The 288,358-nt window shown below is 44.8% G+C and overlaps 3 protein-coding genes and 1 long non-coding RNA gene across 8 annotated transcripts; 2 read left to right on the forward strand and 2 right to left on the reverse strand.

The window, feature by feature from the left end:
- Window positions 1–35,809: 35,809 nt before the first annotated feature.
- Window positions 35,810–43,970, reverse strand: LOC142775236 (uncharacterized). Of its 2 annotated transcripts, XM_075876590.1 has the most exons (5): window positions 43,604–43,970; window positions 41,886–42,212; window positions 36,719–36,799; window positions 36,536–36,637; window positions 35,810–36,328 (listed from the first exon to the last, which is right to left on the reverse strand). In XM_075876590.1, the coding sequence occupies exons 2-5, from the start codon at window positions 42,196–42,198 to the stop codon at window positions 36,261–36,263; spliced, it is 564 nt and encodes a 187-aa protein (XP_075732705.1). In that variant the 5' UTR covers window positions 42,199–42,212; window positions 43,604–43,970; the 3' UTR covers window positions 35,810–36,260. The 2 variants fall into 2 exon arrangements, with proteins under 2 accessions (XP_075732705.1, XP_075732704.1); XM_075876589.1 differs by lacking the exon at window positions 43,604–43,970 and having other exon boundaries at window positions 41,886–42,463.
- A 6,174-nt stretch (window positions 43,971–50,144) lies between these two features.
- LOC119176034 (spermatogenesis-associated serine-rich protein 2) lies at window positions 50,145–98,268 on the forward strand. 3 transcript variants are annotated; one of them, XM_075876591.1, is made up of 16 exons: window positions 50,145–50,296; window positions 52,811–52,890; window positions 55,281–55,389; window positions 56,509–56,561; window positions 59,024–59,195; window positions 61,026–61,179; window positions 65,096–65,211; window positions 68,740–68,757; window positions 68,846–68,975; window positions 70,016–70,074; window positions 70,697–70,806; window positions 71,213–71,293; window positions 79,789–79,810; window positions 79,895–80,020; window positions 83,753–83,799; window positions 96,167–98,268. In XM_075876591.1, exons 1-16 carry the CDS (start codon window positions 50,278–50,280, stop codon window positions 96,707–96,709), a joined length of 1,839 nt encoding a protein of 612 aa, XP_075732706.1. In that variant the 5' UTR covers window positions 50,145–50,277; the 3' UTR covers window positions 96,710–98,268. The 3 variants fall into 3 exon arrangements, with proteins under 3 accessions (XP_075732706.1, XP_075732707.1, XP_037283041.2); XM_075876592.1 differs by having other exon boundaries at window positions 79,895–80,011; XM_037427144.2 differs by lacking the exon at window positions 68,740–68,757.
- Window positions 76,520–104,763, reverse strand: LOC142775239 (uncharacterized). 2 transcript variants are annotated; one of them, XR_012886712.1, is made up of 3 exons: window positions 102,919–104,763; window positions 80,880–85,940; window positions 76,520–77,872 (listed from the first exon to the last, which is right to left on the reverse strand). It is a non-coding gene; the product is annotated as an uncharacterized LOC142775239 (long non-coding RNA). The 2 variants fall into 2 exon arrangements; XR_012886711.1 differs by lacking the exon at window positions 76,520–77,872 and having other exon boundaries at window positions 80,798–85,940.
- A 13,522-nt stretch (window positions 104,764–118,285) lies between these two features.
- arm (armadillo) lies at window positions 118,286–182,570 on the forward strand. The gene is made up of 15 exons (XM_037427146.2): window positions 118,286–118,494; window positions 119,248–119,313; window positions 119,692–119,813; window positions 126,376–126,481; window positions 132,252–132,439; window positions 132,508–132,812; window positions 139,326–139,527; window positions 140,604–140,748; window positions 146,357–146,667; window positions 149,595–149,849; window positions 154,295–154,462; window positions 154,526–154,676; window positions 163,583–163,707; window positions 172,500–172,599; window positions 181,458–182,570. Exons 2-15 carry the CDS (start codon window positions 119,268–119,270, stop codon window positions 181,664–181,666), a joined length of 2,433 nt encoding a protein of 810 aa, XP_037283043.1. The 5' UTR covers window positions 118,286–118,494; window positions 119,248–119,267; the 3' UTR covers window positions 181,667–182,570.
- The last annotated feature ends 105,788 nt before the right edge of the window (window positions 182,571–288,358 follow it).

Raw genomic sequence — 288,358 nt, forward strand, 5'->3', positions numbered from 1 at the left:
ATGCAAGAAGACGATAAGGAGAAAACAGCGTTCGCAACCCCCGATGGGCTATACGAATTCAACGTGATACCCTTCGGGCTCTGAAACGCGCCCGCGACTTTTGAGCGCATGATAGACACCGTGCTGCACGGCCTGAAATAGAAAACTTGCCTTTGCTACCTAGACGACATTGTCAATTTTTCGTCAACATTTCCTGAGCACCTAGAACGATTGGATCAAGTTCTGACGAGCCTTGCCGGCGCAGGTCTCCAAATAAACACTAAGAAATGCTCTTTCACTAGTAAATCTATCAAAGTCTTAGGACACGTCATAAGCAACTATACAATTCAGCCCGACCCTGAAAATATTTTCTGCGGTCCTTCACTTTCCGCATCCCGAAAGACCGAAAGAGCTGCGCAGTTTCCTTGGCCTCGCCTCCTATTTTCGCCGGTTTATCCAGAGCTTCGCCTCCGTAGCTGCTCCATTACACCAGCTACTTGCTTCCAACGTCCCCTTTCAGAGGTCTCAAGAATATCAAACAGCATTCTACCTGTTAAAGGGTGCCCTCACGTCTGAACCTGTGCTTTGTCATTTTGACGATGCCGCACCGACTTTGCTCCATACCGACGCCAGCGGCCGTGGTGTAGCAGCCCTTCTCCTAAAACGCGACAAGTCTTCCCTAGAGAAAGTTGTTGCATATGCCAGCCGCCGCGTACTCGCCACTGCCGAGATGAACTACACGATAACTGAGGAAGAGTGTTTGGCTGTGGTTAGGTAGGTGCAGAAGTTCCGTCCCTATCTTCACGGCAGTCACTTCACAATCATTACGGACCACCACGCCTTATGGTGGCTGTCTACACTGAAGAACTCGTCCGGACGCTTGGGTAGGTGGATACTACATACGCTTGCAGGAGTACGATTTTGACATACCTTACAAGTCACTCCTCACATCAGTGTTGGCGAAAGCTCCACCACGACATCTACCGCAGTTCATACACTCGCTTCAATAGGACAATCATTTTCGGACTACGAGCCAACAAGTAGCTCCCACCAGTGGTATGATTCATACTGCAGACGCATTATGGACCACGTTTCTGGAGCTCCTCATCCACCAAACGCGCGAACTCCTGCACTTTAGGCTGGACAATGGGGTTCTCTAACGCAACACTTACCAGCCTCACCGTCAGCGCTGGGTTCCTGCGCTGCCACGCTCTCTTCGCCTTCAGGTACTCGAAGCATTTCACGATTACTTGACTGCTGGCCATCTTGGTTTTCAAAAAACTCTTGACCGCATTCAATGTAGTTATTACTGGCCTGCCCTTTCTTCTAACGTAGCGCGATACGTCGGTTCTTGCTCCCCATGCCAGCGTCGTAAACTCCCGACATATGCACCGACTGGACCTCTACAGCCAATTCTGTGCCCTTCAATGCCATTCGAGGTTGTAGGTATTGACATTTACGGGCCTCCCCCCTTCACCTATGCTGGCAAACGATGGATAGTGACCGCCGTGCACCACGCTACGCTGAGGCGTCCTCTGTCATTGCAGGCTCAGCTGCGGAAGTTGTCGACTTTATTTTTCACGCCATAATTCTGCGCCATGGCGATCCTCATGTCCTGGTTAGTGATCGTCGCAAAGTGTTCCTTTCTTAAATGGTAAATGAAGTACTGCGCGCTTCTGGAACCACTCACAAGACAGCTTCAATCTACCACCCTCAGACCAACGGTCTCACAGAAAACTGTCATCGACCCCTTGCTGACATGGTATGTGTACGTCAAGCCCGACCCCAAAAACTGCGATAGTCTTCTACCGTTCCTGACCTTCACCTAAAACACCACCCTTCAGCGAACAACTGGCTACTCACCATTTTAACTCGTGTACGGACGTCCCCCTACCACCTTTCTCGACGTCTTCTTCTTTAACAGTCATGTTAATTCATGTTAGTCTTCTAGCGAAGAATACATTTCCCGCCTGGCCCAGTCTCACAATCAGGCTAGCATCAATACTGAAGTGAAACAACACGAGCGGAAAACCATCTATGACGCATCCCATCGCGTTGTGTCTTTCTGACCTGGCGATGAGGTGCTGATTTTAACGCCTATGTGCAATCCTGGTCTCTGTGACAAATCTCAACCGCGCTTCATCGGGCCATGCATAGTTTTGGAACAGACTTCATTGGTCAATTATCATGTGATACCACTTGTCGCCCCAATAGGCCACCATTATTGCAGCATGACCACCGTTATCGCACCACGTTTCTCGCATGAAACCTTTCACGCGATGTTTCTCGTCACTTTGACTTACGGTGGCCAGGATGTCCGCTTCCAACTGGGGTGAATTAGTGAGGGCGTTCATTATTTACATCGTCCTCATACCTCCATGATCGTAATCACCATCATCCGCTTGTCTCGTCCTCATCGCATATGTGTGTCACCATCATCGTCATCGTTTGTATACAGGCTCTGCCCGTTCGTTTGCGAGGTCTTCTCTCGAATAAACGCTGTCGCTACCAAGACGTCATAATATATATGTATGTATGTATATCCACAAGTACACGCATTTAAGTCACACGTCACCGCCCTACTAACAATATCCATGCAATGCCCCTTAGCACAGCTACGTAAAACTACGTCAACTAGTTCTAGGACGCCATACTGTCGAAAAAGTGAAATTTATACTGTTCAAATTTGTACATAGGCACGCTATATTCAGCTTCGCCAACTGTAAACCTTCGGCGCAAGGCTAGCACCGAGAATTTTTTTCTTCTTGAGAGGGGAGGGTTGCAGCAGAACGATTAACTTTGGCAATGGGTGGTCGTTGTGAATGCCTGTAAATATTTTAGTATACCCTTAAAAGTTAAATTAAGAAACAATTTCGTGGTGTAGGGGTTCAGGTTCCCTTCCACTCCCCACTCTACTAACGTCCTCCTGGTTCTGCATGCGTTTGAAACAATATTTTTTTAACCTCACTGCTTTCTGAGTGCAGCTAACTTCCAATAAATCGGCTCAGTTATTCTGTATATTGTAGACACCTAACCAGCTAAGAAAGTGTTGAGACAGAAAAATCAGTATAAGACGCGCCCTTTCTAAATTATTTTCGATCTCTCACAAGGGCTTTTATGGAACTTAAATTCAGTAGATTGGCGTGTCATACTTCAAGGGCATCATGTGCTAGACATGAATGATGGGCAGGAACGAAGAAATCTGCGTCAAGAAAGCGCGACGGAGGAGTCGAAGCGCGTAGCAGTTCCTCTTTCAGTACTATTCGACTGCAACGCTGCCGCTACGGGCAACGCGGAAGGGATCAGGCGGCGAGGCGCGGTCACGCCACTCAGCACTTATAGTACACTCTAGTTATGCTAACATCTATGCGCGTCGCTATTTTGCAGAAAAAACAAAAACAAACAAAAAACCCGGACGTTTAGATTACGTCGTTCCCTTCAGCCAATAGTGGCGCCGCATTTTTCTCATTTCATACTTCTCACGGCATCTTCGGAAAAGCGCACCGGTATGGTCTCTTGACCCTAGCGCCGGTGCGCACCAAGCGTGGATGAATGGATGTATCCCGCTGTGCCCTTTAGATCGGGTGGTAGCTCACGCCACCTAGCCATAAAGTTATGTACTATCACTGTGTGTTTAAGGATTGAATTTCACTCGTGCCACAATTGTAGCCACTTATCAGTTAGCCTCCTCCTAGTTATTTCTACCCGTTTAAAGTCTGTTTTGCCTTCACTGTCCCTGAACCACAATGCTTTGAAAAATTGGGCACCATTATCTTTTACTATAGGGTGGAGCCCTTTAGAGAACATTATCAAATGTTCAGCATTTTCCTCCTCTCCAAACGCACTACATACCGTGTCTATGCTTTCGTATTTTGCTCGGTACGTCTTAGTCTGCAATACCCCAGTTCTAGCCTCTAAGAGCAAAGAACTATATACCCCGAGGATCTTCGTAGATCTTTTCCCTTGCAATTTTCTGCTTAAAAGTTCAGTAGGTTTCCAGTGATTATTTCGGAAGCATTCCTATCTTCCACATGTCCCTCTCTGTTTCCTTCACCTTCTTCTTAACCAATGTTTCCTTTTGGCTTGGTATTCTGCTGTTGTCTGAAAACTTGCTTGACAGTTTTCGAGTTCACTTCATCCATTTAGTATCAACATTCTTCATGTACAAGTAGCTGAAAACTTTCCTAGCCCAACGCTCCTCTCCCATTTTTCTCAATCGCTCCTCAAATTCTATCTTGCTGCTGGCTTCCCTGCACTCAAACGATTTCCATCCCATGTCACCCTGTACCCCCTGATTTGGGGTATTCCCGTGTGCTCGCAAAGAAAGTCTACCTATGCCACGCTGTTCAATTTCCAATATTTCTTGAACTTCTGATTTCATGCACAAGACCGCATTGCTGAACGTCAAACCCGGAACCATGACACCTTTCCAAAACCCTCTCACAACGTCATACCTATTGTAGTTCCACAATGCCTTATTTTTCATTACAGCAGCATTTCTGGTTCCCTTATAGTAATTCGTATTTTTCGTGCTCCCTTAGATACTCAGCCCCGTTATTTATCCATTCGCCCAAATATTTGTATTTATCTACTATTTTTAGCGTGACATCCTGCATCTTATGCTCACTGCCTTTGTTATCATTAAAAATTTTCTCTGCTGAACTTCAAATTCAACCTATCTCCCTCATTACCACAGATGGCTATCAATCCCTGCAGGTCTTCTTTGTCGTCAGCTGTTAATACTATATCATCTGCATACATCAATGCTGGTAATGATTGTTCAATGTGTTTTCCTTGCTTGGCAAAAGAGAGGCTGAAGCCGAGTCGACTTCCCTCTAATTTGGCTTCTAGTCCCTGGAGATACAGCTTAAATAACAAAGGTTACAAGCGACATCCCTGTCGAAGCCTGCGTTGTATCTCTATAGGTTCAGATACCCGTTCTTCCCATTTGATAACTACCTTGTTACTTTTATAGATATCCTTTAGAAAATTAGTTATTCCATCTTCCACATCTAATCACCTCCACGTTAATCATCTTCCACAAGTCGTCTTGAATCACACTATCGTAAGTTCCCTTGATATCTAGAAATGCCAGTCACAGAGCCTGTGTTTTTTTTTGTTGCTATTTCAATACACTGCATCAATGAAAACAGATTGTCCTCCAACCTTCTCCGTTTACGGAACCCATTTTGTAGTTCTCCCAGCACCCCCTCATTCTCCACCCATGTCTGTAGTCTTTCCTTTACTATATATCTGCATCGCCAGCCGGTGAACTACTGATGTGACTGTTATAGAATGGTCGTGGTTTTTATCGGATTTGTCCCCTTTTCTTTATATATTATGCTCATTCTGCTTAGTTTCCACCCATTGGGAGCTTCATCACTCATTATTGATTTGCTCGCAGCCTCTCTTAATGTTCGCTTAGAGTTTGGTCCTAGTTTATTTATTAGCATGATTGGGATGCCATCAGGGCCTGTTGATGTGCTAATAGGAACCATTTTCTCTGCCCTTTCTCACTTTCCTTGTTCCAGTGGAGCCACTGAGCTAGCTGGTCCATCCTCATTTGGTAAGGTGCATGTAGCGTTTTCTTGGTGTTTAAATTTTTCTTTCATCATTGTTTTTATATATTCCAATGCCTCATCCCCTTCTTGTCTGACCCCTTGAACTGTAGTTCTACACCCCTGTTTTATCCTTGTCTTATTACTCAGAGAATTGAGATGGTTCCAAAACTTTGCCTTTTTGTAAACTTTTTGCGAGAAAAGATAGTCGCAAAGCGTTTTTATGGTGTGCGCAGGCGGCGGCCCGGGGTCAGCTTGCAGAAGATAGCGCCATCAAGCACCGAAAATCAGTAAAGTGCAACAAAGAAGCTGTTTCCAAACAGGGTGTGATGGTTAAACGGACGTTCGTCACTATGTTTGTTGATAGCGGACGAGAAAGGATTAACATGAACTTTTTATTTCATGGCATGGGTGGAACGGCTGACGACGCACGGATACGCTACCGTGTGCAGCGCCGTTGAGTCGGACGTCGCGGCCAACCCAGCAGTCAGGGTCGCAACTCCGGAGGTCCAGGATCAGGCCACGGCTCACGAGGACCACACCCGGTAGGCCTCGCCCACGAACCTGCTCCCGGCCACTGCACCCAGGCAGGAGCCGTTCGGCAGGTCTCGGCCTTGGACCTTGAACAGACACACCGGAGCTCGACCTGGCCGACACGTACGGGTCTCACGTCCGGCTCAGGAACGCTGCCAGGAACTCGTCCTCTCGAGCGGCGCACCACTTCCTCTGCCTTCGTGGCCTCAACCCTCGAGCTCTCTTTTCCGCACGTTCCTTCTTGGCCAGGGCACCGCCAGGTACCCTCGGGTGCACCCTGCAGCTCATGAGCTCGCGGCCCACGCCCGAGTCTGGCGCGTCGCTCGGTACGGCTCGGCACCGCTCGGCGATCTTCGATTCAGCCAGCAACTTGCCTAGCACCTGGATCCTCGGCCACCCTGAACCTCGCCCGGCTCCGTGCTCCTCTGTGCGCACTCCCGCGTCTCGCCCGGCAGAACATCTCGCTCGTCCCTTGCCGAAGTGCAACGCTCTGGTGACACCGGCGCTTGATGACAAGGGTGCGGCCACGGAGCAGTCAACCCGCATCGGAGACGCCATGCTCCATGCGGGGCATGGTCAGCCCGTCCAGCGAAGAGCATGCGCCGAGACGCGATGCTCGACGCAACCGTGACCATTAGCCAGGCCACGTTCATCGCCGTGTCGAACGGCTGACCGTGGAGATGCCTCGCCGAGATCCGCGATGCCCTCGGCAAGGAAGAGAACAGCAGGCCAGGCCGCGCCCCGAGATGCAGTACTCGTGCCGGCAATGCCGCCCAAGGTGGTGGTTGGACGGCAGCAGCGTGGACGGCCGCGCTCCCTGGCCGGAACCTGGCTCGCCTGCGTCCGACGCTTCGGCCCGCTGTCTCCCGTCTGCCGCTGCTTCGGCTCGTCCCCAGCCACAAAGCCCACTGCCACGTGATGGTCGCCCGTGGCCCAATCGTGGCACGCCACCTCTATGGGCCACCACAGGTCATCAGCTGATTCGCTGACACTCACGCGCACATTACACGCGCCTTACCCCGCACTTCCGTCGTTGTCGTTTTCTTCACTCATCACACAGGGTACACGTATCTAAAAGGCAAAAGACTAAGCGACGTAACTTTTCTTTTTTCATTACCGCGTTTTTTTTTTCTCCTGAAAAAGTTTTCATAAAATTTACCACGCGTAATAAACGCACCTCCCAACTTTGCTCCAATTTTTCGAGAAAAAAATTGTGTTCATTACGCGAATAAATACGCTATATATTCCCATTAGGTCAGGGCACTCGCGAGATGCAAACGACCAGATAAAGTAACAAAGCCGTGCACCCATCGGGCTGCTGACCGCAGCAGATACCTATCAGTGGGACCAATAGGTATATATTTTTTAAAGATACCTTTTTTTCTATCCTTTTTGTTAACTTCTGCAATTCATTGGGCCCCCTTTCTTCTAATCTTGTCACTGATCAAATCGGACTCTTGCCTTCTGCAGCTCAAAAAGTTATCCCATTTTATCTTGACATCATCTTCCGCTTCACCCCTTTGTTTAGCATATCTGTGTTCTCTGAAGGCTTTCTGACGTCTTACTATGGCTCTCTTAACTTCCTCATCCCACCAGCTTTTGGGTTTGTGTCTGCTTTTCCCGGTTGATTTGACTCGCACATTACCAAGCTCTAACTCGAAAAATCAATTTAGATTTCTGTACGTCCACTCTGTTTTAATATCCTCGGTGATTATTTTTCAACCTCTTTAGTTGCCATTGCTATTTGCCTTTCTGAATAAACTATTACCGTGTGGTTGCTTGTAATGCCAGCTTTCCTATTTGATTTCTCTTCTAAAAATCAACTTGATACGTTTGTGAACACTACATAAGCTTCTGGACCCATATTCATCTATGTCCATCACCCTTAGCCGATCATACATCCTATGTGACATTATTGCATAACCTATCGTCGACTGCAGCCTACCCACCTCCCATGTTATCTGCCCTTCGCATTTTTCGGTACTGTTGCAAATGATAAAATCATGCCTTTCACACATATTCATTAGCATTCTGCCTGTTGGGTCAGTATATCCATCCATATCTTCTATGTGTACATTCATATCTCCTAATATAATTACCATTCACTAATCTCTCCCATACTAATATTCTCAACTCTATATCTTGTTTTAGCTTGGGGCATAGATTCCACGCATTCACCAGCTCTTTCCTCAAAAGCAGAAAGGCCATGATTAAGATGGTAGATCTGAAATCAGAACCCCTCGTTCTTGGCTCCAAAGGTACACCACAGTGTTCGGTGGTCTCACCACTTCTGTTGAATATTGCTGTCTGTGAGCTTTCCAAGAGGCTCTCGCAAATACAAGGCATATGCCATACCCTTTACGCCGATGACATCACTGTTTCGTGCATGGATGGCAGTGAGGGCAGAGTAGAAGAGGCACTCCAACAAGATGTGGAATACACCGAAGCTTTTCTTAGAGGCACTGGACTACGACTCTCTCCAACCAAATCGGAACGTTTGCTTTACAAACTTAATAAAAGGGGTTTAAACCTCGAGGCTGGGTCCCCCTTCTGGATATCAATATAGTGATTCGCACCATCCCTGGTCATGTCATCTCTAGGGTAGAGGAAATGAGAGTACTTGGAATGCTTATAGAGGCGAATGGAATAGACGTACAGACCATAAACAAGCTCACAGATAAAACGGCAAGCATGATTCAGCTTATCCTTAGGGTCTCCAACTCTAGAGGTGGCTTGAGAGAGGACAATTTACTAAGGCTATTCCACGCTTTTTTTAATAAGCCACATTACTTACGTTGCTGCCATGCAGTGTTGGCAAAGTCATGAAAAGGTTAAGATTAATCACCTGATCCGCAAGAGCGTCAAAAGAGTGCTAGTGGTCCCTTCGGGTACCAGTACGGAACGCCTCATGCAGTTGGGTATACACAACACGTTGGAAGAGATCATCGAGGCACGGCATACGGCTCAGATGGCCAGGCTCTCCTCATCGGCTGCAGGAAGGAGCATCCTGACAGTCCTGGGGTATAGTGCGGTAGAAGAGGAACATAGTCAGTCTCTCACTAAGAAACAAAGGGCCAACATTATGGTCGCTTCGTTCCCCCGCAACGTGCATCCGCAGCACAACGCGAACAGGCGGAAGACCAGGGGTGAAGCGCTGCTCAAGAGTGTTCGTGCAAACCCGGAGTCTGCATTCTTCGTAGATGCGGCGCAATACGGTCGAACAGCCAACTTCTCGGTCATTGCAGGTGACCACGCAGGTTGTGTTATTCCCTCCTCGTCTATCAGGAACACCACTCCCGCTAAAGCTGAACAGGTAGCCATAGCTCTCGCTCTCCTTGACGACTCCCGGCAACACCTCTATACCGACTCACGAGCGGCGGTGCGAGCCTTTGCATCTAGATCGGTATCGGCTGAAGTAGTTCGCATGTTAGGCGATAGGGATATTTTTGAACACGCCATAATTTTGTTTCCGGCTCACCTCGGATCAATTCCGGCCTCCTTGGCAAACCTAAACGAGATCACCCATGCCCGAGCACGCGAACTTACTCACCGTGCTGGGCAGCCTGTGGGACCTTCAGACTCCAACCTAATGGTCTTTAGGGACGTTCTCCTCACTTTCAACGAGGTGACCAAGCATTATCAGCAGGACAGAAGGATTTTCCCCCTTCCTCATATGCAACTTTGTAGGGCCCAGCCATCTACCCTCCGCATGATTCAAACCAGGGTATACCCCAGTCTTCGTTCCCACAGCCAGTTTATTCAAAGCATTGATCCAACATGTCCAGATTATGGCACCGTATCTACGTTAGACCACATGCTCTGGCAGTGCCCCTCATCACACGATTCTCGGCACATGACCGAAGAAGAATGGAGCTCTGCGCTCAGGAGCTCAGAACTTGCGCATCAACTGTGGGCTGTCCAGAGGGTCCACGGCGTGGCGGTGAGGCTCGGCCTACCCGTTCCAACATGGGAGGGGCCCACTGCTCTACCTCCTTGAGGTAGTGTTCCTCAGGCCTCAATAGAGTTCTTTGTCTTCTCCTAGTTCGTCAATGTCATTTTCTATGCACTGCACCCTTTGTTGGTTTTCCTCTCTGGCTTTTGCCCCTGTCCACAAGTATACAAAACCCAGGAGCGTCATTTGCCCTTCTACTTTCCCTTTTAGCTATAAATGTTTCTCGCATTCGTTCTATACCCTTTGCCAGTCTGTACTTTTATGAATGAATGCCCCAATACCACTCCCATTTCTGCTGCCTTCTGTTCTATTACAATATTTTCATGCGTAGTCCGGATTGTTAGGTTGTTGTTCTATGTCGCTAAGTTGTATTTCTACGAAACCATATACCATCGGCCTCTCCTCCCTTACCTGTTCTTCTATCTCTCGCCACTTCAGCCTATTCTTGCCACCCTTCATGTTAATGTCTCAATTGGCTCGGCCCTCGTGGCTACGTCGATATCTTCCCGGGACTCAGCGTGTCTTAGATATTGGTGTCACTTTGGAATCGTATCTGTCTATACCACCTGTCAAAGAACCCCCCTGGTTGTTTTCCTCGTTACTTGCTATCCTGGTCCCCGAAGCGCCTGCGTGCCCCCCCCCCCAAAAAAAAGTACTGCGCGTCCTGCAAATCGCCAACCCACCTCATGACCTAGCCTGCCTTTGAAGTGATTGATTGATTTGATTTGTGGGGTTTAACGTCTCAAAACCACCATATGATTATGAGAGACGACGTAGTGGAGGGCTCCGGAAATTTTGACCACCTGTGGTTCTTTAACGTGCACCCAAATATGAGTACACGGGCCTACAACATTTCCGCCTCCATCGGAAATGCAGCCGCCATAGCCGGGATTTGATCCCGCGACCTGCGGGTCAGCAGCCTGCCTTTGAAGTGAATTCTGTCTCGTTGAAAACCACCCCACCTAGCCTCCCTTCGAAGTGAATTCTGTCTCTTTGAAAACCATCCCACCTATGCACCTCTCTATTTCCACCACCTCTGTCACAAAACGAGCGCTCGAAACGGGCGCGCCGCCAAATTCTCGCGACGAAGCACCGAGAGGTCAACGATAAAAAAAAGAAAACAAGCATCCAAAGACTCCCCGTGCGCGCGTCCTTCTCCCCTCGGAAGCGTGGGTTCGCCGACGAACCTCCTCTCATCGGCACCCGTTAAAGCCCTGGAACGTTCTAGATGGAAAGGGGTGGGGTGATGCCGGGTTGCGTCATCCGTCGCGGACGGCCTTTGAACCGTCTCATCCTCTCCCCAGCCTTCGCTGCGTATCGCGCCGATGAAATGATGAGAACTTTCTGGAATCTCGCGCGGAAGGTATTTAACCGAGCAGCGGAGATGGGAGATCAGCAGAAGAAGGAAGTTAACGCCAGAGTGCGTAGGGTATCCCGCCGCGTCTGTCGGTGAATGTTTTGTCCTTAGTGACAAAGCAGGAGAAGAAGAAAGTATGCGCCAGAGTGCGTAGGGTGTTCCGCCTTGTGGGCGAAGCCTTTTGTCTTCCGTGACAAAGGAGGAGAAGAGGAGGATTTCCACCTGAGGGGTGACGACTCGAGCTACAGGCAAGAGTGTGTGTCTACCGCTATCGAGCGAAGACGCGTGGCAACAGCTGCGAGTGTGAAGCCGACGTGTTTCCGGCGAAGAAGTTTGAAGCTTGGAGAGCGGCCAAGTGAAGACGCGGGGTTTCCTGGAAGAGAAAGTTCGGGGGCAGCGGAACGACAACAACGCTGGACTTTGAGTGAGTGATTCTCGGAAGAGTGTCATTCAGACTTTTGTTCCGAGAACTTTGGACTGAATAAGTTTTCTAACTCTTTAGTCTTTAAGTGTCTTGGTTGTTAGATGCGTGCGACTGCATTGTAGTGCGTATTGTTGTCTGTGTCCGTTGTTTCGAGTGTGGCTGATTGTACTGTGTAGTACATTGTTTGATTGGTGACATACTGTATTCAACTATTGTCGAGTGTGCATACTTGTGTATTGTTTGGATCTGCCATAATTGAGAATATAATTTTGTTTTGTTTATCAACTCTCGGCTCTGACTTGTTCTTTGGGCCACAGCCGGCGTCCGCTGGCGCGCCAAATAGGACCACTTCTAAATTGTCCACGCTTTCGTGGTGTGGTTCGGGGGGCCGATACTTCGGCCCTCGGAATTAGCCCGGCGATCGCCTCCCTAATTAACGGGACCTGTGACAACCTCAAAGCCTTTTTCTTGACTCATCCGCCATATCTCTTGGTTTGCGTTGACAACCACTCTTTGCAGGTTGCTGTCACGCAGCGGTACCTCCAGTATCATGCACATCACTACCTGTACATGAGGAGAAATTGTGCGCATGTCATCGACCCCTTTCGCCAGTGTGGTCACTAGTCCTGCCGTTTCTTCATTTAAGACATCGTTTAAACCATCTGAAATTATCACGAGGTTTCGTCCGTCAGCTATAGTTTTGAGTTTTGCGCTCGCTTGCCTCATGACTGCTTCCAGCTTGCGTCCTGGGAACATCCCTACTGCAACCCTCTTTGTCACCTCTTACACTACCTTTGATTGCTTCTGCGCATCGATTCAAATTCGAGTTCCCGGCGATTATCCCATGCCGCGACTTTTCAGCTGGCGATACAGATTATAAAGGAAGGACTGCAGGCATGGATGGAGGATGAGGGGGTGCTGGAGGAACTGCAGAATGGGTTCCGGAAACGCAGGAGGTTGGAAGACAATCTGTTCTCACTAACGCAGTGCATCGAAATAGCAGAAAAGGAACTCAGGCCCCTGTGGTTAGCATTTTTGGATATCAAGGGAGCGTACGATAGCGTGATTCAAGAGGACTTGTGGGGAATACTGGACACACTGGGTGTGGTAGATGGAGTCACTAATTTTTTAAAGGAAATCTATAAAAGTAACAAGGTAGTTATAAAGGGGAAAAACAGGTATTCAAGCACACAGAGGAAAAACGGGGGCTTAGGCAGGGGTGTCCTCTGTCACCCTTGTTATTCATGATGTACCTACAAGGATTAGAGGCCAAATTAGAAGGAAGTGGACTTGGCTTCAACCTCTCTTTCGTCAAACAAGGAAAACTCATTGAACAGGCACAACCAGCATTGATGCACGCAGATGATATAGTGCTAATGGCCGACAACAAAGATTTGCAGAGATTGATAGACATTTGCGGTAATGAGGGAGATAGGTTACATTTCATATTCAGTAAGGAAAAATCAGCAGTCATGATTTTTAATGATAATGAAGGTAGTGAGCTTAGAATACAGGAGGTCACGCTAGAGATAGCGGATAAATACAAATATCTGGGCGTATGGATAAGCAATGGGACCGAGTACCTAAGGGAACACGAAATATACGCGACGACTAAAGGTAACAGGAATGCAGCAGTGATGAAAAATAGGGCACAGTAAGTTACAATAGGTATGATGTTGTAAGAGGAATATGGAAAGGGGTCATGGTTCCTGGGCTGACGTTCGGCGATGCGGTCTTGTGCATAAGATCAGAAGTTCAAGCAAGATCAGAAATTAAGCAACGTGGAATAGGTAGGCTTGCCTTAGGAGCTCACGGGAATACACCAAATCAGGGAGTACAAGGTGATATGGGATGGACATCATTTGAGGGCAGGGAAGTTAGCAGCAAGATAAAATTTGAGAAGCGATTGAGAGAAATGGGAAGAAGCATTGGGCTAGGAAGGTTTTCAGCTACTTGTACATGAAGAATGTTCATACAAAAAGGAGGAAGCGAAGCAGAAATTGACGAATAAATAATTATAAAACAGCAAGGGCCCAAACCAAAACAAATTATCAGTTAAGAAGAATGTGAAGGAAGCTGAGACCAATATGGGGAGAATCGGCATGATTAAGAAGTCCGCACTAGAGATCTATCAAACTTTTATGCAGGAAATTGCCAAGGAAAGGGTCTATACTGTTTGATGCGAGGACGGGAGTATTGCGAACCAAGACATATCGGGCCAAATACGAAGGGGTAGACGCGGTATGAAGTGCGTGTGGAGAGGAGGAGGAAACAGCCGAACACTTGATAATGTTATGTAAAGGGCTTCACCCTATAGTTCAGGATGATGGCTCAGAGTTTTTCGAAGCACTGGGGTTTAGGAACAGCGAGGGCAAAATATACTTTAAGCGGGTATAGGTTATTTGACTGGTGCCTAAAGTCAAGGCACGAGTGAAAATTAAACCCTTCCCTGCAAAGTACCATTTCGCTACCTCAATATTTAAAGAAAAAGAAACAGATAAGTCTAGTTTTTGGTTCACTAGGTATTACGGCTTGGTGGCGTTAGCCACCGCCCGGTCTAAAGGGTATAGCCATATCAATCTATCCATCCGTCCAACGTCACCCAAGGCGGCGATGCGCTGCGCAGAAACGGTAAGGTGTTCTAAAAGGGGGTAGTGAGATAGCAGCCGGAGCGCCCTACGCATTGAAGCGAGGCGGCGAATGCGGACGAGACCCGGATGCTGGTGGCGGCGCTGTAGTCACGTGGGCTAGCTATAACGTGGCTACCGTTGGTGCTTCGCGCGCTTGTTGTGACGGCCACACGCACGGACAGATGAACGCACCCGTATATCAATCTAGAGCCACACAGTTCCTAATTGTCATTTGTTGCCTGTAATTTTATAACCTTGCTAAGACCGTACGCTCGGGCAAAGTTCACCTTAGCAAAGCTAGTGTGAAAATAGTTCTCTCCTGAGTGCGCAAGATCCTCCTGCTCAGGAAGCCAGGGTTCTTGCAGTGGACTATCTGATTGTGAAATGGACCCTAGTATCAGCTGAACGCATGTTTCGGAGTATTCCTGCAGAGCACCGAGAGTTGGTAGGGCAAAGAGCGATGACCGTCTAATACATTATATGCCAGGTTATGTTGCTTGAAATTAAGTTTCTAAAGCGTTGTGACTGCATTCCCTGCAAGACCCAACAAAGAAGGCTTATTGTATCCTTCACAGGAGCTTTTTAGGGTAGTTAAGACATCTTCACTGTGTTTTTCAGTGGAGAGAAACTCTGCAGGGACCGCACAGTGGATGTGATGTTGATGGTGAATGAGAACTTTTGTAATGCCCTAGGTAATTGCAGCCAGCGTCCAGATGCACTTACGACAGAGTGGACCAAGTTTTATGTGCTGACCATGCTGCATTTTTATGTAAAATATTCATGCGAAGATTAGCCGTTGCTCTTAGTGCCTCTCTCGTAGCAGCCGTGTACTTTGAGAACACTGTGGTATTTTGTGCTAGTAAAGTTTTGTTGCTAGTCTTGTTTTTATTTTTTACTGCGTCATAAAACTTCGCTATCTCGGGTCACTACTACAGCCGTGCCATCGTGACATCGTCTTGGTAATAATTAAATTCCAAGCTCTCAGTGGATATGTACAAACGTAAACGAAACCACTTGTAATGAAATTGGTATAGGGCATATGTTCCGAATGTGTTAGTACATTCGGCGCCACAGTTGCTTGGCTTAATCGTACTTGTGAATGCGATTGAGACGTAACGTATGACAACTGTCAATGGCAAATGAATTGGATAATTTAATCGTTCAATTTTTCACGTCTACAGTGCTCGCGAGCCTTTGGTTTACCAATCGGCCGCATCATCCTGCGCCAGTTTTCTGCACTTGTTGGGTCAGCGTTATTTTCACCCTAGCTTAAAAGTGCCGCCTGTCCAGGTTTCTCTGCGCTTGTATTAACTCAGAGGAAGTTTTCAAAAACGTGCTAAATAACTCCGCGCTTCCATTTTTTGGTGAAACACCCAGCGCACACGGCTTTCTCCGCATTGCTGGGGCTCTGCGTTTCGCGTTCCGTACAGCCCACGCGCTGGTTGCGCCATCTCGCGGCGTCTGCGTCAGATATCACACCTGCGCGCTCTTTCTGATCCCACTACCCCCTTTCGATAACACTGTAGTGACGGGAATCAACTACGAGCGCAGGCAATGTGAAACATTTAAAATATACTTTATTGCTCGTGTATGGCCTCAAATGGACATGAAGAAAATATGTTAATTAGCTTCTGCAATTACAGCACACCTACGCGGGTCCGCGACTGAACTGAAATATTGACAGGGTGCCAAAAGTGAGCTTGTGACGGCACGGAAACATTTTCTCGGCGTGAAGTGGTAGAAGAGTGGAGCAATGAACTCAGTTGTGAGACGCTGCTTGCAGCACCCTTCACAGCGATTTATCATTTCCTCAAGCCCTAATCTGTAAATAAAGCCCCATCATTCGTAACATGCATGGTCTGCTAACGCACAATCAAACTTAGAGACGAGAATCACGAGCGGTATCTGAATGAAAACATTTTATTTTTCGCACACTAGCCATACGTGCAACGCGTTACCGAGTAGTGACTCACTATGTTTTAAAACAATGCAGTCTTGATATTTGGTCGCACGTCTTTTTTATCCAGAATATAAAACGTTTTATAGTTCACAAGCGCACCGCAAAACATCGTTTCTTTTGGCTAGGTGACGCCCCTAAGCAACAGGTATTTCCTCTCTTCACGGGAAGAGGCTTGACCTTGTATAGTGCCTTTGTGTAGAAACGCAATTGAATGAGCAGAAAAAACATCATATTTGCAAGATGTTTCAGCGCGCGAACAAAGGAAAAAGGACAGGGTAGACAGAAAGAGCGCTGACTTCCAACTAACCTTATTTCACAGAGTGGCAAGAATATATACTGCTAAAAAGGATGATAACAGAGCATGAAGGAAAAATACAAGCCTAATCTGCACATCAGTAACAAAACACGTGTGACGGGTCCTCTATTGCCTCAAAGCTCAGCTAGATAATCAAGTTCAGCCTGCGATAAAGCAATCGATGATGTGCTTACACATTTATCTCCTAGCAAGTGTATTTTTTCGGCTTCGATAATTTCTCGGGTAAGCTGGTCCCTGTGCCTTGCCAATATTGAGCACTGATCGAAGAGAGGGGTGCACCCACAATCTGGGCAATGAATGCCAAGATGCCCTTGTACCACATTGTGCACATTGTTTCGGTGTTCTCGGAGGCGGTCATTTGTGCACCTGCCGGTTTGCCTGACATAGATGCACCCACACGTCAGTGGAATCAAGTAAACGACTCCCACTGCGCATGGGACGTAGCGTGTCCTGTGCGCGACAGAGCCCGAGGCAAAATTTGCACGAGGTGCACTGACCCGTTTGCAAAGCCTCTGCAAGTTTTCCGGGGCAGAAATTCCGGGGCAACCCTCGCTTGAGGGTCATAACAGGGAGGGAGTACAATATGAGTACAAACAGAACACCTAAAAAAACCACTAAGCAATAAACACAGGAAAACAGAATGGGCAGTACTTCAACCATTACCAAAATAAGCATCAATTTCTCTGTCAAAAGTTTGCACATCGGTAGATAGATAGATAGATAGATAGATAGATAGATAGATAGATAGATAGATAGATAGATAGATAGATAGATAGATAGATAGATAGATAGATAGATAGATAGATAGATAGATAGATAGATAGATAGATAGATAGATAGATAGATAGATAGATAGATAGATAGATAGATAGATAGATAGATAGATAGATAGATAGATAGATAGATAGATAGATAGATAGATAGATAGATAGATAGATAGATAGATAGATAGATAGATAGATAGATAGATAGATAGATAGATAGATAGATAGATAGATAGATAGATAGATAGATAGATAGATAGATAGATAGATAGATGCTCAACGTGGTTGCAGTATGCAAAGAAATTAATTTTAAAAAGCATTGACAGTATAACTACCAGAGTTATTTTTTAAAATGTGCTTTGTTCTTGAGAGCAAGAATTATCACAGAAGACCCTAAAACCTTTACCTCTTAGCCTGCGTTCCATTAGGATTCGAGTGAAAACAAAGAATGATAACACGCCAATGAATAATCCGACACTCGCTGCATATGATACTCAAAACGTTGTTGGAAAGGAAGTCTGACGCTGACATGGGAGAAAAACTGTGTGAATGAAATTTTAAAGGGCATTTTCAATTTTTTAGATAAATATTAATATTTGAAATTTTGCATAAACAGCGATTTCATTCCCGACACCGTTCACCCTAATCCGAAAAGATAGTTCGGTGGAGTCACTCTCAGAATGTTTTTTCTCACACGACAGCCTTCGGATTCAGCCTTCTGTCTGCCCTTTTGATCCTACTTTTTCATTCAGGAAACCGTGCTGGATTCGTTAGTGCGGAGAACAAGACACCTTTTTCTTGTTCGACCGATAACTTCGACACAGCGGCACAATACACGTCCTTTCTTTGCATTGCCGCTTAGCTTTTGACATCTCAGGCTATTGCAGTGTACATATGGCGCCGTCGAACTTCACAGTAAATCAGATGACAGCTGTCACACATTAATTTTAAACGTGGCGAGGCTCCGGCAGCAACAGGACGAGAGGAATTTCGCGCGTTCGTGCACCCTCTCGACACGCAGCGCCGCTTGTGGCATCTGAGTGCAGTCATCACATGCGCGGTCACCCACTTTCGTACGGAAATCGCGCGCTCAGCACACTAGGCAGTATATTTCTAGAAACTGTAGTTACAGTGTACTAGAAGGGAAAAGTGGAGTGAACGAGGCGGCCGCGCCGCATCTCGGCTGATTCTCCGACGGGTGACAGTAGCGGCGGCGCTGTAGTCCCATGGTACTGAAGATCTCAGAAGCGTCTGCATTGGGAGCGCGCGCGCCCGAGCCTGCGAAAGCGTGTATAATTGCTCGTTTTTAGAGCGTTTAATGCGTTTCTGGGCCTTAAGTGGACTCACCAGCTACGCGCCATGTCGCACGAGTGCATATGCAGGCACGCTGAAATTGCGTCGATACATATTCAGCGTTTCAAAAACCTGTCCACCCCCCACCCCACCCCCCAAAAAAAAAACAAACAATGTCCATCGCAATTGGCACGGATCCGCCTAGCTTCTCACTCAAGCAGTGATTTGAGCTACGTTAGAACATAAGTGGCTACTGGCGAACTACAACGAGAGGACAAGTATCAAAACCACGATTAAATCAAACGCCCGTTTCGTCGACAGTCTCTACGATATACAGAGCACAGTGTTCCTCATATGAGCCTACATGCGCTCGATCGTTTCACGAGAAACCCGAGTGTAAGCAACGTTGTTACGACATTTATATCGGTGACGACTCAGTTTTATCATGCCAGTTTTGCAGAAGATAATTATTGCTTTGTGAAAGGCTTATTACATATTGAACATATTAAAAACAGTTCTGTTATTAAGTAGTTCTGTTATTAAGTGTCAAAAGAATATATATATATATATATATATATATATATATATATATATATATATATATACTCTTGCAAAGCCCCTTAGCACAGCTACTATTTTATTTCTCGTCCGACTATGTTAGGCTTAAACTACTTATGAGACCTCATACTTCGAAAAGGTAAAATCCGCAGTGCGCATTTGCAGAAACACGCTTCACCAACTGTAAACTATCGGCACAGGGCTACCCATGGCAGATTTTTTTTTTTTTTTTTTTTGAGGGGGTAGCGTGTGCAGCAGAACGCCTAACTTTGGCACTTGGTGGTGTGAATGCGTGTATATATTTTAGTATACCCAGAAAAGTTACATTACGAAAACATTTCGTGGTGCAGGGGGCTCGATTCTCTTCCTCTGTCCTCTTTTCTAAAGGCTTTCTGGTTCTGTGTGCGTGTGACACAGTATTTGTTTTTTTTTAATCTCACAGCTTTCTGAGCAGAGCTAACTCCCAATAAATTGACTCATTTATTCTGAATACTGTAGACGCCTAACCAACGAAGAAAGAGTTGAGAGAGAAGAAATCAGTATAAGACACACCCTTTCTGAATTATTTTCGATCTCTCACAAGGGCTTTTATGGAGCTCAAATTCAGTAGATTGGTGTGTCATATTTCAAGGGCTATGGCATCGTGTGCTAGACATGAATGATGGGCAGGTACGAAGAAGTCTGCATCAAGAAAGCGTGACAGAGGAGCCGAAGCGCATAGCACTTCCTGCACGTGGCTCTTTCAGTACTATCCGACTGCAGCGCTGCCGCTACGGCCAACGTGGAAGAGATCAAGCGGCGAGGCGCGGTCACGCCACTCAACACTTCTAGTACACTCTACCGGCGTGCTACATGAAAAGTGAGGAGGAAATGACAACAATGACGGCGTTGTTATGGTTGCGTGTTGCGCAGTGTAGCTGGTCTAGCAGTGAGCGGCCGTGGCTAGCGGCGGCATGTGTGCCTCCGCAGGTCTCGTGCTGAGACACGAGCGCTCGTGTCTTTCGTATCCTTGTCTCTGTGTCGTTGTTTTGTTCTCGCGCTATCACTATCGTCATTGTCGAGGCCGCGCTGATGGCACGCGAACAGGTGCCTTGTATTAGCAAGCCTTGCGTGGCTCTGTCCGAGAAGAAACTCAGGTTCGTCGGAGGTTTCGGTGCGCGCAAGTAATTATCTTTACTTTTTTGTTTCGTTTTTTTATAAATTTGTCTTTGCCGTCTTTCTGTGCTTTTGTTTTTGTCTTTGTTTTTCTCTTACTCATGTTCTGCTCTTTGTGCCATATGGCTTTTATCACATGGTTACTGTCTCCTCTATATATTTTCGTGCTCTGCGCAATAAACTCAGTTGGAAGTTAGCGCTCGTGTCTTTCGTGTCCTTGTCTCTGTGCCGTCGTTTTGTTCTCGCGCTATAACTATCGTCATCGTTCTGCTTTACATTCGGTTGTAAACACGGAGGAAGGAAAAGTAAGGAGAGGGCATGCCCAGCCGGCGCAGGGCGTAAAAAATGTGGCGGAAATGACATCATGGCGGCCATATTCAATAGGCACAATGGCGGCGTTGTTATGGTTACGTGTTGCGCAGTGAAGCTGGTCTAGCAGTGAGCGGCCGCGGCTGGCGGCGGAATGTGTGCCTCCCCAGGTCTCGTGCTGAGCCATGGCGGACAATATCTGTGCTCTGCGCCGCGTTATTGGTTACGCAGTGTTCGTCTGGCTGTTACATTACTCTTAGCAACGTTTACAAATCTCTTTGACCATCACGGGGTTTCAACAGTGCGTAGAACAAATGCATATCCATGTGTCGTGCGGCGGACGACGCGGATGAAAAAGTTAGTGTTCAGCGAAATGGCGTTGGGCACCATGACGAAGCTAAATGACGACGAACGCCTTGCAGGTCAGTGACGGTTGAGCAGTGCTCCTGCTTGTGACAACGGACGACGCTGTTGAGCCCAGCAAGACGCCGTGAAGACCATGTGCACATACGTAGTTTCGTGTTGTGTGTGTACAGTAACAACTTGCATGTGCGTATTAAAACACCTTTTCTGTTCCGCTTGGTACACTCTCCACCAGCATTGCATGTAATCTCAACGTAACAGCTACCACGTTCAACTGTCACTAGCACCGTGCTCAAAGTCACCACGGTCGCAGAATGCTGACGCAGGTGAGTTTCACGCGGAACACGGACACAGTGGCAGGACGCTGCGTCAGTCGCGTGGCGGAATGCAACCGTAGAAGGCGCACGACCGATCGTGTTATCTGTAGAGTTGCTGAATTAATGACGTGAAAGCACTCGTCGTTGTCAGTGCATCTAGCGCGCGCTCTTTCGTAGTTGCTTCGTTGTCAGCGAGCTGTTACTCTTTGTTATTACTCGGACGAAGCGATTTCGCTGAAGGTGTCCCGCTGGCTCTGAGTGATGAGCCCCGTTCCATTAGTTTCGGATCGTCACGACACACGCGCTGCGCAGCCCACGTGCTTTCCGAGCCGGAGAGGGAGTAGCGCCTTCTGCTTCGCATTCATATGTAAACAAGAGAGGAGAATTTGCCTACTCAATATGGCCGACTTCCGGCTTCATCGCGGCTTCACAACGAGTGACGTCAGGGCCTCTCCTTACCTTTTCCTTCCTCCGTGCGTCAGGGCCTCTCCTTACCTTTCCTACCTTTCCTTCCTCCGTGGGTAATAAACAATAGAGGAGAATTTGCCCAGGCATTATGGCCGATTTCCGGCTTCACCACGGCTTCACAACGAGTGACGTCAGTAGAGTCATAGCCTCCTAGATTTCCCTTGCCTGCCGGATTATTGGCGGTCACTTGAAAAGCGGCCGTCATCGGAACTATGCTGATGGCGCTATCTAAGTAGGAATGTCTTCAAATAGGTTTTCACGTTTTTTGGACATTGGAGCTTATATGCAACAAAAATAACGTAGAAAGTTTTAGAAAGGCGTAAACGTAATTTTTATTAACCCCACGTAAGTGACGCCGTCAATTATTAGGCAAGTTCTTCAATACAAGGCAAAACCTCTAAAATTAGTAGCAAACACCAAAACTGCCGATCTCAAAAGCTAAGTACAAAAATTCTTATCCCTACGTAGGCAGCGCCGCCAAAGATGAGGGACGTTTCGCGCTCATCCGGCAGGCAAAGAAAATCTAGGAGGCTGTGGTAGAGTGTTCTTTTATAGTACACTGTGCTTTTGGCATTTGTGAGAAACTCTATGCACTGTAGCATAACGCTAGTTTTGCATAGAAGTGTGGCAGTCTGGGCTAGTTGGTATGACATGACGATAGTTATAGCGCGATGTGTCTTTGTCGTCGTTCGGCTCTCGCGCTATATATATAACTATCGGCTAGTTTTGCAATACGCCGGTGAAGCTTGTTGAAGCCGTACGCCGTAGAAGTTACGCTGAAACGTGTGGGCTTTTCGCTTACAGTGTCGCTGAAACGAGTATGTTCCTACGCAGCGGGTGTGCTCCGATTTTTTTATTTATTACGCGTTCGTTTGGGCCGTCGGCCGGCGAAGAAGACGCGCCACTTGAACTACTCTGGATGTCAGCTGTATTAAGGTAAGTGGGTTTATCACATGTGGAATTTGCGCTGTGGTCTTCTGTTCCGCGCATAAACTAAGACAGACGAACTTGTTTCAGTGTTAGTCGTTTTGTGACGGGGTGCTGTTTCTCGCTACACCGCACGTTCACCCAAGGGTCCTTTGCCATCTTATTTCTCTTTATATCACGCGACGCACTGCCAGCTTGCGCGCTGTTAACGCGCACAGTGCTCATGAAACTTCTGTAGTAGAGTAGAGCGGTTGGAGCCTAGGCGTTCCCCAAATGCAACTCTGCATTTAAGGACACTGAAAGCATAGCGTGGGCCTTACCACATTAAAATGATGATAGCGCAGTTGTCTCTCCCAGACTGATGGGTAATCTAACGTTTAAAAATGTTTTGGGCTGTTTTGAAAAAAATTGAAATATGACGCGGGAAACGGTACATTTCAATGAATGCATATCTATGTCATGTTGAATAAAATATGCAGTGCAAGTAGTAGTGTTCACTGCTGTCCATGCAACCTGAATATTTTAAAAAAATGTATCGTGGAACAAAGAAACATAACTACTAAATTCAAAAAGATAGTTGTACAGTGCAAACACACGTGTTAAACCCCACATATTAATCAATGAATGCACAGTCCACCCTACGTCGCTTTCTTTACAGTTCATCCACAGCTTAGTTTTAATATTTCTCCTGGTAATTTTTAGAATGACATCATGTTATTCAGAAAACATGAACTCCCCTTAGAAATTGTTCATGAACATTAGTGTTGCCTAAGAGGTAGCACTTAAGGTCCCTAGATAAAAAGTTTTTCAAGGTAGCGACACCCTCCCTTTTCCTCCTCGCTTATTTGCCTGAAGCGCCCCCAAGAAGGGTCAAAGCGTGCATGAAAAAGCGAACGTTTGTGTTCAGTTACTACGGTGGATAGAAACAATTATACCAAATGAGAAGTAAATGAGACCTAGGATAAAAGGTTACTTAGTTGAAAATAAGCGGTACAACATAAGAAGAAGCGTGATGTGTGTTACCCAACTGGCAACGTTGTGCAAGTTCTATATTTCACACCATGACCTACTACACTCCTGACCTGCCCAGAGAGCACCTCTTCCAGCGCCCACGTTCTAGTTCATACCTTCTGCCGCTAGGGCCGTCACCTACGAGCGGCGTGGCGCTAGGCAGCACCTGTTCGCTGACGTCACCTTCACTCTTTGTAGTCAAATTTTAACCAACAAAGCACTCGTAGTGCGAATTTATGATCCACAATTTAGAAATATCCAGAAATAATAATACTAAAAGACATTCAGAATTTTTTTTGCAATAAAATGCACGCGACAACGCATAGGCTGTCCAAAATCATGTAAATCCACGGGTTTCCACGTTTGTCAACCAGTGTGCTATAAATTCTTAAGCGCACTGAACAGCTTACTTGACCAGCAATGTATGGGAAGAAATAGTCACATATATGCCGACAGTTCACCACAGAAAGCAGGCATTCTTATACCAGCGCCTACAAAACAACCGTAAAGAAGCAGACGAACAGGTTATAGGTAGCGCCACCTACGGCGAGCGATTGAACGAGAGCGGGGACACGCGCTCCCATAGGAACCCCGCTATCTGAACAGGTCAGGAGTGTAGTAGGTCATGTTTCACACCATTAGCCATGGCGTCTCGCATCGTACGCAAGGAGGATACGATCGTACGTCGTAGTTCGTCCAGTTCTCTGAATGTGTTTTGCTCGTGCATGTGATGTGGCACAGTTGACGTTCTTCTTGCTGGATCCTGTGACCCTGACTTACCACAGGGCAGCACTTTGTTGTGACGAGTGATCAGAGCCGCTTGCGAGCACACAGAGAAAAACCGCGGCCAGTCTGGAACGAACGCTTGACTAGCAGCACTGCGATTACAGCTTTTTCCGAAAAAATACGTCCACTTTCGCAATCAAGATGCCAGGTAATCGTGGTGCATGTTATATTAGCTGGGTGACTATGAAAGAGACTGCGGCACCGCAATGCGGGTGCACGCAACTTAACAAGTTAGGGTTCTACGAGTGGGGGTGTCCCGGCACTACAGCGTGCGCGTACAGAGACGTTTGTTAGTGACGCCAACAAACACGCACGTTGTACCCTTTGTGACTCACCGCCGCATTCACTGTCCCGAAGTGATGAACTTTGCGACGATCTCGTCGCCCCACCATCAGCGGCAAGTAGCAGAAATGTGCTGGAATACTGAACGATGGGCATTAGAAAAGCGTGATAGTGAGCGCGGCCTTTCCAGCAAACTCGCTGTAGCACTGGTCTTCCCGCATGTTAACCAAATGCTGGCGCACCACTAGCGCTTCTCTGTTGTGCACGGGATTGTGCCGTTTGTAACCGTCATTGTGAACTCGTTCGACAGAGTGGCTGGAGTGGCTACATTCCCGCACACCCGAATACTTTACAGAGTGCACCCGAGCCAGTACGGGCTGTAATTTCAGTCAGAAGCACCGACCAGCACTTCGCCCTCACCTCACCTACAGCATGCACCCCCACCCTATGCCACCCCTTAGAAAGCGATGGAAGGATCTCGCCAAGGTTCCTTGTTTTAACTAGGGACCTTATATCTCGCTGCCCTGCCCGCAGTGGAACAATAATATTTAGCATTCCAGTGTAATCTCTTGAGCACTTATTACCATTTAGTCAATATAATCTTAGAGACAGCCCCATAGCTAAACCTTTTTTCCACAAAGGTATATGTCCACTTTTTTGGTTAATACTTTAAGCGGCTGTGCAGTGTTCAGCTGTTTCCCGTGATATTCAAAGTACAATGTAGCTTTGGTAACATGTGGGGCTAATTTCAAAGCAAACTAAAAGCTTGACAAGTAGTTGAGCAGCCCCCGAAGAAGTAAAAAATGTTACTGTAACCTTAACAGACAGCTAGAGATGACAGACGAAGTGTCGAATGCTGCTATTCTGGTGGAAATTGTGAAAAAAAACTGCAGATGGGTACGGCTAAGGCGCCCAGATAAAACAAAATTGCTTAAATAGGAACCTTAGGCGACACATGTAACTGGTAGGGATGATAACTGATACACATACACAAATATAAAATGAGCGGTTATGAAATTATTAAATGTGGAAGTGCATGCTCAATTGAGGGGACGCAAGAAGCGTCAACACAAGAACGCTGGAAGGGGCATTAGGACAAAAATAGGGCGCTGATGCATCAATAGATGCACTGAGCTACGTACAACGGCACAATTTCAACATCCTATGTAAATCAGGACACTGGAATGTTAAAAGGAACAAGGAGGCACAATGTTGACTACAAATATTTATTCTTGTTACTTCGTTACAATCTCTGGCAACATTTTCATAGCAGGCACCTATGAATAAACAAGCATGTCCTGGGCTGTTGCAAAGACACGCAAACCACACCAAGATACTTCATTTGTCAGTAAACAATAAAACTATGAAGAAAATTGCAGCATGTGACATTCAATGCAGAACATTGCTTGATCATTGCCTGAACAACAGGTACCAGAGGAAGACTCACCGTTACATTTTTTTCAACATGAACATGCGTGCTTTGAAACATACAATGAATGGCCTAGCAACACACTGTACTGACAATTTACACAGACACGAATGCCTTAAAGGCATGAACAAAGGTGAACATGCAAACCGATTTCCACTGCAGCTTGTTGTCATATACATGAGGTGTATTACAGCAAGATTCACTGAGTAACTTTTGGATCAATAATATGTGTTTTCAGATATACAGGTGATGACACAGTAGAGCATTGCACTAACCATTTCCGCAGCCTTCCATTCAAATGTCTGCATGGCATCATGAAAGTTAAACAATGCACACTGCATCTACAGAGGTGTTACAATACAGTTTGTGATGTCACATGACTTACTAGTGAAAGGCGCATTCAATAATGCTTGCATCCTTGCAATGGATATGCTGCTCTTTATTTTTTTGGAAGTGAGACTCTGCTACCTTTAGAACTTCTACAACTGCTTCAGAAGCTACACACAACGCTAACTTTTCTTTGTAAGATTTCAGCTGTGTGAGTCGCGGAACGTCTTTGTTCCCTGTGTGATTTGAGATGTCTAATAAAACACTGGAGTAACAATTTCCACAAACTTATACTCGAATGTCTGCATGGCAGGAACACTTCAACGGTGTATGTTAACTGCAGATAAGTTGTTGCCACGTTGTGCGTATGCCTAGAGGACAGTATGGTCAAGTGACGTTTGGAAAAAAACTGATATTTACGAAATGACGGTAAGTTGCATTGTAACAGTTATCTACCGTTTCCACTAGCTATACAAGTGCCCTGTGGCATAAACGTACCAGTACAGTTTATATATCCACACATTACCGCAAAACCTTGGTCGTACGTTACATAACAGATAAGAGACACGCATGTTCATCATTGCTTGGAGGAGTAACTAGACTGTTTGAACAAGTATTCAATGGACACTTTGTACTTACAATTTGCACAAGTGATGGTAATGCCTTCATGGTGTAAATGAAATGAAACATTACCTTGTGTAAAGAGATGTTCCTAAGGTGCCTCTCGTTAATTTGTCGTGCGAGCTTATAGGAAGGTAAATTGTCATTGTGTGTATATGCGTGTTTTGAAGAGGATGCAATGAGTACATGAAAACATTGCACGAAAAATTTTCACATTGTACATGACTGCATACATGGCAGAAGATGGAAAGGTACAGGTTATTTCTATCGCGCTCATCTCTGTGACTTGCTGTCATGTTACATTGTAAACTACAGAAGGATACCTTAAGAGTTGTACCGTGCCGGAAGCGTATTCTAAAACGATGAAAAATACAGCAATCACATACCAAATCAGGTTGTGCTTTGGTCCTTATACTTGCGCTTACTTGAATGGCATGGTACACGTGGGGTAGTGCTGTGAACCTAGGCAGCACAAAATTTTTTAAGGAATGTAAATCTAGTCAGGATGTTGTCAACAAGTTAATAATGGCAGCATTAAGGAACTCTGACAGTATGGCTCTTGGTACTTCAGTTTCTCAAGCACGCACGACGTGCAAGATGGAAAGAGTTTGACAAGGCTATTGAAGGTGCGCAGGCAGCCACATAGAATAAAAATGCGTTCTCCAAGGAGCTCTCCTGGCACGCACGCCACATTGGCTGCAAGGGTGCTTTCTACTCTGCTATTTTTTAAGGAAGGTTGGCCACAGCAGCTCTCATTCCTACACTTTTACTTCCACATTTATTGTCGATTTGCACACTTCGAGCCAATGTCTCTTTCCTTACTTGTATGTGCATCCTTGCGGAGAAGAACACGGAAAGAATAGCCTCCAATACATTATGACAGTGTGGAAACAAGGTATTATACGATATCGCACTTTTAACAGCAATATTGGTGTCTGATACAGGAACATGATTATGGATATGCTGCTCTTTATTTTTTTGAAAGTGAGACTCCGCTACCCTTAGAACTTCTACAACTGCTTCAGAAGCTACGCACAACGCTAACTTTTCTTTGTACGATTTCAGCTGTGTGAGTCGCGGAACGTCTTTGTTCCCTGTCATGGCACTTACACAAGCATCACAGTTTTTTACTAACTTCTTAGCACTGTGAACAACATACCCTGCAAAGTACAAAAATGACTCGTGCTTTAACATATTCATGTCATGAATGTCAGCAGGAATTAAAACTGTTTCTCTGGTGTTGTCTTCATTGTGTGAGCTCAAACCAGCAAGTAAAAAGCCACCGTCCTTAGTGTAGCTGCCATGAGCACTAGCGTGTAGAAACTGTGCTAACGTTGCGGAACGCAACGCACACTTAAATTCATATAACCTGGGAATCGGATGCTTAGCTCTAAGAGCAGAGAAGAAATTTTCCAGTGCATCTTGACAAAATCTGCTAAGGAATAGAAAGCGAAATTTGCAATATGATAGGAAATACTCCTGCAGCTCAAGTACAGAGAGCGTACTGAGAATAGCCCCTGTCTGCACAGGCTTCCATGGGGCATTTTTGAAGGTGCCGATAGAGAGCCCTTCAAACAGTACAACAAAATTCTTGAGAAAGCCAATACTTGCCTGCCTCTCTGTCTCAATAACTTTACTCAAGGCAAGTTTGGTTGTTCGTGATGTCATGATGCGGAACCACTTGGCCACAGTTTCAATAAACCAAGCAGTGGCAAGCGCGAACTTCTCTAGCAAGCCCTTCTCAACAAGGATGCGCAGTGCAGCCCCAGTATCCACATTGAAAAGACTGTAAGCAGGGCCCACCTTCATTTTTTCGTAATGACCAGGGTCAACACAAGTTTGTTTTAGGTGCGGAGCCACTTTGAAGTCTCCTTTACTGTCAATTTCAATGAGTTTTTTTATTGGTTCAATGAGAACCGCATTTATGGAGAGACCAGCTTTTACAACAATGTCATCAGGAAGATACAAAGTTTGGCCCCTGGTGAGGTGATTGCGCAGATTTTTCAACAGGTGGGGGGCATCTGCTATAAACCATAGCTTCCGATTCGAATCGCAGGGGTGTGTAGCACAGCAATTTGGCTGACTGTGCTTGCCGACTCTGACAAGCAATAACCTCCATAGAGCCTGATTGCCACCACCCATATCTGAAACAACAGCATCTATTTTAAGGCCAATGTGTTCACATGCTCTTATCATTTTCAAGAGTTCTAGCTTGACAGTGAGTGCATGAGAACAATTTCCAGTCAAATGGTACCCAATGACCTGCTTCCATCTGGTAGTAACACCACCCAGCATAAATACGAGGCCATGGGTAGCCAAGGTGTCTGCAGGGAGGCTGTCATCTGCCAAGGGAATCGTAGGTCTGCCCAGTACTGCGTCAGCCGAAGGATCATATATGAGGCCTGGGGTGATCTGCATCTCATCCATCATGAGGCCCGCATGGCGCTCGTACTCTGTCATGCAGTTGACCTACGCATGATTGGAAGATACGAATAACTAACATGAAAGGTTAGGCAGGAAATAAAAGAAGTGTTAGTGTTTAAGTACATTACGTCGCACAAGTAGGCTGCAATAAGGTGCCATAACGTAAACAGCCCCACAGTCAAAGGTAATCATTCCGTTAACGTTAAGATCACCTCCATAGAAGCACTTCCCAACCAAGCATCCATTTGAATGATGTCGACCAATGTAATGAAATAAGTGTTTATCATGACACAAACACACGAGCCGTCGAAAGATACCACTGAGAGCTTGCAATGCGCAAAAGCGTCGTCAGGAATATGCATGTTCAGTCAATCAGTGATGATTTGTGGTTTTGGCGCAGCGCACAGATTCGGTACGCTTGCCACAACCAGAACGTGCAATGAACGTTTTCGTTATTTTATATAACAACACACTTTATCTGGCCAATATCTCGCGCTACCTTACACTATAAACTATAAGCTTCCTATCACAAAACTCTCTTGCATTCTGTCATGATCAGGCAACTATCAAATGGATGTTTGATGGCTTAGATTGTATTGTAGTGTCCTGCAAGGCCTAGGTTGTTATTAGATGGGTTGCAGCTAAAATGACAACTCTATGCTATTTAACTTTCATTCAGGCAACCATGACGTGCTAACCATTTTTCGGGAACACCGTGATTGTATTATGAGGCATGCCAGCATAAGTACAGAAAATAAAAACAAAAATTTAAAATATCGGAACTTCCTTAGTGTTGCAAAATGGACAAATTCGTTACGATTACCTTAACAGCGAGAGAGTCCATAATGTCCACCAGAAGCCCTGGACGAAACTTGCAGTGCTCGATGTGACGTTGAAGTGTACGCTGTGAAGGCAATGGCTGGCCGAGCTCCTTGATCATATCATAGCCCCTCGAGCCGTAGGATAGGCGAATCTTCAGTGCTTTGGTCAATGTTTCCTTGGACCACACTGTGCCTCTTGGTGAATGATGCAAGCTGGTGAACTGGTCTTCATTTATGTACGAAGACAGGTGCAGCATAAGTTTCTTGTGCTCCCACTCTTTCACCCTCGCCTTAGCCTTCGCAATAGTCAGCTGTCGCTCCAGAGCGTTTATTCTGGCCAACAGAGCTGCATGTGAGGCTGTACCTGCAAGTAAAAGATGTATACTTAAATAAAAAACAATGACATCTGGGTTATTCTACGTGAAACGTCCAAGTCATTTTAGCTACCATCTCAAATGTATTTAAAAAATAGTACAGATCTGTTGAACTGAAAACGGTCTGCTGCTAGATTCTCTTGGAGAAAATCTCTTTTTTTTTTTATCAAGTGGGAGTCCTTCCGAATTTTGGAGAGTATCGTCGGAGTGTTGTTTACGAAAATAATTTATGGGGAGAGTATTGCATCTCATTGCAATACCAAATTTAGTCTACATATTAAGGAAAGGCGTTTGTGTAAAGCAGAGGTCTCAAACTCACCTCAGCCAGCGAGCTGAAGACACTACATTGAGTACTGCAAGGGCAGGCGCAGTGTGAACTAGTGGGCGAGGGTATCGGTGGGTGCGTTTGAACAATATGACAGCTATAGTTGCCTTTTGAAAGAGCGGTTTCCCCATATCACATATGTGTCTAATTTACAAAGGGAATTTAGAGTCAGGGTTCGAGAAATAACGATATCTATCTTCAGAATGACTGAAATCGACGCCAATTCTTGAATGGAGAGTTTTCGTTCCACGACCATGTTTTAACGTGTGATGGCCTGATGGACTGCGTCACGAAAAGAATGCTTGAGGCCGGCCATGTCTGTGTAGCTTGTGAACACACTTATTAAGAAAATGAAAAAAAAAAAGAAATACGGGACGAAGACAGTCCTCTGCAGGCTGCAGTCAGCTTGTTTCAGACCCCTGGAGCAAGTTCGCAGCTTAACAATACATATTATTGCTTTTTTAACACGAAATACCGGGGTCCACCAAGCTAAGTTCAAGCAAAAGTTCAACATCTATGCAGCGAAACTCAAGCACCCTTAGAGCAAATGCTGTGTCTTTATACAGCAATAAATAAGCATGGCGCCGATCAGCTTAGCTGTGTATCGAACATTGCGTAGATTAGTGCAAGCTTCGAGCCATTTTTTTAAAAAAGCTCTTCCATTCAGTTCCACGCCGTCATGGAATTCGTGAAGCGTGTATACATCTGTAGCTTCATATGGACAGTGATAGCTAAAAACAATCACGGGAATGAACAAATTTTATTTTCGCAACAAAACGTAAACAAATTCCCTGCACATAAACTGCAGCGTTACGAGTTTCAAGTAATTGGAAGCTTCAAAATACCTGACGCTTCACCTAAGCACATGCAGTGTGAATGCGCTTCCTTAAATAGCACTGCAAGTGCATCACATGGTATCATAAATGCGAGTAAGTTGCATAACTTAGGTCTGCTTCAAAAGACCACGGTGCGTCAGCTTAGCTGTACAGTGAAATTACAATAAAGTACTAGCAGCCGATACAGTTTAAGCAGGTCTACCTTTTTCAGTATTCTTTGTTTACAACCATTATGTGTGTAGCAACAAACTCCAAGTGGCCCAGCTGTGCATGCGCACAATCACTGCAGTGTTTTTTTCTTTTTTGTTGTGCAACTACGCAAGCCAATTTCATGGTCATGAGGAGATACTTCCACTAAGATGATGCATTTACGAACATACAAAATAAAGTTCTAATGAAAAAACTTAAAACCATGTAGTGCGAGTACACAACTTTTTTTTTTATGCAGCAAATTCAGTTGGTTTCTATTGCCTCATAGTAAAATTGTGCAATAGTGGGACTAAACTTCAAAAATTGTTTTCTCCACTAAAAGAACAATTACTTCGATTAAACTTATTGTAATTCTCATTCGTATGTGCTTTTCCGGTGATTGTTTCTTGGACCACCTTATAGGGTGCTACAGGTGTCTCAGCTTGGGCTGAAGTGGCGTTTTTGCCAACTTTAGGATTTTATTTTAGAGCGTAGGTGCCACGCACAGGGACAACAAAAATATGAGGAAACATTAAGTCTTATGAAGAGTTTGAATAAGTAATTTATGCATATTACTGGCAATCGTTTTTTGCAGAAAAGTTGCCAAAAATGCTATAATTTACTCAACTTTGCCTACGCGCCAGAAAATGATTAATTTAAAGCTACCATAAAGAACTGTCGTATATTGAAAGCACTATGCTCGAAAAATGCATAAAAGCAAGTGTTGAAAGAATGCACGACATGGTCGCCTTATAGGAAATTTTTTTTCGTGCCAGCTTTCCCACCATTTCGCGAATTTCGAATGGTGGGCACGTGCGCAAAAAAAATTTGCCGCTCAAAATATTTTGGAAAAATGCTGTAGAAGTAATGTCTATACTTGTTTAATTTTCTCAGATTTTTCAATAGAAACTGATTTTTGGCGAGCGCCACGATTCGGACAGTCGGCGTGGGATGACCCTTGTAATAGTTCATTGTTTAAAAAAAAGCAAAGTTCACGCAATCAACATGCGCCTTTTTACCTGATATGTTGCACGCAGAACAATGTCCAGTGTACTTCGGCGAACCACTTCGGCTTCACTCGAAATGTGAGGCACGTTCTCTGGAGACATTTCTACAAAATAGAAGAAAGACAGCTCTGTTAATATACTGCATTACTTCCACGTCTGTAACATGAGCGGATACTTCCACTGACATGAAGCATCTGCGAACTCAAAATCCAACCCTGATAATACAGGGCATCTATTTCACTAACAAGAACAGTTCATTGTTCAAAAAAAGCAAAGTGTATGCAATCAACATCATAGCTAGGCATACTCACTCACGAGTGCACTCACTCACACTCATTTGAAACGCGTGAGTTTTAAGTATAAGTGAATACTCATGAATGTGAGCAGGCGTGAATCTCAACGCGAGTGAGTAGAGGTGTGTGCGAGTAGGTGTATGAACGTGAGAGAGTACCAATGAGCTAGAAGTAATGTGTGAGCGTGAGTGAGTACGAATAACTGCGAGTACACGTGAATATGACCGTGAGTAAGGCCCTATGAGGGCGAGTAAACGTGAGAACCAATTTGAGTGAGTTCCTGCGAGCCTGAGAGAGTGAGCTGATGTATGAACGCGAGTTTGAGTTTGAGCGTCTTGAATCGGGCTTTTTGGTACATACTGATCTTGAATGAAGAAACAGCGCTATAACAGGACGAGACGAGAGGACACAAACACACCGCTGTGTTTGTGTCCTCTCGTCTCGTCCTCTTCTAGCGCTGTTTCTTCATTCAAAATTAGTTTAAGCTGATGTGTGTGTGTGTGAGTTGATGCAAGTATGAACGTGAGCGAGTACTTGTGAGTGTGAGTTGCATCAACTATGAACGTGAGTGAGTACCTGAGAGAAAGATGACGTGAGTATGAACGTGAGCACCTGTGAGTTTGAATACATGTGAGTATGAACGTGAGTGAGCACCTGTGAGCGGAGTTGATTTCTGTATGAACATAAGTACTACATATGGGTGTGAGTTGATGTATGAACCTAAGTGACTACCCGTTAGTGTTACTTGATGTGAGTATGAATGTGAGTGAGCACATATGGGCCCGAGTACACGTGTGAGTATGAAAGTGAGTGAGTAGCTAGAAATGTGAGTGTACGTGGATGTAAACGTGAGTACATGTGGGTGAGTACACGTGAGTATGAACGTCAGTGGGTAGCTTGGAATAGGATTATGTGAGTATGAACGTGAGCGAATAGCTTTGAGTGAGAGTATACATGTGAGTATGAACGTGAGTGAGTATTATGGATGCAAGTACACGTGAGTGTGAGCATAAGGGAGTGCGATGCCTGAAAAAAATTGGGTGAGTGAGGATTCTCTTGTAATGCCCACCTATGATCAACGTAATGAACAAGTAGACCGGGCTAGTTGGTACAGATTTATCTTCGTAGGAAGTGCAAAGCTACACACAAGAACAGCTAGGAAGAAAGACTACACAAGCGCTTAACTCCAACTAAGCTTTTATTTGGATAAGCGAACATATATAAAGGTAAAAGAATGACGACAAAACAAACGAAGAGGCCTACGTGTCATGCCAGTCATCACTCATCCATTCATGCCTAAGACACCATCCAAAAAACAAAGTTCTTTTTGTGTAAGCGAGATAGACGGTGCGCTCACACAATATGATTCATCCCGCTTCATTTCTGCAGCTTCAACGACCAATCTCGTTAACTATCAGTCTTGTTAACATATCCCTGTCACGTTACAAAATGAAAGTGTTATCAAAGTACGGTACGCAACCACAATCATTGCTGTGGATAGCCAGGTGGCCATCCGCGCATTTCTGCACCTTATTACCATGTTCTTTTGCCTGCTCATTAACACACCTTTCAGTTTCTTCAACGTATACACGGCCACACGACAAGGGTATTCTATACACAACATGATGTGCACACGGAACTGTCTAAACTGTTTAGTGAAATTTGCCCTGTTCCGAGAGAAAAGAAGCGTTGCAAAGTCAACCATTGCAACGACTATGTTACGTGTGCACCGTCTGTTGTGTATAGGATACCCTTGTCATGTGGCCGCGTATGCGCTGGACTAACTGAAAGGTGTATCAACGAGCGGGTAAAAGAACACCATAATAAGGTGTGGAAATGCGCGGATGGCCACCTGGCTACCCACAGCAATAATTGTGGTTGTTGCATGCCGTACTTTGATAACACTTCCATTTTGTATCGTAACAGGGATATGTTAACGAGACTGATAGTTGAAGCTGCAGAAATGAAGCAGCATGAATTTCATTGTGTGAGCGCACCGTCTATCTCGCTTACACAGAAAGAACTTCATTTTTTGGATGGCGTGTTAGGCAAGAATGGATGAGTGATGACTGGCATGACACGTGGGCCTCTTTGTTTGTTTTGTATTCGTTCTTTTACCTTTAGATAGGTTCGCCTATCCAAATAAAAGCTTAGCTGCAGTTAAGCGCTTGTGTAGTATCTTTCTTCCTTGCTGTTCCTGTGTGTAGTTTTGCGCTTCCTACGAAGGTATATGATCGACGTACACGTTCTTGCCTGCAGAACTCCATTGCACAATGTCCAGAGTGCCTTGGCCAACTACTACTGCTTCACTTGGAAGGTGAGGCGGATTCTCTGAGGACATTTCTACAAGACAGAAGCAAGACATTTCAGTTCATAAACTGCATTACCTCCATGTCTCTATCACGAGGGGATACTTCCACTCGCATGAAGCATTTACGGTTATAATACGCAGTCAGTCAACTGCATTACTTTCATGTTTCTAACATGAGAAGATACTTGCACTCAGATAACGCATTCACGATCATTAAATACAACCCTGACGATACAGGGCATCCATTTCACTTATCTATAACAGTTCATTGTTGAAAAAAAGTGGAGCACATGCAATTAATATACACGTTTTTATCTGGTATGTTGCATGCAGGACTCCATTGCGCAATGTCCAGAGTTCCTAGGCCTTATCTAGGCCAACCCTTTCCGCTTCACTTGAAAGATGAGGCGGATTCTCTGGGGACATTTCTGCAAGACAGAATCAAGACATTTCAGTTAATAAACTGCATTACTTCCACGCCTTTAACATGAGGAGATACTTCCACTCATTTGACACATTTACGAACATAATATCGAATCCTCAAAATACAGGGCATCTGTTTCTCTTCTCTATACCAGTTCATTGTTGAAAAAAAAAAGTTACGTGCATGATGCAAAAAACATACACCTGCTTACCTGGTATACTGCACGCAGAACTCTGTTGCACAATGTCCAGAGTACCTTGGCCAACCACTTCTGCATCAATTGAAAGGTGGGGCGTATCCTCTGGGGACATTTCTATAAGGTAGAAGCCAGCCATCTCGGTTAATTACAAGCATTACTTCCACGTCTACACTATGAATGTCACCGCAATCGTACCTTGAGTATCACTCTCATGAGATCCGTGAAAGTAGCAATGGTCATGTCCTATTGAGCTGCTGTCAATGCTCATGCCATTTTCTGAAAATGTCGTTCATAAATGAGCAGACACCATAAAATCAAACGAGACAAGGGTAGTATAATTGATTGAAATGCCGTTTTATTCAACCATTCTAGCAGCTGCTTTCACTTAAACCGCTCCAAAGAAGTCGACACTTTGTTAACAAACTTTGAAGTCTCCTTATACGCCAACCTAGCAAATTCACTGCACTCATTGTATTAATGTTTCAATGTTTATTGTCACACAGTTCCTCAACTCCGGCATCTGAACACAAAACTAGCGTGTATGCCACACTGATGGGATGCCTGATGAATACGTGAGACATAACATTGCTTCGAGTCTTACGCGTATGCTTTCATGTACACATAATCACAATCAATGGACACATTCCTTTTTACTGTGTGCACGTAACATTTGTCGCTACAAATATGGAAAAGGGCGCATCGATTGCACAAACCAGAGACCATGTTCAGCTGTGCAAATTAAGGCAGGGCAGTTGAAGTTCATGCAACAGTGCACGTAATATTGCTGCAAGATTTAAACATGCACAAAAGGAAAACAAAATGCATTGGATTTTGTTGCATGCCCTCCAACTGCTACCACGTGGATTGCATGCAAATATGCGTACATGTATTTTATTTGTGCACCAAAATGCATTTCTAACTTGGTGAAATGAAGCGCTATAAACAGACCAACAAAAAGAGAGACACAGAGGAGAAATGACTGCATTTTCAACTGTTTGCAGTAGCAAGGAGCGCACAACCCTTAAATGCTGTTTGCTGCCAAGCGGCTGTCATTTCGAAACTCCGAATCTGTAATGCGTCATTTCAGCAATGGTGGCTTCAGCTTAAGACAATCAGTTTTCGATTAGGGGACGTCCGAAGCACTCAATTACTCGATGGCCCCAACGGGCAATGCACAAAACAACCAACATGGAGGGCCAGGTGCCCCAAGCACCGCAGTGGTCTCAGCGGCTCACAAAGCTTCGATGTGGTCGCTAACCCCTGTCGTCACTTACACATGACAACATTAACGCAACTGATCATGCGGTGTGCTTCATACGTGTGTACATCTTTAATGAGTCCCTTTGCTGTAGCCCCAGAAAGTTATATTGTAAAATTATGCATAACACACAAAGCATGCAACTTTTCCCTCATTAATGCATGCCAGTCCGTATGAAATACACCGGGTTATTTCGAACAAAGTGATTAGCTCTTGCAAGTGATTCCTTGCAACGTATTGATGACATAAATAACGTTAAAACTGAATTTTCTCTCTCTCCATACATGTTTATTTCTTTCACAGTCTATCGATTTCTTGCGAATGCAGAATGTTCTTTAATTCAAACGTGAAGACAAAACGTTCCTGTGCCGGCGCTACCACTCACAAATAAAGTGGGGGGGGGGGGGGGGTTGGGATGGCATGCTGACAATGCAAACTAGCAATCTTGCAGCATCGCGTGAAAGCGAGATCAGCTGTGATGCATTTTTACTTCACTGCGCCTTTCAGTGTAGTCATCCCGTGCTCACCGCAGGAACCAAATATCGGTCGCGTACAGCCCGACAATCCCTTTCAGTAGCTATGTTCAAGTTGCTATGTTTGTTTGTCTACCTAAAAACTAAACGTGTAATGCTCCTACAAGATATCGAGCAGTGCGATTATTCAGAAATGTTGTAGGCCCGTGTGCTCAGATTTCTACTTTTTTCTAACATTTCTACCTCCATCGGAAATGCAGCCGCCGCAGCCGGCATTCGATCCCGCGACCTGCGTGTCAGTAGCCGAGTACCTTAGCCACTAGACCGCCGCGGCGGGGCATGCGATTGGTGTAGTGGGTACCTAGCTAGTGTACCTGTAGTAGACACCTCATGAGAGTTTACTGAAGGCTCTATGTCGTCCACACAGGCCTGACATCTTTAGCCCACTTGTTCTTGTGCGAGTGATTGTTTTTCATGGTGATTTTTTTCAACCACATATTGACATTTTGTAAGTTCAACAAAAAGTATCGACTAAACTCATTACACAGTTGGTTCGAACCTGCTGCTTTCTGTTGAACCAACCTGAAGGGTCCTATGCCGTGTGTCTATAGTGTAGTAGTTAACTATGAAAATATTTCACAGTCAAAGTGAACACATATTCATAAAACTAAGGTATAATTTTACTGCCTGTATTTACAGTTTGATCAAATGATGAATAGTCTGGTATGGATTATTAACACTAGTATAACGCCTGCTGTAGGCCTTGCCTCACAAAATTTTTGAAACTGCAAGTTATGATGTGTGCCACTTTGCGTGGAAGGGTTTACTTGTTAATAAAAATAGCTTAGAATGAAACATGCTCCCTTCGGATCAGTAGGTGTAGAAGTTACTGCCAGCAATGACATGAAAAAAGAAATTTGCTTTTGTGTAAAGATGCTCGAAGAGGAATATCTTATAGTTTTTGATGCTGCAAAAGCTTAGAAAGACCCTGCAGTCTACTGTTCTCTTTTGATTGCCTTTGTCTTGCTCTTATTTTCATTTTCAGAAGAGAGCCAGGAGACTCCGCTGGAAATTGCAATTAACATTAGATTGCAGAACGTACTGTGATGTAACACCAAGTGTCTCCCCCCCCCCCCAACTGTCTCCCCCCCCCCCCCAAGTGTCTTTTGACGCTGTTTCCCCTATTGCAATAAATAATAATGTCACAGTTAAGAATTTTCATTGTAATGGATTAACATCTACTTACAACAAATAAACTTGTTCAAAATTTAGTTTGTTTCGGTACTCATTTATATTGCTTTGCCCAACACCCACCATTATTCACAGCAAGGATACTACCAGATGAATTGGTCCCACCCATAAAAATGTCTCAATTATTTAGCAACCACAGCAGGTATACTTTTGCAATAAGAGCATAGGGTTTACAAAAAGACAAAGTACTACACAACTCTGCACATGAATATACGCTAGCTGACCTTAGAGTCGCTGAAAAGTAAGTTTTGTCTTTTGAGACATAGCACCTAGAAACATAGTTTCTTCAGTAAATTCATGGATGTATGTGAATCTAGCAGTATAATTGACTTATGAAAGCTTTGTTTCTTTATTAAAATGGACTTAGCTTAATGCTTAAGATTTTACCTGGTAAAAGCTCCCACGAAAGGTAGGAAGCCATGGATTACTTGCAGTTTATCTATAAAGGTTTAATAAGAAATGCTTTCATATTCCATAGTTCTTAGGAAAAAAGACTTGAGCAGCGTTTTAGCACTGAAGCAATAGAGATATGACTAAGTGCTTGAACTGAACTGAAAATGTGTGGGTTAGAATCTTTACTACTGATCTATAGCTATCACAAGTGCAAAGTTAAAATATGTGACATGCAAACACGGACACATGAGATATGCGCAGGCAAGTTTGCATGTCTGCTTTATTTTCTGCTGCTGTGCATCTTTGGAGTTGTTAATCGGCATTTGTGGCACCTTTATTTTTCTCTGGTGTCCATGCTTGCAGGCCCCGTCTCTTAACAGGAATACAAATCAACTAGCTCAGCTCTGTTATTGTAGTGCTAATGCCGACTTGTCTCTCCTGAAATAATATTGTGTAATTCATTACAGGTGACATAAATACATGAAATATGGAAGCATTCTTAGTGCATACCGATTGTTCATCATGCCATGACAATTATAGAGCACCTTGTTATCTGTGTAAGATACAAATGTTTTTTTAAAAAGCATGATATGAGTAATGCATATTTTGACCCGTCCCCTTCATATATATATGTCTCTTAAGTACACTAGTTATTGCCAAGTACTGCCATATGTGTCATAATTTATTCAATGGAGAGCTTACTTGACCTGTTTATCATCCTGGTTCATTTTGTTCAAAATTTGTCAACATTCTTCCGAGAAAAATTACTATAGCATCCATGTAACTTATTACTTTGGAAACAGATGGTTATTTTGTAATAACAAATGGTAATAGTTTACTGAAGCAACTTCAATGACCTTTTGGCCTGCATCTTTATAAACAATATTGTACTAGCAATCTACTTAGTGGTGTAATAAGCTAGCCTGATAAAAACCTAGAAATAGTAATTGAATAGTAAATCTAATATGGAGAAAAATAGCAGGAAGCTTACATGTCAAAGAGGCTCCAGGTGGTGGTGGTTTCGCGTTAAGGATGTATGTGCTGTGATTGGTTTCGAGTTAAGAAATATGTCTACGTTTCTGTCTACGTGTACGTAGACAGAAACTATGGCTTAAACTGTTGCACCTAATGTATTACCTTGACACAGGAATCGATCACCATAGCTACCTTGTTCAACCCCCCTACACATCCATTCGCTGTGACAATAGCAAAAAAATGTCTACCTTCAAATGCAGATCCAATACTTTTTTCTACTCATTTTTTCCAAAAACAATAAGAGAGTGGAACAGCGCAAGGGACGAATCTGTTAGTATAACAAATAATGATTGATTTTTTTCTATGCTGTGAAATTCTTCTTGCATTATGCATGTTCTGTGCGTATGAAAATATATTGTGATCCATTATTATGTTCTGATAAATTTGACAGTGTTTTTATGTGCATTTATGTATTTTGCTATAATTCATTTGTACGAATTTTTTGTACCCCCCCCCCCCCCCCCCTGCGTAATGCCTATATGGCGATGTAGGTACTCTGTAAATAAACAAATAAATAACAAGCTACGATTAGCCGACCTACATTTACTCCCCACGTCCTTCACAGTGAAAGTGCTTAAGTTATCATCGTCCCCCCCTTTTTTTTTCGTCATCTGTCTTTTGAATATGTTTTGGTAGCACAATGGCAATATCAGTATCGCGTTCATTCACAGTGCATCGAAATCAAAAGGTCGCGCCACATGCGGCCGAACGGCGTCTTTCAGTAAGCCAATTATTCGTCGAGGCAGACTATACTGAAGAATAAGAAGTGTGCATTGTCACTGATATGCAACGCCCAGTGTTTCATGCCAGACACACAAAACTCTGAACGCGCTCGGCGTTCTTCTCCAACAAGCAAAACGTCTCGATGTTCGTTTGTTAATTCCCCAACATATCCACCGAACACCGTAGAACTCACGGTGCGAATGGGCGACCGTAAGTGACCAAAGCGCACCTGTAACCAGCCCGTGGCCGTCGCAGGGCCGGTGGCGTGTAGACCTCCTCCCTGTCTCCTGCTTCTGCAGCGCCACGGTGGGTAGTTGCAAAGACAAACTGGGGAAGCCTCGCGGGCCAGTGCGAAGCGTTGCACGCTGTGAGAGCGCGGCTTCTGCGCCAGACGTGACGGCACATTGCGAGGAGAGAGCAAGACTGTTTCCGATGCTGAGCGCAGAGTTTGGTCGGCTCAGCGACCGTTCCTCTCCAGCGGCTGGTAATACTTCGTAACACGCCCATGCTGCGGCGTTTGCATGGTTATACCTTGCGTACATGCGTCGCTGGCATTCTGCATAGAGGAGAGAACATTTCGGAGTGGAAGTCAAATTGAATGTTTGATTCAATTGTAGCGATTTATTAAGTTGCCGACTGGTTACGGTTTGTACAATTGATGCCATGTCAATGCTGTAGTTTTTTCCTGTTAAAGAAGAGACGTCAGGTCTTGTTTCTTCCATTTAATTTCAGGAATATGTCATATTGATGCGTGCCTTTCTGCACATTAGATAAGACAAAAAAAAAAAAAAAAACTTGGGCGTGAGACGCCAGCATGCGCAGTGGTGGCGTCAACGGCGCCGCCGACGCCTAATTTGCGAGTCGTCGGTGCGATCCTGAAACGCTCCACATTTAATAAAAACAGACAGCCCAATACACAAGCGAAATCAGAATGCCACATTCTGCGCTCGCGGGTTACACGCGCATAAATGAGTCACTTTCTTGTTCCTTTCGTGGAACTGCCCCCGATTTAAATTGGACGCTGTTTAGAAAATTATTACAGGCGCCCTGACGTAATCACAGCTACGACGCGTAGCGCGACGTGGTTTTATTGCTTTTAGGAACGAAGCATTTTACAGCATCACTAGGTCGGTCGTCCTATCCAGGGTAGCCAGCATATCCACGGAGTGAACGATATGGTGAGTGGGGCGAAGCGTGCGTCCGTCCGATGCGTGCTGTAGTGTGATATAGGAGTCGACGGACGCATAGACGAATGAATGTGCGGTCGGACGGATGGATGGCAGGCCGCTTCACCCCACTAATTCACTCCGTGCATATGTTGTAATATGCGGAGTGAATGATTAGTGTAAGCGAGGCAGTTTTCGCTTTAACCGTTTACCAAGTGAAGGCAACTCGTACGCCTTACGCAGAAAGCCACCTTCCCGCGGCGGGCTTTATCGCGGCTAATTGCACGTGCCTGCATTTCGTTGCATGTGCCGAGCACATCGAATGCTTGAACGTGCGCAGTCATGCACAAGTCATCCCACCGAACAGCAGCTTGTAACACTCCAGATGAGAGAATGGAACAGCACGAAACAAGGACGCTTTAGCACCGTTGCTCCCTTCTCAGAATGACTCGATGATGTGCACTTGCTTCTACTTCAGTAAACAAAACACATTCAACGAAATGTAGGCACACGCAATTAGCTTCGATAAAGTTCGTTGCGTGAAGGGGACTTCAGCGTGAAACGTACTAGTCGCATTCACTTGATAAACGGTTGCGAGCGAAAACGTTGCAAAAACTGCCTTGATTCGGCCAGCAATTTATGGGAACACGAATAGAAATGCTATTGCACGTCTTGCTTGCTTAAAAAGTAGGACTCAAACACGCATAGTATCCGAAGCTCATGCTGGAAACGCTATTAGCTTGGGTAATAAACAAAACAAAGGACGACGTTTACGGCTTACATTTTTTCCTTGAGCATTCTGAATTCATCCCTGTGTGCTGCAAGAGACGCAGCAATACGTAGGCATTGCGATTATCAGCCAATACACGCGTTATGTCGATACGCCTTACGTATTCCTCTGCGTAAAAACACGCGGACCTGCAGTGTGCGTACTGCGCCGTGCGAAGCCTATAACATGGCGGCTGTGCGCACAACAGCCGACAGATGGCAGCAATTTTTCATAAGTGTCGGTTCGGACTGTCTCGGTGGATGGACGTGTTTTTTGAACGCTCCCGATCGACTGCGTAGATAAATTGTTTTGCATGTTTTGAGCTTGTCTTTATAATTATAGGGCAGCAGTTAAAATCCCTGTAGCACTTATTTTACTGTAAGGCTTTTTCGGGGGTCAGACATTAGGTATTTATTAGTTTGTGTGTGTGTGTGTTTGATTTTTTCTTGTTTTTTTTTCTTTTGCCATCCCGTGGGGGAGGCGCACGTACATTAAACACGCAAATTTTTGTAGTACAGCTTAGACTCTCTTTTTTGTAGGGCAGGGCTCGAGTTTTATAATTTACGAGTGATACAAGTCATAGGGATAATTGGTGTCGAAAAGAGATGGTTAAAAAAACTGTAAAGTGTTCAGGATGTGGGGTTAGATTGAAAGTGGACCCAAGTGTAGAAATGGAAGGAGAAGAGGCTGACGCGAAGTGTAGGCAATGTGAGGTCGAGGAAAAAATTGAGAAAATGATGGTTACCCAGAGTGACGTGCTGATGAGAATCACTGAGCTCGAGACTGCGTTGGCGACAGAGCAAGAGAAAATGAAGTCCGCCGAGGAAGCACTAGCCAAGGTGAACAGAGGAGCGGCCTACGGAGAGAACAGTAGGAAATCCGCAACCAGAACGGTGGAGAAGGAAGAGCAAGCAAGTTTGGAAAAAACAGGTTCAGCCGGTTCAATTCTCGCAAGGCCCAGCTTCAGTGAAGTAGTGGTGGCGCTGGGAGGGGAAAAAGCAGCCGGCGTCACATGTGCACGTAGCCCCCAGGTGCAGGGCGCTCCAGCTGAAAAGTGACAGCATGTGATGATTGCCGGGGACTCGAATTTAAATCGATGCACAGAAGCCATCAAAGAGAGGGTAAGAGGTGACAAGAGGGTTGCAGCAGGTGCGTTCCCAGGACGCAAGCTGGAAGCAGTCATGAGGCAAGCGAGCGCAAAACTCAAAACAACAGCTGATAGACGAAACCTCGTGATAATTTCAGGCGGTTTCAACGATGTATTTAATGAAGATACAGCAGGACTAGTAACTACACTGGCGAAAGGCATCGATGACATGCGCCCCACTTCTCCTCAGGTATAGGTAGAGATATGCACGGCACGATACCGGAGGTACCGGTGCGTGACGGCAACCTGCAAAGAGCGTTTGTCAGCGCAAACCAAGAGATATGGCGGATGAGTCGAGAGAAAAGCATTGAAGGGGTGGAAATAAACAGAGATGTGCATAGGTGGGAGCAAAGGCCAGAGGGGAAAACCAGGCAATGGTAGAGCGTATATCAAAGGACATTCAGGAGTTAGGAGGAGAGTGCGAGATAATTATACTAGAAGATATGAATGCGCACATAGAAGATATAGATGGGTATACCTACCCAACAGGCAAAATGATCATGGATATGTGTGAAAGGCTTGATTTGATCATTTGCAACAGTACCGAGAAGTGTAAAGGGCAAATAACATGGGAGGTAGGAAGGCTGCAGTCGACGATAGATTACGCACTGATGTCACATAGGATGTAGGATAAGCTCAGTGGAATGCACATAAATGAAGGTGGCTCCAGAAGTCTGGGTAGGGATCACAAATGTATCAAGCTAAGTTTTGGAAGAGCAGTGAAAGTGGGAAGGAGACAAGATGAGCAAGCAACTACAGGAAAATTTTTATTCAGAAAGGCAAATTGAAATAGCCACTAAACAAATTGAGAAAATAATCACTGAGGATAATACAACAGTGTGGACATACCCGAATATAATTAGACTGTTAGAGCTAGAGCTTGCTAAGGCACGTGACAAGTCACCCCGGAAAAAAAGACACAAATCCCAAAGTTGGTGGGATGAGGAAGTCAAGGGAGCCATAGCAAAACGTCAGGAAGCCTCTAGAGAACACAGACATGCTAAGCAGCGGGGTGAACCGACAGATGATGTTGAAAGAAAACGGGAAATCTTTCTAAACTGTAGAAGGGATGCATCCCTTCTGATCAATGAAATGTTTAGAAGAAAGGGAGCTCAGTGGATGGCAGAAGTACATAAAAGAGATAGAAAGGCACCTGCGAAATTTTGGAACCATCTAAACTCCCTAAGAAATGAGACGAGCCTAGAGCAGAGGTTTATAACTACAGCTCAAGGTGCTAGGCTAGAAGGGGAGGAAGCTATTGAATATATAAGAACAAGAGTGACAGAACAATTCCAACAAAGAAGTGCTTTATGCACCACAGTAGACAAGGATGAATCAAGTGGCGCTATGGCTCCATTTTCACAACGAGAGTGGGAAACGGCTCAGAAGAGGGTTCCTATAGTAGTACATCAACAGGCCCAGATGGCATTACAATTATGCTGATAAAGACATTGGGTCCGAAGTCTAAGCAGACCTTGAGAGAGGCAGTGAGCAAAACAATAATCGATGGTGAAGTCTCCGATGGATGGGAACTTGGCAGGATGAGCATGATCTATAAAGGAAAGGGGGACAAAGCTGACATAAACAACTACCGTCCTATAACAGTGACATCAGTGGTCTACAGGCTGGCGATGCAGATTATAAAGGAAAGACTGCAGGCATGTATAGAGGATGAGGGGGTGCTGGGGGAACTTTTTTTTTTCCTCTTTGTCAACCTTGCGCCACGTATTTCAGCCAAAGGAGGAGATAGGCCGATTATAAGGTGAATTTGCCCTATACTTTCGGCATTGCGTCATTCCTACAAAACGTTTGTAGTTTAATATTGATTTGAAATGCCGATATCAATTTTGCAGAAAAAATAAAGAAAAAGTGAGACCGCAATTTAGCAAGAAAATCGTTTAGTCGCAGTGATGTATTCCTGAACGGCGAATAAAACATCCCTGTGGCTGAAACCTAGTGTAGAGGCTCCAAATGAAAGATGATCAAATTGTGATAATCGCAAGCCCAGTCTTTGAAGAGGTGGTGCTAGTATGCTTTGCCTGAATAAATCGAAACGGAGACAATGTAATAAAAGATGACTGATCGTTTCCTCTTGATTACAATAAATACACACAGGGGAATTCAATATACCTGATCTATGCAAGTAAAAATTGAGGGAGGTCTATTGCTTTTCGCCGCAAGCAACGACGTCTGTCCACGATTTCTAGAAGTTGCGTTTCATTGGGACCTTGCGGTGCAGTTCAGGTAATCGGCCGCGTGATTTCCTGCACAGAGACAGCACTTTTCGGTTTTGGCGTTGCACTCCTTTGATGGATGGGTATCGCCACAGATGCGGCAACGTGAATTTGATTTTCAGCCCCCTGCACTGTGACCAAAACGCCAACAGTTTTGACATTGGAGAGGACGAGAAGCGAGACGTTCGATTCTAAAAATGAGTGGCCATATTTTCAACTCGGATGGACAGGAAGGCCGGCAAAGGTAGTAATTACCGACTCAGTGGGGACTTTCTCACCGTTAACTAATCGGTTGCATCTGTACACAACTATGACCCCAGCATCAGACAGCTTTTCCAGAGTCTCAGCGGGCGTTAATCTAGAGTCGACTCCTTGTACAATTCCCTTAGTGCACGCTAAATGAGGCGGGATAAACGCACTCACCGGGACCGAAGCAAATGTCTTGCATTTTAGGATGTCAGAAACGCATGAAGGATCTGACGATCTGCACACCAAACCACCTCTTCCGAACATCACTTATCAGCTGGAAGTGCGGCGTCATGGCCTGCAACTCCACCTGGATCGCCTTCGGGTTGTTGAGCCTAATAAATCCACCACTCGAGGGCACCAGCGCAACAGGGATGCTGCCAACACCACTGCGGAAAAAATATTCCAATGGCAATTCATATTCCAATGGCAAGGAGGCTGACCAAGGGCTGTGCCCTTGGCCAGGAGACAAATTAGACATTAGCACTAATTCAATTGCTTAAAGAAGTAATATGCAATGTCAGCTAGTTTCAACAGGTCAAATTACCCCAAGGCCCAGCCAAACCACCGTCCGAAAGAGTTCGAAGAGACCAGCTACTGCAGGAATGGACTCTGACAGGAACGCCAAGAACAACCACCACGTCCAAACCGGCTGCCACGCCCAGGAAATGCTGGTGGCTGGGCGACGCGTCGAGAAATCAGGCGAACCTAGCCAGGTAGCTATAGACGCACAGCTCGGGCCCGTAGCCCGACTGCTGTTGCTTGCCTGTCGGCTCCGAAGTCCGCAGGCTCTGTGCTGGAGTTCGCGTGTAGTTGATCACGTCTTGACCCATAGGAACGTGACGACAGGATGTCCCGGCCGGTTGAAGTCTTTGATGTTCGGGTCTATAACGCGACGACCCATCTTCAGCGCCCGGTCCGGTGACAACCTTCCCGTCGCCACGTCCTCTTCGAACTCTCCAGCCCTTCCTTGGGTGTGTTCCAATACTCATGGTAGACGGCTAAAAAGACAGCTATAGGCATAAAGTTTCCTAAAGGTAACCGAAAAAATAAGCTAGAAATAACAGCTAGGTTTGTTTGTTTATCTTACCTTTCTTCTCTCGACGCGAGGTGACGTCTCGTCGTATAGAAGCCGTCCAGACATATTCCATTTTCCAGACAACATTGGCTCGGTGTTGTCTTCTAAGCTGTCTGCGTAGATCTGCCTACGAGGTTGTCTTAGAATTGGAACACAACCCTTGAACTCTGGCCACTCTGGTCCATCGCGTTCTCATTGGAGATTCGGCAGTTTCGTGGTGCCCAGTCATTGGCCCCTGGTATCTCCGTGGTCATTGCCCATTGGTTCGCTTTTCTTTTATTTTGTTCCCGTCACGCCACACGTCCTCGTGCTCTCGCGCGAGACGCCCCATTCTCATTGGAGATTCTACAGCTTCGTGGTGCACAGCCATTGGCCTCTGGAATCTCCGTGGTCGTTGCCCATTGGTTCTCTTTTCTTTTGTTCCCGTCGCGCCACGTCCTCGTTCTCTTGCGCGAGGCGTCTTCATCATCGTCGTCTTTTGCCTCGGCCACCGTTCACGCGCGCTCTTGATTCTTTTCCTGTTGCGCACTTTTCCAAGGGCGCGCAAATCAAACGCACACTGCACTGCGCTCGATCTCCCCGGAGATCGAGCGGCGGGCGTGCCTGCACTGTATCGTAAGGAAGGCCAAAGTGCAACACCCTCGGAATCCTGTCTTTACTGCACCTATTACAAATTTTTGTTCACTGCCAACGCTGATCCCTCACGACTAAATTCGACGATATGACGACACATACACGTTAAAAGCACACCTTAAAAAGCACAGCACTTTCCAATCGGAACACTGTCAGCTTGGAATCCACGTACATAGCTTCAGTAGTATTTCTAGTATTTGAATGTTAGCGCACATTGTATCCTGTCTATACTTTTCATTAAAGTTTAATTACTGTGTTGATGCACATCTCGCCTTCCTAATTTGTTTAGCGACGCTAGAGTTTACGCACGTAAGCAAGCGGGCGGTTCGACAGTGGTTGCTCAAAAGCGGAAATATGGCGGATGGCCCCGAGGCCGAGGCGTGGTGGTGATATAACCAGCGTCGTCACTGCGCCACCACGCCACTACCCCAACCATTTGCCAGACTATAGCCACCCTAGTCAGGTTCTCGCAGTTCACAAGAATATCGCCTTCAGGTGGCTTCGGGAAAGGCATCATCGGTGTTGCCAGCGTCTGTTCGTGCGTCAGCACGAGTACGTGCGTTGTACCGCTTCTAACGTGCGGCATCTGTACGCAGTCAACTATCGATCCCTCGTCTTCGTGACAATGCGCAAATTAGGGAAAGAAAACAAACGAACTATTTCACAAAAATACAGATATATTATTTTTCATGTGCATGAAGATATAAAATTGTGCACCCGCGCAAACCATGCACTCCGTTGAAGTTGTAGTTTCCGATATATTAGGATCAGCAATTTCCAACATGGTAGGAAAGTCGCGATACGGGATGTTTTTGGGATAAATATCGATGCACATGTCCAAACGGCGTTCCAAAAACTTTCCTGCTGTGGAAAGTTTGGACATTTTTGTGAAGTGCCTGTCATGTCGTGCGCTGTCTGAGGAGAATAGAAAATAACTTTTTGAAAATAATGTATTACCCCCCCCCCCCCCTTAACAATCGATATGTGTGTCCCCTCGCCATCAAAATGCCTCATGCTTTGAAAAAAAAAAAAACGGATATGATTGGAATGTTAGGCGACTATGAGCACGCACATGACAGCATGAAAAAAAATTGCTTGCGCAATTTTTGCAAACTCTACCTCCCCCCCCCCCCCCCCCTCGAGCATAGAGAAAGATAAAAACGTTTTTCTTCTCTATGTCTCGAGAGCACGCGGCAGTGGCATCAGTGCGCAGATTACCCACACTGCCCCAAAAAAACGTCGTTTTCGTTTTCACAACTGCCGTGAGGCGGCTGGCGACAAGTCGACTGTTCCGGTTCCGCCCATCTGTCAGGGACGCCGTTCTCGGGCGAAGAACGGTCTGCATGTAATGGCGAGAAAACTAGGAGGTAAGTCGATAAAGCCGTCGTCCCACATTGTTGTTGCAGCCATTTACCGACGTGTCATTGATTGCCTATCCCGTTTCGGCCGCTGAGATTTTATTTCGCTCCAACGTTCCAATCCGACCCCTACTTTTGGAGGACTAGGCCTACGGATTCTAGCCACTTCGATCCACGTTTATTCGAAGGAATCTTCGTGCACTTCTATATTTCTTTGCCACATAAATGATTGGTGCGCGGTTAGACCGCGGTCCTTTGCACTGTGCTTTGGCGGTTTTGCAACGTGGAAATCCGGCGTTGTTCGACTTGAAGGTTTCGGTTTCGCAGATAGTTTATGTTGCAGTGTGGGCGTTGACCTTATGCGCGAAGTAATCACAGAAAGCAAGTGTCGTTGGCGGCTTGGCGATGCTCTGCAACTTTCACTCGTCTGCTTTGACCAACGTAACCATGTTTTTTGAGGGAAACAAGAGTTACAGAATAGCGCAGCCTCTCCAACGCGAATCTGCACGTTTTGTGCAAAAGATGGACGATCGTATCTGTTCTAGCGGCGTCTAAACCATAGGTCGACGAACTCTCTCATCAGTCCTCACTCGGACTCACTCACTTAAATCGAGCCACGAGCCTGAGTGAGTCCGGGTGAGTAGTATTTTTGTGAATCTGAGTCCGCTTGAAGAAGTTACCTGCGTGGAGTCCGACTGAGTTCGGCTCACAAAAATTTTTGCGAGTGGGATTTCGAGTGAGTGTAAACCGCAACAGATATATCTTGAATGAGTCTGAGTGAGTTCCACTTTCCTTTGCCGACCTAAGGTCCTATCTAGCCATCTACAGCATTAATATAAGCCTTACCGGCATTTCTGTTTACACTCACGTCGACTCGGAGGCATTCCAAAGCAGTGTCGTTCATACACCATTTCAATATTTTTTTTTTTTATCAGAGGCGCAAATTACGTAGGGGGGTGCCTTGACCTATCGCCCATCAACTTTTCAAGGGAATTTCTGGATAAATATATCTTAGGCTGTCATCTATTCTAAGAAAAATTACCTTACTGATATGCAAGCACTCTTTTGGGTGCACGTTAAAGAACCCCAGGTGGTCGAAATTTCCGGAGCCCTCCACTACGGCGTCTCTCATAATCATATGGTGGTTTTGGGACGTTAAACCCCACATATCAATCAATCGATATGCAAGCACTCTAAACTCGCTTTTGAAAAAAAACCATGCTAAACAGTGCCAAGAAGAGCACAGATTCCATGAGGTATTTATGTTAAAGAGCGCAGACACCATGGCCGAAGAAGCTAATTCTAGGCTGATGGACTCAAGTGTACTCACTCGGGCTCGGATCGAGCTGCGAGTCCGGGTGAGTAATGTTTTCGCGAGTCCGGTTGAAAAAAATTGTTGCAAGTGCGAGTCTGGTTCGGAAAATTTTCTTGAGCTCAATATTTCATGAGAGTCGGAGTGAGCGCCAACAGTTTTGCCGGCCTATGGTCTGAACAACCAGTTTATGCACATAATCGCCGGCCCTCCGAACTTGCAGCCATGGCGGTCTTTTCGGTGATAATCGGGTGCTGCTCTTTGTGATGAAAGCCGAGGAAAACTGCACGGCTTTCTTTGAATTTGACTTAATACGCTAAAAATGAGAGATATGGAAGCAGGTTAGGTTGTTTCTTTTCTTGCACTAAAACCCAGAAGCTGCTGCTTCATCATATCTTTCTCATTGCTTTGAATTTTCCCCCGCTTTAATTAATGGAGCTGTGCATGATGCGTAAATGCCCTGTGCGCATTACCGAGCGAGCTATTGTGCCTACGCTATTATTTAGCCTTTGAAAGTGAGGAATTCGGTATGCTCTCGTCAAATTCATTCAATTCGTCCTAGAATGTCTTTTTAACTTCTGTAAGTGCATATTGCATAGGATGCATGCTGATGAATGTAGTCTAGCGCTGAAAAATATACGCAATTGTGGGATGCATTTAGCAAAAGAAATAGACCCTCAAAAAGTAAAAATAATGCCATATGGTTGAAATTCGGGGAGCTCTTCACAATGGCACTCCTCATAAGCATATCGCCCCGCTGCAGTGGTCTAAGGTACTTGGCTGCTGACCCGCAGGTAGCGGGATCAAATTCCCGCTGCGGTGGCTGCATTTTTGATGGAGGCGAAAATGCTGTAGGCCTGTGTGCTCAGATTTGGGTGAAACCCCGGGTGGTCGAAATTTCCGGAGCCCTTCGCTATGGCGTCTCTCATAATCATGGTGGTTTTAGGACATGAAACCCCACATATCAATCATAATCATATTATTGTTTTGGGATGTAAATGACTAAATATTATTACGACAGGTTGCTGTGTGTGTGTGTGTGTGTGTGTGTGTGTGTGTGTGTGTGTGTGTGTGTGTGTGTGTGTGTGTGTGTGTGTGTGTGTGTGTGTGTGTGTGTGTGTGTGTGTGTGTGTGTGTGTGTGTGTAATTTAAGGACTCCAGCTTTTGAGGTTGCACCTCATTGTCTTTTTGTATTTCTCTTGCTGTTTCAGTGCGCTCTATTTATGACACTCACAACAATGTTGCTCTGGCTGACGATGAGCACCATGGTCCAGAAGACCTCAAAGAGAAAGTAGGTTTTGTAAATAATGCTTACTGTGTGCTTTCTAGTGGTTATGTATACTGTTTTCAGTTTATAATTGGTCAGCGTAACCAGGCCATTGTTCTGAATTATGTTTCATTATCTGAGCATTCATTAGAAATAGCTGATTACACCACATTTGGGCAAATGCTGGTTAGAGAAATATTAATGCTTTTTTTATCCTTTTAATTGACCTTAAAGTGTAGGAAATGCATGTGAACAGCTATGTGCCAAATGTGACCATGGTGTAGGACAGAGTGATTTGCATACTTTGTTGCCTGGACAGGTGTGTTGTGCAAATTCTACTGTTACTATTGCCAGTTGTGTGTGCTTTTTACTAATTATTTGCTAGTAATGGGGCATGAATCAATGATCAGACCTCTCATTGATTCATGGTGCACAACTTAGCTGCACATTTCCTAAAATGTTTCTCCTATTGGAAAAATATTTTTGCACTTAATGCCCTTAATGATGGTGATATGTTAAGAAAGAACCTGTAACAGACGCACAATTAAATCTCTTATGTTTGTTTACAATTTAAAAGTTAAAAAAAAAGTCACTGGGATCTTTTTTCACAAGATCAGGTGCTTGGGATGTTGCCCACATTGTACTATTAGATTCTTTTTCTTGTGATATTCTGCGGAGAAGCGGCCAGAGAAGATTACGTATAGTTGTTTTATCAAGGGTGGAAGGGATTTTATATTTATGAAGCTTGCTCCACTTCTTACACTAGTTCTTAAAGCTTCAACTGCTCCCAGAGAGTTGGAAAAATGACATTATTTGAATACTAAAAAAGATATAAAAAATTATCAAATATACAGGCTCATCAACTTAGTTTCTATATTATACAAAACATTTATTAACATGATTTCTAACCGTGACGAGAGGAACATAGTGTCTTTAAGCAACCCAGAAAGCAAGCACGTTTCTGGAAGGGGTGCTGTTTTGCTATAGATCGCAATTATGTAGTAAGTTGGATAAATGCTAAGTGCAAGAAGCCCCAGGTGGCAGGTTGTTTAAGGGTGATGAAGTTTTTTAAAAAACTGGAAGTGTACGGTGGAATCTGCTCACGCAAGGTTAGGTGAATCGGAGGTGGTTGGGAGAGGCCTTTGGAGGTTATGGGGACTTGCATATTAAATGTGTTTTGCATCTCTGTGCTTCCACTTTTTCTTTGTTTTTTCATCCGTAAACATTGCCTTCATTCTTATGACCTTCCTGTGTGTGTTTGTTTACATGAACAAATATGTGTTTGCACTGAGTACAGCTTGTGAACAGTGTTTTTCATAAATATTATATGGAATTGTAGTTGTGGCCTGCGTAGTGAATGAACATTAATATTGTACGACATTGCATATTACATTGAGGTTGGGAAATAAGACAGCAGTTCACACTGAATTACTTGTGTCAATAATTCAATTAATTTCAGTTTATTATTTACATGGACACTGACTGGGGGTGGGGGTGCAAATGGGGCACTTACCCCCCTCGAGCCACACCAGGACTTGCCCCCGCTCAAGCCAAACCAATGCTTTGCCCCTTCCCCAGTTGTTGCAAGGCTGGTTTGCACCCCCCGAAAATGAATCCTATCATGCCCTGATATCTCCAATTTCAAAAAAATTTTCCCTCATGTTGGAGGAGATTTTTTGCATGCTTTGTGAGGTGTAAATGAGTCATTTATTAAATTTTACGGAGGTAGGTCTAATGTTGGATGTTCATGTGTTGGCTTCTGCGCAGCCATTTTCATCCACTGCTGTAGGGAAGCTTTGCATTGTGGCACAATCTTTACTTGGTGTCTCTCACAGCATATGTAGCTTCTCTTTACTGAAATGATGCTAGTGGGGCTCTGAGGGAGCTGCCCGGTGTGTGTGCAATGAAAGGTACGTGCTTGTAGTCATGAGATTAGGCTTCTCATGCTGAGCATGCCATAATGTCTGCCTCGTTCCAGAAAAGTTGTGGTTGTGAGAGTTCACATGTGTCTTTCATCAGCATGTTAGCGCAAGCAGCCAAGAATATGTCTTACAGATAATGCAGTGTGTAGTGAAAAGCTGTGAACCTTTCTATCAAACATCTTGGAGGCACCAGGACTTGGAATCTGAAAAATCAAGTTTATATTCTAATGCCCTAGAGCTTTGCAGAAATTTGTAACTTGTTTCGTTGAATGGACTAAGTAGAAGTGAACTGCTGACTCACTTGGCAGAAGGTAGCATACATCTAGGGAGCAACGAATCATGGGCTGTGAAAGAACGTAACATGCAACTAATCACATAATAGCACCATTAAGTTGTATGGTGGCTAATCTCCAAGGTGAACCACTGATTGAATTTTTTTGTGTCGTGATTTCTTGTGTCGATGGCAAACTAAAAGGGTCTTCTTACTTACAGCTCAGCAAAGTAAGAGAGGTTGTTCCAAGTATGAGCAAGGACCAGATAGTCATGGCTCTGAGGTGTTATGACTATGATGTCAATGCTACTATTACTGCAATCTCAGAAAGTAGGTATATGTTAACTATATTTTTGTTTAACCACTGTTATAAATTGGTCTTTCAGAGAAGGAAGCTAGTGTGCACTTGTGAAGGAAACTTGGGTCATACCGTGGCCATGATTTTCGGTAGTAATGTTTGCAAATAGAGAAGTGGCCTGAAATTTTAGGTTGACTTGATGCTTAGACAGTAGTATTCTGATACTGTTATGGTCAGTAAATAAATAAATAAATAAATATTTCACAAGCAAGCAGAGGATCTCATTGGCTTGCCTGGGCTATAATTGAGACTTTGATTATGGCAGCTTAATAAGAATTCAGTGCCACAGTAACTGATGACAAGTTTGACATGCAAGTTGAGAACTACCGTAGATCACCAACACAGACGACCACAAACACCTCTTTTGGCAGGCTGTGATCAGCCAGTGTATGGTGTCACTGCGATTACTAAACATAGAGCTGTAAAGCTTCATAAATCTCACAAATAGTAGTGCTCATATTTGTTAACTCTACAGCCACCTCATGCTGAATAAATCCATTTTTTATCATTATTTCAAAAGGGAAGTATCGATGGTGGCGTTTGAAGAATCAACAAAACAGTGGTAAAAGCTCAGAACTGGTAATAGTCAAATTTGGGCACATTGGGAAGGTGTTGTCTGCATGTGCATTAAATAGCACTTTTTCACAAGTGGCAATCTCCTGCTTGCACTTACAACTCCATTTTTTGGGTAAATGGCATCACTCTCACCAACTTCTAAAATGCCACTACTGATTTTATCTGTGTTAGCACTGAGTCTCCTGCTTGCACTTTTGTGTTAGTGGGAAACGACACCAACTACTGAAAAGCCATCTTGCCTATGTCAGTAGTGAGTGAGCTAAGCCCAGATGACTTGGCAGATGTAGGAGGGTGTAGGTCAAACTGAAGTTATCTTTGTTGCTTTTTCACTGCACTAAGAGAGCCAAGTTATCATGTTTATTTTGGGGAGTTCTTGCTGAAGGCATGAGTTAAAGTAGCAATTTTGTACTTCCTATGTCCTAGTGTAATTGTAACACTTAGCAAAATGCAATGAGAGGACATTTTTATTGTTTTGCGTTAAAACACTGCTCTTTACTTTTTAATTCATTCATCAGATGGACTCGAAGAAACCTTGCGCGAATGGAGTTGTGCTGGAAACAAAGTCAAGGTAATGCACTTTTACAAGTCGATATTGGATGGTCTGTCAGCATACCACGCTTGCCTAGCTTGCCATAAATTTAATTGTTTAGGGCAGAGTTGCCAGTTCTGCTTATAATAAGTGGATTGGGCCTTCTAATTTTGCCAGGTCGTAGGACTATTCATTTGTGTGTCACGTTTTTTTTTTTAATTTTGGGGGGGGAGGAGGGGGGCTGATTTGCATTTTTTTTTTCAGTGTATATTGTTATTTTAGTGATTATCACGTTCACCAATACGCATTTGTCAATGACTTTGAGTAGCTGAGTGTATATGTGTGTGCAGGGTTCCCATCAAGGGGGCGGGGGGGGGGGGGGGTGCCACCTCCCCCTGATACCCCCCACATGCACACTTGTATGGTTGAGTGTTGAAGTCAAACATAGGTTGGGGGAATCAACAAGTAAAGTTAATCATGCGCTGTTGAAAGTGACCAACCCGGTGGAGACTGCCCTGGAGAATATTAAAAAGAAGCATGTCCTTTCGTTCATAGCTGCAGATTTTTTCACTGTACAGAATAATTAAACTGATTTTTCAGCTCCCCTTAGTATTAGGACAATCATAGTTAGATTCAAAAATAGGAAAATGTATTATTTTTTCACTTGTTTGGGGTTTATGAGTATTGGCTTATTTGCTCGCTGGCACCTGGCAACACTGGATTAGGGTATAGTGTTGTCAGCGTTGTGTATTTTTTGTCGTGTATCAGGCTCATGCTATAATAAATTCAATGAAATTCACTGAAGTTGTGTCATGAGGGGAAACATTTAGTATAGTTTGCACTTTATTAATTGCGTGCCTTCCAAATGCATGTCATTTGCAGCAGAAATTAATGCATTTAAAACCTGGGGAGACTGAAAATGTTCTTGTTAATGGGATAATGAACAAAGCTATGAAGTGATGAAAGCACTGAAATTCACGAGATAATTTCACATATCTTTAATGGGAATGTTTGAAGGATTGTGAGCTTGAGGCAAAGTTGTACATCGCTGGTTGACATCAAGCGTGCTGGCAGCCTAAGCAGGTTGTGCGCTTTCCTATCCTATTATTTCTCTTTCTGCCCCTCTGTTTTATTTCCCACCTTCTCTGTTCCTTTAAGACACTGACATGTGACCCACCCAGGATTCAATGCTGTTCGTGCTTGTTTTAGGGAATGTAGTGGGAGAGGAGTGGATGGAGAGATGTGGGTGATTGCTGGCATGATTGGCATGCTTGATTCTATGAAGTTAAACATCACTTATCTTAATTGACAATGGCAGCTAGATCTGCGAGTTGCAAAAAGCATGAAATTCATTAATTTTCTCCAGTATCTGCGGGAAAATATGATTGTGCCAACTATTTTTACGAGAGAAACATTTAGTTGGACTGAAGATCCTGGCAGCAAAGGTCTGTTAAATATATCTTTTTCACTCTTTCGTTACCACAGTTATTCAAATTGTTCATCGGTGATAAGAGCATACTATCATGTTTGAAACCAATTTTCAAGCATGAACGTAACTCAACTTGCCCAACTTGCCATGTTTCTGCAGAGAATAATATTCATTGCTGGAAATAACCGTAATCAAGTGTAGCAGATACTAAATTCAGTAACACTGCAGATCAATTATGGCCACCGTCATATGGGTCACCTGGATACAGTATAGAAGCTTAAACGTTCCAACACAGTATGCTGTCCATTTACCCAAAAGAATGCTTCCTGCATTGCTGCAAGTCCTTTCCAAGTAGTAAATTCCACTTCCACATTGAAACTCGTATTCCCAGCTCTAGCTGCAAAAACTGTCCGAGTTGAACTTTATTTTCAGTAGGCTTTTGAAATTTTCCAACTTAACTATTCTGTAAAGCATGGGAATAAATATCTACGACTTAAATATCTTTTTTTTTCCTTCTAATTGAATGGCGCAGCAACAACACAGGCGTGATTTTGTTTTTAGTATAGCAGAGTGAATCTGAGGTAGTGTTTCATGTTCTCTTGCATGTTTGGGCGAACAGAAATGCTGGTTTGTATTGTGTCAGGGAGTTCACACTTCTGTTCAAGTTTTTAATAAGATTTCTCATTACTTGGCACAGCCAACTTTGATTAAAAATATTTGCAACTGTTTGAACTTTGAATTTGCAATCCCTTTCGTCCCACTTAACATGGTACTTGCATGTAGTAGTACTCTGCATCTCTTTCAGTTATACTAAATTCGCAATTGGTATGCCTGAGTGTTTTAAACTGCATCGCACATCATGTCAACATTGTTTCGTATAATACTGGAAAGCTTTTAAATTGGGTGCATCTGCAAATAGGTGATATCATCTTTGAGCTAATATTGCGCTTATACTATGTTGTTAGCTACTGGAACAAAACATGCAAAGAAGGGTGACAATCTTCAATGTTTAACATGTACTGCCTGCTAAAACATTCAGTATACAGATAGTATATATCTTTGTCTCTGAAAGATGGCAAACAAGATCAGGAAGAGGAAAAAGAAGACCAAGAAAGAACCAGCTCCTGACTTTGGAGAGAATGTCGAGGCCAATGCTGGAGGTGACTGCAAAAACATAGCCTTGGGAAAACTAGACGAGGACAAAGAGCACTTGGAGGAGCATGCTGCTTCTACCTCCCCTGAAGGTTAGAGTTAAGCAGAACACATAATCTTTTGTCTGTTGAAGCACTAATGAGCTGAAACCACTTGAGCGTGGCTAGGTTTGACAGTAAGCATGTGGTCAGAATGTGCGCAGTGCTTTAATAACTTTCCTTTCATTCACCGTTCCCATGCGTGCAGCTTTTTTTACACTGTATATATTGAACTGTAATGTTTTCCATTTAATCTATTATTTTGCAATTGTTTTTTGTATTTTTTTTCTAACTCTATATGTAAATATATTTTGTGTATTGCCCCCCTTACTCAATGCCCCCCTTGGGGCCTGTTAGGTACCTTAGAACAAATAAATAAAAACAAAACTTTGGTCAGAGAGTTGGCATTCTTGTGGGGCCACCACTGAGACTGTGATTTCATAGGTGTCTCAGTTGCATTATTTTTTAGCTTTTCACTGTTCTTTGGTAGTCTGAGCGATGCTCCATCTTTGTTGCGAGAGGCATCGGCCAACCTGAATGGTGCACATTGAGGGTGGCCTAGAATATAGCCTAAAGCATCAATACAGCCTCATAGCCCACTTTCCCAGTTATGAATTTTTCTTGACGACGTTTTTGAATTTTAGTAAAACTCATTCAATTGAGCAATCATCCTAAGCAAGTATAACGTAAATATAAGAGGTGGGCTCACCCCGGTCAAGGTATGCCAACTAGCCGAGATTTTGAGATTATATTATCAAGTGAATAGTTAATGCTAATGTACTACTTGTTGTAATTACTGGGTTTTGTAAGACTGCAGTCATTTATCTAATAATTGATTGCATTAGTTGATGATCACTACGTGTATGTACTTGTGCAAACAGTTTATTATTGTGCAAGCAGCTATTGTGCTACAATAATTTATAGTGCCATTTGTTATCCATAACATCCAGAAGAATGTGCAAGGTACTTTGCTTTTGATACCATACAACGGGCAGATTTATCGGCGATTCCATCCACTGCAGTGGCTTTTGGGATTTTTCTGTGGAAGCAAAGAATATATTCCGCTGGTTTAAGTCTGCTTCTTGACCACAAAACTCGGTTCACAGAACTTCTCAAAAATTAATACAGAAGCTTCCATTACCTCAAGTTTTGCAGATCGCATAGCAGGTTGTAAATCCGAAGAATCAATGCGTCTATAAATTATGTACTGTAATATTAACTGCACATTTACCAGAAGCTTAGCAATCCTGTTGATAAATCGTGACAGCAAGTGCTTCACTACACATTTGGATCACATAGCTAAATAAATATGTGTGCATAAACAATTTTATTATATATTATGCACTAAATTCAGCTTAGTCATTAAATATTATGCACGAGCTTCAGCTTGAACACATAGTGTTTCTATTCCAAGATTTTACTGGTAACTGCTCCGTAAAATTGGTTTTCTGCTTCATAAAGAGTTTTAACTGCTCCACAAGCTGCCTGCATATAGCGTCTGTACATAACTCCACCTATTCTCATTCTTTTTTCATAATTTTTTAATAATATTGTCAAGTTGAAGTGCATAAGTTCCAACTGCTTTAGATGGCCATTAAAACTGCTACCTTCATTCAATAATGAATTTGTCTAAATAAAAGTGCACCTCTGGTAGTTGTTTCATATCCAACATTTTAAAAATTCACTCATCTCTTCAATTTTTCAGCATTATCTCGAAGAAACTTTTTTATATGTAGAAGGTAACGTGATCTGTGTAGCACAGAACAGACGAGGAAGGCGTTTGTGTTGTATGGAATGTTGTCACATTAGTGTGGAAATGAATGTGTGTTATATAATTTTGTTAGTACATGAAATTGTTAATATAAGATCTTACATTTATTCCAGATACATTTATGAGCTCTTACAAGCATAATGGTAGTGATCCAGAGAAGTATCCTGCGGTGTCTTATGGCTGGGGTGAGGATCCACTACCAGAAGAGCCCTCGCAGGAGGATGACGATAAACCAGAAGATTTTGGCGAGTTTGAAACTAAAAGCAGGTGTGTTAGCTGCTGGTACCCCTCATCTTGTCTGCAGCCAATTTATAGTTCCTATGTGTTTAAGAGGAGATACTGTTGTAGGCCCGTGTGCTCGGATTTGGGTGCACGTTAAAGAACACCAGGTGGTCGAAATTTCCGGAGCCCACCACTACGGCGTCTCTCATAATCATATGGTGGTTTTGGGACGTTAAACCCCACAAATCAATCAATGGGAGATGCTACTAAAAGAACACAAGTATTTTACAAAAGTACATAATTTTTGTTTTTACGTGCTTTCGCAAGTTTAGTTTCTCTGCTTTCTAGACAAAAAACAATCAAGGTTGTAACTAAGCTCGGCACAAGTTAAAATCACTTTTAAAAATTACAAGGTGGCTATTAAAAAATATTAAGAGCTGATTGTCTAGAGTCCCCTGCCATGTGTCACTTGGCTGCTTGCCATTTCATTTTTCATAGGGAGTTCACCAAAACCATCAAAATTGCCATGATTTCCAAGCTCTTATGATGAAAGAAGTCATTTTAAAAAGCATAGATGAGCATCCATTTTTACGTTTGAAATTCTTTTTTCTCAAGATGCATTCATGGGCAACTTCTTGAGATTGGACATATTTTTGTCACTTCTGAAGGCTAGATAGAGATAAAAATTTTCCCATATACTTCTTAACATGTGGAAAGTGTCATTATCTCCTTTTAAATCTAAGATCACTTACACAATTATTATGAACCTGAAGTAAGCAGTTAGTATCGGCTGAGCATTGGAATAATTCTCACATAAAATGTTTTTTTGTTAATTAATATGTCTTATGTACATTTTCTTATTTGCATTCTGCAGTTAATACGGAGCAATATGAGCCATTAATGGTTTGTAACCATAAAACGTTAGTAGCAAAAGTGTGTTCAAAAAGAGGCATGTTTTACCCAATGGTACAAAATTTCAAGTATGCAGCTCACTATAATACTGTGTACATATTTGAAATCAGCATAAAATCATGCATAAACAGTAAAAATTCGAATGTTCTAGGCTACAGATTAAACAAACTTTTTTTTCTCTTAGTAGCACCTCCTCTTAAAGGGGAGGCTACCATGGAAGGGCAACTTTTTGTTTGTTGAGATATCCTAATGAAACTTTCAGGGTAGGCTAATAATAAAGACATTTAAATAACCGGGAAATGTTATGCATTTAGGTTCACTGTTACCAAAGTTACAGCCATTTATCAGGATAGTCTATATAGGTTTCTTATGCTCTAATGAATTTAATAAATGTGCTAGCACTGTGAAATTCATTGTGATGATTCCTGGATGGGTGTTTCACACTAGGACAGAGCTTTTTTTTTTTAAATTTCCTTGCTGGAAATTTTTAGCTGAGCACTGGATTCGGTGTTTGCCATTAAGCATTTATCAATGAAGTTTCAAATAATTATTGCAAATTACCGATGCAAAAAATTTAAAAAATGTCTTTGTTAATGTGTGGGCTATTTATTAGGGTACATGATAGAACAAATCTGATAGAAATCAGATAAGCGGTTGCAGAGATATCACCAGACTAAACAGCCTCACTGGCCAAAAGTCATTCTGAGAAAATGCACTTTGAAAGTTTCGAACACATATTTTGGTCTAAAATGACCCTGAAAAGTAGCTAGAAATGTTATTTAGGACTTTTTTCCTTTTCCGCTTTTCCTACTTGTGTTGCAGCTGCTGTTCTTCAGCTTTTTTCACATGGAGAGGGTCTTTCCCTGCTGCCCGTTTGTTGCCAGCATAGCGCCGTCAGTTGCAGACATAGCGCCAAGCTTTGGTTGCATAGCAGCACTTTCGCTATCTTTCACGGCGAACTCTTTGCACGTTCAAAAACGTGTTGGTAAATGCACAGTGGACGACGCTGTCGCACTGTTTGGGGCCGTAATCACTGCAGTTAGCGAGCGCAACAACGCACCAGGCGCACTTGAACACGAAACACAAACACCAGCCTCACTTGTGACGACTGAGCGTTGCGCCGATTCTCGATGTCGTGATAAGCATCAATGCAGTCATCTTGAAGAGACGGAGAAGCTGCTCAGCATCGATGAGACTGTCGCCCACGCGTTGGCGCCTGAACGAGCCTCACCATGCGTACGAGCTTCATTGGACACTTTCTTGAACAGAACGCGTGCCAAGTCCCAAACTTTGCCGTGCCCATCGTTAGTGACTGACTAACAATCAGCATCTCGTAAACACTGCAAAAGATCATCTCGTAAAGACTGTGAAAGATTGAAGAGCATGCATGAGAACCAAGCGGAATGATGGCAAACGGGAAAACAACGCACGCCAAGAGAACACGACCGGCGCATGCAAGGTCGTGTTCATGCATGCAAGGTCGATGACGCAGCATCCAATAGAAGCTGTGTCATCGCCCACTCCCTCGAGACGCACGCGCTTCCTCCAATTGCGGCTGCGCATTCGAGCCGTGGGAGACTTCAAAACGTCAAGAGCCCCACAATCATGAGCGATTCCCATGCGGCCACATTGCTGCTGCTGCCGCAGGTGGCAAAAAAAAAAAGGAGCAGGAATTCACGAGCAAAACAAGACCAAGATGGCGACGCTGGGCCGCGAAGTTGGGGTATTTTCAGGGCTCGCTGGCCACTTAACGGCTGCAGTGGCATGTTATATGATTTATTTGACCTACTTTCACGATGAATTAAACATTGATATTTACAGAACAGATAGTTTATAAAACATGCTACCCGAATATGTGGCTTTCAAAAAATTGACTTTTGCACGATTTTTCAGTTTTCGAAGGGTGCGTCTCCCCTAAAGGGTCACTAAAGGGAACTATTAAGTCGACCTAGATTGTTGAAATGGTGGTCCAGAAATGTCGTAGTGTTACTTTTGTTACAAGGAAGGGCCTATTTTGAAATAAAATAACATTTTAGTGGTTCGCATCGGGTAAGCGCACTTCGAATTACCCGCCTCGACAAGCGGACCGACCGGACCGACTCGTCACTGTTGCCGTGCACAACGTTGCCCGGATTTGCTGCGCTAGTAGCAGCAGACCGAAAGCAGCGGGAGCCACAGCAGCAACAGTGGCCATTGAATAATGTCTCGCCATTGGCTTCGAAATTGCAGATGTTTTTTGTTTACACTGCGCGGGGCTAGATGGCACCACTTGTCCCGTGTAACCACGCGAAAATTGAATTTTTGAACCACTCACGCCATTCCCCATAGTGAAGTCCAGTGGTTATTTTTTTTATGAATCAAACAGAAACGAACAAGCATCATTTTATTGCATCTCTTAATGTGCAGAAGGTTCTTTATTAAGTGCAGTTAGATCGATTGCTAGTGATTATATGTAGGAGGTCCTTCTGATGTCATAGGGATCATTTTGAAAATGTTCTACTGCGGCGCTTGTGTTCTTGTGCATTTACCTTAATTTCTCAGTAAGTAGGGCGCTATTGTTGATAGTAATATCGTTTCAGATATTGTCATACATTGAGCTTTTACTATGTGTAAATTGTTATTTGACTTTAGTGTCCCTTTAAGGCGCAGATTTGTTTTTGCCTCTGAGAACCTGTATAATTTGGATTTTTACTAGATGGCAAACAAGGCATTAAGCTTTTCAGACGGTAGTTGTGGAGGTCAAGCTGCGTAGTGATGTGTGGATGTGGCCCTCTTGCTCCAAAAGTGGCAGCAGCAGTGCACAGATTTTTGCTCTAGAAGCGGCAGCTGCTTTAGCATAAGAAAAAGTCGCTTTAATGATATTTGTGCCACGCTAGAAGTTTTGTGTGCAATAGGTTTGACAAATCACGTGCCTGTTATGTGCAAAGTATAAGTGGGTGTTTTAAAATTTTTGGTTGAGCTTATTGGCAATATGTGCATTGTATTTTGATTTGTTCATTTCATCATTGCAAAGCAGCAACTTGAACATTGCACTTTTTTTTTTATTCAGCAATAGACCAATGCATAACAGTGGCCGTTCCAAAAGTAGCCCGGATATCAAACGTACCGACGGTCATGAAGCAAACTCTCTTCCTTCCAGTACTACCACCATCCCAAAGAAGACGTGTAAGTAAAATACACCAATATTATTGGTAAGAACGGACTGCTCGGTGATTTGGTAATTCATCTTAAGTGAGGGCACAAAAAATTTGAAGTACAAAAGAAAGACACCTGGACACAGTGCACCACATGGAAAAGAGCCCAAATAACTAGTAATATACTTCAGTAGCACGGACTGCTGGGCGAGTTGGTAATTTATCTTGACTGAGTGCGCGAAAAATTTGAAGTACAAAAGAAAGACACTTGGACACAGCGAGTGTTCTGTTTCCAGGTGTCTTTCTTTTTTACTTCAGATTTCTGACACACTCAGTTAAGAACTATATTATTGGTATTAATAGGCAGTATGCAACAATAGTCCAACATGGTTTGTTGAAATTTCGAAACCTGAGAACTTGGAAAACTGACAGTGAGAACCCCCAGCTGGGGTCGATCTCTGATTTCCCTCTTCAGACACTTGTAAAATGCAAAAACTAATTTCGCGACAGCACTGCTGAACAAATTTGAGTTGAATTTATTTCATTTTGGAGAGAAAGTTAAATTCTGTTGGTTCTAAATGAAAACAGAATTTTGGATTAAGGGCCTGGAATTTTTATCAAAAATTTCTTGTAATTGAAAAACAAAAATTGTGGCACTAAGTTTGTTAATCCACAACTGTGCATCAATATAAATCGTAACTCTCTCAACTGCACCTGTTAGAGCATAAAAAGCTAGGCAGTTGTTACCATAAATTTAGAGCTTACACAGAAGTGTTGCAACATTTGCAAAAGCTCGCAGGTTATTCTTTTATGTGCAGGTTATTCTTGTATGTAGCATTTCAAGCCAGTTTACCGTATATCAGTTGGGCGTGCCTTGGATGTACAGTCAAATCTGGTTATAATGAAGTTGAAGGGGAGTCGTAATTACTTCATTATAATCATTAGTTTGTTATAGGCAATATTCATTTCTACCAGCAATTCACGAGCAAGAGAGAATGTACACACCTACAAATATCGCAGCAGCCCGTTGGCATAGAAAAACGGCTGTTGAGGGCGAAGGAATTGCTGGCGTGCACGAATCCGTCGATGTACACGACCGTCGTGTCGACGTTGAAGTGTGTGTATTTGTGGCTGGGGTTTGTCAGCACCACCTTTGCTTGCTGTCATGCAGCTCGGCTATGCCTCTTGCAACACAAATCTGACTGTTGAAAAGTAGGTGCTGATCACCCTTGACAGCGCCTTCAAGGTTTTCGGCTTTTTTGGTGCCAATAAAAATGATGCTGGCGAACAGCGGCACGGTGACCTGCTCTTCTATTACATTCCATGCATGGTTCTCCGGCGCCATGTAGGGCAATGCTTTTTCATAGGTTAGTGTTATGGATTCAGTCCTCAGGTGGATAATGGCACCTGGTGACTTAGGAAGTCCATCCCAAGTATCACTTCTCTGGAGCACTGCTCTAGGATAACAAAGCTCGCAGGATAAATCCGGTTGTTGATTGTGACTCTGGCTGTGCAAACTAACCAGCGTTATCAAGAGGCCTCCAGCAGTCCGGATTTTGAGTTCATTTCAAGCGGTCCTTACTTTCTTCAGCTTGGCTGCAAACGGCCCACAGAGTAGTCAGTACCAGTGTCAATGAGAGCGGTGACGTTGTGATTGTCAACGAGAACGTCGAGGTCGCTTGTTCGTCATCTTGCGTTGCGGTTGGGTCGTGGCGTCGCATCACGGCTACGTCGGTTTGCTCTGCTGCTTCCATGTTGCATCATCAGGTTTTCCTCTGGTCACGAAGTTTCGACGTCAGAGCTGCGTACAGGTTGCGGCAGGTTCTCAAGGTTTCGTCACAGCAGCGACAGCGAAGAATCTTCAGTAGTTCATTGTACAGCAACTGCACCTCCATCGTTCGCTGCCCTTAGTTTTCCAAGTAAAGGCTGAGAGATCGGCCCCAAGCAGGGCCGGCGTACTTACTGCGACATGGTGAGGTGTAATGAACTGGCTAAGGAGATCGGAAAGATAGTCGGGGCGTCCCTTGCACTCCTGTGAGATAGCCGGCAATGGCATGTGGCCTCTCACCATGCTGGGGAGGCTGTGCATTGACGGCGAATCCACACAGGCCCATCTAGCGTTACTGGCAGCGATGGTAGGTGAGGCCAGTTTCTCCGCAGTTGTAGCAGAGTAGGCGGCCGTCAGGGGCACGCCAAACATCGGTTTCCTTGAGGCGCTGCACTGTTCAACAGGCAAACGGTATGGTTGTGGTGGTGGTGGTGGCGGCGGTAGTGTGATGGTGTGGTGTCTTGGCGTTGTCATAGAGGGGAAACGTGATGGCATACTGCAGCAGCGTAGCTCATAGCTTCAGCCTGAGGCTGTGGTGCTTCGGAAACTCCAAGCGATTTCCAAATTTCTTCACAAACAGTGTCGACAATTGAGTCTACTTGGGGCTGTGACAAAGGCAACAGCTTCCGTAGCTCCTCCCACACTATCTGTCGAATCGTTTCATGTATGTCGTCTGAGTCGAGGGTGTGAATAGCTGCACTGTCTTGTATAGATCAGCGATCGTACTGGCGGGTTTGCATTTCGAGCGTCTTCTTGAGCAATGCAGCCTCCAAGACAAACTTTTAGACTGAGACTGTTTTGGGTGGGTTCCTCACCAGCCCAACAAAGAGGTCTTGCTTCACTCCTGGCATGAGCAAGCAAATCTTCTCCTCGGTCATGTCAGGGCTGCTGTGGCGGAACAGACAAATCATCTCTTCCGTAAAGACTGTCACGCTTTCGTTTGGAAGCTGCGCCCTTGTTTCCAGCAAAGCAGTGGCTATATACTTTTGTACGACACGTGCAAATATGGCAAGAAAGCTGGTTCGGAAGGTGTCTCATGTTGTCATGGTGGACTGTACTCAACCATGTCTTTGCTGCGTCCTCCAGGTAGGAGTAGACGCGACACAGCTTTTCGTCAGAGTCCCACTGATTTGTTCGATTGTGTAGTAATGTGAGACTAGGCTGGTGACGCTTACCGGCACCTGATGGGGCTCTAGGATTTGTGTATGTTATTGTTAACCTTTATTGTTTTGTAGCTATTCTATTTTCACGAAATGCACAGTGACTCTTGCCTGATGTTTACGGAATGAGGCGAGTGCCTGTGTGATCATGGCAACATGATCAGCATGGTGATCTTTACATCACTTTATTAAGAGTACTGTACATCGATTTTTATTAAAGTATTAAAAGCATGAGTGGTTCCCCTTGCAGTCTCTTAGAGCTCTGCTCATAAAAATAAAGGACATTTTCTCTGCGAACAATTGCATGCTACATGACATTTCGTTTAACTCTCTTTTGCATTGGTCACGAGGTGACTTACATAACCACTGTGGTTTCCAGCCTGGGAGGAATATTCTTTTAAGTTCACATGCTCGTATGAAATGAGATTTGCACAAAGTTGAAACTGTTTTTGTGGCACAGCAGGACAACTATTGTGTTTGTTTATGAGCATGTTAAAAGAAATAAGTGTTTAATTGTGCGATTTTTTGTTGTATAATGTTAATTGCTGCCTTCTTTGCTTTTGCACACAAGCCATCCCGGATGGACTCGGTAGGACGTTTTTGAAATTGTGCTTTATTTTTTGAGGGTTCAAGGAGGGGCAGCAACTTAACTGAAGGGCCTATGCCGTTTATTGCAGGCCTTGAGAAATCCTTGAAGGATCTTTCTCGCCAGACTGTAGCACTCCAAAGGGTGCAAGTTCTTCTGGAAGAACAACTCACAAAAGCTGAAAAAGCAGTTAAAGCTGCTTTCTCGGAAGTCCATAAAGTGTAAGCTTTCTATTTGATATCTATAGTTGTACAAATCTGTTGACCTGCTTGTGTAAATGCGTTTTTTTTTTTCATACATTCAAGACCCTCTTTAGGAAAAGCATTTGTGAGATTGATTAAACCTTTTCGATTGACAATCTCCAAATCACCTTAGCAGGGAAATGTACCTACTCAATACTACACTGTTTGCCTGGCTGCATAAGGTGTCAAAGTGCACAGCAAAGATGTTGTAATCATAAGGGTTCGAAGGTGTGAAAGTACCATTTGAATGAAGACTGATTAGACTTGTGTTAAATAATGTTGTAATTGTAAGGGTTCGAAAGTGTGAAAGTACCAGTCAAATGAAAGCTGATTGGACTTGTGTTGAATAATAGGTCTATTCTTGTTAAGCATAGTCATAGCCGTGAATATTTCTCTTTTTTATTGCATCGTCATTTTATGAGTCGGGAGCCTATTAAATTGGTTGCATAATACTTAATGCTAATAAATTCACAAATCCTTTGGGGTACCCTAGTGTAACCATATACGTACAGATGTTAAGGGGAGACACTGCTCTTAAATTTTTTTTTTATGATCAATTTTGAAGAAACCTAATGAGTTTTTGTATATTTGTGCACATATTTCATATATGCAGTTATTTTTTTATAAAGTAGAGTTTTTAAAATACAGAATATTTCATGTGCCTTTTGGGGAGCGAGATTTTTCTAAGCTTGAAGAGGTACAGAATAAAACGGCATGTCACAATAACCTGGAATTTGAGCTGATTGTAGTGCAACAAGAATGGATGTTCCAAGTCCATTTGAACAAAAGTTAAGGTGCTCTGAACCTTTGTGAGTGAGTCAATTTCAAGCTGAAATTTCACTGGCAATAGTTCAACATACCATAACTTTTTTTCTAAGAGGTTTAGAACATCCATTTTTGTTGCAGTGCAATCGGCTCTGATTCCAGATTATTGTGATTTACTGATTTACTTCATAGTTCACTTAGTTTTAAAAAAAGCTATGTACATATGTATGTACATTGTTTAAACTTCTTTGCAGCTTGAATGACCGTCAGGTTCTAGTAGAGGAGGAATTGGAAAAAGTGAAAAATGATGCTCGTGAGTACTTTGAAGGCTTTTCTTTTCTCTGACAAGCAAAAAATTCTTGATATCAGCTTGCTTTTTTTTCATCATGGTGGTAAACTACTCGCTTTTTTTTATGATACCTTCTTGTCAAACTAACATCGCAAGTATTTGTTTTCTTAATTTGGTCATTGCACATAATCTTGCCTTAAACAGAATAGCTCACTATTGGAAAATATCGCAGATTAGTAGCACCCAAAGTTTTTGAATTAACCGTACCGGTGCTGACCGCCGCTTCAAATTAATCACTAACACTTATATTTAATAATACAGGACTGCAGAAATCTTTCGAAATAAGCGGGGTTTCAAAATAACAAAGTTCTAAATAATGGGGCTTTAATGTAGGTGTAAACAGGCTGTGTGCTGCAGCTGATGTTTTGACAAGTAGACTTGTCTTTTTCGAGGCTGCAGCTGACCGCAACTGATTGCAACTAATAAGTTGCAACCTTGAAAAAGGACAGGTACACTCGTCGAAATGTCGGCTGCAGCACACAACCTATATTTACGAATTTCTGATCGCAGCTTCCATCTTCCTCTTCCTGCCTTTTGTTTCATTTACATTTTCGTTAAAGCAGTGATGGCTCTTTTTCCTCTACAGGTTTTGTATTGGAGCAGCGGCAGAAGTTGGCTGCTGAGCTGAAGGAACGTAGTGATACTGCACCCTCACTCTCTGAGCAGAGCTTGGCTGAACTGCGAGATGACATTAAGGTTTGTGCTTGGCATGTATCCATGTATATCTGGTGAAAACTGGTGCTTTTTTAGTATGTTTCCTCCATTGGTCCACTTGCAGGATATTTTCTACCAGCATTAATGCATTCTTCATGTCTTTTTGTTTTTGAAGCAGGTCCACACCACTCGTTTATTATTTTTGTTCTTTTTATCTTTTGCATGAAAGATAAACTTGTGATTCTCTGGGAGTTATCATTGTGCAGTTAGTTCAGCATGCTTTCCAATAATATTTCCTGTTGTTTGCGTAGTATATTGAGTCTTGGTAGTCTGCTTTCATTGATTAATATTGCATATTATGGATTGTAGTAAGTATAAGCTTCTTTTGTGAAGTGGTTACTGTATCTTAGCATATCTAAGTCACTAATTGAAAAAGTTTTTATTTCAGCATTTTGTAGTCGAACGTAAATATGATGAAGAGCTGAGCAAAACAGCAAGGTTTGTTTACACCAAAGAGAAGATTGAAAAGGTGAGAAAACATACCAGGTATTTGCTCTCCCAGCCTGTGTAATCTAGTGCAGCTCATCATACTTTGTTTCCGAGTGCGTGTAATCGCATGAAATTACAGTTAAACTTTGATTATATGTCTCCAGGTTCGGTGACGACTTGCATTTCCTGACGAATCAGTTTGGTCTTGACAAAACTCATCCAGAAACAATTTATTAAAAACCTTAATTATACGGCACACTTTTACGCCGACCCCACATCTTACGATGACTTTCAGATTCCGTCCGAAAGACATAACCGCCTTTACTCGAATCAAACGTCGACCAAGTATTCACATGTGCAAAATATGAACTTGGGTTCCCCAGGTTAACGATTAGAATAGTGAGTGAGACGTATTCTTAGATGGTAAAAATTTATTGTCCTAGAAGTTCATGCGCTTCTACATAAACCTTGATCGCGTGCGTACGTATCTGGGGTCGTTACGTAGCTGAGCTCTATCTACACAGAGTAGCTTCAGCCGGCTGAAAAGCTGATATTTTTAGGTTCTGACCGTGCGAACTTTTCCTGGTCGACATACAGCTAATCTGTTTTAGTCACACTCGCAGTCAAAGGCTTGCGCACAGATAAGAGTGCGATGGAGCTGTTTTTATCGTGCGAAATTTCTTTCACTTAATGTCAGCGTTCACAATAACGGCGGGGCATCATTAGTTACACTTCACAAGCCAACAAATTACAATACGCAGAACTCAGTCGCACATGAAGGCATTATGTATATAAACTCGTGCTCAGTTGCCATTATGTGATAGGGATGACACTATGTCTGACTCTTCTGACGGTAGGCTGTTGCCAACATGGTGTCAGTTTAGTTTTCACGCGCACGCTATTTTCGGACTTGGTCTTTTGGTAGGAAGCTACGCCTTGTATTAATTTTTTTAAATGAAGATTCGCTCGCACTTCTTCCAACTATGTAATGCTGTCGTTAGCTGCCACTGGCAAGAAAAATTGAATTTACCTTCTTTCCAGAAGGACAAGTTCATGCCGGGGGCTAATTCATGCCGTCTGTACCCATTTTCTTGGGGAAGGCTGAATGTCACTGCCTATAATGTTAGTTTTTCGATGGTACGGCACCCGGATTATACGACGATTTCGCGTCGTCCCTTGAAGTCGTGTAATCAGGGTTCCACTGTATACTCTTGCTTGTGGCCCACTCTTTGTACAGTGTGGGCAATGCTGGCTCTCTAGCTACATGTGTAGGCTTAAGCTATGTCAGTGCATTGCACAATTGTGTATAAAAGTGCCAGGGCTGCTAGGCAAGTTTACTCATGCTAGATAAAACACACATGTGCACTACACTCGTTTGTGTCAGCAAGATTGCACACCTTGTACTGTGTTGTACTGTGTTTAAAAGCAGTTTGACCAAGATATGTTATAGATTCAAAATTTTGGGCATTTCTATATTTTTGTTTATCATCTTGCAGTGGTCACAAGACTGTTTGCATTTCTTTTTTGCACCAATGATATTATTTTTTAAAGTTCGCTCAAAGGTTAGACTTAGCATTGGTTGACTAGCATCCTTACAATTCACTGGTCACACTAACAAGGTGCTTGTCAGTGCAGAAATCAGCAAATCTTCCATTCTATCTGTACAGATTCTAAATCCTAGTGGTGGTACTTGGCTTTAAAGGCATTCTCACTAATTTTTTGCCTAATTAGCCAAACACAGTTTGTATACTATGTGGAGACAATCATTTCAGCAAAGTATTGCTCTAATAGTGTGTTGCAATAACAGATTAAGTCATATGAAAGCCTATACAGTTAAACCTGCTTATAAAAAACCTCCATATAACGAATTCCTGGATATAACGAAGTTTTTCTATTTGCCGCCGTCGCTCCATAAAAGCACATGTATTTGTGACCTCTATGTAGCAAAGTAACTGCGGGAGACAACCTTGATATAACGAATTTTCCTCAGGGACAATCTTGGAATTTCGCTTCGCATTTCAGCATTTTGGTACGAGCATGCATCTTTCGTCCCTGCCCTGCCGAAGCGGTGGCGGCGAGCACACGGGCCGCATCCGCGTGAGGTGGGCAGGCGGGCTGCACCTTAGGAGCCAGCTTTGCCCCCTTTCTCGCCGCTGCGATCGCATGCGTGGGTGTGCCCCCCCCCCCTCCCGATCCAAAATAAAAAGAAAAAAAACTACTTTTGTGCGTTGGCAGCGCCACGCTTTTAATTAGCGTCACATATGTGGGGCCGTGTTGCATATAGAGGGCGCTTTGCTGAATAGTTTTTGTGGTTTCTGTGTCCGTGTCGTTCGCTTTTTGTTTTCGACGCCGTGGGCGCGTGCATAGTTTCACTGCGTGTGCATGGTGTGTCCCCCGATGATTCAGCTTTGCTTTTTTTTTTTATATTGCAACAGCAATTATGTATATGGTCAGTTTCGGCTGGGTTTTTGCCGCCGCCGCCTTCATTCACCGTATATGTATACGTACCTATATATATATATATATATATATATATATATATATATATATATATATATATAATATGTGTGTGTGTGTGTGTGGAAACTCGAAAAAAAAAAAAAAACGCCCGCGCTCGGTGCTCAGCTCCTCACGATGTGCCAACGGGCGCTTATCTCCCACACGTACTTTGCCCCGTGAATGCGGAGGGGGGAGAGGGGGGTTAGATGCTTGTGTGTGCATGCTTATCCTTCGATGGGGAGAATCGCACACCTTCGACTTTCACCACAACGATTGCGTCTGCTTTTTTCACACATTCCCATCGCGTTTAAACCACACTGATACTCGACAAGATAGCAAGCGCGCCAGCATTATTGCTACTCGAGCTATTCCCCTTCTCCCCCTCTCCACGTTGTTTCATGCTCGTTTAAAACGGGTGGTTTACTTTCTGGTTGAGCATTCGATGGTAGTTCTAACATGCGGGAGATGTTATGCACTTTCTAGGCGATAGGGATGGGCCGACGCATGCGATCTCTGCTTCAGCAGCGCTCGCGCGCTTTTACCCACTTGTGAAAGTTACAATATGTGGGGGCATATTTGTCAATTTGGACTAGTTGCGGAACATGGCGGTGACAGCAAGAACCTGCTGAGAGTGTCCATATAATCGCTATCGCAGTAATAATGCAGTTTTTTTACTGTAAAATGGGTGTTTGGGGTTATCTCTGCCATCAGTCCTCCTTCTGTTTAATTTGCGTGTTTATTTTCTGAATTTTTGTACCGAACCTGCATATAACGAAAACCTCTTAATAACGAATTTTTCCAGGAATTTATCAAACGAATTTTTTAAGGAATTTATCAATTTCGTTATATCCAGGTTTAACTGTAAATGTATTCATCCTTTCTGAAGAGCTTCTTTAACTGCTCATAAAAATGCTGTATAGGTTTGCATCACAGAAATAGTCTGCAGCACACAAGCAACTTTGCTTCCCCATTACTGTATTTTCTCTATCCTACCGCGCCCTCGATTGTAACGCGCACCCGATTTCCACAGCGAAAAAAAAAAAACACGTAAGACATCGATTGCAACGTGCACCCATTTTTCTCGCTGGCCCGCACGATCACACCACTCAAAAAAACGACTACTTTCGGGAGCATCTTCCATTTAAATATGAGGTACGGGCGAAGCTGGTGCCCATCTGACGTGTAACAGAGCATTGCCGTCACTGTAGTTTTACCGTGGACCGATGTCAGCACGCTAACTTGCTTCACCCCCTTCTTCTCGACGGTTGTGGTGCCAGGCATGTCAAAGTAAAGAGGCGTCTCATCGGCATTCCCGATTTGCCCAAGCAGGTAGCCGTTGTTGCGCCGCAAGTTTAGGACGAACCTCTGAAAACTGTGAAGCTTTTCATCGTACTCCTCCGCAAAACTTTTCGCATATGCATGTTCTCTTTCGGAGGGAAAAGTCTTTCCTCTTCATAAAGTTAGTTAGTCAGCACCTGCTCGCTTTAAACTGGCTCCGCATTAGACTTTTTTCTAAGACTAATTGCATAGCCCGCACTTGGAGCAGTTCTGTCGTCACGGGCCGCTGTGCCGCTCGCTGCTCAAGCACATACTCGCCGAGCAGCTCTTTAATTTGCGGAAACCGACCCTGCTGTGGTCCACTGAAGCCTTTGCGTGAAGCTTTGCTGTTGGCAATCTTCTGCTTTTGTTTCCGCCGGTCCCGCACGCACGTTTCGGAAACTTTGAACGACCGCGATGCAGCCCGATTTCCGTCCGTTTCTGCACACGCGATGACTTTTCTTTTAAAAGCGGCATCGTGGTGCACTCGAGTTTTTGGAGTCGACCCTTCCACGCCGTCGATGCTAATGCACTACTATATGACGAACTCCTCAGCACACGTACGAAGTGCCGCACATGGGAAACACATAGGCAGAAATGGCCGACGCGCCATGCCGACGCACATGGAGGAAGGAAATGCCGACGCACATAAGGGGCGGCCATTTTGGATTTGCCGATGGCAATAGATTGACCGTAATTTTTTTGTTCGTACTCGATTCTAACGCGCATGCGATTTATGAACTTGCTTAACCGGGAAAAAGGTGCGCGTTAGATTCGAGTAATTACGGTAAATGCAGAGGACGAAAAAATCGCTGTGCAGTAAGAACAGATGGTAGGGGAATAAAGAAAGGGGGGGGGGGGGAGCATGTCTGGGACATAACTTAAATCTGCAGCATCGAGTATGATGAAAGGCAAACGAGGAACGTAGGATGTATTTGTGAATACAGTCAATAGTGTCTTCTAAAATATGGCAGACATGACATGACTCTGCCCTCCTGCCAAGCTTGTCTACAGGGGGCCACCTGCTTTCTGTTCCCCAAACTTGGCATCAGGTCTATTTTAGACATGTACTTGCATATGTAGTGATATAAAAAGAATAAGTATGTTTATCTCCAAAATGTAGCTTTGGAGAGGTGTCCTTAGTCCAGCATCCTTTGAACTGTAAAATGAATCATGCTTCAATACATTTCCGAATTTCAATGGGCACCCTTCATACAGCTGCTCTCTTCGTGGGCTAACAGTGTAAGCTTTGTCTTTGTGTGGATTTTCAATTTTTGTGCTTACTACGAAAAACGTGCTCTGTTGCAGGAAAGTTAACTTGCCTACTTACATCATTGCTTCTCAATATCCTCTTAACTTGTGGGGTCTCGGCTAGGCGAACGAGCGCATCGCCACGCCACGCTCTTGGAGTGAACGGACACAGTAGACGCGGTCGGTACAAAGCACACGACATACATACATTTATTAACTAATTTAGACGACGATATCGTCCACCGAATGATACACCAATTTCAATTAACACGCTACCATACAAACAACATAATGCAGGGACACACTAAACACACAATAACATGATAAACACACCCAACACACTAACACATACCCAAGGCGGCGTCGCCAACGCCTGGCTTTCCATGTGGGACCCCGGCGCGAAGCCAGCGGTGCTGAGCACCGGGGACCCACGCCACAGACAACCGTTCGCGGCAGCCGCCACGCGCAGAAGAGGCTCGCTCAACTCTCGCCCACCACCAAGGCCTGCCTTCTGCCAGGGGCCACCGCCGGCGCTACTACTCTACCAACAGTGGTACTCAAAGCGAACTAATCGCCATCTATCGCCTGGCGGTGGTCACCACCGAAATAAAGCCTTGGGGCGAGACACGTGCACCACGTGGCACAGACAACTTTACAGGGGGGGGGGGGTGACAGCACCCCCACAAACTTCATTAGCGATGTGTGAATAGTAGGTTTGAGGTTCGAATTGAATACCATATTTACTCGCGTAATGAAGCTGCTCGCATAATGAACCCCCCACCTCTGTTCTTAAAAAAAGAAAAATGTTTTTGATGTATTATCTGTTCATTTTATATCGGTGTGATAGCCGTTGCTGTTTATCATTGAAGCAACATTAAATAAAGCCATGATATCACAAAATAACAATGCAATAAAAGTTGAAACATAGTTTCGCAACCATGCTAAACAGTTGCGAGCAGCGTGAGCGCGGACGTCAAATCAAAATTTGAAAGCCGCGCCTTTTGCGGCAAAGCGTCATCTGTCGAATGCAGGAGGAAAACCTCTTTGCTAATAGTGCCAAATAAGCACAGCAGCATAAAAACAAAGAAAAAAACGAAACGCACGTCGCGCGCCATCCATCTCCGAGGCCATACAAAGCGCAGCCGCACCCAACGCACCGACGGCACATCGTGCACACACGTCTACAACACACGTCGATGGCAACGCTTGTGCGCTGCCATCGAACGCTGCGTTTTTTTTGCCGGGTTTGACGTTGTGAACTTGATTAGGACAACTGCTGCGCAGGACGCATTTGACCGGTATGCTAGCTACGCGGCTGGTTACTAACAGCATGCGCTGGAGCATGGAAACCCAGCGGCTGGAAGACACTTTGGCGTCCATCCGTGCTCTTTGTTATTGGAGGAAACAAAAGGAGCTTCGGGCAACCCCAAATATTTGTCGCGCATTTCACTGGCCAAAAGCAAAGACGTCGCGCAAAATTTTCGCTGTTATAACTCCCGTAACTGTTTTCCTCCATGTAATGGAGCCTTCCCCCAGATTGGTGTCAACTTTCCTGAAAAAAAAAAAGGGGGGGGGGGGGTTCATTACGCAAGTAAATACAGTAAAGATTTCGTCGAATAGTTTCTAATCAAATAGCACAAATATTGTACACCACACATTATAAATAAAAATGAGCAGCTTGGCCATGACCCAACTAACTTGTACAGTATTTTTAAAATTGGAGCTATGCATGTGTCAGTGTCACTTTTCTGGTTTGGAAGAAGTGCGAGCATATTCGACTCACAGGATTTGAATACCAATAGGGTACCTTTCATGGTGGTCTACAGGTTACTGTGTTCGACTGCTGACCTACGGTCACAGTGGCTGCATTTTCAGTGGAGGTGAGAATGCTTGAGGCCAATGTACTTAGATTTAGGTGCACATTAAAGAACACCAGATAGTCAAAATTTCCGGAGACATGCGCTACGGCGTCTCTCAACATATGGTGGTTTTGGAATGTTCAACCCAAGATATTAATAATACTAATAGGGCCTGAGTTAGTGGCCTTAAATAATTTAAAGATTTAAAGTTTGTTATACTTAGTGCGTATATGCCCTCTAAACATGCTTTGTAAATTTAAAAAAGGAAGAAAGAAATGGAATCCAGGAACATTTCATTTTTAAAGTGTGGCTTCACGGCAGTGCGAATATGTTTTTAGAGGTGGTTTCACTACATAGCAGCTACATGCTGTAGCGAAACCACTTTTTAGGTTGTTGCATGTGGGTGAAAATACAGGGTCCATTATGAAAAGAATTGCATGATTTTATTCGGACTCAACTATTCATGGCAGCGCCATTAAACAGAGAATGTGGTGGGCGGGTCTGCACTTCCTTCGGAGCCGTCAGTGCCTTCATGTGAAACACTGAACTTCGTAACACAGCCCTATGAAGCGTTCGCTTCAACAGCGATACACTGTCAAGTTATGCTTGAAACTTGAAATGAATGCCACAGAAACATTTTAGATTCTTCAAAAGGTCTTCAAGAATTACTGCATTTTAAGGTCTCAGTCCGAGAAGTAGCACAAGGCGTTCCGAGGTGGACGGGGAGGAGGTCGCTAAAGAACCCCGTTCTGGATTCTAAAAAATGACCAGAAACAATGAAAATGTAGTTCGTGTGCCCGAAGTTTTGCGTTTTGACTGTCGATTGTGTATCCAGGATTGTGTGTCGATTGTGTGTTTGTACCGCAGGGAGAAGCTGTTATTGTTGCCTTTTACTTGAGGTGCTCAAGAGATTGAAACACTGTATGGTATGTGTTAGGTCTGCCATCAAGGACACATTTAAAGTCCACCAGGACATTCCCCTCAGCCACACGTCCTTCATTATTACCAACTTCCTGACCAAGATCAACATCCCACAAGGTCCCCCATTCCCCTTAGAGTCCTGACTTGACTTTCTTTTTTTCGCCTACTGAAGAGAAAAGCTGGGAGAAAAGCATTGGGAGATGTGAAAAACATCAAAAAACAAACTGAAACTTTCCTCAGAAACATTCCTGTTAGGAACATTCCAGGGAACCATCCAGGCGAGGCAAACTCATTTCTGCAAGTCTAATGATGGAGGAGGGTGTCTTCAACAATTTGTACAGGTCCCATCAGTAAATCTATTCCTATAAAATGCACAATACTTTCATAAGACCCTGTATGCCTATTTTCGTATTGTCAATACTTCAATATTTTGAATAATTTAAATTCATGTAGAAGCGATTTTGAATACTGTAATATTCTCTTGAATGTTCAAAGCAAGCCACATATGCCTTATGGCAGGCCACTCCCCAAGTGGCACTTAAAAATTTCCATTATAAATGAAATTGATAGGTAATGTGATCATTCATTATGCATGCATTATTTGAGCATGTGAAATTTCTTGTGATATAGCAATGCGATATCATCAATACCATTCTCATGAAAGTATTCATTTTCATTCCTTTTTTAGGAAATCAAGAATTTTGGCCAAGGTGAGATTCTATTCTACTCCATAAAGTAATGAGTGTTTATTTGCCTTGTTGCTCAGCAACTTTAGTGATTCTTTGCTTGTGCAGTGGTTCATGTGAGGGACCCATATACATCTCGGAGACTGTCATTGTCTTCAATTGCAAGCTCCAACTTCCATGATTCTGGTTACCATCAATCAGTCACATCCAGTCCAGTTTACAAGAGTCAGTATTGTAAGTTGCATTGGTAGTCCTTGTAAGGCACTCAAGGAATCTTTTTTATGGCCTTGAATCTATAGTGATCTTTAATCTACAGTGCTCAAGTGCTCACCTAAATGTTGCTGCTTCGATCCTAACCGCAATGGTCACAATTTGATGGTGGCGAAATGCTGGAGGCCCATGCACTGTATGATATCAGTGCCTGTTAAAGAATGTGAGATGGTCTAAATTTTCTGAGCCCTCCTCTAGGTTTGCCTCATCATATTGTGATTATGGAAATCCACAGACATTATTGTGCATCTTAAACCTCCATATTTACTCTTGTGTTACCACGTGCATGTGTGTGTTTTCAGGGGGCTAATTAAAGTGGTGTCATGTATTTCTGGGGTCCTAGAACAGTTCCTGTATTGTGACAGCTGCACTAATTGTGACAAAATGTGCCAGAAAGTGAAACATGCTACATCCTGTTACAACTTGGAAGAAATATCATTGTTTGCATCAAGCATGTGCTAAGATGCTGTTTTAGTGTTCTTTTGGTGAGAGACAAGATGCTAAGCACTTCATATTCATAGGTTAGTTGTTTAACCCTTTCGGCCTTTACTGCGGAACTTGCTGTGTTAGTTCTCTATTACTACTAGACCATACTGTGAGATAACATTATCATGGCCGTTAAATAAGAAAAAAGTGTGGCATGGCCCCGAAATGATGTCTTCAGCCTAGTTCTCCTCGCGCTGCTTTGGCACTAGGCCCCAGGCAGTCATTCACTAATAAATGCAGACACAGACGCATTGGTATGCATGAAAGTGACTCTAATCAAGCCCTAAATATTACAGCTTGAACTCTGAAGTCGTTATTAGAAGTGTCGATTACCCACATGTGAGCAGTTCGCCCTATGGCTGCCCATCTTTTGTAGATTAGGCCTGAATACTGGGCTGTCAGCTTGACGCACCTGAAATGAAAGGAAGTGCTTTATTACAAATTATCTCTAGCTAAAAGGCATTTCTTCATTTTATCTCTGTCAGCCTACAATTTTTTCAACAGTTCTCTTTGATGAGCAAGTTTCTTTTTCAATCTGTTCACTGTTTTCTTTGACTTTCCAAGAGATGCGCAAGATTTAATATGGTTTGGCAGGCTTGATCTACAGAATACATTCTGTGCACAATGGTGAGGCCATCTTTGGAATGAGCACTGCAATGTCATCTTTCACATGGTACAAGGAACTTTTGTTCTAGGTGCTTTCCCCTGAGCTTTGCCATACTGACAGCTGCCATACTGACAGCCATGCCATACTGACAGCTGCTGTGAGTCAAATGCCTAATGCTCATAAGTAGCGGATTTGGAGCTATTGGGCGTTCTTCAATGGGGTTGAGAGCAGGCAGGTGAGGGAGCTTGGGAAGGTATCGGTACCTGTACGTAACACTCGTAGTGAGAACTTGTCACGTGCTGTTGCCTGCGAAGCGATGAGAACGATGTGGACATAGTCACGAGAAGGCAAGTGTGCGGGCTCTCGAAAAGCGCCTTCCTGGGTGGGAGTGCATCATTTAGTGAGCATTGTTGGAATATCGGAGAGGCGACCTTAGCAGTGACCTTGAGTGGCGACCAGAATAATGTACACTGGCAACAGTGGGGTACACACCGGCGACGCCGGACAAAGCGCAAGCATAAAAAGCTTGCCGAGTAAGCTCCTAAAAACTGTGTTGCTCCAAAATCTGAGTACCTGGAAACTGCATGCACGGTTCCATGAGCACACTGAAAAGTTGCACTGACAAGCTTGGGATCATTATACTATCAACAGCAAAAGTTTGCGGGACGTTGGATTCCCAACATATGCGAGTGTCTGCTATGTCAGTGTTTAATGCTTTTAATGAGGCTAGTGACTGTATAGGTCGGAATGATAAGTGCAATATGGCACATTTTCGAAGTTACATTACCAGATAAGGAGGGGATTTAAATTTATTGAACATTTTATGTCCCTCAAACTTTTGGTGTTCATAATACATTTTTATGAATTAATATAATTTAATATGAGGTAATATTTAATATGAAGTAATCTTTTAATATAAATAAACCAACAACTTTTCAATACCAACAAAAAAAATACCACATTTTTGCCGCCAAAGCACAGGTCATTTTTGTGATTTTTAATGTAGGAATAAAAATACAAATACACCTCTGACGAAAAAAAAAATGAGGTTCGTTTGAGTCAATGTGATGGACACTCCTTTCACCTGTGGAGTTATCTCAGTTCATGTTCTGAGCAGTTGTCCGTGTCTTTAATTGCAGTCATTCAGTATTTATATGTAGAACTGACTGTTTATTCAATTTTTTTTTTAGGTTGTTATGCTACTTGTTCAAGTTTACTTCTGGAATATTTCATGCAGGGGCCCTATGTTTTAAAGCCATACAATGGGCAGACTTTATCAACAATACCACTTGCTATACTGTGAATGTCACTTTCCTGAGAAAGCATGGTGTCCCAATATTCCAGTATATCTTGGCTGGACTTCTCAACCTCGAAGGTTGTGCATGTCGGACATCTTGTCAAGTGTAGATACATAGCCCTCTTCCGCATCACCGTAAATTTTGTCAAGTGCACATTAAATAACGGCAAAGAGGGACCATTTACTAAACCCTGTCATTAACCACCTGTAAACCCGGGCCCTAACATTTTTGTACTTGAGGCACAACAGCACACACTTTTCACAATGAAGGCATAGGTTGTACAAAAATCACAAGTGTAACAGACTTTTTCTTTTGGAAAGTAAATAGAATGCATGGAAAATGTGGACAGCTTCTGTCAGTACTGTAACTGAAGCATCAGGGAAAGCCAGAATCATTTACAAATATCAAGTGAATTGCTGGGAAGTATTAGGTGACTTGAGCTGACAAGGGATGTCTGCAGAAAAGCGAAGAGCAGTGACACAATTTCATGTTACTCAAATGAACGTGCATGCTTGCTTGCATGAATGGATTTCGTTTGATATGTGCTGCAACAGCTCTGGCTTATAAATATTTGCGTTTGAAAATATCCAGCAAGTAATTGCTCCAAACTGTTGTCATGCTGCTCCAAAGTGATATTTTAGTTGCTCCAGGGGCTGTACCAAAATGTCTTTGGTCAGTCGCATCACTGCAGTGGCTGTACAAAAAGACACAAATTTTTTCTGAAGAAAACAGCAGCAGTATGAGTTAATTATCTCCAAACTTGATAGAAGGTGCTGGCAAGCATTCTTTATGGTGTATGTCAGAGATGACTGCCCACTCATAACATTGCCTGTAGTATGCTTGAGCTACCGTGTTTGCTTCATAACTGAATTGGCTTTCAAAGCCAGAAGGTCATTTTGCCTGACATGGCTTTGTTAAATATTTCTTCATTTTAACATTGTTGTTCTTTATGCTTGGAGAAACTACAGTAGTTGCAAGCAAGAACTATCATTATGAATGTTAAAACTCGGCCTGCACGCATCCTCCTTGTCCTCTTCTTCTGCTTCACTTCCTGAACACGTACGCTGATTTTTCTGACGTGGGATGCAGTAACTCAGATGGGTCAGAGATTGACTACAGAGAGAGAGGGGGGAAAGAGAAGGAAAGAGAAATAGAATAAACAGTAAGAGAGAAATAATCAGACAAAATTTTCGTACAGCTCAGCGTCAGAGGCCTGCTGGGAAATGTGTGCAAGGGCATTTTATGTCTCAGTATTTGCACCATCAGTGCATAACTGCCCAAATTTTCATTTCACTCGTTTTTCAGATTCACATGATACCATGAAAGAAGAGAACAGGGGAAGAAGGTTTGAGGTATGTCAGATCTTACTTTCACAGGTATCTTTGTGCATTCCTTTCTTATACCCTCATGTTCAGCAGGCGTTAGACGGGAGTGGCAGAGTATGAATTACAAAGAGTAAATTTTCAAATATGCAAAATATGTTCACTGGGCATAGAATTACATATCCATTTTGCTGTGCCTCAAATGTGTATTATACTAATATTTGCAACTGTCCTATACATGTGATACACGTTAAAATTTTAAAAGTGAGTCTAAATTTAAAAGTGAGAAATTAAAATTTTAAAAGTACAGTGAGCACTCTACTCATTTCGTTCATTTTAAGGAGCAAAACTGAGTTAACATTCTCAGTTTCTTTTTTGTTGTTTTTCTTTCATTGCATTTTTATAGCCCTACAAAAAAACAGTACATTTCTAAAGGAACACTAATCTGCTGTATTTCTGTACGCATTCTTCATAAACAATAATAGTCTACTTCTTTTATTAAAAGTGGAAGCATTGCCAGCTCTTCGTTATGAAATGTTCCACTTTGTACCGATATTTCCTAATGCTCACTACCATTAGTTTGCTTGAAAGAATGATTCTGAAGGTTTCTAGGTAAAAATGTGTTGTCCATATGGCTCGCACATAAAGACTGCACTGCACCAAGAACTTGCAGACTCTCTGCAATAACCAGGCTCTGCACATTTACTAATGTTGCAGCTTCACTGGCTAATATGCCTTGGAAGTGGTCTATTAGGTTCGACATAGCTATGTAATATAGTGGTTGCATGAAGCAACGAAGGTAAATAGACAACATGTGGCACTCTCCTACTTAAAACTAAGAATATAATAAAAGAAATCGAAACGCGAGGGCCAGCCTAACCAACCACACAGCGTGCTCCACAACTGAGCGATTGACATTTTTTTTTTTTTTTTAAACCGCAAGGCTAGAGAGAGCGACACCACGGACCCGAGCTAACGGGGGAGTTCTACTCCCTCCCACGCCTAGCCGTGCGTGGCTTTGCCGTGTCCGGGGAAAAGGGGATCCTGGGGGTTGAGCCGACGCTGGGTGATTGGACCTTTAAGGCCCCCCGGCAGAGGCAACACACCCCTTTGGCCCCGGCTTCACGTAGATGGCACCTCTGGGCTGACCCACCCAGGGGAAATCGGCAGTCGCCTTTTCCTATCTCTCTCTCCCTATATCTTCGTCTTATGTTCTCACTTTACATCTTTCCTGTCTTCTCCTCACTTCATTTTACTTCCAATTTTTCCTGGCGGCAAGGGTTAACCTTGTGTGGCTATCCAAACTAGGGTAAACCATATTGGGTTATAGTAACTGCGTACTGCTGGCGTTGCGCAGACATGCCCACATGCTCTGCCACGTCCCCTCGTTGGACTCCGTGGTGGGTGGTAGGCGCCGTTACCGAAAAATACACATTTCCTCATGGGATCCCCGACCCCCTCTTTAACTGATCGTGCTTCGAAAAGGGTACGCACCGATGCAACATTCCTACTTTGGCCCAAAAACAAAGAAACTTTTCCAAAATACCATGTCCTCCACTGCGAACAATCATCTACAAAAGCTAGAGCAATCTCACCCTTCCTTGTAGCCAAGTGCTTGAGAGAGACCATTGGAACCGGTTATAAGGCCACGAAAATGGCAAGTGGAGATCTGCTTCTCGAATTAAAAGACAAGGAACAGTACAATAAACTCTCGCACCTCGTGGCCTTTGGTAACATCCCTGTCTCTATGAGCGCACACCGTACCATGAATACAGTGAAGGGCGTGGTATCGGACGAAGATTTGATGACACTGAGTGAAGAAGAGCTCTTTGATGGATGGAAGGATCAAGGTGTAATACAAGTCCAGCGCATCAAAATCAGACGTAACAACAATGAAATAGCAACAAAGCACTTGATACTCACCTTCAACTCAACCACTTTACCCGAGACTCTCGAAACTGGCCATGTAAAACTCCATGTCCGACCCTTCATTCCAAACCCGAGGCGTTGTTTTAAATGCCAGCGATTTGGTCATGCATCCCAGAGCTGCCGAGGACAGCTGATGTGTGCTAAGTGTGGCACAACCGGCCACAGTGCTGATGTAGTCATGACGAGATCCTCTGTGCAAACTGCGAAGGTAGCCACCCCGCATACTCCAGAGCGTGCCCAGCCTGGAAAAGAGAAAAAGAAATAATAACTATAAAAGTTAAGGAAAATATCACATTCAGGGAAGCAAGACAACAAGTCTCGTTATCATTAGCACTAAAAACACCTTTTGCCGAAGTGGTGCAACGAGGGGCGGCACCACAAAGGCCCTTGGCAGTTGCCCGGACCTCGCCTAGCGTGCCGAGGCCAATGCCACACGCCCCTGCGGCGGGAGCAGCCAGCGCTGCCCTGCCCACTTTCAGCCTGTCCACACCAGTGACCTCTACAAGCTCTGGCAGCAGCCAGGGCAATCACGAGGCCAAGGGGGCTCCATCAACCCCCAGCTCGGTGGGGACAAAGACTTCGTCGATCGAGGCGAAGTCTAAGCGACGCACAGATCGCTCTTTAGAGCGGGTGTCCAGTGCCTCGCAAGAGGCTATGGACACCAGTTCAAGCCAAACGGTGCAGGAAGCGCCGAAGGAGCGGCGAGCTTCGCTCGACCGCCCCAAAAAGGACAGAACGCCGATTACAGGGCCTGACAAAGGCCCTGTAAAATGAGTTAATCCCCGTCTTCTTTGCACACAGCACTTTTTCCCTTTTTTTTCCACTATGGACAAAATCATACAGTGGAACGTAAGGGGAATACTTAGAAATTTAGATGACGTCCAAGAACTTCTGTGTAAGTTTAACGCGAAAGTGCTATGTGTGCAAGAAACGCACTTAACTCCTAAGCACAAGGACTTCCTACGACAATATATTATTTTCCGAAAAGACCGGGAGGATCTTGTTGTACCATCTGGCGGTGTAGCCATTATAGTCAATCGTAGTATAGCATGCCAGCATTTGAAGCTCCAAACGGCCCTGGAGGCAGTGGCCATTCGTACTGTACTTTTTAACAAACTTATTACCATATGTTCTGTGTACATACCACCACATCAACAGCTACACAGACGTGATCTGGAATCACTAATAGATGAACTCCCAGAGCCATTTCTGGTTCTAGGCGATTTTAATGCACACAATGTCCTGTGGGGCGATGCTCACTGTGATGCGCGAGGACGTCTCATTGAGCAGCTCCTTTTCTCTTCTAGTTTATGTCTTTTAAATATGAAGGAGCCTACGTATTTTAGCCTTGCAAGCAACACATACTCCTCCATAGATCTTAGCATTTCATCACCGTCCCTTTTTACCTGTTTTTAAATGGAACGTTCTTAAAAACCCTTATGGGAGTGATCACTTCCCAATCATCCTGAGTGCGCCGAACAAAGATCAACTACCCCCGCAGGTTCCTTGATGGAAGATTGAGTCAGCTGATTGGGAAGGGTATAGAACTCTTACACACATGACATGGACTGAGCTGTCTGCCCTGACCATAGATGACGCTGTCACGTATTTTACAGCTTTTATACTTGATGCCGCATCTGAATGTATTGCCAAAACGAGTGGCATGTCTTCTAAACGGCGAGTTCCATGGTGGAACGACGCATGCAGGAAAGCACGGACCACTCAGAACAAAGCATGGGCGTTGCTTCGCGATTCCCCTACAGCAGAAAACCTGGAAAATTTCAAGCGGGTCAAATCGCAGGCACGGAGAACGCGTCGACAAGCTAGACGAGAGAGCTGGACAAAGTTTATATCGAGTATCAACTCGTACACAGATGAGGGAAAAGTGTGGAATAAGGTAAAGAAAATTAAGGGCCAACAAACGTATTCTCTTCCACTAGTAAATAGCCTCTGGGAAAGCTTGGAGGATCAAGCCAACTTTCTTGGCACACATTTCGAACACATATCGAGCTCCTCACACTACTCCGAATCCTTCCAGAATTACAAGGCACGAATAGAAAAACAAAAGTTAGAAAGAAAATCCCCAAGAAATGAGGCATATAATGCACCATTCTGCTTAGCAGAACTGCGAACAGCACTCAACTGCTGTAATACATCTACCCCAGGTTCTGACAACGTAATGTACGCGATGCTGAAGGAACTACCCTCCGAAACTAAAGAAACCCTCCTCTCTCTTTATAATCGCATATGGTTTTCAGGTGTGATCCCCTCCTCCTGGAAGGAGGCTGTTATAATTCCAATTTTGAAGCAGGGAAAGGATCCCTCTACTGTATCAAGTTACAGACCTATAGCGTTAACAAGCTGCCTCTGTAAGCTATTTGAAAAAATGATTAATTGCCGCTTACTCCACTACTTAGAAACAAACAATTTGCTCGACCCATTTCAGTGCGGGTTTCGAGAAAGTAGATCCACCACAGACCACCTTGTTCGTATTGAGGCACAGATCAGAGACGCCTTCGTCTATAAACAATATTTTCTCTCTGTGTTCCTCGATATCGAAAAGGCTTATGATACAACATGGCGTTTTGGAATTCTAAGAGACCTGTCCCACCTTGGTGTGCGCGGAAGAATGTTTCACATAATTGAAAGTTACCTGTCAAACCGAACATTCCGTGTCCGTGTGGGCAGTGTTCTCTCCCGAACATTTGTCCAGGAAACAGGCGTGCCACAAGGTGGTGTACTTAGTTGCACACTTTTTATTATCAAAATGAATTCCTTGCACTTGTCCATCCCCCGCAATATGTTTTATTGTACATATGTCGACGACGTTCAGCTTGGCTTCAAGTCATGCAACTTGGCAATGTGTGAGCGGCAGGTTCAGCTGGGTTTGAACAAGGTCTCCAAATGGGCTGATGAAAACGGATTGCGACTTAACCCACAAAAAAGCACCTGTGTCTTGTTCTCTCGAAAGAGAGGCATGCATTCGAAACCTGACATTGAACTGAATGGTCAACGTCTGTCTGTCAATGCGGAGCATAAATTCCTAGGCTTAATCTTGGACAACAAGTTGACCTTCGTACCGCACATCAAGTATCTAAAAACAAAATGCTTAAAAGCCATGAATGTTATAAAAGTGTTGTCACGTACTACGTGGGGTAGTGACAGGCAATGTCTCATCAACCTGTATAGAAGCCTCATTCGCACCCGCTTAGATTATGGGGCCGTTGTTTATCAGTCTGCGACTCAAAGTGCTTTGAAGATGCTGGACCCCGTGCACCATTTGGGCATCCGCCTTTCTACGGGTGCTTTTCGCACCAGCCCCGTAGAAAGCCTTTATGTTGAGTCAAATGAGTGGTCGCTTCATCTGCAGAGAACTTACATGTCCTTTGTATACTTCCTGAAGGTGAAAGCAGACAAGAAGCACCCCTCATACTCTACTATTAATGATCTGTCGAGCTCCATTCTATTCCAAAACAGGCCTTCAATGAGGCAGCCCTTCTCAGTACGCCTGAAGGGTCTAGCTGAAGAAACTGGAGTGTCACTTGAACACAGTTTAATGGCTCCTGTAGCATACCCGCCACCGTGGCAGTGGCAGATTATAGACTGTGATGTGTCGTTCCTAGAAGTTACAAAACATGCGCCTATTGCCCATATCCGAACATACTTCCTGGAACTTCAACACAAATACACACGTCCTGAGTTTTTTACAGATGCCTCTAAGTCCAACTCCTCTGTGTCCTACGCTGCTGTCGGCCCATCCTTTTCGGATGCTGGCCTTCTACATCCAAGCACAAGTATCTTCACAGCAGAAGCTTACGCGATACTTGTGGCAGCTAAACACATCAAACAACTACAAATACAAAAAGCAGTAATTTATACAGACTCCCTCAGTGTTGTAACGGCTCTGCGCAGTCTTAAAAAACAAAAAAAACCCTGTCCTCGTCTCACTTTACTCTATTTTATGCACACTCTACACACTCAACCAACGTGTTGTAGTGTTCTGGGTGCCAGGGCACCGTGAGATTCAAGGCAACGTGATGGCGGATCAGCTTGCTGCATTCGCCCACGAAAGCACCGCCATTACACCCACATCAATCCCGGCCCTTGATCTTAAGCCGTCTCTCAAACGAAAACTCAGGGACTACTGGCAGAGCAAGTGGGATACACACACACAAAACAAACTACACGTTATCAAGCCACACCTTGGTCATTGGCTGCCAGTATCAAAATCGCGTCATACAGAGGTTATACTAACGAGACTCAGGATAGGACACATATACACGACACACACATATCTTTTGTCTGGTGGCGACCCACCATTCTGTGACAGATGCGGTGAACCATTGACCGTCCTTCACGTGTTAATCCAGTGTAAACACTTAGAAACTATAAGAAAACAGCAGTTTCCATTACCCTACCGACAACATATACCTTTACACCTTGCAATGTTCGTTGGTAGGGAACCGCTTTTTATTCATAAGTCATTGTTAGCGTTTTTAAAAGAAATTCGTAATTTTCATATCATATACCCGGGCATCCCGTAGCTCGACCTCTCCAGGGAGGTTTTTGCTGCGGTGGCTACACAGGAAAGCACTTGCCTCATGGCCCTTGCACGCAAGGGTATGAACCAGTGAGGCACTTGTGCTAATGCCATACATATACACCATCGTTTTTTATTATCACCAACTTTTGTTATCTATTCACACCACACACACCTTTCACGACATGGTCATGATTTTATTACTTGTATGTTTTTACCCGCCTTACCGCGAGGAATTTTATGGCCCTTATACAGCCGCTAATCACAATCATTGTCCATGTTTTTAGTAAGATGAACTGGCGCTCTTTGGCCATCAAATGGCCCTTGCGCCAAAAAACACCATATATCATCATCATCATCATCAAGGCTAGAGAGACTGAAAAGTCACGGTTCGAACATCAAAACGGTAAACTCTTTGTAGCAAAGCCACTGATTGCACTCAAATGTGCACCTAGCCAGCATTTTTTATTACTAGTGCTTCCATTATTTCACATGCCAACTCATTCTTCTGCCTAAAAAAAGCAGTATTGTCAAATTGGTAAACAATTCTGAACTACCTAATGTGTGTGACTAAGTGCAATCCACATGCTGCACTTCAACTGTTCCTATGCTTCATTAGTTAACGTCTTGTGTGGCCTATGTAAACTTGCCTGCTGCAGCGGGAGAGGTTGCCATAATGTAACTGGAATAGGGCTGTGCTGGTAGAACTGCCGTAGTACAGAATTCTTCTGCAAGGGGCAAGCATGGGCATCAGTTGGGGAGGAGCTAAAAGGGCAATTGCCCCCATCAAGCCACACCAGCACTTGCACCCACACAAGCTACACCAGTGCTCTATTTTCCCCCAGCCGTGATGCATCACAGGTTTGCACCTCCCATGACAAAATCCTGCCAATGCCCATGGAGGCAAGTGTCGCCCAACTACCTTCAAGTTCATTGCATCTAGTGGCTTCTCCCGAAAAAGGTTTCCTCTAGGTGCAGCTGATTTTTTCACTGAAATCAGCTATGTGCACTTCTAATTTTTCATGATGGCTGATTTGGTTGATCAGCGTACATCTGTGAAATGTTTCTTTCCCAGAAAAGTGCCTTAGCAACTGTTGAGATGCGGTACATGGAGGCTGCCATTGGAAAAGGTCAAGGGCTCGAGTGACTTTCTCGGTTTAAATGGGGTAAAGGTCTATTCATGCAAACCTCATTCTGGACATCTGTAAACATCATGATTGCATGAAAATGTGCACATTTTGTGCACATGTGCTTCTTGAAGATCCAAGAATTACAGAAGAGTTAGTGACATTATCTGGTATACCTTAGCACTTGGTTTAGTCAATATTAATGAAGATCTAAGAATGAAAAGTGTCACTGAAAGATTTGTCTAGAATGGAGATAATCGAACAAAAATATAGTCTAGTGGAAGCATGCCTTCTTCGAAAAAACGTTTTCGAAGTGAATCTTCAAAGTGACCCATTTCAAGCTTTTTACTCATGATGAGACATAGTGCTTTATTTACCTCAAAACAAGTGTTTACAGCCACTCACTGTTCATATGGAGAGGCGATAAAACACTTTTTCAAGTAGCCTTGGAATTAATTCAATAAAGGAGCTTATTGCCTGATGAATTCACGGGTGCTAAAACATTTATTTTGTTCGGTAGTCTGTCCAGTACAGTACTAGCGGACAAAAATTTGTCGCACGCTGCAATTGCATTCTCTCTTCTCTAGTCCCCACGAAAGCACTGGAACAGGGAGGGATGGCACTGGGAAAAAAAAAATGTCACGGAAAAAAAAAGAATATCACGCGTGCCTCAGGAGCTTGAACACTTTTCACTTTTTTGTTTTTCCCCTTTCCCCTGAATACTCTGCTTTTTAGTGCAATTGCATGCACACACGTGGACAAGTAGCGGCCTTCCGCCGCAGGTCCAGTAACAGCCTAGCGTCATGCTCAAATCAGCCGATTGCTGGTATAGTGGCTGTGATGAGCGATTTTTTAGCTTGTTCCCTCATTTGTCTAGAGAAGAGAAAGCAATTTTTAGCTGACTTTGAGAATTTATTGTAAATTCAGGCCATGTGCTTTTGGTCTAATAATTTCGAGTCGAATTTTAATGGTATGTATTGGACATGAAAAGAATTTGGAGTACGTATCATGACCTAACTAACCTGCACAATATTTTTTACTTGAAATAGGGGCTCTATGCAAATGTCTTTTATTGTGATGGCAATTATGTGGGCACTCTCGGCTGGATTTTGCCACCGTCGTCGGCATAGGCATCGATTTCATGTACCATATATGTATACATGTCTATATATATGAAAACATGAAAACGAAAAAATTCCAAGAAAGACTTCGGCGCGCAGAATCAAACTGGAACCTCCAAGTTGTGAATGCGCGGCATTAAGCACTGAGCTACAGAGAAGCACGTCCTTCAGCGCTCAAACGGCAAGCCATATATATCTACTACTTACCGCTGGTGATGGGCATCTCTGAAGGGAGCTATCGCGTTTTCGGCATTAATAGCAAGGTGGCGCAGTGAGCGCACGGTGGCGCGTGCCTTCATTTCCCCCTTGTACTTTGCCTCGCGGAGGGGAGTGGGTGGTTATAAACCCCTGAACGCATACTCTCACACCCTTATCACGCGGTTAGGAGCATCTTATGTCTTGGCTGTCCTAAAGCTTTCACCGGAACGATTCTGTTGTAGTTACTGGGCGCACAAAGCTCACTTCAATCGTGCACAGTCTCCGTTTGCAAAAAGAGCGTGCTTTTCAGAAACAGCAAAGTAACAATCGAGATGCTTATTCGCGTTCCTCTTCCTCTGTACCTGTGAGCACGTTGCATGCGTCATTTGTGTGTGAGAAACGCGGGGAACGTTTCGATCTGCTTTCCATTCTGAGCGTGACCTCCCAATTTGATTCCAGAGCCCTCCACTATGGAGTCTGTCATAACATAATCGTATGGTGGTTTTGAGACGTTGAACCCCACAAATCAATCAATCAATCAACCGTCCAATTTGTTGATATTGCGTTCATTACTTCGCCTTTGGGCAAATCTGCGACTTTTTTTTTTTTTCGTTCAAAGGAAGTTGAAACAACCTTGAGTAGTAGCGGGATTAGAGTTTCAGTAGGATGCTGGGGGTAACCTGTAAAATATGTAATGTTTTAAAATTTATTATACTTGGAGCATGTAAGCCGTCAAAACAAGCTTTTAAGCATAATAAAATTATGAATTGATTTGAGGGCAACATGTTCATTCAAAGGACCCCCGCACTACTTTATTAAGTAGCCATGGAGCCTCTAGAGAAGCTTATTGCCTTGCGAATTTACGACTGGAAAATTTTTAGAATCAGTCCAGTGTGAGTGGAGTTCCAAATATTTGTTGCACACTGCAACTGAATTCTCTCTTCTCGTTCTGACGAAAAGCTCGAAGCAAAGGAAAAACGTCATTCGTCCCTCCTGACCTTGAGCACTTTTCCTCTTTTATTTTTTTTTTCTTCAAATACGCGGCCCTTCATTGCGATCCCGCACATACGTGCAGTGATGTTCCGTACTAGGCAGAAGAATTCCCATTCAGAGACATGAAAATTTCCTATTTTGGGGATTTTTTTCTGCAAACATTGACAAAATTTCCAGCATATTTTTTTGCACAGCAGTACTAATTTCTGCCCCCATCAACGCACACACAGTCTATAATTACACATGTCTGAGGTGCTGGGACTTTTTAAATCGGGACTTGCCTCTCCACTGCCACACCACAAAAGCATCGCTTTATTAATTCAGATACTGTTAGTACGCTGCACATTGTAAGCTTCAAGTTTAACACCAATAGTGAGCTAGAAATCACTCCGCGTAAATATCAAACAAATCTCGAGGGCTCTGCTTGTGTGGTGCATGCGCTGGAACTGATTACAACAGATGAAGGTGCACCATGACTGCTAATTATAAGTCGTCATAGGATTTAACCATTCCTGAAATTCCCTGCAATATCTAGAATATTCCAGCTTTCTCGTTGGCTCTAAATGACAGGCAAAAATTCCCTGCACGGAACATCGCTGTGTATGCGTGGACAAGCGGAGGCCTCCCACGGCAGCCCCAGTAGCGACAAGGCGTGCCATGTTCATGTCCAGCCAATGGCTGTGACAAGCGATTTTTTAGCTTGTAGTGTCATTTGCCGGGGGAAGTCAACAATGTTAAGCTGACTTTGAGAATTCGTTGTAAATTTCAGGCTGGTGTACTGTGCTATATTTGCCTTGCCTATTCTTGGTAGCCTCGACTACCTATCAGCAGTGTTCATGCTCAATAACTGTTTCAGGGCCCTTTTAAATTTGAAAAAGAGATTCGCGGCAAAGTGGATTTCTTTTGAATGGGTGCTTTTGCCGTTTAGCACTCCTATACTGCAGTGAAACCATTTTTACAGGTGGTTACATGGGGATTATGGGAATACTTTGAAATTTTCAATAATTTAAATTTGGAATCGAAGTTAATTTGAATACTCCACTACTCGTTCGAATATTCAAAGCATTCGAATATTCGCACAAGCCTATCGACTACCAATCGGCAGCGTTTTCTGACCGTGCTTAAAAAGTGTTGTGGGCTTCTTTACCCTTCTCTACAGAGTTGTTTTTTCTTATTAAAGCCGAAAACAATACAAGAATACCTATTTATTTGTCTGTTTCATTCTACATATCTTTAAATGTAAAAAACTATTCAAAGGTACTTCATTTGCAAGGTGCCATGTTAAAGGTTCATTTATTTATTTATTTGAAGATGTGCATAATATGGGTGTCGCTGCACTCTAGAATGAGAAGTGCCCTATTCTCTCCAGTCTTTGAGGAAGGAAATACCTTTGAAATTAAAGAAATCTTGCGCAGGGGCATGAATCTCTAAAAACAAGCCTTGGACATGCCGATCGGAGCTGGTTACATCTGTGAACGTCCTCTGTTGATGCATCAAAATGCAGTGGTCGTCCGAATCTGATGATTTAGAGCAACTATGCTGCTACTTCTAGCTGATGCCACAAACTCAAGACAACTAAAAGCTGTTATTTCAGGAAACATTGGCAAATGTGGGCTTTTTCCTTTTTTGTACAGAGAACAGAGCAATATTAATCAAGGTAGTCTAAGTGCAGTGCCCCCAAATGCTTGTTTCAAGGGGGATGAGCCTAGCTCGTTTTTTTTGTAGTATTTGTGGAAACTGTGTAGGTAAGGACAGCTTGCCTTTAGTAAAGATAGGGTAAAGTCAGTCGTCGCAGAACACAAGATGCACACTGAATCTAAAGAAAACATTCGACAGGGAAGTCACTGGATGCAATTAACTTGAAAGGAGCTGCACGATGCTTGCCTTGCAGGAGAAGTGCACAGCACAGTAGTCCATTCCGGTTACTCTGGAGTACTCTCTCATAATATGCTTCTTGAATATTGAACAAATACTTTTCTGGTGCTTATTACTACATTAATTTTTGGCTGTTGATTCTTGTCAGGTTTCTTGTGAACTGCAGTGAATATCCTGTTGACTTTATTTGCAGCATTTAAAAAAAAAACACAGCACTTCCTAAACAAAAACTTGTGGCTTTGAAGACTTTAAGCACTTCTGCACATCGGGCATAACTGTGACATGTTTTTTTTTATCTTTTTGTTGTGTTGATGCTTCTGCTGTGGCTTCTTAGTTTTCTCTGTATTCTGATTTTTATAAAGTGGGAAGTGCTCACTCATGGCGACTGCACAGTTAGCTTTGCCGGCCTTCTAATATTTTTCTTTTGACAAACTGTGAGTTGCAAGTGAGCATATGTGGTGGCTTGTGTACTGCTCTATCATTGTTTCATACTACCTATTTTTTAAATTGTGGAGCCATATCAACTAGCCTTCTCCCTTTTATTAAATATACACAGAAATTGTACATTTCAAATTATTGATTTGGCTGGTTGATAAGATGCTCGTTTCATGCAGGGAGGTGGTGGTTATAATCGTGCCTCAGATGGCCGTTCTCCGAAAGTGTACACCAATAGCTATCATGGCAACAACACTGGCCAGTCACCTGGTGGCCCTCGTTCAGGCAACTACCCTCGTGGCGGCCGCGGTCGTCGTTCGGATGACTCGCGCTATGGAGGGCCAGACCGTGGCGGCAGCCGGGGTGGATATGGTGGTGGGGGCCGGCCCCGTCATTACAACCAAGGTGGCACAGGTCGAGGCCGCCGCACTGGTGAGATGGGCCGTCACACAGCCGACACAGGCCGCTACACAGCTGACACGGGCCGCTACACAGCTGGCGCGGGCCGTCACACAGCTGGCGCGGGCCGCCACACAGCTGGTGCGGGCCGCCACACAGCTGACGCAGGCCGCCACACAGCTGACGCAGGCCGCCACACAGCAGACGCGGGCTGCCACACAGTCGAGGTGGGCCAACCGACTGTTGAATTGGGCCGCCACTCGTGGGATATGGGCAACACTACTACTGATGATTGTTCATGGGATGACTTTGATCACTTTTAGGACATTAGTCTTTTTCTTTTTTGTCCCCGGAGCACGGTTGTCCTATTTCCCCACTCTGGATGCCCCCATCTTTTTCTTGATTCTGTGGCAGCGCGGTATTGTGTTCAGGCACCAGGAAGTGTACACGTGTGCCCCCACCCCCTCATTCCTCCTGCCTTTTGTTTCTTCCAGCTCTTTTTTTTTCCCCCCACTAGCTGGGGCATGGTTTTCTGGCTTGTGCCAAATGACAAGAAGGCATAACCTTAGTTTTTTTGTAGTGTGTGCCTTAGCACTGTTTGATGTGGGGACCTCATCAATGTGCTGTGAGGGCTTGATGTGTGCTGGCATTTTTGTGGTTCATCAGCACCCATGGCACAGTCTAAGTGGTTAAATTTTTTTCCTATCTCTTAGGAAAAGTAGGAGCTTTTTTTTTACTGTTTCTTCTCTTCCTCCTTCTTATTCTTTCCCTCTCTTTTTTTTTTTAAGAAGTGCTGGTACATCCCACCAATCCTGCCCCAGGGCCCCACTGCAGATTCTGACAGGGCTATTAGATGAAAGCAATTTCCTTCACTTACAGAAGCTGAGCAATAACCCTACCCCTACCTCCATTCGCTCATGTCCTACGCTGTGTGGCAGCAGGAACTTTAGTTGCTGTGTTCTCTGCAGAACTCTTTCCTGGTGGGTCAGCATTTCAAGGGACTCTTTCTACACTTTGTTGTTTCACCTGTGTTCTTGTATGCACAGATAAAGTTTTTGAGTTTGGTTACTGGCCTCTTTTTACTGTTATTTATGTATATATATATATATATATATACACACACACACACATATACACATAGATATACATATATTTTTTACTGTGTTCATTAGTAGGCCTACAAGTCTTTCTTTGTTAGAAATATTTAATTTCTCTGGCATGTACATCTGTATATACATGATTATATGAAGGTTGTGTACATAACTAAAATCGACTTGAATTGTGTGCACGTTACAAATGAATGCTAACCCTTTATACCCAACATCTAATCTGTTCAGGATCTGTGCAGTTTACTGAACCTAAGCTATAGCAAGAATTATGTTGGATATTTTGTATATTCAACAGTGTGTAGTGCAGACTATATAATTAATAAAAGTTGAGTATGCTAACTGCTTTTATGTTGCTTGTTTTAATGATGTCTTGAGCCACTGAACAGGACACTAGTTATCAATTTATACACTATGGAGTGCCTTTAGCAGCTTTCTTTTGTGTTATGTACTTTACATCTATTCCTGGATATGGCTGTCGATACTCATCTAGGTTACAAAAAGGGCCAAACTGCCCTGTTTTTTTGTGTGTGTGTTGCAAATGTTTTGAGCAAGCATTTCCACATATATTTCCTGTGAATGCACACTATTGTCCAAGTTCTATTTAATACTTTTACCTAGAGTGTTGTGTGTCTGTATATTGACTTGGAAGCAGTCTCTTCCTTGTGAGCACTTTTGTTCATGCAATGCAAGGCAGTTAACCCTGGCCAGCAAAGTAAAGTGTTGCATTTTGGTACTATGTCCACTGAACAAATAAAAGTTGCTTGGTGCCTGTGTCTGCTTGGTCTACCTGTGTATTTTAGGACATTTCATCTAAATTTTTCTCGGGATGCTGCAGCCATAAGGGGCTAAGCTTGGATGCAATGTCAAAGGTTCTTGGATGCAATCTTGGATGCAATGTCAAAGGTTCACTACATATAAATAAAAGTTAATTTGCAATGATGATCATACATGGTCATGTAAACGCGAAGTTAAACATTAACAAGTACAGATTTTTTATAAAAATTCTATGATAATAGGAGAGAGATGAAACCACTTAGCCTTAAAAAAAATTTGTGGGCCATATCATGACCCCCCTACATGGTCAAAGTCCCTTGTCCTGGACAACGCTTGACGAAGCCCTGACTTGTGCTGTCTCGCCAGAGTTGAGACTCCAGCAAGGAGCAGTTAAAGAGGGCAGTCTCTCGTGCCTCTCGGGGAATGGGCAGAAGACTGCAGGTGGGAATTTTTCGCACATGCCCACACCATGTGGAAGATGTCTCGGGGTTTTCCCATAGTGTGGGCATTGCACATCTGTGCTTGGGTCGTAGTGTTTGATAATTGCAGGACAGAGTTGAGCACCTCTCTGCAGGCGCCTTAAAGTTCACTCATTCTTTTTATTCAGCCCCTTTGCAGGAGCTGGGAAAAGGAGGTCAGTGTCTCAGTAATAAGAAATAATTTCTCTGAACCACAGCAGCGGTGTATTGGCCTCGGAGTCATAAGAGCTGGGTTGAGGAGCCTAGTGGGTAAGCGCTCGGTCGGCCGCATCAATAGCCTCTTTACCTCATAAACCCTGGCGGCCAGGAGCCCAAATTATGTCTTTCGGGGTTAGATCAGGGACAGCCCGTTTCATTAGAATATGGCTAGCTAAGGGGGATTATCTCCCCTGCTAGGTAGTGAGCACACGCTTTTTTTTTATTCTGCTATTATTGTCTTCGAATCACGATTTGCGACAGCAAGCGTTATTGCTACTTCCTCCGCTCGCTCTGAATTTTGTGCTCTGAAGGAGAGCCCGTTGACGTGCATTCCCTGGTGAACTGCAGCAGCTGTGTAAAATCCCTTGGTCGTCGGCCTTGCTATGTCTATGTAGTATACACTGGGTTGGGAACCATGTTGGCTTTCAAGCGTCCGAGCCCGCGCTTGTCGCCTTCTTTCATGCGTGTGCATGTCCATGTTAGCAGGCAGTGGAGAGAGCCAGAGCATTTGGCGCCAAAGTTCAAGAGTACGCTCCGCCTCCTCTGAAGTGCAAGTGTGTTGAATGTGTAAGCGGTTGAGCAGGCGGCGCCCGGGGGGTGTCTGCATAAGTCGCATATAGTGATTTATGAGTTACGCCTCCCGCAACTTCTGGTAGGAGTTGAGCCCACCCAACACCCTTAGTTTTGTGTGGGAGCCACCAGGAGATCCAGAGCCCTCTCTGTAACCTTGTGGATAATGGCATCAGTTCTTTCGTGTTCTTGTTTGTTAGTGTGAAGGTATGGCACGGCGTAGAAGATCCGGCTTGTCATGAAGGCATAGGTGAGCTGAAGCGCATCCCTGCCTCGCAGACCACCCCACTTGTTGGCAACATGGTAGATCATGCGCCCTACCTGTTCGCCTATTCTCTTGAGCTTCGTGATAAGGTCTCATTTGAGTCTGTGGTGAATGAAAAGGCCCAAAATCTGGATCTTCTGCACCTCTATGATGGGAACACCAGACAGAGATATGTGTATACCTGTGTTATCTTTTCGTTCGCTCTGACATGCAGGAGCTGTGATTTAGTTAGAGCACACTGGAGTCCACAGTCGTTGGCATACGCCTCGACTATGGATGCGGCCCGCTGAAGGCGATCCTGCATTTACATAAGGCTCCCCTCAGTGGTACAAATTGTAATATAATCAGAATATACGGCCTGTTGAGTGCCTTCTGCCCGGGCCAGTTGGCTTAAGAGGCGCATCATAGCTATGTTGAACAGGAGCAGTGATAACACCGCTCCCTGAGGGGTACCTCGCGTTCCTATCATGTACGGGCCATATTCATCGTCCTCAATTCAAAGAAAAGCCTGGCACTTGGAGAGTAAATCTTTCACATATGCGAAAGTCCTAGCTCCGCAATCGGTGGGACTCAAGTTAGCCAGGATGCTACGATATGGCTTTGGTTCATGAATCCAAAGTCTGTATCGATCCGTCTTGCTTCGCATTCTGTCCGCCGCTTTAGCGGGTGTTGTGCTGCTATAACATTATCGAAAGCCCCCTTCAGATCAAGGGCAAGGATGGCCTTGTCCTTGTATTGCATTTTTGTGGTTGTATGACATCCCTGTGCAGCGGGAGGAGGACATCCTGTGCAGACGTGTGGGCGAAACCTAAACATGGTGCCTGCAAAGAAGCCCTTACCCTCCAGGTATGAAGACAGACAATCCCGTACCATTGTCTCCAGCAGCTTTCCTGCGCATGAGGTCAGTGATATAGGCCTCAGATTTTTCATATTCACAGCCTTGCCTGCTTTGGGGGTAAAAGTCACAAGTGATATTTTTCATTTAGGAGGAAGCGGACATCCATCCCAAATCTGGTTAATGTATTAACCATTGGTAACAGTGGTAACCAGTGGTAACAATTGAAGGTAGGGTGTGTGAGGGAGATTTGTCAACAGTTTGACTGTTGTGCGGTCTCATCCTGAAGCCATAACTCAGCGAATTTTAGCTAAGGCAGATTTCAGGTCATGCAGCTGAAAATGGGCATCGAGGTGCTGGTTAGATTTCCCAGAGTATGTGTACGCTTGCCCATTTGGGTACTCCATACGACAGAGATATCTATCACACAGAATATCCGCGAGCTGAGCCGTCGTCGCTTGGTACCCATGCAGATCCCTCCGGAGCTGCTTTTGCATCTCCCCTCTCGTTTGAGACAGGTCTATAAGACTACAAGAGAGGCGCCATGTCCCCCTCGAGTCATCTGATGAGCTGCGGCGTCGCATCGGGCTATTCGACTTGAATCTGATAGCTTGGCAGCATATGCTGCAGCCTGCTTTGTGAGTTGGGCTATGCGAGTGCATAGTTTTCTATTAATTCTCTGTTTTTTCTAATGTTTCATTAAACTTATGCGCATCTCCCACAAGTGCAGAAAGTGCGTGTCTACTGCGGGGATCTCTTCAGTGATCTGTAGTGTAGTAACGTGTTTTTTCTGAATGTTGTGTATGTGCTTAACCTACTCCACATAGCCACTACAAGAAAGTACGAGAGAAATCACCTCATCGCGGAATTTATGCCAATTGATCAGCTTAGCTTGACCCCATTTTTGCATGGTGGCTTTTCTAGGAGTGTAATCCAGAGTAGGCAGTGATCACTCCCGAGAGAATCGCCTAAGTTCTCCCTGGTAGCATCCCTAGTATTTTTACAAGTGAGAGGTCAGGACACGTGTCACGTGTTACCAGAGTTCCACACTCAAGGGGGGTATGCCTGGTCTGTGAACAGCGTGAAACGAAGGGTAGAGATAAGGCCTGCAAGCTTATATCCTCTGGTCTTCTCATAGTGATTGCCCCAGTGAATGCTGGGAGCATGGAAGTCCCCAACAATTACTAAAGGATCTTCGTCTGCTAAATAAACAATTGTATCGGACCAGTTGGTAAGGATAGCTGCGCTTCCTAGCAAGATTGTCTGCTAAGTTTGACCGCGCGAACAAAGATTTCACTGAAAGTTACTCGCGGCTTTCGTGGGGGGCAGTATATGTTTTGGACATGCATTGACGGGTCACATCGTCTGAGAGGAAGTACTCTGACCATTGTGTATTCTTGTTCGGTACTCAAATTTGAAACGACCTGAATAGCGGTATATGATTTATTCACCAGGATGCATGACGAGGGTCCCCCTGAAAAGTACTGTAGCCAGAGAATTTAACGTCTATGCCGGGCTTCTGCAAAACAAGCAGTGCTGGCATGTATCCTAGGGACTGCAAGTGAAGGTTTAGGTGTGATCATTTTTTCCTAACTTTAAAGCCCCTGCAGTTCCACTGGATAATCTCAAATTTTTGTAAGTTTGTAGTGGTCCTGTATTTCTTTTATGGTGTATATATTTTATGGTGTTGATGATCGACTCGGGCCTGGAGCTAATGCAGCCCCGGGTAGGAGCTACGCCGGCACACAGGGATTCGGTCCTGAAAAGCCTTTTTCAACGGCCTGACAGGAGGCTGTTTTGCATTTGAACTGTGGAGGGTCGCACTTAGCGGTGGTTTTAATTTGCGTGCTAATTTGGGGCTGCATTGCTTTAAGCACTGAGTCGGAGACCTGAACTCAGGAAGGGCTTGCGTTAATGCTGTCATGAACACGTCTTGGAAGGACTCGTGAACTTTTGACATAATTTGATTGGGGAGGGCTGCCCCCACTCCTCGAACTGCTCAGTTTTACGCTCCAGGGACTCGAGGGAACCGCTTTGTCTGGCAATGGAAACTGATCCAACTACCATGTCCGCACCCTGCTGTGAGATGCTAGTAAGGAGAGATGGAACGAATGGTCCGTCATCCTCGTCTTCGACATCGGCTCCCTGCACATGGCTCGGATGACTTGACTTGCTTGGCTTATAATTCCTGAATTTGGCACGCTAAAATTTGGTTCTGGTGCTTGAACTCCTCTACTTGCTGCCGTAGGGCAGTCTCAGAAAAGGGGGAGGGTCCGGAGACTGCCACACCCAAACTGCTCACTTGTGGTTGGACGGGTGTCAAGGGTGAGAAGTCCTCGACCTTGAGTGCAGGAGGCCTCGATACTGGAGGGTCCCATACTGTACATTGGTTGAGAGCCCAGCGTGGGGTTTCTTCGGTTCTGGCTCAGCAGCTTTCCTGGGGCTTGTCTTGAGTGCAGGAGCCTGTTTCTGCCCTTCCACTGTCTTCGGTTAAGAGCCGCGAGAGTACCCGACTTGATCGGCTTCCGGAACTGCCCAGCACAACCGGGAGCTCCAGTCTGGCGGCCGCCGCTGCAGAGGAGGCAGCTTGGAATGAATTAATGTTCTGCTGGGCCATCAGGAGTAGCAGTAGGTACCTGGAACCCACAGGTTATGCAGTATCCAGGCTGTGGTTGTGGGCAAGCATCTGCTCGATGGCCCACTGTTCCACAAAGGGGGCATTCAGGCACTGTCTCCTTATACGGGCAAATAGAGAGTCACTCGCAGCTGTATAGCACTGTCCGTGGCACCTTGGTTCCCACGAAGGCGATCACTGCAACGGGAGTGGCCCCCAGCTTGTGCACAGGCACTACATTCGGTTCAGCACTCAGTTTACTTCACACAGTTTCAGGCGTTTCGTCTTGAGAGACGTGCACGACGCCCCGAAAAAACTCACTGGAGAGTTTGTGATGTCTGCAGAATGGTAGCCCCAGCCCTTGACCGGCAGCATAATATCTCTGAGTAGTTTCTTGGCGGTGTCCACTGAATTTTTCGCTTGGGGGCAAGTGCTTATCATACAAAGTTGTAGTGTGTGCCAGCTCACGGCGTACTTACTTTTTAGAAATCACTGAAGTTGCAAACAGTTGTAGATAGAGTTTCATATAATACTTCGGGAAAAGGAATCTGGCGCTAGTGTGTACACGGGCTCCTAGTGGTCCTTGTACCTCTATGGGAATTATGAGAAGGCTTTGAATCCGCTTCGAATGGATTACGTTCTCGAGATTCGCGATGCTTATTTTCTGAGTGTAAAACAATATGATATGAACTTATATTTAATTGAAACTTGCTTCACTTATTTGTACGCAACCTTAATTGCAAAGAGTTATGAAGCGTGAAAACTTGGGCGAGTTGTTAGGACATAACAGGATGTAGAAACAGGGCAACCTAGAAGTAGGTAGTTACTTCGTAACTACGGAAGCAAAAAAACAAGGACAGAAAACAGCGCTCTTTTCTGTCCTTGTTTTTTCGCTTCCGTAGTTATGAAGTAACTGCTTCTAGGTTGCGCCGTTCCTACATTCAGTTATGCAAAAAGTTTTCGTGACGAGGTGGCAAAAGTGAAACCAGGGCAAATTTAACCATCAGGGTATGCATTGCTCTGCCATTGTGTTCCAGATTTAGCATCAAGATATAATGAAATATTTGTTACAACACTTGCTAAAAAACATGCTTGTATTTCTCTCAAAAGTACACATTATCTATTTATGGAAATAACAATACAGTATTAAGTGAGAAAGACAACATTTCGTCTGCTTCGATGCCAGGTGCGTCTGTCCAAGTGCCCTGCCCCCAACTCGCCTCTGGTTTTGTTGTGAAGTCGACTCAGCGAAGTAAGACGGTGCGTCTACTCACCTTTGTCATCATTTTGAAGTCAATAATAAATGAGCTCATGCAAAACGCACTTATTAAAAAACATGAACTTGATGAAATTAATATCCTGCAGTGGCATGAGACACTACATCTATGCGCAGCGGTGCATGGACGATGCTACATTGACTACTACTGTCAAATACGACTCGTAAAGCTCCAACGTCGCAGCAAATGTCAGACCTAGTGCTCTTCAGCCTCGTTGAACAACAAAGTCGTCGTTTCAATGCTTACCGCACCCCACTACCACCGCTGCGCGAAGAACAAAACTGAAGCTGTAGAAAAAGTCTGTTGACAGCACGGAGGAAGGAAACCTTTCCTTCCTCCGTGGTTGACAGTTTGCTAGCTAACCCTATCCAATCCGCAGCCTGTACGTACTTCCCATAAATCCAATAGAGGTACACGATCCCAGCACCAGATTCCTCTCTAGGTGTTATTGTATGAAACCCTATGGTTGTAGGTAGTCATCATCGAACTTGGTGGGTGAAATCACTGAACGTGCCAGGCACTCATAACGCACCACCGCTCTACTACATCAGACCCGAAATGCCCGTCACCTCGGAGCATGTTGGAAGGAAAAAGCTTGCAAACTGGCTAGGAGAGGGCACCTTCCGTCCCTGTAGCCCGACTCGACCACTGTGCAGCCACTGGCTCCCCACCATAGTTGAACCCCTCGGGAGACGTGAGTCTTCGCTTCCTTTATGACCAGCAGACATTCCTAGTTCCACTATCAGGAGGCACTGTTTCTGTGTTGGCATTGGCAACAATATGAAGGTATTCGGCAAACGTACGATGTTCGACCTCAACACTCGCCATTACAACCAAGACCTCAGGAACGTCCACTATCAACCAGGTGACTATGTGTGAATGTGGATACCTGTCCAACATCGTGTGCTTTCAGATGGATGAAAAGTCCTTTATTAAAAAAAGAAAAATGGGAGGCGCATGACCTCTGTGGGAGTAAGTGGGACTTTAAAATACACTACTATTTCACGGTGTCATAGGTTTTGCACTTATTGCATTCACTATCGCTAGGAGAAGCTATTGCGATGCTACCTTGGACCTTACGAAGTTGTGCGCTGCCTCAGTGACGTCAATTACGAGATAGTGCCCCAAAGCTCCGAGACCAGTTTAAGTCAACAACGTCCACATGCCGAGGTAGTTCACTTAGTACGTATGAAACCGTACCATGCCCACGAGTGATGAACACTTCAAACTTTTTTTTCATAATCTACAACATCACGTGGTTATTTTTTTAGGAGCGAAGCTCTTTATGGCATGGCTTGTGCGTCTCAGTTGTAGGTAACCGCCCCTCGTTAATTCTTGAACCAGCCATAGAGGGTAGTACTTGTACTATACACTGAAAAATGCAAATGGTACGACACTAGAAGGCGTTACTTGTAGAAAAAATGGTTGATGTCACACGTACCGAAGTAGAGAGAGGTAATCGCTCGACTACAATTGCGTGTTTTTCGGCAACGCCGTATGCCATGGGGCACTCTACAGTACAATAAAGGTTCAGTTCGGACTGGCACGGTGGATGTACATGTTTTTTGAGCGCTCCCGATCGACTGTGCAGATAAGTGGTTTTGCACGTTTTGAGCTTGCCTTTGTGATTAATAAGGCAGCAGTTAAAACCTTTGTAGCATTTATTACATTGTATGGCTTTCCCGGGAGTCAGTCACCAGGTATATACTAGTTTGTGCGTGTGTGTGTGTTTTTGTTCCTTTGTGTTTTTTTTTCCTTTTGCCACCCCGTGGTGGAGGTGCATGTACATTGAACACACAAATTTTTGTGGTAGAGCTTAGACTTTCTTTTTCGTAGGGCACGGATCATGTTTCGTAAGTATCGAGTGAGACAAGTCACAAGGACAATTGCTGCGTGAAAGACATAGTTAAATAGACTGTAAAGTGTTCAGGATGCGGGGTGAGTTTGAAAATGGACCCAAGTGCAGAAGTGAATGAAGAGGAGGCTGACACGAAGTGTAGGCAATGTGAGGTCGAGGAAAACATGGAGAAAATGATGGTTGCCCAGAGTGAACTACTGATGAGAATCACTGAGCTGGAGACTGCATTGGCGACACAGCAAGAGAAAACGAGGATAATGGGAGAAAGGTTGAAGTCAGTCGAGGAAGCACTAGCCAAAATGAACACAGGAGGGGCCGACGGAGAGAACAGTAGGGAACCGGCAACCAGAACGGCGGAGAAGAAAGAGCAAGCAAGTTTGGAAAAAACAGGTTCAGCTGGTTCAATTGTCGCAAGGCCCAGCTTCAGCGAAGTAGTGGTGGGGCTGGGAGGGGACAAAGCAGCTGGCGTCACAGGTGCAAGTAACCCCTAGGTGCATGACGCTTCAGCTGAAAAGACATAGCATGTGACAATCTCCGGGGACTCGAATTTAAATCGATGCGCAGAAGCAATGAAAGAGAGGGTAAGAGGTGACAAGAGGGTTGCAGTAGAGATGTTCCCAGGACGCAAGCTGGAAGCAGTCATGAGGCAAGCGAGCGCAAAACTCAAAACTACAGCTGATAGACGAAACCTCGTGATAATTTCAGGCGGCTTAAACGGTGTCTTAAATGAAGATACGGCAGGACTAGCGACCACACTGGTGAATGGGGTTGATGATATGCGCGCCACTTCTCCTCAGGTACAGGTAGTGATATGCACGATACCGGAGGTACCGGTGCGTGGCGAAAACCTGCAAAGAGCGGTTGTCAACGCAAACCAAGAGATATGGCGAATGAGTCGAGAGAAAGGCTTTAAGGTGGTGGAAATAAACATAGAGGTGCATAGGTGGGGTGGTTTTCAACACAACAGAATTCACTTCGATGGGCGGCTAGGTCATGAGGCGGGTTGGTGACTTGCAGGCCACGCAGTAGCTTTCTTGGGGGGCACACGGGCCCTTCGGGGTGCAGGATAGCTAGTAAAGAGGAAAACAACCAGGGAGACTCTTTGACAGGTGGTATGGACAGATACGATTCCAAAGTGGCACCAGTATCTAATATAGGTAAAGTCCGGGGCAGAAATAGACAAAGCCACGAGGGCCGAGCCAATTCAGACATAGGGTATATTAACATGCAGGGTGGCAAGAACAGGCTGGAGTGGGAAGAGATAGAACAACAGCTAAGAGAGAAGAAGCCGATGGTATACGGTTTTGTAGAAACACATCTTAGAGACATGAAACAACCTCCTAACAATCCGAACTAGGCGTGGCAATAATGTAATAAAATAGACAGTAGCAGAAAGGGGGGGGGGGGGTATTGGGGCATTCATTCATAAAAGCACAGACTGGTAAAGGGTCAAGAAGGAGTGCAAGGAACATTTATGCCTAAAAGGGAAAGTGGCAGGGCAAATGACGCTCCTTGGTTTGGTTTACTTATGTGTGTGTGTGGACGGGAGCAAAGGCAAGAGAGGAAAACCAGGCAATGGTAGAGTGCACATCAAAGGACATTGAGGAATTAGGAAGAGAGTGCGAGATAATCATACTAGGAGATATGAATGCGCACATAGAAGATATAGATGGGTATACCTACCCAACAGGCAAAATGATCATGGATATGTGTGAAAGGCATGATTTGATCATTTGCAACAGTACAAAGAAGTGTGAAGGGCAAATAACATGGGAGGTAGGAAGGCTTCAGTCGACAATAGATTACGCACTGATTTCACATAGGATATATGATAGGCTCAGGGGAATCCACATAGATGAATGTGGCTCCAGAAGTCTGGGTAGTGATCACAAACGTATCAAGCTAAGTTTTGGAAGAGCAGTGAAAGTGGGAAGGAGACAAGATGAGCAACTACAGAAAAATTTTTATTCAGAAAGGCAAATTGAAATAGCCACTAAACAAATTGAGAAAATAATCACTGAGGATAATAGAACAGTATGGACATACCCGAATATAATTAGACTGTTAGAGCTAGAGCTTGCTAAGGCACGTGACAAGTCACCCCGGAAAAAAAGACAAACCCAAACGTTGGTGGGATGAGGAAGTTAAGGGAGCCATAGCAAAACGTCAGGAAGCCTCTAGGAAACACAGACATGCTAAGCAGCGGGGTGCACCGACAGATGATGCTTAAGAAAATGGGAAATCTTTCTTAGCTGTAGAAAAAGTGCATCCCTTCTGATCAATGAAAAAATTAGAAGAAGGGGAGCTCAGTGGCTGACAGAAGTACATAAAGAAAATAGAAAGGCAGCTGTGGAATTTTGGAACCATCTAAACTCCCCAAGTAATGAGACGAGCCTAAAGCAGAGGTTTATAGCTACAGCTCAAGGTGCTAGGTTAGAAAAGGACGAAGCTATTGAATATATAAGAACAAGGGTGACAGAAAAATTTCAACAAAGAAGCTTTATGCACCACAATAGACAAGGATGAATCAAGTGGCGTAATGGCTCCATTTTCACAACGAGAGTGGGAAAGGGCTGTGAAGAGGGTTCCTATAGTAGTACATCAACAGGCCCAGATGGCATTCCAATTATGCTGATAAAGACATTGGGTCCGAAGTCTAAGCAGACCTTGAGAGAGGCACTGAGCAAAACAATAATCGATGGTGAAGTCTCCGACGGATGGAAACTTAGCAGGATGAGCATGATCTATAAAGGAAAGGGGGACAAAGCTGACATAAACAACTACTGTCCTATAACAGTGACATCAGTGGTTCACAGGCTGGTGATGCAGATTATAAAGGAAAAACTGCAGGCATGGATAGAGGATGAGGGGGTGCTGGGGGAACTGCAGAATGGGTTTTGGAAACACAGGAGGTTGGAAGACAATCTGTTGTCACTGACGCAGTGCATCGAAATAGCAGAAAAGGAACTCGGGCCCCTGTGGCTAGCATTTTATGATATCAAGGGAGCGTACGATAGCGTGGCTCAAGAGGAATTTTGGGGAATACTGGACACACTAGGCATGGAAGGTGTAATCACTAATCTTTTAAAGGATATCTATAAAAATAACAAGGTAATTATAAAGTGGGAAAAACAGGCATCCAAGCCTGCAGAGGTAAAACGGGGGCTTAGGCAGGGGTGTCCCCTGTCACCCTTATTATTCATGATGTACCTACAAGGATTAGAGGCCAAATTAGAGGGAAGTGGACTTGGCTTCAACCTCTCTTTCATCAAACAAGAAAAACTCATTGAACAGGCACTACCAGCATTGATGTACGCAGATGATAGTGCTAATGGCCGACAACAAAGAAGATTTGCAGAGATTAATGGACATCTGTGGTAATGAGGGAGATCAGTTAGATTTTAGATTCAGTATAGAAAAATCAGCAGTCATAATTTTTAATGATAACAAAGATAGTGAGCTTAGAATACAGGAGGTCACACTAGAGATAACAGATAAATACAAATATCTGGGCGTATGGATAAGCAATGGGGCTGAGTACCTAAGGGAACACGAAATGTACATGTCGACTAAAGGTAACAGGAATGTAGCGGTAATGAAAAACAGGGCACTGTGGAATTACAATAGGTATGATGTTGTGAGAGGAATATGGAAAGGGGTCATGATTCCGGGTCTGACACTCGGTAATGCGGTCTTGTGCATGAGATCAGAAGTTCAAGCAAGATTAGAAATTAAGCAATGCGGAATAGGTAGGCTTGCCTTAGGAGCTCGCGGGAATACACCAAATCAGGGAGTACAAGGTGATATGGGATGGACATCATTTCAGGGCAGGGAAGCTAGCAGCAAGATAAAATTTGAGAAGCGATTCAGAGAAATGGGGGAGGAGGGTTGGGCTAGGAAGGTATTCGGCTACTTGTACATGAAGAATGTCGATACGAAATGAAGGAAGTGAACCAGAAAATTGACTGGTAAATACTTAGAAAACAGCAGGTAGCCAAACCAAAGAAAATTATCGGTTAAGAAAAAGGTGAAGGAAGCTGAGACCGATTTGTGGAGCATTGGCATGATTAAGAGGTCCGCACTAGAGATCTATCGAACTTTTAAGCAGGAAATTGCCAATGAAAGGTTCTATGATAATACTCGGGGTAGTTCTCTACTGTTTGAGGCCAGGAAGGGAGTATTGCGAATCAAGACACATCAGGTCAAATATGAAGGGGTAGACACGGTATGCAGTGTGTGTGGAGAGGAGGAAGAAACTGCCAAACACTTGATATTGTTCTGTGAAGGGCTTCAGGATGATGGCGCAGAGTTCTTCGAAGTACTGGGGTTTAGGGAAAGGGAGGGCAAAATAGAGTTTAAGCGGGTGAAATTAACTAGAAGGAGGTTATCTGATTGGTGGCTAAAGTGAAGCCATGAGCAAAAATAAACCCTTCACTGCAAAGTACGAGTCCTCAACCTCAATATTTAAAGGAAAAAAATAAATATATTTTTTGGTTCACTAAGTATTACGGCTTAGTGGCGTTAGCCGCCGCCTAATCTGAAGGGTACAGCCATATCAATCTATCCATTCAAAGTGCTCCTTGGCGCGCCTGCACGCATGCAGAGGCTCGTCGACGAAAGATGGACATGGCTAATAAGCGGCGTGCGCGCAGGGTAGTGGCGACTCACACTCGAAGATGGGACCACGACATGAAGGCACGCGAGGCAGAAGCGCGCTGTGAAGCGGCGTGGCGGCGTTGCGAGGACCCTGCAGTACAACAACGGGAGGCCGAAGTGGCGCGACAGCGGTGTGCGGACCCAGGTTCACCTCACTCTCCATCATTCACCTCGTGGATTTGCTGTCATTTCTTTTTTATTCACATGACCATCTTCCTCCATCTCTGGCACCTTAGTCAATCGACTGAGACAGTCACTCTTGAGAGGGGGAATTGACGCAAGGTAGGCTGGCAACTATAGAGGCCAGCCTCTCGAAGGAGGACAATGAAGTCGTTCGGTGCGCGCATGCTCTGGTGTTCTTGCCTACTGTGCCGAGAGTAAATGCCCTGTTTTGTTTCCACGTCCCTGTGACAATATCAGCTTAGTGCTTCTGGTGTAACTAATATCCATGTTGGTGCTGACATTGTTATGCAACTGTAGGAAACTGTAGTAAAACTTGTTGTTGGGCTAGTTGGTGCATGTTACATGAAAATTAGATAGCGCCAATCACCGGGAAGAATAGGCAAAAGAAAAGAGCATAAAAATTCACTTTCTTTTCACCTACTCTTCCTTGGTGGTTTGTGTCGCCTAGTTTTCTTATAAACAATTGGTTATATAAAACATGTGCAGCTGTTGAGCGTATCTCTGTGCGTGCATTTGTACACATTGTAATGTAGATGAATTGATCGCTCGGGCGCAGGCGCACGCTCGGCTAGCATGTAGAAAAAAGACACGAAGGCAGAATGAGAACAGCTGGCCCGGAATACAGGTGTTGTCTCTTGCTCTCTTCATAATAATGTTGCAGTCGATGAAAACAAAGTCCTACATCTTCGAAAACACAGTCCTACATCTTCGATTCCTTGTCAATGGCACCCACCAACGTGCAGCCGCGGTAAGCGTAGCTTGAGGTCGGCGTCCAGGCCAGCTCTGCACCTGTTCATCTGCCGCCATGGCCACCACCATTCAGAGACAGCGCCTAGGCCTCCTCAGCAGCTCCTGACTACTTCACCCTTATCTGTCTACGACAAGGGATGCCGTCCACACGTCCTCATCAATGCATCCGTCCGCCGTGAGTTCCGGGACTACCGCGTATTCCACTTTCACCATCGAGAATATTGCCGCTACACTGAGCGCTGCAACGGCCACATATTCTGCAGCCGTTGCTAAAGGCTTCCTGGGTGGCTCACCCGACGATGCAGCGCAGATCATCCGTGCTCCCATGCGCCTCTCACAACAACTGGGCATCTTTGAACTGCTGGTCCTGTGCCGCTTCAGTGAGTGCCGGGGCCTCTGTATCTTCTATGAGCTCCGCCTGTGGATCAGGTTTCTCGCACAACCATCTCACGGACGTCATGCATATGACATCCTGGCTAGCTAAGGAGCTGGCTGATTTCAGTGGGAGAACTTCTGGATCATGCCAAACCACGTTACGATCAGTGGCTGCATGGCAACTACCAGACATCCAAGGTTTCCAAGACAATGTATTCCTCTGGATCAATGCCATTAACTCGCTTGGAAATCACCATGGCTGGACAGACGAGCAGAAATGGTGGGTGGCCATTGACCACCTTCGCAATGCCGCCAAAGCATGGCATGCATACGAAGGTGTCAGGCAGCGGTCCTGGTCTGAATGATGTGTAAAGTTCACAAGTCTTTTTCGCCCCTCTCGAGTACCTGCGACTACCTCTCTGCCTACCCATCGTCTGCCATAGCTCAGGACTGCGAGACTCACCACATGGCCAGTGTAGCTTGGGTTTCCATCACCCTGCCTTGCCTTGATAACCCACATCAAAAAGGGCACCATCCAGACGCTACAGCTATGCCTCATGACCCCTCGACGAAGAACATCGTCGACTTCTCTGCCGGGAGAACTTACTCCAGATGCTGTACACTGCTACAGCCCTCTTAGTGTGCACCGGTATGCAATGCCAGCACTATATCACCAGGTACTCAACGTATTTGCCACCAACGTGACTTAGGGAGGCTGCTCTTAGGCTCCCCATCACATGCACACGTGGATGCACCAGCTGGTGCGGTACAAGGCACTCCGTAACACCACAAGCCAGATCGGGCAAAAAATGTGACCAAAAAAAACTTTTCCATGTTGGAGCCACATCCACGGACGTCAAGGCAGTCACTGGCCTAGTATGCAGGTGCTTCACTCAATAAATCCAGAGCTGCCGACGACACAGCTACAGATTATGTGACCGTTTTAGCGGAATCTGCCGACCGCCCCTAGGCCATTGCACCGCAAGTAGGTGAAGCCAGCATTAGCCCTTTCCGCCTCCCGGCGTGCGGCTCTACTGGGGATGACAGGCAGTTCTTTATGACTTCTATCAGCTGAGTACCGTGCGGATTACCCCGAGGCTGTGTGCATCAACGGGTAATCTGACACTGATCGGCCAGATGGTGACCAGCACGAAGCAATGAGGTGATGCCTTCATACAACCCTGGTGTCTACAGCGTGGTGCACAGCCAAGGTGGTGTTAACCCGTCAGGACACTGCCGTATAGAACAGAGTATCTTGCTTCCTCGCGGCTGCGGAACAGGAGAGTGCGATGACGGGGACGCAGAGATTCCTGCGTCATACCATAAAAACCATGTATCGCAGCCTGTCCGAATGCTCTGACGTACTTCGTTAGACAAGAATTTGCCTGGTCTCCTAGAGGCACAACATAGTTAATGGCATTCACAAGAGCCATCACCGGCCAAATTTCAAAGCAAGATGCACCGTGGTCGTGACCGGCCTGTGCGAGGCAGCCAATGCCGCCTGCCAGAGGCATCAGTTTTACTTATGGTGGTTCATGGCTCAGGTTCGCTGCATATTTATATCTTCGAAGAAACGACCACTGCCAGAGAAGTGCCAGCTTTGGCAGGACTGCATGCACGCAGGGTAGCCGATTGTAATGTGGACGAAATGACAGCAGAGGTGTGGGCAGAGGTGTGCGCTTCGCTAGCATATGAAAGAAAAAAAAAGGCGAAAGCAGAATAAGGACAGCCAGCATGAAATACAGGCATTGCATATCTCTTTCTCTCTTCACTACGACATGTTTAGCGCCACTTCATAATGTTTCATTAAACAAAAAAATTGCCACACAGCCGTTCACTTGCTTCGCACAAAATTGATTCGCAAGATACTTGGGATCTGCCAAATTTTTATTACATACAAATTAAAATTAATTACTGAAACTCACACAAAACATCACCTTGCTGATTTTTCTTTTTGAAAATATAATATTGAGTGCCTTATAATTATGCCATGTAAATTTGACACATTTATAGACGGTGCATCATAATTTACGCCTGAAGGGGATATTATATTCTAGGGATCGGCTGAGAAGGGAAGTAGCAAAAATTAATCATCAGCCTGCCTCTTTTATGTCCACTGCATGACGAAGGCCTTCCAAAGATGCCCAGTCCTCTCTCTTTCACAATGCAGTTCCTTGACTGCAAGCTTCCAAGTTCGCCATGTCCAATTCTCTGTCATCCTTTGGTGCACTTCCTATCAGTTAGGCTCCCTTCTGTCTCACTGAGAAATCACTGGTTTTCTGTCCTCTGTAATGCTGGGCCTGCCCAACTACATCTTTTCCTCTTAAGTCATTTGATAGTTCACTAAAATATAAGTTGATTTTTCTGGAAAGTTTCTTTCTAACCAAAACTGTTGTTAACCGACCCCTTTGCTGGTGTCATCAGAGTGAATACAATCACACAAGCTTGTAATGTCCACTTCGAGGCTTTCTCTAGCAATCTTAATTCAAAGCACAAGCTTATACAATCTACCTCAACATCTTTTTTGGACATCTTGCCTAAATGTGCAAAAAATGACAATATGGCATGTAAAAAGGGTGCTGATCTTTGAGTGGGAAAACCCACTCAACGCTTAGTTTCAGTGCTTATGTTTACTATGCCCTGCGTAGACGTTTTTTATGTGTGCTGCCATTATTCACCAAAGCAAGAAGTTGACTTGATTACTAATGAGCACTGATGAAGCGCTGATGAGGGGAAACTATGTAAAGAGTATTACCTCCACATAGAATCTTCTTTTGGAGCTGTTGAAGCAATGCATAAGTGTAGAGTTTTATTGTAATAAACTTGGTTGCAGCCATCTCTGGAATATTGTTGAGCAGCATCAGCCTGATATCTTTAATCTTTACAGCATTCATCAGAGTCTAAAATGGCCAAAGGAAAGCCAGCACCAAGTGGTAAAGTCCAGTCAATTCAGAACCTTGAGTGTACTTTTGGTTGTTTAACTCGTGACCTTTATGTGCCCAGTGTTTGAGTGTCATTCCATTTAGGATATGACAAATGAAATGAACCCTTGTGCCAGCCCTCGTCCTCTGTTTTACCCAGAAGAAATTCAACTAAACTGCTGACATTGCAAGTGCATGAAGGCTACTCAAAATCACATACTTTGGTAACGTGAGGGAACTTATCTTCAAAAACAATACTGCCACCTTTCTTTCTCGAGGCATCGCACATGTTGGCAACTGACTACAGCAATTAGGCAGATGTGATTAACTGGGCCAGAACAGTAGTACCTAGTTGCTGGCCACCATCCTTCGAAACACCAGCAAGCTAACTTCAATGACCTCGTGTCGTGAATAAAGTTGTTTCTCCCGCGAGTAGCACAATTTGTGTTTGGATGTGAATGTGTTTGAGGCCCGGCGTTGAAATGTTGTCAGGAAATCATGACAATATTTAAATGTAGTAAAGAAAGTACAAAATTCAATCCAGTGCTTTTTGAATTCCAAAACCATGATCTTATTAATAGGTATGTTGTAGTGGGGGAATGTGGAATTTACCATTTGTGTTTTCGTACAATCTGCACCTAAAATGAGCATTCTCGCATGCCATACGACATTGAAACATAACCACTTTAGCCATAATCAAACTTTTTGAGCTTGGTCTGGGGACCAGCTTTCATGCTGGTTCACTACTAAAACTGTTGGGGAAAGAAATTAGAATTGATTTAAGGTCTGTGACAATCTTAAAGGAATACTTACATAATTTTTTTTAGACATCGCAAAAGGAACATTTTTCGTTTTCTTGGTATGCGGTGTCAATGCTCTACACTCACTGGAGTCTGACAATACGTATAAAATATTTTACTTTCATTTTAAAGTTTTCGTTGCTGAGCATCTGCAAGACAGGCCCACTGGGATATTATTCCTACGAGTCAACACAGTTTCCCGGAGTTTGTGAGCTCTGCATCCTGCATGGCACCTAAATTGCGGAAATTACTGTCAGGGGTCACTGGAGGACAATTTACTCACCTTTGTTAATGTGCACTACGAGCGGATAACAGATTTTATATGACTATGTCCACAGTTACTATACTTCCCTGTGACGTTGCACTGCTATGACACGTCACTGAAAAGCTGCCTTCTTGACATTGAAACCAAAATTTCAAGTAGCAGTAACAAGTAGCAGTAACAAGTAGCAGTAACATAAATGTATTCGATAAATTCCCAGATGCCATAATACTCGTGTCAGATACCTATATGCCACTATTTTTATTTAGAACAACCCAAAAATTTTCAAAATTCATGTCAGTACTCTTTTAATGAATACACGAATTGTATAGGTATGAACATTTTAAATGCATGGGCATTTTACGCTGTCCGAACAAGAAAACCTGATTGTACATCCCTCACATAAGACAAGTTGTCATAAGTAATTAAATGTACAAAATGAAATCAATTGAAAAAAATATTACCAGCGGTGAGTTTTGAACCAGCTACCTTACATTCGACAGCCGAGAGTCTTATTTACTGATCTAAATGCCCACACTCACAGAAGGTGAATACATCTTAACCACATCTATGTTTTGTTTGGTACTGCTGACTCTGTACTACAAGTGCCATTCTTTACTCCTCTAGGTGCTTGAGTATAATACAGGTTTTAGGATAGGGCTCAAAATTAACAAACCTATGTACACTGAAAGACAAACAATAGCTGCTCATCTCGCCTCTCCTTTGTGCTTGTCAATTGACAAATTGTGGCCTTCTTCTGAAAGCTGTTTCACCAAGTATGCGAACAAGAAAAAATACTGCAGAGGTGACTTGTAAAAGATGGTAAAGGAAGTCTCCATAACTTAGAGAAGAAATAATGATGGTAGAATATAATCTATACCGAGGAAACTGATTAACACAGCAACAATGACTTTGAGCACTGTAAAGAAAGCAGTTACCACAGTGAACAACGGGACATGATAGAGAGATGAACTAATTGCTGTCTGTTTCTGACATGTCCTGTTGTTTGCGTTGTTGCTCGTTGTTCAAACTGGTCAAAGTAAGAACTCTGAATAGAATAGTGGCTGGCTATGAAAAGTTTGTGATATTGGGTAATATGAAATCTTCAAGTTCATAGGTATTTATCAATTAATGAATTACAATGCTATAAATGCGTGTGCAGGCAGCATGTGGATCTTGATTCACCATAAAGTCATATATGTTTTTATTGGCTGACAGTTTTTAAAATGGCACATTGCAACTGATTAGCTTCATGTGCTGCTAGCCAGTAAGGCCATGATCTAAAATTGCATTTGAGAACCTGAATTGCTAGTAACATGGAATAACTTCCTTGCATGCCTTAATACAGTTGCTGCCTTGATGAAGACAAGTCCACCTGTAGCAACGTTTACTTCAGTGACATGATTTCTCATAAGAACAGTTTGCAATGCCGTTACTTGTTTTGTGAATGTATTTTAATAAGATTGATTACTCATACCTTCCCAAGTACGCGTTTTTTTTTTCTGCTTAATGCAAAATTTACGCATCGTCACAAATGAGACTTTCGTTGCCTTATTTCAAACATCCAAAACATGGCAACAAATTCCAGAAGCTCGATGCCTAGCCTCGATACGAGCGACATTCTCCTTTGTAACGCTTTAAAACCACCCACCGGTAATACATGAAACAGTTATGTGGTGCGAATTACTGAGTGAGTTACCGATTTGAAAAGGGCGAAAATACACGTCTTACACCCGCTGCGCCTCTTCGAGGCGTTTAACGGGCACCACAGCCGCTTGCTGCACTACGCCTATGATGACTAACCGGAAATGCTTCCGCGAGAACGACAATGAATGGGCCGGTAATACAACTGTTCGCGTTTTTGGTTTCTTTTTTTCAACAGAAGCTTCTCATTCTAGAAGAGGACAACGTCATGCGGGACTCTCTTCGCTCGCAGACCAACACCAGCCCCACGCTTGGGCCTCTCCACACCTTTTTGCCAGAACGCGCTGGCCGCGCTGGCGCTAGCAGCGCTACGGCGCTATTTTATATTTTTGGTCACGTGATCAAGTCAGAACCAAGTTTTGGTGTGCGATGGTTTCGTGACGCCATTTTCGGCTGAACGGAAACGCCAACGATAATCGACTCTTTATTTTTTTTCGAACATTCAGGCGCAACCTCAGGCAGTGCTGCTTCAGCTCTGGTAAGTTGAAGCTACCGGTCTCAACTTTTACACGCATGCTCTTGTTCGCGTGGATCGTACACGTTTCGATGCAGTGGCCAAATACCTTTGATAGGCTTACATTCGCCGCACGCAAATTTGCTTTATCCGTGCGCAATTTGCTGTTGCCGGCGCCGTGTTTGCTAGAGTATTTTACTATGGCCGTGTTTATATGCCCTGTAATCTAACTGTTTAGGCAATATTTGTAGCAGGCCCGACCAACGGGTTATTTGACAGCCGCTAGCCGTTGTGAACTGGTTATTACATGTGTATGGGCGTACGAAGCCGTTAATTTACCTAAAATAAATACGTTTGCTCAAGCTTGTACAGTTGCCGGCAGTTATATGAGCAGCGTTTTTGTTTCCGTTTTCTTGTTTCATTCTTCTTGCTTGCTTGGACCTGATTGCCACTGAAAGGCGATGCTATCGTAGTTCGGTTGCGTTTTTGTTTGGTCGCAGTTTTATGTGCACCGAGAAACGTACGATGTATTCGAAAAAAGCTTACTTCCGCATCACTGCTACAAATTTGAATTGCGATACACACAAGCACTGTACAACTGCAAGACTGACTGGTTTTAACTTGTGCATCCGCTTTCCTAAAACAGTGTTGTGTGGTTATGTGAAAGTATACGCATACGGTGCAGTTAGAACTGCTACGTCAGTGCTTCGGTTCTAGAAACCTTGTTGCTTACCATTGTCGGTGGTTTCAGTTAGAGTTCTTGACTGTTTGTTACAGGCGATAGCTGAACGACCGGAATGAGCTACCAAATGCAGTCGGGGGCACAAACTGCTGCGCGGTCAAGTAAGTTTAGTAACGCCATAACTTCTGTGCTCATGTGGCGACCTGCTCAAAACTTTGTGCTTATGACAATGGCCGATTCAAGTTTAACATTTGTGTAGTGTGACATCATAGACTACATTTTTTACTGCTACAATGATATTTATAGTTAATCAAAAGAGCTATAGGTAAACCAAAAGAGAGTTGCAGCGCGTGCACATCGTTGCGCGGAACTCTTTCTGAAGGTCGTGTTTCTGAAGTTAAATTCGTGATGAACCGTGTATTTTTAAAATTTTGCCCATCAGTTCTTTATTGGATAGAGTCTGCCTCTTTGTAGAAGCACGTGAGTGTATTGCCCAGTCCATTCTAAGTTTTTCTGTTGTTTATGACGTGCTTTTGCAGTGAGCCATGGCAATTACTCCAATCCTGGTGATGTACCTGTCAACCCTAAGGAACAGACCATTCTCTGGCAACAAGGAAATTACCTTGCGGATTCTGGCATTCACTCTGGTGTTACAACTCAGGTGATGATGTTGACAATATTGGTAGCGAATGTTGCAGAATTCTCATACATTAGCGAGATATTGGCCTTTTTCAGAGTTCGTTTGCAGGAGCATTCGTGTATTCACTACAAATTGACCATTTGCGGGAAAAGCTTACACACACAAGTAGTAGCAGTGCAAGAGTCCGGCTGGCCACCCGTTGTACAAGCTGTTTCACACTTTGGGGAAATCTCGAAGTGCTTGCGCAAATGATTTAGAAGTGTAGTATTGAACCGCGTCATCTGCTGCGGCGGCTCTTGCTTACCGCGTTTTTGATCAGCGCACGGATATCATCTTGAGTGCAGGAACTGGGCTTATAATCTGCACCAAACACTCTGCCACGCCAACCTCTCGGCCTTTATTTGTAATAATAAGGTGTTACAAGCACAATTTGACTGCATACCTTGTTTGCTTTCTCGAAATACCGTGGTGGGGAATGCGTTCATGAATATTTTTTCACAGTGTGTGCACCGCAGTACACTTGGACGAGGATGACAGGATAATTAGCACGTAATATGCGTTGTCTTGATTTGATTTTGAATGAAAAAAGCCCTCAGCAGTAAGATTGCTGTGCTGGCTTAACACAATAGAACAAATTCGGGAATGTTTTAGGCGAGGACAAAGCCTGAACATTTCTCTTTACGACGACATATCATTACCACAACGCTCACTAGCTGCGTCCAAAATGTGTGTAGTCTTAGAAACAGAGTTCAGTAATCTTGGAAAACACAGCACTGCTCTTTTCAGACAAGGAAAAAAAAAAAAATGGAAAAACGTACGGTGGACGAGCCCCTGTTTTATTCAGCTCAGTCTGCATCTTGTGATGCCATACCCCCCTCGTCAAAATGCTGCGGCAGAACACATAGCTGACACCAAGCATTTACTACCGTCTAGAGGCAGTGCTATCATTTCTACCGCTGGAGACATGAACTTGGAAGCATCACGAGTACATTTCGGTGCCGGGAGCGAGTACTTTATGTTGTAATCGAGTATCCTCAAGAATAAGCACGCTCAGGTGGTTGTTCTATCCTATACCATTCCTGAATTCATTCTCTTTCGTTTTGTTGTGTTAAACCCGCTCAGCAGGGGCCATCGCTGACGGCTCTTGTGTCGGAAGGCCCACTGCAAAGCGGCTGCACCATGTTACATGCCTGCCCCTCGCTTTCAGGGTCAATTTGCGGCGAGATCGGGCTATAGATGGCAGCACCGTCCCGTGAAAGTGTGGATAGGTGGTCCGCAGCGCGTATACTAATACACGCAGCGGCGCTTCGTTGCGTGCAGTCTGAGCCGATAGTTGTCGGATAAAATGCATTGACAGTTTACTGTTAATATCTACACTCTTCTCTACTGAATCGGTGCACGATGCCTATGCAATGTTAACATTACCTGTAAGTAAAGCACATTCTGCCTTTCATAGGGATGCTCGCCCTAGGAGAACCTCTTCACACTTTCGCACTAAATCACGCCTTTGCTTTGTTCTTTGTACATGTTTAGCTTGTGTTCTGCCTGTTACGCACTGCTGTAGCATGACTGACCTACTTATTTACATCTTTGTCATTTGCATACGACAAAAAAGAGAGAAAGAAAGATAGTAGAAAGCCCACATATCTGTGCGATTCGTTCAACCCCAGCGTTTGCACCTTATGCGCATGTAATTTTGTTTTCTCTCATTCTGTTCCCAATAAAATGTGGCACAGTCGATAAGTCTAGTCAGGAAAGCTTAGTGGCTTAAGGCGCTTTGCGCTACTCTGCATTGACCAAATGTACGCACATGATCTTGCACTAGTAAGAATATAAAGAAATCTATATAAGAGTTCAGCGGAAAGCTTTCATTGATGGATTACGTGCATGACAGTGCTACAATAAAGGCCTGGTTAATGGCCAAGCATGTTTTTTTTTTTTTCAGACAAAAATTGACCACTGCCATTCATCGCTCACTAAATATGCCACACAAGTGCTGAAGACAATGTAAAAAAAGATGACATTTTCAGTAAAATTATACAATAATATATATGACATGCCATCTGAACTAATTTTCAACGTCTGGGCTCTTGAAAGCGCTCTTAAATCTAAACACATGGTTGCGCACGGTGACTCTGTTTTAAGTGCAGTTTAAGTGCCGATATGTCACAGTTTATGTGATAGTAATATTTCTGTGTAGCGGTACTACGGCCAGATTCACACAACTAAGGCTCCTGGCAGGATCGGTAAACTACAGTGCCGTAGTTGTACACCTACCAACAACGTGCAAGTGCATGACCTAGAGCCTTTTTTTTTTTTATGACAGTCACTACAAAGGGCTGCAATCACACACCATTTAATAGTCCTCGTAGTTGGGAAGATGCAACGGCCGTTGAAAACTGCCATGTGGCAGTGCGACAACTTTGTCGAGTTTGATAGAGTTGTAGCGTTTCAACAGCCATCGACTCAATGGCCTTTCAAACGTGTCCGTGGGACACATGTATAACTTTGGGACACTACCTAAAGTACAATTTTAAGTCTGCAACACTTATTACATATTGTAAAGAAAAGGCAGCTCGATCAATTCGTATAAACTTAATATTTGATGATGTGCTTGAAACAAAAAGCGGCACCCACTCTGAAATTATTCTGCTGAATGGAGGGTACGACGACAAAAAACAGCGCTCTGGAAAGTTGCACTCCCCAATCTTATTACAATACGTTAGCATCCGAGCAAGACCAAATGCTTTTGTACATCGTTTCAGGCATACGTAGAAACAGTTGCACTCGCGCTTACATGACTGGACAAACCACACTTAGAGAATGTGCATGACGTATGCGCACATAGAAACACGCCGTGGCTAGCAGACGACGCACGGAACAATCCACACTTCAGCCAGTTGCCGCCAGGCGGCGACTTTGCTCGATCTCGCGGCCAATAATTGACAGCTGAAAAAAAAAAAAAAAGAAAGTTAACATAAGGACATCACATTCATTGCTTCGGTGGGGGGGGGGGGGGGGAAAGGCTGCGTCGCTTGAAGGGTGCAGTCGCTGGCATGCGCTATATCTTGAGGCATAATGATACTGCTTGTAAACTTCCTGTGCTATTAACCTCTGCTTCGTGTTTGGGATAACTGATTACACAAAAGCTTCAGCCACTAGAGTGATCATTGTCTCTTTAGCCAGCGTTCTTTTGACTTACGCGATATCGGGTCCAAAGGTACAATTTGTTAGTATCACGTAAGCTCTTAGTAATGAATGCACTACGAACAAATTGTATTGCTATACTAAATAATAAGGCTTGATTTCATCTGTAAGGAGCACTAGTGGCAAGGTTGCTATTTCGGAAGTCCGCGCACTCTCTTCACGCGTAGAAAAGTTGCACGTGCAATGTTCGATACCCAAACTGTTTGGATGGCTAGAGACCCCCAGAACACCTCTTGCACATACAGATGGAACAGGACTTGTCTAGAGCGCTCAGCCATCCGCTCCAGCGAATGTTGCTACAGCTGCTGTTTTCTTCTGAAATATGTAAAGAGAGACACCGTAATGATATATGGTCATACTGGGCGCTATGTGCTTGTGCTATAATGTGAGCATGAACAGAAGCTTATAGCTAACGTGAGATTGAATCTGCGGCCAAGAAAAGCTGCGGCCAAGAACTGGCACGCGCTCCGCTCCTCTGGATAAGTGCTCCAAAATAGAAAAATTTTGCTGCTCCAAAATGCTCTAAAGTGAAAACTGTTTTTGCTCCAAATCGGAAGACCTTGGTAGCATTACTGAGTTTTGTATGAGCCTTGGCTGGCTCAGTAGCCTAGGCACTGTACAGCCCATGGCAAGGTTCAGGTGGGGTAAAAAAAACTTGCATTGGGCAAGGTTGGGCTCAAGTTGGGCTTTTGCCTGTGTCGGGTCAATAATGGGCTTAGGTCTTACACAAGTTGGTAATATTATAGACTGAAATGTCCTATAATATGTAATACTTGTGTCACACGGGCGTTTCGAAGGCCATTGAACGGAAGGTTTATTGAGTCAACGGGCATGCATGTGGGGCCACAAGGGTGGTTTTGAAGACTATCGAGTCAACGAAGCACCTCGCAACTCCACTGAAACGGACATTGAGCGGCAGAAGCGGAAACAGCGTAATCGCGCCCTCTCGTTCCCAGTGTGCTCGTACTCATGATTAGAAAAGGAAATAATTAAGTATGCATTGAAACTAGTGTGTATGGACATATAAGTTATTTAATATATTACCTATCATTTGGAGTGTACAAATTGCTCTAGCTCAACACTCGCCCAAAACCCTGCTCGTTATCGCCATTAGGGTGCCACCATGAGGTGGCCTGTCATTGCCCTAGCGCTGGTGTGTCCCTGCCGCCATTTCGGTCGCTTCCTTTTTTTTTTCTTGTTTAAGTTCTCGCCAAGCAGTGGCATGGTCTCCTTGAACCACCTCGTCTGCCGAGTGAACGACCACCTTTCCCTGTCCACACTTTGCCGGTCACCGCGTCCATTGTCATCGGCAAATTTTTCACGAGCAACACCTCTTCCTCAATGGCGCTGGCTTATTCTTTTGCCGCTTTGATCCCAGCATCAAGCAGTATAAACGTACTCATATAGAACACCATAGCGACCTTGTCATCTGTTTCGCGGTTCATGACTGCTGCACACATGCACGTAGTTGTAACAGCCAGCTGTCACAGCGCACTCCAACATGTGTAAACATGTAAACACAACTGCACAACAGCAAATAAAGCGGTTATAGCGTTGCCACAGTTTCGCTGCTCAATGATTAAAACTAATTATGCATTTAAAATTGCTATAAACATATATTGACATGTTTAAACACAAACAACAAGCAAAAGTGTGCTTTTAAATAGATTTATATCTGATTTCATTTACAATGACATGAAAACAAAAACAAAAAAAACTTGCAGCGCCATGAAATTTTCGTGGGAAACACCTGAATCACTCAACGGCCGTTGAAAACTGCCGTGTGGCTGTGCGACAACTCTGTCGAGTTTGATAGAGTTGTAGCGTTTCAACGGCCATCAACTCAATGGCCTTTCAAACGTGTCCGTGGGACACATGTATAACTTTGGGACACTACTTAAAGTACAATTTTAAGTCTGCAACACTTTTTATATATTGTAAAGAAAAGGCAGCTCGATCAATTCGTATGAACTTAATTTAGGTCACTGCTTCGTAAAATTTTATGATATTATAAGTATCTGCGATGCTTATGCATCAAATTGGATCATTCATTGTATGTTGCAGTTAATCATTGAAATTCATTGTTAACTGGTTAGTGCCGTGTTGGTTGGACAGCCAGCCATACCATCGCCAATAATTGTCCTAAAAGTGTTATGGAATAAGCCATGGATGTTATAGCAATGCTAGCAGAAATCAAAGCAGTCGCTATATCTCGCAATTGTGTACAGAAAATGTCCTGTGTCTGCATGGCCGGTATGTTTACAATAACCTAGAAATGGACAGAGCCTTATTTATCCCTTCATCTGCAAGGGATAACCGGCTGAACTCGGCAAGACCAGTCTGGGCCAGAGCAGAGGCTTCAGGGATTACACTATTGTGACCACTCTCTTGTATGCTAGGTGTTGATTTACCAGAATCATAAAAATGTAGCTCTGCCCTTCAGCATACGCATTTAGCGAGTTTACAGTGATTTTAAATCTTCAAAAAAAAAAAGCAAGACGAACAAGTAAAATTCTGAAATCTTATCTTTAGTGAAGACAAACAACACAAGGGCTGCAGATGAAGCAGTGAAAATATATGGGTCAGGTTACTATATTTACAGTAGTTATAAAGTATTAAATTTTGGGTTAAAGCAAGTAAATTACACAATTGGTTTTAGAATCCACTTGGGACTATAACTGGACACAACTAGTCACTGAGTATGTATATTTTTGAAAATAGGAATTGTAATGGGGGGGGGGGTTATATTCAGGTCTATTCATGTTGTATCATCTTAATGCTTTTGAGTAATTTGATAATTATTACAAAAGTTCTTATTTTCATTGTGGAAAAGTAAGAGAAGCCCAGAACTGGCATGAATATGACCATGATTTCAGATGCTGCGCTTTCATTGTTGTGATGATAACTGTTATTCATGCACACTACAGCTTTCATGTAACATACTCTGAAGGAGGTCACCAGCTGGGAATTCCAGGGTAAACATTTTTAACTGCTCGGATGGCTGACGTAATTAGGCAATCCAAAATGGGCTCTTGATGTCCTGAATGAGCTCTGCTTGCACTATTAAATATTTAAGAGGCCTATTTCTGCTGACTGCGTTCGAGTACCACCTGCAAATTGATGTGGGCAGACTCGTTTTTTTAGTTTTTCTGTGTCGAATTCTAGCTGTCCAAATGCAAATGTCTCTATGAAATAAAATGAGTTGCAAGGAAGTACTGATGTCCTTTACTCTCTTGCTCATTGGTGTATTGCTTGTGCAGAGTTAAAGTGATTTCCCTTCCCATTTTTGGCTGCAGCAGGGCTTGTTTTATGAACCTGTCAGGTTTCCATTTATGTTGTCTTATATAAGAAAATGTTTGTATCAACCTTTGCGCAGGCACCCTCCATAAGTGGCAAGGAGGAAGACTTGGGTGATGAGCAGATGGTTTTTGATTGGGAGCAGCCTGGCTTTGGTCAAGGGTTTACACCTGACCAAGTAGATGGTAAGTGGAGTTTGCAGTTTTCAATGCGATAGCTCGTTTCGTAGGAATTATGGGTGCACGTTAAAGAACCTCAGGTGGTCGAAATTTCCGGAGCCCTTCACTACGGCGCCTCTCATAATCATATGGTGGTTTTGGGACGTCAAGCCCCACATATCTTATCTAATTCTTAGTAGCGAAGCTTAATGATCTTATAAATTTTCTTTTTGACCTTATGCGCAGTGGCACCACACTGCAGGAAAAGAAATACGTTGTTTGCTGCATGTGTACAAACAGCTCCTACCACATATAGTCCTTGTGGCATAATTTGCCTTGTGCTGCATAAACAGAGCATCTCATACCATAGGCCAGCAGAAAAATGTGACTCACTCTCGCAAGAAATATATTTTTCGGTTGTTCCCCACCCGAACTGTTGGCTCATCAAAATTTGACACGACCAAATCACTTGACTCGCTCACAGAAATATTTCTTACCCAGACTCGCAGCTTGACCTGAGCCTAAGTAAATAGACTTATGAGTGAGTTTGCCAATCACCATAGCTTCACTGCCTTGGTGTTTTGTGAATTTAGGCAGCAGGTGCTGCTGTAGTTACTTGCTTGTGCTCACTTTCTATGCTTACATGAAAACATCTGCTTATTCATAACTTTTTCATAAGAGTTGTTTCTTCGAATGTTGCAATAGCCCCAATACAGTCTCCCACGAATGTTTGAGACTGCGAAAATTCGGACTTGATATTTCGAACTTCACAAATGCACTGCCAAGCTGCACTTGTGAAGCACTAATTGCACTAATGCATATTTGTGACTGATTTTGGGACGAATTTACAGTATAAACTGGAATATAAGTCGAGATATTTTCATAAAATAACCAAGTCGCCCCTCATCTTATATAGTAGTGTCTAGCCGAAAGTGCGCCGCTGTCTGGCAACATGTGGCTTGCATGTGCTTGAGAAGCCAGACGTGGCCATATCTGCATCCAAATCCAATCGCAGGCAGTTTTTTTTTGTGTGTTTGTGATTTGCTTCCGATCTGTTCTGAGTTTTCGCTCTGCTTGACATTGCGCTGCATTTTTAGTGGGTTTTTTTTTTTCATTCATTGAATATGAGTAGCGGTACGAGAAGGCAGTACTCTGCTACATTTAAACTAGATGTTTTTGAGTTCGCAGAAGCGAACGGAAATATGGCTGTTCAGCGCCGCTTTGGTGTATCGGAAAAAAAGCGTGCGCTTTTGGAGTGCGCAGAAAGGGAAGCTGCAGATGTGCAATCCTCGAATAATGTCGCTTCGTGGACGAAGTGCTGTTCATCCGCAGCAGGAGGATAAGCTAGCGGACTTTGTGCGGGAAGTTAATGCCCGCTCGCTGCCAGTGACTGGATACCATTCACAAGAAAGCCATGGAACTCGCTCGAGAAGCTTGGCTCACGAGAGAAGAGTTTCGTGCACCAAACTCTTGGGTGCATCGATTTATGCGACGCAAAGGATTTTCTCTCCAGTGGCGCACATCTATCTGTCCAAAGTTGCCGGAGGTGTTCGAGGACAAGCTTATAAACTTCCAGCGCTTCGTGAACCGGCTTCGGGAGCAGAACGACTACATGATGGGGTAGATTGGCAACGCCGATGAGACCCCCGTGTGGTTTGACATGCCTTCGTCAACCACGATCACGCAGCACGGCGCCAAATATGTGAAGCTGTTGTCCACTGGCAACGAGCACTCGAGCTTCACCATCACGCTGGCATGCACGGCAGATGGTAGAAAGCTTCCGCCCTTCATCATTTTCAAACGCAAGACAATGGCGGAGGAAGTGTTCCCGCCCGGTGTTGTCGTTCGCGTCAACAAAAAGAGATACATGAACGAGGCCATGATGCTTGAATGGATAAGAGTAGTGTGGAACCGTCCGCCAGGTGCACTGCTGCGTCTTCGCAGCATGCTGGTGTTGGATGTGTTTCGTGGTCGCCGAGCGCGCGGTTCACAGCGTCGCCGCTGTGAAACGCGCACTCAGCGACAGGAAAACGGACCTCGTCGTGATACCAGGTGGTATGATATCTACCCTCTAGCCACTCGACGTTGTGCTAAACAAGCCGTTCAAGGACCGAGTGCAGCTGGAGTACCAAGAGTGGATGTCCGGCGACAACCCAAAGACACCGACGGGTCGCCTACAGAGGCCTTCGCTTGCGACTGTTTGTGGCTGGGTGCTTTCCGCCTGGCGTTCCTTGCCAGATTCCGTGGTGGAAAAGTCTTTCAAGAAATGTTGCATCAGTAACTCGCGAGATGGCACGGAAGACAACACACTGTGGGAGGCGGCCAGCGACACTCTCGTCTTCAGAAGACAGTGGTGCTTCTTCGGACGAATAGGAGCAGTTGCGATGGTGGTTGAGGGGAGCTCCGACGATCGGGGTGCGGTGCGCCCAATTCGCAAATAAATGTAGTTGGGCAGTTTTGGGTTGTTTTCCTGGTTTTTTTTTTCGGTAACGTGAACTGGGAGGGTCAACCTATATTCCCTCTCGACCTATAGTCCGGTTAATCCGGTATGTTCCAAAGTTCGATTGTCCATTTGTTTTGAGCTATGCCACTTGATTTTGAAGGCCGCCATGTTGGATTTTTTGTTGGCTTGGTCCAATTTGGCTGGCAAGGGCTAGTTGTGTGGCCTAGATTGGAAGTGCGTACAATCTTCCAGTTTAAAAGGCTGTCTGATTTTCCTTGGCTAGCAAAATGGCAGAACTTTTCTTTTTCAGTCAGCCTTATCATCATCATTAATACGCTGGTAGATTGTTATTTTCTGGTCATCTTTGCGCACGTGCTCAGTTGTGCCAAGTGTGTTGAAGCCATCGTGCACGTCACATGCTCGCTGCTGTTCGCAATTGCTCAATAGCGCTCGGGGGGGGGGGGGGGGGGGGGTCGCAGTACTCGGCTACTAACCTGGAACACACTGGTTAGATCACGGCCGCAACAGCAGCGTATGCTAGAGGCTCGCGTACTGTGCGGTAGTGGTGCAGCTAAAAGAAGCCCAGACCGTGCTGTTGAATCCCAGCAAACAGGTGTTGCATGCATCATTTTGTGATGGCATCAAGTTTTGTTTTTCTGTTTTCATGGAGCCACCAACCTTGCTGTCCACAACGGTCGGTGGCAGTGATTGCCAACACGCTTGCCAACTATGTTACCGTAGCCAAAATAGAACCAAATTTGCTCGTCCTTAAGAACAGCATGGAGCATGGCATTTGGGATTTTCTTAAGGCTTTTCTAATTCAAGGAAACCTCATTTTCACAGCTTGACAATCTTTTTTTGTACTGTCTGATTTTTCCGACTGTTTGTGATCCCCGCGAGGTCTGGACAATCGGTCGGCAACTGTACCTACATCATGAATTGATTAAAACGACCTTGCACACTTATGCCATGTCGATTTTAGCAAATAGGAAACTTTAGGTTTGAGCGAATTTGAAGCAAAGAGTGATTTAGTCAATTAATTTTGAAAGAAATTTGAATAGTGCTCATCACATACTAAGAAAAATGTGCATATTTGTCATGACCCAACTAACCTGTTCAATATTTTTTAAAATTAAAACTTGGCATGTGTAAACGTCATTCTGTTGTTTCAAAGAGAGGGGAAGCAACATTGAATAGTAGCAGGATTTGATTTCCGGTAGAATGGAAGTGATACTCTATATAATATGTTTCGTTTTAAAATTTAATATGCTCAGAGCATATAAGCTGGTATAATAAGCTCGTAAACTTAAAAATGATGTATTGATGGTGGAGGGTAGTATGTCCATGTAACTTTGAAGTGGGGCCTCATGGTAGTACGCATTTGTCATTAGTCCTGTTAAAAGGGAGGCAATCACAGGGCTGATTCCAAGGACTGACGTGTCAACCCTCCAAAATGCATCACGAAAGCGCGGACAGTTTAGTGCTGGTTCTTCTGGTGCGCCAGCGAATGCCGGCTGTGGTCGAAAGAGTGAGGCAGAGTTGATGGTTCACTAAACGAAATATATTCTTAGATATGGCGAACAAACAATACACAAATATGCACAAGGCAATAATCAAATACAATATGATACAACTCACAAGGAACTCTGACACATTCAAAACAACGGGGACAAACAACAGCACGCGCTATAATACAATTTCATGTATTAACTAACCAAGACACTTAGTTTAAAATGTTCGTCAAACATATTCAGTCCAAAGTTCTTGGAACAAAGCTTGAATGCTTCTCTTCAAAGAAACAGCGCTGGTTGTCGTCTAGCTGCGTCCGAGGTTTCTTTTCTAGGAAACTCTTCCCTCGTCAACTGACCGTACCTCATTAACCTCTTCACCGTAAACACTTTGGCCACTCACATGCTGCTACTGCAGGACATGTCTTCACCCACTGGTTGAAAAAGCCCACTCACTGCATTACCTGCTTGTAAGATAAGGCCTGCTTCATCCACGTTTCACGCTTCATCTCGTAATGCGGCTCCCTCTGCTGCTGGCTTATATGCCGTAGCCGCTGGGTTCCTGAAACTTCTAGAAGGCGTTTTGTCAGCGCGCTGAACAGCCGAAGCTGGGAAAAAGGCAGGACCTTTTTCATAACGTGGCGCAACTCTGCAGCACCACGCCCCTTTCCTTCGACATGTTTCTGGAGTTTGTTCCAGATCCGAGGAGGTTATCGGTGTGTTGGCGGCACATTCGAAAGGGAGAAAAAAGGCGCACGCGAGGAGTCTTTTGATGCTTGTTTCTTTGTTGTGCCGGCTTCTGTCACGTCTGATCGGCACCTGGTATGGTCGCAGTCCTTAGAAATCAGAGGTGTGCGCTTTCTTGAGCGCTCGTTTGTGACAGCATTTCCTCTAGATAGGTATATTCACAATATAGCACCCCTTCACTGCAGTGAAACCACCTACATACGGTTTATGTCCATTCTTTTTGTTCATAGGAAAGTGTGTTCGAATATTTGCACAGGACTATGCCATGTATTGCCATGCTATTGATCCCTCAGTGACCCTATTTCACTGGGAATCCTGTTTAATTACAATAAATTTTCAGCTCTGTATTCCCTGAATGCCACTGGAAAATTTATCGAGTCTTCATACTTTTGAACTCTGCCTCGGTAAATGCTCTCTTGTTCTATTGATTTATTTTTTGTTTATTGAGCATAATGTGAAATTTGTTCACCTGCATTATTTGTCTTTTATTATCTGATAGAAAACTGCGCCGGTATAAAGTGTTCAGAAGACGCACCTATGTAAATCCACCCTTTGGTTGACGGTATAAGGGGACATAAAGAAACTTAAAATGGGCAGTGTGTTTTTTCATAGCATGCAGACCTTGATCGTAATATAAGATGCTAGAGTGGTCCTTGATTGTGTCATGAATGTCTTTAGTGGTTTTTCATTAGCATTTAGTAGGCTACAACCATGTCAAAAGGAATGTGGTACAGCAGAGATGCTGCACTGTTTGCATTTCTTTCTATCATGGTATGTCTCTAGAGCCATGATGAGCTAAACCTTTTGTTATATTCTACCCACAGGGGGGGGGGATGTCAATTAACTGTTTTATTGTAGCAGCGATGAAATTTTGTTACTTTATACTCTTCAGGGCATTGAGCATAAGTATTTGGAGTGTTTTTTATTGCTGTTAAAATGAAAAATTGTCTTCAAACATGGTAGTTGCTGAAATTGCAGCACTGCTCAAAACATATCATATAGGTAAAAACCAATATCATGCAGGATGATTTATTAATGCAGAACTGAAATAATGAACATTTTATTCAAGAAAATTAAATTAAAAATTTGTCTCTTTCAGAGATGAATCAGCAGCTGAGCCAGACTCGATCGCAGAGGGTGCGCGCCGCAATGTTTCCCGAAACACTGGACGAAGGAATCGAGATACCGTCGACTCAGTATGACCCTGCACAGCCAACTGCGGTGCAGCGTTTGTCTGAGCCGTCGCAGATGTTGAAGCATGCTGTTGTGAACCTCATCAACTACCAGGTACAGTGTTGTCTACTGAACAAAAGCTGCACTTTGTATGGGCTATAAAAATTTTGTCGCTCTTTTAGGATGATGCCGACCTGGCTACTCGAGCGATTCCAGAGCTAATAAAATTGCTGAACGATGAAGACCAAGTTGTTGTTAGTCAAGCAGCGATGATGGTCCACCAGCTGTCGAAGAAGGAGGCCTCTCGCCACGCTATCATGAATTCTCCGCAGATGGTAGCGGCTTTGGTAAGGGCCATGTCCACGTCCAATGATCTGGAGACCACTCGATGCGCTGCGGGGACCTTGCACAACTTGTCCCATCACCGCCAAGGTTTATTAGCCATCTTCAAATCTGGAGGGATACCGGCTCTGGTGAAATTACTTAGGTAAGCACACTTCACATTTGCATCATGGCTTTCTTTACAACAGTCCTACAGAGAGGGTGGGTTTTGATTAAAAGCTATAATGCTCCTATGTATAGACTAGGCTTATATGTATGGTATTTAGTATTTGAATGTAATGATATTCAATCGTTTCCTTGTCTCAGATTTTAATATTAGATGTGTAAGTACTCAAGATGAAGACTATACATATCTTTTTGTTTAATCAACCTCACATCATGGTGTGGTTTCATGGCAGTACAGGCCATGCTGCTTTGAAGCCACACCTCAAGGCAGTGTTGCTCATTAATTCCTACCAAATTAAACTTTTTTTTAGTAATGACCTATGTGTGTGAGCTATTGTAAATTTGAATCGTACTGTATTGTACCATATATAACTTGTATAAATAACTGCATGCAGTTATATTTGAGGCTGTCAGGCTATATTGGTGCATAATGTCTGAAATGGTGGCTGAGAAGACAATGCAATTCATCCGTTATTCTACATACTGAAACTTTTACTGGTGTGTACTATGCAATGTCAGTGCAAGTTAAAGAACACTAGATGGTCAAAATTTCTGGAGCCCTCCACTATGGTGCTCCTTATAATTGGATAATTAGAGACCGGATTTTAGGCAAATGTCTATTGTGTTCGTTGCATTCCTATCCTGCCACTTTGATATATGAGCATGATTCAGAGGCCAAGAACAACTTTCATACTGTTTTTATAGTGCCTATAACTGCCTTTTTTTTGCTCCTCAATTTTTATAAGTGCCTATAAATGCCTATTTTCAAACCGGTGGCTATATGGACACTATCTCATCAGTTTGTCTGTCTGTCCATCCGCCCACACCTGCCGAGTGAGTTGAACTAGGCTGTCGCGTACCAAAATGAGACACAAGACAGACCCACAACTTTAGGAGCTTTGCCCCTAATAAATCAGTGAGACTCCCCCCCCCTCCTTTCCGTTGCAGCAATCTCCCAAATTCAGAGTGCTTAAACTTGGCAGGTATAGATCGGCATCGACCTGACAAACTCCCCATTTCTGAAACAGTAGTTTGGCGTGAGTTGATATTGTTTCGATTTCTAAAACTGCATGGAAAATAAAGTTTTACTGTGTCAAACCACAAACAAACGATGGGAGAGACTTGTAATGCTCTTTGGTACTAGCTCCTTCCCTATTGTGGAAGCGGTGAAGCTTGTGAAGCTAATTTGAAGGTGTGAATATGACAGGCATGAAGGTACACACACATGGAATGCTTCGTGTGTGTTATCTCCGTGTCGTATTTGCGCCTTAAACTTTAAATATGTTAAATGAACAAGTTCAATCTGCCATTCCTATATAGTGAAGCTAAAGTGCAGAATACACGTTTGTTATAATTGCAATATACATGTACTGCATAAGTGCAATAAAATCAGTCTATTTTGAAATTTTAAAGTAATAATGAGTCAACATTGCGTGCCAGTTTTAGTCTTTGAAAAACTTGTGACAGGTCCTTGATTATCCTTGAATTTTCGCTTTGGAAACCTGTACGAACCCTTGGTCGAAATTTTCGAAGCCCTTCACTAAGGCCTCTCTCATATTCATATGGTGGTTTTGGGACGGTAAACCCCACATATCAATCAATGAAACTGTATGAACCCTGTGCATTTCTAAGCAGAGGAAGTTCTTTTCACTGTATTCCCAAGCAGACGCGTGGCCGTGTGGTAGGACATCGCTTGCTAAGCGAATGACCTGGGTTAGATTGTTTTATCACCAACTCACCCAATCAACCATATTGACTGGGTTAAATCCCCATCCGGACCCAAACGACTCTGGTTCGTTGCCCACTCTGACCCAGCATTTTTAATTTATTTATTTGCATTGCTTTAGATTTTTCGGTCATGCATAACGGGATGTTTTGTGCGCAACCAACAATGCCGATGCTGGAATTTCTGGGAAACGAGCTCTTTAACAATATCACGTTAAAATAAGAGACCTTGTTCTGAAAACTATGCAGGAAAAGGACAATTTTGCATGGCTATGTTAAACCACTGTCGTAGACACAGGTCGTGCACGTCTCTTGAAAATCTCAATTTTCATAAAAGTTCACTGTGCCTGTGTATAGGATTTTGGGGGCCTATAACTGTTTTTGGTGCCTAAAACATGATCTTTAGTGCTAAAAAATCTGGCCTCTTCTTATAATCATCATTATTATGATCAGCCAGACTACGCCAACTGCAGGGCAAAGGCTTCTCCCATGACCCGCCAATCAACCCGGTCTTGTGCTTTCTGCTGTCACGTTATACCTGGGAATTTTTTTTATTACATCGGCCCACCAACCTTTCTGTCTCCCCTTCGTGCGTTCGCCTTCTCTGGAAATTCAGTCACTTACCTTTAATGAGCGCGGTTATCCTGCCTATGTGCTACATGCCCGGCCCATGTGCATTTATATCATAATAGACTTATTTTTGCTCGTGATATGGCTTTTTTTTTTCTTTCATACAAGTGGGTAGTGGTCATGCCGGGTGGACAGCTACTGAAGTGGACAGTAAACTTGCACAGTAATCTTATTGTTATAATGTGTGTAGACTGAAAACCATAGATGTGGCTAGCAGGCATACTTGGCTTGTCTCTGCACTTCTATAGCTAAACAGGTTAAGTTCGTGTGTAAGAAGTGCTGCTCAACACAGCATGAACTAGTTGGGTTATGCAGTCAGGGTTGCACTCGCTGCATCGAACTGGTGCATGATGGGTGAATGTGCAGGCAGTGTCATCATTGTTTGCCAGTCACTGCAGAATGAAGGCTTGAATCAATGGTCTCCGACTCACAGTGTCTTGTGTGAGGTGATTCCATTTTGTGCCTGTAAATTAATTTTGTTACTCTACTGAACATTTTGGTAGCCTTGGTTGCACTTCTGATATTTGCCAATCTGTTATCTTTCCATCTTATAACATCAACTGACTAGCTGCATTTAGGATATCTGCTACCCTTGTATTGTTATATAATCCATTCTACTGCTTTCCTGTCGTAAAATTATGCCTATCAATTTTTTTTATTCATTGCAGGCTGTGTAGTTAACTTCTCAAGTTTCCTTGCTATTACCAAAATTTACTTCACGTTACAACTGGCAAAATGCAATTTGTGCACTTCCTGCTTTAGTTTCAGTGGTAATTTTTTGGCCATGTGTTAATGTCAAGCATATGTGCATCAGCTCAAGCTTTGGTGAACTTTTTATGTAAATGTGCTCTTCTGATTTACTTAGCTCAGAATATGTACTCTTTTACCAATTCTATGGTCTGGTGTATTGCGAAGTCTTTTTTTAGTTTTTGCTGAACTATTTAGCATACATTTTGTCAATGATAAGATCCTAGGACCAAGCACATGCATCGCAGATTAACAAAAGTGAAAAAGAAAGTAATAGGCTCTTTTAATTACATTTATGAGCCACAAGAACACCATCGGATGTGTAATTGTAAATACGCACATCAGAAAACATGTTTACCATATTTTATTTGGATGCCCTTATTGGCAAAGAAAGGACACAGGCGAAATTTGCAAACAATTCAGGGTTGGTACAAGTCCTTGAATATCTTCAAAACCTTTTATTTGCTCGGCATTTGGCACTTGCTCGAAATTTTATGTACGAGATAGTACTACGGGTAGTAGGGGTTTATTGTTCCTGTCAATGCTCCTACTGGAATACTACTGTGTGCTTTCGTTATTACATGATTTATGTGTCAGATGGCACTGATTGTATCCTCCCAACTTTTTTGCTTGCCCTGCTTGTATAGTCACAGCATTCAATTGCCCGGTTTCTGCATTTTTGTTGCATGTCATATTTCACGTGAATGTCTTCATGGCTTTTATCGCCTTGACCTGACCTCATATGTAAAGCTCACTGTTCAGTGCACCTGAACAGACTTTTCACACGTACATGTGTCAGTCAGCGGCAAAAACGATACTGTGGTAGATTTTGGGCGCCTCTGTCACATTTATAGATTTCGAAAGACTGCAAAACCCCTTTCTTATTTTACAAACTCTTAATCTGGCAAAATAATTTGAGCGGGGTGGTGACAATATTAAATGGAGTTTGAACTGAGTGACTACAAGTGTGATAAATTTAATTGGGGTTTGAAACATTGTTGTAGTAAAAAACAAAATTCACATTTGGATGCAGTTTGTTTAGTCCTTAAGAAACGCATGACAGGCCCCTGAAAATCTTTGATTATCTTGAATTTTCTACTCTGTGAGCTCTCTGTTTATATTATGCACATAATGGTATACAATTTCACCTTAGTGCAGAACAAAAAATAAAGGCTTACCTGATTGTGAAGTGAAAAATTTGTGAACACGGGGTATCGCTAGAGCTAACGTTTGACCAGTGGACATTTCTTCAAGGCTGCAGCTGCAGGGACACCCTTTGTTGACTAATTTTTCAGCTCTTTAAGCAGACATGATCTTGTGTTCATGTCTGCTTGTCTTTAAAGGGACACTAAAGGCAAACAATTCGTGCTAGAGTGAAAGCTCATTCCTTGAGAGAGTCTAACACATGAATATTGTACACAGAACTGATCAAGAAATCGGGGTAGATGTAGGGCACCGTTTGTGCCACCAGTGGGACATTATGGAACAACATCTAGGTGAATTAGAGCATCCTAAGTATAGTTAATCATTAGTAATCAGCCTACCCATGATAAAGAAGATAAGAATTAGTTACCAAGACTTGATATAAGTACATTTTCACAGCAAAAATAACTGGTTGGGGTTACCATGAAGAAAAATGTTGGTGGTCCAAAAGTTTCGATTTCACCTGGCTTCGCCTTGCTGATGCAGTAGTGTCTCGATGCTAATTTTGTTCTTGCACAACGAACAGCTGTTCCTGCCGTAGTGCAATAAAGGGTGGGCAAGGCAAATGCTTCATGTCCCGTCGTGGTGGTCTAGTGGCTAAGGTACTCAGCTGCTGACCCGCAGGTCGCGGGTTCAAATCCCGGCTGCGGCGGCTGCATTTCCGATGGAGGCGGAAATGTTGTAGGCCCGTGTGCTCAGATTTGGGTGCACGTTAAAGAACCCCAGGTGGTAGAAATTTCCGGAGCCCTCCACTACGGCGTCTCTCATAATGGTATAGTGGTTTTGGGACGTTAAACCCCACATATCAATCAATCAGGCAAATGCTTCATCACCAGGATTTCTGTGGCGGGCTGTTTGAAGTGCGGTGACCGTGTACTGACCACTAAAAAGGAGTCTCTTTCAAAATAAGGGTTTCCATGACATGAAACAGGTGCTACGAGCCTTCTGGAATGCTATTTCAACAATCTGTGTAGGCTCAACTCATATATATATGCCCAGTGTCTTATATGGAGAATGCTCCTTTCTTGTGTTTTAAAATCCCTGCTTTTTTTTCAGCTGAAGACTAGATCCGCCTTAGCAAATCAAGCAAGTGTCTGCCTAAATGTGTGCTATAGCCTACACATTGCTTGCCCTTCCTATTGCTTGCCCTTGCTATTGCCATGAATGTGCTGCTACGTCTGGGCAAACGTATACTCTGTACAGGAGAAATACAATTTTAGTGGCCATGGTGTGAAAGGAAATTTAAGTCATGACCTATTTATTTATCTTCAAATTATTGCAAAAATCTCACCAGTCAGCCATTCAGGCAAAAAGTAGTTTGGTAGCATCGACCGTACTATTGCTCCTAATCGCAAATAAACAAGGTGCACTCACTGCCACGAGAAAACTAGGTGCAAAAAGATCTCGCGCTTACCTTACTGTCAATCAAAATTTTGTTTTCGTTTCGAGTACAAGTGCCTTATTTGTGCCTAAAAATGTTTTCTAAATTTTTTCTGTTTGGGCGTATCTGCCTTAATATTTACCTTTAGTGTCCATTCAAGATATTTTGCTGGTTTTTGCGCATTGTAGAAGCCTATATAAGCATCGCATAGATTTAAGACAGCACTTAGAATTTCTGTGGCTGAAATTACTTTTTTGACAAGAAGTTTTTCTTATCATTCATTGTAAAAAGAGAGAGACCATGGATGATTTAGAATTCTGGTCGGTGTACAAGTGTACAATATAGATCATTGGTACCATTGGGCAATTCTCAATTGCACAAGTGTTTACGCCATCCACTATCATACAATGCGTACATGTGATAGATTTTTATACATGGAAAAAATGTATTATACTTGAATTGTAATGACTTCATAGTAAATGTACTATTGGCGTCAAATGAAACCCGAACAGCTGCAAGCCTTTGCGATAATATAGTGTGCGCCATCCAGTTATCACCGTTGACAGGCGCGTGCATCCTGTTCGGCATCTCTGCGCATAAGTGTGCCTGTCATGGTGATAAGTGAGGGGCACTCACTATACTATCACGAAGGCTTGCCGCTGTTCGGCTTCCATTTGATGCTGATAGTATATATAGCAAACGGTACCATGCAGTGCAACTTATAGGGTACTGTTTTTGCATATTTATTACATAAGTAGAAATCAACCGTCTTTGTTATTGAGCAGATCTACTATTTTTCATGTGCAGCTCGCCAGTGGAGTCTGTACTTTTTTATGCGATCACCACGTTGCACAACTTGTTGCTGCATCAAGAAGGCTCTAAGATGGCTGTTCGTCTCGCTGGTGGCCTTCAAAAAATGGTGTCCCTTCTTCAGAGAAACAATGTCAAGTTTCTGGCCATTGTCACAGACTGCTTGCAGATTCTTGCCTACGGAAACCAAGAAAGCAAGGTAAAGTCTGTCAAAATGTGCAAAATGTGTTTGGAGCTGGTGCACTTAGTGCCTTTATGAAAGAGAATATGCTACCATGTGGCTTGTCACCTGCAGTCATTACGTAGGGTTATTCCCCCAGACACCTGTGATAATTGACAGATGGTAGTTGGAACTGCAGGTACCGCATTAGCTTTCTTATGTGTGGTGTCACTTAGAATTTGTAATTCTTCCATCCACCAGTAGCTATCTATGTTAGCAACAAAGCATTTCCTAGCTGCCTGTTGGTTAGGCTATGAGCGTCATGACATGTTCAAGTCATGCTCATGTGTTCTTTTTCTCTTTGTAGTTGTGTACATTGGATTGTCTTGCTGTATATGACCTTGTATTATTAATATGCAAATTTTTATTAAAGCATGGTTTTTGTCAGATTATTTTGCAATAAAAAAGTTAGTTTTGCCAAATGGGCAAAGCAATGAATGCGATAGCAACATATTCGAATGTTTTACGAAGCAAGACTAGCATTTTTAGGAGCAATATTAATTATAGTAAACATGCGCTTGCTAAGTAACTAAGTTTTCTGCAGCGCTGCCACAGTAGATGACCACATAAAGGCTTGTGCGTAGTGATGGCATTGATATACAAAGTGAGGCTGGCAGTCAACTTATTTAAATCTGATCTCGCATAATTCTACAAAACGCTGATGTAAGAGAACACGGCTGCTGTAGACTTTTGGAACCGTTTTTACGTGTCGCAGCTTTGTTGAAGCTCCCGCCTGCTGTGGGGCACAAGGCTCTCGCTGATCGTTGCCGCGATAGCGCGGCAACCATTAGCGCCCCCTCCCCCCCCCCCTTGTTAGCTGGTGAGATAAGCGCGCAGGCATACGGGTCTGGCCGGAAAGGCGATGTTCACTCCGCAGAGAAGCCTAGTGCATCCCCTTCCCCCCCACACACACACATACGTGAATGACGGCGGCGGGGACTGCAAAAATCGGCTGAGACTGTCCATATAATTGCTATCGCAATACTAATATTGTTAGGGGTGTTTGGACTTCTATTTGGAAGAATTTCGCTTGCAGAATCATGCTCTTTGTGCAGCTGATCATCCTGGCCAGTGGTGGGCCAGCAGAATTGGTCCGTATCATGCGTTCCTATACCTATGAAAAGCTTCTTTGGACCACTTCAAGGGTGCTCAAGGTGTTGTCCGTGTGTTCTAGCAACAAGCCGGCCATTGTTGAAGCAGGTATAGAGCTGCTTGTTTTACTGATCAAATCTTTTTGCAGTTGTGCAATAGTCTTGCCACTTTTTCTATTGTGACTAAATATTTGGCACCAATTTAAGCAGAAAGCACGAAACTCAAACATTGCTGTAAAATAAAATGTAGTTAATACTCTGAAGCCTCGATATGACGAACCCAAATATATCGAAATATCGGTTATACCGAAGTAAATGAAGAATGGCTTGCAATAGCTGCAGTATTAGGGATATACCTTCATAATGAATTTTTATATATAATGAAGTTCTTTCGTGGGAGATGCAACTTATTTTTAAGGAGGTCTGAATGTATTTGTATTCAGAATGGGAAAGTTTATTAGTTAATGTAATTTAATAGCTTTAGCTTCTGGGCAACCCAGATTTGCTTGTTTGTGTTAAACCATGTTCATGTAGGTGTGACCTTTATCTGTATAATAAAGCAAGGAAAAGCAGGAGGAGGTTGTTCTTGAAAGGGTTAGATTAGTCTAAATGGATCACATCAGGCAGGAAGTCATCCTGTTGTGGAATCTCATATCTTGTTGCCAATAAAGTCGTGGCAAAGCGAAGCCCCATGTCGCTTACTTGAGTTGTTCAGCCTATAACATGTACGAAGTCTGTTAGTAATGTATCCGACATTATTATTATTATTTTTTTTTTTGTGAGCACCTGACGAAATTGAAATAAGCGCGCTTGCATCAGCCGACCTTGAACCTTTGTGCGCATGCGTGAATTTTTTCCCACCTGCCAATAGCGTCAGTCACTGGAATGCTGCGTTTGAGTGAGGTAGTGCAAAGTGCTCTCATCGGTTTTTCAATGCAAGGAAAATGACAGGGCGATTACAGTGGTGTTACTGCATCAGTTTGCCAGAAACTGGGCCAGAGCCAAGTGGAAACCATTCATAAGATCGAGACTGCTTTACGTGACGACGCTATGAGCTCCACACAGATTAAGGAGTAGTACAACCGGTTTAAAGACAGCTGCACATCGGCGAAAAGTGAGCCACACTCCGGTGGGCTATTAACATGCTGAAATGACCAGGTCATTGCCGAAGTGAACGCTGTGGTGATGCAGGACTGTCGTGTGACTATCCAGAATATCGTGGAAGAGGTGGGCATCAGCAATTTCTCTGCACATTTCATTATGACCAAAGATTTCGCTATGAAGGGAGTTGCGGCGAAATTCGTGCCAAAACTGCTCAAGGGGGAGCAAAAGCAACTTCGTGTTGAACTCTCACAGGTCATGCTGGATTTCACAAGCAGTGAGCCGAACTTCATGAACACTATTATCACTGGTGACGAGTCTCGAGTGTACAGGTACGACCCGAAACCCGAATTCCAGTCGTCACAGTGGAAGCATTCTACGTCACCAAGACCAAGGAAGGCCCGCCACTCAGTATCACTTTGACCCAGCTACGACAAAGTGATACTGAGTGCTTTTTTTGACTTTGAGGGCTTTCTTTGACTCGCTTGGTGTGTTAAACCACACTACACTACACTATGCACTACAGGATCAAACAATCACGAAAGGGATGTCCTTTGTCGCCTAAGTGATGCTGTGCGGTGCAAGAGACCAGAGGTGTGGCCAACGGGAAATCTGGTGCATCCATCACAACAATGCTCCTGCACAATCCTCATACTCCTGTAGTTCAACAGGCTCCTTACTCTCCTGATATGGCCCCCTATGACTTTTGGCTGTTTCCCAAAGTCAAGAGAACATTGAAAGGAGAGTGATTTCAGACAAGGGAGGACATTATGGCTGTAATGACAGCCGAGCTCAGCTCCATTCCGAAAGAGGCATTCTCAGACTGCTTCCAACAATGTCAGCACTGCTTGGAGAAGTGTGTGGAGTCCCAAGGAGATTACTTCGAAGGGGATTAGGTTTCTAACATTCCAATTGTGACAGCTCTTTTTTTTTTGAACCACCAAAGGTCTGATACTTTTCTAACAGACCTCGTATTAAAATTACTATGAGCAAGCCCCCCCACCGAGCAAGCGCCCTCCTCCTTTTCTGAGAGATACTCAATGACAGAGGGGGGGAAGGGGGCAAGTGCCCTCCCCTCGTGCCATTTTCACAATATCATTCACTATTTTTGAGAGTGAATGCATGCATACTCTATAAAGCATTTCATTAAAATCACTGGTGTGCATTTTTGTAATGATTATTTTTACTTTTTTTGGTACCTTTTTCTCCAATATCTTATACGATAGACTGTCCGTCAACAAAAATCTGTTAAACAGAACGGCTGCTTAAATTGTACTAGTACTTCTCACAAGATAGGTTTCGGGGTTGTATTCTGCAGCCTTGTTCATCTTTCAGTTAATGAGACTCCTGTTAAACGGAACATATTTTCCTGGTCCCTTAAAGTTCTGTTTAATGAGTCTACTGTATTTTGCTCCATGACTGAGCGAGCTCCCTCCCCTCCAAATTTTCTCAGATTATCTTTCACTGTTTGTGAGGTGCTTGCTCTCGGTTTACAATAGCATTTTTTTTTTCTTTAACTTTTATGAGCAATTGATCCTGATATGTGTATCTTTTTGCAGCAAATCTGGCTAGTAAATGTGATTTTGGCTTTGATGCAAGTGTTCGAGTGAAATTTACACCGATATGACATGAAACACAGAAAACGAAAATATTAGCATTACTTGACCTTGCGGGTCTGTTCTGTGGAATCCAGCGAGTGGCGGAAAAGTTTCCTATGGTATTACTTAGCCCTAAATTTTAACATTTTAATCTATAATCACTGTAATGTCTCTCTCTCTCTGTAATATGTTGTGTGAGTTTGGAGCCAGAGTTTGTACAGACTAGACCCGGATTTCAAATGAGGGGCATCTCAAGCCACCATGTATGAGACTTTTTATAACACGCAGCTACTAGCACGGACAATACACAACAGTATCGGTAGCTTGTGGTTGATATAAAATCGCCATTTCTGGGCATTGACGAATGCTATGAACATAGTTGTAGATTAACCATCTCGTGCTATGCCGCTACTGCTACTTTGAGAATGCAAGATAAGAAAATCAATTACGAAATTTTGTACAGGTTTGTTTTTGGTATTTTCACTTCCATCTCATGGTTGACCGGAAGTCTGTTATTTAACCACAATGGATGACTTCTGGCCAAGCATGTGGCCAGAAATGTTACAGGTCAAATGTGCGCAAGATATTGGTCGTGACAGCCTAGCTAATATCGTAAAAGCCCGCATATAGCTCGGACCCGCACATAGTCCGGGGGCGTAATTTGGGGATAGCAAATGCGAGAAAAGTTTTCACCTGAATATAGCCAGAGTAAAACGGAAAAATGCATTTATTGACACACTTCATTCATTGTCGTCGTCGGACGCACTCTCTTCCTAAGCTCCCTTGTCAGAAATGTTCTCCCACAGCACATTATTCTCAGCGCCATCAAGCGCGTTCGAGATGGAGCATTTTTTGAACGCGTGGCAAACGAGCGCCTCGGGAATGCAGGCCGAAGGCTCGACTATCTACGAGCAAGGCTTTGCTGGCAAAGCCCAATCCAGCCGTCCGGCAGGGGTCACTTCTAGTTCTCTGGACCTCATCCACACCGCGTACAGGCGCTTGACATGGTCCTTAAATGGCTTAATAAAGCACACATCAAGCAGCTGCAGCTGTGATGTTATCCTTCCCGGGATGACAACGAGCTCGGTGCGGGATCCACAGCAGTGGCTTTATGGAGTTGGTCAGGTGACACTGAAACTTGTTTAGCACAAGCATCGAAGGGAGCCCCAGCAGTGCTTCAGGCTGTCGACACCACACGGACTTTATCCAGTCAAGCACTGGCGATTCGTCCATCCATACCTTGCACTGGCAGTAGACGACATTTTTTGAGAACTTCTGCCCCTTCGACAGCGTCTTACGTCTGAATACCACGTAGGGTCGTAGCTTGCAACCGGCCCAGTCGATCGCATGATAACTTGCTTGGAGCCTTCCTGCTGCACCATCAGCACCGAGGGCATATCCAGGTAGAACGGCGTTTGATCTCCGTTGCCAATCTGGCCCAGCTGAAAGGGGCAGCCTTTCGCAACACAATTACATACTTTGAAACTTCACAAGGTCCTCTTCGTTGCTATTTGGTAGCTTCTTCAAGATCGACATACGCCGATGTATGCAGAACCCAGCGCGGCGCATGAAGAGAGACACCCAATGTTTGCTCGCTTTGAAATCTTCCGGCTGAATGCCTTTGTCTCAGGTGATCTCCCTTGCCTTCGCTTGTTGTAGCTCTATGTCAACGAGATGTGCAGCTCATTGCTCCCCCACAAAGTCTGCACGTTTTCACTCCACATCAGGAAACGCATCATTTTTCGCTCCATATAAACTTTTTGGCTGGCCGCTGCAAGCAAAGAGCGCGTCTTTCTGCTTCCGTCAACCACGATGTCTCCGCTCGTTGACTCCGAACTGCCGCATCGCGGCACATTTGCCAATGGTTTCGGCAGCAGCAATAATTTTCTTTTTAAAAGTAGCAGAGTACTGCCTGCACGGTGCTGACATGACGTAAAATCACCGGAGCAAAATCATGGTCGTCGTTATGGGCCCAAAGTTGAAGCAAAGGCCACTGACCACTGTTGCATGTGGGGCTGTGTATGACTAATGCTTGCCACCGCTGCTAACATATAGCCACATATAATATTGGGCCGAAATTTTGTACCCTAAAATCTAGAAGAAAAAAATTGCCGACAGCCGACAGTACCACAGCGCCAAAAATAAGGCCTCTGCGAATATTCCAATGCTTTGAATATTTGAACGAATATCACAGCATTCGAATTTGCTTCAATTTGAATTGAGATGAATGAAAATTTTGAAGCATTTTAAATGAACAAACAGGATGAAAATTTTGAAGCATTTTAAATGAATGAACAGGCGTGAATTAATCCACGTGTAACCCCCATAAAGAAGGTTTCATTGCTGTGGAAGGGTGTTAAGCGGTGAAAGCACCCATTAAAATGTATATTACTAGTTCGCATGCAACTTCCTGTAAAGGTGGTTTCACTGCATAAAAGGTGCACGAAGTCGTGAAAACACCTATTTGAAATCCACGTTGCTTCAAATCGTCATATCAAAATTAAATGAACATATAACCATCACATCGATTAGTCATATTTGATGTTTAAAAGCCTGTTATACAACCTTATATGCTCTAAGTATAGTAGATATTGAAACGTAACATATATTATAGGCTAACACTTGCATTCTACAAAAGTCGAATCCTGCTGCTATTCAAAGTGGTTTTTACTTTTTTTGAATAAAAAAAAACTGTGTTTGCACAGGCCTTGTTTCAATTTAAAAAATATGTATATTGTGCAGGTCAGATAGGTCATAACAAATATTCCCCCCCTTTTTTTTGTAACATGTGATATATACTGTTGGGATTCGATTTGAAGTTATTCAACCGAAATTGGTACTCGGACAAGCCTACTAAAGATGCTTACCTAATGCAAGAGCGTACGTATCGACCTAGTGCTCTCAGAGCCGCATGCGTATTGTTTGATAGCGTTACTTGGGGAGGCATTTTACAGGCTCATGCTTGGGTTTTTAGTGAGTTCTTTATTCAGTGCAGTGCATGCATGGTTGTTCAATCAGGTGGAGTGCAGGCCACGTCGATGCACCTGGGGCATCAAAGCCAGCGGCTAGTGCTGAATTGCCTGTGGACGTTGCGCAACCTTTCGGATGCTGCACTCAAACAGGAGAGCCTAGAGCCTTTGCTGGCCAGTCTGGTCCAGCTGCTGGCAAGTGGTGACATCAACGTGGTAACTTGTGCTGCGGGCATCCTTTCCAACTTGACCTGCAACAACCACCGCAACAAAGTGACCTTGTGTCACGTAGGGGGCATCGAGGCCCTTGTACGCACAGTTATCCAGGCAGGAGACAGAGAAGAGATCACAGAGCCTGCTGTGAGTGCCCCCTGATTTTTTAAAAACTGTTTAGAGCCTCTGTTTACGCACTTATGCAGTGAAAACAGATGACATTTAGCTAGCACATGTTCACAAACATTCCTTAAATAAGGGGAGCCCACGCCCACACCATTGGCATATGTCATGACATTTTTATGGTGTGTGCAATTTCTAGGAAGAACACATCAAAATCGCATTAGCAGGAGGTGAAACTGTATATGGACTAGTGCGCCCCTCTGTGGTGGTCTAGTGGCTAAGGTACTCGGCTGCTGACCCGCACGTCGCGGGTTCGCATCCCGGCTGTGGCGGCTGCATTTCCGATGCTGGTGGAAATGTTGTAGGCCCGTGTGCTCAGATTTGGGTGCACGTTAAAGAACCCCAGGTGGTCGAAATTTCCAGAGCCCTCCACTACGGCGTCTCTCATAATCATATGGTGGTTTTGGGATGTTAAACCCCACATATCATCATCATATGGACTAGTACGAATTCGTACATGTCTGTATATGTCGTTTTATTGGATTATACTTATCTTGTACGTGTATACTCTAGCCAGAAATGCAAGAAACGGTAACTTTACGTCGCATGGAAGTTCACTCTGATCGTAAGCTCACCGACACTACAACATGCCACAAGAAGTGCTCAATCTTTTCGGCAACAGCAGAGACTGGTGTGGTGATCAATGATTACGACTTCCTCGCAATTACGATGATGTCTTCACAATAAAAGAGTGAAGGTGCAGGGGCAGCTGGCGAATATGCCATTATGACTAACCTCCGACAACCTGGTCACAGACATCTTCAGCCATCTGCTCTGCTGCGAGGCCATTTGAGCATTATTGCTTGCAGTATACTTGTCTGCTTCATGTTGAACCAACAGGATACTTGCCGCGCCCGTGCACAGTGCGGAGTGAAGCATGCACAACAAGACTGAAGCATTGTTGTTTTCTTAGTCAAATGACATACTTGTAATATGCACAAGAAACTTCGCTGCGGCAATTGTGAGACAACTGTTCATGCCCACAATAGCATAATAGTTGGACAACTCATGTTGCCCAATCGTTGAAAAGTACTGCAGCAAGACAGCAGTTTCGAAAATATAGCTTTGGCAGCCGTAGAGTACAGCGTCTAGTTGCTTAGCCTGTCGTGTTCAGTAAGCAAAGGCGAGGGCATGGTGGCTGTGTGCCAGCGAAAGCAGTTGGCAGTCACAGAAGTGGCCATCTACACATTCTGTTAGTTAGTTGAGCTATAAAATGCACATAAAAAAAACAAGTAAACTTCTGAAGGTACGCATGAAACAACCACGGAAAAGTGAGCGATGCCTCGTTGATCTGGTAATGCGCCGAACCAAAGAACACACCGAACTAAACACAAGCTCCGATAGCATATTGCCTGGATATGCCCCCAAATCTGTTGACTTACGTTTCAAGATTGCCTGCACGTGTCCGCTGTTTTTGAAACCAAACGATAAAAAATGGCCGCTCAACCACAAAGAGCAAAAGTTTATTAAAGTAATCTACTAATTTTTTAACAATTAAAGTAAAACTATTCAAACTAAACATATAATCATTATTTTTTCATTATTTGTCCTCCCCCTCATCTAGTCGCTCTTCAGTCGTCACGTGGTTGTTGATGTTTGTCGAAATAGGTTTCAGACCACTTTTTATTCCGACTTTCGCGACCTATTTAGATTGATCTTGCCCAGACCGTGTTGTTAAATCCCACCAAACAGGCAAGACGTTGCATGCATCTTTTTGCGAATGGCATCAAGTTTTGTTTGCTTGGTTTTATGGAGCCACCAGCTTTGCCGTTTGCAACACTCGGCGGCAGCGATTGCCAACAATGTTACCATGGCCCAAATAGAACCAAACTTGCTCGTCCCGAAGAACAACATGAAGCATGGCACTATTGGGGACTTTTTTTTTAAGGTTTCCTAACCTAAAGAACTTCATTTTCACGATCTTAAAACTTGGAAGTGCAAAATCGAGATTAGGAAGGAACATAGAAAGAAAGGACAGGGCGCTGTGTATTATTTCTGTGTTTCTTCTCATTCTCGTCGATTTTGTGCTTCAAGTTTTACCAATTAGCCCAGCAACGTGTTTTTTAAGCTTCATTTACACGGCATCATCAATTTTTTTGGACTATTTCGCTATCTCCGCCAGGTTCGGAAAACCGGTCGGCGACTGTATAATGCTGTAGTCGTGAAAGTTGCGATGCAGCACGGGGGCATCTTATCGATTTGAACTTGTTATGGAACATTGCGGCGATGAAAAAAACTCGCTGAGTGTATCCATGTAATTGCTATCGCAGTAATAACGCAGTTTTTTTTACTGTAAAATAAGTGTTTTGGGTTAGCTCTCCTTCAGTACTTCTCTTGTTTAATTTGCGCATTTATTTTTCGAATTTTCGTACCGAACCTGCATATAACAAAATCCTCTTTATAATGAATTTTCCCGAGACTTCATCAATTTCGTTATATCTAGGTTAACTGTATTCCTGTTCATTGACGTTGAAAGCATTGCTGTGATAAAAAAAGTTTGATATAAAAGAGATTTTTTGAAGTTCGGTATAGTCTGATTTCATTGTAGCATATTTATCTGAATGAAACTTGAAGCCAGCTACAGGAAAACAGTACTTTAATTTGGGGAAATTGCAGCCTGTGCCCCTCTTCCCACCAACGTATGAAGCCCTTGAATACATCTGCTTTAATAGAAGCCAGTACTCTGCATTTCAGTTATTGTTTCGCTGTAATTGTCCTGCGTACATAGAGCGCCAAGTCTGCATGCTCTGGCTGCTTAAAAGTGGGGTGCAGCCACATAAGCTGGCTGCATGCCAACTTATGTTGCATTAAACCAGTGGTAAGGTTCTGGTGGGCACCACTAGCTCACTGTTATCTCATATTGTAGATTAAGAACATGTTTGTGTTTGCAGGTGTGTGCATTGCGGCACTTGACCTGCAGACACCCGGAAGCCGAGCTAGCGCAAAACTCTGTGCGGCTCAACTATGGCCTGCAAGTGATAGTGAAGCTTCTGCACCCTCCAAGCCGCTGGCCCCTGGTCAAGGCTGTCATTGGGTTGATCCGCAACTTGGCCCTGTGCCCAGCCAATCATGCACCGCTGCGCGAGCACGGGGCCATTCCACGCCTTGTGCAACTGTTGCACAAGTCCTATCAGGACACTCAAAGGGTAAGCAAAAGCTCCACTGCAAAAGCTAATCATCGGAGCTTATGCTTTGTAGTGTTGTGCAAGTGTTTGGGTTGTGGAGCTCTTGTTGAAAATGAAGCTTCAAAAAAACTTTTGGGCCCAGTAGGCACATAACGTTATATTCAACGTGGGAACTTCAGCGCAAATCGGGACTGACCACAAAGAGGTAACTCATCTCTTCTTTGGGGTCAGTGCTGGTTTGCTCTTCGTTTTCGATTGAGGTATAAAACTGATTTTCAATTAGAGCACTGCGAGGTGTAATCTTTCGGTTAACATTGACCAAATAATTATTTTCTCAAATTTGCGATTTTTTTTTCTCAAATTTTATTAGCTTAAAAGGTTAGAAAAAAAAATATCGCAAAATGTAGCTTCCACAGAATAAAGGAATACAAACTTGAATTTCAGATATTTTCGAGTTAGAGTAAGCAATAACACGAGTTTCAAGAACCTTAAAAAACGTTGTAGTTGATTTCTGTTAGGTATTTAAGGGGGGACGTGGCTTTGACAATGAACTTTCTTGTTTCTGTTCGGATGATGATGAAAATTGGCACAAACACTAAGAATGGCCTCACCGTGCATCCATAAAAATTTTGAGGCGATAGCACAGATACTTATGAGAAACAAATTATTTTTCAATTGAACCTCGTAGAGGGGCTGGAGGATTTATAAAATGACAAAAATGGTTGGTAATTGCTGTATGCACAGCCAAATGTATGTTGAAGGGGCTGCATTCTCAAGATAATTTTTTTGCAACACTAAAACTTGTAGTTAACGTTTTCTCCAGCGACACTGCAATGAGCACACTTGCACTACAAACAAGAAACCCTATAAAAAAATTCTTTAAAAAGTAAAATGAAAAACTAAGATCGCAGCCCCCTGAAGCACAGTTCAAGGAGTATTACACAATAAACGAAATCAAAATCTGTACAGTGGTTGCCCAGATGCCTGCTCCACGAGCTGAGTATAATGCCAAAAAAACAGTATTGAGAGAACTGCGTTTAATGTTTCAACTTCTTTTTACGTCTTTAAAACACCTAAAAATTGTGATCTTAGGTTTGTCTTGTGATATTTGACTTCGCATGTGTCTGGTCTCTGACCAGTGTGCCTCGGTTGCCCTTCTCCCCCCCCCCCCCCCCATAACCTCCTTTTCATGTTTTACAAAGAGCAAGTATGGATTTCAAGCAAAGTTCTTTGTATGAAGGAGTGGTGTGATAAGCATGACAGAAAAGATTGTAATTGAATAAGACCATATACTGAAATATTACACATATTTCTTGTGCTGAAGTTGCAAGTAGCATAATTAAGTACTTGATTACAAATATTCACTGAACATTTCTTTATTTGGAGAGAAGTTTATTGCATCAAAAAAATGGTTCACACCATGACGGCCTATGCCTTCTTTCCAAATAACAAAGTTATAGGCAGAAGACTGGTGGCACAGGAATTTTCAGCAGTATATTTAATGACGCGAAATGGGCATATAAAAATTCGTGCCCCTGATTCATACATGCTCTTTTGCCACTCTAGCCGTGAAACGCATCATCATACAGTCGGTCGTGGAAACGCTGATCTACGAGGCATTCATTGCCTCAGAACATTCATAGATGCTCGTGGCGATACCAAGCACGGCTCCAGGCTCGTATAAATCGCATCACAAAAGCTTATTGACATCACTCCATATGACCGTGGAGTGCCCGGCCGCGTGAACAGTGCAGCCGGCACGTTATGCACTTGCCGGCGGCGTTCGGGTGACTATGCGCGAAATGTGTAATTACGATGACAAAAATTTGGCACGCACTGCGCTAGGCATCACATTTTCGAGTGACGACACATGAAACTGCTAGCAGCTGTTCCGAGTAATCCTTGGCAGTTGAGGGGGGTGCCGAGCTTGACTGTGCGGTCCGCTGCCAATGCGTAAAATGCCCGTACCTGGTTCAGGAGAGCTAGCGAGTGATGTGCTTGATTTCTTGCGAAGAAGCACGTCGCTAAGAGTGCGCTAGCGCGTCGTTCTTGCCCGCAGTCTCGCTGTCAGCAGAGTTAGGGCTAAAGGCTACTCCAATGACGCGCCGCGCTCGTAAACCGCGCGCCCGCTCGTAGTAATCTGATCGTGCATCCGGTGCGGCCGCTCGTAGTAAACTTATTGTGCCGCCGCTTACAGCTTCGTTGCTTGCGAAGAAGCACGTCACCACGAGTGCGCTAGCTGGAGGCGGAAATGTTGTAGGCCCGTGTGCTCAGATTTGGGTGCACGTTAAAGAACCCCAGGTGGTCTAAATTTCCGGAGCCCTCCACTACGGCGTCTCTCATAATCATATAGTGGTTTTGGGACGTTAAACCCCACATATCAATCAATCAACGAGTGCGCTAGCACGTCATTCCTGCTCGCCGTCTCGCTGTCGGCGGAGTTAGGGTTAAAGACGACTTCGATGACGTGCCGCGCTCGTAGACCGCACTCCCGCTCGTAGTAACCTGATCGCGCATCCGCTTAGGGCTCCTAACTAACGCGTAATTATATCCTAAGTGATCATCGAGCCGTGAAAATGCAAAGAAGTAGCGATTTTCGAGAGCCATGTCCTCGCGACGCACAAGCAGCAGACGACGAGCTCCCGGAGCGAGAATCGGGCCAATGGCGAGGCGAGCTGAGGCAACATGGCGTCCACAGCCAATCAAGGGCCTCGAAACAACCTTCAAACATTTGTTTTTTGTGTGCTTGTTTAACGGGAGGAGCCAGGTGAGGCGGGAAAGTTAAACACCGAGAAATGTTCTTTCCGATGAGCCCAAAAAGCCGGCTGCCGGCCCCGCCATCGCGAAGCTATAATTTTTCGAAAATCTGTTTTCTCGCCGTTTCCAGAAATATTTTCGCATGCTACTTAGGTGAGTGAAACGAATTTTCCGAAGCACTTCTGCGCGGTTTTCAGTGTAGATATTCTGGAATCGGATAGAAAAAGGGTTCCAGAAACTGAAAACTCGATTTTCAAAAAATAGATTTTTTTGCAATTTTTCGCGATCCCAAAGCCGCGTCCCCCCTTAAGGGGCGGAATCACAGTGACACATCCACACAAGTCTGACATCACTTGATTAGTGCGACTCTCAACATATTAGCAAGGGCTGTCAGTTTGCTGTCAGTCTCACGTTGTTCACTTAAAGAGCTACGAGTGAATGGTTCACCGACTGACAGTGATTTCTGTGACTAAGCATGTTTGAAAGACGGGAAAGATGCTCACCGCTCGAAACTATCTTGCAACCCCACCTGAATTGAGTCGTAAAAAGCATTGAGTCTGAAGATTATAGCACCTCAGCTTCAAGCTCTCGAGGCGACAATGTTTTGTGTTAGCCTAGGACATCTGCAGTTGTTCAATGGTTCATTTCCTTTAAGGCCTCAAGTGGTTTCTTCCGCCACACGTGCATAACTGTTGACTTTTGCACCTAATCCTAAATGTACTCTGGTTACGTGCGAGGCCCACATGTCGTGAGGCCCACATGTCGCTAGGGTGCAATGTGCACGCACTGGCATCAGAGCTTCTCCTCACAACAAGAAGGCTGCCAGAGCACAGCTTGGCCCTGCACTACGGAGGTGCGAGATGTTTTAGGAATGTGCTCAATTTTATTTATTTAATTATTTTTTCAATACTATCTGCAAAGTACAAAAGTACATCGTACAAAAAAAAGAGAGAGAGAGAGAGAAATGTGCACGAGTGCTGCTGTGTCTCAACAAAAAACCAAGCATTGCTTGGTTTTTTGTTGAGAATTTGTTGAGAAAAAGAGAATTCGAACCAAGCATTGCTTGGTTCGAATTCTCTTTTTCTGTGTTAATAGAAACATTGGGTTAAACATTCATTTTTTATATTATTCGTCGGTTTATTTTCCAAATGTATATTCTGGATTTTCTTTGTTTTGAATATTTTTAATATAGTTTTTTTTTACTGCACTGTTTATGAGCTGGCAACTAAAAATTAGACTTCGCACATTTTTATTCTACAATAATTTTGTTGTGCTACAACTTTTTTTGAAAGAGCATTTTATTGTGCATAATTTGGTAGTATGCTGCAATGTGTGCTATATTCTGTATTTTCTTTGTTTTGAATATTTTTAATATAGTTTTTTTTACTGCACTGTTTATGAGCTGGCAACTAAAAATTAGACTTCTCACATTTTTATTCTAAAATAATTTTGTGCTACAACTTTTTTTGAAAGAGCATTTCATTGTGCATAATTTGGTAGTATGCTGCAATGTGTGCTGTAGTACTTCTCAAATGGGCAAAAACGCTCTTCCTGAGACATGAAAAATGGCCATTTTCTCACGATAATGAAAGATTTAGCTAAACACAAAGTACTGTTTTCTTGAAGTGACTAGTTTTAACATGCTACCATTCTACTAATCATAATATTTATTATCCGTTTCAAAGTGTCTTGATATGTTTTTTGCCCAGCAACGTTCCAGTGTGGCTTCAAATGGCAGTCAACAAGGAGCGTACTCAGATGGGGTGCGCATGGAGGAAATTGTCGAAGGCACAGTTGGGGCTCTGCACATTCTAGCGCGAGAAACTCACAACCGAGCCATCATCCGCGGCCTCAACGTCATTCCAGTGTTTGTGCAGGTCAGTATTTGCTTGTGTCACACCGTTACCTACTCTGCTACCAAGCATGAATATTTTTTTCAGCTCCTGTACAGCGACATCGAGAATATACAACGTGTTGCCGCTGGAGTCCTGTGTGAGCTAGCAGCCGACAAAGAAGGCGCTGAGATGATTGAAGCAGATGGTGCTACTGCTCCGCTCACAGATCTTCTGCATTCCAGAAATGAGGGAGTTGGTGAGGTTTTGTCTTTACTTTTTTTTTTGTTTTTTATGGAAACTGTCTGCGAAACATTTGTGGCATTAGCAGAAACCCTCTATCAAGCCCCCCCCCCCCCCCCCCCAAAAAGTGCCCCATTTTGGTGTTCATTAAATTTTGCACGTGAGAATTGTTGCTTGTTTCTTTTTTTTTTTTTAATAGGAATTATGCAGTCTACCTGAGTCGAGCAAAACTGTGGTCTCTGAGGTTTGCGTCTGGCCTGTCACACATCTCAGATTCCATGCTAGCATGAATAACTTGTGTATCGTAATCTGTTTGCACATGCTGCAAGTATGAAAATTTTCTTGGTTCTTCATATTACCCGTTCATTCGTAGAGAACAAAGAGTGTGTGCACACATTCATGAAGCACCTGAAATTGAAAGATGTGTTTACAAAACCCTTGAAAGTCCTGGGATTGATATTCTTCCTCTAAAACCATTAAGTTGCTCGATAATTTATTATGAAACGGGGTTTCTGTCTTGTGCAGTGTGCAGAAAAGCAATAAATTCAGTAATCATTGAGAAATTTTAAGTGCAGCAGAATTGATCAGGAACCAAGCAGTGGTCACAGGTGTTCAGCTGACATCAAGCAAAAGAAATGGGCTTGTGTTGGCCACATAATGTGTAAAACAGACTGCCAGTGGACAGTTGTAGGAAAGCCTCGCCGCGGTGGTCTAGGGGCTAAGGTACACTCGTCTGCTGACTGACCCGCAGGTCGCGGGATCGAATCCTGGCTGCGGCGGCTGCATTTCCGATGGAGGCAGAAATGTTGTAGCCTCGTGTGCTCAGATTTGGATGCACGTTAAAGAAACCCAGGTGGTCAAAATTTGCAGAGCCCTCCATTACGGCATCTCTCATAATCATATGGTGCTTTTGGGACGTTAAACCCCACATATCGAATCAGTCAACAGTTGGAGGTAAGGAATGGTTACTAAGGGGAATGAAAAATGCAGTTAAGGAAGGCAGAGTTAGATGGAGTAATGAAATGAAAAAGTTTGCAGTGATAGAATGAAATCAGCTCGCGCAGGATATTGTAAACTGGATATCATTGCTAGAGGCCTTTGTCCTGCAGTGGACTTAAATGGGCAGAGGATGATGATGACAATCTTGGTTATGCCCACTTTCTGTGGTGCATTAGCATGGACCTGGCGAACTCTGTTTTGGAAACAATACAATCGAACTCTGGAATATTGCGTCGGTAGGGGAACTCAAAATAGGTTGACTCGTTGGTAACTCTCCAACAGAGATGTAACGCCAAGGTAGGTATGGTTCAATCCAGCATGGTTCTTATTGTTATTTGTATGTTTGACTGCACTGCACGCCTGTGTTGCAATAAAACATAATTATGCAGTCACTGTTGCCAAGCGCAAATAAGGCCCTTACTTCATGCCTATCACCCTTGTTTGGCTCACTTATCCTACATAGTATCAGGGTGTCTACCAACCTGGAAAACCTGGAAAAGTCGGGGAATTTAGACCCTTCTGGAAAAGTCGGGGAATTTCTGAAAAACCTGCCCAGCTCATGAAAACTGACGGCAGTCTGTTTATCCGTCACAAAAATAAGCACTATCATTGATTAAAGCTTGAAAATTTGCTCCTTTGGCTGACTACAGTGAATAGCTTGAAGAGGTGGGAAAAGAAAGGCAGTGCATAAGTGTCGCTTCTTAGTGCAAATGCGAAAGGATAAACCAACCAAAAGAACACATTTCACTGACATTTCGGCACCTCATGCGGGAGCCTTGCTCACAATAAAAAGCCATAAGAAAGGCACAGCATATTTAAAGGGACACCAAAGGGCAAAACTTTTTTTGTTTTTCGCATATTAGGGAAGTACGATTCTACAATCCTTAAAACGCCATTCTCACCACAATACGACGTTCGGTAAGCAACAAAGCGCACAAAAAGAAAATGTGGGTGGAGGCGCCACATATACTAAACGCCGTGATGTCATAAATTTTGAAGGCGGCTACTTGGTCCTACATAACTTCTACTCAATAAAAATTAAGTACATTGTCATCTGTAGGTACGAAAGATCTAAAATACGAAGTTCCAGAAAATTTTCTCAAGCCAATGTTGCGAAAATAAAATTGAAAAATGCATTTTGAAGTCTCATCACGTCTGAAGATTTCAGCACAAAATTTAAAAATGAAATTTCAGTCATTTTCTCCTTATGATAGTGAAAAATAAAGCATTAGAGTTCTCAGAGTGCAGTCTGTCAATCTAAACTAAGTCACTGTTTTTCTTCAGTGTCCCTTTAAGTAGGCCTAAGTACGTGACATGGATACATTGTCGCTCTAAGGATACATTGTCGGAAGCATCCCACCACTCCTGTTCAGCATATGGGCAGTTGTTTGTATGTGCAGGGATTCCATGTGCAGACATGATGCTAGCGTAATTTATTTATTCTTTTTTCAAAGACGATAGTATTTCTTGGGATACTTCAACGCAGAAATTTCGGTCTGTCTACCTGTCCATTGAAACACTCAAGGACGACCACATCTAGAGCGCCCACCAAAATTTCTCAGGTTTCTGCGTTCATACTTGTGCGATTGTCAAATAAAAAACAAATATTACACATAGGGAGAATATACACACGTCAATAATATGTGGTGTGTTTCTATATACTAAAAAAGGCATACATAAGTAACTTTAAGAACGCTGCACTGACAATGCGACGCTATGCACGAGAAGACTAGTTTCCTACGCTTTGCTGAAACGATACAGTGCTGCCACCTACCATGAAATCTACAAAATATGGCCTCTAAGATTGTGCGCGCTCGCTATGACGAAAGTCATCCTTTTGTTTTCCGAGATTACCGCCAGACGACACTCGGCTCATATCTTAAGGCAGCATCTCCAGAATCCCATTGACCGATTTTTTCGCGCAAGACATCAAAGAAATGTTTCACTCTTTCCAGACAGAAGACTATCGTCTTCCGACGACATTTGCCATCGAACATGCAGATACAGGCGAATTTGTTTTTCTAGAACACATGCGCTTGACCAGTCAATTTGATGACCTGTAGATCCCACATTTTCTCCAAGAATATTTACGGCCACGCGTCGTTTTGAGACATGCAGTTCATGTTTTTTAACTCTTCTTGAAATCACCGGTTTTGCAGTTGTACTGGTTGTCACGATCAGGGGAGTCTATAGTGTAAACAAGACCAGGGAAATTTCCGTTCAGCAACTTCTCCTTCACATTGACTGTAGTATTTCTTAGCTTTTAATTGGTACATGAACTAGTATTTGGATGTCTGTTGCTTCTACATATCGTGCAGCATATCTAACTTGGTGAACTTGTGCATCTTTGTTTTGGCCACGATTTCGGCTTGGCTTGAAGGCCATCTAGTTAGGCTAGAATTGCCATCGGCAGAGACTTGCCGGGGTATGTCGTACCTTTTTTATTATTTTATTATTGTTATTACTATTTTTATTATTCGCGATGCAATGGCAAACGTCCTCAGCTACACACTTACTGCTGGTAGCTCGCATTTCAAGGGTAGCATTGGGTAGCTTTAGCTAAATTTCTCATTTAAGTTTCTTGAGATTGTGTTCTTAAATCTGCAATTATTTTTTAGCATCCCATCCTTATAAGGGTATGTAAACAAAGGTTACACGCTGGCATTCGAGATTCATCTATGGAATCGAGTTAAATGTTTCGGTATGACGGATTCCTTCTTGCCATCATATTTTTCGAATGTCAGCTCTTTAAACGCTACCCCCAGTTTTCATTTCAGGCACCTCAGAACTTTTATCATGCTCTAAGCGTCAAAGTCCAGAGAAATAAAACAACACGCATGCGCTTGTTATGGGAAAAAAAAAAGATTTTGTACTACGGCTCTATTATTGTGACATTATCACTAGTGATTGTCAAGGCAAGGGGCACAGCATACGCGAATAGTAGCTATCCTTTTAGGCTGAAAAGTATATTTTAGAGGTGTGAAAATCTGGCAGTGATGTACGTAAATCAATAGTGAATACGGCAGTCTATGTCAATCTAATTCAATCCAATTTGCATCCCTGAGCGGCTTGGACTGTAGCCATTACAATGAACTAGAATATACTCCAGTGGCGAAACCGGCCGGGCTCCCGCACCCTTCATTTACCAGATGCCGCGAGAAGGCACCGTTGATACGCTTCGTAGCACTTTTGGCTGGGTTGTCGGACTATCGCGGGCTTCTTTAAACTTTCAGCTGTGGTTAATTTTGACTCATGAGTTTGCTTCCAGGTTCTTCCAAACATCAAACAGCCAAGCTGCTGACTGCCTGGCTCAAATGTTTTATATTGGCCAGATGTACTTTTTCATACTTGCCGCACATGCTCAGAACATTCTGAGCGCGTGTAGTATGTTTATTTATTCTATATGAGCACCTGATTTAAAAGTATTTTTTTTTTTCACTTGGGGGGGGGGGGGCGCATTGTTTTTTGTGTGCACACAGTTTTCCAAGCAGACGTGACAGTCATGGAATTTGCTTTTAATCATCATGGAAAACCTCGAAAAGTCAGAGAATTTGAAAAAAAAAAAAATCAAAATGGTAGACACCCTGATTGTATTTGTCATCAGAGTAAATATCCTATATGGCATCATCTGCAAAAATTGTTCGATTGGCAAGAGTTTCAATATATACACAAATTACAAATTCATTGCGGTGCTGTTGAAAGGGTTAACTTGCAGAGGCACAGCTTTGCAGTGAAAAATGGTGGTGAACATCTTTTATACATGCTTTGTACAGCTGTAAACTTTTTGATTGGATTTATAAGTGATATATGACTGTTCTTTATTGATAGTAATCCCAGTAGCAATACCTCAGTTTGGCTGTGTGAGAGAACTTAGCTTGTGTTAGCGTGGCACATTTGGAAATGAAACATTAAAAAGGGAAAGAAGACAGGGACTTCTAGAAGGGTAGGTGCTAAACTTCCAACTGTTTATTTTATGCCCTTGACATTCATTTTATATGTGTAAAAACACAACTTGCCTTACACGTGGTGTCATTCCAAGAAACGTCATTTCTTTATCCGTCAGTGTAATTGATGGTGAACTTACACACACGTTGCAGAAGGTTTGACAGGCGGGCCAGTTGGTACAAATTCATAATAAAATATACGCTTGTTCGTCTCTTCTCTTATGTCCCGTTAATTTGCGCTTCCAATAATTTCATCACACACGTTTCCCATTTCGGCTATAGCTTCAGCTTCTTTGATTTTCGCGGGTCAGTTGATTGCGAGACTGGCAATAACGGTGCAGCTGTGTAGATCGGGGCAGCACGCACAACTATTGCAGTGCGCTGCTAGGAACCCTTCCGCTGAAAGTTTATTTCTTGCGTTGTAGCCATGTTCACGTAGTCTATCATTAAGACTCCGCTTGGTCTGCCCTATACAGTCGAGCCCGCTTATAACGAACCTGAGCCTGACGCGGTATTCATTTGCTGTATCCTAAAGTTCGTAGTAAATGAAACACAGCTTTTAAAAAAGTTGTGAGTGAAAACACAAACTTTTTTTGCCCAAGACAGTACGTGATGCACGTGTTTAGAAGGGCAGAAGCGATAAGGGGTGTCTCGAGTTTTTTTTTTTTTTTTTTCAAACCGCAGCGTGCTCGTTCGCCGAGGCCCATGGCAAAAGCTGCATGAGGCGCTGGCTCCAAAGTTTCGTCGTTCTTGCAATTCGATCCCTCCAAATCGCTCTTGCCGCGTACTTCATTCACAATGCCTTAATCCGTGCACAGTTCCGCGGTGTCGACATCATCATTGGCCATAATGAAACCATCGCAACAGATGTCCTACCCGCCCTCTCATGTCAGAGTCGTAGCTGCGCTGCCACAAATCGCCGCCGCAGTGGTTTTGTTCGGAAGCTTCAGGCTCGGCATCGGGCCCCACGTCGATGAAGTCGGCCTCGCAAAAATAGTTTCGCGTGCGTGTAGCCGTCACCGCCGCCCACGAAATATTCAGCATCTCCACAGCTCAATACCGGGACGCCCAAAGCGGCAAGTTGGCTGCCAGGTGGTCAACAGCTATGAGCAAGCGCTCTGCAACGCAGCATTTAACACGTGGATTACGCCCAAGCCAAGCGGTGACACTTTCGACGTTTTGTTGAGCGGCAGGAAAAAGCGTGCAAGTCCTCCCGTCTGCCATCCTGAGCACACACGAACACCAAGAGTGAGCATGATGCGCACACGCGACACACATGCCAGAAGGCGTGGAACAGCTCTGGGCCCGTTTCTAGACTGAGAACGAAACTTTTGAATTCAAGCCAGCGTGGGCTAGCGTCGCGGAGCGGTGGAGACAGGCGAAGGGGTTGTGAATAAGAGAGGAGAGCCGATTTGCGAGAGAAGGGCAAGGAGTTAGAATAGAGGAATAGAGATAATCTCGTTTGCTGTAACCGATCGGCGGTGCTTGGAGACGTTCATTGTAAATGCGATTTCGTGCCATTAAACCAATGTATATTTTCACGGTCATGCGGATGTTGTTCGTTTGAAGTAAAAGTTCATTTTAAGTGGGGCCATTATATTTGGGCTTGACTGTGTAATTAATACTTTCCACAAGATAGCAAAAACATGTACACAATGCAGCACACACAATCTACCTATCTGACCTTGGCACAGACCAAGCGAATGGCATTATTTGGGCAGGTCCACTTGCAAAGCTCCCCAAGTTTTGCAACACTACGCATAAGTTAACCCGCTGGGCCACTTTCTTCAAGTTATGAGAGGTAGTGTGTGTATACGAGATTACACCTACTCTGCTGCCCGAGCGCTCCAACAATTGTTGCCTGTCTTTGTATGAAAGTTTCAGGATGTGTTCAGCTACAGAGACCTGCAGCAGACCTACAGAGACCTGAACGTATCCTGAAAGTTTCGCACAAAGACAGGCAACAGGTGTTGAAGTGTTGGGGCAGCAGAATAGGTGTAATCCCGTATATGCATACTATCTCTCGTAACTTGAAGAAAGTGGCCCAGCGGGTTCACGTATGTGGGGTGTTTTCAGCCCCCAAAAAACTAAGGAAGCTTTGCAAGTTGACCTGCCCAAATAATGTCGCTTGGTCTGTGCCACAACACTTTTGTGTGAAAGAGTTGTCTCTACAAATACTTGTTCAGAAGTGGGAAGCCCCACACTAAAAGAAAGTGAGCAATATTAAGGGTCAGTGCTGATTTCTTTTCTTTGTTTACACTGGTTTTCTGAGCCCCAACCTTGTTGTTCATCTTGCTTTGACACCCATCAGTCAGGCTTTTTTTCTTCTGTTGGCTTTATCTTGGAAGAACTTCATGCCAAAACTTTAAGCACATGTGGGGCTTATTTTGTTTTCTCGCTGTTTCATTCCAAGTGTTGGCCCGAAAGCATAGTTCAATCCACTTGTGCCAACATATTAGGAGTACTCTGCAAATAAAGCAGGATAGTTTGTGTTTTAAAGAAAAGCGACAATTGATTGTTGTAGCAGCTGGTGACCTATTTGCATTATTCTATTCTTTCAGTAAGTTTAGAAACTAATAGAGGGTATTCAAAATGTGCAGCGCCATTTGTCAACGATTCGGTAAGCTTCATTCACCGTGTCAGCGAGAAGGCATACTTATATGTGCTGATGGGCTTGTTAGTAAGACGTAATTGATGAAGCATTGCTAATGATGTGATAGTTGTGCCAATTAAACTAAACTGTGCCAAGAGGTGCAACCTGCTACATCCTGATACATCTTGGAAAAACTTGCATAGTTTGCGCCAAGCATGCACCACAATGTCGTTTTTGTTAGGCAAGAAACAAGATGGCAGGCCCTCGAAATCTATTGGTCACCACTGGAATTTCAAATGCACTGAGCTTCTTTGATTTGCCAAGTCTCAATGCAGGCGCTGGCGGTCGGCCTGCTGATGTCTCAGCTCATAGGTAGTACGTCACATGCCGCCTTTACCATGTGATCTAAGGGACCCGAGCGGCATCGAGCCGTCTGCACGCTAGATGCTGGCTGCGTCTGCAATGGCGTTTGCTACGCAGTCTGCTTCGTCTATAGCTGGGATACCAGCTACAGCGCCAACCCGATTCCGACTTAAATTGTGGTTAGATAGTGAGCTATACCTGTTTCCATTGTGACAAAACTTACTGTAAGTGATAGTAACTCCAGTTGATGTCAGATTTCCCAGACCGTCAAGGCACCACAAAAAATCCGGAAAATCGGGCAGTCTGAAGAGAAAAAAAAAACGAATGCACATGAAAACGCACTTATTTTAGTTATATTTTGCGAACGGAAAGGGTCACGGCATGAGTACGAAATTTTCGTTGTGATCCAGCCAAGTGGCTTGAAAATAGTTGTTTATTAAAAAAAGAGAGAAGAAAAAATATGACACGGCCGGTGCTACCTCAATGGTCAACACTTTGGGCCAAAAGTTGTAACACTTTGGGCCAAAAGTCCGGTGCGCTAGCTACGCGACTGCATGCGCTGAAGCATGTGAACAGAGTGGCTGCATGACACTTCAGCATCAATCCGTGCACGTTTGTAACGGGAGAAAACCGGAAGAGCTTTGGGCTACAAAAAAAATTTGTCACGCAAATCGCAGGCCATAACAATCATGCAGATTTTTCGCTGTTGTAACTCTTTTGACTTTCTCTCCCGCGTCATGACCCCCCCCCCCCCTCCGATTGATATTTCTCAAAAAAAGAAAAAGTGGATTCATTACATGAGTAAATACGGTACTGTTCCTTTAAATTGTTTTTTGAGATGTCACTCTACACTCTTGAAAGAGTTCTGGATTTGTCAAGAATACAAATGTGCAAATATTTTCTGATTTATAACAGAGTACAGCTCTACTGTGCTTGGAAAGCTCTACGGGGCCAGCTGGTACAAAGTGACTGCGCCAGCTTTGAATATGATGTGATTCTAAGTATTTACTGTTTGTGTTTCAGCCACATATGCGGCTGCAGTCCTTTTCCGCATGTCAGAAGACAAGCCACAGGACTATAAGAAGCGGCTCTCGATGGAGCTGACCAATTCGCTGTTCCGCGAGGATGCCGGACCGTGGGGAGGCACGGTAAGTACATGATCTGTTCCAAGCCGTATTGATTTTGTAAAATGTTCATTTTATTTAATATACAGTCGATCCTACATATAACGGCCCCACTTAAAATGGACTTTCGCTTAAAACAAACGATAGCTGCTTGACCGTCAAAATTTACATTATCTCAATGGCAAAAAATTTTTCGCACTGCTACCGATCTCTCAAAGACCGGTCAGCCAACTAGTCTCCCCTCGGTTTTTGATCGCTGGTTTTGTTACACTATCGTCGCTGGCCTGAATTGACTAGACCATTTGCCAACATCGTCGGCCACTGACTGTGCCTAATCTTAAGGTTTAAGGGGAGATGCTACTCGAAGACACTTTTTTTTTAAATATTCACCCTAGAGCAATGAAACTTGAGCTGTTTATGGAACTTTTTATGCTGATTTCAAATATATAATTAGTCTTCTTGCATGTTTCACACTTTTAGCTCTGCAACATGACAAAGTGAAAACATTAACCCTTTTGTCTCCCTCTTTTCATCCCTAAACTTCTGTAATTTTTTACTATTTATAGTTCATAATGTTTCAAATAAAGTTTAGAATGCAAATAACTTATTAGGAAGCATATACAAAATATGTAATATGCGTGAGAAATAATAGACGTAAAAAAGTCCATATTTTCACTTACCCTAGTAAATGTTTACATACAATTTTTTATCATACAATAAATTATTGGAATATAAAGTTGATAATTGCATTTGTTGTACTTTGGAAAAAATTGAGCAAAACTTTATGCTGATCCGGGGTTTAGAAGTGCCTGAAAAAGGAGGGGCACATTGGAAGAAATGGCAAAATTTGCGTTTTGAGAGAAACGAGTTCTAAAGTTAAAATTGAGTTTTTATGTATGAAATATATCATTAAATCTGATGAAATTTGCACACTAAAAAAAACAATCCTTTTTGTAGTGGCCACTGCGACTAAAATACACCAGCACCTTGAGTTTATCCCTCTCATCTTCTTCGAGCCGACTCCTCACAGACATTTCGCTCAAAGACAGGGCCATGAAACGCTTGCCAAACTTCTGCTCCATCTGGCAGAGCCTTGTGCCAACTGCAAGCTAGGAAGAAGTTCGACAGGACTGTGAAATCCAAACTAAATCCAGTGTCAAGCCATTTTGCGGCCATGTTTGTGCCACATACCGTCATTGCCACATAATGGCAATGTCGTCCCTGCTAAGTTCTCTCTCTGCGAGCTTTTTCGACCTCGCAAGATTGGCGCAGACGTCATCCATTGCCGCATCACGAACTTTCCGGCTGACTGGTGTGAATAACTTTTGACGCATTAGCTTTTGCAAGCCAACAAATTAACTGCCGCGAATCGGACCAGCTGCTCGTAGCCTATTCCTACAGAGCACGCCGCACAACAACTTTCACTTGCGAGCAATTCCTTTTTTCATTGATAATGGAGATAATTACACGAGAAAAGCATTGTTCAGCTGCGCTGCTCGACAAGACATAGGTTTCACAGCATATACAGGCGCGCAGCGGCCAATGGCGGTCTCCGATCCGTACGACGTGATAAGCCAGTCGCGGCGCTCGAAAAACGCGCAGAAGTGTGCTTCTTTTTATTATTTCTTGCGCTGCATCAGCGAGAGAAACTGTTGTTATTTGAAGAGTGAGGCTAGACTCTTCGACTCATGCGATCAGCAATGGCGAGCGGCGGCACATTATCGGTGGCAAGGTGCTCGAAGACTGCACACTTTGGACCTTTTAACAGGCACCTTGTGCTGTTTATATGCAATTTTAAAGCATTTGCAGATAAGTCTCGATCTGTTTTTTGTTTTTTCATAACACTAGAGGTACTAATCTTATCAAAACAGGCAAAAATAAAAAAAACGGTAATTTTGAAAAAAACACGCGTTTTTCGACCCGCATCTCCCCTTAACAGTGTGGGAAAAAAAACACGGCGAACAGGTAAAGGACAAGACAAGCGCTGACTTCCAACTAAATTTTTATTTACAAGAAAGTTGTTAATATACCCGAGTGAACAGAAAAAACGGTGAAAAATGACTGATGTAAAGATACGAAATATCAACAAACACTGAGCCTGCTACGCCGACCCTCGCACCTCAAAAAACATAGCTCTCTGATAAAGCAACTGATGGCTTGCTTATGCATGCGCTCTTTTCAAGTGCCATCTGAGCAGCCTCATAGATTATACGCTCGTGTTCTTTAATCTTACCTAGAACTGTTGTCTTTTCGGACAGTGGACTGCACCCACACGTGCTCATAGCTCTCTGATAAAGCAACTGATGGCTTGCTTATGCATGCCCTCTTTTCAAGTGCCATCTGAGCAGCCTCATAGATTATACGCTAGTGTTCTTTAATCTTACCTAGAACTGTTGTGTTTTCGGACAGTGGACTGCACCCACACGTGCTCACGTGTTGTGCCAGGAAGCAATCTTTGCCATTACGAACATTATTGCCGTATTCCTGTAACCATTCGTTCAGGCATCTGCCCGGCTGGCCCACGTAACATGCACTGCACGAAAATGGGGTCCTGTACACGTGCTGTTAAGGGGGCAGACTGCTCTTAGACATTTTTTGTTCATTTCTTGAGTGATCTTGATCAAACTGCACAGAGTTATGCAGTTGTTTCTCATGATTTCAAATGTTTAATTAGTTTTTCTGTAACTCATCTTATTCCTGAGATAAATTAAGTTCACCCCCTATTGTTTAAGGCCGTCATAGAAAAAAAAGTGCTTAATTAAAAGTGATATTTAAAATATCTTTACATAGACTAATGACTATAGATTGAAATATTGCAAGAGTTTTTTGTTTTTAAGCCTTTCTTATATTTTACAGCAAAATGAACTATCCATTTTCAAAAGCAGTTGGAACTGTGTTAAAATTTTGATGAGTTATTAATTAAAAAAGCTTGTTCTTTAAATTCTGCTCCCATACTTGCACCTTACACACATACAGATTTCCATTGCAAAAAGACTTATTGTTGTACCTGCCCTAGCTGCAGAGATATTGAGGCCTCAAAATTGAACAGTTGTAAATTTACTTTTTTGAGAAAAATGGAAAAAAATGAAAACACACAGCTTCTTCAAAAACCAACAATCGTGGTGTGCATGTTTTGCAATCCTCATAAAAGTGCTCATAAATTCGTAGCAGAGCTTCCAACACAAGTGCCGGTAAATTATAAAGAGGCCTCAAAGTTGGTTCCCCATTTTTTTTTGCAGGTTCTGCATGCTAACAGCACCAAGAATCTGGACAGTTAGAATGACATTACAAAAAAATACCACTTCCTTGTGTGTAAAAGTTTGCAGAGAGATAGCAAAATACTTGCAGATACCAAATATGTCAATTTTAAAAAAATTTTTTTTGTCACTTTTTGGTCCCAAAGAGCAGTCTGCCCTCTTAAACCTTAAGTATGCTTAACTAACTAGCCCAGTCAGCCACTTTGTAACTAACCGTCTGTGTCTTGTCTATAGCTGGCCTTGATTGACTAGACCATTCGCCAACATAGTCGGCTGCCGACTACGCCCAGTCGTCTGTGTCTTGTCTGGATCGATGTCGTATTGTTCTACTGCATGCACTTGCACTACCCCACTGCCTTTGATAATCCGCAATTCGTTCCGTGTTTAGGACCTGTTCTCACTCACTTCGCACTCAGTTCAGCATGTCCTCTACACACATGTGGAAGCGTAAAAACTGCTATTACACGTAACGAATCGCGAGTGGGGCTGAGATTATCATGAGATTTTTTTTGTCACTTTTTGGTCCCAAAGAGCAGTCTGCCCTCTTAAACCTTAAGTATGCTTAACTAACTAGCCCAGTCAGCCACTTTGTTACTAACCGTCTGTGTCTTGTCTATAGCTGGCCTTGATTGACTAGACCATTTGCCAACATAGTCGGCCGCCGACTATGCCCAGTCGTCTGGATCGATGTCGTATTGTTCTACTACATGCACTTGCACTACCCCACTGCCTTTGATAATCCGCAATTCGTTCCGTGTTTAGGACCTGTTCTCACTCACTTCGCACTCAGTTCGCACTCAGTTCAGCATGTCCTCTGCACACATGTGGAAGCGTAAAAACTGCTATTACACGTAACGAATCGTGAGTGGGGCTGCGCAAGCCCACAAGTGCCACAATGCGATTCTGCGACCTCCCAAGTTTTCCTACACACGAGTAGCGTGTTTTGTGAATGTTGTAAGCAAGCTATCAGACCTGCCTTCTTCCTGCGTCTTTTGGTTTTCAAGGTCGCCTTCCCGTTGTGTGCTCCTCCGTCTACACTATATTGCAACTTCTTTGCCCATCTCGGAGAGCCTGCTCTCCTCTCTTTATCGCCACTGCTTCGCCAGTCTCCACTGCTCTATGACTCCAACCATGCTGACTCAAATTCAGAAAATTCGTGTTCAGAGTAGAAACAGGCCCAGAGAAGTTCCACGCGTCCTGGCTTCTGTGTCGCGTGTGCACGCCTTGCTCGCTGTTGCTGTGCGTGAGTTGTCAGGATGACAGACGGTTGGCCTTCCGCACTTTTTCTTGCCGTTCAACAAAGCATCGAAAATGTGACTGCTCAGCTTGGGCGTAGTGCAGCACCTTTAAAACTTATTAAGGTGCTGCATTGTGGAGCACCTGCTTATATCTGTTAACCACCCAGCAGCCAACTTGCCGCATCGAGTCTCCCTGTATTCAGCTATGAAGAAGGTGAAGGCTTTGTGAGCGGCAGTGACAGTTACATGTGTGCAAAACTGCTTCTGCGAAGCCGACGTCGGACCCAATGCCGAGCCTGAAGCTTCTAAACAGGACCACTCTGGCGGCGATTTGTGGCAGCACGTCATCGACTCTGACATGGGAGGGTGGGCGAGACATCTGTTTCAATGATTTCGTTATGGTCGATAATGATCCCAACTCTGCGAAACCGTGCACGGATGAGAGCATTGTGAATGAAGGGCACGGCAAGAGTGATTTCGAGTAATCTGACGGCGAGCACAGCGAAAGTTAGGCACCGGTGCCCACAAGTGTGCTTGTATCAATTGGCTACATTAATAGCCTCAGGCGCCCTGCCGCGGTGGTCTAGTGGCTAAGGTACTCTGCTGCTGACCCGCAGGTCGCGGGATCGAATCCCGGCTGTGGCGGCTGCATTTCCGATAGAGGCGAAAGTACTGTAGGCCCACGTAGGCCCGTGTGCCCGTCTGCTCAGATACCCGTGTGCTCGTGTGCTCAGTAGGCCCGTGTGCTTAAATTTCGGTGCACGTTGAAGAACCCCAGGTGGTCCAAATTTCTGGAGCCCTCCACCATGGTGTGTCTCATAATCATATGTTAGTTTTGGGACGTTAAACCCCACATGTCAATAAATTAATAGTTTCGGGCAGCTTGTATATGTCACGAGCCTTGGCGAAGAGCATGCTGCCGCTTTAAATAAACTTGGAGACCATCCTTATCGCTTCTGCTCTTTTAAACACTTGCATCACGGACTTGTTTTTTTTTTGGGGGGGGGGGGGTACTTGTGTTCTCACTCGCAATGTTTTTTTAAAGCCGTGTTTCATTTACTAGGAGCTTCAGGATACAGCGAACAGATGTTGTGTCATGCTCGGGTTCATTATATGCGGGCTCAACTGTACACACATGGTCGATCACGGATATATCGAAATGAGGTATCGCAAAATAGTTAAATATATCGATAATTCAAATTACAAAAGTTGTGTATTTAAGGCTTTAATTGAAGGGACGCTATAGGCTAACAATTTACATCAGAGTGAAAGATCAATGTTGAAAACATCTAAAAAGTTAATATCAACAGCAGAACTCTACCAACCGGAGTGAATGTTCAACACCACATGTTCCATGAGATGGACATTTTGAAATGATCCCAATCACACAGATTCATGCCTACAAATAATCACCAGTAATCAAACCTGTTGAAATAAAAAAAAAACGAGCCTTCCGTGCATTACAACACGTAATAAAATGCTGCTTGTCCATTTCTATTCCATTCATAGGGAAAAAAAACTGCTTGGCGTTATCATGGGAATGGCACAAATGGTTCAAAATTATCGTTTTTGCTAAACTGAGCTTTGCTCACGCACCCATGTCTCAGTTGTAGTTTCGATATCGCATATTGCTACGTGTACTTTGTACAGTCGCGATCATAAGTTTGAAGACCGCGTGGCAGTGTGCTTGTGTGCGCCATCCAACAGCTCATTGCCTGCTGTCGAGAGTTAAAAAGTAGCACTACGAGGTTTCTGGACTGCTTTTTCAGATATCAACATAGATATTCATCTTTAGTGTCCCTTTAAGGAATTGCAGGCTTTGAAACAGTTTTCAGAAATCGTAACAAGTGCTAACATAGCAATATGCTCACATTGCGCCAAAGGACCAGGTGAGAACTTCTTTTTGATTTACCACACTTTATTTTGCTTGAAAATAGTCTGTAAACTCTTTTTGCTTCCTGCGTGCCGTCTAGTTCATTAAGTCATTCTCAGTATCATTGAAGCTTTCCAAACCAGCAAATTAAGCTCTTTCAGCCATAACAGTGTTGATGAATGCTTAGCGCGCAAGCTCGGTAGCACGATAAAAGGTTAGAGGCTGCATTAGCATTTTCATAATAGCAAGAGTCCATTTCTGCAGACTGGACATGTCTGCCTTGATCTCTGCATCAATGCTGCCGGGAGCAGCAATGTCGTTATCTGCACCAATGAAGTTGCTCATTGTACTCCTGTCCAAGATGGTGTGTGGAAACGTTAAATTAGTCTTAAAATACACGGATGTGCTGAATGTCATTAGCAGTGATGACACACCGAAGTCATCATCCCGCCCGCTAGAAAACATTTCATGGTGCTTTCCTTGACGTCGCTCCAAGCACCGATCATTTTTCTGGCAGTGAGCTGGTCAGTGTTTAGGTAGACTCAAGAATGAGGGTTCACTGGGAACGAAGCAAAAGTCCACAAGTCCACATGCTGAAAGAGACACTGCTGCACAAACAACAAAGGGTCATTTCTTCACGATTGGCCTGTTGGTGATAGCGATGGCACTTGTGACTTTGTAGCAGACAGCCTCTGCTTTGGTGCGAAATGTGAGAAAAAGCGGTGCCTTTGAGATGTGTGTTTTAAAAACTGAAAACGCCAAAAATACGTCAAGAGAGTACGCATCTCGAAAACTATGCTTTTTGGGCCCATACCCCATCATAAACGAAGAAACAAAGAAGGCAATGCAAACATTGAAATTAGGCTGGCGAGTCTCTTCTCATGCTCATTTTGGTGCCCTTAGCAATCAGCCTTTTTGAAAAACAGTATGCCTGCACGTGCCTCAATAGTTGTAATATTGGACTAGATAAATGTGCTTCTGGGCTTTGGCGCAGTGCAGCGTTCAATATAGCACATGCTTTGCTGTGCGGGAGTTAGATATATGTGCGCACTAGCCCCTATGTTTCTGTACTGGAAATTCAAGATTTTTCAACTGTTCGATATGGCCAGTAATTGGATATAGTGACAGGGATCGACAGTATAAAACAAATTTCTCCCATCGACTGGCAATTTGATACAATGTTCATTAAAAATTGTAGTGAAATTGTGCTATGCGACTTCATTCATGCATTTTTTATTCAGCGTTTCACATCAGCTTTTAGGTGTCCAATGAAATTGATAATGTGGCTGCTGAGATTTTCTATGAATGTTAAACATTGCACTTGCTAGCAATACTATATTTGAAGACAACTTTTCTTGACAGTACTGTAGAAGCTACAGAACCAAAGCACATGCCTACTACTGCGCCAACAAAAAATGATACTTAGGTTTACTAATAATTTTCTCATAACCCTTGCTGAAATGAATACAGCTTTATTTAGTATGAGACTGCAATGGTTGTGGGAAGTTGTTGCCAAAATAAAGTTGTTCACTCTGCAAGAATGCTTTTATTTTCTTTCCATTTCTTGGACATCCCCACCTTTTCCAAAGCCCACCCAATTTCTAAGAAAACATGGCGTTCGTGATGTCAGTGAAGACTTGCACTGTTTGGTTTTCGAAGAAAAATATACTCGCTCTATGACACTAAAGCGTACACTGAATAATCGAAATGTTTCTCCTATTCATAATTTTCGTTAATGTGTTTTTCTAAGCGTGTTAACGCTACAAGTGAGCAAAGCAGAAATATGCTGGAAGATGCCGCACTACTTGCGGAGCAACATAAATGTACGAAAGCCCAGTCTTTGTAGCCTTCGATCCAATGTCAAGATAAGTTGTTGCCGAGTATAGAGTAACATGTGGCAAGTGTGAGGAATGGTTGTTACACTTATTACTGGCATCATCGTTCTATGTGCTTACTTGATGTATAACGCTAGTCAAAAGTGCAAAATTTGTCAATCTAGCAGTTTTATAGTATAACTGTCATGTGACAAGGAATGCAACTAGCATTGTCCTGTTGTGGTTGCTATCATTTTGTGCTAAGTATGAATGCAGGTCCTGTATGGTTTTTTGTATAAAATCTAATTTTACTTCATTGCACTATATATTGGGTACAGTCAGCAGTTAATTTTTTGGATGCCTTCTCGGTACCACTACATATCCTTCTACATTTGTTGTGTAAGGATGTCTTCAGTCGCTAGGGTGCACAAATATCCAGTCATGCACCGGTGTTAACTGACTTCTTTCTTCGCTCCTTGTTACCCAGTGTCAGATGTCCAATTGCTACTTGTATATATGAAGTGTGTGGTGCAAGGAAAGTTGTTAGGAGCCTTATCCTTCATTCCGGTTGCACCACTGATACCGTATGAGATAGCGTCCACATGAGCAACTTCCATCTGCTTGCTGTTTTCAGGGGCCAGATATGGACATGAACCTGGATGCCTATCATGAACAAATGTACTCTGGAAGCCAAGGACCTCCTAGTGGGCGTCACAATCCTTACTCTCAGCAGGGTGAGGCGTTTGTGCTCAGCAACAACCTTTAAGGCCACAGGAGGGTTCAAAGTGACAATACGAGCTTGGTTAGACACTTGTAATTTAAATTACTTTACTGGTTTTGTTCACAAGTATAGCTTCAGTCTTGAACGTTAGGTGGCATGTATGGAAACATTTACTGCCTTCACATGGTACTGTAGGTCTGCATATGAAAGTACTTGCACTTTCTAGAATGTGCCGAAATTGCACTGGAAAACTGGTAACTGCCTAGATTTGCAAGCAAGAAAATTTACTCATGTAGCTAAGACCAGTTGTGGTGCTGCAATTCATCTGAAGTTCTTTGAAGTTCAGCTTGAAGTTCTTTGAAAAGAAATGAATTAAAGTGGGCTATGTGTTGGTAAGCATTTTTCAAATCTGTGTTGAAACTTTGTATTTTTGAGTACATGCATTTTTTGCTTGCACATATTGGAAAACATTCCCAAAACTATTTGACTTAACGCTCGACATATGAGAAGTACTATGAAAGTGAATTATTTGACTGCATTTACATACAGCAAGCAGTTTTAATAAGAGTTTACAGCAACATGCTTTCTTTAGTTTTTGTGTGCATGCTTGTCTATGTGCTCTGCAGTTTAGTTTTTTCCAAACAATGTTTTTAGTTCCTGCAGTGTTTAAAATTTTTCTCAATTGAATGAGCTTGGTATTGAGACCACGAGGTTTAGGCTTGGCTCAGTGAGCAGTATTTTTAAAAAAACAAAAAAGTGTCTGTAATGAGTGTGTGCGCATCCACAGCGTTGAATACATGTCACGCGAGAACGCGGAAAGCTCAATATGTGCGCAACTCATCGCACAGTGTTTCGAATGCGATACCGCATGCGTTATGCTCCTTCCTGCCTCAAGGTTTGTCACCTTTTCAACTAACCAAGTTAACCACAGCTGTTTCGGTCGTAACATCTGCGACATGGGTCTCAAGGCCAACGAAATCATGTACACAGCTTGTGTGCTTAATGCACTTTTTTCCTTGGTGCTGAAAGTATTGTTGACATGTCTACTACTGATCACTCCAAAAACATTCTTTTCCTCTGAGCTGTCCTTTGCTGGAAGGATCACACAGTGGTATGAACTTCGCTTCTCTAAGCATGCTGCACAATGCATGCCTTGTCTGATCACCTGCATAACAGGCATACTGTAATGCCAGAGTGCTGCATGTTAGTGCATTTTAGTTTTGAACCGGGCTAAGTAAGCTGTACTGCTGAGTCCACCTATATTGGATCCAGCTAAGATAGGTAATAACCATATTGAACACTGCATATCTCTATTCCTCAGCTTCATTCTGATCTCTATCTTTTTGAGTCTCTATAGGTACAGTAAAAGCTTGTTAGGTTAATTTCTTGTGGTCAGAAAATATGTCCGCATTAACCAAATGCTGAATTACTGAAAGTATCAACAAAACAATAAGCTGGAGGCTATCACATCATTGCATTTTTTTTTATGAATACATAGATGCAGTACTCATTTTACAGAAGAGCAGTATAAAGTTGACACTTGCGAAGCACTGTTTGAACACGAAGGAAGACACGTGCCGTGACCACGACCACCACGTGCATGTAGCAATAGTTATTTCACCAGAAAAATGGCCAGCAGCTGATTTGTTCGTTGCAATGTAGCAAGTTAGTTTATGCTCGCATACGTGCCACAGATGAAGGCCATCATATTCAACAGCTTCCTCCATATTTGAGTTTTGGAGCATTGCAAGTGCATTGCCTGAAGCCTCAATAAATCTGCTGCATACCACATCCCCTGTGGAAAAAAACCACGGTCAGTACCATGTAGTTATGAAGGTCTACTTCGCAAGTTGAAATGACTGTTTAAACACTGAACCTTCTGCTGAATAAACTTGGCTCGCTAATGTATTGTCATAGATGGCGACTGCACAGTTCTGAAGGCATGTGGTGGAAACGAAGCTACTGCTTGTCGTTGCTTTGACGCCAGTCACTATTGGCACAATCCTTCATAGAGCCTATGCAGTTGGCGTGGACAAACTAAAATCTAAAACGAAATGTATTTTTTGTATTTTCGTGACATTGGCTCAATGAAACTTTTCAAAACTTCGTATGCTAGGTCTAGGGCACCCACAAAAGATAATGTGCTTCATTTTTTTCGAGTAGAAGCTATGTAGGACCTAGTAGGTGTCTTCAAAATTTACTGTGTTTGGTGCGGGAATCGCATAGTGGTGTCTCCACTCGTATTTTCTTTTCACGCATTTTCTCGTTAACCCAGCGTCATGTCGCAGTAAGAGGGGCGCTTTGGGGGTACTTGAATTATACACTAAAAATCGTTATGCTCTTTGGTGTCCCTTTAACGGTGTTGCGTTGCTCAACATTGTAGCATTATTGATAGGTGAAAGTAGTACAGTGAAATCTCGATACAACGAATTTGAAGGGACCGCGGAAAATAGTTCGTTATTTTGAAATATCGTTATAGTGAAAACATCGAAAATTCGCATTAAAAATCGTAAATGCAACAAAAGGAGTCGCCTACCTTTGCTGTGTACACATCCGCAAACGCTTGATTTTATGACGAGCGTGAAAAGAAACAAAACGCGAAGTATTCCGGAATGGGCGCACGTTTATTTGAAAAAGTCGGTGATCTTGGCCTGGCGGGTGCTGCTCAACTGCCGCAGGACGAACGCTTTGAAGTTGTCCACATTCTTATGCTCTGCTTCGGTGGCATTGCTGCACCTGCCAAAGTAAGTGCGCATCTTTCGCACGCATTCCATGATGTCGGCGTTGGAAAGCGATTCTTCTGGTTGGCTAACGGGCGCGGTCTCAGCGTCGTCTTCGCCATTGGCGTCCTCGTCGCTGTTATCACCACGAACAGCACTGACGATGTCATCGGTCGTCAGTTCGGCTGACGTGCATGCTTCGTCGTCGCACTGCACATAGTCCTCGAACGTCACCGAGGCATCCATCGCGAGTCTTTCGACGACTTCTTGCCACATGCCACTCGCGTCGCTTTCTTCGCTGCCTTGTTCAGATTCAGATGGCATTACTACCAAGCCTGCCTTCCTCCAGCAGTTCTGGATGGTGGTTGATGTAACGCTCCACCAGGCCCCGGTAACCATTTCTGTGGCCTGTCGCACATTGATGGATGTAGGCAGCTTCATCCGAAGATTTATCAGCAATCGCTGAACCAGGCGTGTCCGGTAATGGGCCTTGACACTTTTTATGATGCCTTGGTCCAGTGGCTGGAGCAAGGACGTACAGTTCGGAGGCGAGAATTCCAGCTGTACATTTGTCAGCCTGACATTAACAAGATGCGCCGAGCAGTTGTCGGCGATAATCAAGATTTTTCTACTTGCGCTCCTCATCTCATCGTCCACCTTTAGTAGCCACTCAGAGAATAACTCTCGTGTCATCCACGCGCGTGAATTAGCCCGATAATCGCATGGCAATGAAACAACGTTCCTCATGCAGCGAGGCTTCTTGTATTTGCCGATCACCAAGGGCTTCAGCTTCTTGGTGCCTGTGGAATTGCAGCATAACAATACCGTAATCCGGACTTTGGACTGCTTGCCACCTTTGCAGCTGTTCCCTTTAAAATGCATGGTTTTATCAGGAAGCATTCGATAGAAGAACGCCATTTCGTCCGCATTGAATATATCATCTTCGGAGTATGAAGCGACGATTTCGCGGAACTTCTCGTCCCTCCATGCAGCAGCGCTTGCTGCGTCTGCCGCCTTCTCTTCACCAGACACCACTTGCCAGGTGATTCGATTCCTTTCACGGAAACGATGAAGCCACCCCGCGCTTGCTTCGAAGCCTGTGATGTCCAAAGCATCAGCGAATTGCCGGGCTTTTTCCTGCAGCATGGGTCCCGACACCGGCATATTTTGAGAACGCGCGTCCTTGAACCAAGTCAGTACTGCAGCATCCACTTCTTGGAAATTCCCAAGTCGGAGCCGTTTTCTTGACGGTGCGAGTTGGGACCCTCGGTGCAGCTCGGGGATCTTTTGTCGGTCCTTCAGGATGGTTGCGACAGTTGATGGTGCAACCCCCATCTCGTTCGCAATGTGGATTTGTTTTTTACCGGCGTCCACTTGAGAAAGAATATCCACTTTTTCTTTCGAAGAAAACTGCCTCCGTTTCTTTTTCGCGCTGCTTCCGGAGCTCATCGCGAACGCAGAAACGAATCACTTTAACCTTTAAAACGAGAAAGCCGTACGACAATCGTGCGACGTTGCCGGTCGACGTAACAAAACAAAGGCGGCGAGGTTAGGCTCAACCTGGCTCAACGAGCATGCAAAAAAAAAAAAACATCGAAAACAAGGTACTGGCGATGGCGATAGGGCTAGCCAGGCTAGTGCGCATTTAGCATAAGGCAACGCATGGAGAAATGAGCAGGAGCTCTGATGATGATGATAGTGCCACATATGGCGCTGGGCATTTAGACCGCTGCACGTAATTTTTAGGCTAGAAATTCGTTATTTTGAAGTGCTCTTAAGGGGGGGCGCGGCAAGTAAAGTGCCGATTTTGGTCAAAATATGCGATTTTCTGATTTATTTTTTTTCGTAATCTTCAGACCTTCAACTTCCTTGTTCTAAAATATTACAGCGAAACGTGCGCTACAAATCCCGCAAATAGTGTTTTTGCCGAGGCTAGTCGCCGAAAAGTGCGAAAAAAAAAGCCCCTGAAACGGTGTTGTTCACGCCGCACAAACGCGCCAAGTTGTTGACCGTGGGCCGCCATTTTGGTAGCTTTGGAAAGAGGAGAAAGCCGGCTTCCCGATGGTCGCGGTCTCGTATTTCGCCGAGTGAAAATAAAAGCGCGAGGAGCAAGTAAAAAAACGAAAACGAAGAACGGCAATTGGCTGCGCGGGTCACGTGGTAGCAGGCGCGACCTCTTACTGGTCAAAGCTGCGCCGCGCACCTTGGCAACCTTGGAAGCGCGAGCGCATCTGCGGCCGCCGTGTCGAGAATCATCCGGCGTGCGCTTCGTTTTTTGCCAGTTTGCTGTTTTTGTGATAGTTCGCGTGCTTTTTTTACCAAGCTTTGTTTACATCGGTGGTCTCTTCTGAGTGCTTGCTCATACTGCGGTGCTATGTTGCCGCAAAAAAAGTTCCGGAGCGTCCACAAGTACGGCAAGCGTCGAAAAGCTTGGAACAAAGGGCAGACGACTGCGGCTGCCGTCCCAGTCGCAGTTCCGGACGGAGCATGCTCTTCAAGCGTCACGGAGCCTCTACTCAGACCCTTCGCTGATTGTTGTGAGGCCGAGAGTGTGGAAGGTGCCACATCGTCGTATGTCAGACCGCCGGATGCCGTCGACCGTGATGGACGCTCTCGCGAACCCGATTGCGGTGGCACCGCGTCGGCAGCCGTTGCAACTCCGGGCGTGCGCGCGTCGAACATTCTATCGCGAGTTTCGGCCCAGATTCCGAGCAGTGAAGAAATCGCGCAGCGGGCGCAGACAAGGCGGGATGTTTTGGATGCCGTAGCATCGAAGTCCGCTTCAAAGCGGAAGCTCGAGCTTCTGAACGAAGGCTGCGACGAAAATGACGGCGGTAAGGACTCCACATTCTTCATTGTAAATAAGAAGATGCTGAACGGTCTGCTTTCGTCAGTAAAGTGCAACAAGTGCGACGAAGGGTCGATACGCCTCGAGACTACGCACTGCCTTGGACTCGCGGCGAGGATGGAACTTTTTTGTGACAATTGTGGCAGAGTGAACAGTGCGTGGTCGTCCCCGAGGTGCTCCGGGCAACAAAAAACGAACCCCTTTGAGGTAAACGTGCGTGCTTTGAGGGCTGTGCAGTCAGTTGGCAGAAAACAATCTGCCATAAATGACATTTTTTCTGCGATGGACATTTCGCATCGAGCACTGCACCACAAGTCCTACCAGAGACTGCAAAGGAAGTACAGCCACCCTGCCACCACATCAGCTGCCACCCGCATTGAAGCAGAAAGTGCACAGAAGGTGCATGACATTTACAAGGACCTAGGAGGAGTGCCAGGCAACATTGACGTCATTTACGACGGCACGTGGATGACGAGGGGGCACAGAAGTCATATTGGCGTGGGCTGTGTAATCGAGCTGTACACAGGCTTGGTCTTGGACCACTGTGTCCTGTCCAACTACTGCCAAGGCTGTGCTGTTGGCCCCAAGCCTGGTGACGACAACTATGAGGAGTGGCTTGAGAAACACAAGCCACAGTGCCAAAAGAACACCGATGCTAATGCAGGCCAAATGGAAGTAGAAGCAGCTAGGATCATGTTTGAAAGATCGTTTACCAAGTACAAGCTTCGATACATCAATGTGCTCTGCGACGGTGACAGCCGTACGTACCTTGCCCTCACGCAAGACAAGGTGTATGGCTACATGGTGATTAAGAAACAGGAGTGTGTGAACCATGTGAAAAAAAGAATGGGCACTTCCTTGCGCAACCTTCTTGATGAGCACAAATCCAAAGGCCGAGGACTGAGCATGGGTGGCAAAGGCCGGCTGACGCAGGGCCTGATAAAGAAGTTGACGAATTATTATGGCTGGGCCATTAAGAGCCACCCCAACGATGTTCCTGGCATGGAGAGGGCCATCATGGCCACTTATTACCATGTAACATCCACAGACCAGGATCCACACCACAACCTGTGCCCAAGTGGGACTGACTCCTGGTGCCCGCACAATCAGGCATTGGCCAAGGGAGAGCCGCTGCCGCCTCACAAACATAAACTGCCCCCTCACGTGCGAGTGGCACTGCTGCCAATCTACAAGCGCCTCTCGAACAAAAGCTCCTTGAAAGGTGTGCGCAGGGAAAAACCCAGAACGCTGTGGAGAGTATGAACAGCCTCATTTGGTCACTCCAGTCCAAGAGCCAGTTTGCCTCCCTTCGAAGTGTGGAAAGTGCAGTTGCAGATGCAGTCTGCCGTTTCAATGGTGGCTGCAAGAGTGCGCTGCAAGAGATCACTGCTCAACTGGGCTTCAATCCAGGAGACTGCTCTTTGCGGCGAGCAGCCGAAAAGGATGCCAAAAGGGTAAAGAGGGCTCAAAAGGCGCATTGTTCCACGACAAAGAAGCGCAAAACTGGGTTGCGCTCTACAGAGGCCAAGGCCACAGCATCTCAGGATTACTGCCCAGGAGGATTCTGAGTGTTTTAGGCATGTTGTGAACTTCCAAACAAGAGTGAACTTTCAAAGTCAGTTTTCTCAACTCTTGATTTTCGCCTATGTGCCTTCGCTAGAACATCTGTCATTTTCTAACAAAGACTGATAGAGTCGTTCTGTTTTTTGCACTAGGCTCAGGAGGCCTTTAGCAGTGCAATAAAGCTTTATCTCTCTTCTTACTCATCATTTAAAATTTTTAGAACACATTTTATAATTACTGCGATGTGTGCGCAAAACAACATCCATGTTTTGGAAATTTTATTTATGGTTACAAGAACTAGAAAAATCAACTAATAGCTTCTTTGCACAAGTTGATGCTTTGGGAACATAATAATATGGAAAAATAATTTCATTTAGCAATAATTATCTCTTTAAGTGTGAATAGCATTAATTAGTATAATTATGCTTGTAACTCACAAAGTACAAGAGGTATTTGAAAACGGTTTTCATATTTGGAATCCTCACAATCATCCACATACACACACCAAATTTCATCACAAACAGTACATTAATAAAAAAATTAGTTTTACTTGCCACGTCCCCCCTTAAGGTACCAGGGTGATAAAATTTGATACGTTATTCTGAAATTCGTAGTAGTGAAATATTTTTACATTGAACCAATGGACATTTGGAAGGGGATTTCCGAAATATTCGTTAATCTAAAAAAATCGTTAATCTGAGGTTCGTTATAACGGGATTTCACTGTATATCCCTTTTGCATTCGATACGTTCGGGCTTGACTGTGATGAGATTCTTGCTTTACAGTCGATTGCATAGAAAAATAAGCGGGCATTATGATCATAAGTGTGGCACTTACAGAGCTTTGCAATGATTACACCGCCACGAGAAAGTTTTCCAAGTTCACCATTCATTATATTGCAGTGCTGTTGAGATACAGGGGTGCTGAAATTTGGTACGTTATTCTGAAACATTCCGTATTCAGAGTTAAATATTTTTTTCAGTTAATGAATGCACATTTGGAGGGGTATCGTGTGGTCCTTAATCTGATGTTCACTATTCGGATTTGACTGTAGTAGTGCCAAAATAGCTACTGTTTGTTTACCTCTTAGGAGGGAGAAAAATAGAGCTTGGCAGTTCATGTAATGAATAGGCGCATATGCCGTGGTTTGTTAAAGGTATAGGATGGTAGCCAAGTACAAAAAAGTGGAATGGGGAAAATTGTAACATAACTTATGAGATACAGTGGAACTTCGATTATACGTCACCCGGTTTCGTGGCGGCCTGCATTTTATGATGAATCGGTTAGGTCCCGGCAAAATCCCTATAGGAATAATGTATTAAAAACCTTGGTTATACAATGCAGCTTTACGCGGACCTCGCATCTTACGAAGACATTCAGGTACTCGTCTATTCCTCCAAGTGATCGCAAAATTCTTTTTGCTCCAATTCTTCTCCAAACAGCATTTCTCCTGTTACGCGAGTTACTTTCTCCCCATATTGTTCCTTTTGTATTTCAGTGATGGTACTTTTTCGATGCTGGAATCTGAGAAAATTGGAATCAAGATGGTAGTTCACTCAGAAGACGCCATTTCTTAATGTGTGACACATTGTGATGATACGTTTATGTTTCTTTGAGATGGTAATGCCCAAGTGGCTGGCTTTGTAATATTTGTATAAGCGGATTTCACTACTATTGTGTGTGGCTTGCAGCTATTGACTACGTGCCATGCTTAACTGTTCTGTATTCAAATATGTGCAGGTTATGACACCCAAGTCCCCATAGATTCCATGCAAGGACTTGACTTGGGGCCATCACAGGGTGGACATAATTACACCCCGATGGACACAGGCATGGACCTTGATGCCCCGGGAGACCTTAATTTTGACCCTCTTGACCCTTCCCTTCCTGCACCAGCTCAGCAAGACAGCAGTGGCCAGCTAGCTGCATGGTATGACACTGATCTATAAAATTCCAGGAGCTGTTGGCCGAAGGCTCGAATATGGCTCCTCCCACCCCCCTCATCCTTCCTTTTTAATCTTTTTTACTGCTTTTCTGGAGCAGCTAGTGTGTGCTTTTCCCTTGAACCATACATTTGGGGCAAGCATGGATTTTGATCCCTCTAAGAGTGGTGTACAAGGGGGACAATTTTTGCGGAGAATCTTTGCTCTTAATGCTGTTGGTTCGGGAGGCACCTTGCAGAGACGAAGATGATGGAGCATGCCAGCGATGTCAAGCATTAAGGCCACTATTTTAACCAAGGTCCCAAATTTTAATAGTGGCATATTTATGGGATCTCCATAATGATGGTTGGTGGCAGCCTCCTGTTTGCCTTTCTTTCTTGTATTCATTTTTAAGTAATCATTTGAGTTCCCTCTCATATTTTTTATTCCTGTTCTGTGCAGTCTATGCTGTGCCAATTTGAACTCTGCTGCTTGAAGCAGTGTGAGCTTCGTTTTGTGTGTATCGTTTCTTTTACGTGCCACATTTGTTGTTTGTACTTTTCATATTAAGTGTCCTTTCAGATGGTAATTATACGCTCATATTTGTTACTGTCCAGATACAAGGAATGTGTAGTATTCCATTTGTGTTCCTTGTGCCCCGTCTGCTGTGGCTGTTCTGTTGCAATATCAAAATCTTCCCACTACTGGTTTGTATTTCGGACATTTATATCAACCAGGTGATATATTTTTACTCTTTATCTTAGACATACTCGTATTTACTATCCAGCATGTGTCTGTGCAACATCTAAACGAGAATAGAACAAGTTTTGTTTGTATTAGGTGGCATAAGGCAGTGTGGGTATACTTGAAATATTATTTTCTGTATATGTGTCTGTGCACTGTATTCAATAAAGTAGACAGCATAAACTTGCCTATTGTATGTGTGTTCTGAAAATGGCCTTTAGTGAGTAATACTCAGTGATTTCCTCTTGCACGAAATCTCTTGAATGAAAGTAAGCTGACGATATTTACTTCTACAAGCAGAAACATGAATGGTATGACACAGATTGAACTTTCACCTTTCAACAAGCCAAGTTGTCTTCTAGGAAATTTCCGTGTTGAATTTGACCCGAGTTGTACCATCTGCCTTCCAAATGAAAGGTGTGCATTTGATTCCAACATCTTTGTTCTTTTTTCACACTTTTGAAACCTAGAGTAAAGGAAATGTAAGTAGCCTATTTTACCTCATTCATTAGTTTACGGTGCATGTAACTTTGTGGGAACACTGACCCTTTTCACTAGTGGACACAAATCTTCCCATATTTCGGAGGTGCAGGGCTCACTGATCGAAAGGAGATATTAAAACTTTTAGTATGACCAGTATGCATCATTGCTCGTGATAACTGTGTCATGTCACTACAAATGTGGCAGCTAAAGGTTATGTTTGCTCTGATGATAGCAGACATGACACTGATGACATTGTAAATGAAAGTATGCGTATTCTGAACCCTTTGTAGGTTCTCCTATATTTTCGATAGGGTGATATAAAAATTGGTTGTGGTATATTAATATGAACTACAAAAAAAATTTAGAACAGTATAGTAGTATGAAATAAATTGCATCAAAATCAAGGCAGTACTAAAAGTGGAACATTTGTCCCACTGACTCGTGAGTGTTTTCAAAAAGTAGGAAAACACTGTCTCATGAAGACACCACTCGTGATTGAGTCAACTGGCATTTTCGGATGAAATGGACGAAGCAAGTGTCAGGGTATCGCTTCTCAAGTTGTGGAGAGGAAAGTTGTGCATACCTCATTGCAACCTCTTATGAGCCTTCAAAGCACTGTAGTCTTTTCCTGTAAAGCTTACTTCACTGCATGAATCAACCACATTTTGTGTTAATATGGCTGTCCTTTCTGTCAAGATTGACGATTACAGATGTTGTTCAACATATTTTCACCTGTCAATATTCGCAGTGGGGCTAAGGGATGAACTGGACAGTTTCGCATGGGATTATTCTGATGCATTTATCAGTCATTATGCAAATTTACAAAAACGCTTGATTACCAAAAGCTAACATCAGTTCTCTCTTAATACCAGAAAAAGAGATTATCAGGCATATGCCCGAGAACTGTATCTGGGCTGAGGTCGAGCTGGCAGAGCTACCACATCCCTTGACGAGCTCAGATGTACAAAGAAGCAAGGCGCAGACTTGCCGAACTGCACCCGCAACTAACCAGGCAACAGCAAACGATCCTGCGGCGTATGCAGGCGGGATCGCTAGCGCATCCTGTTGCACCGAATGTATCCAGCTGAGCACGATACGCTGTGCTCTTTTTGCAAAAGGGAAAGAGGCTCTCTCGCACGCATCATAGCCGGTATAAGGACCTTAAAGGGCCACTCACCATGCCCCATACCAAATTTTAGTTAGACTGAGGAAATTGTTGGGTGTCTGATGAGAAACGTTTTGCCACAAAAATTTTTTGAATTCGTTCATTACGAGCTGAGAAAACTTTTTTTTTTTAAGCGGCGCGAGGCGAGCTTGAAACCCTTGTCACTCCTCCGTGTAGCCTTAGCAAGCCAAACCTTTTCCCTACCCTCTCAGGCATCCGACCAAGAGGTCACCTGCACATGACGTGCCCGAACAAGCCAACCCCTGTGCACGAAAGTGCTGTTTTTTTTCTTTTTTGACCATGCAGCCTTGTTTCGTGTCATGGTCTACTGCCTGTTTCTGCGGGATAAATCGGAAACGCTGGCTTAGACATGAGTGCGAAAATGCGTAGGAGCGTTTCACGGCTGTCGTCGGCGCGATGGGCTGACCGTGGACACGAACGCATGCGAAACGCCGGCACATTATCCCCGCATCTCGATGCAATTCACAGGGGAAAAAAGAGAAAAGCTCACATTTCCTTATTGCGTCTCATTATTTATCGAGTGATTTATTAATCTCTTCAAGCAACAAATACATAAACTACGCATGTTTTGTTAAATAATTTTCGCCAATAGTCCTTGAGGACCTTCGACGCAAAAGTTTTGCTCTGTCTGTCTGTACATTTGTCTGTTTGTCTGCCTTTAACGATGCCTTTAACTACACGAAATGATACTCCAAACGGCTGACCCCGTCCACATTGCCCACTAATATTGCTCAAGATTTAGCGTTCTTGCATGTGCGATTGTCAATTAAAAAGCAATTATTGCAGATATCTGAGGCACCATAAAAACACATCAATATTCTGTGTGTCTTTTTACTAGAAAAGGCATGCATAAGTAATTCTAGGGACCGTAGCAGTTATTACGTTGCGCTGACCATGCAACACTTGCACAAAAAGGCAAGTGTTTCCAACGCTTTGCTAAGACCACACGGTGGTGGCATCTACCCGTCGCTTTGCGTTCTACACATCACCTCAGAGATGGGCGCGCACCCTGTGCGCCCGCTTAGTTTTCGAAGATAACTGCCAGATAGCGCTCATGTCTCTTGTGTGATAAAGCCCCTTGATCTTGGGAAAGTAACACACTCCTTCACGCACATGTTTCTTCCTCGATCCTCGCCCGGTTGTGCCATGCTTTGCCGGCGGCAGAATTCAATAGAGGTGGTTCATTTCCGGCAGCTTGCGCGCCAGAGTAGTGCTGAAGTTTTTTTGAATGGTGATAATAAAATTAAGAACACTGAGGCAAACGTTTATTAAAGGATAAGCTTCTTCTAAAGGTCGTATAAGTGGGGCATGCTAATTAAATAAAAGTTTTTGAGGAGTTATATGATCTGGATGTTTTTCTGCCGTATGATAACATGCTGTACGTTTGAATCTGATGTAGTTCCGCTTGTGGCATGTCCGCCTGTGTTCGTATTTTTTTTGTTCGTGCTTGTACGCTAGTATACGACACTGGTACTTACAGCGTCACATATTGCAATGACTTCACGGATGGTGGATCATTTAGCCATGTGTTTATCGTCTCGGCGTGAAAGTAGCTTTGCGCAGTGGTTTCTAAACTGAAGGCCTTTAAGCAAGGTCAGTACGATTAAGTGTTGCCAACAGTGGCTTACCTACCACAATATCAGAAACATAAGAAAATGATTCATTAGAACTGTGTTTTCACGTTTTTGTGAAAGAAACCAGCGATTCGGTTACTTGTGAAAGGAGAAACTCTGCACCAGGATTATCATCGTAATCTGTGCCTCCAGGCGACCAAAAAATTCTATCCGGACTGACTGATTCGTTCAGGTACCCATGGGACACTGGTATAAAAAATAAGTTTTTTTTATTGGGGAATGGAAGACATGCTAATGCAGGCGTGACCGAAACGATTGCGGCCACGGTCTCCTAGAAAATGGCTAACTCGCTATCACCGTGCTATAGCTTTTTTTGTGGCACCTCTGTATTTCTTTATCTCTTTCAATGGACCGCATCTCTTTCATGATTTTTGTCTGTTAATTCCCTCCTCCAAAAAACAAATAACAAATTGAATACCCTTCTGAAAATGAGTGCCAATTAGTGTCATCTCTATTCATCCACGCATTTATTTTCTCCAACAAACGTTCTCGGTAAACGAATCCTAACAGTCACAAAAAGCGCGATCAAGAAGGTGTGTCGTCACATGTAATTGTTCCCAGCGAAATCAGACTTTAGTTCTGTATTTTCAACTATTGCTGAGGTGCGTGCGAGGTGTAGAAATATGAGCTGAATATTTTTATTTATTTAGACCTAATGAAAACCAGCATTTTGGTCCAGGCAGGAGGGGCATAAGAACGATCAAGTGATTCGTAACAGCAAAAAAAAAAAAAACGTATCCATACGCTAACAGAGGTCACATGTCTGTGAAACGGCAACAAAATTTATAATGCTTTTGAACATTCTAATCACCAAGTAGATAACGTTCCAGTAGCATAGCAAAATTGCTAGCCAAAAAAATCTCATGACGCAGTGAATTGCATTCATCCACTGTTCTGTGAAAATAACTGTATTTGTAAGCATTAGTTCGTGCAAATATGGGTGCCAAGAATCGATCATGTTTGCGGCAGTCCTAGGAGTGACTGGCTGAACGCAACAAGGTACATTTAAGGCAACTTTTCTTGACATAATTTTATATGAAAATGTTAGACGATTCAACTTTCTTTTTGTTTGTAACAAATGAAGATGACAAATGAAGATGACAACTCCACTCTGAAGCTACGCACGAATAGCTGAGAAAAATATTGCAGCATATCCACGAGTTGAATGATGAGTGGTGAAGCGTGTGGACGGACGCACGGAAGCATAGACGGACTGATGGACGCTTCGTCCCACTCATCATCATTCACTTCGTGGATATGCTGTGACACCATTTTTATTGACATCCAATGCAATGCAACTGGACGGCTACGACAGCATGGGACATACGACCCAATGCGTAAGGAAATTCGCCCCTAAATGCATGTATGTCGATCAGCAGGCCGAAACAACATTTCAGATGCAGCATTCGGCGATGCTTTGATACAAGCCATAAGAAAGGTGCCTTACCTTGCAAAGTACACTGTTCTTTGTTAGAATGAAGTTTTTGAGCAGCCACTGCTGCTTGCACAAGCCATCCCGTTTATCTTAGGGTATCATAAGTGCGTAACTATTTTCACTGCGGTTGTTGCAGTCATAGGGGCAACAGCACTGCTTAGCGCCCGCACAAAGCGCAGAAAATAAAGCGCGCGCTAAGTTTGTTACGCAGAGTGTCGGTGAAAAATGGTGCGAGCGAAAAATAAAAATACAAGCAAAGCGCAAGATTCATTCGTCTACAAGGGCAACCACGAAGGAGACCAATCATTGTGCAGAAAAAGTGTTGGAGACCGGGAGGATGCGAGGGGGGGGGGCAAGGAGGGTGAGAGGAGGTTAGGCGCGCGGCGGCGAGTACAGTGGATAGCGACTTTCCCAAAATCAAGGGGCTTTAACATGTGACGTGACTTGATGCGCTCGTTCGCCTCCGCTGCACGCTTAAGGCACTCTAAAGTACCAACCACTGGCAGGCGTATGCTCGCGCCTGTGCGTCAAAAGCGACAAATGCGCCTCTCAGTGTCTGTGTCGGAAGGGCTTACGTGACGAGGCACAAGGGATCAAGCGGGGCTTGATATTTTCGGCACGCATACAACACGTCGCCACGCGTACGACGTCAACCAACTGAAGGCCGTGATGCCTCCGAATGCTGTGCCTAATGGCCGCCGCTTCGAAGGCACGGTCGAGTGCTGGAAGCAAGCACAGAAACTACTCCAAACGTTCCTGAATGACCGCTGCGTAATCTAGAACGACGACACAAAGAACGACTGCGAGTGCTAGCAGCGTGATGCGGTTTCGTGCAGAGTTTGAGCGGCGCCGACAAATCCAGCGAATTCCGACCGGCTGCGCTTGTGCCGGTCCTGAGTGCGATTGTCGGCAGAGCAAAAACATCGTAGACTACTGGTGCATGTCAGTGTTCCTGTGCTTTGATCTGTGGCTTTCTGTGCTAAAAACGAGTGTAAACAGACTTCGGAGGTTCGAAGCTTTGAGCGTTAGCCCTTCGCCTAACGCGGAGTCAATTCAGAGCGGTGTCATCTGCATCCAGTGTAGGCCTCTACGGTCGAGTTCGTATAAACCAGCTCATGCAAAGAACATCTGCTGGAAAAAAAATTGACGGAAGTTTCCGTCGCTGCATAGACGCTATATACGACACCCGAAATATCGCGTAGAGCATACAGAGGAGTTTTTATCTGCACTGTGTTTGTTTTCAACACACGTACTTATATAAGTGTATTCGCGGATAGTACGACGCTGTAACATTCGTTGACTTCGGTGCTAATCGTTTTTGTGTGTTGTCAAGCTAATAACAAGCATGTGCTGGTTGGTAACAGTGTGATGTGATTTCGTGTCGGGTAGCAGCGACGCTGACACATTCAGCTGTCAGCAATCTCATTTCCATTGATGTACAAGATAAAAACTCGAACGTCCGTTGCTGTGGTGATCGAAGAAGAAAGTTGCATGATTAAGTGCTGCTGGTATTGCCTGCTATTTCACTTCTTGCTTGTTCTGCTTCTCCACCACGCTCAGTAGCACATACGTTGTTTGGCAGCATTCTAACACGTGCATTCTTCTAGTTCATTCTGATACTCGTAGCTATAGCATACACTGGCGCTTCTCTGTCGTTTTACAGTTTGTTGCAATATAACATGCGTTTTGTTTACAGCCAGACAGATGACTGAAAACCTTGCGAGAAGCACCTGATTTGAAATCGGCTGCACGATGACGGAAGAGAAGGTCACCACATGTATGCACAGAATGAATGAAGGTGCACTAGTACTGTACTGCACTTTGTTTAGAAGAAATGCAAACATTTCTCATGTGACTCATGTGACTTATGAGACCATTCAGAACTGTGAATGCATTTATCTGTTCCTCCAGACTGTAATTGGATTAGATAAACTTTTATTTGGTCCTCCAAAACACAGATCATTGTGTTGCGGGCAGCTCCCACATGGGGACTGAGATGCCAAGCTCCTCAGCTGCCTCGCGGGCTTGGTGGACAGCCCAGAGCTGATCTGCCAAGGACGAGCTGCGGATTGCCGCCTCCCATCTGGCAGAGGTGATGTTCGATAAATGAGTGAATTTGGTGCACTGTCAGAGCATATGTTCTAACGAAGCTATTTCCCCACAATGTGGACAAAGATTACTTTGGTATAGGTCAGGGTACATGATGTATAACATTTTCAAAGTAGGGTACATCCGCGTTTGCCAAAGTCTTAATGTAAGTGCTTGGGGCCGAGTTAGATTTTTGTGAGGTGGAAGAAAAATACTTCTAGACAGGTAAAAATGTTTAGTGAGCTCGTTATATGTTGTAAGAATTTCCCGGTTATCCCCTTCACCGGTAGAACGCATCCCCGGGGAGGCGCGGTTGGAGAGGTCTCGCACCGCCTTGTGTGCTGCTTCATTGAGATTGGGAGGGGAATCGTTGATTTGTCCAAGGTGAGCTGGAAACCCACTCAGAAGATGATGCGTTATGTTCTTGCCTTGCAGTATTCTCAGCGTTTGTTCAGAGCCCGTCCCCTTGGCGAACGCCCGTAGTGCTGCCATGGAATCACTGTAAACGACTTCAATGTTATCCATCTTGAGTGCTAAGGCGATGGCCACCTGTTCCGCAATAATTGGGTCTTTCATCCTGACCGTCGCTGAGTTGACGACACGGCCAGCCCCATCGACCACCACTGCCACAAACGCTTTTCCATTGGCGTAGGAAGCGACGTCAACAAATACGACCCCTCGTTCCTCGTTTGAGACTTGACAAAGTATAGTCCTGGCCCTCGCTACTCTTCTTCCGATGTTGTGTTCTGGATGCATGTTTCTTGGTATAGGAGATACCGTGATATTCTCCCTGATGTTGTCAGGGATATCATTGTAATTGCGTCTGATTGCCATTGGGTGTTGGCCCAGCTTTTGTAGGATCATTCTCCCCGACCTTGTTGTAGATAACCTTGCAAACTGTGCTCTCTCTCGGGCTTCTGCTATTTTTTCGAGCGTGTTGTGAATGCCAAGCTCAAGTAGACGCTCAGTGCTGGTTTGTATGGGTAGGCCCAGGACCTTCTTGATAACTTTCCTGAGGAGCACATTCAGTGTCTCGGACTCTGCTCTTGACCAGTTGTGCATTGCTGCCTCGTACGTGAAGTGGCTTAGAACAAACGCATGCATCAACCTGATAAGGTAGTTTTCCTTGATCCCATTTCTTTTGTTGGCCACTCTGCGTATGAGGTGCACCGCACTGTCTGTTTTCCAAGTTAACTTGGCTATAGATTTGCTGTTGGCACCGGTAGACTCTTTATCAGCATGCCCAGGTCTTTGATGGAGTCGACCCTCTGGATGGCATCCCCTTGAATTGTACGGAGGTGGATGTCTATCTGGTTTAACGGCTTCCATTCCCTGGGCTTCGGTCCCCGGCGTGCAGTCCGATACAGTAAAAGTTCTGACTTACTCGAGGAGCAATTTAGCCCAAAGGACGAAGGTACTCTTCTACGGTGTCAGTCGCCTCTTGCAGGGCGCTCTCAATCTGCCCCTCGCTTCCACCTGTGCACCAGACGGTAATGTCATCTGCGTAGATGCTGTGCTTCAATCCTTTAATACTCGATAGTTTCTTTGACAGTCCAATCATGGCAATGTTGAACAACATTAATGAAATCACTGCCCCTTGCGGGGTGCCCCTTGCTTCTAGTTCGATTTCTGCGGTCTCGATATCTGCAATCTTCATCACGGCTTTCCGATCTGTAAGAAAGGACCATACGCAGTCATAGAAGGCTTTCTCCAGACCAAGCTTGGAAATTGCTTCGAATATGAATGAGTGGTGGATGTTGTCAAACGCTTTTTCTAGATCTAGGCACATAATGGCTCTCGCGTCTCTGGTTTCGTTGTCGATGACCTGGTGTTTGATAAGCTTCAATGTATCTTGTGCGTATAGCCCTGCCCTGAATCCAACCATATTGTGTGTATATATGTCGTTATCTTCCAAATACTTGTTTTTCCTGTGCAGTATGGCATGTTCTGCAACCTTGCCAATACATGATGTCAAGGATATTGGCCTCATGTTGTCCAAGTTAGGGGGCTTTCCTGGCTTAGGAATAAGGATCGTGCTGGCCAGCTTCCACTGCTCTGGCACCCTGCCTTCTCTCCATGCTGCATTGATCATATCTTTCAGGGTGTCAATTGAATCGTCATCAAGGTTATGAAGGGCCTTGTTTGATATACAGTCCGGGCCAGGGGCCGACCTGTTGTTGAGATCATGCAAGGCTCTTCTGATCTCCTCGATGTTAAAGTCGCCCTCAAGACCTAGATTGGGCGTGCCCTGGTACTGTCTACTTGGTGGTGCCAATCCACTTTTGATTGAGAGGTACTTATGCACGAGCCGCTGCACAACTTGCTGTTCTGTAGTGCGCCCTATCTCTTTATGCAAAATTCGAGCAATAACATGCTTTTGATTTGTTTTGGTGGTGTTTTCATTGAGGAGATGTTTTAACATATTCTATGTCTTGCCATTGCGCATCTGACCATCGACGGAGTTGCAGATTTCGTCCCATTGCTGCCTGGATAGTGCGCGACAATGTTCCTCGACTGATCTGTTTACCTCAGCTATCTTCTTTCTCAGTCTTCGGTTCAGGCGCTGACCCTTCCAACGGTTCAGTAGTGCTTGCTTTGCCTCAAGAAGATGAGCGAAGCCGGCTATCCATTCTTTCAACCGGAAAATCTGTGGTAATGGTGGAGGAGACTGATTCGATGTCCTCTTTAATCTGTTTGACCCACTGCTCCAAGCCTGGTCTCTGGCCATCTTGTTCCCTTTCTATCCTTATCTTCCTGAACTTATCCAAGTCTGTGAAGTGGAATTCTCTCTGCTTTTTACGCTCCACGGAGAAGGTAGTGGCAAGAATGCAGTGGTCACTCCCTAGGTCTACAGCAAGGTTCATCCACTGGGCCTTCTTGATGTTCCTTACAAATGTAAGGTCCGGGGTGGAATCCCTGCAGCAAGATGTACTCCTTAGGTCTACAGCAAGGTTTATCCGCTGGGCCTTCTTGATGTTCCTTACAAATGTAAGGTCTGGGGTGGAATCCCTACAGCAAGATGTACCAAGCCTTGTTGGTAGGCTGGGGTCTGTGATTAGGGTGAAATCAAGTTCACTGGCACTTTGCCAAAGTCGATTTCCTTTCCCAGTGTTGTACTTGTAACCCCATGTATGATGAGGGGCGTTGAAATCACCTGCTATGACGAGTGGACATTCCCCGGCGATATTAACAGCTTTCTTTAGAACCGTCTTGAACCCTTGCTTTTGTTCCTTTGGACTACTGTATATATGAAGAATGAAAATGCTCTGACAGTTGCTGGTACGTGGCACGATCTCTACCATCACGTGTTCCAACCGGCCTGCTTCTATCTTGAGGTCGTGGGTTACGTGCGGTAGTTTGTTGCATACGAAGGTGCAGACTCCCCTCCCTTGAGCATCCCCTATTACAGGCCGTAATCCAGGCAACGTTGCTTGTGGTGAAAGGGTCTCTTGCAATAATATAATATGAGGCTTTTCTTGGCTGCTCCTGATATACTGCTGTAGGGTTGCCTTTTTTTTAAGGTAACCCCTACAGTTCCATTGCCAGATACGAAATGTTTCATGTAGCGCTGCCATCTTGGTTATTACATGGGCCGCCAGAGCCTGATGCTGCACCTGTCGACAGCTTTGGTACCACTAGTATTGGTGGCCGAAGAGGTGAATTTGGTGCATGAGGAGGCCTTGCTGTGTTGTGCAGATATGCTTTGACCTTTGTAATGCACAGTCATATGCTCTTCCAGTGCCACCACGCTTGATTGTAGCCTACCCATCTGCTCGCTAAGATTGGCTACTACTTTGCTGAGCGTGTCAAAGACCTCTTTCATATCTGACATGGTCGTTTGGTTGGCTTCCACGTGTTCTGCCATGACTGCCCTCTTTTTTATGGTTCTCGAGTCCCCCACGTTTTCAGCCACAGGGACATCAACTGGATGAGGCATTGACTGTGAAGACTGCGCGCTGGTTAGCTTAGTGAGAAGAATTTTTATTTCCTTTAACTCAGCTGATAACCTCTCATTCGATTTTGTAAGTCTCGCATTCTCTTGCTCTAGCTGTGCAATTCTATCATGCTCTGGCAGCTTACCTGTCATCACCTCTGCCACGCCGTTGGCACTTGCTCAGCCCAGCTGCCTTTCGGTGTAACTGCAGGCGTTCTCCCCGGGTTAGGAGCCGTGATCTCGAACTGAATGCGAGGCAGCTGGCCATTCATCCCGACCCTGATGGTGACCTTGAGAACTCGAGCGTCCCCTTGATTAAGAGCGGGCCTTTGGTCTAGAACCTCTTCTGGAACGCGACCTCCCCCTGTCGTGGGGCCGCCTTTCCAGTTCTTGTGTAGTCTGGATGCTCTGGGTACCGTAGGCTGGAATAATCTGCTTGTCGTTGATGTCTGGACTCGATGTAATTGATGCGTCCCGGGCCTCTGCGGCTGCTCACGATCTTTCCCAACGTCTGCGTCTGACGACGTATCCAGACTGTAATGAGCCGAAGGAATTATTAGTTTCAACATTGAACTTTTGTATGTGTTTACAAGGACTGCTTAATTTCTGTTCAGTTTCTTTAGCATATGCATTAACTTGGACTATATAAGCATGCACTTAAGCATATTCAAATTATCAAGATATTCAGTTTAGCTATGTTAGAAAACTTGCCAAACTTCTGTACAACGCTCTGGTGCAATCCTATGACCGGTATCTGTCACATAGAAAATTTTGGGCACGCTTTATTGCATAAGCATTCATTATTTGGAATTTTGGTCGTTTGTGCTTATTGTGGGTGGGGCCCTGCAAGCGACGGCAGCTCGTCAGCGGGGTCCTATTTACAGGTACGCACGAGTCGCGCTTAATTCGCTCCAACTGCGTCGATAAAGCAGCCTTCCAGGCGTATATATGTAGCATATCCGACGTACCCCGATTAGCCAGCCTTGGGACGTTTATTCGTCACATGTACACGAGCCCAAACGATATGTCTTGTGCTGACACAGCTAGGGGAAGCGTAGCGTCCCCGTCGTGGCGCGTGGTTGACGCGGCACGATTAGCAGTGACAAAAAAAAAGGGGGGGGGGGCAGTACACTGCCTGCTGTTACTCTATTCAGTTTTCGCCGACGTCCCAAATACTGAGACGCGATCTCTTAATTGCACAGCTGCGCACACAGCAAGAGAACGCACCCGACTTCTGTAACGCGCGGTTCATTGCGTTAATTACGTCGCACACACACTCGCTAACAAGTTCATCGCACTCGCGAAATGCACGGCGGACGACGCGTCGTTGGTTCCCTAACTCTGAGACACGATCTCTTAATTACACAGCAGCGCGCACAGCAAGAGAACGCACCCCAACGTCTGCAAGGCGTGGTTCATTCCGTTAATTAAAACAGCCAGCGTCGCTCACGCACTCGAGAAATCCACCGCGGACGACACAAAAGTCTCACGAAAAAGCCATAACTACAGGGGCAAATTTTTCTGCCAAATTTGGTGGCAGTCTGGCAACTACTTATGCAACGCCAAACAGAATTTTGCCCCGCGCCTGTGCTTGCCGTGTGCTACGTCGAGCCCCTTCATGTAGCCGCTAGACGTTGCTCCAAACACATCCTAAGGAATGCGCCAGAAAGAATAGAGCAGAAAATTCAAACACACCACCACGGACAACCACGAAGACACCGCCTGAACCACTGAAAAAGCATTGCTGGAAGTGCCGCACCGGAAGTCTAGTGGGGTAGGCCGTTCGGCGCGAGCTGGTTTGTTTACGAACACCGAAACCGTCTATAAACATAATTAGGGGGCGGCCGCCCCTTACTCACCGAAGAGAGGGGGCGCACTGTCAGCTCCATATTTATTATTATAGGGAGGGGGGCACTAAAGCAGCCCGTACATTGATAAACGCACAGTATCCTGGACGTGAATTTTCGTTCGCGGGAGCGGCGCACGCACCGATGTTGATTTTTGGTGCATACCGCTGTAGTTACTTTTCTCACTACAATGTCAATTACTTCTAAAATAGTCAAAACTGTGGCGGGTGAAGCACTTCAATATTTTAACGCGCTATCACATCTTCGGCATTGTACGAACCCGCTCCAGTTAAGAACGCACCATTCTGTACTGAACTAGGACAGTGCGTGGGCGTCAACGCGGTTTACGCGTGCCAGTGGTTGTGCGCCCTTTCCCTCCACCGGCGTGACCAGACGCTTTTGACGTGTAGGCGCGTGCACACGCATGCCAGTGGTTGGCACTTAACGCAGTGCCTCCAGAATACCATTCACCGATTTTCTTGCGCAGAATATCAAATAAACGTTTTGTTCACTCTCTCCAGACGCATTGTCTTTCGGCGACATTTGCAGTGTAACATGCAGATACGGGACGAATTTTTTTTCTCGCTGTTGGTCTCCGCGATTACAGGAGCTATCTCGGAAGCCTCGGTTTTGCCTTTCGTTGTACACCGTGAAAATGGACACGCATGTATGGACACGCAAATGTTTCCATTTCCAGTGTATACAAAGGAAAACAGCCGCCAACAGAACAATCTAACATGCGTAATAAAACCGTTTAACGCACAGGAATCGGTAGATGGATTGAGAATGCAACTGCAATGGTGAAAATCACCGCGAGGTCATTCGCACCGGATAAAGCGAGCTTCGTACCACTGATCGTAAGATCTACATTGCTTGGGTTTGGATTAAGGTTGGATTCATGAGAGAAGCTTGCCCTTGGTTTTCAGGAAACTGCGCTTCAACACCAACGAAAGGGGACGGCCTATGCATGCACGTTTGCGGATGGCTCTCTTTGCACTAACCAGTTACGACTAACGCGACCACAGAACACGTATACGTGCGGCTATGAGGGCGCTGGTGGCGGCGTTTTTCGCAGCGCCACCTGGGCAGAGCCTGACGTCTATATGCAGCTTCTTAATACACTGTAATGCAGCTGACAAAACCGAACAACTATGCCCGCGTCACCGAAATGTTCGCGCGCTGCATCCGGCTAGTGGGCGAGGCCGTACTAAGGCCATTCTAGCCACCCTAGCGGTACAGTGTACTCGAGGTACAGTGGCGGGGTTGGAAAAGAGTAGGCATGTTACGTCACGCACACAGGGTGGCCTGTGTTTACAAGCGTCGTCCTGGAATTAGCTACCATGCAGTATTCTTATTCTAAAAGAACTAAATGGCATACGATTGTATTATTTGGCATATATCATAAAAGTACCTAAATTTTATATGTTGATAGTTTTATTGAATGCGATGAATAACGAAAAATTAATGGAGTTCCGCTTTTTCCGACCGGATTCGGGAAAAAAACACGGAAGATATTTTACTTTTATTTTAGAGGTTCCGTCTAAGAGCACTTGCAAGCGAGCTCCACCATAATGGACATTATTCCGATCGAGGGGTATTTTCACTAGGGGGGAGGTCGCACCAACACAACAAGTGAGTTCGTCTAGGGAGACAGAAATATGGGTGGCTCATGTTCTCTTTTGACTATATTTGCTCTTGGGGGTGCATGGGGGGGGGGAGGGGGCTCCAGCCTTCCCCTCCCGTACTTTTTGCTAGCGCCGGCCCTGCGAGTCAACACAGGGTGGCTAGAATGGGGAAGGGGTATAGTGTACTAGAATGTCCTAGTGCACGATAGAGGTAAGCTATTATAGTAAGGTGCCCCGACGCGCGTGCATCGAGGCGCTCTATTATAGCCACCTAGTGGCGTCAAAAGCCCGTTTCACCGCGGCTAAAGTCGCTAGATTTTTCCCCAGGGACTTTGGCCGAGGCAACAGCGGCGTATGTGTATGGTCCCTAATAATTGATTGATTAATTTATTTGTGGGGTTTAACGTCCCAAAACCACCATATGATTATGAGAGACGCTGTAGTGGAGGGCTCTGGATATTTAGACCACTTAGGGCTCTTAAACGTGCACCAAAATCTAAGCACACGGCCCTACAACATTTCTACCTCCATCAGAAATGCAGCTGCCGCAACCGGGATTTGATCCCGCGACCTGCGGGTCAGCAGCTGAGCCAATAGACCACCGCAGCGGGGCTGTGTATGGTCCCTAGAATATACTGATTCTAGGGACCATACTACGCCTGCTCACGACACTCCACGTGCTCCACGTTCGAAAAGAGTTCGAAGGAAATAAGACCGAGCAGAAACCCGCAGGTCGCGGGATCGAATTCCGGCTGCGGCGGCTGCATTTCCAATGGAGGCGGAAATGCTGTAGGCCTGTGTGCTCAGAAACACCACATATCAATCAATCAATCAATCAATCAATCAATCAATCAATCAATCATTAAGACCGAGGAGAAACGAGAACGGAGGAGAGTGTCACTACTTTACGACGTTTCAGGGGCTATAGGTAGCAGACACCCGCCAAATGTACTTTCACTCGAGGTCCTTTCCATGGTCCACGCCATGCAGTCATTTTCCTCCCTCCCTTCTCTCCCCGAGTACACGATTTACTCCGACTCTCACTCCGCCATCCGTCACATACAGAACAACGCGTTGCCCCCTGCTCCTCAACAGGAGGTCGAGCGAGCGGCCTCTGCTCTTCAACCCTCCACTGTCTTCCTCCGCTGGGTTCCTGGGCATTCGGGTATTAACGACAATGAGCTAGCTCATCAGCTTGCCCGTGATATATTGCACCGGGCACCGTTCATTCTCTGGCCCACACCTTCGGAAGACAGTGAGAGCTCCGCGAATAACGATGGGCAGACCTCCTTGTGTCACACTATCAAGGAGGTATATCTCCAGCTTCGGCTCGACAAGCGTCTTTACCCTCCCCCTCATCCATCACTCACTGTGCTCGAGACTGCACATCCAAATGAACTGCCTGATAACCCCCTCTCGCCTTTTCCTTCATAAATATAGGTCTAACCCCTGCTGTCCTAATTGTCCCTCCCCATACGCTGACCTGTCACACTGCCTCTTTTACTGCCCAACTGCTCAGCAATCCAGCTATTACCCTCCCCCATCCCTTTCCATCACCTCCTGGTTCGACTGGATCGGCGCCGAAGGGGAAGAAGAACAGCTTAGACTGATCGCTCAGGCGGTCGAAATGCTCGGCCTGTAAATTTGGCTGAATAAAAGTCTATTACTACTACTACTAAAACACAGGCGAGTGTTGGACGAAGCAGCGCGATTTAGACGAGGACAAGATGACCAGTGTCTTCTTGTCTTCGTCTAGATTGCGCTGCATTTATCGGAGTAGCCGGAGAGATGTTGCAACTCGCCCAAGTCAAGGCGTCTTTAAGAAGCAGAGATTCAGATCTCTCTCTTTTTTTTCAAACACCGCCCTCAACCGCGCACTGCGGCTTATGCACAGGTGAAGCGGTTGAACTATTTCGTTACCACGCTTATTCAAATCGAGCACCAGTGATAGACGCTTTGGATCGTCGATTTTAGCATGTTAAATGCACCCAGCACGTTCTAGTGGTTAGTCCAGCCACCCAACTTTCCGAATCAATTTGAATGTGCCTGTTCGGGCAGAATATAGTGATTTTTGTCAGACCTTTGCGTGAACCAATGGGTGTGTACTGTTGGAAAACAGCACTAGGCTGGCGAACTTCATAAAAGTGCGTGCCCCTCGTGAATATACTGTAGTTACATCAAAGTTTTGTAATTAAATGGTATTTTGAAGCCAAATATCTATTTAAGGTGTCAGCTAGCATTGCGATTTCATAGTGTTTAGGTATAATATTTGCCAGACATTTATGCCAGCTATTTAATAGGCAGCTGTTGCCAGGAGTCGGGGAAAATTTATTCTACAAAAAATATCTCCGATGGTCCGCCGCATGTTTGATGTGTCGAGATGGCCTTCTCAGCCAGTTTCCAGCAGCGTTAGTTTTGCTTTATATAGAACACAGGATCGCATATATTGCCACTAGTCGCTCATATATGGCGTAGTCCTCACTCACGCATGGGTGCGCACCAGCGCTGCAAAACTCATGCGCTGCTCGAAACTGCCTTGCAGTCCCACCTGAATTCAACGATGACGAGCTTAGATTTTGAGTATGACAGCACCCCAGCTTCAAACTTTATGGAGACAATGTTTTGCGTGAGCCTGAGACATCCGCAGCCGTTCCTGTGTTTGTTATGTTTACGGCCTCAAGTTGAATCGTCCTTCACCGCAAGAGCGTAACCGCTGACCTTTGTGCTCAATCTTATAGCTACTTCACTGGAGCGCGGTGGGCTGGCAACGGTTGCTGTGCTTCTCCTCTCAAGAAGGCCACCGGAGTACATCGGCCCACTCTACGGAATAGCGCGAAACGTTTCAGAAATGTGTGCGATATTGTTATTTTGTAATACAATGTACAAAATGCTAAGAAAAAATATGCTTCGACGCATATATAGGGATGCCAACGTAAGTGAAATGAGGTGGCTCATGGAAAGAGGTGAGGGTAGACATTTCTCAACATAGATACTAGAAATTTCATTTTCGGTTGCGCTTACCGATCACCTTCTTCCTCTGGATCTGATTTTTGCGTTTCCTTCGAAACATTGATGGCAAAGCTATCTACAGAGAATAAAAATGTTATAATTATGGGTGATATAAACTTAAACTTATTGGACTCATCTGTGTACACTCTGTTAGTTATTCATTCTATTTTCATAGTTTTGGTTACGAATGCCTTATTAGCGTCCCTCGCTCTGTGCCCGGTGGTTCCAGCACTCTGATCGATCATGCATTGTCGAATCTTCTGTATCCACCTGAGGTAAGAGTTCTTGAAACAGACATGACAGACCATTTCCCCGTCTTTCTGCGCACTATACATCTGCCCACTATTCATATTCCAATTGCTACACGAAACTCGTTTTTGACAGACCCGCCGCGGTGGTCTAGTGGCTAAGGTACTCGGCTGCTGACCCGCAGGTCGCGGGTTTGATTCCCGGCTGCGGCGGCTGCATTTCCGATTGAGGCGGAAATGTTGTAGGCCCGTGTACTCAGATTTGGGTGCACGTTAAAGAACCCCAGGTGGTCAAAATTTCCGGAGCCCTCCACTACGGCGTCTTTCATAATCAAATGGTGGTTTTGGGACGTTAAGCCCCACAAATCAAATCAACTCGTTTTTGAGAAAAATCATTCCTAGAATCTGTTTCCAATGCTGACTCTTCTGTTCTTGATACTAATTATCCGCAGTTAGCTTACTCACAATTTCTGACAAAGTAGTAGTAGTAATAGACTTTTATTCAGCCAAATTTACAGGCCGAGCATTTCGACCGCCTGTGCGATCAGTAGACGCTGTTCTTCCCCTTCGGCGCCGATCCAGTCGAGCCAGGAGGTGATGGAAAGGGATGGGGGAGGGTAATAGCTGAATTGCTGAGCAGTTGGGCAGTAAAACAGGCAGTGTGACAGGTCAGCGTATGGGGAGGGACAATTAGGACAGGAGGGGTTAGACCTATATTTATAAAGGAAAAGGCGAGAGGGGGTTATCAAGCAGTTCATTTGGATGTGCCGTAGAGTTCGAGCCTCGAGCGCAGTGAGTGATGGATGAGGGGGAGGGTAAAGACGCTTGTCGAGCCGGAGCTGGAGATATACCTCCTTGATAGTGTGACGCAAGGAGATCTGCCCATCGTTATTCGCGGAGCTCTCACTGCCTTCCGAAGGTGTGGGCCAGGGAATGAACGGTGCCCGGTGCAATATATCGCGGGCAAGCTGATGAGCTAGCTCATTGCCGTTAATACCCGAATGCCCAGGAACCCAGCGGAGGAAGACAGTGGAGGGTTGAAGAGCAGAGGCCGCTCGCTCGACCTCCTGTTGAAGAGCAGGGGGCAACGTGTTGTTCTGTATGTGACGGATGGCGGAGTGAGAGTCGGAGTAAATCGTGTACTCGGGGAGAGAAGGGAGAGAGGAAAATGACTGCATGGCGTGGACCATGGAAAGGACCTCGAGCGAAAGTACATTTGGCGGGTGTAAGTATGGCCCGCTGGTGTGCGTGTCAGGTGCCGAAAGGTGTGGATGGTAGATAACGAGCCACACGAGCCCCGAGGAGCCATGTATGAGGCATCCGTGTAGGCAACTCCCTGTGTAGAGAGAGGAGGAGAATGATGCTGTGCTGCCGCATGACGCCGGCCGGCGTGAAGAACGGGAGACATATTGGATGGGAGGGGAAGGATGCGAAGGTTAGAAGCAGCGGTGCTAGCGGCAGAAGGCAAGGTGGGAACGGAAACGGGAATGTGAGGGATACCGGCTTGGGCTAATAGCCATTGGCCTTGACGAGTGAGAGAAAGACGGGCAATCTGAGAGTCGTGGTGCAGAGAAATAAGAGAACGTAATGTATGGAAGAGGCCTGTGGCAAAGAGCTTAGTGGTAGAGGTAGTGAGAGGGAGGTTTAGAGCTGCCTTGTAGAGGCCTAATAGAGCTCTTTCGAGTGTGTTGAGTTGCGTTTCGGTAAAGTGAACGTAGGGTACAAAGTACAAGAACTTGTTAAGGGCAAGCGCATGTGCAACCCGGCACGCATGAGCCTCGTGGAGCCCCGACTGCCGAGTGACAACGCGTCACAGGAGGTGGGTCACCGATTGGCAAGTCCTCACAGCGTGATGTAGGGCCTGCGCGTTCTTTGTCGCGTGTAAAGGGAAGCCAAGAACTTTGCATTGCTGAACAGTGGGGATGAGAGAGCTAGAAAGGTGTAGGGAGATGAGGGTATTGTGGGAGCGCTGGTACGCAGACCGGTTTAGCAAAAGTAGTTCACATTTCCCCGGTGCAGGGGACAGGCCAGCAGTAGCGAGAAAGGAAGCGATAAGGTCCAGGCCACGTTGCAAAGTATCCTGCACGTGGCCGGGACATCCGGACGTACACCAGAGAGTGATGTCTGCATAAAAATTATGGTGGAGGTCAGGTATTTGGGACAGTTGGGAGGCAAGGGGGGCCATAGCCATATTAAATAGAGTAGGAGATAGTACGGCACCTTGAGGAGTGCCACGGGTGAGGGAGTGTGGGTTAGACAAATGAATATCGACTCTAAAGCGAGCAACTCGATTGGAAAGAAATGATCGGATGTAAGAATACATGCGGGAGCCACATGGCAGGGAGGAGAGCTGAGCGAGTATGTGGTCATGACTCACGCCATCGAATGCCTTCCGTACATCGACGGTTACAAGCGCATGGATCTGACTACGAGAAGGTGAAAGAAAGGTATGCTGAAGAACAAGGAACATGTCCTGCGCACAAACGTGGCGTCGGAAGCCAATAAGAGAAGAAGGGAAGAACTCTTTCGCCTCAATAAAATCAGATAGTCGAGTCAAGGCCATTCGCTCAACAGTCTTGCCAACGCATGACGTCAAAGAGATAGGGCGAAGGTTAGAGAGAGATGGAGGTTTGCCCGGCTTCGGAATCATGCAAATTAGAGATGATGTCCAAGGGCTTGGAAGACCGCCGCTGTTCCATGCTTCGTTGAATGTGTGTAAGAGAAATTGCTTCGCGTTGTCGGGGAGATTACGTAATGTAGTATATGTTATCTCATCCTCACCGGGTGCCGAGCGGGTAGATTGAGTGGCTAAGGCAGCTTCCAACTCCCTGAGCGTGAATGGGCGGTCCAGGTCTGGGTTAGCTTCGCCACAGTAATCTGGGTAGGAAGGTGTGAGGGGGGGTGGGAGATACAGAGATTTTAAATTTTCAAACACATCAGATGGAATCCCTTGAGCGAGAGCTTTAGCTAGGGTGGGAGCAACGGCAGGCTTGGTACCTAAGAGAGACTTAAACAGAGACCATGTAGAGCGCAAGTGCAGTGCGGCGTCAAGGCCGTCACACAGCGTGTTCCAACGAGAGTGCTCGAGAGAAGTGCCGTAAGCGATAATTTCAGCCCTCAGAGCATCAATTCGGAAGGAAAGTTGGATGTTGTGTGGCTGGGAGCGGAGAGCGCGTTTCAAACGTTGATGACGTCGCCATAAGCGCAGGAAGTGAGGATCAGGGTCAGGAATGGGGAGTTGAAAACGAGCGCGGCGACTACAGGATGTCATTGCTGCGGAGATCCGCGACGTCCAGTCGTCGTAAGTTTTAAATGAGTCAGACAAAAGGTTATTATGGAATGCTTCCCAGCCAGTGTGAGCGACTCGTTGTTTCCGCCTATTGTGGGAAAGAGGGGTGGTGATGTGTATGAGAAAGTGATCACTGAAAAAATTTTCAGCGGACACCTGCCAGTGAAAAGGAAGGGAACTTCGAAAGAACGTGAGATCGGGTGTAGTGGAACGCTGTAAAACAGTGCCCACTCGAGTAGGGGTGTCAGGAGTATTAAGAAGGGTGAGATGGCGTTCCTGGGCGAGGCAGTGTAGAAGGCGACCTGGTTCGAGTGTTTGGGGGTAACCCCAGAGCCTATAAGGAGCATTAAAGTCACCCCCAAGGAGGACATGGGTGGTCGATAGAAGGGAGGGCAGGAATTTGCCAAGAGCACTAAACAAAAAGGACGTGACAAGGGGGTTGTAAAATGACACCAGAGCGAGAGAAATACGGGTAAATGGTCGGTAATAGACCACACCAACTAAATGTTTCAGGAGGGGGGAGGGTACGTCTAGTGGTTCAGCGAGAACGTCATTGCGTACATAAATGGACGCAAGTGGCTTTCCCGTCGTTGCGTGATATGCACGGTAGCCCGGGACGGCAAGGGCCGCCCGAGTCTCCTGTATAAGGAGAAAATGGGGTAATGTTTGGCGGGTGAGAAAATATTGGTGGAGAGGGGTCCTATTATGACGAAGGTTGCGGCAGTTCCACTGCAAAATATCGAGGTCCTTTTCACGCGCCGTCTAGGTCTTTGAAGTAGAGGAAGCGCCTACGCGTGCGCGTTCCTTCTTTTTTGCCGGGGGAAGCGACTCTTGCAGGGAGTTAAGCATATAGGTGAAAGATTCCAGTTGCTGAGATTGGGTTTCGAGGGTCGTAAGAATCCAGACAATTGAATTTTCCAGCTTGACCAAACGAGTGTGATGCGCAGTGGTGGTGGTTTCGACCATGTCGACCAATTTGGTGACATGGCAGCTGGAGGTCGGGGCGGTGAGTGTGGTGAGTTGCTTATTTAGCTCCGTGAGTTGAGAGGTAAGAGAGGATGTGGTAGTTGCGAGTGTCTGCGTCAGTGCGAGTATTTTCTGTTGTAGCTCATCTGAGACGCGTTGTTGCTCACGCTGGTTGCGCTCCAACATAGCCAGTCGCAGATCGAAGGAGCGGCTCTCGTTACTTAAAGATGGTGAAGGTGTGTTTGATGAAAAAGTGCACATGGGAGGTGTTCCCTTAACCTTAGTGGCGTATGAGCCCGGGGGGGATGTTGCGGGAGGTGATAGGAACTCATGCGCTGAAGAGGAGGGCGGTGAAGGCTGAGTGGCTCGGCGCATGGCTGTGCGACGGAGAAAAGCTGCTTTGGCGCAGTCGCGTTGCTTATCTAGAAGGCAGGGGAAGGTGGAGTCGAGAGATGAGTGGGTGTTGACTTGGCAATGGATGCACCAGGGTTGGGCGCAAACGTGAGCATCGGGATCTGCTGGTAGAGGAGACGCACAGCGGCGGCACTTGGCCGGAACGCTGTGTTGGGGGCATTGATGAGCACGGTGCCCTATAGCAAGGCACCGAGTGCAAGTAGGGGGCTTGGGTTTATGTGGACGGCATCGGAAAGAGACGCGTTTGAAGTACACAAAGCGAGGGATGATGGTTCCAGCAAATGTTATGAGGACGGATTCAGTGGAGCCCACCATACGTGCAGCGAGTATATCTGAAGTAAAGGATTCGAGGTCATGCAAGAGCTGAGATGTTGTGAAGTGACCACCGACGTTGTGTATGACGCCGAGACATGATATTGGAGGACTGGGGGCATAGGGCTTAATGGTGATCGGCTTACCATTAAGTTCCAGACTTGTGAGGGAGAGTAGGAGATGGGCAGTGAGAGGTGAGGGCGTTTTCAGAAACACAACCCTATTGGAAAAATTGCCATGGTGGATACTGGAAAACATGGTGGGCGTAGTGGAAATAATAGTGGGCATGGTGGAAATAATAGTGGGCATGGTGGAAATTATGATGGCTATGGTGGGACGTAGTGGAAAATATGGTGGTTATGCCGGGACATACTGGGTGGTATGGTGTACAGATGATGGGTAAAGTGTAAATGATGGTGGAAAGCAGAGGCTAGATAGTGGGCAATAATGGGACACTCTGCCCACCATTGCGATAATGCTGGGAAGCCCTAAGCATATGGTGGGTGGTGCTTATTAGGGGGGGCTACATGGTGTACCAAGCTGAGAAACTCTTCCCACCATTGCGATAATGCTGGGAAGCACTAAGCAGATGATGGGTGCTGCTTGTTATGGTGGGCCACATGGTGTACCAAGCTGAGAAGCTCTGCCCACCATCGCGATAATGCTGGGAAGCAGTAAGCAGATGATGGGTGGGCTTATAATGGCGGGCAAATTATATAGTGTACCAAGCTGGGATCGGTACACTACATGTTCTACCATCATGATTTCCACCAAAGGTTAGGCCTACTGACCGAGCCCGTACAATTGTGTTATCCGTGCTTCCGGGTTTCAGAATACACGATTACGACGATTAAGTATGACAATACAGCGCAGCCATATGGCATCAATTAACCTAAATGAAGCATTTTTCATTGTGTATGGTGTTCGCTCAAGAAGGAACAAACATCGATGTACGCGATTAAAGCACTCCCAGAGAACGTAATTAAGTGTCTTCTCACCGACAGCCGCCGGTCGCACTCGCCGGCACTTCTCTAGCTTTTGTACGAGAACTCAGACGTGGCAATTCGTGTGCTTGGTGAACCATTATGTTAGCGTAATGTTTCCGGTACACTGCATTCGTTTTGGCCAAGCCGTTATGTAGTTGTTGCTTTAGCGAAAGAGCTACAGCATTGCGCTGGCGCGACCGCCCTCTACATTGCGCGAAAAGCATCCCAATACTCAATCAAATAAATTAGGCGGGCGTATCTATGAAATGAGCCTAGAAGCGTCATAAAGCGTGAGCAGATGTCGCCCTTTAGAACGAGCGAGAAACGGATATTAAACTTGGCAGACCCCGCCGGTAAACTGTTGCTGCTCCCCAGTCCACTTGGTTTTTTTTTTCCTTGAAGTTGTGAATTGTAAAAAAAATAGCACTAGTGCCAATAACATAGTGACAATCGTTACAGGCCGCAGTTGCTTGTGTTTAATAAATGTGCAATTTTTAGTAGCAGGCGTAGATCTTGTCTATGTTGTGTACACGACAAACATAACTCAAGTTGAACCTTAAGTTCGTATGGCAACTGAGTATTTAACACTCAATCTCCGTCATGTTGGTGTGGCGCAGTGGTTAGCGTCTTCAAATGGGAATGCGCAGGTTGCACGTTCGATCCTCCGTGGCGCCTTGTTTTTTTTTTTTACGGGACGGGTGTTTTTTTATATCGTTTTTATAGAATTCTTTTTTATTTTTTGTGGCAGCTCGTCACGGTGATTCTGACGTCATTTCGTGCTCAAGTGTTGCCGGCACTGCAGCACCCACCATACCCACCATGCGCCATGGTGGGTGTTTCCCACCATTCACCCACTACATTAATCCACTATAATGGTGGGTGGTGGTTTCCACCATGCCCACCATTAGTTTTTTTTCCGATAGGGAAGGCTCTGAGCAGGTTTGGCTTGAAGGGTGACCTCCGCACTGGTCTTGGGAGAGAGATTTGCGGCGGCTATGATGGTAGCAAGCAGGTCACAGAGAGGCAGTTTCGGCGTGAGTGTTCCAGGTGGAAGTTGGATTCCGACGGTGATGAGCTCGGAGCGGGGGCGGGCGGTCGAGGCAGGTTTTCGATTGGCACTAACGGTGTTCCAGCTGCCTTCAGGGGATGGCGTATTGTCTTCGTTGACCTGCGATGCCGTGAAGTCCATTTCCGTCGATAAGTCGTCAGCTGAAGTGATGGAAGGCAAAACTTTGGCGATGGAAGGAACGACGCTCGTCGAAACGCGCTTGTCGACAGACTCGGAATTTCCAATGGGTAGGCCAGACGCAGATAAGGTGGGGAGAGCAGCAGGCGTGGTTCATTGCAACGCCAACGCTGCATTACGGCTCTCACGCTCCGGCGTTTGCGTGGCTATCAAGCTGAGAGTAGCAGAGACGCCACCAGCGTTGCACGTTGCTGGACCGTGCGCGCTGTTGAGGAACGCTGCCTGTTGCTGTTTTGTTGTCGGCGTGGGGCTGGTGACATTGCCAGATGTTGACAGCGGAGGCACGGCTGTATCAGCGGTACGATCGGAGGAGGGTGGGCTTACCGACAGGGCGTCAGTTGTCGTTGGTGTCGAGTGCTGGGCGGGACTCTGTATCGTGGAGGTGCAGGCGCGGCGCGTTAGGGTTAGCGCGGCGCCGCGCCGCTTCGTACTTTTGAAGGGGCCTGGGGGGCCAGCCTGGGGTCAGAGCGGGGCCCGGATGGTGTCGGCGTGTCCCGGAAGTCTTCTAGAAGGAATAGTGAGCTTGTCCAGACACGGGCGGGGCCCGGTAACGGGCCAAGAACACGTGAATTGGAGCACTGTATGCGGTCAGCCAAAGAAAACGGTGCCACCTGGCGGTCTCACAAAGTTGTTATCACATTATCACTCGTGCTCCCAAATGCGCAAATGCAAAAAGAAAGTGGCATCTCCGCGAAACCCTTGGGTCACCGAAAAACTCCTTAAAGCGATGCGCACACGTGAAAATCTTTATAAAAAACAAAAAGACAGCCATTTAATATAAACTTACGTGCGCGCTATAAGAAATTTTCCAACTCACTGTCTGGTCGACTTAAAGAAGCTACAGTCAAACATTACGAGGAAAAGATACATAAATGTGGTCCTGATGTAAAGGAAAAATGTGAGATAGTGAATTCATTTTTAAATAGAAAACAAGCAACCGATAACATATCACAAATATCTCATAATGGTAATACCTATCACACGCCACTTACGATTGCAGATGCTTTTGGTGATTTTTTTTTTATTTTCTGATGCCAATCACTTGCACAGCAATATTTATACGCCCCCCAACGCCTTTCACAATCATTTTATATGTTTCCAACTACTCCTGACGAGGTTGCATCAGTAATTGACAATTTAAAAATAACCAGCGCTGGGCTGGATAACATTCATCCAGGACATATTAAATTAATCTGTAAACCGATATCATTTGTCATGTGTCACAGGATCAACCTCATGTTTCAAACGTGAATTTTTCCGCGAGAACTCAAACGAGGTAGAATAACTCCAGTTTTTAAGAAAGGAGATCACTCATTAGTATCCAATTATAGACCGATCTGTGTTTTACCTTTTTTAGCTAGGTCGCGGAAAAAATAATTGAGGAACGATTGTTAAAATATTTAAACAAGTTTATTATACTTTTAACAGACCAATTTAGATTTAGATCAGGTTGTTCTACTGAAGTAGCACTTATATCTCTTACTGACCAACTTAAGAAAGCCATCGATGACGGTAAATTTGCAGGTTCTTTATTCGTCGACTTTACCCGGGCATTTGATACCATCGATCATGACATTCTTAAAATTAAACTAGACTCAATTGGCATAACTGGTCCTCCTTTACTGCTGCTACGGATCTACTTGCGAGACAGGTATCAAATCATTAGTATATGCAATGCTTATTCTAAACCTAAAATTACTAATTTAGGTGTACCGCAGGGGTCAATTTCGGGCCCCTTACTATTTTTAATTTAATGACCTGCCTAATTGTCTTGCCTTCTCCAAGTGCATATTATATGCTGATGACACTACAATTATTAACTCTAATGAAAATTTGTCAGCAGTAGTAAACGAGCTTAACAGTGACCTTCACAACCTGTTGGGTTGGTGTAAGACTAATAGACTTACTATTAACCCCTCTAAAACTAAATTTGGTTTGTTTTCATCGCAAAGTAAATCGCCACTGTGCATTCCGCCCATATTCATTAATAACCACGCATTACCGGCAAGTGAAGAATGTGTTTACTTAGGGGTGAATATTGACCATCATTTACAATTTCAAAAACATGTCACACAACTTAAAAAGAAGTTATCTCGCAGAATACGCATCCTTATCAGCACACGTCCATTTTTTTTTTCACGTCCAGTCTTGCTCTCACTTTATTTCGCGTTTGTGCATTCACACATCTATTACTGCATAACATCATGGGGAACACGTACACCACTCATCTGAAACCACTACAAATCATTCAGAACCAGACAATTCGATTATTCACGTTTAGTTCACCCACCCACAATGCTAAACAGTTGCTACAAGTAAATAAAATTCTCGATGTCGCCAGCCTTGTAAAATTCAATTTCGCCACTTTTCTTTTCAAAGCAATCAATAAGCAAATATCGTTATCATCAAATCATTTTTCATCTGTACTAAATACTAACCCAACTCGTTTTGCGCAGCAGAACAACTTCATTCTGCCCAAAGTACGAACTAATTATGGCAAACAAACAGTTCACTTTGCGGGCATATCATTATGGAACACAGTGCCATTTCTAATAAAAATTTTAAAAAACACATAAATTCGCCATGAATTGAATAATTTTTTGTTATGCGACACTCGCTTTTCTGCCTAACCGGTTTCTTCCTCACCATGTCATTCTCTTTTCAGTCGCTTTTTTTATGTCTTGCTATTTATATAGAAGTATATAAGTATATTTTACAATTTATATTTGCGACTGTATAAAGTTGATGAGAGCATCGTTATTTATATGTATTTGTAATTCATTTTTGTATCCTTGTATTCTCTTTTTTGCACTGTTGTTGCTAACCAAATAATTGTGTTTACATTTCATAGGAGGTCCCATTTCAGTGTACACTACGGGATCTCCTTCTGTATATTCTTTTTCTGTGCATCTTATTATGAAATAATAAAACTTGATTTGATTTGATTTTGAATTAGTGAAGTTCATTAGACATCTGATTTTGGAAGGGATTATTCACATCACGGGCCTCCATCTATATTGGAACACCTGGAGGCGCTTATCCCAAGAAAAAAAATTACGAAGAAATGTGTACGGCTTCTTAGTATTTTTTTTTGAATAATCGCCTCCAGGAATCCCAATATAGATGGATCAGACAATGCTTAACCGCATGGCTCGAGGAACGAAGCAGCACCTCGGTTGTAATTTTCTCTGTATATGTGAATAGAAGCTTTTTGTACAACATTTGTTATTTTTATACTGTTCCTGGGTCATTTTTATTAAAATTTGTATTCTGAATTTTCTTTGTTTTGAATATTTTTGTACAAGTACAGTGTTTTTTAGTGCATTGTTCACCAGCTGGAAACCAAAAATTATACACTTTTCGCATTTTTATTCATTCCTAACTATTTTTGCTGCTCTACAACATATTTTTTTTTTGGAAAGAGCATTTCATTGCGCGAGAGAAGAACGGCAGGGAAATGAAAGGCAGGGATGTTAGCCAGAGTGGAACGACCGGTATGCTACCCTACACTGGGGATAGGGATTTGAGAGTTTGATAGATGAAAAAAGGGAGAGAGAGGAGAGCACGCACGCGTATTGGGCTCACAAATGCTGATGACTTGGAACGTGTTGCCGCGCACTAACTGACGAAAGTCTGGAAAGACTGAATGATGGATGCTTCTTTGACTTATCAGAAATAATGGCTATCGTTAGCGATATTTCTACTCGAGCGACTCAAGTACTGGGCTTGAGGTATCCAGTATACTTTAAGAGCGCTTCGAGTAGACGTTGTCCCCACGTACAACAAAATCTCTCGGACCGCATCCATGAGAGAACGAAGCACAGTTATGACTTCGCCATCTTTCTTATCTGTCATCAACGGTTGGGGAAGACCACTGAGTGGACATGGTCTACTGACGATCTGTTAGCAGAATACTGGGGAGAATGGGCCATTCCTCTGTAGAGATATTCGTCTCCGCAGTCTTCTTTGAATTTGTCGGTCCTGTTGCGGCTTGACTTGACGGTGCAGCAGTAGAGGTGGCGCCGTCATTTCGAGCTTGCGCCGTCTTTGAGATCGAACGATGATGCCGACGCGGCTGCCGACACCGGACTGTTTCGGCAGCATCCCTGTGGGTCGAATTGTTTCTGACCATTTGCTTAAGCACCGCGCGCTCCTTCTTAATTCGAGGGCAGTCTTTCGATGAGGCAGTGTGTGAGCCATTACAGTTACCGCATTTAATAAATGTGGATTGACACGTATTTTACTAATGGGGTTCTGCGTACCGGGGGCACCGTAGCAAGCTCGGGCACACGCCCTTGACGTGACCTAGTTTAAAGCACTGGTGACACTGAAGTGGCTTTTGTACAAAAGGCCGAACAGAATGTCGAAAATGTCTGACTTTGACATGGGATGGTGTGCAATCACCTTTAAAGACGAGTTTCACACATCGTGACTTCCCAAGGCGGTGTACTTGAGTGACTGAGCCGGTTTGATGAGGGTAGGCAAGTCAGCGTCGGGAATCACAATGTCTACGTCGTATGTCACACCAGCTATGGATGCGTTTTCAATCAGTATAAAGGGGCGCAATTTGATGCCGCCTGGCTCAGTCACTTGTTTCAGTGGTCCAAGCGCATTCACGTGGAATACGTCTATGACGAGTATATTTTCTCGCGTATTTACTCCGATGTCCTTGATTTCATTAGGCACCACACGTCACGGAGAGTGCTTGCCTGTTCAGCAGTCACAGGTTTCCTGAGGACTCTTCCGGCACGAAGATGATGACGTGTGGCCAGTGTTCATGCCTTGACTTCATAGCCGCTGTACTCGCAGAAGTGGACGAGGCTGCGTTGACGATTTTTCTCTTCGCCCTCTTGCTCCGGGCAGGAATGAAATCATCGTCGGATGAGTCGTCTTCCGAGGCGGCTGAGTACAGCTCCATGTCTTCGCTGTCACTGAGTGAGATTCCTCTCTTTCTCGTGGTGGTCGACCGAGATGACTGCTGGCCAGGCGGTCCTCTGGAAGGCCAAGCCACCAGAAAAATTTGAAGCTTTCACCAAAAAAAGTGCTTGGATACCCGAACAATTCGTCATCATCCTTCATTGCGCAAGATTTCGTATGTTGCAATGCGGGCTGGAGTAATTTACTAACTGGAAAAAATGATCTTCCCGATACTTATGAAAAACAACCATTTTCGCGTGGCAGGGTTGTAGCCAGTGGGTGGCACACCTGACATGCTCCCCAACCTTCTCCGAAATTTTTTTTCGCCATAGCATAGAGAGGGAAAATGGTCATTTTAAGGGAGTACCCTGCCGAAATCAAAAGGGTGCCCCCTTCCCCCCCCCCCCCCCCCAAAAAAAAAATTTCTGCTTACGCGCCGGTCGCACGGTAATGAGTTAACAAGAGGGCAACCTTGGCGCCGCCATTATGCCTTGATAGGCGTGACTTTCAAAAAACCCACTGTCATGGCTGTGAAGGCCGCCACCCTTTGCACTCCCGTGGTAGAGTGGCTAGAATTCCAGCCACCCTACCCGTGGTACAGTCTCGAAATGAGGTGTCGCTGTCGCAGAGTGCGGCCGGTGCGGCTTTGCCTGAGCCATGGTGTAAGAATAAGTTATTCTTACGCCGTGGCCTGAGCATAGCTGTGATTTCCGGAACGAGCTTCGAAAAGTCAAGCCCGAACAGGGTGTGAACGCTTTATGCAGCTTTTTTTTTCTTTTCGAACAAAATTCAAGCAACGTTGTTATTCGAACACGGCCGCCATTCGAAACGTGAGCCGAAGTGGACTACGTCGCGGAATAATACATGTGCGGTAACGACGCCTTTCTAGCTTTTCTTGATTGCCAAGAACAGCTGTCCACCTGTAGCCATACAGATAGACGCTGTGACAGCGGCGTGCATACAGATGTATGCAGCGGCGCTTTTTTGTGAGCAGTGTGAGCCGACGAATAAGATGTGTTGACTGCAGCCTAATCACAATTTGTATGTCGTCCATTGCCGAATGGATGCACGAAGTTCGCTGAACGTTACTGTTACTTGTGAGAGAAACGCATTGCCATTGAAGGACATGTTCGAGCTTGGTGACTGCGTGTTTTCGTACCATGTCACGATTTTTATTTATTTGTAAGTGTCGAGCATGTGCCCCACCTAATACGCACTCCTGTAGTGCTACTGAAGTCATTTTAACGTGATAGCGTTAAAGAGCTAGTTACCGAGAAATTCCGGCGTTGGCGTCGTTGATTGTGACCAAAAAATTATCTTATAATAGATGTGGGTAACACAATAAAAAATAAATAATAAAAATGCCTGGGGGAAGATCCAAGCCAGGCCGTTGGCGTGGCAAGCAGGTGTTCTACCACACAGCCACGCATCTGCTTGGAAGTACAGTTGAACTTTCTCTTCTTGGAAATACCGCAAAAATAACGTTCATGCTTTACAAATACACGCGTCCTGTATATGAGTTTAACAACACAAAATGTATTATTGCAGTAATCTTGCGCGGTACAAGCGTCCATTGCCAATGTGGTCAAACATGTGATTATCATAACGACTTCGTGGTCTAAAGCCAGCCACCCACTACCAAAGGCACACGCCTTACTGCGCATATTCCCTTAAAGGGGCCCTCCAACACAATTCAAGCCCCCATGTTTTATTCTTGGATTGTGTAGACTAAATAAAGTACAGACATGCAACAAAAACGGTATAGTGATAACAGCACGCAGTCTCAAGTTATTTCGCTTAGACATTTTGAAATAAAAGAAAAAAAAAGCCGACCCTCAACTCCATTTTTGCGGGATCACTTGACTACATTGCACTCGCCCATGACGTCGGAAGGGTGCCCCAATGAAATAAGCTGGAAGCGCCTACGCCGCGGAAGCTCGCACCCCATTGATGTTGTTTTTTTTTTTTTTTCAATGCAATATTGATCTTGTGGTTGAAGCCTGGCTTGCCAGAACAGCGCCTCCTCTATTTTTCAGTGCCCGGGCGAACGCTCTTTTCACGCCGTCAAGCGTGCGCTCCGCCTCCGCTCGCCGCATGATGGCGCTGCGCGAGTAGACTACGGGATGTTGGCGCTGAACGGCTGCGCGTATTAGAAAGCTCGCGAATTCCTTATTTCATGCGAGTTAATGTGCTGCCATGCTTCATGAAGGCTTTCGCGGATGCAGGGAGGATGAAAACTTACACGAGCATAGCGGCACCGTGCTGTTTTCACCTGGCTCTATCAGGCCGCGCTACTTGTTCGATATATGCATTCGAGTTTTATAGCATTCGCATTTTATTTTCTCTTTCAAGCTATTGCACTCTCATTATTTGCATGCCCTGCTATACAATACTGCTGTGTACCACTTTGCATATCTGACAGCAAAAAATCAGATTTTCTTTTTTTTCATTTCTCATTAGTTACAAAAAAAAAAAACTTCCTGGTACCCTTATGGATTCACCTGAGTCGACTGAAAGCCAAAACTATCCTCGTTTTCTCCTGATTCAATGCACTTAACCTTTCCTACTTCCCTCTGGGATATTTCTGCGCCCAACATGGTTTTCTTACTGCCTCAAGAACCGGAGACGAAGGAGCTGCTTTCGGCCCCTCAGCTCGTTATGCACTGCCCTCATGATCGGTCAATTTCAGGCAAGCAAAGAGTTTATATGATGCTGTCAAGTTATGTGACCTTCCTATACGTCACAAACATTTATGATACGTGACGTCATATAATGACGTTTTGAGGGAATGATGATTTCTTGCACCACTCGTGTTCACGCCACTGACGCGAGAAGACGCCAGATGTCGCCGGCGATCAATTTTCGCTTTTGATAAGGCATTTAAAGCCATCGTCTTAATGCACTGTACGGCTGTATCTCTGTGAAATTGCAGGTTCCGCAGTTGTTCAGGAAGAGCGTGCTTGCAGTAATCAGGCAGAATGATTGGTCTCCTACTAAATCATCCTAATATACTCTAATATGTAACCGTCCTTTACAACCGAAGTATTCTATAAATCACAAGTAGCGGTGGCTGAAGCCTAGCCGTCACTTTTGACAACTTGGCAATTGGTAGCACTAAACGGGAGTGCGCTGCATCCGAACAGTGAACAAATCAGTCTATCAGTAACAACGCTGCCTCGCGGTCACTGCCGTGTGCAACGCTAACAGCACGCCCCGAAGCTGAATGGGAGCCCATGGGCACCACACTGGCACTCGGCTCTACTCTACTTGCTACCGAATTAGGAGGTCAGAGGGAAGAAGAAATAGAGCTGAGTAGCCGGATATTAAGGCTATAATAATCCGTCCACGAATACACAAACTCAAGCAACTGACCACAGGCCGCATTTTCATGCCTGTCACCTTGGCTGAAGTTGAGAGCCGGCATTGGACTTCAGACTGTTCTGAAGTCTAATCGGAACTTTTTAAAACACAGGCAATGCCTGTTGAAACATACACAGCACCTGTTCGAAAACATACGCAATAATCGCAGAGGTCGCGCCGCACATGGAGCTGTTCTTGTTTATATTGCGATGATTTCATTGTTTAAGCTCTCAAATCGTGAAATCACCTGCCATAGTTTCTCATTTTCTGACACTTGCTTTTTCTCGGTGGCAACACATGTAATGCTTTGCGAAGAGAACATATGAGGACCTATATCTCTGGAAGCAGTCTAATGACATTTTGTTCTATTAAGTGCATGAACTTCAGGCTTGCGCATAATGTGCTACACCACTCGAGAGTAGCACGCATTTAGGAACGTTAGGCACCCAAGCTTTTAATATTAACTCCTGGCAAAGGCTTCCCTCAGAAATCTACTTTCAGTTATTCAAAAAAAGCAACTCTAAGTCAAGCGAACGCCACGGAGACAAACGATCTTCCGACCGACCACGGTACGCTAGTTGCTAAGGTACTCGGCTGCTGACCCACTTGTCGTGGGATCGAGTCCCGGCTGCGGCGGATGCATTTTCGAAGGAGGCGAAAATGCTGTAGGCTCCTGTTGGGTGCATGTTAAAGAACCCAGGTGGTCGAAATTTCCGGAGCCCTTCATTACGGCGTCTCTCATAATAATATGGTGGTTCTGGGACCATAAACTCCACATATCAATCATCATCATTACAAAATGATCTTCCGCGGATTACTGGCAACAGCTATCTGGTATCGGCTTAGCAGACGACTCGCGAGCGCCTCGATCAAGTAGTCGCTATAACGACACATGCCATTGAAATGAGCAAGGTGTCCAGAACAAATGCTTCACTATTCTAGTTTCCAAGTTTCCGTTACATCTTAAGCAATGCGAACACAGCCGAAAACCGAGTCGTATAGCAGCTTCGAATGCAGCCGCGGCATTCGTTCGCGCGACAGACGACGCCGTGGCGTCTACTCCAGCTGCGGCGCCTGGTGGCGAAACACCGCGCTAGCACCGACGGCCGCTTCCTATTGAAATCCGCTCCTTCGCCCGGGCACTGAAAATACAGGAAGCGCTGGCCGGAGGTACTGTATCGAAGCAAGGTATGTTCTGCTTTTTTTAAAAGACGATAGTCTTTCTTGGGGACTTTCGACGCAAAATATTTGAACTGTCTGTCTGCACATTTGTCTGTTTTTCCACCGTTACCGCGAACCAGGCACTCTAAACAGCATCAGGCGTTACCTCGAACAGCTGACCCCATCCGCAGCGCACACCAATGTTGCTCAAGGATTAGCGTTCTTACGTGTGCGATTGTCAATTAAAAAGCAATCATCGCGCATATCTGAGGTACCATAACAACACGTCAATGTTTTGTATGTGTGCCTTTTACTAGAGAACGCACATACATGTAATTCTAAGGACCGTAGCGTTAAACACGCTGCGCTGACAGTGAGACGCGGGGCTCAAAAAGGCAAGTTTTACTAACGCTTTGCTAAAACGACACGGTGGCGGCACCTGCCCGTCGCTTTGCGTTCTACACCTTATCGCCCCCGAGAATGGCACGCATCTTTCTCTGCAGTACCGGAGACCTTCCTTCGTTTTCGGAGATAACTGCCAGATGGCGCTCGTGGCTAACGTGCCTCGATGCGCTCGTTCGTTCGTCTTCGCTGCACGCTGGAGGCACTCTAACGCAGCGCCTCCGGAATACCATTCACCGATTTTCTTGCGCAGAACATCAAATAAATGTTTTGTTCACTCTCTCCACACTCAAGACTATCGTCTTTCGACGACATTTGCAGATTACATGCAGATACGCGGCCAATTTTTTTCAATAGTTCGAGTCACTCCCTTCTTTTGAAAGGAACTTATGGAATGACCAGGATAGCGAAGTATTGTTGACCCTTCGCGCGTTGTTCGGTGAGCTACCCGACGAACAACAATGGTGCACCACACCCCTTCAACAGCGCACGTGCGAAAACAGACAGCTCGCAAACTCCCAAAAGCAACAAAATGAAAGAAAGAGCGAGAGGTCTTTTGTATGGACATCCGACCCACGCAAGCCAAAAATCCAGTAGCGAAATGACAGCCAGCGTTATGGTCGTGCTTTGAAGTCGCAGTGATTTTTTTGTTTTTTGTGGTCGCGTCTGTTAAGGGTTTGGTGAAAGAGTACACAGGAGAAAAATGAAACAGCTTAGTAACCTCAGTTTTGATTCTACACAACGATCGCTTCTAACTTTACATTTATCGAACCATATGGCGGCAACCTTCCGGCGTCATTTCCTCCCGCCAAGTTCTGGCGAGCGCCACTACGTGGTGATGCGGTCGGCAGCGATGTAGCGACTTTATGCGTTATTAAAATATCAAATCATTTGATACCAGCGTTTAGAGCTGTAAAAAATTATATCTAGCGATCGGTCTATGCAAACCACGAATAAAAAAATAGGTGCTTCAGTAGTGTTGGAGGGGGTGAATATTAACAGGTTCGAAAATATTTTACGCGCCTAATTGCTCATGATTTAAAGCATATGCTATCCAATAAACAAAATGCAGCCGTGTGTGAAAGCTTCACCGATACAAGCCGCTTTCAACTTTATTTCATTAAAGTAAGCCATAATATAATTTGCCTAGTAACTTCACGCAATAAAGAAATTAACAGCATATCCACGGAATTAATGATGATGAGTGGGGTGAAGCGTTCGTCAATACGTCCACGCGTCCGTCCGCCCGTTCGTCTATCCGTCCATATATGGATGGACGTATACGCACGTATACGTGCACCCGTTCGTCCGTCCATGAGTCTGTCTGTCTGTCTGCTTGTCTGTCAGTTCATGCGTCCGTCCGTCCATCTAGTGAACACTTCAAGTACCACCATCTCGCTTCTTTTAGGGGCGAAGCTCCTTATCACGTAGCTTGGGCGTCCCGTTGTCGTAGTGCGTAACCTGTGGCACATATCCACCCTTGGGCACATACCCGCCCTCGGGCCCATATCCGCATGTCCACATGTTACGAAAAACGTAGCAAGGCGTCGCTATCACGCTCTCGGTGTTTAAAAGGCGCTGGATGGCGGTACTTGTATATGATGAATATATGATAAAAAAGGCGAGATGGTGGTACTTAAAGTGTTCACTATAGACGGACGAACGGACGCACGCACAGACGCATGAACGGACGGGTGCGCGTACGAATGGGTGGACGCATGAACGGGCGCACGTATGGACGTACGCATAGACGGATGCTTCGCCTCACTTATCATCATTCATTCCGTGGATATGCTGTGATTTTTTTATCACATATTCATCACATACAATGGTACAGGGATGCAACGAAGGTTCGGTTATTTGATGGGGCAAAAGTACATTTTTAGGAGCGAAGCATCTTATGGTCTAGGCTTGTCCGTTGTTCGGTACAGCATATGCAAGGTACCCTCTATAAGAGCAGCTACATGACCTAGTTGGTGTTGCATCTTGGGTTAACGCGCTTTTAACCGTACAGTGACGGACTGGACATACACAACACAGACTAACAACTATTTTATTTTTTTCAGACGTGTTTTTTTCTTCGCATTTATACACAGCAGATAGGCATCGCAGAAAACCCGAGGCAATATAAAAGAAAATATTCACATGGGCATGTGTAGGAAAGGGTAGGTTGACTTTATAGAATGAATTTCTTTTGAAGAAAGATTAATAGATTGTGTGCTGAGCTGATACATTCGTCCGCGTGTGCTTCTGTCATCACTTAAGATTCATTTATGACTTGTTCTAATTTGTCAGAAACCCGTGACATGATTGTGGTCTTCTCAAAAAGCGGCGTACATTTACAATGCGTTACATGTGATGCTAGATTGCCCAGATGCGTAATTAAATGACAACTATTTCGGTGTTCTCGTAATCTTCTGTTTTAACACCTTTCCATCTGTCGATGCGATGGCTATCCGTTGTGTATAAATGCCAGAAAAAAACGTATGAAAATAAAATAGTTGTTAGTCTGCTCTCTGTGTTTGCGTATGTCCAGTCCGTCACTGTACGGTTAAAAGCGCGCTAACCCAAGAAGGTGCCCACTATACGCCTAACACAGCTTTCATTAAATAGAGAAGCGTCCACTATGCCATTCTGCGGACAAGAGAGGTACGCGCTTTTTAGATACTGTCGGTTGGGTAAGTGCGCGCGCTCGCAGCTGACCCCTCCCGTATCCCGCGCAGCGGCGGCGCTACTGTCGCTTTGGGATTGGCGAAGGAGCGTCGTCTGCACGTGAAACAGCGGGAAATTCGTTTCCAAATACGCGGAGATGGGGGCCGAATTAATACTACTTAGTGATAAATAAGGGCCGCTCCTGTACCTAAGAAATGTATGATTATTTCTTTGCCTGCAATGACTCAGTAGTGTGGCCAGCGGGTGGCACACCGAGCTAGATATGCCGTTTTACTGCCCCCCCCCCCAAAAAAAATTCCGCTATTTCTTAGCGGATTTTGATAAGTGATACTCGACCACACTTGTCAGTCCGGCACCCTCATCAGATCAAGGTACTGCCCCTTTCCTTCGAAAAAAAAAATTCTGCTTGCGCCTCTTCAGCATTTAGGGTTCGTATGCGCCTTCAGGTTGTGGACGATTCTAAGCGAATGAGCCTGTAGTAATTACACATCGTCCGAATTGCGTGTAGGAATATATTTAGAAACGGCTGTGCTTTTTTTTGAACAGCCAAGGAAAAATAGCAGTCCACACGGGCAGTCTTGCGCGAATTTGCACCACAATCCTGTTGTGCTTTATATGGGTGAGCTTGCAAGCCTCACAGGTGACACAGCTGACATAAATGGTATAATTTTTATGTGAAGATGCATTTTATGCACAAACTCCTTTGATTGTGGCTGAAATCATCCGAGGAGTTGGAAGTGAAGTGAAATGAACTTCATTTGGTCCGGGAGAAGTGGTCAGACACCCCCCTAAGAGGTGTCCGAAGGACTTTAAAAGTTATGAAAGAGTAATTTAAGAAAGAACAGAATGCAGTGCAGTAGAAGATATACGGCCGGTATTTAAACAACTTTTTTTTTTGGAAAAGCTCTTTCGCAATTTGTATTTAACACGTGATAAAAGACGATCAATCATGTGTGAGTGAATTAGCAGTAGGATAGTAAACATGCCGACCTGTAGCGTGCCTGGCTGTCGAAGTAGCTATGCCTCGGAGGAAAACACTTGCGACCGGCGCCATTTCTTCAAACTCCTCAAGGCCTGGACAGCTGCTATTCCACGAGAAGCCTTCCAGGTGACAGTCAGGACCCACATTTTGAATCCGAAGACCTAATCTCTTGCTCATCATTGTTGAAGTCTTTGGGCTTTTGCGAACTTGACGAAAATATTTCGACGTATTCCAAGCAAGGATGTGCCGTCAATACGGGTAGATTTCCTTTCAGCAAAATGTGAACCAGGGGTCCCAGGACCGGTTCGGTGAGAATAAAACGCATGAGCAAAGAAAGGCCATTGTGAACTCGACTCTATTCAAGGCTTTTCAAGGAAACAAGAAGGCAACTTGGCCATTTTCGAGGTCACTGTGAATTTGGAGAGACCGAAATCAGCGTGGTATTTTCAGTTGGGGCTGAAAGCAACCCAAAGCGGTTGTGGCAGCACCTTGCCAGCAGAAGCAAAGCTTGTTCGAGGAGAAGCGAAGTTCCGGAAATTTGCAGTTAAGCCGTAACTTTTATAGCAAACGACGAAGGATTGAATGCGTAGTTGAAGGAAAGGAAAATGCACTATCTTCTGCAGCCCTTGCGGGAGCACGCCTCAGCGCCTCGACGACGAGGGATTAGTCGACCATTCCTCCTTTCCTCCTCTCTCTATGACATCGGCTAAATGGAGTGGCAGGTTTGACGATAAGCTGTCAGGCCACTACATTGTCCTAACCGAACGCAGTCAGGAAAGTTTGGCACGTGTACCGGGAGCCGGTCTTTCGAACCTCACCCTGCTTGCCGGAAGAGTTCTTAGAAACCAAGGTCATCTAGGATCATCGGACGTGCCCAAAACCTTGATTACGTGTGCAAAACGTTGGTGCAGTGCGTGGTGGTGGTAGTGGTTAGAAGATGAGAAAAGGCACCTAATTTCTGCAACCCGGTCGGGAGCACGGCGCAGTGCCTTGCAGTGCGTTCGTGACCATATTTAGGCATCGCGTAGTCTGTGCCCTCTCCACGTGCATTGTGTGGTGTCTTTCCCTGCCTTCGTGGGTGGAGCACCTAAACCATCGAGCGCCCTATCGGCTGAAGCTGCGGACAATGCTCCCAGGGTGGCCAAGTCGGCGCTATATAAGCGGAAGACCTTTGTATATTTTCAGTTTCAGACTCTTGAGTTCTAGCTCATACTTGATCACCTTCTTAGCAATTCTCAATTACTAACCATGTAAATAAATTGTTGTCGTTCTTACGAACGCCTCATGTGACTTGTTGGACGATGGGTCCTAGGACGGGGCCCGCTATCAGAATGAGACCCGCGGGACCCGGAGTCGCAACACTGCTTACTTGTCTAAATCAGCAGCGTTAAAGTGCGAAAGAGAACCCCCAAACTAGAAGAAACCATGAATTTCTAGGGTCGTGTGTCGACAATCGGTGGTGGTGTGTCTGGCGTTAAAATGGAGTACAGTGACGTTGACGAAGCTACTGGCTTCCCTTCCGATCCAGTTATGTCCAGGGGTAGCAACTTGGTTGCCTGCAGTACATGACCGAAGAAAGTTCTAATCCAGGAATGACGAGTTTATCCAAGAAGTTCTTTTTTCCAAGTTATTCAAAAAAGAGGTATTTTCGAAATCGACAAGACAGGGGTGGTAACAAAAGACTTCACGTTTGTCCTTAGTTGTAGGAGGAAGCTTGGTCCCGCACGCGCATACAGCAAACATGGTTTGGGAAGCCAGCTGAAACTCACGAGCTTGCAGATGGTATTAACTTTTCTCAGTTATCTTTATCACCTGAAGATATGCACGGGCTGTCATATCAGCTTATTCCCTTCGATTTAAAACGCAACATCAGCCCCGAAGATCTGGGACATGTGGAGGAGCTCTTTTGGGCTGTGCCGAAGACTTATGCCCAGCATGCAAGAACACAAGGAAGAATCGGCGAGCTCCGTTGAAGAAAAAAATATAAGAAATCTACAAAACCAACGAAGCTTCACCAAAAATTACGCTCGACTACTAAAAAAACTAAGAATGACTGTAATTAGGGCCACAGTTTTGGAGAAAAAGCAATGAACGACATTTGGTAAATGAAAACACAGCTTTCAAAAGGTTCTACCAGAAGTGACCAGCCTTCCTCCAGCACAACAACCACTGCTGCTAAGCGAAACCTCTTTGAACACAAATTCGCAAGGCATTCCCTTGATAATTTATTTGTTTAAGACATGACGATGTCGGCAAAGGCAGTCTGTTCACCTTTTACATCAACGTATAAGCAGAAGATGGGCTCGATATTTTATAGAGCAGACAAGTAATCAGCCACCCGGTTGGGTAGCGCTACCCTCTGGCTGACTTGGCTTTGAAGCTTTCAATGCAACACAAAGATCGAATTTGAAAAAAAAAACACCCCTCTTCCTGGATAAGCTCGGCATTCCAGGATCGGAACATTGTTCGGTCTTGTAATGCAGGGAAGCAAGTTGCTACCTCTGGACACAACTCAAGATCGGAGGGGACACCAGTAGCTTCGTCAACATCGCTGTTCTCCATGTTAAAGGGACCGACAACTGCCTTTTTTTGGTCCAGTTTTTTTCCTGCGTGACAAAAAGCTTATACCTTTCGTAGTGATCGTAGCTGCAGTAGTTAATCCCAAGAGCTCGTAGTCATTTTATGAGCAGTATTTTTTTATCTGAAAGGCTCTGAACACGGTATAGTGCCTTTTCATTCGGCAACGCTGAGTATTGATAGCGATGCGGGTAGCTTTTCTGGTGGCTTATGCATGCTGTCGTTCTTTTTTATTTCACTGGATTTCCTGGAATTATGCTTACGCACGTTTATTCTGTGCTTTAGAAGTATTTTTGAAAATAACAAGCTGTTACAATGGGCGAGGGAGTGAAACAACTTTATTGACGATCCGGCATAAAGGGGGAAGGGGTAGGGGGATTAAAGCGAGACCCTAGCGCGCTCGGATGTCCCGGAGCAGCAACCTACTCGCGTCAAACCCGTGGGGGCGCCGCTTTCGGCCGCTGGCGTTCCAGGATGCTAAGCACGTGCTGGACCACGTCTCTTTGGTTGCCTGGCTCTCGGCTGATGATTTTGCTGCTTATGGCAGTTGGCATTACTTCTTGGTTACCCGGCGGTGGGGCGCAGTCCCAGAGAAGGCGTCTCTGGGTGGCTCGCGCCTTCTTGCAGTGTTGGCATACATCAGTGGTGTAAACCTACGGGCAAACGTGCTTTGCCAGATGGGGGTCCATATGGCTTGTACTTGCAACTGCCGTAGTGTGGCTGCTTCTCTGCGTTGTAGGTCTCGGTGAGGCGGTGGGTAGAGGTGTCTGCTCGTTCTGTACCACTGCAGAACGTCGGCGTAGGTTGTGATAAAATACTCTCCGTCTTCAGCATCGGGTCGTTGCGGCTCCGAGGAATGCGTTGACAGAGACCCGCGGCTAGTTAGCGCGTGTGCCTCCGTATCTGCCTCCTCGTTGCGGTTCGGGCCCACGTCCAGCTCTCCGGCGTGCGCAGGGAACCACTTGACGGTAACGTTGGTTTCCGGTCTTGCTATAGTTGAACATACTCTTGCAGTGGTTCCATGGACGTTGTTTGTAGCAAAGTTGACTATTGCCGTCTTTGAGTCGCTGAGGACCGTGCGGCAATCCGGAATCGCTAGTGCCAGTGCGATTGCAAACTCATCGGCCTGCGTGGGCGACTTGCACCGTATGCTTCCCGACGTTGTGAGTACTCCAGTGTCTGCTGTGATGACTGCTGCTGCGTACGTGTTTGGCCGGTGGGGATACGTACGCCACGTCCACGTAGTACGCGCGCGGATCGTTGGCGTGACCTTTTGTGAGGGCCGTGGCTCTCGCCGTTCTTCTTTCTTGGTGTACTTGCGGATGCATGTGCTTCGGTAAGGGTGGGACCCTCAGTCTTTGGAGAACGTCCCGGGGTAGCTCCTTTGCTACCTCCGGAGTCGTCGCTGGCGCGTTGATTCCGATGCGTTGTAGTATAGTTTTTCCAGTCCTGGTCTGGGACAGGCGGTGATACTGCGCCGTTCGCTGGGCTTCTGCGATTTCTTCCAGCGTGTTGTGAACGCCCAACGCGAGCATGCGTTCCGTGTTGGTGTGGGGGTATAAGCCCAGGGCCGTCTTGTACGCCTTTCTGATCATCGCGTCAATCTTGATCTTCTCCACCGCTTTCCAATTGTGGAACCACGCTACGTAAGAGATGTGGCTGACTGCAAACGACTGGGTGAGTCGTAGTAGACTGTCTTCTCGCATGCCCTGGTACCGCGTGGCCACCTTCTTGAGTAGTCGGGTGGTCAGCGAGAGCTTTGCGTGGAGCTTCTGTACCGTCACGTTGTTGCAGTTCAAGTCCTGGAGGTGCAGCCCCAAAACTCTGAGCGTCTGCACGTGCGGTATCGGCGTTCCGTCTTGGGTTACCACGTTGATGTTCTGGGTTGTCGGGCGTCACGCACTTCGCGGTGAGATCACTAGCAGTTCCGACTTGGTTGGTGAACATTTGAGTCCAGTGGGTCGTAGGTGTTCTTCTACGGCGGCCACGGCTTCTTGGAGGGCTGCCTCGATCTGGCTGTCACTTCCTCCCGTTGACCACAGCGTGATGTCGTCCGCGTAGATCGTGTACTTGATGTTTCTAACGCGCTCCAATCTTTTTGCAACGCCTATCATGACAAGGTTGAACAACAGAGGGGAGATCACCGAGCCCTGCGGTGTCCCAGTGCTCCCCAGCTGCTTGAGCGGTAGTTGTAGTTCTCCTGCCACGAGCCGCGTGGTGCGATTGGTCAGGAAATTTTTGATGTAAGCGAACGTCCTCTCCCCCATGTTGAGGTGGGACACCTGCCGAAGGACGGCCGAGTGGTGTACGTTGTCGAATGCTCCCTGGAGATCCAGTCCGAGCATCGCTCTGTTATCCAACGTGGGAAAGTGTCTGTCCACGATTTCGTTCTTGAGCAACAGCATGGCGTCCTGGGTAGACAGTTTGGCCCGGAACCCCATCATTTTATGTGGATATATGTTGGATTCTTCCAAATAACGTTGCCATCTGTTGAGTAGGACGTGTTCAAGCACCTTGCCCACGCACGACGTTAGAGAGATGGGTCTCAGGTTGTCTATGCTGGGTGGTTTGCCCGGTTCGGGGATCAGGACTGTTTTCGCGGTCTTTCATTGTTGCGGTAGCTTGCCCGCCTGCCAGCTCTGGTTGTAGTACTTGGTGAGGGCTTCGATTGCCGTGTCGTTCAAGTTCCTCAATTGGACCAGTTGGTGACGTGGAGCGGTCCGGATGCCGATTTACAGTTGATTGTTTGTAGAACCGCTCGCACTTCCCATTCTTGGATGTCGGCATCTAGTCTCTCATTGGTTGCCCCTTCGTAGCTGGGGAGTGGGTCCGTTGGCGTTACGGGGAGATACTTGGCGTCCAGGCGTCGTTGCACCTCAGCCTCTCCCATTTTTTGACGGCTTTGTGAATTGTCTTGTTGAGCATGTAATGCTGAGCTTCCTTGGTTGTCTGATCGTTGAGCAAGTGGCGTAGCAGGCGCCACGTCTTGCCTTTGTGTAGTTGACCGTCGGCTTCTTGACACACCGCGTGCCACTGCTGTCTGCAGAGGACTGCGCTGTGATGCTCGATGTCTCTGTTGAGTTGTGCTATACGTTTGCGTAGCCTTCTGTTATGGCGTCGACGTTTCCAGCGCCGTCTCAGCGAGTTGCGGGCTTCCATGAGGTGCGCTAGTCTGCTGTCCAGCATCGTAGCCTCCGGCTCCGCTTCTACCGTCTGAGTGGCGTCTTTGGTCGTGGCGTTCAACATTCCATGCTTCCATGTTTTCAATGGTTTCCGTAACGTTGTCTTCTAATTTCTTTCTGTACTCATGCCAGTCGACGATTTGCTGTTGCTGTGCTCTTTGCGTGCTCTCTGCGATGGGTATTGTAATTTCGAGTATGCAGTGGTCACTTCCCAACGTCTCCCCGGTGTTCCGCCACGTGACTCCACGCAGTGCCGAGGCCGTGCTTATGAAAGCGAGGTCCGGGTTTGTGTCTCGCTGCGACGACGTTCCGTTTCTCGTAGGTGCGTTGGGGTCGTTTAGCAATTGGTAACCTGCGTCCATTGTTTCGTCGTAGAGACTGTTGCCCTTCGCCGTCGTGTATGGATACCCCCATGCCGTATGTTGAGCGTTGAAGTCTCCACACAGTGGGGTTATGTTGGAGCCCACGAGCTGTTGCGCTTTGTGCACAAGGGTGCGGAATTTTTGCTGGAAGTGCTTCGGATTGCTGTACACGTTGATTATAAAAGTGCTTTCATGGCGCTTGCGCTTCCTGGTGACGATTTCGACCGTACTGTGCTCGATGGCCCCGTTGGGTAGCAGCTCGTGATCTATTGAAGTTAGATTCTTCTTTACCAAAATGCAGACCGCCTGCCCTGCGCCTTTCGCAACTGTTCGTGCGCTGGGGGGCTTCGCAAAGGATCTGTACCCCGGTAACGTCGGTGGGGTTTCACTGTGCGTTTCTTGTAGTATTATAACGTCGGGTTTCTTGGTGCTTTGCTGTAAGTGCTGTTGTAACTATGCTTTTCTTCCTTGTATGCCGTTGGGATTCCATTGCCATATGAGGAGATGATGTTGTTGTGCCTGTGCTCTGTTTCTGTGGTTAGCGGTGCCTGTTGCCGTTGTCCCGTCCATTATTGCGGTTGGATGAAGGCTTGTTCTGGGATTAGTCCTGACGCCGTCAGCGCGTGTGTTAGTGCATCCAACTTAGTCTGTATTCCTTGTATGGTAGACTACATGCCATGTACGGGTGTCACCAATGTATCGAGGCGTGCGTTGGTAGCATCGAGCCGATCGTTAGTAGCTTTGATGGCTTGGCTCAGGGTTTCGTAGTTGGCTTTTATGATCTGTTCTAGTCGATCTTGACGTTCTTCTAGGCTGTCCAGCCTAGCGTTGATTCTTCGTTCACGTGCGTATTCGAGCGCTCGTTTCTTGGGTGCCGGTTCGCTTGTCCTAGCAACGTCGATCGTTTCGGGTTCTGCGCTGTTAGCTTCCGTAGTAACTGGCACATTTACCTCCATGGCTGAGTTTGTGTTGTTTTCTGTTGGCGTTGGGGGTCTTGGTTGAGTCTGCGGCGGTGACGGTGTCGGAGTCACCTGTTGCTGCTGCTGCTGTGCGTTGAGGAGTTGGTTCAACTTAGCGTTCATCTCTTGCATTTGAGCTCTCTGTTCAGCGATGCATCGCTTGAGCTGGTCATTTTCATTGCGTTGTGACTGGATGGTGTTGTCCTTCGCTTCAGCTACGTGGTTGAGCGGATTGCGGTTCGCCGCTTGCGGGTTGACTGCCTGGGCCCAACTTGTCACGTTGTCCGGTCGCTGCTGGTTGTGGTTGTAATTCATGTTCTCGTTGCGCTTGCCGTCGGTGCTTCTGCCGCGGCTCGCCGATTGTCCCCTGCTTTTGTCCCGCTTCCTCGAGCGGCTGCGTCCTCTCTTTGATAGATGTGCTTCGTTCTGTTGTTGCGGTGGCAGCTGCGGGGAGTCTTGCGATGAAAACGTTGACGCCGCGTTTCTGCGCTCCCATCTGCACTGAGTAACTACGAAGGGCACCTTGTACTTGTTCGTACAGCCTTCCGTGCCCGTGGCGTGGGCACCGTTACACAGTTTGCAACGTGGCTTGCACCGCGCCGCGTGGTCTGCCGCCGGGTTAGGCGCGCCACACGCTAAGCAGATCTTGGTTTCCGGCGTGGGGCATACATCGGCTCGATGGCCGATTTTGCCGCATGTCTTGCATACGTTGTGGTGTTGTCTGTAAATCCACAATCTACTATAATGGAGCCGTATTTTATGTAGTTGGGAACCTTTGTTCCTGCGAACAAAATGACGATCGAGGTAGTGGTTCCAATCCTGTGCGCTTCGAAGGCCTGCGGGTTTGCTTGGTTAACGATATTCTCGTGCAGATCTTCGGCAGTGTTCTCTACTGCGATGCCACGGATTACTCCTTTCACTGTGCCGTGAGACGCGGTGCAGTAGGCATGCGTTTCGTAGCTATGGCCCCCAATGTACAGGGAGCGTACGCTTGCGTAGTAACGTGCTCGTTCTTCATCGGGCGTGCTGATCACGATGATGTTCTGCACGGGATTAGTACAGATCGTATCTGCTTTTGCTGTGGTCTTGGGAACGTTGGCTGCCGTTATGACTGCGGACATTACGATGTCAGCTTCGAGTTTCGCTAGGAATAGCCCTCCTCTCGGTCGTATTACAATCTTCTGCTCTTCCCGCGGCAAATTCAGCGGCATGCGGGACGCTTTAGTGATTCTCGCTATCATGCGTTTTGCTTGAGCTTCGCTAAATTGCGGAGTTGGCTTGCTGCTTTGGGTAACTTCGTTAAGCAGGGGCTTATTAAGTCGTTGGCTTACTTGTTTCCCGGATATTTTCCATCCCGTGATGTCGCTTGGGTGTAAGTCGTTGCCGCGCACCACGACTGCGGTGCGGCCGGTGCTGCGTAGCTCCTCTTGGTTGTTGATTGTGTCGGTGGTCGTAGTGTCGTCGCCAGCACAAAGGTCCATGTCTTCCGTAGCAAGGACCGTGAAACGGTTGTGGGAAACGGCGTTCAGCTGCCCTGAGGCCGAGGCCATCTTCGGCGATGAGGAGTCGAGCGTCGAGCCGTCGAGCGGGGCCGACGCAGCTGCGCGCCGTGGCCGTACTCGTGCTAAGCCTAGGCGTGTTCCACTAGGCCTAGCGTCGCACAAGTGAAGGAAACGTCAAAAATTGACGAAAAGTCCAATTGGCTGGACCAAAAATGGTATCAATCGAGTCCAGGGATGTTCACGGACACTGCAGTGATGATTTCTAATCGATTGGAAGCAATTAAGGCGGCACAATTAGCGAAAACTGCGGAGCTCATTCGGAGCATGTCTGCTCAGCTCGGTGACCGGAGCGGTCGCCGAGCTGCGGTGTGGCGGTGTGGCTCTATAGAGCTTCTCTGCATTTGTACTGCGTCGCCAAGCCAAGTAATCGAAAACGGAACTGCGCATATGCCACGCAAAGGCAGTACCACTTTAATGCATACTACTGACGCAAGCTTATACGTATACTTTTATAAAATATTACCTTTTGCTATAAAGAATCAAACAATATTTCAGTACTAATCAATAAATTGTTAACCGCATACATTAATGCATGGTTACGTGACAGGGCATTCGTCATAGTTTATGTTTTTTGCCACCAGAGACGCCACAAGCCATTTTCAATGAAGAAATAAAAATCCACTTCTCACGAGAAGAACAGAGTTGGTTTGAGTCACTATAAGGTACAATCTTTCCATCCGTGCAGTCATCTGATTTCATGTTCTGGGCGGTCGTCGGTACCTTTAAAGTCCGGCATATCGCCATCACTTGCCGACACACTACCCTCGTAATTCGTGGTTTCTCCAAGTTTCGGTGGTTTCCTTTTGCGCTTTAATGCTGCTGGTTTAGGTGTGCAGGAATATTTGGGAAAATTCGAGGAATAGCACCGGGCTCAGGTGTCCACATACCACACGGAATTTTCACGTTTCCCCTTACGATGTGCTCGTAGCAAGTGATCAGATACTCGGATACGAGACGTAAGTCGGGAATGTATGTCTTGACTGTCACGTTGAATTCTTTTCGTGGAATAGCAGCTCTTTAAGCCCCGAGAACTGCATGGTAATTTTGAGGGTTGGAAGAAGGGCCACCGATTTCAAGCGTTTTCATCAGAGGCATAGCCACTTCGACAGCCCGGCGCTCCGCAGGTCGGCATGTTTACTATATTAAACTGCTAATACACTCAAGCATGCTTGATTGCCATATAACATGTAAGTACTATTTGTGATGACCGAAATCTAACCTTCCCTTCAAGCTCCCGCCGCTGTGGTCTGAGCAAGCGATTAAAAAAAAAAAAAGCATTCAACACTGCCGCGGCACGCCGGTGGCGGCTCAATCTCAACGCTACGCCAGCGCCGCTCCTTGGAGCGGATACGAGTTGGTGCTGCTTCCAGAGCCAGAGAGTGAGATCAAAATGGTAGTATATCGGTGTTCTGTTAGAGCGTACTAGAAGTGAAGTTCTGTGGCAAGATGCTCGGGAAGCAGCTATAGCGATTAGTCACTCCTCGGCTCCCGCTCATGAGCATCAGGCTTTTATCGCGCGGCAACTGGCATTACGGAACCAAAGCTCAAGTTGTTAACGTCCCGATAGACGTTCAGAAAATGGTGCAATATGCCATCCTATAGAACCTACCCGACAACGCTGTCATCGACGCACACATAAAGCGAAATGTGATTAGCAAGCCCTCGTACAAGTCCGGCCTACTCAACAAACGAAACATTAAAGCATAGTTGAAGTATCTAAAACACACCCTTTTACAAATACCTAAATGTAAAGAAAACGTGCATAGACCTCGTCTTTGGCAACTTCTTGCTAGATCCTATCGAAGCCCCGCCGCGGTGGTCTAGTGGCTAAGGTACTCGGCTGCTGACCCGCAGGTCGCGGGTTCAAATCCCGGCTGCGGCGGCTGCATTTTCGATGGAGGCGGAAATGTCGTAGGCCCGTGTGCTCAGATTTGGGTGCACGTTAAAGAACCCCAGGTGGTCAAAATTTCCGGAGTCCTCCACTACGGCGTCTCTCATAATCATATGGTGATTTTGGGACGTTAAACCCCACAGATCATCAGATCCTATCGAAGAACCAATGGTTGTACATTTCACTATTCAACGCGCTGTTATTCATAAACACGGGGTGGCGATTGAGCCAGTCATCCGTGTTATCCGCGTGTTGTACTACAACGCTTGGTATTTCTCGGTTGGAAACTCGGCATTTCGATTATTTTTCGTCTGCTCTCGTCTGTCTGTGTAACGGAACGCCGCTCTCGAGTATACCGTCAGTCTCGCACTCTACGCGATCGCTCCAAGTCGCCACGCTTTTCTCGGTTCTTCCTCGTGGCGCACCGCATTGTTCAGAGTGCGGAGTGGGGGCCGCATCTCGGCTTCCTTCATCGCAGTCGTGGCTCTCGGCCGCCCTTCTAAAGCGTCTCGCTATAGCCGTTCTCGTTTCTCGTGTTGCTACACACGGTGATTGACGACATATCCGTGTCATCCTAGTGGTGCCTTCGCTCTCTCACGAAGATGATGGACGGGGAAAATTGACGACCGCTACGGAAACACCCGAAGTGGCGCGAACACACGAAACGGCTGCAGGAAGAGAGTAAGAACAAGCCGAGTCGTCCGAGAGGCGCTTCCTGTGCTCGCAGCCCGTCTCCTTTGCATGTCGTTCTAGCACCATTTGCGAGGAACTGGCATGGCCCACTTACTTTATAAAATGCGCCACTCTTTATTTCTTTTAATGAACTTGAACGCTAGTGATGTCTCGCCTCGGCGTGTTGTCATCGTCGCTGGCTCATTACCAGATATGTATGTTGTTCGGCGAGTAAGATGAATGGGCATTGCAGGAAAAAACCGACGATATTAGTGACTTACGCGTCGCATCAAAATTTTGTGGCAGAACTTGACTAACTTGACCAATCATTCAGATAAAATGATGAGATTGTTTATACCCCTCAGATCTGTCCGACATTGCACTCGGGGATGGCTCAGGAATATTCAAGACAATATTCGAAAATATGCGAAGACAACATTGCATGCGGCTTCTTTCTCAGTGTCACTGTGCTAATAAACGTTCGTTTATTTTAAAATCATCTTGCGCTGTGCAAATGAAAAAGGAATCAAGGTAGAGATACATTGCTTGGAAGAGCAGCTGCTGGCTGCCCCCACGATGGTATACTGGAAGACCGTGGCCATCCGCCCGTTCGCAGGCCTCCTGTATTACCGAGTGCTGGAACGAGAGTTCGTAGCTGTTAAAGACCCTCACCCATTCTTGTTCTGTGCTGAACCTGGCGCTATGTAACGCCAGACACTGCCAGACCATTTGAGCGAGCGTGCAATTATCCGCCAGAGAGATTGACTAGGAGGAATTTTTTTCAATATTATCTGGCATGCCAGATGACCCTTTGGGAATAAATTAAATGCAAGGGGAAAAAGTTACACCTTCTCCCACTAAAGGAAACCATGTGTGGATGCGAAGCAGCGGGGAGATGGTTGGCTTGCGCGGGAGATGGTGCACTGTAATGAGAGCTTGTGCCAGCGCTAACGCTGACATTGGAGGCGGCATTGATGCTGGCACTCATTGCGGCGTTGCGCACGAGAATGAGGCGCGCGCGCTTCGTCATTTTAAATTGTGCGACTACCGTGGCGCCCCCATGGATGGATGGATGGATGGATGGATGGATGGATGGATATGGCTGTATACCCTTTTAGATCGGGTGGTGGCTGGCGCCACCAAGCCGTAATACTTAATAAACCAAAAACTAGATTTATTTTTTTTTCTCCTTTAAATAGTGATTGCAGTGAAGGGTTTAATTTTCACTCGTGCCTTGGCTTTAGCCACCAATCAATCAGCGGAGCAGCTGTCGCACCACCTGTCGTGTGCGCCGCTTCCTAGAGCATTTCCAGAGGAGAGAGAGGGGGACGCGCCGCGCTGTAGGGGTGTGCACACATCGGGAGGGGAGAGAGGAGGAACGTATGGGAGGTGAGAGAGGAGGAGGAAACGCGCATGCGCAAAGGGTTGTGGACGCCGCAGGAGTGAGGGAGCGAGGGACACAGCCCCAGGCACATAGAGTTAATGCCTCGGCATAAGATGGTTCGCATCTAAAAGGGCATGTTGTTCGTTAGAGTAAGAAAATGCTTTCCAGGCCACGCGTTATTCATAGACCGTAATCTGCAACTATTGGAAAAGGCGGCAGTCGCAAAAGTGTCGCTTTTGCCGCGTGGCAACTCGCATTTTCGCCAAAACGTCGCGTATTGCTAGAACGAATTAGATTCATCGTGTCACGGTGGGTCCGGTTTCTTCACTCATGCAGGAAACGTACAAAGTGGTAGTCCTCGTTTCTTGCTAGCGCATTAACACAGAGGCTAGCACAGCCAAACAAAAGAGCGTCTGCCTACTGACCATGTAGGTGACCAAGCTCCCGAATTCCTCTTGGTGGCGCGACAGCCTATAAGCGTTGAGAATATATGTTTCTCTTGACATGCCTGGAATAAACGAACACACCTTATCACCGTCTCTCGGTGGTGAAATTTATAACAGTTAAGTGAAATATACGCTTCACGACGTAAACCTATAGTATTGAGGCCTTGGTGGATGAGCGCAACATTTTTACTCAGAAGCTTCTAGCGAGTCGGTGCGTGTTCAGTATTCGTTCTTTTGACCGCGCGTGTTTCTTTTTATTTTTTCTCTCTTTTTTTTTGTTTGAACGTTCCAAGAAGTTGATCTGTGCGTGGCTGACGTGGCATATCGCGCACCGGCAACATTTTGAGATGCTGACGCGATGTCGCTGTGGTGGCACGATATAGCTGAATTCTCCGAGTACGCCGTGTTAAATTTTCAACAACAACAACAACAACAACAACAACAACAACAACAACAACAACAACAACAACAACAACAACAACAACAACAACAACAACAACAACAACAACAACAACGACGACGACGACGACGACGACAACAACAACAACAACAACGACAACAACAACAACGACAACAACAACAACGACAACAACGACAACAACAACAAAACATTTCAGACTAAGCGACATTATTTAAATGTTATGCTGTGTTTTAAAAAATTGCACAAAACAGTCTGAAAACACGAGTCAATATACTTTTATATTTAACACCCAAGCCAGGCCACTGCGCAGAAGCCAGCATATGCTCGATAACGCCATGGACACTCAGGTTGCTCTATACGCTCGGTACGCTCGCTCACTCCTGTGTTGTCAGTGCAACGATGTCATTGCAGTGGCCGGTTATTTAACAGGTCAGATTCGACGTCACTAAATACGATACTGTCGCCTTTCGCAATCGTTTCAGAATATGGGCCCTTATGAACCAATGACACTTGAGATGACGCAATTCGTGCGTAGTGCACGCGTATACAGAATGGCGGCTATAGCCATAGAGTTTCTTTATATACACTAGAGGGAACTCTGGCGCTATAGTGTCTATGAAGGCTGCAACACACGGCGCTTCAGCGAGCATGGGAATAATGGGTAGTACGCTTATTTGTCTAATCATCGTACTTCTGGCCTGCTTCTGGCTCCGTGTGTGTTCGTGAGGCTCAGAGCTGTTTTCTCACGAAACAAAAATCAGCAAATGTTCAGCGGTTGCGCTTCACCACTTTATTTTTTTAGGCTTACCATTTTGAATCGGGTCACGAAGCTCAAAAGGGTTCGTTCTTTCCTCCAAAACGAAACCAAAACCGGCAATAAACGAAGCCGCAAGTACGATTCGCCGCCCGCAAGTGCGAAGACTAGGCAAATATTTGTACTACCCATCATTCCCAAGGTCGCTGAACGATCGCAGTGCCAGGGCCCCCTCTAGTTAATTTTGAGAAAATTTATGGCTATAGTTACTGACGACACTGTTTCAAGAACGGCTTATAAATAAACGCAGTGATAGAACGCACCCCAACACTCCTGACAAGATATTAGCTTGAACCATTTTATACTTCACAAACACGACATAGGTAAGCGCTAGAAAAGAAATCGTGGAGCAGCTGCGCAACTATCGCAATTAAATAATTACTCAATCGATTTACAGCAGGCACGCGGCTAAGGGAGAGAAATATACAATAAAGCACCCTGAGAGAGAGAAGGTGCATTTGCATCGCCCTGCCGGAGGTATTCCTCTATCCCGACTCGTTATATCCTTGCTGAGGCCGGGGGAAGTGGTTGTGAAAATTGGGAATGAAGAGAAAAGTGCACCACACAACTCTCTCTCTCGCAGGGGAGGACACCTAAAAAGTAGTGCGCAATGGTGAGGAGAAGATATGTAAAGAGAGAGGAGGATTGGAGGTAAGAGAAAGAGAGATGCAGGATCTGTCACGCGGAATCGAGTCGCAGCGCACCAAGCCAACGCCACCTAGACTAGGTGGCGGTGACCAAGCGCAGCCGAAAGGAAAACCGCCGAGGAGGCCGGGGAAAAATGCCGAGGAAGAAAGCACAACGGGCCGGTTTTCGATGACGCTCGGATCGTCGCCATTGGTTCTTAGAGATGTCGGAGTAAAATAAGGATAATATTAAAGCATAATCAAAATAATTAGTGCTCGCCTGTGTAATATCTGATTTCATGTGCACGTTGACGAACGCCGCGTGGTGGAAATTTCTGGAACCATGCACTACGGCGCCCTTCGTCATCATAACGTAGTTTTGGGATGCTAAACCTAATATGTTATTACTAAGATTGGTAATAAAACTAACGTAAACCTGAAAAAAAATCCTTTAAGTTTGCGTTGCAGGCGTTATTACCACTGGTGGTAACAGCACGCGGCAAGAATCCTTGCAGGTTGAACATCGAAACCGAAGTGAAACTGGACACTAGGGAGCCCATCAGTGGCCGTGAAGGTCGCGCAATTAAATGAGCTCAGCCCGGCTGTCGGGAAAGAGATTTCTCTCACCAACGGTTTTCGTTAAACTTGCCGCTTGATTCAGTGCTTGTGTTTGTAAGCCCTTGTGGAATTTGTTTCGATGCAGAGGGGGATCCCCACCTTTATGGGCTGTTGCACAGAAGTACAAAAGCCGACGTCACAGCCTCGGCAGCGCATTTTCGAGGGGTCATGAATGTTAACAGCCTAGAGAGGACTATGGCAGAACCATTAGTACAAAGGTCTATAGGGGCGGGAATCTGACTTTCCGGTATGTATCATGTTTGTGCGTGTGCTGTAACACGTACAGCATGTTTAATTTTAGTGGGGGAAGGGGGGGGGGCAAACCGCTTTACTGGCTACGTCACTGCATATACTGATAGTTTCCATGTAGGTCTGCCATAATCTGGTTCCTGGCTTGTGGTAATTTCGTGCTGGCATTTGGTATTTGTCACGGCAAGCTGGCGCTGCACCTGGCCCCGCACGTATTTTTGGCAGCCGTACGAAGGCGTATCTCGCTCGTGGGATGTCCAGCAACGGCACGCCTATTGCTGGAAGCCCTGTCCTCTCAAGTGACCCGTTCCGAGTGCACACTGACACCGTTCATCGCAACGACCCGATCTGCGCACACACACGCGTAGGTCGAACGCCGTTCACCGCCAACAATGTGCGCCGTTAGCGGAAATACCGATGCCCAATCTTTGGCGTGGGTGTCTTCTTCTCCCGTCCCACGCGACAGTCCACCTTCGATAAAGTAGCATCGTCGAGTTGGAAAGCCACTCTGTGTGTGCGCGTCAAGTGCGTTTTTGTGCGCTGCTCCGATTCAGCTGCGCGATTCTTTGCAATAACATATGGCACACGGCAAGAAGCATATGGAGGTCGGCTCACGTATTCTTCACGTGTAATCCCCAGTTTGCAGGCTGCTGACATAAAGTGGTTGGCTTTATTCTGAGCATCTCTCTATTACCTGATTGATGGTATGAATGTGGTCGATTGTTGAGTAGCCTGTTCGAAATCCTGCTTGTTCCTTGGGTTGACTGAATTCTAGTGTTGTCTTGATTCTGTTAGCAATTACCTTTGTAAATAGCTTGTAAACTGCAGAGAGCAAGCTGATAGGCCTGTGATTCTTCAGTAAGAATAACTGACCGGATTCCCAGAGAAAGCAAACGGGTTAGGGGGAGACAGAAAGTTAGGTGGGCAGATGAGATTATGAAGTTTGCGGGTCTAACGTGGCAGCCGCAAGCACAGGAGCGAGTTGACTGGCGGAACATGGGAGAGGCCTTTGTCCTGCAGTGGACGTAGTCCGGCTGCTGCTGCTGGTGATGATGATGCCACATAAAGTAATGTAAGCGTCAGCTTAAAGTAACATTCTCTATACGAGTATGCAAAGGATTTGGGCATATATATGTCGCGGTCACTGTATAGCTCCATCGCTTAGCGCTTGACATTCGCCTCTTGAGTTATAATTTTCCAGGCTACATCTTATAGTTGTGCCATTGGCAAGTAACGGTGAATTCACCATGGTGGAGTAGTTGATGTGGTGCTCGGCTGCTGACTCGAATGTTGCGGGCTCGATCCCGGCGTTCGCATTTCGACAAAGGCGAAAGTGTAGAGGCGCGCGTTCTGTGTGATATCAATGCAGGTTAATTAACACCAGATGGTCAACATTTTCGGAGCCCTCCTCTACGGTGTCTCTCGTGATCATATCGTGGTTTTGGGACGTAAAACCCTAGATATTATTATTATTATTATTATTATTATTATTATTATTATTATTATTATTATTATTATTATTATTATTATTATTATTATTATTATTATTATTATTATTATTATTATTATTATTATTATTATTATTATTATTAAAGTAACGGCACATAAAGCTGTTTTGTTCAAGGAGTCCAGTCTTTAACATTTCGTTTGACATATTTCTTGAATGATTTAATACAATGCATTCAGTACATCCTCTGACGAAAAAGAGGTGCAAGTTCAGGTTTTCTAACCATCGGTTGAACTTGAGGGTCCCGTCTAGCGAAGCAGTTGTAGTGAATATTTACAGAAAGTTTGAAATAGTTGTGGGATTTTACGTTTCAGAACCACCATCTGGCAATGAGGCACGCATGCCGTATACTGCGCAGCCACCCTTTGTTTGTTTGTTTTTCTGTTTCTCTCTCTTTAACGTGGGAACAAGGCTGGAGCTGTGGGCAGCACTATAAAGTTGCATGCGACAAACAGCGTACGCTAAGAATATCGATGAAACTTCACTAAATTATAAATGCAATGAAATTTAGACGAACTACACAAGGCACGTCAACAATTAAACGATGGCCGCAGCAAGCGTTCAATTGAATTGGACGTATTATGGGAAATTGCCATGCTAGCTGTGCTTTATTGCTCCGATAGCACGTCGTTTCAGATTATACAATATTTCAACCGTGTTTCACATCCAGTCCGCTGTGGAATATAGCGACAGCCGAATTCGCCACCCAAAAAAACTTCGCAGTGGACTTTGTTGCATGCCCCTGGAACACATCGTTACGACCGCTTTCATATAGTTATTCTCATCCTTTCGTGTTCGCCAAAACTTAATTTGTTGCACCAAACAAGGTAATGCCAGATGTATGTGATCTGCACGACAGGATTTGCAATTAAGTGGCTGCATCAAATCACAATTTTCTCCGAATTCGGCGTGTAATGACGGTGTATATACTGGCTCAGCACGCTAATATGTCCAAAGCCGAAGTCTTTCAACTAGTTTTTGTTTATTATAGAATAACCTGCGGCGACTTTTTTTGGTTCCGACAAAAGAAATGCAATGTATTTCTTTGGTCGTTAGGACCTCTCATCTTACTCAGTACATTCTTTACTATATCTTTCACTTGTACGGTTATATATCATCTGTTTCCTTAGGCGTATATGCAGGCTTTGTGCCCCTTCCGCAAGAACTTGACAACTCATTGTGCCTTCCCTTTTCATTCCTGTCTATCAGTGAGGATATACACTAACAAAGATGAAAATCATATTGTCTTGCTACCGGTTTCAATCAAGCCATTGCGTGCGCAGATAACTTACTATTTCAAAACGTTCTTCTTCTCTGAACTTCTTTATCGGTCCCAGCGAATATTTGGCGGTGTCGTGTCATCTTCCCAATGATTATGTAGTTCGCATGACTTGCGGGTGTGCGTTTTCCATTTACAAGCTGCAAAAGATAAAGTTACATTCACCGAGCTCCACTGCATCGTTCAGATAATGTAGAAACAAACAAAGAAAAACTTAGATCACTTGAGTTAAAATAGGACAACTCCAAATAGCCACCTACACATGCTCCCTGCGAAAGCTTGTTAAAAGAGAAAACAAGACCCGTTATTATTATTTTTTTCAGCCCTCGTTAACAGACCAGTTGCGAACAAAAAAAAAGAAAAAAAAAACCAAAAAGGTAGTTTTAGAAGCGGGGATGGTGTTGGGCATGATAGCGCTCTGCACGCTGCTTGCGCGTGTGTTTTGAGAAGAGGCCACCCATAAGGGCTGCCCGTATGAATGTTTATAAGGGTTGTTCTTCGGTCGCGCGCTCGAGTTTCGCAGAGTTGTTTATCGAAATGATTGTATCGGCGATGCATGTCGCGTTGGAAATAAGAAAGCATAGTTTACCCCTATGTATTCATCCTTCGTGCACAGCCACGTGTCACGATATAGGCCAGATTACTTTCGGCCATCTTTCGCGCGACAATAATGTACAGCGCAATGTTTCCACGCAAAAAGGGGCGTGTACCGTTTCCGAGTGGGTCTTGTATCTGCGTCCCAATCGCAAAATGTGCTTGCTGTCGGTATATATACATGCACGCAACAGGCAACGAGCTCTTGTTGCGCGAATTCTGTGGCCGTAGTACTCTAGAATGGAAAATAGCTTCGCGGAGGTGTGCGTGCCGGGTAGACACGTTTCTGGTCGGCTGTGGCTTGCGCAGGCCCACTCGGCCGGACTGCCGCAATTTCGCCTCTTCTTTCATTCGGCGCAGTTTGTTCTTGGCGGGCTTGACTTTCTTGACTGCCCTTTTCTCTTCGCCGCCCCCATTGTGTGGCGTGTCGCGCTGCACGGGCTATTGGCAGCGCGAGTCGTTTGGCAGCGGACGTTGTCACGATTAGAAACCAGAAGCTCGGCTTCACGTGCGACTTCCTCGTGCTCGCGAAACTCCTTCGTGCTCCCACCGCAATACGCCAGCATTTTATTCTTCTTTTGTTCATTTGACGCCACAATGGCAGCCAAGGAAAGAGGAAGATGGCAGTATATGAGGAGTTGAGTTTAAAGATTGGGCCCGAACGTGCAGGATGCGTAGGGCCGTTAAATACGGAAGTTAAAGAAAGACGAAGAAAAGGGCACCCCGAACGCGGCGACTGCGCACATGCGTGTCACGAAACAGCGACCCCCCCTTTGTTTTCACGAGTGGGACGTCCGCGGTGTTTGCCGCGATGAACTCCGGGTGAAGACGAGTCTGGCTCTGTTCCATTTTCCCCGATTCGAAATACAATGCCCGCTGGAGCGACGCTTTCACCTGGCCGCTCTCGACTCGCGCGTCGCGCTAATGGCCAGCCGCAATCAGTGACCGCGTTGTGTATAATTGCCTCGAGGGCTGCAGGGCCGGCTCCTCTTTCGCACTCCGCGTGGTTGTGTGTTTACGCGGGAGCCGCCGCTGATGGTCTCGGATGGCCGGCCCCCCGCGTGCCCGCTTTGCTTCCGGACGCCACTCGCAACATGTCCGCGCACGAGGAAGCGCGGCTTTACGGAACACGTTACGTTGGCTGCGCCGCTGAGCGGAAAAGTGGTATACTCGAAAGATACTCCGTATACCCTTATCAAAGCGACACTTCCCCACAATGGTGTCCGCGTGGTTGCTTCTGCTGATGCGGTCTGGCCCAAAACATGGTAACACAGGCGGGACAGCATAAAGCAATCAATAGATGGCTTGCGCTGACGTCACGTCAGCCGTCATGTTGGTGCACCACATGGGACCCGCAAGGTTTCTGACGTCACGCGTTGATGATGTCCGATTATATCACTTGTAAGTTATTGAGGGCAAGAGTAGAATAAAGTTCTGGCCGCATCGTTATCATAGTGGAGCAGGTGAAGTACGATGTGATTATGCTGCCCCTACGTAATCAAGGCCGCCATGTTGGTGAACAGGTGCGTTATGACGCTGTAACACTGACGTCACGTGCAAGTTATCTACAGACTTTGGCACTCGTCTGCGTACCCATTTGTGCCGCTGGTTCATGTCAGTAACTGCAAGCTCTATTGTTTACGGATAGCAGAGACTGTGAAACAAAACATCACATACCTAAACATTCCCCCTTCACGAAATATATGGTTTGAAGTTCACAGTGTATGCATGTTTAAATACAAATGTCGACCCTGTGGTTATCAAAACAAGACAGGATGGATAATTGTGGTGTAGCGCGAAAACACCGAACGGACACACAGAAACACCCACCACCACGTGGTGTTTCAGCCCTACATCAGTGTTATTAACAAGCACCAACTATTCCCAGAACAAGTCCTTCTGCCAGACATATTAAAATTCAGGAGCACCTGGAGGCTTGAACCGATAAAAAATGTCTTGCACGGGGAGTGCCAGCCCACGTTTCGACAAATGGACTTGTCTTCGTCAAGGCCTTGGCGCCTGCATTGGCCTGCCTTGACGATAACAAGTGTACTTGTCGAAACGCGGGCTCCCGCAGCATTCACTCTTGAAGAATTTTTTTCATCTACCCGGAGGTTAGCCACTCCGTTCGCTCTGTTTGTCGAGAAACAAAGCGGGCCGATCCAGCAGAGTCTGAATACCGCAGACCGAGACCCATTGTTGTGCATGTGTATAGACCGCCTAGTCATTATCCGTGTCTGGCAATCCTGCCCTGCAGGAAATTGTTTCTTATACTCAAGCTAAATGACGCAATACTTCTGCGATGAGTGAATAACTTGCACGGCTTCTTACTGTGCTAGTACTTCTAAAAAAAAAAAAAACCCGCCTCATGCATAATATCTGGCTTTAAGAGGAGTTCCATTGATTTTTTTACTAGAAAGCTTCTCTCGGCATCTATTTTAACAAGCAAGTTAAACCAGTCCTAACTTTTCTGTCGCTGTAATTAAAGAAGCAGCTATTTTCTAAGCGAAGCCTTTGTTTACCGACCTGCATAGTTAGTGGTATTCAAGCGGTGGGTGAGGAAATTCTCCTTTTTTTTCCGGGGCAAGGGTGTAAACCGTGAGCCCCACGGTCTGAAAGCGAATGCCTACAGGCGATGAGCCTACGCTCGCCTAACGAACTGAACAGAATTAAATCAATGCGTTCTACCGACGATGCAAATACAATTGAGAAGCGGGAGACTTCTTGTGCACGCTTCATTGTTATATTTCGTGTTGGAGAACTCAAGGGGAATTTAAAGAATTGCATCATCTGTCGCTAAAGGTAACAATGTGTAATGCGAAGCAGTGGGCGCTAACGCTCACACTGGCGGTGACGTTGACGCTGGAGCTCATTGTGGCGTTGCGCAGGAGAGAAGCCTGGGGAGGTGCAAAGCACGCAGTGATGGACTGGTGTTTCCTTCTGGAACATGCCAATCTCTACTAATGGGCAATGAGAGACAAGGCTCTCATTGGACACAGAGACCAGCAGCCATTTATTATTTAACGTAATGCGCTATACCAGTTTAGCACGACGAACCAACTCACCCAATGTTAAAAACTTGTGGCTGGTGGCTATAGCTAAAAAACGTATAGCCGAGTGAGATTCCCACTATGCGCCTATAACGTTTCGTTGAGCCTGCTACAGAGGCGCGATTTTTAATAGGATCATAACTATCGTGAAAAACTCCTAACTATCACGTTTGACGCTGGTTTTATGGTGACTTTCGTGTTTTAATTACACTATAGGAAGCAGGTAGTGGTGAATAACAAAATATTTGGAAGCAAAGATGGTTTTCTCTTGCCACGCTGTCTACGCCCGGAGGTGGCGATCACCACCACCTTATTTATAAAAAGGCAGGGAGCTAGGGAGCTGTTCCATTCAGCAGGCATACGGTGAAATTCAGGCGCCACGTGCTTGAGGCTCGAATATCGCAAGTAAGCCGGTATACTGCGGCAACCACTCTTAAGAAAAAAAAATGCACATAGCGAGCGTGAGTGGGAGTGATTTTTTGCATGCCTAGTCTAAGCGTGGTGTTCTCTCACGCTAAGCAAACCACGCTTGCTATCCGTTACTGGCGACTATTCTCACACGTAGAAAAGGTGTTAGAGAGAAGTTTTACTTACTTAAATGACTATTCTCTCGCTCCTTTATATGCTTTTCTGACCGTTAGAAGTCAAATAAAATGCCCAAATCCACGATATGATTATGAGAGACACAATAGTGGAGGGCTCCGGAAATTTCGACCCCCTGGGGTTCTTCAACGTGCACCCATATCAGAAGATATTTCTTAGGCTGTACACTGTAAGCAAAAACTATCCGAGTTTGGGGTTTTTGCGGCTCATGACCTCTGAAAACTCCCTTGCGTTTAAAATTACTACCTCGTGTAGGAGTAAAAGATGGTACATGACATAGTTTTACCACCACCTCTCAGGCAAGTAGTAAAAGGATGTCAAAATCCAGTTTTACCACTTAGGGAGTTTTCAGTCACGTGATTTTTAACCTGCGTTTCAGAGTTTATTACCACGTGACTGCAAGGTGCAGCTGCTTCGGTGGCTTTTGCCCCATTGTGACGCTCTCCTGAAGGTACGCGAGGACCACAGTTTTTTTTTTTTTTTGCATCGCCGTGCCTCGGGATTGACATCGAGTCAACGCACTTTCACTGGAACTGGGGGCAGCATAAGCACAACAAGCGTGAACAGCATTCTGTGAACGAAAAAGAAAAAAAAAAGACGGGGGGGGGGGGGGTCTCAAAAGAAGAAAAAAAAAGAAAGAAAACCTGCTCAGGAAACCTGTCCTGCATATTTTCGCAAATTGTTTGCTTTTGCTCGGCGGTGGTGCCTTGGAGACAGACGGTGCAAGAAGCTCGGTATCTGTGTGTCTGGTTGGGCTGATGGATCTCACGTGTTTCCTACATCGTCAAACGACCGTGCGCTTCCGAACGCCTCCGAACCTGCACGTCGCGGATATCTCGCTTCCGAGCCGAATCGCGAATATCTGCCAGTGGTAACAAAATCAATCTGGTGTCATCGTCCGTGCTTGCCTACTGGAGAAGCAATAAGCAAAATGCTTCACTCTGTCGTCGGCACCGAGCCGCGGCCGCCAGTGACCAGTGGGAGTGTGTCGCCGGGGCAGGTGAAAGAAGCATCGCATATGTTTTGTTCCACAGTAGGCGATGTCTGCATGAGTAAAGCGCTGCCCGAATTGCCCACCTCATGCACCAACTGCTCTCAAACATGTAGCGCAAAGCCTATACGAGGCAGACGGGACCAACAAACGGCTGCCGGTGAGCACGAAGAAAACCCGGACGGTGGTATTTACACCGCCCCGTCCCCGTAAGACAGTGGCCACGTGTTCATTTGTGTCTGGAACGACGACGAAATTCGCACAGGATATGTGTTCTGTGATCGCCAGCTGTGTTTCATCGGATAGCCGTGCTCCTCAAAAAGGCCTAGTGCGCCGTCGGTAAGAAGCTTGTGTGCAGGCGTGCACCGCTCCTCTACGCCCGTTGTGATGAATACGTGCTGCTACTGTGTTTGTGCACCGTCGCTCAATGAAAATCATTGAGCTACCATAGTTTGTGCGTACTTAGGTATATTTTATGGACTTGTGCATCAGCAGTGCTAACACGCGTGGGGCCATGAGCCCGGTGTGCCAAGTAATTACTAGATACTCAGAAAGGTGAGATTGGGTAGATTTACAATAAAAGGTCGGTGTGACATTTAGTGTCCTGCAGCCCACCTTAAGTTTACGCTTGCACCTTCAACTGTTCTTTTTTATCGATGCAGAAAAAGAGCTCTCTTACTGGTCCTACAGGGCCGGTCAAAAAGTCGTGCCTATATATATACCGGACTGTCAAAGTATAGCTGAGCAACGCGTGCAGTCTGTTCTAGTGGTGTATTATTCTGCATTTGTTGTATGTGCGTGTTTGTCTGTATGTGAATCTATGTGTCACCAATTCTGCCGTTCAATAAATTCAATCAGTTCTGCTATTCAATAAATTTGTCGTCTCTGGGCGAATGCACCCGTCAATTTTAATTTTTTTACCACCAGAAATAACTCCCAGTAATAGCCTCAAAAACCTTGTGAAGGTAGTAAAAATTTACTCCCTCTATACTCGCTGAAAACCTCACTGGGGTAAATATTTACTACTCTCCCTACGTTCAAAAACTCAGTTAGCACGAGAGTAAATTTTTACCTCGGTAGTAGGTGGTAAAAAAAAACCCAGGAAAGGTAGTGCGCTAGAGGACAAATGGTTTACCCAGTTTTTGAGGTTATTTTAGGTCATTTTCGTTTAGTGTGTATGGGCTTGGCGCCTCTTTTGAGGGTATTTATTTATTTATTTATTTATTTATTTTTATTTATTTATTTATTTATTTTCAATACTTCTAACCCCACTGACAAGGGCTCTAGCAGGGTGGTATACAAAACATGTAACAAGGTTTTTTAACATACACAGTGAATTTAGACAATAAAAAATTCAAGTCACAATGCCAATGGGAAATGTCAAATGTACAATGAGAAATAAAAATTAATGTAGACAGGCTTGTCCTAATAGAAAAATAGATAAAGGGTTACAATTCAAACATAGGCTCAAATTTGTCACAATCAACTACCATTACTATATCTTTGTCGAGTTCATTCCACTCACTTACAGTTCGGGGAAAAAGAATATTTAAAAACATTATTCTTGGATTTTAATGGCACTAATAAGTACGGGTGTCGTAGCTTCGTGGAGTAACCTCTGGAAAATTAAATATAGTCGCATGTTCGGCTTTGTAGTTTGCCTCTGATGATTGTAAACAAGAACTTAAGGTGAGCAATTTTATTGCTACCTGTTATATGTTTTAAGTATGCTTCGCGAAGGAACTGAGTAATAGATGAGGAACCATAGCTATTAAATATGAATCGTACAGCCTTACTCGGAACTTTTCCCCACTAAAGTATGTTCGTCGGTGTAAACGGGTTCCAAATAACCTTTGCATATTCTAAAATCGGCAGTATTGACGCTGTGAAAGTGGCGAGTTTACAAATGGTAGATGCACCCTTGAAAGATCGCCTTAAAAAGTAAAGTTTAGACAATGCCTTATTAGAAACAGCAGTGATATGACTATCCCAGTGAATGCTATCAGTTATATTGAGACCTAGATATTTGTATTCATTGACGTGATTTAATGATTAATGGTCTACTGTATATGTACATAAAAGAGGATTTTTCTTGTTACTTACGGTCATTACAGCACATTTCTCGTGATTCACAGCCATCTACCATATCTTGCACCAACGCATCACTTTATCTAATTCAAAATTCAGTGCATTTTGATCAGAAGTTGCGTTTATCTCACTATACAAAACACAATTGTCGGCATATAGTCTTATTTTTACGCCTCAGTCATCCACAATGTCATTTGTAAAGAGAAGAAACAGCAATGGCGCCAAGATTGATCCTTGGGGAACAACCGAATCGACAGGAAGTTTTTTTTTTAGAAGTGTTCATCAATACCAACTTATTGTTTTCTAGAAGTCAGAAGTCAGATGTGCTTGTATCCAGGCATACCTGACTTCTAGTTGGGTTTTTTTTTAATACTTCCCAAAGTTTCATAAGTAGTTTGGAATGAGAGATTTTGTCGAAGGCCATGGCGAAGTCTAAAAAAAACAGCATCTATCTGTGACTGGTTATTTATAGCTAGGGCGAAGTCATGGACAATTTCAACCAATTCTGTTGCTGTGGAAAACCCATGCCTAAAACTATGCTGAGCTGGTGAAAGTATCGAGTGTGACTCGAAAAGGCAGGAAATGTGTTTGTGTATTATGCGTTCCAATAACTTGTAGCATGTGCAAGTCAAACTATTGGGTGATAATTACAGGCCGATTGTTTATTCCGATGTTTAAACAAAGGCTTATTTTTTGAGTAATTCCAATCTTTGGGCAGGACACTTCTGGATAATGATTCATTAAAAATAATTAGAACTTTACAAGACTATTCATCGTATTTTTTAAAGGCGTTTAGCAAATCGTCCGGGCCACAAAATTTTCTTATATTCAAATTTAATAATACTTCTAATACACCAGCTTCTGTGATTTTCATATTTTCGATGGGAGGCAGGTCTTTAAACTCGTTAAAAGTGGGGATGGTTTTATCATCACAAGTAACAACAGATGTGGAGTATTCATTCAATGCATTGGTTATTTCTGTTTCATCTGTTGTACAAACGTTATTTATAACAAACGAATCTAAACTGGACGATTTCTGTTTTATAAACTGCCAAAAATGAGACGAAGATTCCTTCATCATTTTGGTCAATTTTACATAGTAAAAACTGAGTTGTTCGAACTTCATTTTTCTTTAGTTGTTGAGACAGATCGGTGATTTAGAGAACGTGTTTTGATGCTCTTGCGCTTTTTTTAGTGATTTCCGAAGCCGAATAATTTTTCACTTAATGTGGATTATATCTCTTGTAATCCAGGGTTTCAACGTATGTACCTTCTTTTTCTTTAAAGGAACAAAAATCTTTATGCACGCATGTGCAGAGTACTTATACCAAAGGACATTAACATCGCCCAAACCCAGATTAGCACTTTCGCGACAGTTCATCGTAGGCTATCTCCTATCTGTCTATGATGGCTTCATCGTCGGCGGAATGAAAGACTGGCACACGTGTGTATTTAACATCATTTTTGTACTTGAGCTAGTGAAGCTCAACCAAGACTGCCATATGATCTGAAATACCTGTAACCACTTCACAGTCAATATCTCCAGAGATATTACCATTGACGAACGCAAGATCAAAAAAAGATTTATTGCTATACTGTATATAGGGTGTTTCAAGAAATGTGTCCAGTAATCTTTAAAAATCAGGAAAAGGCGCTATTTGCTCGGTGTCTTCGCAGTTTCTTTTTCTATTATGGCAGGCTTCCTAAGAGGGTTGAAGATATTATTTGGAACGGTAGTTAGGAAAGTTACAATCATTGACTTTTAATTAGTGGTGTTGGACAGTTAAATCCATTAGGATAATTGAAGTTTTTCTCGCAAAATATGGATTGCCGCTTTGAGCTTTCGGAAAAGCGGCCTCTAGTAATAACTGCGAATTAATAAATTTCTACCTAAGTATGCGGCGAAAGAGCGCAACTGAAATGAGGGAGCGTTGTTACGTCAACCATCAACTGACTTCGTTGTGTTTGTTTGCGCTGCGCTCACATTTACAGCACGCATGATGCACCCACGTTATCGAACGGGGAAGAACTTCACCCCTGTAACCTCTGTTTTGAACAGTCACGTGATTGTAGTCGTCTCCTTGTTGCGCTCTTCGGTCCGTTGTAGAATTTAGGAGAACTTCACTAATTTGTAGTTATTACTAGAGGCCGCTTTTCTGAAATCTCAAAGTGGCAATAAGTTTCTCGCATCAAATACTTCAATTCTTTTATTTGACGTAACTGCCGAACTCCACTAAGTAAAAAGTTAATTAGTATAACTTTACTAAATACCGTTCCAAATGATGTCTTGAAACTTCTTAAGATACCTGCCGTTACAGAAAAACCAACTGTGACGACAGCGAGAAAATAGCGTCTTTTGCTGATTTTTAAACAATATTGAATACATTTCTTGAAACACCCTGTATATATGCTAGGCATTATTTGGCTATGAACGAAAATTGACTTTCACTTTTGATCTTGCATATGCATGTATAGAACACTACACTGTGACTGCGGAAAATGAGCCTGCTAGCCGCAATATAATTAAGAAATATGGTTTATAGTACAGGTAGTCAGCAAAAAATAAGAGACAAGTTGTCATAATTTCACTCAAATTTCAATTTCAAATTGAAAAAAAATGTTTTATTGATCAAGAAACAAAAGGATGTTGGGGCTAAAGGCTTATAGCCTGACAGAGGACCCAGCACCCTTGTACACAATTCGTACAGCACAGATACATATACAATAATCAACCTTGATTGAAAAAAAGTACACAACAGCAAAAAGAAAAAAAATCATCGTTCTCGGCATACAGACCATCATGAACAAAAGAAGCATCAGAGCAAATAGATCGTGTAAAAATTTTCATGTTACATTGAATCTGGCTTTAACTATACACAAATGGTAATACTTAACATAATAATCACTCAACAAAAAAAATTATAGTCTACAACATTAGACACATGTGATATGCATAAGATTTTCTTAACACAACTAGAAATTTTCATCGCTGGCCTATTTCAATTGCTTACATCAATATATTTTTATATTGTACCCATCAAACCATATGTTCTCCTGCATCATCACTTCTTTAAGTTGCACCTTGAATGAATTTTTCGTACAAATAAAATAAGCAAATTTTTAAACTTGTTTAGTATGTAGGTTGCTGGATAGGTAAACGTTAGTTTACCATAATTTGTTCGTGTTCGTTGCGGACGGCGTAAGCTTTGACGGATGGAATAACTGTGTTGTCTAGCTCCTTCGTTGTGCTCATACAATTTTTTGCTGTATATGATTTGTAACATTTTGATGTAGTAGACGGGAGCAGCATGAAGCATACTATATCTTTCTAATAGAGGTACTGTCCTCAAGTTTGCGTAATTTTTTTTGTGATTGGAGTACAGGTGGAGAACTCTTTTCTGTAAAAGTACATGTTACTTATAGTTAGTTTTAGTAGTTGTTCCCCACACCAGAGCTCCATAGCAAAGCTTAGAATGAAAAAAGGCAACTGTATAGCTGTTCCTTCAACCATATTGCAATCAGTTTAGAAATTTTGTGCATAATGCCAATACTTTTTTATAAGTCCATAGACAGTTGGCTAATATGTGCGTTCCAGCTTGACTCTTCATTAAATGTCACTCCAAGAAACTTCTGGTTTGTTACTTGCTGCAGTTCCACGCCTGCATATGTAATGGTTATTTCCTTATCGATGGGTGTATTGCGTGACCTAAATATAATGTATTTTGTTTTTTTCGACGTTTACCTGCGATTTATTCTGGTTCATCCAACAATCTAGTGATAAACGGCAGTGATTCACACTGTATTCTAATTAATTCAGGTCACGTGACTTAAAAATAGATTCGTGTCATCGGCGTACCTTATCAGTTCTGGTAAATCAGGTATATTGACTATATTTTTTACATAAACTATGATTAATAACGAACCTAGCTTGGAGCTTTGAGGGTCGCCTTGTTCAAGTGTTAGATAACTAGACGAAACACCCTGCATACATACGAACTGTCTACGGTTAGTTAAGTAGCTTGCACGTAATCACTTTGCAACACCCCTTATTCCGTGCTTCTCAAGCTTCCACAATAATATTTTGTGATCTATAGAATGAAAAGCCTTCTTGAAATCTAAAAATAAACGTTTTTGTCTTCAATATTTGCAAGTATTTTATCCTTAATATTTAAAAGTGCTTGTTCAGTGGATTTATTTTTTGGAAGCCCTACTGAGTGCTTGTAATTACATTGTGTCCGTTAAAAAATGTACTACTCTGTCATAAATTATATGTTTGAACATTTTTGAAAACACAGTTTAAATAGATATTGGTCTCTAGTTACTAAATTGTCTATTATCTCCCCCTTTAGGTATCTGTGCACCTCTGACTATTTTTAATTCAGCTGGTTACCACATTTTTTTCGGTTAATTGCTTAACAGGTAAACAAGTTTCTTGAAGTACGAGTCTTTCGCCTTTTTTTATATCGCTCTTTAATTAATTTATATATTTCTTGTACTTCATGAGTACTTGCTGATCGCGATTTCCAAGGAACTTGTGAAACATTGAAGTCTTATGTTTTATGCGTTTATACATATTTTTGTCTACCCATGTCTTTCTTATTTTTCTGTTGTTTCCGCGACATGGTTGTTGCAATGGGAAAGAAATGTCATAGTATTCACGCATACACTGGAAGAAGATACTGTAAGCCTTTCCAGCATCGGATTCACAATAAACATCTTGCCATCGTTCTTTTAACAACAACAGTATAAAGCTATCCAATGTATGATCATTAATCTTGCGCTTGAAGTGAATTTGGCGACTTGAATTTTCGATATTGTAGCTCATTTTGATTACGCAAAAAATGGAAAGATGATTGCTTACGTCAGAAGCTATAACACTTGCTTTGATCTCACTACTGCATATGTTTCATAGGCATACGTCTATTAAAGTACTAGAAGTGACCCTTATTCTTGTGAGTAAATCAATGAAGTTTTTGAAGGCATGACAATGGACAAGATTACTTATCTCGTGTGATTATGTGTCTTCGGAGACCAAGTTTATGCTACTATCAGCCATGTTAATGAATAGCTGATTTGCTTCGTACTGTTGTTTAAGTAACTGTTCCAAAAAGATGACAAATTATTTTTTGCCTACTGGGGGGTGTGCAAATTACAGATATTATTGTTTTTCCTATTGACAATGTTGGACCCTCGACATCATCACTGATTTCTGAAAACTCTTCAACCACAGACTGGGAAAGGGAGTCTTTGACATATATTGCTACTCCGCCCCTTTTCTTTTTGTTCCTCACCAGGTGTTCAAAACGATAGCCAGGAAAAAAATGAGTCAGATAATGTGCAGTCATCCAGGTCTCAGTTATACAAATGATATCGAATTTCACTTTGGCTGATTCGAAAGAGACGCTCAGGCCGTCTACTTTATTTCTCATGCTTCTCGCATTAACATTTATTGCTCTCAAAGCATTCTCTTCATTGAACTCTTTCGCAAGTCCACATAAAGTGTAGTATTAATTTTCTTTGTTTTCGATTGCCATTTGTGAAAGCCTCTCAAAAAGTGCCTGTCTGTTCCACTGGTGTCATTTTGGAAAGATCGTCTAGACTATAGTTATGTGCAGAACAGGGGTGTTGTCATCCCTTCTTGCGCACACTTTGCCCATTGACGTCCGAACATACTTCCAAGTTACTCGTTACTTTTTCCCCGTTGCACCTAACGGCACATATTGCGCGTCTGTGCACTGCTCAAGATCGGCAGTGCGTTCTGTATTTATGGTGCAGCTATAGTAAGCACACGATGGGGGAATGCTTTATAGTTGACGCAAGTCCAGGATGAAAACTGCAAGTTGATTTTTGTGATTAGCCAATTCGCGCTGGACTACCAGTATACTATAGCCTCCACACAGCCACCAAGCAATAACAATTAAACCACTACATATACTACCTTCTTCCAGCTTCATTTCTAAACACTTTCTGACAGTTAGAAACACATGTTATAGAGCAGAAGAATTCGGCATCAAGTAAATAAAGGTCCTGTCTCACATCTAACTAAGCATCAGGAAGGCGTCCAGTCACAGATCAAAAAGCCCCAAATTGCGATTCCAGCGTTAAATCTTCGTTGTGCGCCGTTCAAAACTGAGTAGAGTTGGCGGAGAGAACACGTTATTGATTGTCTTTGAAATTTCCCTAGATTTTGGATTGTATACGGACATCTTCGAGGGTGTCACAGAGACGCATGACGACGCCAACAGCACGCGCACACAATTGCCCTTCGCTGGCCTCCCGGCTTCCGTCGAGCTCGTTTGCTTACCGCAGGAGCACGGCCTCGCATTCCTCGAAGTGAAGAATGCCACTGGTAGCTCGGCAGGAAAAGGCAAAAGAAGTGGACGTCGCGCACTCTGCATATTACAGCGACGAGCTAACGGCATAATGAAGAGTACCTCATTTGCGGTTCAGCTCTCTTGAATGGTTTGCGTGGACACCCGGAGAAGAGACGACGAACGGACCGGGCGCACACAAAAGAACTCGAGTGCCTTTGAGGCCACTGCAGAGTTCGAGATAACAGGTCACAAAGCGAGGCGTCTCTCTTTCAACGTCTGAACCCTTTCTTATCTTCAAGCCCGGCAACCACGAGACAGGAAAAGTTTGTTCCTAGAAAAGAGGGGGGGGGGAATGGCTAAATGGTCGCACGAGCTTCAAAGCTGGCAAACGGAACATGAGATGTTCTGCAAAACCTGGAGCCTCTGGAGATATTATATCCAGAAACGTTTGAAACGGCTAGTGATAGGGAAAGCATTCCGAGGAAACTTTAAATATTCTTGGACAGCGGAGTCGCGTATAAGGGGCAGAAAACTACGAGGAATGAATTGACTGCATTTCGAAACTCTCCGAAAACAATATCATGACGTACGTACTTTTCTATTAATTCTTAGAGCGTGAAGTTATTTCAGTACGTAGTGGGACAGTGGCTGCCAATGTGAAAAAAAAACATTTACTGCGGCGTCACGTATGATATGCATGGGAGTAATGAATGTTTTTGTGATGTAAGGTGCAAGGAATTTTCATTTAGAAGGAAATAAATAAAGTGGAGCACTATAGTGTTTTGAGACGCTGTAGTGCGTCTAAAAAAGTGTTCCGTGAGTCGAGTTCCTGTATAGCAGTTTTCTGCGATGCATATTTGCGTTGTTCCGAAACATATATTTCCAATAGAGCTCCAAACGTACACGATGTCCAATAAAGGTAGCGTTTAATGTATATAGCTCAGACGCCTCATATTCTTGGAAAGCACGCGTGCACTGCGGTACATTCTTGAGAATTCTTGAGCTAATATAATACAATGGGCTATAAAGGACTGAGAATAGTCCCATTGTTATGACTTGCGCCAACTCTTACTTTCCAATTACTGCTTAAGCCCAGTAGATCGGAGATTAGGTCGTCAGACGGTGTTCGTTATCATTGGCGTTCATCTGTGACGCTATGCGACGTCCTCCTCCGAGCTCTCACAGTTTCATTGTTCGGAGAAGTGTCCATTTTTGCTGGCATCCTCAGCGCCTCTCTTTTTTTCTTCTTCTCCAAAGACGACTCGCTTGCTTAGAAAAGACGTGGTCAAAGGGACCCAGGTGCTGCAGGCTCAGCACTCATTGTCGTCGGTGAACTTTGTCGGTGCGATAGCAACCAGGAAATGGAGGGAAAGGCTCTTTTGTCGAGAAACGGGGAACAGAGATCCTGTTTGCGGCACGCTACGTATTATAAGTGGAGCGAAGCTTGTGGTGTGGAACACTTATCGAGGGCACGAGAAACACATATCGGTATAACGGCTCAAAAGCGTTACTTCATTATGCATAAGGGCGCCGGCAAGCTAACAAAAAGTTCATTCCACGCAGGAACAGGGGATAAAAAAATGGGCTCTGTATATCTGCATATTACACTGCAAATGTCAATCAATCAATCAATAAATAAATAAATCAGTTTATTATCGAATGTCGTCAAAGGACGATATTCTTGCGTCTGGAGATAGTAAACAAAACGTTTATTTGATTTTCTGCGCAAGAAAATCGGTGAATGGTATTCTGGAGGCGCTGCGTTCGAGTGCCTCGGGCGTGGAACGGTGGCGAACGAGCGCACCAAGACACGTCACACGTGAGACATGCGCGCTATCTGGCAGTTATCCTGGAAAACGAGCCGCGCTGCGTGCGCGCCCGTCTCTGAGGAGATAAGGTGTAGAACGCAAGGCAACGGGTAGGTGCCACCACCGTGTCGTCTTAGCAAAGCGTTGGCACTTGCCTTTTCGTGCAAGCGTTGCGTGGTCAGGGCAGCGTGATAAACGCTACGGTCCTTAGAATTACTTACGTATGCCTTTTCTAGTAATAAATACACATATATAATATTGACGTGTTGCTATGGTGCCTCAGATATGCACAGTAATTGCTTTTTAATTGACAATCGCACAAGTGTGAACGTTGAATCTTGAGCAATATTGGTGGGCACTGCGGATGGGGTTGGCCGTTTGGAGTATCATTAGGTCACTTTGGTGCCATTTAGGGTACCGTTAAGAACGGACAAACAGCCAAATGAACAGACAGACAGACAGACAGACAGATCAAAATTTTTGCGTCGAAGGTCCCCAAGAAAGACTATCGTCTTTAAAAAAGGACCATCTCTCTGAAGGGAACTCTGCGAAGCCGCAGCGTGGCACGCGGGTGGCATCACGGGTTGAACGGCGCTAACAAGGGTGCTGCGCTGAGTGCTGAAAGATTCGTTTGAAGCGATGGCTGCTGTAGATATTGTAAGTGGCACGTACAGGCATGTTTCAACGAGTACGTTAGGCGCGCGTCTGATTTATTGCTCATGAACCGATGAGTGGGCGGTGTAGCGAGCGACGGTCGTGGCAGGTGTTGTGGGTGAACGGACAAGGCGGTAGCTTCGGGCGCCGCGGCGAGTGTGCGGCAGGCGAAGGAGAGAGTACGCCAGCGCGCACCACGAGGAGAGCGCGACGTCAACGCGCAGCAATGGCGTGACCTACTTGGCACCGCGCCAACACCTGCGGCACGTGGCACGTTCGTGGAGGTAGAGCGTTACAAAGACTAGTCAAAGAGCTGCTTCGCATCTAAAAAGGCGGACATACAGATGTTCAATTATTACTGATGCCTGCACAGCTAGGGGTTCTGGAACCGGTGGGGGAGGGTGGGAGCAGGGGTGCCGTCGGGAGCAAGGGTGCATACACAGCATAAGAAAGGCAGAAACAGTTCAATATTAGAGGGTTGGGTAGAGGAATAGAATAGTTGCGATCAATAAATATATGACAGAGTACAATTTAGCAAAAAATGCGTAGAATAAATGAAAATTTGAAATTACACAGTTCAGCTATAGTATGGCAAGTATGCTCACAAAAGTGGCATAATAGAGCTGTTCGGAAACTAGCTAATTCTTTAATGTTTGCAATGGTACGGGAAGGGCGTTCCACTCGTTTACTGATAACACCAAAGGAGAGGGTAAATATTGTTCAGTGCGAGCAAATAGTGGCCCTTGTGATCCTGTCACATCGGGCTTAAATGTTTACGACCAGATGAATGAATTTGCGTGAAAAAGGACTTGTAGCTAAATTAAATGCTGTCAAAGAAGGATAATATCGAATATCTTATACGTATTACGTGTGGTAAAATACCAAGAGTTCTTGTTGTGGATTATACATAGTGAAAACGTGAATAGGAGGAAGCAATTAATCTAGCGGCTTTAATTTGAATTGACACCATGTCAGTGAGGTTTACTTGATGCGGATTCTATATGTTAGAATCATACTATTCGGATAGTTTAATGAGTGAATAAATGCCTGAAGTTTAGTTCCGGAAGCAGCCAAGCGTAGGTGGTGTTGTAAAATGCCAAGCTTACAAAAGGCTTTGCTGGTAACTAATTCTACATGATTGTTTTGTTTATTATTGTAATTCAGCATAACACCTAAATATTTATCTGACGATAGCGTTTCAACGGGCGAGTTGTTGATGGGGTATACATTCGGCAATAGATCGACATATCGACCGAATTTAACGTGCTTGGTGTTTTCAACGTTTATTTTCACCTCGATAAGACACATGCTTGGGCTAGTTGGTGATTGGAAATCAACATATTTGCGAAACGCAAGACTACGAGTAGTTACGACGTAACTGCAGAAGAAGAGACAAGGACAGAGAGAGCGCTGACTTCATTTGAAATTTTATTAGTGAAAACACTGGATATATATACCCGTGACAGAACACCACCACGCAATCACGCAACCTATTGCATCACAGGAAGAGAATCATCATCTCATTATATGGTTACGACGCCACAGCTCAGCACAAGTTCACGATCTATGGTGTCAAAGCCAGATACTCGATTTCTTTTTTTAGTCAGAGCTAGCGAAGGCATGCTGATACATCGATCGCACAGCATTTGCATTTCATTGGCCTCCATAATGTCTCGTGTTAGCTGGTGACGGTGTTTGGCTACAACAGTGCACTTTTCGAATTCCGGCATGCAACCACAATCTCTACAATGGACGCCCAAATGACCTTGCAGCGCTGAGTATACATTAAAATGATACTTCTTTAAACGCTCATTCAGGCACCGGCGCGCTTGCCCAACATATAGTTTGCCGCATGACAACGGGAGCAAATAAACGACGGCTATCACACATGCTACGAATAGCCTTCTATGTTTGATTCTGCAGCAGCTCCTTCGTGCGGACTGCGCATTCAGCCGTTTGCAGAGCGCTGAAAGCTTTTCTGGGGCAGAGAAAACAACCTTCACATCTACCTAATCACCTATATTTTTTAAATTGTGAGAAATTTTATGTAGATAGGGAATCACAGCCACGCGCTTAGAGCTATTAGCTGTCCTTGTCTCTTCTTCTGTAGTTACGTCGTAACTACTCGTAGTCTTGCGCTGTGCGAATATGTTGATTTATTTTCATCTGCCTCTTGCTGCACCATTGGGAAAATGTAGCCAAGTCATGTCGTTCTGGTTGGCTATTTCTTGATATATTGCGCAGTCATCAGCGAAACGTCGTGCTGTAGACTGCGGGTTAATTGATATATCGTTGATATCGATTAGAAATAACAGTGACCCTAAAACTGACCCTTGTGGAAGGCCCACTTGACCTGTGTCTGTTTAGATATGTATACGAGTCGACCTTAACACGCTGAAATCTGTCAGTTCGAAAGCCTTCAATTCACTGACTTTTTTTTTGTCTAGATGGGGACTACGTAGGTTTGTTACAAGACTTTGATGACGGACGTGAAAAAACACATGAGAAAAATCAATAAAAATTACATTGATTAATAATCCTATTGATAGAGTTGTGAAAATCGGTAACTAGCTCAAACAGCTGAGTGTTGCAGGATTTGTTTTTGAAAATCATGTTGGTTTTAAAACGTTGCTTATTGGGTTGAATGTGAGACATGCGACTGTATAAGATATGTTCGAGCATCTTAAAACAAATGGATGCCACAGAAATAGGACGGTAATTGTTAGTGATGTGATTGTCTCTATATTAAAAGCAAGGAATGACATTAGCAATCTTCCAGCCATCTAAAAGGCACCCAATGAGCCAGTGACGGCTGAAATTTCGGAGATAAGAGGCAGGATTATTTGACTGGCGACAGCTTCAAAAGCGCTGCACTGATACCGTCCGGACCAGGCCAAGTTTTGCACGGTAGTCTATAGCGTACTACGCTGGTTTCTGCTATTGTGATAGGTATACAAACTAGTGTAAAATTGCAGTTGTGAATACATCGGCGTTTGTAGCGGATAGTTGCGTCGCAGAAAGCTGAAGAAAAATGCTGATTGATAATTTCGGTGGATTCTATACCGACTGAAAGATACCGTTTTCCCATGTAAGTTGTACGCTGGCTTGCTTCTTTTCCGGGTTCATAACCAGCAAATGTTTCTCAGGGTAAGTCCTCATTATATTGGGTAGAGCGCAGTTAAAGTATATCTTTTTAGCATAATTTTTTCTAGATATTGCTAACTTTGACAGTTCTTTGTATAATTCAGCCAGTCTAAGTCACAGTTTCACCTTGAAGCTTTGCTAAATACCCATTTCTTTTTTATTGATAGCTCTAGCTGTTCACGTCATGAGTAAAGCAGTGATAATCTGTTTTGAACCATGATGATAATGATGATGATGAACAAACTTTATTTAATTAGCAGAAAGATTTTTTTCCCCTTTCAGACGAGGGGGGGGGGTGACCTAACGACAACCATAATCCCAGCGTTTTCCGCCGGCCGTATTAGGCAGGCTTGTCATTGTGAGTCGGAGCTTATAGGAGCGCGGCCTTCCATCCACTCCCGTCTGGGAATTCATGTCATGGGGGCCTGCAGGGCAGGCCCATGAAATGTGGCTCAAGTCTGCCCTGTTATTAAAAAAACTTACACTTGTCCCAATGAAGTTCCGGCGCGCAGTGGTTCAGAGTTAATTTTGGCACACAACAATCTTCCAGTTCCTTAAGAAAGTCTCTAAATAAAAAACAGTCATCGTTAACTGATCGATCAGAGTATTAGAGAAGGTAACCAACCACAAATTCGCTGACATGTGGTTTATTTTTGTTGTATCTACGTGAGCATAAATGAGAATCGTTTGGTTTCTTGTGTTTTCCTGGGGCGTCGTAGTTCCAGAGTGCAGAGTACGGCATTGTGATCACTTATTTCCTCAAGAACAAGAACCAACAAGCTCGAGCCAAAGCTTTGCGACATCGTAATTTTTCAGTGGTGCGTTTAGAACAGTGTATATCTAAATTGAAAAGTTCGCATTCGAATGTTTCTGTTTTCTCTCTACACATTGTTTTATTTACGTGAACGTTCGTGTTAGCTTATCTTACAGTGCATGCGGAATAAAATGTCAGCCTCCATTCATGCCGTATAGTACTGTCAATGAAATTCGTCTTCATGCCGAACAGCAGCTTCTTGAAGACGCAGTAGAGGCTCGTGAAGCCGCACATCTTTGGAGAGTGCAGTGATTTACAATGTAGATAGCGATAGCTGCATACCATTTCATCTGTTCCCGCTAAGCTCCTTGCACTTGTCTCCTTTTATACAACTCAGCTGTTCACGACCGATAGACTTTATATGGCCAGCGGTTGCCGCATGCATAAACCACGTGAAAAACGTCGAAATTAAAAGAACAATAGGTGGTAGCAGCAACTAACTGAGTGTCTCTTGATGATTGGCGAGATTCTTGTGATACGTTATAATGTTTCTCAGTACCATATCTAGCTCACGGATGTATGTCACTATTCTACTGAAATAATTTAACACAGTATATAGATGTTATACACCGTCGGCTGCGATGACTACAGCGTGAATGAGAATGGTCCTTGGAGATTTAGGACAAGTGAGATCTGGACACCTGATCGACAAGAAAGGCACAACTCTGGCGCCTAATTGTGTTATTCACATTTTCCTCGTCCTTTGGAGCGTGTGGCAATGTTTAATTATGCAAAAAATTTGATCGTCGGCAAACCTAGCATTGTTCTCGCTCGGTACACGACTTGAGTGAGGAAACAAGCCCTTGCTCGAAAGAACGTGCCTATAGGATGATATCTCCCGCAGACTTCGCGCAGTGAGAGGCTATGAAGAAAGAGATGCGTGCGGCATGACAAAACGTGCGATGCGACGTGCAGTGGGTCTCAATTTCAAAGGTGGCTGCTCCGACAGTATGCAGGAATCAGAAGCCGTTTATTCGAACGTATTAAAAATTGTTCGACATGGTTGTTGCATGGCATCACAGCTGGCCGCTTGTATATATACTGGATTAGACGCTGACTCATAACGTGTATCTCCTGTTTAACAGCGGACTTGTGATACGCAGTTATTAGCGACTGTTCGCAGTCTATTACAGTTCAAAAGCTCGACCACATTGCTTTTAGAAGCTGCTGTTTTCCCAAGTCTGGTGACTCGCCTAAACAGAATAGATTGACGCGCCTGACACGCCAACCCGCATATACATTTATCACAGCCATGACAGTAAATGCCGTTTTTATGCCGCCACACGTCGGAATTAGAACAGCACTTGGGATGATAGTTGTCGAAGATGACCTCCATCTCAAGTGCTGGCGAGGACGGCAAAACAGCTGTCTATATCGAGATTTGCAACGCAATACAAAGCTAAGGCAAGTAAACAGCTTCAATGCGGTCTCCTTGGCGTCGCTGTATACGGGGGTGTACAGTGACGTAGGGACCTCCGAAGAAGAAAGAGGCAAGGCGAACCTGCTGTGGTGACAAGTGTGGGCAACCGTCATAACGACGCGGAACTCGATGGAGCTCGTTTCAACTTTGCGGCGGGTTGCACATGAGCGGCCGAGTGAGCCGGAAAAGCTGCAGCTTCACCGAAGTGCTGCGGGAACTGACGCGAAGAAAAAGGTAGCCGCGTGAACTTGAGGGAGCAGCGGAGGAGAAACGCGGAGCCTCCGAGTGCGATGAGCCGATGCAGGAAAACACATCGCGAGGGGCGCCGAGGACCTAATGGTCCGCAGCGCGGCCCATTAACAATATAATAGCGGCTCGGGGCGGGCGCTGTCGGGCGAGCTGCGGTGCGGTTTCTGCAGTGCGGTCGGCCTTTCCGCGAGAGGTGTTTCTTGCGAGGATGCGTTGACCAAGGATCGAGACGTTCCTGCAGGAGTGTCGCTACTTGTCGAGCACCTGGAAGACGGAAGAGGCTTTTGTTTCCGCCGGCCACGGCGCGTGGGACAACTCCTTCCGCCCCTTGTCGCTGCCGCCGCTTTTGAAAAGCGACAAGGACCGTGCGCGGAATGTTCCCAGGCTTGAGTGAAAATGGCCCCAAGCCCGGCCGGCCCGTCGTCCCAGATTCGGCGCCGCAAGACAAAAGCGCGATTAAAAGCGGCCGGAGTGCGCGATTACGTTTGATCTCGGGAGCTGGCAAATTAACCGCGGGCTCCCGTGCGCACGCGGAGACAATGGAGGCTTGCTCGCTCATCGCGAAGCGGCAGCCCGCGCCGCCGGGGTCCCCAGAGCCCGGGCGCAACGCCGTCAAGGCCGGCGCGAACGAGGCCGCACCAGTGACCTCTGCCACCCCTCCTTCCAACGGTGCTGCTGCCCACGGCGCGGTCAGGCGCCCCGAGGCGCGGCCATTGTTTATAACAGCTGCCTGTCAGATGGGCCGCAATCGCCCCGCGCCACTGCAGGTGTCCACCGCCTCACTTCTACTGTCAAGTGTACATACACGCGGCCTGCAAATATGGACTTTGTGCGGGTTTTGATGCCTGCTAGCTATATACGTCGCGTACTTCTTCCTTCTCGTGAGCCTGCACATTCAGTCAGCAGTTCAGAAAATGTCCGAATCGCTTTCACGAAGGCCAATCTTCAGAAAATGTTTTTTCCAACATTAATTTTGCTTAGATGACCAGTAACCAAAATGGAATACTTTTTACAGCAACATGCATGAAGTTTTGAACTGGGGCTGCGATTTGTAAGTTAGTGCTAGCAACTTTAAAAATGATTGGTGAAAATAATTATATAGGCATGAAACCTGAATTCTGGTCTTGCAAAGCTAGCGATGAAATTGTAAACACCAACGCCAAGCAAGCCTTGCAGGATTGCGTACAACCATACTTCTGTTTACTGGCGTGAAAGGTACGTATGAGTAATGAGGTGCTTTATTTTATTTTTCAGCATGAGTCAAAATCGAAACTATTACTGAATGTTTTCTTATGTCGAGTTCACAGCACCTACACATGACCCATCAAAACTAGATGAACAAGCTTATATATAGGGCACATAACCAGAAAAAAGGCGTTCAAAACTTGTGTATCTATTGGTGTGGTTCTAAAACCTGTGTTAAACACCTCCATTATGATGGTGCAACCTAAAGAAGAGCTTATACGTGAACCTAGCGATTCCTGTTCGTAAAGTTCCCACTGCTTGATTCACAAAACCATCAATGATGTCAATGTTGAAGGTAAGCGTGTATTCCACACCGGCGTGAGCATAATCTAGTTAGGTAGATTCATAAACTTGGTGTGCCACATATGTGCTGCTTATTGCTGCGTTACATCGGCTTTTTTTTTTTTTTGCTTTTTACGGCAGCTGAGATATGCGTCATGTGCAACGTGTTCTGTCGAGTCGTTTCACGCTTTAAATGTAGCGACGAAGGCACTGGAGAAGTGCCGGTGGGAGGAACATTGATTGATTTGTGGGGTTTAACGTCCCAAAACCACCATATGATGTTGAGAGACGCCGTAGTGGAGGGCTCCGGAAATTTTGACCACCTGGGGTTCTTTAACGTGCACCCAATTCTGAGTACACGGGCCTACAACATTTCCGCCTGCATCGGAAATGCAGCCGCCGCAGCCGGGATTTGATCCCGCGACCTGCGGGTCAACAGCCGAGTACCTTAGCCACTGGACCACCGTGGCGGGGCTGGGAGGGACAGTCGCGCTCTTGGCGGGGCGGGGCGGTGGCACTTTCTCTAGCCTGGCGCGGACGTCAGCCGCATGTTTCTGAATAATTTCAACAAGTTTGAGTTAATTATAGCGAATAAGTTTTGGTTATAAACTGTTTATCATATTAGTTCAGACCCATTTCTTTGTTTAAACTGGTTTTGAGCATTGCTGGCCTTGCTATAGGCCTGTATCTACCACTTCATTTTGAGCGGGATCAAGTCACGTGAGACGGACGGACGACAATCCGAGCCCCTAAACTGCTACACCCCTAAAGAAAAACTGAGTACACAGTTAATTCCAATTAATGTGGAGGAGTGAGTACCCGTGCTTTCAGTTTCTTGGGTAAACAAGTGCGCACCGAAGATGTTATCGAAGATACGTGAACGGTGGTACGCGAGTGCATATACTCAAGGCCTTTCGTATACCCTATTTTAAGATGGGTCCAATTCACTCAGCCAATGAGACGTCAAAGAAAAAGCGCAAACGCAGTTCCGCGTAAATAGTATACTTTCGATTCGGGCTATATTCAATTCGCATTGGACAATGGTGCCATGGTGGAAGATGTTTTGTAGGGAAAAATGAGTGAGTGCAGGACCGGTCGAAATTAAAGAAACCTAATAAACAATAAAATGAACTGAGTAAACACAATCGGCCCCATCAGTGGGCAGGCAAAGGGTATTTTGGCACGGTGGTGCAAGTGTATCCATACCTAGTGCACGCGTTGGAAAACATTGGCGAAGCTTGCATTCAGCCGCGCAAGGCTTGAACAGTGAAACTGGACAATTCCGATGACTAAGGTGGTTGCTGCTAGGTTTTTTCCATACGCCTCAGCTCGGTGGTGCAGCTTCTATGTTGTTGCTATAGGCTTTAGCAAGGCGATGCTATAGGCTGTTTCTAGCCTAACCTAACCCAATTTTTTCGGCACAGAATATCTTCAGCATATGGTTAAGCACGGGCTTGCAGTAAACAATGACGTTTTTTTATTTTGATCTTGAATACTAACCAGGAAATATATGGCTTGAAAACAACAAAAATAAAGTGTTCGTATTTTTGAGTCATTATATACCACTCATAGGTTTCGCTTCTAAAGCACGTGAAATATAAATTCAGCGTGCACCGGGAAGCAAGAATTAAGGGACCATAAAGCTTCGCCTTTAAGAGTTGAACGCGATAGCGACGTCCTGTTTCTAGTGCGTACTTCAAACACTTGGTGCATGAAACCTTCTCGAACTTGCTATGCACCCACTACGTGGCCTTAAGGGAATGGGCGCAGTAGCGTGTGGGACTTTTGTCATGGGTGATTGGCATCAAACCATGAAGTCATCATGATAGTCACATGTTCTGACGCCCGCTAACAATGGGCGCTTGTACCACGCATTATTGCCGCAATATAGTATGTCGTATTGTGAAGCATGTATACATAAGGACGCGTGTATCTGTAAAGCATCGAAGTATACTTTCACTGCATTTCCAAGCAGAGGGAGTTCCTTTCACTCTATTCACAGGCAGACGCGTGGCCTCCGCTTGGCACGAAAACGAGCTGAGTTCGATCCCCATTGTGACCCAGGTTTTTTTTGTTTATCATTTATTTTAGTTGCATAGTTCACGGTTTTTCGGTCACGCATAAGGTGATGATTTTTCGCTCACAACCAATGACACCGACGCCAACACTATGATTTCTGCGAAGCGAGCTGTTTAACGCCGTCGCGTTAATACATTTCAAAGCTGTGCCGAGCTCCAGCGAAAGCAATGCAGAACAAAAACCGAAAGAGCTGTTTTGTGTCCATTCAGACGGTTCTTCGCAGGGTTACCGCAAGAAACAAATGAGAGACCCCTATTGTCTGTGAGCACGCTGTGCGTGCTGTATACCGATGGTCAACGAGTTTGTCGATCGTGAGAGTTGTTCCGACGATCTTGAAATGGGTTTTGAGAAAGAGAGATAAGAGAGAGAAACAAGGTTGAAATCACCAAGAAGTTTACGCAAGCTTCCTTTGTTGTGCTTTCAAAAAAAAGTAAGTAAAGGAAAACTGAATTAGCCACCACAACCACAGTGTATATTTCTTGGCGCCCCGTTCACGACACTGGGAGCTGTTTGAGTCAAGGTTGTTTTCCGAACCCAAGTGGAGAAATAAAAATGTGTGGAAAAGCAGCAAAGAGAGTAGCTCAGTTGGACAAAGCGTGTTTTCACGTTTTTTTTTTTTGTCGTGTGCGCAAACTGAGCAATCTTTTGCATTTGTTCTTTGAAGAGTGGTGAGGAGGAAAAAAAAAGAAATGAGAAACAACTAAGCTGTGTGTCTGGTTTTCTCGATGACGCTTCATTTTTCTCGGCACCTACAATTAACTCAATGAAATCTGAGAACCCAGAATGCAGTCATGTAACATCAAAAATAAAAAATAAGAAAATAAAAAATAAAAATTATAAATAAAAAGAACAGAAATAATGCACCTTTCCTGTGTGAATGATTCCATCGTACTTTTATTCTGGCGTTAAAGGAATTCCTTTAACGTACATAATGTATGCTAATGTCATACATTAATGTCATACATTAATGTCATACATATACTAATGTCATAGATTAATGTATGACATTGGCATATTTAATAACATTTTCTAACAGGATACTCGGTGATGCGTTCTTCATGGAAACGACCACGCTCACGTGAGCAGAAAAAAGAAAACCGAGAGACAGGACAGTGTGCTACATCTTTTATTGTTTGTATGTCTTCATTGTTCGAAGAAATGCAACATTGTAGTTATTGTGTGGCGCAGAAATGCTACAGCTGTAATCACTTGCATCTTGCATTACTGGCGTGGCCGTAAGTGGGGTGATGTAGGGGGGGGGGGGAAGCACACATTCACTTTGCCCTCTGAGAAAAAAAAAAAGTAAAATATTATCTGGAGTTTTGCGACCCAACACCCACGATGTGATTATGAGGGGCACCTTATTGTGTATAGTGCTCCGGATATTTGTACCACATGCATGGTCTTGCACTGACATGATACACTTCACGGGCGTCTATAGCATTTCGCTTCGACCGAAATGCGACCACCGGGATCGAACCAGCAACCTTCCGGTCAGCAGCCGAGCACCACAACTACAGATCCACCGTGGCGGACAGAGAAACAAATCTGGCTATGCCTGTGTCTATAGCGTAAACGTGACTGCTCAGTGAACGGAGTAAGGAGTTCTTCTTGAAACAAATTTTGAGAAAGAAAGACCCTATACTGCACCAATATTTCTCCTAGGTGACTTCAATTTTGCTAACATCTCATGGTCATCGGAAGTGCCTGTGTTAAGCCTCTTTTCATCACATAGTAGTAACTTTTTACGTCCTTGTTCTACTTTTTTTTTTTAGTCAACTCGTCACTAAACCCACCAGGTCACTGAATCGCAGGGCGAGTACCTTAGACCTTATTTTAACTACATCTCCTGACCAAGTGCCATCGATATTTTGTTTGCCCAGTCTAAGTGACCACTTACTACTAGCGTTTGAAATTAAAGCTATCAAATTTAAAAATAGTCGTGCCACGAAAACCATCCGCGATTGCAGCAAAGCTAACTTCGCAGTAATCAACAAGTTAGCATATAGTTCCTAGATGAATGTACGACTGATTTTTCAGACCGAAGTGCAAATACCAACTGGAACATGTTTAAAGCAAAAGTCTATGAACTAATTGCAAAACACTTACCAAACCGTGACATCATCTCCGATGCTGACGCCCCTTGGTATAAATGATTACTTGCGCAAATTATCCAACCGAAAGAAAAGATTACATCGTACGGCTAAACTAACCCGTTCAGAAGACCGTTAGACAACATGCAAAGAACTAACAGAACTTATGTTGCGGCACTGAAACAAGCTAAAAGTTACTTCGTGCAGACCCCACTACCATCAATGCTCCTTGATAACCCCCCAAAATTCTGGTGCGTTATTAATCCTGCGTCAAAAACATCAGTAACACTGACTGATCTTAGTGGAGTCTCTATTGCTGCGCCTGAATGTACAATCATCCTTAACAATGTATTTTGCAGCAACTTTGTCCTGTACAACAGATCGTCAATACCTAATCCACCCCTTCACAACTACTTTCACATGGACGACACTGTCATTGACAGCGATGGTATAGAAAAAATAATAATACAGTCTTTGAAGGTTTTCGCAATTCCGGGCGTTGATCTTATTAATGTAACATTTCTTAAAGGTACAAAGGCGTACTCATCTCTGTTTTTGTTACCAATTTTTCAACAGTCCATTGATACAGGGGAAATTCCTGACGACTGGAGTATTGGGAAGGTGGTTCCAATCCATAAATCCGGTAACAGCACTTCTCCATACAACTACCGCCCAATATCATTAACAAGTATCTCGTGCAAAATCTTGGAGAACATTCCTTACTCCGAAATTTTTTCATTTCCTTGACTCAAACTCGTTTTTTTTTTCGCACACACAGCACGGGTTCCGAAAAAACACCATCTTGTGAAACACAACTAATTGCATTTACTCATAAGCTTCATCTAATTCTTGACTGCCGCTCATTCGTCGACTGTATCTTCTTGGATTTCTCAAAGGCATTTGACAAGGTTTGCGACAAACTGCTTTTCTCAAAACTAGCGCAGCTTAACCTTAGTCCGGAAATGCGAACATTTCCTCTGTAACAGATCTCAGTTTGTAACTTGTAACGATCATACTTCACCCAGTAGCTCAGTCAATTCAGCAGTGCCTCAAGGGTCGGTTCAACACCTCTTCTTCTTTTTTTTTAATCTACATCAACCACTTACCTCAGCGCGTTCCTTCTAACATTTATTTGTTTGCTGATGACTGTGATGACTGTGTTATAGCAGCTAGTATCTCCTCCATGAAACTATAGCCCTCAGTCTGCCATCACTTGCTTCACGCTATTATTTTTCTCGACTCTGCCTTTTTCACAAAGTTTACTTCCGTAACAGCCATCTTAAGAATGAAATAATCGCTAAACCATCCTATCGCTCCATTCGCATTGATCACTCCCACAAAGTTGGCATCATTTCCTGTCACACTGAGCACTGTTATCATAGTATTATCCCGCACACATCACAGGACTGGAACCGCCTTCCCGGAAGCATCACCGCCATTGAAGACAATCAACTATTCAAAACAACATTAGCGAACACTGTATAAATAGGAGCCAAAGAGCTTGTATTTTACTTATTGTTTGCTGCGTTTCTTGTTTGTTTTTACTTGTTTTTTTCACTACTCACTCTTCTCTGTGATGCTTTTGGCCTTGAGGGTACTAATAAATGAAATTAAATAAATATTGTTCTTTACAGCACCAAAACGAGCTGTCACACCTTTGCTGTATTATGAAACGCACTCATCGGGGACGCACGCAGTTGTTCACAAACAATACAGAAATATTGCACAATAGGCTGAATTGTGATCTTAAAGGTGCAGTAATATAGATATTTGTGTACTGCACGATGTCAGCGCGCACGTTGAAAACCCATAAAAAAAAAAACGATGGTTCAACACTATACGGTGTTGCCTCGTAATCATGGCACAAAAAACTCCAGATATTACTAATTTGATCCAGGGTCTCCTAGCAATGAAGCCCGATGATCTGCCTATTTGGCTACGGATACGTGCATGGCAAGCAGCAATAATATAGCCTCACCTTTGTACATGAAGCATAATCTTGTGTTTTGAGACGACTGCACCGGCCGCATATATATATATATATATATATATATATATATATATATATATATATATATATATATATATATATATATATATATATATATATATATATATATAGGGATTATAGGAAGTATCACGCAGGCTCTGATAGTATAGAAAAAGGAGTAATTCACACACAACGAACGTTTCAGCACAGTTTAGTCCGACGTTTCGACCGTGGGACCGGTCTTCGTCTGGGAATGTATATATATATATATATATATATATATATATATATATATATATATATATATATATATATATATATATATATATATATATATATATATATATATATATATATATATATATATATATATATATATATATATATATATATATATATGAGCACTTGTAGCACATGTATAGGCTTTTTGAAGGGTCGAACGCCCTTGACACGCAACGTTAAATCGCACATATAGTCCCAGATGCAGGCTCGGTCTCTATGCTGGCCGAAAGTTGTCTTTTCGTCTACTATGCTTTCTTACATCTATACTATACATCTACATCGCAATCATTACAATGCAGTTCAAACAGTACAATTAAAGTCACATATACCCCTCTGGCTTCATTATCTTTTGGTTATAATTATGCTTGTATCTGATTCCTATTGATGCACTCTTTGTTGACTCTGAACGTGACCTGCTGACCGCTAGCCTGTTCAACTTTGATGTCATCACTAACCAAGACTCTTCAATTACGGAATATTAAACGTGGAGAACTTACACCTCCTCTTATTTGGACTTGGAAAATTTAACGTTGGGTAGATGTTTTAATTTGCATTAACCTAGTGAGAGCTTAGGAGATTGCCATTTTCATAGACAATATTTCAGATACAATATATCATAAGTGACATTACGTTTTGGTTGGTTGTCCACCACAATACACAAATGAGGCCATTTCACGGACGTTTTGTTGAAAGTTGAAGCCAAGACCATTGTATTCCATGTATTAAATGCGAATAATTTATCCGCGTATCTATCTATCTATCTATCTATCTATCTATCTATCTATCTATCTATCTATCTATCTATCTATCTATCTATCTATCTATCTATCTATCTATCTATCTATCTATCTATCTATCTATCTATCTATCTATCAATCTATCTATCTATCTATCTATCTATCTATCTATCTATCTATCTATCTATCTATCTATCTATCTATCTATCTATCTATCTATCTGCTTACGTCTGGGTGCTCTCGTGGTCACCCCCTTAATTTGACGTGAACCAAAATTAGTGTGGGAGCGTAAGGTGGTTTACGAATATGACGCACTGGTCAAGACACAGATAATGTCACAATTCCGTCGCGTACGTCATCTAACACTTACCACTGGACAGTTGCACATACCCGAGGGTGGGAATGTGCCACTGGCATGCGGGTATGTTCCGCCGATGATTTACATTTAGTATCTACCCAGGAACGATGAGAACACACGTGGACAATTTTAACGTGTGAGCGTTAAGACAAATCGGACATCGGCAGTGTTGACCCGTCGAATGCAAAGAATAAATGGCAGGGTCCCAGCAGGAATTGAACCCAAGCATTCTGCGTGACAATGAAGCACTCTACGCCAGCCATGTCAGGTCTCGGAACTACTTTTTAAATAAAACGTAATGTTGCTAAATCGTCTTTGTAATTGTAGTGTTGGGAGTGTATCCAATTTTATAAACATTACATATGTGCTTTTATGATACAGCCGTCACGTCGGGTTAACGTCGATTGCAGTTAGGTGTCATGCGCTGAAGTTGATTTATGTAGCAGTGTTCAGGTCTATATCGTCTCTGCGACCACCAGTGCTTCATATCAGCTTATCATGTCTGGTGTTGCTAATACTCATGTCCCTGTTGACATCGTTGCGCAAGTGCAAAGCTCATACAAGCATCCAAAACTCTCGAAGAAACAGGCATCAAAAGACGCCGCGCGTGCCTCCTCTCCCCTCGAAATAGCCGCCGCCACACCGACCAACCACTTCGGATTAGAGTAACTGTATAGTGGTCCTGTCGGGACCATGTACAGACCTCAGATCTAACACGAGTGAACTCTCGAAACATCTCGAAGGAAGTATATAGGTGTTCTGTGGGGGCGTGGTGCTGCAGAGTTGCGTCGCGGGACGCGGATCCTGCGAGAGGGATGTCCCCCTTTCTCCCAGCTTTGACTGTGCGGCGCGCCGACGAAAAGCGGAAACTTCGAGAACCCATGGATGGCGAACGTATATAAGCAAGCAGCGGAGGGTGGCGATGAGATTAAGTTTGAGTTTTCCGCCAGAGTGCGAAGGCTTGTCCTACAGGGACGAAACAGGCGATGAGGTGTGTGTTTTCCGCCAGTGGACGAAGCCGTGACCTGCAGTAGCAGCGCGCGAGTGGCCTATAAGTGTTACTGGCGAAGAAGCTTTGTTCTTTCCGTGTGGTCAGTTGACGAGGTGGTAGAGTTTTCGCCATGGCATTGCGAGCAAAAAAGGACCATTTCAAGGGGGTGCCCTTGCCGAAATAAAAAAAATGCCCCTCCCTCCACCCCCCCCCCACCACCAAAAAAAAAAAAAAAATCTCGCTAGGCGCCTCCCTGAAAGGGATGCATTCAGGGGCTTTGTTCCAAGAACTTCAGACTGGATTCGTTTGACGAACATTCTAGTCCATCAGTGTGCTTGGGTAAATAATGCATGAGATTGCATTGTAGCGCGTGTTGTTGTTTTTGACCGTTGTTTTGACTTTGGAGTATCTTGTGAGTGGTGTATTGTGTTGATAACCGCCGATTGTGTACGTTTTTGTGTCCTTTGTTCTGCCTTATCTGAGGATGCATTTTTGTTTTTGTTATCAACTCTTGGCTCTGCCTCGTTCTTTGGACCACAACCAGCGTTCGCTGGCGCACCACACTAAATTGTCCGCGCTTCCAAGGTGCATTTCTGGGGGCCGATACGTCAGCCCTTGGAATTAGCCAGGCGATCGCCTCCCTGTTGACGGGACTACATAGTTACAACGTAAACGCCTAGCCACGTGTCATTTTTTTATCTCGCGCACTTTATTTGCACACTGCATTAATTAATAATACAGCACACATTTTCGCGGAAAGAAACTGTTTGAATAGTTGCCACATAGTTGTACAACTTCCTCATTGAACACTTTTGTTTTAAAGCGCTACATTAAAAGCTGGGTAATTGTTCCTAATTGCCTAAGTTTATTATAAAAATAACTCAGGTTGCCTTAGAGGGCAGTGAACAGCTTTCCCACAGATTTGTGTGTCAAGTTTGTTTTTTTTTTCCTCCCAAGTTCAGTCGCACCTTCAAAGTAAAAAAAAATGAATCTGAGTATGGGATGATTTTAGTATCCTGAGTATACGGAAACCTCTTTCTAAACGTGTAGTCTACAATGAGTTCTCATTCATTCAGTAAAAATATTTCTTCGAAAGGCATTCATGCAGTTGCGTCACCTGATATACTGCAGAGACAGCATGGATAACTCAGCCCTATTTTTGCAGGTATCGAAATTCTGGCCGAACGTTGCCACATTGTCCCGACGCAGACTCGTCATATCTTGGCTAACGCCAAACAATCTCTTCATGCGCGCCAACAATGCGGAAGATTGCGTAATTTGTTTAATTTTCTTACCTGTCTCTGTTGTGCTGTATATGTTGGTATATTATTACTGACATGAGAGTAGCCGGCATTCTGGTGAACATTTATTCTGATTCTTTTTTTTTTCGCTGAACAAACAAAAAAAAGAAAGAAAATCTGCGATGACATCACACCTTCATTTCTCGTCGTTCTCTCGCACTTGTGCCCCGTCTTTCTTTTCAGCACCTTTCTTGGTTGAGCGGTTGAAATGTCACCACCTGCGGCAAAGTTTCTGTACCGTGCAGTTCGCGGGAACTGCCGTTTCACAGAAGAGCCGCAATACGCTTACTCAGGCTTCGCGTTTTGCGGCTCGATCATCCGCATGCTGTTGCATCGACGCGTTTTCTGACCGGTATCGGTGCACGTATTTTTTTTCCTCTTTGTTACTGCGTGATTTCAATGCAAAATCATTATAAGGTAAAGACAAAAAAAGCCCGTGCGTTACATTATGAAATAACTATGCGTATTATAGAGAACGAAAAAAAAAACAAAAAGAACTCTAGCGCCTGAATTAAGGTCACAGACGGTTTACGCAAAGTAGGCAAGCTCCAGTGCAAAAATAGGTCCCGCAGTATAGTCTTTAAGTTCATAAGCATGCAAAATGCTATGTTGACTACCATTCTATAAAATTTGGGGCAAACGCTCTCTCTGCAGGTGCTTGGAGATTATTCCGAGTAAGCAGGAGAGGCCCCGTCGCGTGATTGTTAGAAAATCTGCTTCTAAAGTAATACTCTCCTATATCGAATGCATTGGTTGAGATATTTCGGCTGCATCCTTACGTTAACTCAATTTCTCGAGGCCTCTGCCGGTCCTGAACGAGACAATTAAGACCGACGTAACACGATCGTCTTGTTACAACGCCTATAGCAACCATCGGTGATGATATCTCTCTACCTCTCCCCATATTACACTAAATGGCTGCCACTGTTCTGTCACTCGGATTGCCTCGTTTGCAGCAATCTGATCAGTTCGCCTGCGCCCGCTTAGGAGAGATCTGCCGCGCATGCCTTCACGGGTCGTCTCTAGCCAGAGCGCGCTGTTTTATCCATGGCGTATCGGTGCTTCGGGCGTACAAGCTTCCCCAAGGCTACTTGATTCCGGCCACCGCATCGCGGCGGAATTCTCCGAAATAGGCCAGTACTCTGGAATCGACGAGCTGTGCGAGTCGCGCGGATTAGTCGCCGACAGCAACCAAGCGCGAAAACCCCCGTGGCTGCGGGCGCATGGGCCGCCACGTTGACCGCACTCGACGCAAAAAAAAACTTTCGCTTTCTGTACAGGGAAATCGGACGGATAGCGTGACGTCCCTATGCGTACATTCGCCCCCCTTCCAACCCAAAACGGTGGCTGCGATACGTGAGCTGCATCCGATGGGAATGGCGAACGCGTAATGCAGCTTAATGGTGCCACCGTTACAGAATGGGATCCGGTAAGTGCGAGATGTTAGACGATGTGCGCAAACTTTTAACAGTAGGAGGCGCTGCTTCATTCCTGTGACATAGAGTCATCACATGATGCGCGAGCCAGACGAGTTTGTTCAGGTAACTTGATCAAGCAGACTTCAACTCGACACACAAGCCCTCGACCCCCCCCCCCCCCGCACACACACACACACTGCTGCTGGAATGAAGTGCTACGCTATCGAAATGCTACGCACCGACTGGAATATTGCTTGAAAGGTGAGTGTAAACAAGACTCCTATCACTCCGCGAGATTAACCTCGGTGCTGTTGATATGTAACGAGCACCGTTGGTTTAACACTCACGTTCTTCGCGAACGAAACTCCCATGGTTAGTGAGCTCGCGCTACACAGAGTTGCGAGAGCTGCCCCGTCTGCTATATATTTACAAATATGTGATGGCTGGACCATCGAAACGAGGCGGTCATTACATGTAGCAAGTACAGCTGTTCATAAGATGTTTTGCTGTCAGTGCAGCACAGATAAGCAATGCTCATTAGAGATTTCCGCACTTAAAAAAAATCACTTAAACGGTACACAATATCATCTTTTACGAAGAAAAACAACTAAGGTCAGCTGTTAACATTGGATGTCCAGCTTGGCTTGATGCCGCTAACTTAGGCAGTCGGTGACCACGTCAGTGATTTCGCTAGTTTGTAGCGATGCTTGGTATGTTTTAGTTTTATATCTCTAAAATTTGGCGCAAGCTTCATTGATAAATAAGTGGGCCTACAAGCATATTGCAGTGAAAGTTTGAAACGATAGACTTGGAAACGGGCTCCTTGAGCTCCATAACACGTTTTGAACTGTTCCATTGCATTGTGACGGGTTCTGTAAAAAAAAAAAAAAAGCGGTTTTCCTCTCATTACGCGATTGGACGTAACTACAAGTATACGAAGAGTTCTCTCTGAAATAATTAATGTTTCTGCAATTACTTTTTCAGGAAGTCAATGACTGGAAGCGTTGCGCCTTCCGAGGAAACCCAATATCTTGCAGCTATGAACACGCTATATCAGCAGCTGTCGACGGGGCGGTTGCACTTCTTGAAGTCGGCTGGACCGCACCCATTCCAATGAAGCATCGTTTCTTATGTTGTCTCTTCTAGAGTGCAGGGAAGCTATCATATATTTTGTACTCATAAAAGTTGCTGAATTGAGGCGTATGTATACGATGGTGCAGAATTTACGCGAGTCGCTGAATAAACTTGACCGTTTCTTTAAACGTTTTCGTTTTTCTTTGTCAGTATATATAAACAGACATTTTCGCTGAACGACATTACCAACCGCGCTCTGTACTTTAAAAAGCGAACGAGCTTGACACAGCGACGGCAACATATATACGGGAACATTTGTACTCTTGACGGTCTTATAGACACTGGCGCTGCCATTTCGGTCATTCATCGCGAATTGCGTTTTCATTTACGGAAAGTGCAGACTCCTTATGTTGGTATTGTGTTATGCGGTGCTAATGACTTATTTGACCTACCGGACAGTGTACTGCTCGCGTGCTCATCGACGGAATCCATCATCATGTAGAGTTGGCTGTGCTTCCTTCGTGCGCTCATCAGATCATCTTGCCGGGATTTCCTTTCAGCTGCGTCAGCTGTCATTTCGTGTGGTAAACCTCTTATTCGTCGTGCGGACACTGACCATTCTTCTCCTTACAATTTTTCGTCACCCTACCTTGTTACTCCTGCAGATTTTCACCTGCCTTCTGGTCAAGAGCGCGTTCTTAGGATCAGATCACGAGACATTGGTGACGCAGTAGCTATCCCTTGCCAGCGCTGCATTCTTCGCGCAATTGCCATTTCCTCTTGCCTAGTGCGTTTCTCCCGTATATATAGTCATGCAAGCATTAATGCCTACAACACGACACCTGAACTGCTGCCAGAACTGTCGCCAGCATTCTTGAGGAAGCACCGCGGCATGCGTCGCCACTGTTTCACCTTGCTCCTCCTCGCCACATTGTCCGCCCACAGGATGTCCATCTCGCGCTATCAAAGCCACTGTGAGCACAGATCTTAATGTGACCGAGACTGATGCCTTGCTCACCATATTAATGAAACACAAAACTTGCTTGGACGTTTGTTCCGATGGCCTTGGGCAAACAACTGTGCCACTCATCGCATCGACACAGACGGATCCCGCATTACTCGCCGCCGCCCTTACCATGTATCATCTTCTGAACGCAAGATTATAGAAGAACAAGTTTAATACACGCTCGCACGCAACGTTATCAGACCTTCAGCGAGCCCATGGTCTTCTCTTGTCCTATACTAGTGAAAAAAAAAGATGGCTCGATGTGATTTTGCGTCTACTAAAGAGCGCTGTACAAGATTACCCGTAAGGACGTTTATCTATACATGCCTCTGATCGATGACGCTCTGGATACATTACAAAATTCCGAGTACATTTCAAGTCTTGACTTACGCTCTGCTTATTGGCAGATACCAATGCACGAGTCCGACAAAGAGAAGACTACCTTTGCCACATCTGATGGACTCTTAAAATTCAATGTAATGCCTGCAATGTAATGTAAATTTATTCCATAAATTTAAAGCTGTTACTTGTGGTATGAATGAAAGTACTGGCAAACATCTGGGTACCTATTTAGTTGCTCCTCACCTTCCCCGTGGTTTATTTACTGATACTCTTTCACGCACACGGACCTGTTTCGTTTCATTTTTGTTGTCGAATAATGAAAGGATGTAGCGCAAGCGCAGATTTTGATGGATAATCTTTCGTGAACCTATGACTTGTTATTGTTTTCACTTTTTTTCTTGTTAAAGTGCGCACGCGCGAATGCTCTTTTTTTTTTTTTTGCCCTATCGTGCGCATTTAATGCGCAGAGAGTTTTGGCTACGTCACCCCGTATGATTTTTCTCGACAGTGGCAATCAAGAACCCCTAATGTTGCATTCAAAGAACTCTCTGCCTCACAGCTTTGCCCAAAAGAGCGTGGTGACGGGGGAAAAATGCCATCACCTTCGTTTTCGTTTTTTTCATGCTTTACGGGGCTCGTTTTCTTTCGGACTCAGCCAAACGGGGAGGCGCGCAGGTGTCGAACCCCCCACCTCGACGAAGAACCTCGCTCACGCCCCTGGATGCGCAATAGCTGGCGCTTTTATTGTGAGAAATCTGTGGACAGCCTGCATGCTCTCGGTTGCTTCGAACCAACAAAGACTCACTCATTCCACATCCCCTCGCACTTTCCACACACACACGCAGGAATGAACATAATAACGAGCGATAAGCATTCCAACCGCTAGTTCGTATGAACACAATAATTTCATGCAGACATGATATTTTTCTCCATTAATTCGAGCATTCGTTTGTATTAGAGTTCGCGTGCACGACTTCTCTTCCGAACTTATGCCAATCGATTTCACTTTAATTGCGTCTGTGATCCCGACACGCCTTGTTTTGTAGAGCCGCAGATTTTGTGCTTAAGGTCATCATTAACAATCCAGGCCGTTGAATATCAACAGAGTGACAGAGGCAGTCTGGTCTGCGTGTTGTCCCTGACGTCGTTTCTGACGAACGAAGAAAAGGCAGACCTTGACGAACCCGCCAGCTTCGCGATGACGCTCTCGATAATAAGTGGTGCTCTCGGCGAGCAGCGATTCTGGGCTCCTTGCGCTCACTCTGCCATTGTCTGGCTGAATCAAGTGAGCTCAGAGTGCGCCTGGACACGACTGCTAAATGGAATACCCACGCGGCGGCCAGTCGTATCAAATAAAAGAGTGCTCAAACACTTCTAAGACCGAAATGAATGATAGTCAAAGTCGGACAGGGCGTCACCCCGTGTGGTGAATATATATAGTACGGAGGTCGCTGTCAACAACGGCTGTTCGTGCATGCTATAGTATAGGAAAAGGAGGAGATAGTTTCTTTGAGCATAGTGCAAGGCATGACATTGGTTGTACATCATCTGGGTGCCTCGTTTATAAGGGGCTTGTTTTGAATTTGTAGCTCAAAAGTTGATAGAAAATCGAGTGGAAAGAAGGAATAAGTGATTTTATGTGCTTGTTACACAAGGCTGCTATAATGATAGCTAATACTTTTCCAAGGTTTTCGCTTAATGAAGTACATAATATCACTCCACTTTTCTTGTACCGCCACATGATTGGGAACGCTGGCAGTATATGAGTTCTGCCACCGTTTCGGTGGAGTAGGCTTGTGTGCTCAGATTTGGGTGCACCGTAAAGAACCCCAGGTGGTCGAAATTTCGCCTGACATTCTACTCTATAGAGTAGAATGTCAGGCGAAATTTCGACCACCTGACATTCTACTCCATAGAGTCGAATGTCAAACGAAAAGCCAAACATCTTCAGCTCTTCATTGAAATATTTTCCCTCTCACTTCCCTCTCAACAGCGAAGATAGCTTACAAAGCACTCCCGCATTAACGAACGTTTCAGGTACTTATCCGCAACAACTTATTCAATCGATGAGGTAGTTGGAAACACATAAGTTTGAAAATTGCAGTTCTGCTCATTCGATCTATAGTCGGGCGGTTATACGTTCCCACAATAATGAACTGTTCGGCCATTGCTGTTTACTTCAGTTGGTTGATGATGGTACTTTGTGTGGACGCCTCAGCAGTCTTGCTGGAAGCGGGTGTTTCTTCTGCAAGCACCGATGACCTGTGGCTGAATCAGGGGACGCGCTTTGCAAGGTCGAGAAAGCGATACCATATACGTTCTTGAAGTGCACGATTTTGGTATGCGCACGCTGAGCTGGATTGTGCACGAAGAGTTCAGCGACGAAACTATCATCGAAACTGTGCGCAAAGAATACGAGAAATGAAATGCCGGAAAGGCAAGAAAGTTTGCACAAAAATTCTTAACGCTTTGACACAATTCGCGCGTTCCCCGGCGCCCACGACGACGACAAAGCTAGCAAAGCTTTTGCTGTTGTGAGGCTCAAGCTCTGATGCCCCTTCAAAGCAACGTGAAACAAAGCAAGGTGAGATATTTTCTTAAGTAAATATTCACTCTTAAAAAAATAAAGGTCGGCATAATAACTAACTGAATACTAACCATTCACTCGTCACATAAAGCACTAGCCTCTTAGTAAAGGAAGGTAGTAAAATGCTGGTTAGTGAAATTGCCTACCTAGTTAGAATAGTGTTGAGTCGAGTGGTTAGTTTATTACTAAACTGTTACTAACCCCCGCAAAAAAAGGTTTACGCATATTTTGTTAAATGTGTGTGTGCGTTGTCATATCAAAATTATTCTATTACAAGAGTAGAGGATAAAAAATGAATTGAGGTGGCCCTCGTAAATTATTTATGGCGTCTAACTACGGAATGCAAATATACTGTGGTAAGTGCGCATCACAGCAGCATACTTATAAAGAACTGACCGCATGATCATATCAGATTCACATATGATCTTACATATGATGATGCTATGCTCATATGAGTATGAGAACTCATATGACTGGATCACGAGAACACGCACGCAAATGCATGCACAAGCAAATCTTCAAGACTTGGACATAGCAGATTTCTACCGTAGCAGGAGCTTGAAGGCAATATATACCACTGCTTTGAGGTCGTACACCGCGTATTGGTTAGCAATTACAGAATTTGTAAGATGATTGTTGTTTCCTACGCATAATCATGTCCCCTTCTATTTCCTTATGTGTGTGCCATTACGTAGCAGGAAACCTTATTCCAAAGTAGTCAATAAAATTAAAGCTTGCCTAAATTTTGCTTATGATGTCACCATTACGGTAAAATGTACAGCTGCGCGGCCACGTCTCCTTACAGCACGCGAGCAGCCAGTTTTTGCTCCGCGGGGCGAAAACTTGAGGCAGTTTCGGGCTCTTAAGCGGTATATCAGGAGCACTCATGTCCTGGTTGTGAGGCTGACCACATCAGGGCCCGATTGCCTCAAGGTTTCGCCCCACAAAGCAGAAAGCGGCTGCTCGCGCGCTGTAAACAGACGTGGCCGCGGCTGTATATACTGTTACGTCTACAAAGAGAGAGAGAGAGATAAAGATGCAAGAAAAGGCAGGGAGGTTAACCAGACGCACATCCGCTTTGCTACCCTGCACTGGGGAAGGGATAAAGGGGAGAAAAGAGGTTGCAGAAAGATGAGAAGGTACACACAATCACGAGCACACTCGGGGAGCACACACAGTCTACAGGCGGTTGCTCAGGTTTGTGGACTTAAGGTAAAGTAGCAGTGCTTTAGTTGCTTTCTGCGCAACTGAGGCAGATGTCCAAGGTCCTAGTATCTTCTGCACACAAAATGGTCCGGGGTCAAGTCGATTCAAAACCATCCGGAGCTGGCATCGCTGTGTGTCGTAGCAAGCGCAGCTGCACAGGACGTGTTCGATGGTCTCTTCAGCTCCGCAGAAGTCGCATGTAGGAGTGTCTGCCATACCAATGTGAAAGGAGTACACCTTTGTAAATGCAACACCCAACCAAAGGCGGCATAACAGTGTCGCATCGGAGCGGGAAAGTTGCGATAGTAGCTTTAGCTTGAGCGAAGGATCCAGTTCATAAAATTGACACCTTTGGAAGCTTGTAGACTACCAGAACGTGCGTGTGAGATCTCGAGCCAGCAGGTAAAGTTGTCTTGCTGCATCATTCCTTGATAGAAGAATCGGAACTACACTGGTTTCTTCATGGGCTGATCGGCTGCATCATCGGCTAATTGATTTCCGGTAATACCGATATGTCCAGGCAGCCATTGATATATAATATCATGCCCTCGTGCTAGAGCTTCATGATGGCAATGTCTTATTTCTTGTACCAGTTGGTCATGACTCCTCCTACGCATGGCAGACTGCAAACTCTGAAGCGCTGCCTTCGAATCACAGAATATGACCCATTTTCCTGGACGTTCTTGAACGAGATATTGTAAAGCAGCCCTTATAGCAGCAAGCTCTGATGCCGTAGATGTAGTCATATGCGACAACTTAAACTTGATTGTCATTTCTGCAGCCGGAATTACAGCGGCACCTGATGAGCTGCTGGATGAGACGGACCCATCAGTGTATATCTGCGTTCGGTCTATGTACAACTCATGTAATAATAGCAGTGTTGCTTGCTTCAATGCTACTCTAGAGTTACTGCTTTTCTTTTTGATTCCCGGAATTTCTAGACGTACTTGCGGCTGGTCGAGGCACCACAAAGGGCATGCCGTTCTCGCAGCTGGCGTATATCCTGATGGAATGCTGTTTAGGTGCTTGGCTATGACGTCTGAAAACGTAGCACGTGGTCTTCCGGAAGGTAGAAGGGCCAAGTGGTGGTCGGGGACACGGCTAGCATATCGAATGTGCGCTCTGAGGCAATCCACAACTATATATGTCCTGACCGGATGGTCTTTGGCAAGCATGATTGTGGCATAAGTAGAAGCGCATCGGGGCAGTCCTAGGCAGATACGCAGTGCCTGACCCTGCAAACTCTCCAATGAATGAGTATTCGATTTGCAAGTGTTAGTCAGTACCGGCAAGCTGTAGCGCAATAGACCCAGAAATAGGGCCCTGTACAGCTGTAGCATGGAGACCACAGAAGTTCCCCATGCTTTACCGCACAAGAATTTCATGATATACACAATATATAGCAGTCTCTTCTTCAAGTACGCACAATGTGGGCTCCACGAAAGACTTCTGTCGATTATTATGCCCAGGAAACGATGCGTCCGTGCATATTTGACACTCTGCCCATTGATGTAAACAGGGTATGGCGTCTTTGGTTTGCGTGTAAACGCCATCAACGCGCACTTCACAGTTGATATAGTGAGACCTTGTTTCTGAAGGTAGGCTGTTGTGAGGGTTGCTGCCCGCTGTATTCGTGCACGCACCTGAGGGCGAGTAACTGCAGCACTCCAGAGGCAAATATCATCGGCGTATATGGATAGGCACACCGACTTTGGCATAACCTTCACCAGACCAATGAGGGCCACATTGAACAATGTGGGGCTTAAAACACCTCCCTGAGGTACTCCGCAGTAGGTGTAATGTTGGGCAGTTGTACCCTCATATGTTTGTACAAAGAAACCCCTGCCAGTTATATAATCTTTTATCCATTGAAACATTCGTCCACCAATGCCCACTGCTGCGAGAGAAGTGAGGATGGCATCATGAGCTACATTATCATATGCACCCTTCACGTCCAGAAATAGTGCCACTGATATGCGCTTGCGACTTTTTTCTTGTTGAACAAATGTCGATAAGTCAAGGACACAGTCAATGGAGGAGCGGCCCCGACGAAAGCCTGCCATGCAAGAAGGGTATTTGGTGTATCGTTCCAAGTACCACTCGAGATGAAATAGAACCATTCTTTCCATCACTTTTCCGAGGCAGCTTGCGAGGGCAATAGGGCGATACGCTGTCAAGTCCAATGGTGATTTTCCCGATTTCAAAAGTGGTATTAATCGACTTATTTTCCATTCTCGGGGAACACTGCCGCTGAGCCAGGAGTTGTTGAAGCATGTTAAAAGTTCTTTTCTGGCTTTTTGTCCAAGGTGTCCCAACGCACTATAAGTAATACCATCAGGACCTGGCGATGACATGCGCTTAGAAGCGACTAACGCACCTTCCAGTTCTTCCATGGTGAACGGAATGTCCATTTCTGGTAATCGCGTCTCAGGAACGATCACGGCGTCGATGCTCTCGTTCATAATATTCCCGGCAACTCTCGTGCAAAATTCTTCAGCCACCTCGAGTTCTGTTTTTCCATGATGGAGTGCCAAAGCTTTAAAGGGGTGCCGTTGTTGTGGAGAGGAGCGAAGACCACGAACTGTTCTCCAGATATATGACAGCGGTTTATGAGGGTCTAAAGATTCGCAGAATGCTTTCCAGCGTTCGCTCTCCAGTTTGTAAATGCGTCGTTGAGTCTTTTTCTGGAGCCGCCTTGCTTCCCTCAGATCGTAAATTGATCTTGTGCGTTTGTATCGTCGTTCAGCACGCCTTCGTATAGCTCGTAATTTTTCCAGTTCGATGTCAAACTGTGTTACTTTAGACGAAAATGGTAGTTTACATTTTGACGCTTGCATAGCTTCCGCTATGGTATTTTCCAGGCGTCAGGCGAGGCCTTCTTGGCAAGCGTTCTCAACACGCGATGCAAACATCGACCAGTCAGTGCCAATTGCAACACCGGAAGAGAAATTTTTTATGATACCATCGGTCGTCACGTAGGTGGGTATGTGATCACTCCCATGAGTCTCAATATCGCAAAACCACTTAACTTTGTGAGAGAAGCACCGTGACACCAATGTCAGGTCAAGGCAACTGCCATACGTGAGACCCCGCAGATATGTGGGGGTACCATCGTTCATGATGGAAAGGTCGTAATCGGAAGCGAATGTAACAATGTTCCGGCCCCTGGCATTCATCCTAGTGCTCCCCCAAAGCATGTGATGGGCGTTGAAGTCACCGGTGATGATCCAAGGCCCATTGGTTCTCATTAGGATGTCTTTTAATCTGTCGAAGTGAAATCGCGATGATGGAGATATATATCCATCAATAAGCGTGAACGAAACTGCATTCTTCTTCACACGAAGACACACGTACTGATTGTCGTCATTTGAACTTATTGGGTGCGAAAGATAAGTCAAGTCTGTGCGAATGTAAACAATTACTTTGCTTCGTTCTTCGCAAGCGGCTGAACAAAAAGCTTCATAACCGGACAATCTATAAGACGTTGATACGTTTGGTTCACATATGACAAGTATAGGGAATTGATTGGCCCGAACAAATTGGCGAAAGTCCGAGATACGGGACTTCATGCCTCTGGCATTCCACTGAAAAATCGACGCACTTTTAACTTCAGTGCGGAAGATGAGATTTTCTTGAGCCATTGTGCTTATACGAAGTCAGCAAGAACTGGATTCAGTGCATCCAGTATTTGCAGTGCACTCTTAGCAGACGGAGATTGTATGCTGCTCAGTAGCGTGCGAATCGTGGCAATTAATGATTGCACGATTGCAGCCACTTGCCTGTCTTGGTTGGAAAGATCTCGAACCGGGACGATTGCAGTCACTTGCCTGTCTTGGTTGGAAAGATCTCGAACCGGGAGCGCGGACTGGCCGTCATGAAGCTCCTTCGGTTCGCTTGATGCTGCTTCCCTTTGAAGTGCAGGCCACTCTGTCGCAGTTAGGGTATGCTCACTGGCTTTGTCCTTTACAGCCTTTCCCACGGCATGTGGTCTGGGAGGCAAAGGAGGTGGTACTGATGAGGGATCACGCAAACGTGTCGAGGATGTAGCGGGCGTCCTCCAAGACCGACGTCGACGTGAACGACGCCTTCTGACTTTAGCTGCGGCTTCTCGATGAGATGAGTGATCGCGCACCATCTCCTTCAAGATAGCAATTTCCTTCTGAATCCGCGGGCAGTCCTTCGATGTGGCTTCATGGGATCCATTGCAATTAGAGCATTTGTTGACAGTTGCGACGCACTTATCCGCTTCATGGTGCTCGGCGCAGCGGTGGCATACCACCGAATTCTCGCAGACGCTGCTCACATGTCCAAGTTTCATGCATTTACGGCACTGGATAGGCTTTGGAATGAAAGGCCGCACAGCATGTCTGAAGTACCCCACCTTCACATGAGAGGGGAGTGATGTGCTCTTAAACGCAATCTTCACACAGCGAGACTTGCCTAGCCGGGTGACATCAACAATTGGAGTATCAGTTGTTGACTTGACAAGAAGTTGTAAGTCCTTATTGGAAATAGCGACATCAATGTCGTAGATCACGCCGGTTACTACATCACATCCCAAGGGAACATGAGAGCGCACCTGGTTGCCGTCCAAGTCAGTTACACTGTGCAGAACGCCCAACGCGCTTGCGTGCAAAACGTCCACAGCCAGTATATTCTTTCTGGCGTTCACTCTTATGTCCGTGATCTCATTTGGCGCGAGCGTTTCCAGAGACCTCGACACAGACTGTCTGTTAAGGCGTTTCATGCTGACGGTAGGAAGTGCAGGCAGAAACAGGATGGTATAAGTGTTCGATTTTGGCGCTTCACTTACAGTTTGAATAGTTGAGGACGAGGATGTCCTCATGTTCCTTCTCTTCGCCTTGCGGCTCAGCACAGGTTGGAAACCGTCATCTGAGAAGTCCTCACTGCTGAGATAGGAAGCATGAGTATTTTCACTGTGACTGTCGCTGTCGCTCGATTGTCCCATCCGCTTCCTGGAGGCGGCCGCCGCTGACGCCGCTGGTGCCGGCAGGCGCCCGGGGTGGTCTACATCCATCCCCTCCAAGGAAGCAGCGAAAACTGATCAACAGACATAAATTACAACAGAAATACGCCGGAGTTAGCAGAAGTAGCTCCTATTCAAAACACACTTCTACAAAAGATCTGGCAATGTAGGTGGCTTGGTAGTTGCTTAGTTAAAAACAAGGTTCCCTGGTTAGTAATGGCTGAAGTTGCCAGCTGCACTAGCTGCTGGCCAGTAAAAGTATGCTGCCAATGTAGTAAAAAACTCCAGAAACTAGTAAACACGCCGGTTTACTAACTGATTACAAACTTTTTTTTTTCTAAGAGTGTTGGTTATGCGAAGTAAATGGAGTGTGTATGTGTAGGATTCTATTATTGCGACGGTGAAATTCTCGCGAGAACGGGTGCTTTCTGCGGCGATTTCGTTATTTAGAGATTCGACTGCAATAATATACTGTATGCACATCTTCACGCTGTATTGAAGCTGCGAATTTGCAGTTTGCAGTTAATAAGTTGAATAGGCCTGTTAGGTTGCGTTCCAAATATTTGCACTTACTCCGGGTTGAGAAGCTTCCACTATGAGTGTTGCGTTTGAATATCCTTCACTCTGTATTATACTCATGCCACTAATGAGCCAAACGAAGAACTGATTAAGCGTTTCTACCATTTATGTTTTACCATTCTGGACAGCTCTGTACTAATTCTGAACCCTTGGATTTTCATAACATTGGCCGAGGTCTTGAGTGTACGCGCCCGTTCTCGCTTTCCGTTTCGGAACGTGAGAATAAAAGAACCAAAAGAAGTTGGGAGGTTAATCCTTTTGGGGATCAACTGATTTGCCTACCAACAGACCTTTTGGGGATGAACCGTAACAGAACTAACGTACGGTTGCTCCTGTAAGTATCACGCAGTTGTCACCTAACAACTGTGCTTGCAGTATAGACATACTACGAATAGCTTGAAACAGCCACGGTGTTGCACGCACAGTCGTTCGTTTCCTCGCGGCACGGGGGCATATGCACTGAGACTGGCCCTATAGGCTAATAATTGAGAACGCGATTCGCACAGAGCCCGACTTCACCATCACGTTCTACTCTTGAAGGTGACTCCTCAAGAGTCGTTCAAGTTTTGTAATTGTTGTGCTAGTAACTGTTCTGTTCGTTGTTGTCAGAAAATATAAATGATACTCAGCGACGTAATTTCTACCATACATCCACCTATACATTGCTGCCGCATGTAATAATAATAATAATAATAATAATAATAATAATAATAATAATAATAATAATAATAATAATAATACCTTTTATGTGTACGACAATATGAACTGTCGGGTAATGTGCAACAAGCTTAGATAGGAATTTTCCTTACGATCGTCCGTCTACTATAGCCCGTCATCGCAGGGTGAAAGACACCCGGGGCTCTAAATAAATGCTTCTCAAGCTGCTTATAGCAGCTTTTACCTTGGCCCCTGCAACTGTGTAATCACATAAAATAAACAAATAAGTTGCGTGTATAGGCGAGTCGTCATTGCGGTCGCTGCTGTTGGAGCCCGGCGCAAAGCAAGTCGGCGTACCTCGCTATATACAGGCAAATCTGCTCCTCCTCGCTACGCTTCGTACATGGCAAACACCTCTCCGTACAATAAACTACGCAGTGCCAAAAAACAGTTCCAGAAGTAGCGCCCCTTTTGCGGTGACCACTGACGCGGCGCCGCCGACGATCCAGCCGATGACTGCATGCAGCGTGCGCCGGCCGCGGGATCACAATCGGACTATACTCGCGACCCGCCTTTCCGGAGGATCTTTCAAACTGAGTTATTGGGAGCACGTTGAAGAACCCCAGGTGGTCGGAATTTCCGGATCCCTCCACTACGGCGTCTCTCATAATCATACGGTGGGGTTGGGACGTTAAACCCCACATGTCAATTTACTCTATAGTAACGTTGGGGAGAGCCACAGGCTGTCCCGGTCAAGTATCAGGCCGTGTTTGGAATCGCTTTAGAGCACTATTAGCCCCGAGAAATTGGAGTGGCGCCGCCTGGTGAGAGACTTGAATGACGTCACGGCACGGACTCTTCGAATCTCGCTGTGGCGCGCGTATACAAAACGCGCGCGCGCGCTTCGAATTGCCAACGCGGTGCTTGCGCTCCAACGTACCCGCTTTGAGGAGGTTTGTTATGGTGTCGCTCTGCTTACTTCGAAGATGGGTTCGATTCTCAGCCACGGTAGCTGCAACCCGACAATGGTGAACAGCAAGACTGCATGTGCAGCAGGTTAAAAATGTGAGGTGACCACAATTATACCTGAAGCGTGCCTCGCAATCACGACAGCTTACATGCTATTGAAGTCGGGGGTATTGGTCAGGGATTGTGGTTGTGGTTATAAAAGGTGAAAAAAGAGAAAAGTGAGTACCGTAACTGTCTGCATTGTTATGCCAGCGAGTCCTCGTCAAACGTCCGTGCCTCTGAAAAAGGCAATCTGGGTGAAGGCCAGCCCGCCGTCTGCCTGACGCGAACATCTCAACGGCGTGAACACGCGCGGCGCCTCTCTCGCCCACGTGCATTGAGCCAGCGGCGCACGTGACAGCGAGCCGGCGTTCTCGTGTCTGGTGGTCTGACGCATGGCGCGGCAACCCCATTGGAAGAATCTGCGCTGACGACCAGCGGCGCTTCTGATTGGACATTTTGGTTGGACCCGGTGTAAATAAAAGAAGCCCTGCGGCGCGTCGCGATCGGCGGTCCTATGTGAGAGGCGTCCCCGTGTCGGAGTGCCGACATGTGTGTGAGTCAGCGGTCTTAGGCGAAAGGCTGAACTATGTGTTAGAGGAAGAGCTCGGCTCTTCGAGTCTCTGTCGGCCCCAGTGCCGAAATTGTAACGCCTCTGTATATATGCTGTATATAAACCTTGTTTAACTCACCGTCGTCTCGTCCGCTCGTCTTATCGGCTCTGCGCAGAAGCAGTCGCGAGCTGATAAACATACGCTACCAAACGGCTGGTGACCTTTCCGGCGGAGTTGAAAGCAGTGGCGCCTTCGAGGCCGTGTTGGCGTCCCCGTCTTTCGCAACAGTGGTGGCTTCGGCGGGATCGGTCCGTCGTTCTCAACAGTGGAGGTCAGCGGCGGGATTTCGGAGGTGGCTTCGCAACAGTGGTTGGCAGCTGCGGGATCGGCCGGCGTCAGCGACATCGATGCGGTGAGTGCCTGATGTTTTCCCCTCAGTTCACCAGACTACTCTAGCTCAGGTTGTAGTAGTTTAGAGAAGGGCTGTGTGAAGCATTAGAGTGAGCTTTGATCGTTTCAAGCCAAGTCGAAGCGCTTTGAAACCAAAGTTAATGCGGAGGGGGTAAACACGGGAGTGTGAAAAATTGCTTGCGCGTCTTGCTAGTAGGCTTATAGTGGGTATGGCAAGTAGATTCTTAACAGGGGAAACAGCAAGAGGCTAGTGTGAACGATGGAGAACCTTAAAGTGAAGGAACTCATCGAAATTTGTGAGGAACTCGGCATT

This window comes from Rhipicephalus microplus, chromosome X (assembly GCF_043290135.1).
Source record: "Rhipicephalus microplus isolate Deutch F79 chromosome X, USDA_Rmic, whole genome shotgun sequence".
NCBI lineage: Eukaryota > Metazoa > Arthropoda > Arachnida > Ixodida > Ixodidae > Rhipicephalus > Rhipicephalus microplus.

Bases quoted from the DNA above. Each gene is read 5' to 3' on its own strand.
- LOC142775236 (XM_075876589.1), bottom strand. From the start codon at position 42,378: ATGGAAGAAACAAGACCTGACGTCTCTTCTTTAACAGGAAAAAACTAC. The intron at 36,800-41,885 runs GTGCGCTTTGGT...CGACATTTTCAG, and splicing joins CGGCCACGGGCTGGTTACAG to AAAATGGCATGAGCATTGAC. The intron at 36,638-36,718 runs GTACGATTGCGG...TCTACCTTATAG, and splicing joins TCATGAGAGTGATACTCAAG to AAATGTCCCCAGAGGATACG.
- arm (XM_037427146.2), top strand. From the start codon at position 119,268: ATGAGCTACCAAATGCAGTCGGGGGCACAAACTGCTGCGCGGTCAA. The intron at 119,814-126,375 runs GTGATGATGTTG...ACCTTTGCGCAG, and splicing joins ACTCTGGTGTTACAACTCAG to GCACCCTCCATAAGTGGCAA. The intron at 126,482-132,251 runs GTAAGTGGAGTT...TGTCTCTTTCAG, and splicing joins TACACCTGACCAAGTAGATG to AGATGAATCAGCAGCTGAGC.
- LOC119176034 (XM_075876591.1), top strand. The intron at 61,180-65,095 runs GTGTGTTAGCTG...TTTTTTATTCAG, and splicing joins GAGTTTGAAACTAAAAGCAG to CAATAGACCAATGCATAACA. The intron at 83,800-96,166 runs GTATGTCAGATC...CGTTTCATGCAG, and splicing joins ACAGGGGAAGAAGGTTTGAG to GGAGGTGGTGGTTATAATCG.